This window comes from Geotrypetes seraphini, chromosome 10 (genome assembly GCF_902459505.1).
Source record: "Geotrypetes seraphini chromosome 10, aGeoSer1.1, whole genome shotgun sequence".
Classification (NCBI taxonomy): Eukaryota; Metazoa; Chordata; class Amphibia; order Gymnophiona; family Dermophiidae; genus Geotrypetes; species Geotrypetes seraphini.
The window spans coordinates 52,486,851-52,730,643 of NC_047093.1; the positions used below are offsets into that span (position 1 = coordinate 52,486,851).

Here is a 243,793-nt window from a genome sequence, read left to right on the forward strand (position 1 = left end):
GCACTGGAAGGGAAGATTAGGTTCTTACCTTGATAATCTTCTTTCTAGTAGAATGCCATATGAGTCTTGAAGGTCTGCCCTGTCAGATTTCATTTAGCCTGCTGTATTTCCAAATGTTTGGTTTTCTCCCATCAGACAGATCCAAAGAGGCAATTGTGAGAGCTACATAAGTGTTAGTACTGATTGCATTCAGGTAGGTGGCATGGTTGTTTCCATCTTGTTTAGTTTATGCTCCCATCTGCATTGATTTGTTGCATTTTAATGATTGCAGAGCAGAACAGAAGTGGTTGGTCAGGGAGTTCCCTATGCCCTGACTCCTTATTTTTCCTCTTACAGTGATGGCAAGCTACTTTGTTATGAATTATGCAACTACAGCACAGCCCAGTGAGGTAGGAGGCGGAGCTGAGAGAGAAAAATATAGATGGATTCCATCTACACAACTTGCGACTAGAGATGAATAACCCACTGGTTCAACTCGTATGCCTTTCTACTAGAAAGATTATCGAGGTAAGAACCTAATCTTCCCATACAGCATATCTGCAAGTCAGTTCATTACAATAATGATTCAGAGAGCCACTTTCATCTGACAAAACAGGAGGTTCTCCAGTAATTTCTTAAAATACAACAAATCTCGTTGTTTAAGAGCCAAAGGTAATTGTTCTATTTCAAAGGTAATACCATGTTTCCCCGAAAATAAGCCCTAGCATGATTTTCAGGGTAGGTCTTAATATAAGCCCTACCCCAAAAAATAAGCCTTAGTCGCCGGAAGCAGTGCTTCTTCCCGCACCCCGCTGACCCTTCCATCCGAACCCCGAACATGAGACTGAAATACCTGGTAACAAATGGCAGCATCGTCAACAAAGGCTGTATCGTGGCCTTCTCAGGCGCTCTGTGCTGTGTTGATGACATCATCAGTGACGCGGCAGAGGAACGCCCAGGCATGAGAAGGCTGCGATGCAGTCTGTGCTTCTGACGCTGCTGTTTGTTACTAGGTATTTCAGTCTCGCGGTCGGGGTTCGGATGGGAGGGAGAGATGAAAGGGTCAGCGGGGGGGAGGGGCGGGATGGGAGGACTAGAAAGATGCTGCACGGGGGATGAGAGGAAGGGAGGGATAGAAGCTTCAAGGGTTCTGCTACACATGGGAAGGAGGGAAGGTTCTGCACAGGGAGATGGGGAGGGAGGGAGGGATCGAAAGATACTGCACAAGGGGATGGGTGAGAGGGGAGGAAAGATGCTGCAGATGTGGATGAGAGAAAGGAAATAGGAAGAATTGGGGTGGAGGAGAGGAAGGGACAGATGATCATTGTATATGAAAATAATAAGACCTACCCCAAAAATAAGACCTAGTGCCTTTTTTGGGCCTAAAATTAATATAAGACAGTGTCTTATTTTGGGGGAAACTTGGTAGAACAAAGAAAAGGCAAGAGAGATGTCCTAACAACCAAACTATATTTATTTATTCTTTAAAAGCATTCCGTTTGGTTGTTAAGACTTCTCTCTTGCCATTTCTTTGTTCTATTACCACAGTAATGTTTGGTTCTATTTCAAAGAGCCAGTGTATGAGAAGGTACTCTTCTTTGTCATATCAGGACACATCTGTTTCAAAGGTGGCACTTCCATTCCATGAGTATGAGCAGAACACAAATTTCTTGATCCTCAATGGTAGGGCTACCAGATGTCCGGATTTATCCAGACATGTCCTCTTTTTAGAGGACTGCCAGACGTCTGGACAGGATTTCAAAACCTGCCAGTTTGTCCAGGTTTTGAAAACTATTGAGCTTGGGGCTATGTCTGGAGGACATCTGCACATGCGCGGATGTGATGATATCACACACATTCGCATGTGTGTGTGTCATTGTGTTGCATGCACACAAACACAGATGCCCTCCAGATGCGGACCCGAAGAGATGAGTTTTGCTTGAGGTTGGGGGTGAGGGAGTCGAATGGGGCAGGGCTGTGAGAGGAATGGGGTGGGGCTGTGGGTGGAATGGGGCGGAGTCACGCACCCTCTTCTTATATTGAAAAATATCTGGTAACCCTACTCAATGAAACTCCACCCATAATACACTCCCCCCTTCAAAACTATGGGTGCTGCAAATCTCATGAAAATAGTGGCTTTTCCAAAATCACTGCTTACATGTGTAGGGCATTTATTTGTATAAACACCTGTTCAAGCCTTCTAAACTTACCTCCATGGCCACCAATGTTGCCTTCATAAAATGAGCTTAAAATAGGTGTCTGCTTCACATTTTTTAGGCACCTTGTTGTAAAAGTACCCTCCAAGTATCCTCAATAACATCTGTAGATTTAAATGATCAAACAGTGCAAATACAGTATATGAAAAGAAATGTTACAACTTGGACAAGCATTGCAAAAAAAGAACAAGAAGACCTGGGAACTCATCAATGAATGGAAGGCAGGCCTTGGAACTCACCAATGAATGGATGGAAGGCTAGGGAATGTACCATTGAAGAGAAAGTAGGCCTTGCAGTCCACCAATGAAGAGAAGGAAGATATGGGAACCCACCTTTGAAGGGCAAGAAGGCCTGGAAACTCATCAAATAAGAGAAGGAAGGCCTGGGAACCTACCAGTGCATGTAGAGAAAGGAGCAAATCCCCAAAAGGTTTCAGAGTTCAATCTGCAAACAAGGAGAAACGAGTGGCATGATTGCCAGAGATAGTGGAAAAATACAAGGTTACTTTAACAGCTACTTAATAATCAAAACCTGAAAACAAACAACTAAGGCAATATTTACCAAACTTTTTGTGGCCATAACCCCATTTTAGTGGCTCAAACATATGACACATTACCAGCCTTACTTCTCTGCCTGTGCTGCTGTTCCTGGCTGCCCAATAGTATCAGCTATGATGCTGCTGTACTCTTCCACCTTCTGTGGAGCCTGTGCAGACCTAGTTATAATGTAAGCTTGATGGTGAACATGGGCTGATGACGTCCCCTCACTCCACACTGCTCACTACCCCAAATGTGGATTTTGCAACTAGAATTAGGATCACAACCTATAATATGGGAAGCATTGAGCTAAGGAAAGATAAACCTCAAGATGAGAGATTGATAAGTCCAGCATGCACTTTGGGACTATGGACAAGATAGTTCAAGCCAACGTAGAAGAAAATGTTAAAAACAAGCAAATGCAATCTAACTTGAAAATGGTTAGACTTAAGTGGGGGGAGGGGGGAAGGAGAAGATCATGGATCTGACATTCTCCTTTCTATGGTACAATCAAAGCAATTAAGTTTCTACCTGGACATTGGAGGGTTAAGTTATTTGACCAAGATCACCAGGAGCCACAGTGGGAACTGAACACAGTTCTGCATGTTCTCAGTCCTGTGCACTAACCGTTAGGATACTCCTTTGCTTCTTGGTGCTGGGTGTGATATGCTAATGTCAGAAGGTCTGTGTATAGAAATGCACAAAAACAAAGCACATCTCATCCATTGGAAACTGTGTAAATGCTATAGGGCTAATTTTATAATGAATTGGAGCATGTAGGATCCAATTTTATATGCTCAAGTAGGCCCTTATAAAATTGCTTGAACTGTAAGCTTATTTTTTTTATTTATTAAATACTTTCATATCATGTCTATTTATAACGTCCTTAAAAGACAAACAAAAACAATACATTATTAACTCAGTTAAAATGCCTGATAGACAATGTCAAATCAAAAAGAAAGTTTTTTGTATTCCTAGAAAGGAATCTAAATCAAAAATTTTCCTAATATAAGGAGACAACCCATTCCAAATCTGGGGTTAGCTATTGAAAAGACCCTGGAGTGGGAAGTGGCCTTTGAAAGTAATCAGACTGCAGGAACCACATAAGCATTGCATAAAGAAACACAAATTGGGCAATCAGAAAAATGGGCACTAACACTGATACTGCTGTACATGTAGAAGAATCATTGCAGCTACTCGTATGGACTAAATTTCAGCAAATGCTGCCAACATTTGGTTGCTGAACCCCCCCCAAAAAAAAACAACAAAAAACCAAGTGCTAAGCACTATTCTAGTGCAATAGGCATATCATTCTGGACAGTAGGGTCTTATACCTATGCTCATGAGCCGTGCAGAAGAAATCCATTCCAGGTTTTCAAATCCGTCTCCAGAGGGCTCTGCTGCCCCCTTCAGTTATTTCCTTCTGCATGTGAACTGGAAGGTGTCTTTTTGATCTGCACTGTATATTTCTTTATTATTTTTGGTATTTTTCATGTTTTTTTTGCAGCTATCGGTACACCAGAGCTCCTCAGTGTGGGGGAAAGCTCTGCCTGTGTGGAAAAGAAGGAGCCTTGAGTTGCAGCTGGCTGGTTAATCCCTTGGGAACCTGTTCGGCCAGCCTGTAGAAAATTTTGGGAGCTCAGGGTCCTTATCCCTAATAACATAGCTCGCCTACTGAATCACAGGGGCTTGAGCATAGGCTGTTAGACATCCTCAGGATGCAGGCTGTGATTTTTGCCTCCCTCCCTTTTCTTGCACAGTTATGCGGGGGTTGAGGATTTGTCCGACTTTGGTCCTACTGGCAGCTTGAAGATCTCAGCATTTGGAGAACTGACTGATTGAGGCAAGGATTCTTCTCCCAGGTCTAGCTACTGCTTAGTAGAGCTGCCCGAGTCTTGCTTTCAAATCAATTCACTCTGAATGAATCGATTTGTTTGTTTTTTGTAAAAAAAATCAGTCTTACTAATTCAGTGGCCAGATCTCAGCTCCTCTCTTACAGCAGCAACAGGACTGCCATCGGAGTGATGGTGCAGAGGAAGCAGCTGTAAGAGCAGAGCTTCCTCCTGCTACAGAGCCACGGAAGCCGTCTCCTGCAGTTAATCCCCCACCAAAGTGAGGCGGGCGGCTAAGAGCTGCATCACAAAGCATGGCTCTCTGGGCCGGGCAGAGCTGCACACGCACTACACCAGGGGTTTGGCAGCCGCAGGCATAGCCATCAGAACAGGGGGAGACAGGGGCCATGGCTTCCCCCAAATTGTGTCCTCATTCCCTTATTTAGATAACTGGGATCCTCATATAAGGTCATCAGTGAGCCAAGGATCACACAAGGAGGTTTGGTCTCCCAGGGCACATCAGTATCATTGGCAGCAGCTGACTAGGATCCTGTGGACTTTTTCTGTTAGGGGCTCGGAAGGCAAGAGATTAGTCTGTATGCCCATGCTGTCACAGAGCGAGTCTTCCCTGCTGAACAATATAGGGTCGTTAACAGGAAGCAGTGGTGACTCTCGACCAAGGGGAAGATCACATAGTACTCCGGCTGTTCAAGCCTTCAGCGCTATTAGAGCTCATTACTTACTCCTTGTGGGACTTACAGTTAGACTCCCAGCAGGCACCTTCCATTCTGTGTTCTATCCTGAGTGGAATGAGAACACAGCCCACGTCTTTTCTCTGGCATTCTGATATGAGTGTTTTAGTCAAAGAGCATTGGGATGTTCCTGAGGGCTCTTTAAAGGTAGCCAAATCAATGACTAGGCTGTATTATATGGCACAGGAGTGGCAACAGGTGTTCACTCAATCTAAGGTGGATTCTGTTGTAGCTCAAGTAACGAAGCACATGCCTGCCAAGTGAGAGAGTCATAGTATTAAAGGCTGAATAGTACTCCCAGGTATTCCAGGGATTGGGACAGAACCAGTTGGCTCTTTTGAAAATTCACCTCAGACTCTGCAAGATCTTGACCACTTGAGCCATGGCATGTTCCCCTTCTGATAATGACGGAGCTTTAATCATCTAGTTGTCGAGATATGGATGCACTTGCAGTCTGCCCTGTGGAGATGTGAGCCTACCACATCCATCACCTTGGTGAATGTGCAGTGAGCTGTCGCCAACCAAAAGAGGAGCCCTAGAACTGATAATGTTTCTTCAGCACATGGAATATCAGGAATTTCCTGGGTTCCGGAAACATAGGGATGTGCAGGTTGGTTTCCACCAGGTCTAAGGAAGCTAGAAATTCTTCCAGAGCTAGCAAAGACTGACCGCACAGTTTCCATGAGAAAGTGTGGAACCTTCAGGGCCTCATGGACGTGTAAGATTCAGAATGTATCTTCCATCTTCTGAGTCTTTTTTGTGAAGTATATGTAGTATCTGCCCAAGCCCAATTCTTTGGGTGGCACTGGCTCTATGGCCTGAATTTCTACAAGTCTTACTGTAGAAACTGTAAGACTCTGAATGACTTTCCTGGATGCCCCTAGTCTGTTAAATGATGGGCGAATTCAACCCTCCCCAAATGATCTCCAGCACCCAGCAGTCTGAAGAGATTTGCGCCCAGACCTCAGCATATGCCAAGAGCTTTCCTCCTATCCGCAGGGGGGAAGACTTTGACTCTTGCATCATTGTACTTTCTTGGAAATTGATGTGGGATGAAAACTGGAGGCTTGGCTTTGGCTAGGTCTTGTAAATCTCTGTCTTGATCCCTGATACGATCTCTGAGATCATGCTCCTCCTGAGTACTATCGAAAGTGCCTAAAATTCCAAAAATTAGACTATCCAGAACCTCTAGAGGTTTGCGATCTGCTGGCAGGCAAAGATTTTGGCAGGCAATCTGCCACGCTGGCCATCTGAATGAGTAAAACATTGTGATTCTCATATTGTAGGTGTTTAAGTTCACGATACTGTTGCAATATCGTTTCCTTATTCACATAGTTGAGAAATTGCACCACTGGTCTGGGCCTGGGATCCTGTTCTTTACACTTGCCAACATGGTGCGCTTGCTCCAGACGAAAAGCAGATGGCCCCACACTCACATTTAGCACTTTTGGCAGCCAGTCCTCCAGCCATGTTCTCAGGTCTCCATCCTTTATTGATTCCGGCAAGCTGATCAATTGGAGGTTATTCCTCCTCAGACAGTTCTCCTGATCTTCTACTCTCTCTGTTAATTGTTGGGTGGCACGTTCTAGGGTTTGCACCTGAGAGACTAGAGTTTCTGCTGTTGCTTCCTGCTGGACAAGGCAGTCCTCTAGCTGAGGAACCCGATTGTTAAAGGCTCCCACGCTGTCCTTGACTTCTTGGATAGTAGTTTGAAAACCAGAGTTTATCATCCATAATGGCAGTAAGATGTTTCTTCAACTCCTGCACTACAACCTCGCTCAAGTTCACCATGAAGGTGGATGGTATGCTACCAGTCACACTTCCTGTTGCCATTTTGTATGAAAGACGGCCTGTACCTTTGCGAGAACCACGCGCACTTCTGTGTGGCATAACTCTCCAAAAAAGATGTTCAGATGCAATGGGGCAATTCCCCTAACCTTCAGAGTAACAATTTCAGCTTCAGCAAGCAGTTTGAATGGGAAAGGTCAGGGAGAGAGATAATAAAAATGGGGTAGCTCCCGGCGCATCCCAGTAAATCATGCTCATCACGAGACCCCCTCAGATCTGCCATATTGTATCACACTGTGCAAATTCTAAGAATGCCCCTGAGCCGCCCATGCCCCTCCCATGACCACACCCCTTTTCAGATCTGCAGGTAAGAATTTATAGAACACTTGACGTGGAAGATGCGCAAATAAATTCAAATTGTTGCCACTTAGCACCAATAATTGATAGTGCCTAATTATTGGTGCCAATTGCTTCATTATTCAGTTAAATTGCACACACAAATTGGACGCATGCCCAAATTTGCAAATATAGTTGAGTGCCATATATAGAATTTGAGGGTGTATATGTTCACTATAGATGGCAACATTCCAAAATGATTGGTAGTGCCAAATTACTCTGGTCCGAACACAGTACAGGAGTTTGCTCAATGCTGGGGGTGCTCAGCACCCACTGGCATGCAGAGATCTGGCTCCTATGGCATAGACATTCCCAGGGGTGAAGGATAAGTAGAACAGGATAGGGATGGGCATCTGTGTGTATATTTTGTCAAATACATGCGTGTATGCCAGTTTATTGGAACATACAGGTGCTTTGGATCCAGTGTAAATGTGTGTGCCCTGCTTTGCCTAGAATAATTTTATAAAGGAACATAGATACACGTGTTGCCTTTTTAAAACATATGCTCCTCTGTGCCTTAAGAGCCAGGTGCCCTTTAATAAAATTACCATCTACAGCATTACAGGAAAAGAGGAGGTTATGATCACCTGGAGCATTTCTATGCCAGCCAATAAAAGCTGAACACTAGAAAAGCAGACTTAAAGAAGAAAAATATGAGAATGGCATTCTTAATAGAAATGTTGGTACCAAGTGACAGTTCTGTATTCTAAGTACAGAGACAGAAGGTCCTCCTCATGTGTTTATAAGTTCCATAAGGAAGCTTTTTTGGCACAGTGCATGTGGTATGATGAGTACTAGGAGTAAGTTCGAGAGATAGAAATCATGGCTTAGGAGTGACATTCATTGTGCAAAACCAACTCATTTGGAGGGACATTACACCTCAATCAGACTGGTTTTCGCAAACATAATCCAACTGAACACTCTTTACTAGGCTTAACAGCTACTATTTTATACTTTCTCGATTATCACCAATCCGTCATACTTGTTTCACTTGACTTATCAGCCACATTTGATACTATCGACAACCACCAACTTTTACTAAACAGACTATCCTTAATAGGTTTCAACGATCAAATACTCAACTGGTTTCGATCTTATATCTCAAACTGCACCTCCAAAGTGGTGTTTAATAATTCAACATCTAACACTTATATAAACATCCATGGAATCCCCCAAGAGTTCATTCTCTCCCCACTTTTGTTCAACATCTATTTAGCTCCGCTACTGACGTTATGTCAATCCATCGGTTTTTCTGTATTTGCCTATGCTGATGACATCCAGCTTCTCCACCCCATAGATCCAACAAACATTTCCGAAATTGATATCGGTCAAAAATTAGGTAGAATGTGCTAATGGCTAAACAAACATGTCGTTGAGTGACCCCAAAACTAAAACTTTACTCTTTCCATGGAAAGATGGTATATCATTGTCCCCTATTTGTATTGATAATAACCCACTCAAAATGGTTACATCAGTAAAAATGTTAGGAATAATAATTGACCAAAAACTTAGCTACCATGACCAAATCAGCACTGTAGTTAAAAATAGGTTTTTCAGACTGTGAATGGTCAGGTCAGGTTTCAGGTTTTATCCGTTCTCTAGCAAGCTGCCTAGACCTCCTTAAATATACTGGTTCACTCCCTTGTAATTTCAAAATTGGATTATTGTAATTCTTTATATAAAGGTATTTCGCAGAAAGAACTTTGATGACTCCAAATGATCCAAAATACCACTTTTAAGATTATTTCCAAATTCAGAAAATTTGACCATGTCACCCCCTTCTAAAAAAAGCTCACTGGTTCCCAATCGCGCATAGAATAACACATAAAATAGCATTGTTAACGTTCAAAGTTCAAATTACGAACACTCCTAGTTTCATTGACAAAATTCTTATACCTCACACACCAGCTCGTTCACTTGGACCCGCTGCTCAAAATCTATTATTGGTCCCTTCATTAAAAGTTCTTAACACGTGTCGTAACACCATATTTTCGGTAACAGCCCCACTCACATGGAATTCACTGCCAGCTTACTTAAGGGAGGAAAAAAGTCTTGATAAATTTAAAGGATCCATTAAAAGTTTTCTTTTCAAAGATACATTTGAGTTTTAATTTCGACTTACTTTCAAATTTTTAGTATCGCCCTAATTTTGGCTTTGACAATTAAATTTTTTTTTCTTCCCCACCTGACGTTCTACCCTTTTTTATGTTTCTTTCCTACAAATACTGTATTGTAGTTCTCCCTTTTTCCCAATGTTCCAGTATGTCTATTAGTGTCTTTGTACCTTTCCGTGTTTTAGATGATTACTTGTATTCGCCCCCACCCATTTTATTGTACATCACTTCGAATTTTATGTAAAGCAATTAATCAAATGTTAATAAACTTGAAACTTGACACAAGAGAAAGAGAGGGAGAATATAGAGAGAGAATAACGAAATGAACTGTCAAATTGATAACATTATTTATTCATTCTTTATTCCCCCCACCCCCTCCCTTCCAGGTTTCTGGTACAGCCCAGAGTGTGAATTTGTGCGGAGCTGCATTGAGAATTCCCAGAAGATGGTAGAGGGGAAGGTGCGGGTGTCTGTGTTGAAAGGCCAGGTCTATGTGCTGGGCAGAGAAGCTCCAAACTCGCTGTACAATGAAGAGCTTGTGAGGTAAGAGCATATATATATATATGGTGGGGGAGAACTGTTATGTATAACCATCACCCTTGGTTTCCTGTAATTCTACAGCTATGGGAAGGGCCATAAATTTTTCTCCTTACTGTGGAATTTTCTGGCCCCTGCATAATCACCATGGGATATCAGGAGCTAACTATAGACAATGGAAAAAGTAGGACTAATGAAAGATTAGGAGCTAAGCCAAGTCAAGGAAGTGGAAGTTGGCCTGTAGTAGATGTACTTTATTCTTGCCCCCTCCCTAGAACAATACCTACCCCCATCTTCTTTCCTCAGCCCGCACTGATCAGCCAACTGAAAAAGTAGAAAAGCATGTACATATTACGGGGTACATTCTCCTCATCAGCTGCCCAGGACAAACTCCTGCTTTGAACATGTGACACTATGGTGTCTCTTGCACAGTTCAAAGTAGGAGCTGGGCCTCGGATAGCACAAAAAGATATGGCTCAAGGTTCTGCTTCTGCCATTCCTGAACCAAAGGACAGGAAGAAGGATGGAAGGAAGGATAGAAACAGGGCTGGGGGATTGAGGACCTGGGAGGTATGTAAGACTGGCAGGGATGAAAGTGTGTGAGAGGGTCTTTGGAATATGTGAGGGGCAGCATAGCTGGAGCCCGAAGAGGGGTACCTCTCTCTTCTCTCTTTGAATGGCCTCAAAAATTCAAAACCTCCCTCGTCTTTCTTCCTCCCTCTTGCTTCTTCCCCCTTATATAATTTTAAACTTCCTCTTCATCCATTCTGTCGTCCAGATTCACCATACCCAATCCATCCCCTTCTCCTCCTCCACTCACCGCTCTTTTCCTGTACTCCCCATGTCACAATCCAAAATTCCACATCCATAAAACTCCCAAACGAACAGAATTATTTAGATACAAAGCAAGGTTGGAAAACAACTCTATATGTATGCAAAAAATGGTTCATGATTTAATAATTCAAAATGTATGCAGATATGCCACATAAATTGCAGCAGAACTTTATTGAACTCTTGTCACAGGATACTGGGTGCTTTGGATGTATCAATGTAAGTATGTATTTATGTGTGCTGCACTCTATGCATATGCAGCACAGTTAGGCACTATTAGCAACTACAGCATTCAGATGTGAATTCAGCAGCACTTCTCCACAGTGTTGCTAACTTCCCTAACTGTTTAGGTTCTTTACTAGGCATTGCAAGCACTTTATCATCTTGTGCATTTGACATATATTCACACTTGGATTTTTATTTGGGACTCCTGATGCAAATGATATAGCTGAAATATGGCCTGTGTCAAGTCCTTTTTACAGTTGTGCTCTTATGTGAATTAATGTCAATAAAAAAAATCTTTGAAGAAACTTCATAGCTACACACTGGTTTTTGGTCATCTCTGCTTCTGTGCTGCTGCTACTTTCTGACCTGTGGAGATTGTTTCCTCTTTTTTTGCTCTTCCTTACATCCTCCAAGCTAAACACACCCTTGGAAATGATTCTCTTGAAACTGGGTATATGGACGCCCACAGGCACTTTATCTCATAGGTTCTCAAAATGTGGTATGTGTACCCCACGGGAGTATGGGAGACTGCAGTAGGGGTACACTGTACCCAGTGCCTAGCCACTATCTTCCCTTTCCTACCACCCACCTATTTATTCACCCAGTGCCTCCTCAACCCCATGCTACATAAAATCCAAGACAGACATAGGGCCATATCCCTGCATGCACCACTGGTGGCTTTTGCTGAGCCTTGCCCTCTGAAACAGGAAGTTACATCATAGTGAGAGGGCCTGCAAGAGCTGCCAGTGACACACACAGGATTATGGCCCTGTATGCTTGGTTTTGACTTTTTTTGCAGCATGGAGTTAGGGAGGTAGCAGTTAAGTGGGAGAGTGAATGAGTTGATAGAGGTACTGGTGAGAGAATAAGTGACCAGGAGTGGGGATGGTGGTAGTGGAGGGAGAGGGGGAGGGAAATAGAGACAGATGATGGTTGTGGTGATGAGGGAGGGAGAACTAAGAGAGAGATAGACAGGGCAACACTGGATAATAGGGTGAAGAGAAGAGAAATGAGGCAATGATGGATAGTGAAGGATGGGAAGAAAGAGAGGACAATGGTGGGAGGGAGAAAAACTGAAGGGTGATGCTAAATGTGGGGGGAAGAGAGAGAGATAGGGCAGTGCGGGATGGTGGAAGGAAAGAAACAGAGGGACAATGTTGGATGGAGGAAACAAGAGAGACAGAAGGGGCAAAGTTGATTGGGGGAAGAGAGAGAAAGAGACAAAGATGAGATCCAGGATGGTCCGGCAGGTAGAGAGGAAATGCTGCATGGTAGGGGGGGAGAGAGAGGGATGATGTTGGATGGCCGGGGGAGGGGTTACAGAGCAGACAGAGATTTCAACCCCTTCTCCCACCTTAGTTTCATTGTTTTTCTTCCTTTGAAATCCACACTATCCGTCTATTCGTTCCACTACCTTTTGATCCTTCATCTCCCTTCTCTCATCCTTGGTGATTTTAACATTCATCCCAATGACCCTCCAACTCCTGTGCTTCTGTGTTCCAGCCTTAATGTCCTCATTCAATATTCAGCTGTGCTGTACCATCCCTACACATTAAAATGACCACTGCCTTGATCTTGTCCTCTTCTTCAACTGCTCCATCACATATTTCTCCACCGCAGTTCTTCCCCTCTCCGACCATCATCTGATAACTTTCACAACTCATCACCCTCCCCACGCCCCGGACCCAGCCAATCTCCACCAATACATTTAGGAATCTCCAGGCTATTGACTCTCTCCACCACTGTTTCACCCCTTCTAACCACCACTATGCTACATAAATCTGTTAACAAGGCTGTCTCCTCCATGTCCCATAAGACGTGCTAAACCCCAGCCCTGGCTGAGCCCTAAAATCCACTACATACATTCATGTGCCAGGTCTGCTGAACATCTTTCACTCAAATCCTGCACTCTTGCCGACTTCATCCACTTCTTCCAGTCTGCTCTTTCACTTGCCAAATATAACACTACTTCACCCGTCTGACTAACTCTTGGCTCCAACTCTCACCATCTCTTTGCTACACTAAACTCTGTACTCAAAGTGCCCCCACCCCGACATCTCCATCATTTTCCTCCCAGTCTATAGCTGACCACTTCTATAACAAGGTTCACAAAATCAACCTTGAGTTTTCAACAAAGCCACCTCCACCTCTTCGTTCTCCAGCCCACTCTGCCAAACCCCCTTCAACCCCCACCACTTTATATTCCTTTCCTGAAATCATTGAAGAAGAAACTGCACACTTTCATTCCTCCTCTAAACTTACTACCTGCTCCTCTGATAAGTTTCCTACCCATATACTCAGCACTATCTTTCTTACTATCACCCCTTCCATCTGTCACATCCTCAATCTATCACTTTCAAGAGCAACTGTCCCAGATGTCTTCAAACATGCCGTAATTACACCTCTCCTCAAAAAAACTAACACTGGCACTGTTCCCTCTAAGCTGAGCAGGTGTCCTCCAGCTGCATTGCTACCACTAGGGGGGTGGAATATTTTCAGTCGCTAAGGACAGGTATGTTCCCTGGAGTCCTGCAGAACTTGCCTGTCCCTCACAATTGAAAAATGTGAGAGTAAAACAGCACCCTCTATTGGTGAGACTGTGGGTGGAGGACTCCTGCTCAGCTTAGAGGGAACTTTAACTTCTGGACCCTATGTGCACTTCCAACTATCATCCATTCTCCCTTCTTGCCTTTTTGCCTGTGCTTTTCACCACCATTGCTTTGACTTCTTGTCAACCCTAACTGTTATTGACCCAGTCCAATCAGGCTTTCGCCTCCTACACTCCATGGAAACCACCCTTGCTAAAGTCTCCAATGACCTGTCCCTAGCTAGATCCAAAAGCCTCTGTTCTTTCTTCATCCTTCTTGATCTATCTGCTGCTTTTGACACTGTAGACTATCACCTTCTCTTTGAAACACTGCTCTTACTTGGATTTCAGGGTTCTGTTCTTTCTTGGTTCTACTGTTATCTCTCACACCGCACTTTTAGGGTATACAGTGGTGAATCCTCCTTCACTCTTATCCTGCTATCAGTTGGGGTACCCCAGGGCTCTTTTCTGGGACCCCCCCCCCTTCTCTTGTCCATCTATACCAGTGGTCTCAAACTCAAACTCTTTGCAGGACCACATTTTGGATTTGTTGGTACTTGGAGGGCCTCAGAAAAAAATAATTAATGTCTTATTAAAGAAATGACAATTTTGCATGAGATAAAACTCTGTATAGTTTATAAATCTTTCTTTTTAGCTAAGTCTTAATAATATTGTAATTTATAGCTAAAGAGACATATGATCAAGAAACTGTTTTATTTTACTTTTGTGATTATGATAAACATACCTGGCAGACTGTGAGTTTGAGACAACTGATCTATACTCATTACCTTGGTGCTCTGATCTCCTCCCATGGTTTTCAGTATCAACTCTATGCTGACATATGCAGATCTTCCTTTTCACACCAGAAATCTCTACAGGTCCAGACCTGTGTCTCAGCTTGTCTGCCCAACATTGCTTCCTGGATGTCTCACTGCCACCTAAAGCTGAATATGGCCAAGACCGAGCTACTTGTCCTTTCACCTAAACCCACCTCTCCTTTCTCCCCCCACTCTCTATTTCAGTGGATGGAACTCTCATCCTCCCTGTGTCATCAGCTTGCAACCTCAGGGTCATCTTCAACTTCTCTCTCTCCTTCTCTGCACAAATCCAGCAGACCACCAAAACTGTTGCTTCTTTTTCTATAATATCACAAAAATCCAATCTTTTCTCTCAGAACACACCACTAAAACCCTTATCCATACCCTTATCACATTTTGTTCAACTACTGCAACTTGCTTCTCACAGGTCTTCCTCGTAACCACTTCTGTCCCCTTCAATCCATCCAAAGTTCCGCTGCATGACTTATATTCTGCCAGAGTCATTATACCCATATCACCCCTCTCCATTGGCTCTTCATCCATTGCTGCATACAATTCAAACTCCTCTTACTGACTTAAAAATGCATTCACTCTGCAGCTTCTCAATATCTCTCTTCTCTTATCTCTCCCTACACTCCTCCCTGGGAACGCCGATCATTGGGTAAATCTTTCCTATCAGTACCCTTCTCCACTAATGCCAATTCCAGTCTCCTTTCCTTTTCTATTGCTGCACCTTATGCCTGGAACAGATTCCCTGAATCACTAAGTCAAACTCCGTCCCTGACTGTATTCAAATCTAGGCTCAAGACCCACTTCTTTGAGGTGGCTTTCAACTCCAAACCCCCACATGCTATTAGGCATTAATACCTTATGAACTCCCCAACCCCATACTTGTCCTAAGCCCCCACTCACTGTAAGGCATTCATGCCTGATGAACTCCCCAATCCCCTACTGTCATGTTTGTCTGTTAAGTAGAATGTGAGCTCGTCTGAGCAGGGACTATGTCTTGAATGTTTTAATTTACAGCGCTGTGTACATCTAGCAGCACTATAGAAATGATGAGTTGTAGTAGGCAGAGGAGGAGGAGAGAGAGACAGGAAATTCTGGATGGCTAGGGGGAGAGATGCACCCAGAAAGGGGATACTGTATGTTTTGGGGTACAGAGACACACACAAATGCAGAAAAGAGATATTGCATCATGGGGGGGGGGGGGTGAGAGACACCCAGAGAGGAGATGTTGCTTGGCAAGAAGGAGATAGAAAGATACAGAGGAGGTGCTGCGTGCAGGGGGGAGAAGGACACAAAGAGAGGAGATGGATGATGGACATGAAAAGAGAAGAAATGTCAAATGGACAGGAGACCCTAGCACAAAATTTTAGAGAAGAAAGAAAAATACAAACCAGATACTGGGACCAACATGATTAGAAAAATAAAACAGGTAGAAAAAATAACTTTATTCTCTATTTCATAATTAGAATATGTCAGTTTTTAGATGTACATCTGCCAGAGCGATTGAAGCTCAGAGGTAATTGGTTGAAATTTGTTAAACTTAGGGGGTACTTGGTTTGAAGAAGTTGAGAAACACTGCTTTAGTTGGATAGTGAAGGATATCTCCACTCAGGCCAATTTACCCTGGCAAATAACTTTGACATTACCCTCCCCATGAGCATGACTCTGTTCATGAATCAAGGTTCCCTTAGTGTCACTGTATAAATCAGGCAGTAGTTTCCCACACAGCTTACTACAAGTCATTACAGACCTCTTGACTGTACAAGGACTCTGGCTTTCCTGGAAATTATCAGCTCAGCAGGAATAAGACTAGTTAGAGCTCCCTATTGATATCTGATACCTGGATTCAAGGAGCAAGGAAGGAAGTAACCAAACTAGTGTAAAAATTCCTGCTTTTTTGTTTCACTTCTATTCAGATACTGTTATCTCAAGACTGTCATTGGAAAAAGGCCCTCGCTTTTGAAAGCTAGTAAAAAAATGTATTAAATCATTCCAATAAAAAGGTGGTATTTTTCCTTTTGGCTTTATCCACAAATTCTTGGAGGCTTGAGATAAGTAGGAGGGTGATGATAGGGCCAGGACTTAGTTTCTGGGAAGAACGGTCTAGATCACAGTTCTGTCATTACTTTTCAGACTCTAATAATCTTCCATTTGTGAGTCGTACAAACCTCAACAAGCTCAAGGCGACTGATCAGGAAGGAAAAGAAGAGGGGAGGAAAACGGTGGGGAGAGAGACATGAGGAGGGGCATAGGTGTTGGGGGTTGCATCAGGCAGAAGCTGAAACATTTAGTTGTCAAAGAGGTAAGTCTTCAGGGTTTTCTGAATGAGGTGTGATTTGTCTTCTTCCTGATTTCTTCTGGAAGGTCGTTCCAGGTTTTTACTTCCAGATAAGTTAGCATGGAGTGAAAGATTCATTTGTATTGGAGGTACATTGTGGATGGCAGGTTTAGTTGAATTCTGTTAAGGAGTTTTCTGGATGTTGACCAAGCTGTAAAGAATAGCTGGATGAGGGGAGCCCTTGAGTTTCCGTACAGTATGTGGTGTAAGATGCATGAAGTTTTGAAGTTTATCCGGGTTGGTATTGGAAGTCAGTGTAGTTGTTTGATGAAGGTAGAGATTGAATCATATTTCTTTAGTTTGAAAATTAGTCTAGCAATTTGTGCATTAAAGTGGTGTTGATGCCTAAGTAGGCGGAGTTACAATAGTCTAGTTGAGGTAAAACCATCATCTGGACAATCAGAGCAAAATGGTGTGGGTGAAGCAGAGGCGTTCTGCTTCAGCCTTTCCCTTCCAGGCAGCCTATAGGGAAAAGGAGTGAAGGGGATGAGCCTGTAGCAGGGCAGAGAAGAGTCACTCTTCTGCCTAATGCAGCCCCTCATGAATGTTACAAGGAGCAGCGCAGGGGGTGCTGAGGCTGTAGCTCTAACCACTACACCACACATAGGGTGATTGACTATACACTCATTCTGCACCAGGACTAGCTTGCCACACACACTAATTAAAACAGTACTCCCTGAAGAAGCCCTTTCTGGAAACGTCAATCGCTCCTCCTAAACTTACTTGCTCCACTTCATCATGCTTCTATTCTTTTCTCTCCTCTCTTCTACCTTCCAAAGTATTTAGATCAATGCTGTCTTGTTAAAATGTTTATTTTATTTTTATTTTTCCTCTAACTCTACTTTTCACTTCTCTATTACCCTCCAGGTACTTTAGTTAGATTGTGAGCCTTCGGGACAGTAAGGGAATTTTTCAAGTACCTTTCTTATTTCTAATCTTAATGTATATTTTCTGTAAACCGCTTAGAACCTAACGGATGTAGCGGTATATAAGAAATAAATTACATTACATTACATTACACTATACCTTGTTTAACTGTGTAAACAACTTGCCTTGAGTTTAGCCTTCCATCTGTTATCCCAATGCACTCTGTACCACCCATCTTGTCCCCATCTAATATCTGCATTTGACCCCTCAACTATAGGATAAACTGTATTATAGAAAAGCATTAGCATCGTATCTTTGTTATTTGAATGTTCTGATATGTGCTTATTAGATGCTTCATAAGTATTATGTCTACCTTTTTATATCTCTCTTATTTGAATTTCAGTACTGTTAATAAGTATATTTTTGAAACTGTTTCATGGTAGTCCTATTATTAAGAGGTCCTTTTACTAAGATGTGCTAGTACATTTTAGCCTGTGCTAAATGTTAACGTGTGCTAACATATCCATTATATCCTATGGACGCATTGCCACGTGTTAGCATTTAGTGTGCGCTAAGATGCACTAGTGCGCCTTAGTAAAAGGACCCCTAAGTTTCAGTTTACTGATTTTGACTTTACCTCATTCATTCTATTTACCATATTTTTCGCTGCATAAGATGCACCTGACCATAAGACGCATCCACCTGTAGAGAAGGAAAAACCAAGCAAAAAAATTCTGAACCAAATGGTGTACCCTGTCCCCCCTCTGGTGGTCTAGTAGTAGACTGGGACAGGGTACAGGGCACGTCTAGTGGTGGGCATGTCTAATGGTAGGCACGTCTAGTGGCAACCAGCCAGCCAGCTCCCAGCCCCCAACCAGCCCCAAGGCAGCCAGCCAACCCACCCCCAAGCCAGCCAGCCCCCAGCCAACCCCAGGCCAGCCAGTCCCAAGCCAGCCAGCCAGCTCTCAGGCAGTGCCAAGCCAGCCAGTCCCAAGCCAGCCAGCCAGCCCAAAGGCAAAGGCAGGCACCCCCATCCCGGTACTTTTTTTTTTTTTGTTATCCCGGTGGTCCAGCGCACTTTCCGCGCTTCTGCCTTGGTTCCCCTGCTCTCTTCCAGCAGAGTCAACGGTGCACGAGGCAGGCGTGCGCTTTTTGTGTGGCTGCTTGGTCCCGCCCTGCACTCCAAATGGAGCGAAAAATACAATTTGTTTGATCTTTTTGCTAGTTATACTGTTAACAAAATTGTAAGTTTTATGTTGAATTATACCTGCTGTACATCACTGGGTGAATCTCTTCACAAAGGCGGTTAATAAATCCCAATAAATAAATAAAATAAATTCCACTTCCTTTTTGTCTATAAATTAAGCCCTGGATAGAGCAGAATGAGATGATGACTGGACTGTTTTCCAAGTTTATTATATAATTTGATTAATCGCCTATTCCAAGTTCTAGGCGATGTAAAATTGCTAAAATAGCTAAATATGGGTAACAAATCACACAGACATAAATCCAAACAAATTAAAATGACAAATACAAACATTCCTATACAAAGTTTCCTATACAAAGTTTGAATTACTTAAACTAAGTGACTTATACATACAATATCAAAATAAAGGGAAAATTATTAAGGGATTACTTATTAATTATTAAGGGTTGTAAACTGAACTGAAGGTTCTCCTAGGGCGGGATAGAAAATTTTAAATAAACTTGGAAAGTTGGAGAGTGAATAGGATCCTCAGTGATCCAGGCATGGACAGGAGCAGGTGACAGGGTTTGCTATGTATCCATTTAGAAAACAATCATTGAGATTTGGAAAGATGTAGGCTATGTTTTGGAGAGTAGCTGCTAGTGCAGGATAATGATTATTGTTTGCAGACATGTAAACTGCAGCTCGGCATCCTGTTGCTGGAGTTTAAAACCAAAAAAACTGAATTTTCATTTTAAGCTCATGTGTTCATTTTCAAATAAGTCATCATGCAGTAAACATATACGCAGTTCCCCCTTAGACCAGGCAGGGTGAGTATCAGCTCTTCTGTCTAAGCGTCTCTGCCTGCCTCCAAATCAACCACCTTTTAATAATCCATCCACTCCTTCATTATACCTAACGTTTGCAGTCAGGGAGAAGCCACAAATAAAGGAAAAAAGGAAAAAATAGCAGAGGCAAAGAGAGCGCGGAGCACTTGCTTCTCCCCGCGGCTCGCACCACTTCCCCTTTCTCTTTCCTTTCTACATGGCTGGGCTGAAAGGCTGTGAGTGACAGCATCATGAGAACCAGAGAGCTGGAGCTGCAAGAGGCAGCCGAGGGTGGAAATGCCTTCGCACAGTGGGTAGAAAGTAAGGTAATTATAGAGCAGCTCACAACTACTCCAATGAGCAAAAAGAAAGGCAAGGAAGCTTTTTTTTTTTTTCTTCTTCTTTTCTTTTTATTTTAAATGTTGTGTTTTTTTTCATTTGCCCATCGGGGGAGGTAAAATCATTCTGAAAACTCTTTTCTCACTTTAAGGGTTGCAATAATTTATCTGAAGAAACAGAAACCATAGAGCCTGGTGTGTGGTTCAGCTCTAGTTCAATTTAATTTGATTTCATTTTTTTTTTTTTTAATAAATAACCTTCTCCCCCCCCCCCCCCTTTTTACAAAAGCATAGCACGTTTTTTAGCGCCAGCCGTAGCGGTAACAGCTCCTACACTCATAGGAATTCTATGAGCGTCGGAACTGTTACCGCCGTGGCCGGTGCTAAAAACCACGCTACACTTTTGTAAAATGGGAGGGATAGTTTGGTATTTAATGGTGTACATAGGCAAAATGGGACTAGATAAAAACAAAGATAAGAAAGGGAATAGTGACAGAGACAAAGACTAAACACAAGCCTGGCTTTGAGACTACACAGTTGTGAACTGGGATTCCTTTTCTGAGCTCACGATCTGAAGGTTCTAAAGGTCATGCACATTTTTAGACACTATGTCCTATCGCTGCTGGTCCTTATACTCTCTTTGCTCTATCCTTCTGCTGCTGATCCCTGCAATATTGTTGCCTTGCCCCACCATTTTCAGCCCCCATACTCTTTGCTCTGTCCTGCTGCTTCTGGTCCCCATGCTGTCCTTTCCCCATCCTGCTGCTGTAATTACTCATGCGCCTCATACCCTATTCTGCTTCTGCTGGTCCCCCACATGCTTTTTATCTTGTTCTGGTGCTGCTGCTGGTCCCCATGCTATCTTTGTCCTGTCTGCCATTACCTGTTGTCAGCTTAGGCCTAACTGACACTGCAGGGCCTACCCAGAGTGTATGCTGTCTTTACCATTACTACTGGGGGTAATGCTTTATTTTTTTGATTATTCCTCTTTTGTGTCCAATCACATTCCTGTCTGAAAGTAAAATAGCAGCAAACTTCCCCCGGCCCCTCCCTACATAAGAACATAAGAATAGCCTTACTGGATCAGACCAATGGTCCATCAAGCCCAGTAAACCATTCTCACAGTGGCCAATTCAGGTCCCTAGTACCTGGCCACATCCCAAGGAGTAGCAACATTCCATGCTACCGATCCAGGGCAAGCAGTGGCTTCCTCCATGTCTTTCTCAATAACAGACTATGGACTTTTCCTCCAGGAAATTGTCCAAACCTTTCTTAAACCCATCTACATTATCCGATCTTACCACAACCTCTGGCAACGAGTGAAAACATTTTTCCTCGTATTGGTTTTAAAAGTATTTCCCTGTAACTTCATTGTGTGTTCCCTAGACTATGACGACAGATAAGGTTCATAAAGTCCATCCTTTCTGCCCACCATATTTCCTATTATAATAGCCTAGACATCACCTGATATCTGGATTTTCCTACTCGTATTTATTTAGATTTGGCTCACACCTTTTCCAGAAGTAGCTCATGGTGAGTTACATTCAGATATGCTAGGCATTTTCCTGTCCTTGGAGAGTGTACTGAGTTTGTATCTGAGGCAATGGTGGGTTAAGTGACATTGTCCAAATTCACAGGAAGCTGCAGTGAGATTTAAACTGGGCTTCCCTGCTTGCTCTAACCATTAGGCTACTCCTCAAATCCATATACACTTCCCCCTCTGTATTTGCGGGGGTTAGGGGCAGAGCTGGCCCACAAATATGGAAAAACCGCGAATAATATTCAGGCTGGTTCTACCCTTATCCCCCGCTTCCCCCAGCTATTTTTAGCCCTGTGAGCACCCCCCCCCCCTTTAAGCCTTACCTGGTGGTTTAGCGGGTTTTCGGGGCAGGAGCGATATTCCCACGCTCCTGCCCTTGCAGATCGCTCACAGAAAATGGCTGCCTTGAGCTCCTGTAGTCTCTCGAGCCATTTCCTGTGAGCAATCTGCACGAGGCAGGAGCGTGGGGAGATCGCTCCTGCCCCGAAAACCTGCTACACCACCAGGTAAGGCTTAAGTGGGGGCTTACAGGGCTTAAAATAGCCCGAAAAATGAAAGGAATTTTTTTGTTTAAAACCGCGAATAAGCGAATCCATGGATACGGAATTCGCGAATACAGAGGGGGAAGTGTAGGATGTTCCCATTGCTTTTCTGTTATCTCCCAGTGATGATCATGGCTGATTTCAGTGATGTCATTGTGTTACATTACATTACATTACAGATTTCTATTCCGCCATTACCTTTCGGTTCAAAGCGGATTACAAAAAGAGTTATGGAAGAAGGGTTACAACGTTAGATCAGAGAAGGTTTCCAAGAGAGGGAAAAGTATTGTGTTGTGTTAAATTGTGTTATTTGAATTTTGTTAAGGTAATGGCGAAATAGAAATCCCTAATGTAATGTAATATACTTTATTTTATATGTTATTTTATATTTATATGTTTAAATATATTTTATTTTATATGTTCACAGCGATCCACTTATTTATTTAGTTATTCAATTTTGTATACTGTCCTCCTAGGGGAGCTTGGAATGGTTTACATTAATTTATTCAGCTACTCAAACATTTTTCCTATCTGTTCCGGTGGGCTTACAATCTATCTAATGTACCTGGGGCAATGGGGGTTTAAGTGACTTGCCCAGGGTCACAAAGAGCAGCCAGTGGGAATAATCCCAACCCCAATCCCTTGGAAAGAGGGATGAGGTCAGTCCCAATCCCACGTCTCTTGGAAAGATCTGTGAGAATAGACCCAATCCTAGGTCCGTTGGAAAGTAGTGTGGGGACAGACCCAATCTCTGGCCCCTTGGAAGGAGGGGTGGAGGACAGTCCTAATCTATGTTCCCTCAGAAGAAGAAGTGGAGGAAAAGTCCATGTCCCTGACCTCCTGGAAAAATCTATAGGGATAGTCCCTCCCCCTGGCCCCTTGGAAGGAGGTGTGGGAGAAAGGTCCCAGTCCCAGGTTCCTTGGAAGGATCTGTAATGATATCCCAGATCCCTTTGGAGGAATGGTTGGGGATAGTCCTTATTCCAGGTCCCTTGGATTGGATAGGTAGGGATAGTTACAATCCCAGGCCTGCAGAGGGAGGGGTGTAGGTTCTTTCAGGGATGGGATGGAGGGGAACTCTACAGCCTTCACTACAGAAGAGTGAAATTTACACCAAGTGTGGGTCGTGTCCTCTAAAGAAAGCATGAAAACCTTAACCAGAAGCAAAAGACAAAGATAGAATGAAAGACCTTGAGCTTTTTTCTGACTTTATACACCTCCCCCCCTCCACTTACCATTTTAATTATTTGTACTGACAAAGGAGGGTTGAAAGGCAGAGAGGACAAACCAGCCTCTTTTCTTGAGGGTCTTTGGGAAGCAGTGTGCTTTGTGCAGTTAAGATGTCACGCTGCTGCTGAACATGCTTTGTAATGTTGAATAGCTCAGGGACACAGAATTGTCAGTGCATGAGGTATAGACTATAGAGAGGGGGAGGGGAAGTAGGGAGAAGGTAGTGGAAGGATGTGCTCCTACACAGATACAGTGGGTCACACCTGGCTCAGTGAGATCTTGCTTCTCTAATCAGAGCTCTATAGCCAATCTGTGATGCAAGGAAGGGGGATTGTGGGGGTCTTTCTAGACCTGAACCAAAGTGCAGCACAAATCAGAAATGTCATGGAATGTTCTGGAAATTGTGGAATTGCTCCAGGTAGCAATGGAGTTTCTTGCCTATAATTCGCTGGCACGGAGTCTTGAGTGCCTGATTCAGGTCATGGAGTTGAGAGTGTGGTGCTTCATATATGTTATGTGTGAGGGTTGTCACGGGCATGTTTCACATGCCCTCTGACACTCACCCTTTGATCTTTAGCTGACAAGCCTGTGCAATTTCTAAATAAACTGAGCATCCTGGTATGGACTCTAAAGGAAATGACTGGCTTAGAAACTGGTTGGGTGAGAGATGTCAAAGAGTAGTGGGAAATGGAGTTTATTTTGAGAAAAGGGATGTTGCCAGTGGTGTGCCATAAGGATCCATTTTGGACTGGTTCTTTTATAAATTTTTTGTAAGTGATTTTGTGGAAGGGCTGTCAGGTAAGGATTGCCTCTTGGTGGATGATTCCAAAATCTTTAACAAGATAGATGACTTCTCGGAAGCTGTGAAAATATAAAGAGGGATCTAACAACAACAACAAAAAAAACACCTGGGGAATGGTCTAATATTTAGCAAAAGTATTGTACATGAAAGTACTGTCAATCTTAAGGCAGTCAACTGGATAGAAAAAGTGACAGCAAAACCAGAAGGATGTTTAGGAGCTCAAAGAGAGGAATAACCAGCAGGAAAAAGGAGGCGATAGTGCTTCTGTAGTAGTACTGCCCGATTCATGTCGGTGAATCGATTTGTTTTCATTAAAAAAAAATCAGGCTTTCCGATTCACTGAGCAACCCGCCTCCCCGCATACCTTTGAGTCTCCTAAAACAGGAGCAGCAGCGCTCTGGCAGTGAAAAGAATGTCCTAAACGCTGCCTCTTGCTGGCCATCCACTGCCGCTGCTGCTCCTGCTTAAGGAGGCCTGATGTCAGAGCTCACGGGGGATGGGTTCGGTCCGGAAGTGCTGCATAGGCGCTAGTGCTGCCCGATTCACGATTTGAATCGATTCAAAACAAAAAAAAACGGCTTCCCGATTCGCCTGACCCTCCCCCCTCACCCCCTAAAGCAGGAGTGGCAGCTGCCACACCTGCTATAGAGGGCGAGGGGGAGGGTCAGTTGGGAAGTGCTGCTGTCGGCTTCAAGGGGGGGGACAGGCCTTTAGGGGGGACAGACCTTCAGGGAAGGGGGGCCCTGGTGGGATGCAGACCTTTAGGGTGGGGAAAAGCCTTCAAGGGGGAAACAGGCCTTCAGGGATGGTGGCATAGGCCTTTAGGGGTGGGATGCAGGCCTTTGGGGGGGGACAGACCTTAAGGGGAGGGGGGCCCTGGTATAGAAGTACACAGAGGGAGGGAAGGGGGGGTTCAAAAAGATGTGCATATGCCGGACTTTGGGGAGGAAGAAATGGGTCTGAAAATAGAGGAGAGGGAGAGAGATGATGGACAATGGGATTTAGGGAGGGAAGGAACAGAAAGGGAGAGAAGTTGGATGCAAGGGATGGTGTGGAGGGAGGGATAGAGATACTGGATAGGAGGGTAGTTGGGAAAAGAAAGGGAAAGATGGTGGACTCTGGGGTGGTGGGGAACGAAAGAGAGATGCTGGATGTAAGGGTAATTAAGAAAAGGTGGATCTGTGGAGGGAGACGAAAAAAAGGAAAGATGCCAGACCTCCTGGGGAAGGAAGAGAAACGGAAGGGGAGGACAGAGATGGAAGATGGATGGTTAGCAGGGAGAAAGAAGAAAGAAGGAGACCCTGGCAAACAAGTTATCAGAAGACAACCAGAGCCTGAGACCAACAAAATTTGAATAATGGCCAGACAACAAAAGGTAGAAAAACTAATTTTATTTTCTGTTTTATGATTACAATACGTCAGATTTGAAATGTGTATCCTGCCAGAGCTGGTGTTAGACCGCAAACGTGAGCTAGGATTTAACAGAGAGAGGAAAAGTCTTTTTTGTTTACACCACAGCGCCAATGTGGTTAGGAGAAGGCAAAAGGGAATGAAGAGGCTGTAAAATAAACCCACCATGGTGTTTGAAAAAAAACACCCAATTGGGCAGGAAAATCGAATCGAATCGAAAAACCAATTCAATAGGCTGAATCGAATCAAATCAAATTTTTTTTCCCTGAATTGGGCAGCACTAATAGGTGCCAGTACTGTGTCTAGTCTCGGCTCCGTGACTTTAGAGGGCTCTCTGAAGGCCGGCACGTTTTCCCCTTCTCCCCACCATCATCCAGCTTCCCCCTGGTCTCCCGGTCTTACTTTCAAAACTCATTATGGCCTGGTGATGTAGTGATTCTAGCAGGCTGTCGTCGGCCTCTGCTGCACGTTCCCTCTGCTGTAGTCCATCCCAGACCAAAACAGGATGTGACATCAGAGGAGGGGCCGGACCACAGTAGAGAGAACGTGCAGCAGAGGGCAACAGCAGCTTGCTAGAATTGCTACATCACCGGCGATCCTCTGCAGGCCGTAATTAGTTTTGATAGTGAGACTGGGAAGCCAGGGTGAAGCTGGATGACGGTGAAGAGAATGAAGGAACAAACCAGGGGAAAACAAAACCACAAACTCAAATACAAAGAAACCAAAATGGAATTGTCCAGATCAGAATGATGTGCACTAAAAAAGTGTCCTCCAACTCATCTGATAATGTGAAGATCTTTATTCCTCCAATGTGACAATGGTACAACCAATGACTCAATGCTTCAATGACTCGACATGTACATGTTTCGGCCCACAGGCCTGCCTCAGGAGTCTATAAATTCATATATATCCATATAAAAAGTGTAAATAACTTCATATGAGTTAAGATAAACACGTTAAGACAAGAAATATATAAAAATGCGTAAAGGTACATATATAACTTAAATACATCAATAAGTCATTTAAAGACATACTGTAATGTCATTAACAAAATCAATATACCAATGTAATATAATAAGACATATTTAATAAAATCAGTACATATTAAGTAAAACTTGCATAAAAATAAATATAGAGACAAAAAGATAAAGAGACAAAAAAGTAGGGGAAAACTCTGCAGAATTCATAAATGTACAAATCACTAGCTGCCAAATAACTCTTAAATACATAAATTCAAAGGCACCATATATAATTAAGGAAACTTAATTATATATAAAACACTCAGTTGCCATAAAAGTGTTAAAACCATACCTTAAGAATCACGAATGCTAAAATTTGAAGAATACTGCCACCCAGCCACAATATGTGTTATTTTTATTAAACTTAATATGTGCTAATTTTATTAAATATGTCTTATTATATTACATTGGTATATTGATTTTGTTAATGACATTACAGTGCACGTCTTTAAATGACTTATTGATGTATTTATGTTATATATGTACCTATATGTATTTTTATATATTTCTTGTCTTAACGTGTTTATCTTAATTCATATGAAGTTATTTACACTATTTTTATATGGATATATATATATTTATAGACTCCTGAGGCAGGCCTGTGGGCCGAAACATGTACATGTCGAGTCATTGAAGCATTGAGTCATTGGTTGTACCATTGTCACATTGGAGGAATAAAGATCTTCACATTATCAGATGAGTTGGAGGGCACTTTTTTTTAGTGCACATCATTCTGATCTGGACAATTCCATTTTGGTTTCTTTGTGGTGAAGAGAAGGAAACATGCCGGCCTTCGGGGGACCCCCTGGTGTAGCTATTAGAAATACAGAGGAGGAGGTCCAAAGACAGGGTCATATGCCATACTGAGGGGGGAAGGGAAGAAATAATGGGTCTTAAAACAGAGGAGAGGGAGAGAGATGGTGGACAATGGAATGCAGGGAGGGAAAAGAAAGGGAGAGAAGTTGAACCCAAGGGATGGTGTGGAGGGAGGGGGGAATAGAAATACTGGATGGGGGAGTGGTCATTAGAGAAATGCTGGACTGCAGGGATGGCGACATAAAAAGGAGAGGTGCCAGACCTCCGAGAGAGGGAAGGGAAATGGAAGGGGAGGACAGAGATGGAAGATGGATGGTAAGCATGGAGAAAAAAGAAAATGTCAAATGGGTAGGAGACCCTAGCAAGCGAGTTAACAGAAGAGTTAACAAAAGACAAACAGAAACTAGAGCCTGAGACCAACATGATTTGAATAATGACCAGACAACAAAAGGTAGAAAAAATAATTTTATTTTTTGTTTTGTGATTACAATATGTCAGATTTGAAATGTGTATCCTGCCAAAACTGGTGTTGAACAGTGAATGTGAGCCAAGACCTAACAGAGAGAGGAAAAGTCTTTTTTGTATGTTTATTTTGTTTACACCACAGTGCCAGCATGGGTAGGAGAGGGCAAAGGGTGAAGGGGCTACAAAATAAACCTGCCAGGACGTTTGAAAAAAACATCCAATTGGGCAGGAAAATCGAATTGAACCTTTTTTCCCTGAATCAGGCATCACTATTCTGTAGAAGTCTCTTTTGAGATTTCATTTGGAGCACTGTGAAAAATTCTGGAGACCACACCTTCAAAAAGATATAAAGAGGTTGGAGTCAGTGCGGAGTGAACTTATAAAAATGCTTATAAAATGTATGGGGACAGACTTAAAGATCTTAATGTATACAATTTTGAAGAGGGGAGATATGACAGAGAAATTTAAATACCTCTGTGGCATTAAAGCACAAGAGGTAAGACTCAATTGAAATGGAATGAGGGGGCATAGGATGAAGGTGACAGACTTCAGGAGTAACCTAAGGAAATACTTCATTACAGAAAGAGTGGTAGATGCATAGAATGGTCTCCGTAAATGAGGGCTGTATCTGAATTCAAGAAAGCATATGACAAATGCAGAGGATCTCTGAGAGAGAGGAAGGGATTGTAGAGCTGGGCAGGCTGGATAGACCATATGGACCTTTGCTGCCATGATGTTCTATTTCTAGAAATCTAACATATACTATGCTTTCTACCCTCCAATCCTGACACTTTTCTGGTCTTGGTTCTGGTTCTGATATTTTGCCATATTCCATCTTCTGCTTTTTTTTCCTTTCTCAGTATGGACGTACAAGGTGATTATGAACCATCCGATGCATCTGGATTCATCAAAATCAACTCACTCAGGTAAGAAAAATCACCAAAACATTGCAGTATCAAACCCTGCACCTCCCATTACTATCCAGCACATCTGGGCTGTGTTTAGAATGTCTGAATTGATTCATACCAAGGAAGTTTTACTTTTGAAGGGTGAGTCTCACCATATATAAACATAAGATTTGGCATACTAGGTCATGCCAAAGATCTGCGCACACTGGCACCATGCATGAGGAAAGCACAGTTTCATTGGCTGTTAGTCACAAAAGGGCTGAATGTGAATTGCTAGTCAACAGAGCTGGAATCTAGAAAAGTATCGGTGTGCCAAGGGATGTAGTATAAAGGCTCTTTTATTTTAGAAGTAATTTTTAAATTCTCTATTCAGGGACAAATCCAAAGCTCCATTTTTTTATTGATCTATATATTCCCTGGTACCTGCAGTCCTCTGAACTTGCTTTTTGTGTTGGTAAATTTTCTGTGGAAGATAGCATATATGTGTTTAAAAATTCAGTCTGCTTGTATTTTTGTCAGTATTCAAACCTGGTGGTGAACATTTTTTAAACACTAGGGAGTTCATAATTAAAAAAAAAAAAAAAAATCTAAAAAGTGGCTTGAATGGGTACTTGGACGATCAAAAAGCCTGATCGTCCAAGCACCCATTACCAAAGCTGGTTTTAGACGTATCTAACACCAGCTTAGGCCTTTCAAGTTTAATAAAATTTTTGATTAATCGCTTAATCATATTTCTAAGCGATGAACATTTAAAAAAATTACAGTATTTGGGGGACAATACAATACTTAACAATTTTTGCATCCGAGCGGACTAAAAGACATACTTAACAAACAGTGAACACAAGGAAAAAGGAGAATGAAATACAAATTCCTTAAAGAAAAGTAAGACAATCAGGGTAAAAAACGAAAGGCAGGGAAAACAAAAGTCATAATATTAAACAATAAAAATAAAAATTTTAACCAGCGGACTGTTAACTAATTATCAAAAGCATCCTTAAAAAGAAAAGTTTTTAAATTACTCTTAAATTTCTCCAGATTACGTTCTTCCCTTAAGTAAATAGGGAGAGAATTCCAAATTTGAGGTGCAGTAACAGAAAAAATAAATTGCCGTCTTGTATTAATAACCCTAAGAGAAGGGATCGTCAATAGATTTTGTTCATTGGATCTCAGTGTTCTATTTGGAATATAAGGGATTAATAATTTATAAATGAATGCTGGAGTTTTATAAAACAGGGATTTAAAAGTAAGTATGCATAATTTATATGTTATCCGGTGAGATATAGGAAGCCAATGCGCTTTCCTAAGAAGAGGAGTTACATGGTCGAATTTCCTAGTTTTAGTTATAAGTTTAATGGAAGCATTTTGAATAATTTGTAAGCATTTTATTTCATTCAGAGAAATGCCCTTAAAAAGGGCATTACAATAATCAAGTTTAGAGATCACCAAAGAATGAATGAGAATATTAAGAGATTTTGAGCATAAAAATTGTGAGAGTGAACGAATTTCACGCAGCCTGTAAAAGGTAGTTTTAACAATATTACTAATGTGGTCATGGGAAGTCAGTTTATGATCAAAAATCACCCCTAAGATTTTTGTATTGTTAACTGATTGTAGGGGGACATTTTTTATAAAAATAGAAGAAATAAGTTTAGAATTATCTTTCCATGGAAAAAGCATCACATTAGTTTTGTTAATATTAAGTGCCTCTAAATGCATAGAGCGAAAAGAGGTGTTTTTAGAGGAGGGGAAAGGGCGGGAGATGGGCTGACCTAGACATAGGTGTACAGCAGGTATAACCAAAAGTTTAGGCAGGTTGCCTAGTCGGCACTTATACATTTTGACTTAGACCAAGTCAAAACAGGTATAAGTGCCGAAAAAAGGGCCGCTGGGCTAATCGCGGCTGCCACGATGAGCTCAGCGGCCCCACCTGCCCACCCCCCACTGCAACCATCGTGGCAGAAGAGATGGCTCATCTCTCCTGCCGCAATAGCAATACCACCAAGTGCCGCCAAATGCACTAATTTATTTTTTTTTTCTTTCAAATTTTCAATGTTTATTTAGTAACATCAAATACAATACAAACATAAACCCCTACAAACTTGGGGTAACAATGTATATAACAGCCATAAATCTAACAGCAAAAAACCCCAAAACCCTCCTTTGTAAACAAGCAATAACAAAAAACAACCCCACTCATCCTTTTCCCCTCCCACCCCTCCCCCTGGTCAACTCACAAGTACTTACTCAAATTCCCTGTTTGTGTTCCCCCCTCCCTCATTCCCCTTGTTTTCCACTCCTGACTATAGAGCTATATCTGTCGCCCATCTACATACAAGTCCCATATTTTATGAAAAGAAACTAACTATCCATTTTTTTATGCTGTTAGCTTTGACATTAAGCAAATAACATCTAATTTAGCATACACCGCCACAAGCAACGGAATCTCCGAGTGTTCCAATACTGTGCCAGCTCAAGTTTAGCTGCAACAAAAAAGGCCACAGCAAACTTATGCATCCTCTGGGATACATGAGGCAGTCACACATGCAGAAGATAGTAGTCAGCCTGACCTGTAGGATATCCTCCAGAGAGCCCATCACTTGCCTCCAAAAGTCCTGAACCACAGAACAAGAGCAGCAGCAGCAGCAGCACAGAATTTGCTTGTCGCTGGTGCCTAGACAAACAGCAGACACTATACGTAGAGCTAAGCAGGTTAAGTTAGGCCTAAATTAAATCACTTAACTAGAAGGACAGTAGTTTGGTAAAGTACCTTCCCTTTGCCCTGGAACTATCCTGATAGGGTGAGGTATTCGGAGGACATTTCAGCAGCAGTGCCACTGAAAATCAATGGAGAGTGAACTTGTATGTTTATCAGCAGCTGCTAAATATGCAGAATGATCCTTTGAATTTTGACTGGTTGTTCTTTGATGTCATCTATAACATGTCCTTGAAAATATCTCCCCTAAATGTGGCTAGGACCAGTGTGCTTTGAGCTGCTTTAAAGGATAGTCATTTACACACACACACACACACACAAATCACACTCTCCTATCAGAAATAGATTTGAAAATTGTTTCTGCGATGGGTTGTTTTGGCTTTTTTCAGGTTTTTTTCTCCCTTCTTCCTTTTTTCTCTCTCTTCTGTCTGAGTGTTTCTCCTCCTTTACAATTGATTCTGCTTGTTTCAGGCATATGAGTTTAGTGTTGTCCAGTCTCATTGTGAAACCAGTTTAAAGCATTTATGACTGGGGACCTGTGTACTTGGCCAGTAGGAACAAGTCTTATGTGCCTATGCAGTTCCTCACATCAGTGTCCTTGTTACCATCTTCAGGGAACATAGTCTTGTTTGCATTAAGTCTTGAATTTTGTCCCTTGCTGTACCTGAAGTTTTATAGACTTTTGTACTTGAAGGGTTTTCATAGATTTCTGTATAGTAGTTTCTAGTTGAGAATTGTGCTTTTCCTAAATATATATGATATGGCGTTTTATATGATTTACAATCTTGGTTGTGTGTTATCACACAACTGTGATATATTTTGTATATTGGAGAGAGCTTCTCAAGGTGATAAATTGAAATAAATGCATAAATTTATTTTATAGAGGCTTGTGAAAGTTGACACATTAATAAGTTCTTAATTTTTTTTCTTTCACTTGTTAGTAGATACCTACAAACCCTGGATGGAAATTAATTACATGATAAAAGAAAAGGCAAATAGAAATGGTTCTTCATTTCTTAACAAGCAGCTTCCTCCCCCTTCTTTCCACCTCAATTAAATTAATTCCTTTCTCTACATATTCTATATGTTAATTTAAATTATTTTTTTCTTTTTACAGACTGAAAGAGTATCACCGCTTACAGAGCAAGGTCAAGGAATAAAAACGGAATGAAAAGCAAGCCTCTCCTCCCTCTTGCCTTCCCTCTCCCTCTCTTATTCTCTTTTTTTAAGTCACTGTAATTATCCCAAGTTTGGGAGAGTAAAGCTGTGTGGTCGTTCTGTCCCTTAAAGAACAAAAGAATATTCCTGAAATCAGGAATTATGCCAAATAGTAAAACTGGACTGTATTGTCGCCAATCACTTTCCCTTTCTGCTGAGGCTGGGGTGGCTGCCCTCTCTCTCTCAGAAGACATGGCACTGAGTTGAAGAATCCAAATGACCCATAAAGCTTCTTTCAGCACAATCTGTATCAGCTCTAAGAAGTAATATTAAAAGAGGTTCTACAACTCCTCATGTCTGGCGTATGTATGAGAGGGAATAAGGATACTTGGTTACAAAAATACAATTACAGCATGGCCTCAGAAAGAAAGCATTTCTCCGAGAGCTGTTTCAGTAAATATACTTCTCCTTCCATATTCGCAGTTTCAGCATTTACAGTTTTGATTATTCACGGGTTTTAGCATGCCGGTTCCTCCTCCCCCCAAAAAATTACATCAGCTTGCATAGAGAAATCACTAATTCCAAGTGTTTACAGAGAAAATCGCCGATTCCCAGCACTTTCTTCACCGTGTTTTGCCTCTCCTTCAGGAACAGGCCAGGTTTCCCACTATGTTAGTCGCAGTTTCACCATATTCATGGTGGTTTTTTAAATAGAAGACAGCAAATAACATATGAAAAAGTTATTTGCGGTTTTGTTAATCCGCTATCACAGCGAATACGGAGAGAGAAGTGTAACACTATCTTATAGTGCAGAGGTGGGCTAACATTTTGACTGGAGGGGCTGCAGAGAAAGAATTTCATTTTATCTAGCATTTATATTATGCATTGCCAGTCAAACACAGCCTGCTCAAAGTGCTTTGCAACGATAAATGAGTATTCATAGTACACCAGAAATTTAAGACTCTCTTAAGAAAGACATCAGTAAATTTACGTTGCCACAAAAGCAATGAAATGAAAATATATAAAACTATCCATACTGTCAGCTGCCGGAGGAAAATACTGCACTCAATAGGACTCAAACTCATGCTAGCTCTTGATGCACTTCTTAAATAGAGACAATTTGCTTCTTGGTATATATGAAGTGGTAAAGAGTTCCACAAGGAGGGAACTGTGTCCATAAATAGTCTTCCTCTATTTCTAACTAGCCAAATGTCCTTTAGATCAGACAGCAACAGGTGCGATTCTTAATAAATGTCTGACAGCATACGTTGAAACCAGTAGTTTAACTGTACTCATAGTTAATGGGATCTGTTGGACCATGGAACTTTAAAATGTCATCATTGCTACAATCATTTTCAGCCATCCGTCTCCTGCTGCTACTATCATAGGAAAGTGCCTAATTAAAAAGATCCATCTCTGCTATGGATGCTACCAATAAATTGTCACATTGAATTAGGTTTTATTGGTCTAGATCAGGGATCTCAAAGTCCCTCCTCGAGGGCCGCAATCCAGTCGGGTTTTCAGGATTTCCCCAATGAATATGCATTGAAAGCAGTGCATGCACATAGATCTCATGCATATTCTTTGGGGAAATCCTGAAAACCCGACTGGATTGCGGCCCTCGAGGATGGACTTGGAGACCCCCGGTCTAGATTCTAAAACAGATCTATTCCTTCCAAGTGAAAGAGAACAAAACCGTGTGAACATAGAGAGGTTATCTGAAAGCAGGGCTAATTATTAGGATCATGCAAGGACCACCTTTCTGAATAGTGTGTCTGCTAATTACGTGAGTCCTATTTAAAAAAAGATCTGGCAGGAATGTGAGCCATACTGAACACCCAGGATTCTTCAGGGGTGCATAGGCACTCTTTCTCTACGCAAGGTAGACTGGCTTCTTTTTTTCACCGTTGCATCTACATCTGCAGAAAGGATCAGGGTGGTCTCAGAAACTGTAAGATCTATCAATTGTGTTAGTTCAGTAACGGGAATTTAGCTTCCTCCAGGCCTCTGTAGTACCCTGCTGAGAATATTTGTCTGAATCAGTGAGTTATAAATTCATGTAAACAAACACTGTACCACTTCACTTTAGCACAGGGGTGTCAAAGTCCCTTCTCGAGGGCTGCAATCCAGTTGGGTTTTCAGGATTTCCCCAATGAATATGCTAATAGCTCTCATGCATATTCATTGGGGAAATCCTGAAAACCCGACTGGATTGCGGCCCTCAAGGAGGGACTTTGACACCCCTGTAGTAGCAGGAAATGAAAATATGACGCAGACCAGTGTCAGCTGAACCATTAGGAAGGCTGGTTTAGTTTAGATCAGGGGTGGGCAATGATGGTTCCACGCTGAAGTCCCAAGTCGGGTTTTCAACATTTTCACAATGAATATGCATGAGATCTATTTGCATACAATGGAAGCAGTGCATGCAAATCAAGCTCATGCATATTCACTGTTCAACTGGGGTGTGACCCATGAGGACTGTGGTTGCCTACCCCCTGGTTTAGATAATGCAAGAGCTTGCTTTATTACTTTTCATAACATCATAACAAACCTGTTAACTATTTATTATTTACGTATGTCATACAATTTATTTACTGCCTTTTTGAAGAATTTCACCCATGTTGGTTTACAGCAAGAATAAGCCAGATATAAGCAATAGGCAATTTATTTATTTAATTTATTTAGTCAAATTTCTAGCCCATCCTCCCAGAAGAGCCCAGAATGGGTTACAAGTTTACATACACAGTAGATGTTTAGCAACAAGGTTACAATTTCACCTATAGCAGATATACGGAACAACAAATTTAAGGAGGAAAAGCAGAAGTTGAAATTCCTATGTACATGTTTTGGTTACTGAGCATGGAAGCATGGCACATGATGAGCAACAAAGACTTGAGACTCCTAGGCCCAACATCCCCTTCCCCAATGCACTCTCAAAACATTTCCTTTCACACCAGATAGCAAATTTGGAAAAGTTAACATGGCTGTATCTTCATTTATTGTAATAATTCAAAAGTAAAATCTCACCTGAGCACATAAGGTTGCTTTAATAAACTGGTAATTACATAAAAACCAGTGGCTCTGGGTGGTTATTCACCATGTCCAAGCTGGATAGCTTCCTAGCCGTATGCATTGCACCAAAAAAGAAATAATTCATGCTGTCCAATTGTAAGCCACCCCCCCATACCCCTAGCTAGGGCCTCTTGGGCTGGAATTGACCATGCCAAAGCAGCTGGGTCACCTGACCCACAAGCAGAAGAGTTTGCAAATGACCATCTGGCCATTCACCAAGACTAGGGTTACCATATTTTTGACCTGAAAAAAGAGGACATAGGACTCATAGCACCAGTTATGCCCTCACCCTGCCCCTGTTTTGGCAGGGCTGGCTTACAAGGAATCCAGTAACTCTCCCCCTCTTACCTCCTCAGTGCAACAATTCTGTTTTCTTTGGGCCGCCGGCAGCTGACTGACATGAGCCTGCTGCTGTCGGCCTGCCCTGGAAGCTGCCTTTCAGCAGGTCCCACCTCTATGGGAACAGGAAGTTGCTGCAGAGAGGCAGCTTCTGGAGAAGGACGCCTGGGTTTTCCCCAGATATAACCCTAACCGAGACCTAGTCAGAGCCCCTCCACATCCAATTACACTTCTACAATCCTTGGGTGATTGCCAAGCTTCAACAAATTATACTACTAAAATAGAGCCAAAACTCTGGTTACAGGAACCCCCAGCTCCTGCATGCTTCAGCTAGGGCAGGAGAGAAATGCTCCTAATGAAGAGAACTGAGTTGACTTACCACTGTTCACTGAAACTGCCTGCAATCCAGCACAGTTGCCGTAATCCACTCTCTCCCTTTCCCCAGGAAATGCTAACCAATCCCCTGCCTGAAATTTCCTGCCACTAAACTTGTAAAACAAAAATTTTTCTTTGGGCCAATCAATATTCAAGCTTATTTGACCAACAGAGATATACCCTCATCCAATATAAAATAAGTAATCACAAACTAAAGATAGAAATATATAGACAAAAGTTAAATTAAACAGCCAAGAAGCCAGGCTCTGCATACAATGCAACACCACAGAAACAGAAACACATGTTCCCTAATACTGTGCAAAATATAAAGATAGCAGATGTAAATTTGAAAAAAAAACCCTGACAAATAACAATCACCACTTTACAAATTAACAAATAGAAATAAAACAAAAATAAGAAAATACCATTTTATTGGACTAATTCATTTTTAAATTAGCTTTTAGAGGCTAAAACCTCATTCTTCAGGTCAGTACAGTATATTGCTGTTACAGTATTTTGTCCTGGTTAGTAAAAAAAATGTATTAAAGTAATCTTTTATTGGACTAATTTTATTTCTATTTAAAATCATTTATCAATACAGTTACAATAAAGTAACCAAAAAATATATTTTTTCTACCTTTTGTTGTTTCTGCTTTAATCCTCTTCACTCTCTTCTTTCCATTCAGCATCTGTCCTCTCTCTGCCCCTTCCATCTGCTGTGTCCCCATCCTTCCCCCTGTGGCCCTGCCTCTCCTTCTGTCCAGCTTTTCCCCCTCTTCCCTTTCTTCTCCTACACCCCTCATTCCAGAACATCTCTCTTTTTTTTTTCTCTCCAATTGTGGATTTAGCATCTTTCCCACTCTTCTCTCATGTCTATCTCCCCTCTGCTTTTCCATCTCTCCTGTCCCAGCATCTCTCTTTTACTCCTTCCTTGACTTCAGCCTCTCCCACTCTTCCCCACTGCCTTATCTAATCTCTCTCTTGTCTCCAGGCCATCTCCTTCCCTGCCTGCTCTGCAGTAAGGCTTTTTCCCTTCCCCTTCCCCTTCCCCCCCCCCATTCAGCATCCTCCATTAATGCCCCCCTGAGGTTTGATAACTCCCTCTATTCCCTTCCCCCTCCCTCACTTGCTTACTTTATTTGTCACCCCCACCCCCCCACACACACACACACACACACACATATACATTGTCAGCAGCACAGCCTTCAAAACTCGCTGCTCTTGCCAGCTTCGAGCCTTGCTCTCGGCCGGGCCCTACCTACTTTCTGTTTCTGCCAAAGTTGGACCCAGTAAAGAGGAAGGCCCAATGCCAGCAAGAACAGCATGGGGTAAGGTTGCCGCTGTGGAGAAGTTCCCAGACTATGATGACGCTGTGCCTGCACTGAATCAGTGAGGCTAATTTTTTTTTCCAGATCGAATCAATTTAAATGAAATGAATCAGTGAATTGATTTGAATTGGGAATCAGGCAGCTGTAATGGGCACTCAGGACATGCCCTCATGCAAAGACATTTACAGCAGTAAACATATCCAAATAAGAGTACATACTATGGCATAGTATCCTACTTACAATGTAAATGCAAATATAGTACACTTCTCCCTCCGTATTTGTGGGGGATATGGGTGGACCATGTCCGCGAATATAAAAAACCGCAAACAACTTTGTATATGTTGTTTGCTGTTTTTTGCAACAGCCAGCATTTTTGCTACTGAAACCGCGAATAACTAGAGCTGAAAGTATCTGAGAGTGCGCCGGATACCGAGTATGTGAGCAGCTCTCTCTCGATCTCGCTGGCTGGGCTTCATGCAGGCTCTGGTTCCGCTCTGTGTCACCATGAAAGGGGGTGGGGTGGGGCCTGCGTGAAGGACGTGTCCATTTTCAAAGCACTTGGCACTTGCGTTTCCTGTGTTGTGAGAGGCGAGAGTGGCTGGCGGAGGAGATGATGCGCTGGGTTGGCGGAGGAGATGATGCGCTGTTCCTGGGTAGGAACTTTAATCATGAAGTAATTTGGGGGGGCGGAGTCAGCAGCCAAAAAATCGTGAATAAGCAAATCCGCAGATACGGAAACTGCGGATACGGAGGGAGAAGTGTATTCTACTTACAATGTAAATGCAAATCACATTAGAACACGTGAATCATTTTTGATGATATTGTTTATCAGGAAAAAATGGCATATAAAAGCCAATAACTAAATAAATAGGCAGCTGCATGGGGGAGGGGGTGCACATAAGGCTGAAAGTTCACCTGGGGTACCTAATATCCTTCCATCACACCTATAACAAGGAAGAGAAGGGAAAGCCAAAGATCCTCTGGGCCAATATTTCCCAAGTCAGTCCAGAGGTACCCCCTTACTAGTCAGGTTTTCAGGATATCCACAATGAATATGCATATTATGGAGGCACCGTATGCAAATTAGTATCATGCATATTCATTGTGGATATCCTGAAAACCTGACTGGCATGGGGGTACGCCATGATCAATTGGAAAACACGGCCCTGGATTCTAGTACTAAGCACAGGAGTTCTCAACCCAGTCCTCATGTGGCATCTAGCCAGTTAGGTTTTCAGGATATCCATAATGAATATGCATGCAACCAATCTGCATGCATTACTTCCATTGTCTGCAAATCAATCTCATGTAGATAACTTGAAACAAGTCCAGCTGGATATATCCTGAGTACTGGATTAAGAATCCCTGCTATAACAGGAAACAGCCCTGAACTAGAGAATTAAACGGGGACAAATTTTTCCCTATCCCCACAGGAACTCAATTTCCCCGCAAGTTTTGTCGCTGTCCCTGTCCTTGCCCCATTCCTCTAAGCTCTACTTTAACTGCATAAGCCTTGAACACATATGATTTTAAAATGTTTGAGGCTTGTGCAGACAGAGCTTGCAGGAATGGAGCAGGGACAGAAAAAGAACTCTCCAGGATGGAATAGGAAAATGAATTCCCGCAGGGATGGGGATAAATTTGTCCTTGGGTCATTCTCTACCCTGAACCTCATCCAATTTCCCGTCTGTCTCTAGGTTTCTATAAAACCTCACATTTGTGCAATTTCTGGCAAAATCAGTGCAATGCACCCAGATCAAAAGAATGTTGTTCTGTTCAGATTTTGCTCCATTCCACACCTGAAGTTAGAGTCCTGATCTTCTACATTTACATGCATCTTGTGAGGTAAAATAAGGACTGAATCAGTGTGTTTAAGTTGGTCTTGGGGTGATGCTGGCCCTAATCTCTAGGGGCTACAAGACCAATTGTCAGGCTGGACATTTGGGCTGTGGTACTACTGTTAGGGCTGTTCTCTTGGTGGCTTTATCTGTAGGCTCCTCAGGCTTACTGGGGGTCAGCTCAATCGATATCTCATCTTCAGGTCTTTCCTAGCGGAAGTGATGGTCTATGGAACAAAGTAATGGGTCCTTTCTTGTGGAAAAGGCTAATCTTCCCCAGCTGTACCAGATCACTGCAGGTGTCTGCCAGCTCCCTCCCTCATGGAGAGCCTGGACCAGGAAAAAATAGCAAGAAACAGAGGAAAGAGTAGAAAATAGACTAGTCCAGGCTCAGCTTTTAATTGGTACTTCATTCCGCATTGGCACATAAGGTCTGCTTTTAATTATATGGGAAAAGCATTAATACAAGGGTCAAAATTGTGTATTTTGAATGATGGGGAAGGAAGGCAAGTGGGCTGTAAGGTCAGGTACAGTGTTTCTGTGTCATATTTATGGCCTTAGATCCAGTCACCTCTTGTGCAAGAAGAATTCAGCCATTTTGCATATGCATAAGTATATGCAATGCACTGTTTCTAGCAAAAAAAAAAAAAGTGTCAAAACTCAGTGGAGTAGTAAGGGGAGGCAGTCAGCTCCGGGCACTGGCTTGGTGAGGGTGCCAGAACCTCTCAAACCCCCGCTCCTGCCTCCTGCACGCGGGCCTTCACTTCCTCCCCCACCCCCACACCTTATCTCTATCTTTATGCTGGAGCGAGCAGCAACTCCAACCTGCAGATTGCGCCAGTGTTGGCTCCCCCTCTGACATCGTTTCCAAGTCCTGCGCGTAGGAAGTGACTTCAGAGGGAGCGCTGACCCAACGCAGGCTGCAAGTTAGTGATGCTGCTCACGCCGGAGAAGTCAAAAGAGGTATGGGGTAGGGAAGGGGTGAGCGCATGCAGCAGTGGGGGGCAGGGAAGGAGTGGGGGTGGAGAATAGGGCGGGGCAGGGGACCACCCCTTCAGGTGCCTCTCACACCTGCTACGCCATTGCCAATACTCAAATCCGAAGCCGTTCTTCAGGAGTGGGGTGATCCCTGAGAGCTGGATTCTCAACCCTTACCGTGCCTTTAAGGATGGTTGCTAAACCAGCTCCAACTGGTGTAGTGTGGCAGTATTTTTCCTCACGATCATCTGAACACTCACTGTGCTCTTTTCTGTGCTTCCTAGCAGCCTCCAACTCTGCCACGCAAAGGTATTACAACGAGGTCATAAATATTAAAATGGTAGTAAAATGGACTCATTAATATTTAAAAGAATACTCCGGGTGATTCTTCAAGCACAGTGCCAGCTTTCAATGACCAAAAATTACCAGCTGGTCCGGATGTGCCTGTACTGTGAAAAGCACATCTCAGGGGTGTGCTTCTGGCTGTTGCTCATGATAAAAGTTAAACTATATATATATATATATATATATATATATATATATATATATATATATATATATATATATATATATATATATGCACCATTCACATAAATTATAGTTGTATAATACACTTCTCCCGCCGTATTTGCGGTTTCCGTATCTACAGTTTCGCTTAGTCGCAATTTTTATGGCCACTGACTCCACCTCCCAAAAAACATCATCACTAAAGTTTTTTACTTTTACTGTACAGTACCAATAAAAAGAGAGAGATACGTCTGGCGAAATGGCTAAAAATGTAAAAAAAGGAGACAAAAATTTTTTCTGATATATTAGTGAAAGGAGGAATATGAAAAATGGAATTGCTAGGCTAAAAGATGCTGGGAACCAATATTTGGAGAGTGATGAGGAGAAAGCAAATGTGTTAAACAAATATTTCTGTTCTGTGGTCACAGAAGAAAATCCTGGAGAAGGACCGAGATTGTCTGGCAAAGTTACACAAGAAAATGGAGTAGATTCTGCGTCGTTCACGGAAGAATGTGTTTATGAGCAACTTGAAAATCTGAAGGTGGACAAAGCGATGGGACCAGACGGGATCCAACCCAGGATACTAAGGGAGCTCAGAGAGGTTCTGGCGAGTCCTATTAAAGACTTGTTCAACAAATCTCTGGAGACGGGAGTGATTCCTGGGGATTGGAGGAGAGCGGATGTGGTCCCTATTCATAAAAGTGGTCACAGGGATGAAGCAGGAAACTACAGGCCGGTGAGCCTCACTTCAGTTGTTGGAAAAATAATGGAAGTGTTGCTGAAAGAAAGGATAATGTACTTCCTTGAATCTAATGGGTTACAGGATCCGAGGCAACATGGCTTTACAAAAGGTAAATCGTGCCAAACAAACCTGATTGAATTTTTTGATTGGGTGACCAGAGAGCTGGATCGAGGACATATGCTAGATGTAATTTACTTGGATTTCAGCAAAGCCTTTGATACAGTTCCTCATAGGAGGCTGTTGAACAAACTTGAAGGGCTGAAGTTAGATCCCAAAGTGGTGAACTGGGTCAGAAACTGGCTATCGGACAGACGCCAGAGGGTGGTGGTTAATGGAAGTCGCTCAAAGGAAGGAAAGGTGAGTAGTGGAGTCCCTCAGGGCTCGGTGCTGGGGCCAGTCCTGTTCAATATGTTTGTGAGTGACATTGCTGAAAGGTTAGAAGGAAAAGTGTGCCTTTTTGCAGATGATACCAAGATTTGTAACAGAGTAGACACCGAAGAGGGAATGGAAAATATAAAAAAGGATCTGCAAAAGTTAGAGGAATGGTCTAATGCCTGGCAACTAAAATTCAATGCAAAGAAATGCAGAGTAATGCATTTGGGGATTAATAATAGGAAGGAACCATATATGCTGGGAGGAGAGAAGCTGATATGCACAGACAGGGAGAGGGACTTTGGGGTGAAGTGTCCGAAGATCTAAAGGCGAAAAAACAGTGTGACAAGGCAGTGGCTGCTGCCAGAAGGATGCTGGGCTGTATAAAGAGAGGTGTAGTCAGTAGAAGGAAGAAGGTGTTGATGCCCCTGTACAGGTCATTGGTAAGGCCCCACTTGGAGTATTGTGTTCAGTTTTGGAGACCGTATCTGGCGAAGGACGTAAGAAGACTTGAGGCGGACCAGAGGAGGGTGACGAAAATGATAGGAGGCTTGTGCCAGAAGACGTATGAGGAGAGACTGGAAGTCCTGAATATGTATACCCTAGACTCTAGAGGAAAGGAGAAACAGGGGAGATATGATTCAGACGTTCAAATACTTGAAGGGTATTAACGTAGAACAAAATCTTTTCCAGAGAAAGAAAATGGTAAAACCAGAGGACATAATTTGAGGTTGAGGGGTGGTAGATTCAGGGGCAATGTTAGGAAATTCTACTTTACGGAGAGGGTAGTGGATACCTGGAATGTGCTCCCGAGAGAGGTGGTGGAGAGTAAAACTGTGACTGAGTTCAAAGAAGCGTGGGATGAACACAGAGGATTTAGTATCAGAAAATAATATTAAATATTGAATTAAGGCCAGTACTGGGCAGACTTGCACGGTCTGTGTCTGTATATGGCTGTTTGGTGGAGAATGGGCTGGGGAGGACTTCAATGGCTAGGAGGGTGTAGATGGGCTAGAGTAAGTCTTAACAGAGATTTCGGCAGTTGGAACCCAAGCATAGTACAGGGTAAAGCTTTGGATTCTTGCCCAGAAATAGCTAAGAAGAAAACATTTAAAAATTTAAATTGAATCAGGTTGGGCAGACTGGATGGACCATTCGGGTCTTTATCTGCCGTCATCTACTATGTTACTATGTTACTATGTTTATCACTTATCATTACTGTAGTGTAACTCTGAAAATCGCTGCTTCCATGCTTTCTCCCACAAATTCGCTGCTTCCATGTTTCCCAATGTGCACTGAGAAAAATGTTGCTTCCCAGCATCCGTAGAGAGAAAGGCTTCTTCCCAGCATGCATGAAATCGCTGGTTAGCTGCCCTGAAATCGCTGCTTGCTTGCCCTGAAATCGCTGGTAGTAACAGTGGCAGCTTATTTCAATAGTAGTAATAGTGGCAGCTTAATTCAAAAACCGCAAATAACAGTTGAAAAGTTATTTGCGGTTTCAATAATAAAAACGATGGCGCTTTCCCAAATCCACAAATCACATAAAAAAGTTATTCGCAATTTTTCCATATTCGCGCCTATTGGCAGCTCGTATCCACCGTAAATATGGAGGGAGAAGTGTAGTTTCAGGGGGGGAAAAATCTCAAAAGCATGCATCTTGGGCACGTGTGCTAAAAGCATTTCATAAGAACATAAGCAATGCCTCTGCTGGGTCAGACCTGAGGTCCATCGTGCCCAGCAGTCCGCTCACGCGGTGGCCCAACAGGTCCAGGACCTGTGCAGTAATCCTCTATCCCCTTTTCCAGCAGGAAATTGTCCAATCCTTTCTTGAACCCCAGTACTGTACTCTGCCCTATTATGCCCTCTGGAAGCGCATTCCAGGTGTCCACCACACGTTGGGTAAAGAAAAACTTCCTAGTATTTGTTTTGAATCTGTCCCCTTTCAACTTTTCCGAATCCCCTCTTGTTCTTTTATTATTCAAAAGTTTGAAGAATCTGTCTCTCTCTACTCTCTCTATGCCCTTCATGATCTTGTAAGTCTCTATCATATCCCCTCTAAGTCTCCTCTTCTCAAGGGAAAAGAGTCCCAGTTTTTCCAATCTCTCAGTGTATGAAAGGTTTTCCAAACCTTTTATCAGACGTGTTGCTCTCCTTTGAACTCTCTCGAGTATCGCCATATCCTTCTTAAGGTACGGCGACCAATATTGGACGCAGTACTCCAGATGCGGACGCACCATCGCCTGATACAACGGCAGGATAACTTCTTTCGTTCTGGTTGTAATATCCTTCTTGATTATGCCTAACATTCTATTTGCCTTCTTAGCGGCCGCTGCGCACTGTGCCGCTGGCTTCATTGTCATGTCCACCATTACCCCCAAGTCCCTTTCTTGGGTACTCTCATTCAATAACATCCCTCCCATCATATAGTTATACCTCGGGTTTCTGTTTCCCACATGTAATACTTTACATTTCTTAACATTGAACTTCATTTGCCATTCCCCTAGTTTGTTCAAGTCCCTTTGCAATTCTTTGCAGTCTTCTTTAGTTCAAGCTCCGAAGAATTGCAAAGGGACTTGAACAAACCTATGTCTTATGCGCGCTCGTTGAAAGACAACGCTTGCACCTCCCCTCCTCTTCCCCTCCATCCAATAGCACTGACACGCCTATGATTGACACAACAGCCGCACCTATGATGTGCATTCTTGTATATTGCACTCCAATAAGGCACGCCCACGATATGCGTGCCTATGGTGTAGCTTTTTCCCGGTACTTACGCACATTTATGCCTCTTTCCATAGACTATTCTGTGCGTGTGCTGATTGCTATCAGCAGTGTCTGATATAAATTTGGCAATCCTCTGTGAACCTCATTGTATGCGCGGTTCTTCGAGAATAACTCGTCTTTTTTAAAATCGTTACATTTAGGGCCATGACAGCAGCTCGTCGGATTTTACCGGTGATTTTAGAGAATCTGGCCCTGAAGGACCAACCCCACAGAAGCCAGGCCCCCTGCAACCAGCCACAGAATCCATGAAAAGGCAGCGCTAAGTGTGCAGAACTTGAGCTCTTTTATTAATACTTTGGGAACATTGGGTCATTTTTATCAAGCAATGGAACAGGTGCTGGTACTCTACCCCTGAGTACCACCAAAAAAATGCCCTGATTACAGGTAAGAAACTTGAATAGGGATGGAAGGTATAAGACACATTTCTCATTTCCTTTGGGTCAGAACCGAAGGCTGTTGCAAAGCTTTATGCTGAATACAGACAAGCAATTTTCCTGGAAATGGCAAAACACAGAACAGAGGACAGTCATAAATGAAACTGAGCAATTGTACGCAGTGCAGTCATTATTCATACATGAGGCAGACAGTAGTGTCATATATGGAACAATCATGTAAAACAGAGCAATATATGCTTTTTACAATCTTCCAGATATATACAGATCTGGTACTATCATTCTGAACAGTAACAGCTGGTAACATTATAACCACCATTTAGTGCAAAGTATCAAATGCTATGTTAATGATTGCTTTTGTAAAATTATATTTTATCAATAAAGTTTCTTTTGTTTAGTTTCTATAAAACAGAAAGCAATCACAGTAGGTCGGAAAGCTCAGAATGGTCTCATGCAGATACTGAGATGCTTTGCTTTGTAGATTTCTTTAACAAGGTGGCTTTGTCTCAGTATTTAACAAATATGGGCTTATGGCTGTTTCTGGGTAGCTTCCCAGGCCTAGCCCAGCATACTTTCAAAGGATGCATTATGTCTGATTCCAGGACACGGTGTCAGAGAGGTGGCGGTCCTTCAGGGCTCACACACAGACACATTACAAAAGATAGCCTGGGGCCACATGCAGTGAAAGCCATACTGCTGGAAAGGACAAGAGGCCTATACAGATCCTGCAGGAGCCAAGAGGGATGTCCATCTGGTCACTCAATAATGGTGGTCAGTGACCTAGTGCTTCGTTCCCAGCCCTGCTATGGGGTGTAACACCAAAGGTAAGCATTTGCAGGCTTAGGGGGGGGGGGGGAGGAGACAGGTAACTGACTGACTCTTAGTAATGTGAGCTGAGATTTTACTAAGACTCTGATTCCTCTCTGTGAAAGGTACAGGGTCCAGTCATACCTACTGACCTTTTGGGTCAGGCCTGCTGTCCCCCCTAGGCTTCTTTTGTTCCTTGCCTTCCTGTATGAACATCTTGGGAGCATAGCAGGGGCAACTTAAAACACTGCTCAGTTTGTAAATGCCAAAGAACAATATTCAGAAAATAATATCTCAAGCCATACTATAAATAAAGGCGATCAGACAGGACCACATAGTGAAAAGGAGCAAATATTAAAATGTTATTATCAGCCAATTAAAAAGATAATCTGATTTCAGGTTCACACTGCATGAGAGGAAGGGCTGGGATTAGTACCCACAGGGTCTCAGGACTATGTTTTATAAACCACAAGTTGAAGACTAAAATGGAGTAGGTATATGGATAAGGACGAGAGACTCGAGAGCCATCAGCCTTTTGGCTAAAGTTTAAAAAAGGGTCTGAGTCAGGAGTTGAGCTCAGATCTGTTTTGGTCCCTTAGTTGATACTGAGAGCCTATACAATAAGAGGAGTTAATAACCTGTGATCTGACCCACTGGAGACACAATGATGTAATGACTAGTATCAAAGCAGAATTAAGCTTTCAGCAACCAAAAAGAAATCACTAGGATTACCCAACATCAAATACTACTTAAGGGAAATTCTGGAAGATGAGAGCAGGAATATCTTAAAGCCTCCAGGGAAATTGACTGGATTAAAAATGTGCCACTGTGACATAAAGTGTATGTGTGTGTGTGCCAAGCCTCCATAGTCACCAGTCTTATCCACAGCACTGGGCAAACTAGACAGACCCCTTCCTGGGTGAGATAGAGAGAGACAATTCTTTTAAATGTAGAATGTCTAGGATGAAAAATACATTTTTGATCTATGCATTCAAAAAATCCGTATGCTGGATTTTACTAAGCAGCGTAAGAGCATTTTACCATAGGCGTGGTAAATGCTCCAACATTAATAGGAATTCAATGAGCATCAGAACATTCACCTCACCAGCCCACAGTAAAATGCTCTTATGCTGCTTAGTAAAAGTGGCCCTGAATATTTTCCTAAAAGGCTGGATGTACACAAAGAGGGACATTTTCGATAGTGTGTCTAAACCAAACTTTTGACATTCTGAGAAGTACGTCCAAAATTTGGATGCCAAAAACATCCATTTTTAAAACTGCTAGGCATCCATCTATTTCCCCCCCTGAAAATCGCCTATTTGGACGTCTTAACTGTCAGGATGCCTATTTTTTTTGGCCATTTTCGACCACAAAAATGTCTCAAGTTCAAAACGTCTAAATCCAGACTATTTGGACATGGGAGGGGCCAGCATCGTAATGGGATGGCCACACAGACATGCCAACAGAGCAGTGGGGCACCTTAGAGGGCACCGCTGTGAATTTCACATAAAGGGTGCTAGAAGTACATCTCACCATAACAGGTATAGCTCCAGACATCTAACTTCCATCCTGGATTTCTTGGGAAAGGTTTGATTATCACCTCAAGATGTCTTAGTCTAAGAATGCCCAAAGCCCGCCCTTGATTTTTGGATGCACAGCAGCTAGGAAGTCTAGCAAGACGTCCATAAGAACATAAGAATAGCCTTACTAGGTCAGACCAATAGTCCACCAAGCCCAGTAGCCTGTTCTCAGGGTGGCCAATCCAGGTCCCTAGTACCTGGCCAAAACCCAAGGAGTAGCAACTTTCCATGCTACCGTTCCAGGGCAAACAATGCCTCCCCCAAGTCTTTTCGGGGGGGGGGGGGGGAGGTAGGATTGGGACTTGTGTGCTGCTTTTCTGTAATTTTACAGCCACACTCAAAGCGGATTACATACAGGTACTTCAAGCATTTCCTCTATCTGTCCCAGTGGGCTCACAATTTATCTAATGTACCTGGAGCAGTGGGGGATTAAGTGACTTGCCACAGTCTCCTCCGTGACATCCAAGTACCAGTTTATGCCATTTTTTAGACATATGCATTTTTTTTGAAAATTAACCCCAAAATCTTTTATAAGATATGTAAAAATGTGCATTTGGCAGCACACACCAGAAGCTATTTTACAAAGGACATTTCAAAAATGAGCAGCATCACTTGAGTCATTAGGTTTTTTGCTACTATTCATGCAAGGGGAGTCAATTAAGAAGCGAATATGGTATTTGGAGGTGGTTTTAAACTCCTGAGAGGTATGCACTGTTCCTCCTTCAAGTGTCCCTCAAAACCCCAGGGCCAAATGAGCAGTTAGCCAGGGCTTGTTGTGACTTGAAGCAGGCGTGATAAGTGCTGATGTGGAATTTGTCCATGGATGGTGTGTATGTGTATTACCATTGTGAAATAAACAATACCTGTATGCTTTGAGGTCACTCTTTGCTCTCCCCTAAGGCAAACTGGAGAGGTGTTGCTAGTGTTGCTTGAGTGTCTGCCCTCCTCCTAGGTGCCAGTTCGTTTCATTCAGTTACCTAACTTAATATCTCAAAAGTTGCCAAAGATGCTATGCTGCCACTTTCCAGGTTAATTGCAATTACAAAACCTGGGCTTTCACCTTGCTGAATACATTTCCTGAATTGCTCCTATGCTTCTGTACATGGCTCTGTGTTACATGCTATCTCTTCTGTAGCAGAATTTGGGAAGTAAATCCCACTGCCTCCTGTCCATGTGCTGCTGTTTTATGTTACCAGACCCTATCTCTCCATCCACCATGTCCCTGGCCCTCTCCTTCCTCCTCTGTTTCCAAATGATCACAATACAGATTTACTGTCACACATTAAAACATGTTTGAGCGGCCAGGGGGTCATAGGTCACAGCATGCCCCCATTGATTTGTTTCCACCTTCTTACCCCAGAGTCATATCAAGCTTCAGAAGGACTTTTGCCCAGCTTTCCCTCCACCCCCTTCAGAGCTCTGGGCATACTCCGCTATTAGTAGAAGCTGCCAAGGACTTGAAGAGTCACTGGAAGGCAGATCCCAGCTGTGTTACTGAACTCTGACCTTGGAAGGAGATGTAATGTCTCCCTGGTTTATTTTAATCAATGCTTTCATAAAAACAGTATGCAGATGGGGTAGACGGGGTCTTTGAGACCCTCAGAATTCCCAATAGAAGCCTGATTTGTTTTCATGTAGAAATCCTAAAGCTTGTTTTTGTGATATGAGTGAGTTATGCAGTTAAGTAGGCCATGCTAGGCAGGCATAAATCTATCTTTGCCTCATCGAGCCCCCTTGCCATGTAGGAATCATGCTGTGCCTCATAGGGCTTTTTTTCTGTGGTCACTTTGCCCTGCAGAGGCCCTTTACCTTTCAGGGGTCTCCCTGTCTTCCTTTGCTAGCCAGGCATAGATCTATCTTTGCCTCATTGAGCCCTCTTGCCATGTAGGAATCATACTGTGCCTCATAAAGCCTTTTTTTCTGAAACATAGAAGCATGATGTCAGATAAAGATCAAATGGCCCATCCAATCTGCCCATCTGCAGCATCCACTATCTCCTCCTCTCCCTAAGAGATCCCACTTGCCTGCCCCATACTCTCATGAATTCAGACACAGTCTTTGTCTCCACCACCTCTACCAGGAGACTATTCCACACATCTACCACTCTTTCAGTAAAAAAGTATTTCCTTTGATTACTCCTGAGCCCATCACCACTTAACTTCATCCTATTCCCTCTCATTGCAGAATTTCCTTTCAAATGAAAGAGAATCACCTCATGCGCATTTATATCACATAGGTGTTTAAACATAACTCTATCATATTTCCCCTCTCCCGCTTTTCCTCCAAGGTATACATATTGAGATCTTTAAGCCTGTCCCCAAATGTCTTATGATGAAGACCACACACCATTTTAGTAGCCTTCCTCTGGACCGACTCTATCCTGTTTATATCTTTTTGAAGGTGCATCCTCCAGAATTGTACACAATATTCTAAATGAGGTCTCACCAGAGTCTTATACAGGGGCATCAATACCTCCTTTTTCCTACTGGCCATATCTCTTCCTATGCACCCTAGCATCCTTCTAGCTTTCACTGTCACCTTTTCAACCTGTTAATCCACCTTAAGATCATCACGTGCTATCACACCCAAGTCTGCCATGCACAAAAATTCTTCACCTCCTAAACTGTATTGTTTTCATGGGTTTTTGCAGCCCAAATGCATGACCTTGCATTTCTTAGCATTAAATCTCAGCTACCAAATTTCAGACCATTCTTCAAGCTTCGTTAACCCTTCCTCATGTTATTCACACCATCCGGGATGTCTACTCTGTTGCAGATTTTGGTATCATCCATAAAGAAGCAAATCTTACCTGACAGCGCTTCAGCAATATTACTTACAAAAATTTAAAAAAAGAACAGGCCCAAAAACCAAACCCTGAGGCACTCCACTGGTAACATACTTTTCTGGGCCTGCTTTGCCCTTTAGGGGTCTCCCTGTCTTCCTTTGCTAGCCAGGCATAAATCTATCTTTGCCTCAGAGCCATCTTGCCATGTAGGAATCATTTGTGCCAATGAGACAGTGCCCATGAGGTTCTAAGATAACAAGAAATGGCTCTCAGTCCTTCCACAGCAGGTGCTCTCTTTAAATTGGTAATATCCTGGTCCCTAACCTTTCTCTTCCATGTACTCAGTGATTGTTTGTTCTTGATTGAAACATGGCTTTTGAATTCTAATGATCCTATTATTGGAGACCTTGTTCCTAGTGGTTCCTAGTGTAGGGACTCCAAGCTGGGTGGGGGTTGGCTATCATTGTGAGAGATGATTTTGAATTTAAAATTCTAGATTCTACTCAGACATCCCACTTAGAAATCATGGTGTGTCAGCTGGGGAGTCCCTTGTTAAAGGACTCCCTAACCTGTATTCTTTTTTACATTCTCCCACAAAGTTGGTCAGGTGCTAAAGAACTTTTTTATGACTTTTTATTATGTAATTCTCTCTCCTCTTACTGTCTTCTCTTAGGAAATATCAATTTGCATCTGAAACTGTATAATGATAATTCAGTGTTGGACTTTAAATAATTTTTTTCTACTTTAAATTATTCAATTCTAGATCCAACAGTAACACATCAATTGGGACACCATCTTGACCTAATAAGTTTTTCTTTTAAAAACATCGTTTCCCCTAATATTAATATTACAAATGGTTTCTGGCTTCTTTTGATCTGACCATCCCTCGCTACTCCCTAAAGATTGTAATTCGGAAACTAAAATTTTGTCTAGAGGATTTGTCAATCCAATAGAAAGTTGGAGCCATTATGAGCAGAATTACCAACAACATCTTCCTGAAAATTTTCTGGACCAGTGGGATGTATTATTTTGGATGCCATTGTCCTGAACATCTTATTAATAAACGAAAAAGGAAAGCACAACTGTGATTTGATTAACACAGAAAAGATTTCTGAGACACTGTGAGCGACTTTGGTTAAAAACCAAATCAGAAGAGGATAGATCACTTTGGCATAGGGGAGTAAAGGAATATAAAATGAAATTAAAAGAAAAACGTAGACAATTCTACTCAGCAAAAGTAGGTTCTCCTAAGATAAATATCTGGCAGCTGGGCTTCAACGCCAAGAAATGTAAGGTCATGCATCTCGGAAATGGAAATCTATGCAGAAATTACACCTTGAATGGAGAAACTTTGACTAAGACTATGGCAGAACGAGACTTCATGGCAGTGCAGACATGAAGACTGCCAATCAAGTGGAGAAGGCTTCATCTAAGGCACGGCAGATGATGGGTTGTATCAAGAGAAGTTTCGTCAACAGGAAGCCTGAGGTCATGATGCCATTGTACAGAACCATGGTGAGACCTCATCTAGAATACTGTGTGCAATTCTGGAGGCCACATTACTGTAAAGATGTGCTCAGAATTGAGTCGGTTCAGCGGATGGCCACCAGGATGGTCTTGGGGCTAAAAGGTCTCTCGTACGAAGAAAGACTGAACAAATTGCAGCTCTATACTCTCGAGGAGCGTAGGGAGAGGGGAGACATGATTGAGACATTTAAGTACATCACGGGACGGGTCAAGGTGGAAGATGATATCTTTCTTCTCAAAGGAACCTCGAACACAAGAGGACATCCGCTCAAACTCAGGGGAGGGAAGTTTCGTGGAGACGTCAGGAAGTACTTCTTCACGGAACGAATGATAGAGCATTGGAACAAGCTTCTAGTACAGGTGATCGAGGCCCGCAGTATCCCAGACTTCAAGAATAAATGGGATACCTATGTGGGATCACTGCGAGGGTCATACCAATGAATAGGGTCGCTAGGATATTGACTTAATAGAGCAGATCAGTAGAGTTAAGGGGGCCAGTAGACTTATAAGGGTGGGTCAATGATGTGGGCAGACTTGATGGGCTGTAGCCCTTATCTGCCGTCATCTTTCTATGTTTCTATTCTTGATGTTTCTGACTTAATACTTGCTCCCCCAAGATAAAGCTCCTTCATCTTTGGAGATTGCCTCTTATTTTGAGAGGAAAATAAAGACCCTTCATCATTCATGCTCTTCCACATCTGACATTGAGGTTTTGTCTGCAAAGGTGCCTACAGATGCATGTCTTGTACACTTGAGTTGGCACTCATTTGAGCTACCAAATTGGACCCAGTTTAAAAACTTATACTTAAAATATGCTAAATCATTTTGCTGTTTAGACTCCTGTTCTCCAAATATTATGATAATGTCTAGTTTTACTTTTCAGAAAGACCTTTTTAACTGGCTGGGTGAGGAAAAGTTCCCAAAAGGAAAAGCACACATAATAATTACACCACTTGTCAAAAATGCTAAAAATTCTATTGTTGAAGTTAACAATTAGACCTGTTGCTTCCATTCCTTTATTTGTGAAGTTAATGGAAGGAATTATTTATCAACAATTGGTGAAGTATTTGGATCAATTTTCTTTTCTTCATCCATCCCAATCAGGATTTCAATCCTCTCATAGTATTGAAACATTAATTATTTCACTTTTAAATCATCTGTATGCCTTGCTTAGCAGAGGAATGGGAGCACTGCTTTTGCAGTTTGATCTCAGCAGTGCCTTCAATTTGGTAGATCACATCTTACTTAAATGTTTAGACGGCATGGGCATTTCGGGTAAGGTAATACGATGGTTTGGGGACTTTTTAAAACTTCACATGTACCAAGGGCCTGTTCTACAAAGCCGCGCTAGTGGCTGCAGCGCAGCAACAGCCCCGAAGCCCTTAAATCTCTACGGGCTTCGGGGCCATTACTGTGCTGCAGCCACTAGCGCAGCTTTATAAAACAGGCCCCAAGTGTTCTTTAAGGGTATTTTCTCTGAAATCTGGAGTAACCCGTGCGGTGTTCCACAGGGCTCCCCACTGTCCTCAGTGCCCTTTAAAATCTATTTGGCATCTTTGAGTGAGAATCTAGCAGCTTTCAATCTGAAGATCTTTAGTTATGCGGATGACATCACGATTGTCATTCCTATTTCTGAGAATCTTAGTGCTTTTCTTAATCTCATTCAAGAGATTATGTGCAGTATGAATAATTGGATGAGAGATAAATTAAAGTTCAATTCGGATAAAACTAAATGATTTTTTGCTTCTCCTTCAAATCGAACAGTTGACAGAACAATATATAATGTATTCGAAATTAATTTTCCTATGAACTGTTTTCCTACCTTCTTCTACTCTATGTTTATAACCTAACTAATTTATTTTTCTCAAGTACTTTAGCAAGAATGTGAGCCTTTGGGACAGTCAGGGAACTCTAAGTACTTTCTCTTCATCTTAATTAATCTTACTTATTGCATTTCTTCTGTTTCTACTGTAAACCGCTTAGAACCTCACGGTACAGCGGTATATAAGAAATAAAATTATTATTATTTGATACTTGGTGGACTTACCCTATTGAATTGGAAATTAAAATTGTGGGCGTGTACTTAGATAGAAATCTGTCTATGAAAGCATTTACTTCAGCATTGGTCAAAAAAATGCTTTTTAATTTTGTGGAAACTGTGTACTATTAAATCATATTTCAACCCTATGGCATTTAGGACCCTAGTTCAATCTCTGATACTTAGTACTCTGGACTATTGTAATTCAGTGCAATTTGCCGGGCATCTTATAAATTTAGTTAGATTGCATAAAATTCAGAATGTAGCAGTGCACTTGATTTTCAATTTGAAGAAATCGGATCATATTACATCTTACTATGGAGAACTCCACTGGCTCCCAATCAAGGCCTGTGTATTGTTTAAACTTGGGACCCTTTGTTACAAAGTCTTATATGGGCAGGCACCTGAGTACTTATTGGAATTGTTCACCTTGTTCAAAATGAATCACCATCATCCCCTGACCCTCAGACAAGAAACTAAACTCAATAACTTCAAATCTGGTCTTAAAGCATTTCTTTACAGAGATGCTTATGAGATCTATTCCTAGGATTCACCACCTATGAGACTCAGACTCTTGGCTTAACATTAAAGACTCCCTTACCCCTTCCATCCTTTCCTCCCCCTTTCTATTAGTTTCATACAATGTATCCTTCCCATTTTCCCTTAAGAAGCATGTTTCGTCCGTACTGTTTATGTCAGTCTGTTTCCCACTTTTTAAATATTTTAAAAATATTTATTAAATTCTCTGCATAATTGTAAACTGCTTTTCATTTTTAAAGCGATATATCAAGTCCAAATAAACTTGAAACTATGTACTACATCTCTATTTGGTTTGCCTCCTGTTCGAGGTTGAACGCATCAAAAGTTTTCCCAGCGCCTGTTTGCCTATCAGGCAGCTAGTTGGGATGAGGAGTTGCGTATTTTGTTCACAAGGTCTTGCTCATATACACACTTCAGAAAGTTCTTAAAGTCATCTCTATATTGTAAGATTTTTTGAAAATGAAAAAGGCCTTTATGATTTCTCTTTAGGTCGCTGGGTTGTCCAGTTTCTTACTCTTTGTGAACCGCATCGATCTGTGAGGTTTTGTGGTCTAGAAATGAAATGTAATATATGATATCTCAGTATTTTCTTAAAATGCTGGCTGTAAGATATGTACAGTGTCACCAGGGAGCAGAAAGCAAACTTCCAATACTTGTGTTAAGCTTTGTTTAATGAAGCAGCTATTAATCTGTGAAGGATATTAAATAAGGAGCAGAGAGTAATGCCCTGGACCCTCCAGCAGGAAATCAATGTCTCCAGATGCTAAGTGCAGTGTCAGGCTAATAATTCATACATGCTTCCACCCTTCCTGTGGAGAGGGGACTTTGCTTTAAGATGGGAAAGGATCTCTCTATCACAGGGTCTCTTCCCCCCCCTTTTTCTCCCTTACTCCAGCCGTTCCCTTCAACCAGACGGAGGTGCAGAGAGACTGTACAAATGACCTCAGGCCTTTTACTAGTGACAGCTGGGCACTTTTGACATCTGTACACTGCTGCAAGTACAGTTTGCAGATTTTCTTAATAAAATGTTAAGAGCAAAAGAAAGTGGCTGGTTTATTGCACACAGCCAGTGCTGGTGACATGTATCAAGGAGCTTTGAATCTCATCCTAACTAGTGGTCCATTTTGCACTTGATGATTAAAAGTGAAAAAGTGAAAGGATGGATGGACTCTAGAAGCCCTTTGCAGAGTTGGGAAACAAAGGCGATGCTATTGCTATATTATAGTAGATCAGGCAAACTTTGCAATGTAATCTGCCAAGAAATAATTATTAGCTATAGTAGAATTGAAAAAAAATCTAACTGTAACTGTAACTAACAATTGTTTTATAATTCATGCAAGTGGAAACAAGACAGTCTTTTTCTTAAAAATTGGAGTTAGTGTTGAATGATTAAACTAGTAAAAGCAAGATCTCCTCCCAAAAGCAAATTCACTAGCATTAATAAATATTTCAAAATTGTATCCGGCAGCCTTTTTAAAGCCCAGTAGGACAACAATCACAAGGTATGTCTCCTGCAGCTCTAACATGGAACGTGGCCTCAGTTTGGCTATGAACTGTTTAAGTGGACAAGTACAAAGCGATGCACATAGAGAAAAATCAACCCAACTACAAGTACAAAATGCTGCTAGCTTTTGCTGTCACCTTTTCAACCTGTTAGGCCACCTTAAGATCATCACAAACAATCACACCCAAGTCCTGCTCTTCTGTCATGCACATAAGTTCTTCACTCCCTAAACTGCACTGTTTGTTTGGGTTTTTGCAGCCCAATTGCATGATCTTGCATTTCTTAGCATTAAATATTAGCTACCAAATTTCAGACCATTCTTCAAGCTTCGCTAGGTCTTTCTTCATGTTATTCATACCATCCAGGGTGTCTACTCTATTGCAGATTTTGGTATCATCCGCAAAGCCCTTCAGCAATATCGCTTATAAAAATGTTGAAAAGAACAGGCCCAAGAACAGAACCTTGAGGCACACCACTGGTAACATCACTTTCCTCAGAGCGATCTCCATTAACCATTACCCTCTGTCATCTTCCACTCAACCAGTTCCATTCAACCCAGCCCATCACTTTGGAGCCCATCCCGAGGGCACTCAGTTTATTTATTAGACATCTATGTGGAACACTGTCAAAGATTTTGCTAAAATCTAAATGCACCATATCTAGTGCACTCCCTCTATTCAATTCTCTGGTCACCCAGTCAAAGAAATTGATCAGATTTGTCTGACATACCTCTAGTGCAGTGTTTTTCAACCGCTGTTGCCTGGTGTGCCGCAGGGCCGCCGGGCCCGGAGCTGACAGGGGGCCCGAGGCAGGGGCGCCAGTAGTTCGCCAAGGCAAAGTGAGTCGATCACCCAGGACTCACTTTGTCTTGGCGATCTAATCTATCGGACCTATCAGTCTTCCTCTCCCCGACGTCAATTCTGCAGTCGGAGAGGAAGTTCGGGCCAGCCAATCGCTGCCTGGCTGGGCGGAACTTCCTCTCAGATTGCAAAATTGACGTCAGGGAGAGCATGCGTCGGCGTCGGCTTTGGGGCCTGTTATCCATTGGTGGGTCCTGTTCCCCGATGGCAGCGGCAGTGGCAGTGGCTTGGGGAACGGCAGGGAGAAAGAAATAAAGGGGGCAGGCAGGGAAACAGAAGGAAAGAAGAGAAACAGAAAAAAGAAAGAAAGGTCAGGGAGAGAGGAAGAAAAAGTTGGGGGAGGGAATGAGGTGTGGAGGAGAGAAAGCATACAGGCTGATAGAAGGGAAGAAAGAATGGATGCACAGTCAGAAGAAGAAAGTGCAACCAGAAATCACCAGACAAGGTAGGAAAAATGATTTTATTTTAAATTTAGCAAAGTGGAGGCAGTATTACCACAGTTTTCAAAGGAATTTGCCCAAATAACTTAATAGTTAACTGGGTAAATTCCCAGAGATGAAAACTTCCCTTCACTTACTATGCACAGTTCTGAATTTATATCTGCTGTCTATATTTTACAATATGGTCACCTTTTACTAAACCGCAATAGTGGTTTTTAGCGCAGGGAGCCTATGAGCGTCAAGAGCAGTGCTGGACATTCAGCGCAGCTCCCTGCGCTAAAAACTGCTATTGTGGTTTAATAAAAAGGATGGAGGGTATATTTGTCTATTTTTGTATGCTATAAAAACCAAATACAGAGAGAGACTGAGAGCTGTTGACGAAGAGCTACGTGTGTGTCTTTCTTCGATTCCAGCCAGAATATCAGCTTTGTGTTCAGCCAAACAGGCCCAGGTTTCGCACTGAATAAAGTATTTTATAATTTTTATTTCGTAATAAAGTAATTATAAAATACTTTCTTTGTGTTTATTTGATTCCTATTCAAGAGAATTACTTTATATATAGTCAATATAGGCAGAGAGTTAAATTTTTTAACATTTTCTAATGGTGGTGTGCCTCGTGATTTTTTTCATGTAACAAGTGTGCCTTTGCCCAAAAAAGGTTGAAAAACACTGCTCTAGTGAATCTATGTTTCCTCTGGTACTGTAATCCATTGGTTTCCAGAAACTTCACCATTCTCTGTTTTAAAAGCATTTCCAATAATTTGCTTACCATAGAAGTCAGACTTACTGGCCTGTAATTTCCTACTTCTTCCTTACTTCCACTTTTGTGTAGAGGGACCACATCTGCTAATCAAGATGCTAGCAACTGTGGCAAATCACCACACACACAGTCTTAAATGCCATCCAAAGCAATTTAAAAACACATCTTTCCCACATTGGTAACCAATGCAACTGTCTAAGCAAAGGAGGGGAGGGGAAGATGGATGCCAGACCAATGAGGATGGAGGAAGAGATGGAAGTGGGAAGCAGACAGTTCCTGGAAGGGGCATAGAAGGATAGAAGATGCCATATAGAAAGGGTAGAGGGCAGACAGTGGATGGAAGGAAGAGAGTGATGAGAAGATGAGGAAAGCAAAAACCAGAGAAGACAAAGGTAGAAAAAAAATTTGTATTTATTTTTTTTGCTTTAGGATAAAGTAGTATTATTGTGTTGATAAATATTTATAAATAGAAAATGGAAATAAGGTAGTCGTTTTATTGGACTAATTGTAATACATTTTTGACTAATTAGAGACCAAAACCCCCTTCCTCAGGTTAGGACAGGATACTGTAACAGCAGTATAATTTATTGACCCAGGGAAAGAGGTTTAGGCCTGTGAAAGCTAATTGAAAAATGCATTAGTTCAATAAAATGATATTATCTTATTTTTAATTTTTGTTTTATTTCCCCCGTCCCCTTTGGCCCCCTTTTATAAAGCCACATTAGGCTTTTTTATCGCCAATTGCGGCGATATTAGCTCTGACACTCATAGGAATTCTATGAGCGCCGGAGCTTTCACTGCCATGGCTGGTGATAAAAAAAACCTAATGCAGCTTCATAAGGGGTGAGGGTTAATTTGTAAAGTGATGATTGCTATTTCTCTGTTTTGCACATTTACATCTGCTATCTTTATATTTTGCACAATATTAAGTGACATGCATCACTGTTTCTATGGTGTTACATTGTAAGCAGAGTCCAGCTTCTTGGTGGTTCAGTTTATTTTTTGTCTACAAATTTCTATTTTACTGCTGCGGATGGTGCTAAAAACCATGCTAGTTTTGTAAAAGGGGGGCTTTTACAAAACTAGCATGGTTTTTAGCACCATCCGCAGCAGTAACAGCTCCTATGAACGTCGGAGCTGTTACCACCGTGGCCAGTGCTAAAAACCGCGCTATGATTTTGTAAAAGGGGAGGGGGGGGTTAGTTTGTGATTACATATTCCATACTGGGCATAGGTGTTTTCTGTGTTCTGTGTGTACGAAAGATATGGTTCTGTTAGCATTGACTGTGCAGGATCTATCTGTACTAGTCTGGCTTGTTTAGTTTTACAATGGGTGTATTGATGTTCTACTACTCACTGCAGTATGTAAGATTATATTATATTACATTAGAGATTTCTATTCCGCCATTGCCTTGCGGTTCAAGGCGGATTACAAAAGAATTACAAAAATGTTTTACAAGAAGATATCTGGTAATTTCTAGAGGAGATAAAGAGTGGATGAGGTTGCTTTGGGGAATTGGGAAGGTATTGGGAAGTAGTATTGAGAATGGGAAGGAGCTAGCGGTATTAAGTCGTTTGCAGGAATTTCTTGAAAAGTAGGGTCTTTATTTCTTTTCTGAATGTTTTGTAGTCTGGGATCATAACCAGTAGATTGGAGATTTGGTTGTCGAGTTTTGCTGCTTGTGTGGCTAGGAGGCCATCATATAGTTTTTCCGTTTGACTTCTTTGATAGGAGGGTGCATGAATGGAGTGTGGGTTTTCCTATGTCTAGCTGATGTAGTTTGGATGAGGCGGTTGTTCAGGTAGATTGGGCTGTCACCGTTTATGGTTTTAAATAGTAGGCAGTGGAATTTGAATAGTATTCTTGCCGGAATTGGAAGCCAGTGTGAGTTGAGGTATGCCTCTGTGATGTGGTCGTGTTTCCTCAATGAAAAGATAAGTCTCAGTGCTGTGTTTTGGATTGTTTGTAGTTGATTTTTGAACTTGTCTTAAGTTTCTCATAACTACGAATGATTTCTATATTGTTTTATTGATTTGTGGTTTATTGATTTATTGATTTGATGGTGCAGCATCTATCTATCGTCATTCCTAGTAGTTTTAGGGTGGGTTGAATGGAGTAATTGATTGAGTTAATTTCTATATTGGTTATGGTTGGGACTGTTATTTTCGAGGAGGATGAATTTTGTTTTGCTGCCTTTTCCTAGGTACACTCTTGTTGTTCGATGTGTGGATTGTTACCAAAAATCATGTTTTTCATATAGATGAGGGGGTGTCAAAAAAATGATGGGCTAGGTACAAATCCAAAAAGGTACTGCAGAAAATGTATAAGGTTCAGGAATTTTTATTCAAATCAATAAAAGGTTGTATTGCCAAAGTTGGTCCTCGATTGTAATGGGTCTGTGTTTCAAAAAACACTTCTTCCTCAGGGGTCCTATCAAGAAATATAATGAATCATGGTGTGGAGTTGAGTAATGATTGCAAAGTGTTTGGTTTTTCACACCATTGGCACTACAAATCAGACATTATCACCAATTGGTGGAGCATGCTTTTCAATCATTACTCAGCTCCACACCATGACTCATTATATTTCTTGATAGGACCCCTGAAGAAGAAGTGTTTTTCGAAACACGGGCTGTGCCGGGTCCGTACCCATTACAATCGAGGGCCAATTTTGGAAATACAACCTTTTATTGACTTGAATACAAATTCCTGAACCTTGAACATTTTCTACAGTTCTTTTTTGGATTCGTTGCTGCATCTTCACTGCAGATTTGTTGGTTTCTTTTTTGTTTTGACATATGCTAGGTATGCCACTACTCTGGAACATCTTACATAAAAACCTAGCTAACAAAGTTTGAGATAATTGAAATTTCATATTTTAAAATTCTGAGAAGAAAGCCACACTGTCATCAAATTCAACATAAAAAAGCAATCTTAACTAGTGTTGTAATTTAGAATCAGAATAAAAGGACTGAATCATGTAAAGGGACTGGAGTACCATGATTTGTGGGAATTAGTATGTGCCTATTGTTTGTCTTACTGAAGCAGATGGCTTCACACTTAGCAATGTTTAAGACAAGTCTATGTTACATGAGCCAGACTGCTACAGTGTTCAGAGTTCTAAAGAACAGATAGCCAGCATCAAAGGATCAACTATTATTAAGATTTGGATATCATTTGCAGACCTAAGGCCTACATCCCAGATGCTGAATGATTATTAAAAGAGAAGCCAGAAACTGAATACAATGGTTGCTAATAAGAGACTTATGATACCAGTATGCTGAGTGGGGAGAAGTTGTGAAGCTGCTTCTGCCCCTGAAGAAGGACTATAATGGGGCCCTGTCAGGCAGTTCTCGACTCACATCAGTAAAGTTAAGTGGGCATTTCAATCATTTATTTTTTGGCATTGATTTATTTTGGTTTTTCATTTTCGGAGTTATTTTGACTGATGATTTTTTTTCTACATTATGGGCCAGTATTTTGGACTGTTTTTGAGTGTGATGCATGAATGGATCAATCTTTAGACACTATACACAAGCATGTAGAATCGATGAATTTTTTTATATTACATTTTTTTTGAGAAATTTAAGAATTAAAAAAACAAAAAAATATATAAGTGACATTGAGCAAAATATTGTGTAGAGAAAATATGATATAAAGTAGCGGACTTACAGGATGCTTAAACTACGGGGACTTGATTAGAGATACTGTTAAGGGAGCTTCTGCTTTCGCATGGGCAGGTTCCCATTACAATATTTTTCTTAATCACATATTACCGTATATGCTGCTCTGCTTCAATGTGATCTTATTTTGGATTGTTTTCTCAAACAATCATTGATATTTTGCCAGTTCTTGGTAGGGTTCAAAATGTAGGTGGGACATGGTTGGGGCCCACATTTGCAGGATATTTTAAGTTATGCATGCCACATTTTGGCACCTGCAGTTACCTCAGATCTATGGCTGGTGCACTGATACTCAGTTATGCTTGTAATTATTCTATCCAAAACCTTTTTATTGAGCAAATTGCAGTAATAACCTCAAAAAGAAATATAAAAGACAAAACAATCAATGATATCATCAGCAATGCGGCAGAGGAACGCCCGGGCGTGAGAAGGCCACGATGCAGCCTATGCTGCTGCTGCTGCCGTTTGTTACCAGGTATTTCGGTCTCACGGTCGGGGTTCAGATGGGAGGGAGAGATGAAAGGGGCAGCGAGGGGGTGATGTGCAGCGGGGGGGAGGGATAGAAAGATGCTGCACAAGGGGAGGGAGGGAGGGATCGAAAGATACTGCACAAGGGGATTGGTGAGAGGGGAAGAGAGATGTTGCACATGTGGGGGAGAGAAAGGAAATAGGAAGAATTGGGGTGGAGGAGAGGAAGAGAAAGATGATCATTGCACATGAAAAAAAATAAGACCTACCCCCTAAATAAGACCTAGTGCCTTTTTTGGGCCCAAAATGAATATAAGACAGTGTCTTATTTTCGGGAAAACACGGTAATGGGGTCCTTTTATTAAGGTGCGCTAACCGATGTAGCACACGCTAAAGATTAGTATGCACTTAATGCTAAGTTGCCCATAGGATATAATGGATGCCTTAGCATTTAGCGTGTGCTAATCTTTCACGCGGACTGAATCGGTTAGCATACCTTAATAAAAGGACCCCAATATTATTTGAAGAAAGAAAAAAAAAAATAAAACATAAAAATAATTCTCACCAAAATTTCCCAGTCCCCACCCCCCCCATCCAGTTCTCACAAAAACAAATAACATAAATGAACCCAGATTAATATTCAAAGCTGCCGATAAAGTCCCCCCAAGGGTTTTGATAATACGAGTGACGTCTGGCTCAAGATGCAAGGGAATAAAAGTAATAATCCCTAAAAATTGCACTCTATAATTTTGAAAACCATTCCTTTAGACTCCAACACACAAAGTATGTAATCCATTTCTCCATTCCCAGTAAAAGGATGGGTCAACCTGCAATCAGTGTCTGTGAACACATCTTAGAGCAATCACCTGGGATTTTTAAAACAGCAATCCTAAACCTTTCCTGTGAACTCCTACAGCTCTCTCCCAACCAAGCACTACAATCCATGGCTGAAAAGCAATAAATTGTCCAATTATATTATTCAAAAAAACACACAAAGGCTTCCCAATACGAATGAATTAAAGGACAATGTCAAAACATATGACCCAGATGACCAAGGATGCCCTCATTTAGGACATTAAGAAAGGCAGGAGCCACCCATTTTAGAAACTCTGGGCTCCTTTTACAAAGCAGTGCTATTGATTAATGTGTGCTGAATGCAAAGAAGCCCATTCAGTTCACTTGGGCTTCTTTGTATGCCATGCATGCTAATCTCTACTGCCATTTTGTAAAAGGAGCCCCCTATATAGAGAAAAATAAGCCCTATGAAGAACTCTGTACCAACATTTCCTATGATCCTAAAAAGAACTTGGGGAATATACGCTTCACTATACCTTTCTCTTTGTGTCCATCTAAAATTCCCAAGCAAGCCGAAGACCTTCATATGTCTTAGGACTTCCCAAAGGAGTTAATAAAATCATAGATAACACATAACTAGTTGATACTGGGCTCCTTTTACTAAGGTGCGCTAGTGTTTTTAGCACACACAGAAAATTATTGCACGCTACGCTTCTAGAACTAACGCCAGCTCAATGCTGGCGTTAAGGTCTAGCGCATGCGGCAATGTAGCGTGCGCTATTCCTCACGTTAAAGCCCTAACACGGCTTAGTAAATGGAATCCACAGTGTATCTAGATTTTCAGAAAGACTCCTGATAAAATTCAAAAGCTATGGAATAGACAGGATGTAATTAATAACTGGTTAAAACACACATGAAACAAAGAAGAGAGTTAAGTGGTCAAGTATCTCAATATAGACTAGAGATTGTGTGTTTTTGATTTAATTTGGCACCATCACTGTGAAATAAATTATCGCGCTAATCCTTCATAAAAGGAGCCCTAAATTTCAGGAAATTAATTTTCAAAGTGTTTAGCAAATAAAGTAGTTTTTAAAGATTTGTGAAAAAATTGAAGTGAGCCAGAACTCCTTAAAAGAAATGGAAGATCATTCCAAAGTTGAGAAAACTTAAAGATCAGAGATTGACTAAAAATCTTGACTCCTTTAATCTCTTTTTTGGAAGGAAGAGATAATTTAAATTGTTGGTTACCTCTTGCAAAATGCATCATGCATTATGGATAGTCTGAAAACCTGACTGGGTCTGTCCAAAGGATCGGGTTGAAAAGCTCTGCACTGTATATATTCAGGTCTTCAAGGAAATGGAACAACTGTCCTCCAAGGAATAGCTAAAAAGGTTAGAGCTTTCTAGCTGGTGAAGAGAAGATATGATAGAGGTCTATAAAATAATGTGGGGGTGCAGAAGGTAAATAAGGAATGGTTGTCTAATCCTTGAAATAGGATAAGGTTAGGGACAAGAGTGGACTGTCTTTAATTGAAATCTCTGCGATTACGTCTAGTATATGAAGGGCATGCTGCGTTGCACTCAATAAGGAATATTTTCTCAAAAGTTTGGGCACTGGCACCGTCAACAAGCATGAAACATGTAATGGTGCACATAAAAACCGTTCCAGGTCAAACCAGGTTGGTGAGTCTTGGGTACTAGGGTTAATAATCCAATAGGCTCCATATTTGGCCAATGATGCGATATAATAAAAATGAAAATCTGGTACATTCAAACCCCCATTAATTTTAGAGGCTTTCAGCTTGTCGAGAGCAATACGAGGTTTTTTGTTATTCCACACAAAGTCAGATATTTTCTTATTCAACCAATGAAAAAATTCCTTCTTGCATAAGGAGGGAAGCATTGAGAGGGTATAGTTTATCTGAGGAGTAAGGGTCATTTTGATAGAAGCTATTCTGCCCCACCATGAAAGGAAGAGTGGAGACCAACGAGACAGGGTGTTAAGAACTAAACTTTTAATTTTAGATATGTTTAGATCTTGAGTTTGAATTGGATCTTTATGTATTAACACTCCCAAGTATTTTACAGCTCCGTGTGACCACGTGAAGGGAAATTGGGCGAGATCTGAGGGGTAAATGAGATCATTAAGAGGGAAAATTTCTGATTTTTCCCAGTTAACTGAGTATCCAGAAAGCTTGGAGTAATGAGAGACAATATTAACGAGTGAGGGAAGGGAAGCAACAGGATCTCGGATAAAGAGAAGGACATCATCAGCGTATGCTGCTAATTTGATATGACAATAAGTGGTTTCAATTCCTGTTATTGTTGGGCATTGTCGGATAGCAGAGAGGAGAGGTTCCAACGCTAAATTAAATAGCAGCGGCGACAGAGGGCAGCCCTGGCGAGTGCCTCTATGTAGGGAGAATTTGTTGGAGAGAGAATTATTAATTAAAATGCAAGCTGTGGGTTGATGATATAAAGTTTTAATCCAATCTGTATAGAACGGGCCAAAGTTGTACCACTTTAAAATTTGGAATAGAAAAGGCCATTCAACTCGGTCAAAGGCCTTTTCGGCATCTATGGCCAAACCGATTACGGGATCTGAGAGTGTTTTAGCATGGGCATTAATATGTCCATTTGGAATAACCCCAAAATCCAAATCAATAGTAAATCTCTTTCATGGAAAAGGTGGCAGCGGGCTGGTTTGTGGTCTCTCCATCAGATAACCACTCTCACTTCATTTGTTCCCTTTGTCACAATTTGCTCTACTTACTCATTGTCTCCTTCTGCTTACTCACAGTGGCTTTCTCTTACTAAGACGTTATCTTCTATGTCTATACGCTTTGATTATATGACATCCATTCACACTTTGTATCACTGGTCCACATTGGCTATATCAAAAGGTAAAGCGATATCTCTCTTTTATAGTATTCTAAGAGATCACTCTTTCACATTTTCCTCTCATTCCATGAAACATTGGGAATCTATGCTGACAACCTCACTTACTGATGTTGACTGGGAACTCTTCTGGTCATCGACAAACCGACCTCTTTTATCATCCAGAGTCTCACAATCAATGTTCTTCATTATGTGGAATGCGGTATGGACACCCTTTCGGATGTGGAAAGCTAACCTAAAACAAGACTCTATATGTTGGAATTGTATGAAAGAAGCTGGGACTCTTGATCACATGCTTTTCCACTGTGTTAAAGTTCGTTCCTTTTGGACGTGCATTTGGGACACCATAAAGTCTATTACCAATTGCTCAGAAGAAATTTCCTTTGACATTATAATTCTCCGATCTCAACACCCTTGTTTTACACAGTCTAACTGTCCTCCTAAACTCATTGATGCAATGTTTGTGACTGCCCTTATGCACATATTGAAAAATTGGAAGTCCTCTTCATTACTAAACTATACCTTTTGGTGGAATTCTTTGAGCATGTATCATAAATTTGAATCATATGCTTATGAAAAGAAAAATATAATTCGACTTTCCAAAAGTTTGATACAATGTAAATCACCCTGGAAATTCCTAGACTCATATGTTCAATCTATTTCATAGACACTCCTCTCTTCTTCTTCTTCTTTTTCTTTACCTTCATCTTTTTCCTCATTCTATTCTTTTTCTTTCTTCCTTCAATTTCTCTTTCCTCTTATCTTTTCTTTTATTATCTTTTCATGAACAGTCCTAGTACTTTAGATCTTTTAAAACGATTCAATTCTACATTGCACAATATAACTGAATATTTGTTATACTAAATGTTTTGTTTTATTTTTTGATACCCTGTACTTGAACTGTTTCTTATATTTTTTCAAAAAACTCAATAAAAAATATTGAACTTAAAAGGATAAGGTTAGGGATCCTCCATGTAGCTAATAGGTAGCACTTTTAAAACTAATTGAAGTATTTTTTCATCCAATGGATTATTTAAGATGTGGTGAAAGCAATTAACTTATCAAAATCTTTTATAAGCCAGTTAATTTCTTATAAGAAAGCTCAATAAATCATTATTAGCCAGGTAGATTTGGATGAATCATGGGTTTACATAATAAGGAAAAAATTGATTCTTTGGGATCCCATCAGATCCTTGTGACCTGGATTGGCCACTGTTAGAAAAAGGATGCTGGATTCAAGGGACCCTTTGATCTGACTCCATATAGCAGAATCTTATTGTTATCTTTTTTGTATTTGTATTCACAATCTGCCTAGCAGTTGTGATTCGCAATCATTTATATCTGTTCTCTTCCATCACTCACTCCATCCTTCTCATCTTTCCCTTCATGTGTTATCATTTCTCCAAACTATCACTCCATCCTTCTTACTTTTCCTTCTCTGTATCACTATTTTTCCATCATGTTATATTCTGCGGCGGTATATCAAATCTGAATAAACATAAACCTCGTTTCCACCTTTCCCTTACTGTATCACAATTTCTCCATCATTGCTCCATCCTAAGCACATCACCCTCAGTGTATCATCTTTCCTCCATCACTGTCACTCCATCCTTCCTACCTTTCCCTCACTATATCACCATTTCTCCATCACTCTCACTCCATCATCCGGTCATCACTTTCCTTCTTGGATCTCTTAACCCTTGCCTTTCTGATGGGACCTGGAACGAGGGTTCAGGAAGTCCAAGAGGCTCTATTTTGGGCAATGTGTTGGGTTTCAGGTTCCTGTATTTCTGCTCTTTCTCAGCTCTTTCTGTCCTTGGGTGCTGGAGTGTTATTATATGACAGATAGGTAGCTATTAAAATGAATGTAAGGCACACATTATCCTTTTAACAATATGATCGTTGGCTAATTCTTTTATTATATTTTGATTTCAGGGTTTATTTATGGAATGGCGGGTCCCATCTGCTCAGCATGCTCTGCTCACTGTTTTCAGTCCATTATGCAAGTGCTTTGCTGGTTTGAATTTTTTCCGCTTTCTTTTCTTTCCCTTTTATTTTTCAGCTTTTTATTTTCCCAAACACAGAGCAGAACTTGCTTAATAGAGTGATGTCAGATGTGTGCTGAACGCACCAATCCAACCTAATGCATTTACCTTTTGTCTGGGAATCTCAAGAGCCCCACATTTTCCACTCAGAAAGACACTTAAAACACATCAGCAACAATCCCATACAAAACAGGCACTTGCTAGCTAATTGTGCTGAGTGCGCGCTCTGAGTTTCCGCTTAGTGTTTCTGCACTTCAGTCAGCACACATGCATACAAACATGGGCAAACACAGACGCATGCAAGCAGACTTGAGCAAACAAACACACCCATAGACCAGCTCAGGTGTTCTACTCTCTAGATTGGCCAAGGCTAGGGGTGTCCTGGGTGGGGGCAGTCACTCTCTACATGCAACAGAGACATTTAAGCCAGAAGTAGGATCATATATGTAGGTTCTATAAGAGCTCTCTTGTATGGCCTCCAGGTGAAATTGTTACTATAAGAGGGGTGTCAAAGTCCCTTCTCAAGGGCCACAATCCAGTCGGGTTTTCAGGATTTCCCCAGTGAATATGCATGAGTTCTATTTGCATGCACTGCTTTCATTGTATGCTAATAGATCTCATGCATATTCATTGGGGAAATCCTGAAAACCCGACTGGATTGCGGCCCTCGAGGAGGGACTTTGAAACCCCTGTACTATAATGACAGATTCAAATAAGTTGGAATGGGGGGTGGGGGGGGGGAATTCCCAGGTATCTGTGAATGAAGGCTTATGGTATCAGATTCTAACCTAGGTTCTGATTAAGCTGGAAAACACTCACACAAAAAAAAACGAACCCAGGGAGGAAACTGCTGGATCAAAAATTATAAGCAAGACAATGTAAACCAGTGGTTCCCAACCCTGTCCTGTCCTGGAGGACCACCAGGCCAGTCGGGTTTTTGGGATAGCCCTAATGAATATGCATGAGAGAGATTTGCATATAATGGAGGTGACAGGCATGCAAATCTGCCCCATGCATATTTATTAGGGCTATCCCAAAAATCCGACTGGCCTGGTGGTCCTCCAGGACAGGGTTGGGAACCACTGATGTAAATTACTGGGAGGCAGTGACGTAGTGAGGGTGAGAGGTGCCCCTCCCCTGCCTTCATCTCCATCCTTCCCTAATCGCCCCTGCCGCACACATGCCCCCCTTCCCTTCCCCCTGTGACCAGTCAGCCTCTGTACCTGATAGGTTCCCATTTAAAAACCCTAAGAAAGGTAGAACTAAGGCTAAAAATGTTAGTCCTAAGCCTAGAAAACTGCAGCAGCCAAGGTTCCCCGAGTATATTGAAGAGCTCCTCTCTGAAAATGAGTTTTTCAAATGTGTCTGATGTAGATGAAATGAAAAAGACCCTATCTAGCAGCAAAAGGGTATTGCCTAAACCAGGATGGGCAACTCCGGTCCTCGAGGGCCGGAATCCAGTTACGTTTTCAGGATTTCCCCAATGAATATGCATGAGATCTATTTGCATGCACTGCTTTCAATGCATATTCATTGAGGAAATCCTGAAACCCGACTGGATTCCAGCCCTCGAGGACCAGAGTTGCCCATCCCTGGCCTAAACCAATAAACATGAAATTTAGGCAAGGCTCCACTTTTAGAAAGCCTTGCATTTTTACGGCATTCACAGGGGGAGCCCATGAGAGCCTCAGGTGAAAGCAGGCACACAGTAGGTTTGGGCGTGGCTCTCAGACTGAAAAGCAATGCAGTGTTTTCTCTTAAGTCAGAGACGAGGGAAAGGACTCTCTCTGTGGACCAGGTAACCAGCCTACATCATGGAAGTGGATGAGCTAGTTCCAAGCCTAGAAGCTGAAACCCAATCCTAGGAGGAACAAATGGAGCTCTTGGAGGAAGTAATTCCTGAGGTAGAAGCCATGGCCTGTAAAAATTATTGAGTTTGAAACTGGTTTGTTTGGGGTTTTTTTTGCTGTGAAATTTACAAAGCAAGTCTCTGCTCTGAATAGGTTTTTTTTTCTTATTGCTGTTTTGGGTTCCTGAGTGAGGATTGTTTTGAATCGACAGAACCTGTATTACAGCCAGTAACTGGAATAAAAAGGGTTCCCCCCCCTCCTTTGCTTAATGAACTCATAGCACTGCTTAAGCCTTTTGCAAGGTGGGGGCAGGGCACCTTTTTGAGCTACTTAAAGGCTATTTCTTGTGCACTACAGTTTTTGCTGAGAATGGTTTTCTTTTGTGGCATTTTGAATGCTGAAATTCAGAGGAAACTGAGAACTGAATGGGAGGGATTTCATAAAATCTTTGCTTAGCTGTGAAAGGTAAACTTGACAATTCTCCTGCTCTGAGCTCAAGAAAGAGTTGAAGGTTTCCCTGCTGGGTTGTTTTGTTTTGGTATTTTTGAAAGGACCAAACTGTGGAATGGTGGTGAAGGAGCATGCTGGACTTAAGCCCAATTCAGAGCAAGTCCAGTTTGGGGAAGAAAAGGCCCCGGCCCAGACAGGACTGTGCTGAACTGACAAGACACAGTGATACTTGAATACAATGAACTGATATTAATAATAAGCAGGACTGTGATACAAGCTTTGTTTTGCTATTTTGCTATGGACAACTATAAAATAAAAATCCTGAACAGGAAACCTGCAAGTCTTGGAAACCAGAATTGTGTCGGTGACTTGATTAAAGATTTGAGATTTTTGCTTGCTACTTTACCTGTATGGCTGGACTCTTATTGAACAGCGCGCTCTGTGGTCCACTAAGAGCGTTATCACCCTAACTTGGTCCCCGGTAGCTACACCCTGTACCTCTAGTTGTTCACCGTCATGAGGAACAAGAACTTCAATGTGCTCGCAGCAGTGAATAACTTAGATTTACGGGGGAGGGGAGCATGCACGCAGCGAGGGGAATTGTGGGAAGAGATGGGGTGGAGAGGAGGAGGGGTGACTGCACCGCCACCAATATGGTGCCCAGGGTGAACCGTGTGCCCCCCCCTTACTAGACCACTGCTGGGAGGGCCACTGTAAGCTTTATCTTTAACTACATTACTATTATAATAGTCATAAACAGATCCATAGCCTAATGGTTAGAGTAGCAGGCTGAGAACCAGGGAAGCCAGGGCTCAAATACCTGTGTGGCTCCTTGTTATCTTGGGCAAGTCACTTAACCCTCCTTTGCTTCTGGGGGACATAAAAATACCTAGAGTACCTAAATATAACACCTTGAGCTGCAGCTGAAAAAGGTGTGAGCTAAATCCCAAACCTCTTCCCTTCCTATAGAGAAATATATATCAAGAAATTCTTTACTGCATTTTAAACAACCCCTCTCTACCCCATTAAGAACATTAAAAAAATCCTTACTGGGTCAGATCAATGGTCCATCTAGCCCAGGGGTAGGCATTTCCGGTCCTCAAGAGCCGGAGCCAGGTCAGGTTTTCAGGATATCCACAATAAATATGCATGAGATAGATTTGCATCACAAGGAGGCAGTGCATGCAAATCCATCTCGTACAAATTAATTGTGGATATCCTGAAAAACTGACCTGGCTCTGGCTCTCGAGGACTAGAATTGCCTACCCATGATCTAGCCCACTATCCTATCTTCATGGAGGCCAATCCAGGTCACAAGTACTTGGCAAAAAACCCTATAGTAGCAACATTCTATTGCTACCAACCCAGGGCAACCAGTGGCTTCCCCTATGTCTCTCTCAATTGCAGACTATAGACTTTTCTTTCTTCCAGGAACTTGTCCAAACCTTTCTTAAAACCAGCTATGTTAACTGCTCTTACTGCATCCTCTGGCAATGCGTTCCAGAGCTTAACTATTCTCTGAGTAAAAAAATATTTCCTCCAATTGGTTTTAAAAGTATTTCCTAGTAACAATAATTTATTGAGTGTCCTCTAGTTTTTGTAATTTGTGATGGAGTAAAAAATCGATCCACTTGTACTTGTTCTATACCACTCAGGATTTTGTAGACTTCAATCATATCTCCCTATAGCCATCTCTTTTCCAAGGTGAAGAGCTCTAACCTCTTTAGTCTATCTTCATACGAGAGGAGTTCCATCCCCTTTATTATCTTGGTTGCTCTTCTTTGAACCTTTTCTAGTTCTGCTATATCTTTTTTGAGATAAGGCAACCAGAATTGAATGCAATACTCAAGGTGAGATTGTACCATGGAGTGATATATAGAGGCATTATAACATTCTTAGTCATGTTTGCCATCCCTTTTCTAGTAATTCTTAGCATCTTTGCTTTTTGGCTGCTATCGTATATTGGGCGGAAGGTTTCAGCATAATGTCTACAATGACATCCAGATCTTTTTCTTAGGTGCTGACCATCAAGGTGGATCCTAGCATCTGGTAACTATGATTTTGGTTATTCTTCCCAATGTGCATCACTTTGCATTTGTCCACATTAAATTTCATTTGCCATTTGGATGCCCAGTCTTCCAATTTCCTAAGGACTGCCTGCATTTTAACAACTTTGAACAGTTTACTGTCATCTGCAAATTTATTCACCTCGCTCTTCGTTCCAATTTCCAGACCATTTATAAATAAGTTAATAGTACCAGTCCCAGTACAAATCCCTATGGCACTCCATTATCTACATTCCTCCATTGAGGAAAATGGCCATTTAACCCTACCCTCTGTTTTCTGTCCAATAACTAATTCATAATCCAAAACTGAACATTTGCCTTCTATCAAGAGCCTCGCAAGAGGAATGTTGTCAAAAGCTTTCTAAAAATCTAGATACACTACATCAACCGGCTCACCTTTATCCATATGTTTATTCACACCTTCAAAGAAGTCAAGCAAATTGGTGAGGCAAGACTTCCCTTGGCTGAACCCATGCTGACTCTGTCTCATTAAATCATATTTGTCTATATGTTCTACAATTTTATTTTTTTATGTTGTCCAGTTAGCTTTATAACTAGAACCAGCCTTTGGATATAATTATTTGGATATAATTATTGTCAATTTTATTATTTTTATTGATATTCATACATATGCTTTCATGACTTTATCAAATAAATTCCTGCACCTTGTATCTGTTTTGGGTTTTTGCGTTGCATTTTCACTGCAGTACCTGTTGGTATCTTTTTGTTTTGTTCCACTATTTTGCCCGGCACACACTCTCCAAGCAGCTGGAGCCTTTTCTGAAGTCGTGTGTGGCTGCCGGAAACTTCTCCTCTGATGCAACTTCCTGTTTCCGGTTGCGTCGGAGAAGTTTCAGGCAGTCGCACGTGACCTGTTTAAAGGCTTGTGCTGCTCGGAGATAATGAAAATTGCCGAGGGAGGGAGAGAGATGCCTGGACCGCGGCGATTGGGAGGGAGGAGGGCTGGACCATCCTATTGGAGATAAGAATTTTGCGCACGGGGCAGTGAATGGCCTCGTCCCTGTACCTGCGGCGAGCAGGTTTTTTTTCATACCTGTTTCGGCGTAGCCACGGGTAACAGTCACCGAGTCATTCTCTACTATATACTCTAGTGCTCCTATTTTATTTTTTAGGCTTCTAGCATTTGTATACAGACATTTCAAATTGGTTTTTTCCTTGTATCTGCAGGCTGCTGAGAAGATGACAGGGATAATTTGAGTCCTTTGCCTTCCTCATAAGCACTCCTGGCTTTCTTTCACTATTATTGAAACCTCTCTATTGGGACTCCCTAACTATCCTGTTTCAATAGTATTCTTCATGGATACTCCACACTGAGCCATTCGCTCCTTGGCAACTGTCAGCTTTTCCCCCCCATCTTAGTTTAAAAGCTGCTTTGTCTCCTTAGATCATTTAATTTAATTTATTAGAAAGAAGTTTAATATGAAAGATCCATTTCAATAAAGGCCCAGAGCACGGGCCGTCCCATAATAACAAAGTCTGCAAAGGCTTAGAGCACAGAGTTTATGAAGGAACAGCTCCAGCTGCTCTATTTCAGATTCACCAGAATAGGGGCAAAAGATACAGCACCACATGTGTTGTATTAACATTCCCTGCCTGAGCTGCTACCCCCCTCCCCAAAACCTGCAATCAGGGCTCGCTGCCTGTGCTATCATCCCTACACCTGAAATCAGAGCCCGCTACCTGTACTACCAGCAGTAAATTACATCAGGAATGCTCTGACTTCCATTCCCATCTTTTCCTAATCAGTTTAACCATGGCTGAAGTGCTCCGGACCCTTTAAGAGAGAACAAGCTAGCAAGTTCCCAGCTAAGACTTATTGCTTCATCTCTTTCTGGAAGACTGTGGTCCTATTATCTGTTTTCCTTTCCACGATCAGCCTGTCCAGGTCCAGCAAACACAGGGTTAAACGAATTCAGTATGGGTGAGAAATGTGAGGACTGAGGGTTTGTGGCTGGACAGTCCCATCTGTCACAGAGCCAGAGAGACATGCAGACACAGCCCCTTCCCCACTGTCAGCTCAGAACAGCAAATGGCATCTGTCAGCCCACTATCAACCACGCTATAATTCACTCTACTTTCTTCTCAACAGCACTTAAATAGCAGGTCTCTCTATTTGCTGGGCCAATTTCCAAGCTTCTTCTGGGCTTTTTTCCCCCCTGTTTTAAAGGCACAGCGCTGCATCCTATGTCCATCACTGGAGGGTCAGTCAAGACCTGCTGAGAGTCATCAGACACATGTTTGATGTGTAGATTCTGGCAAGTCCAACCTTCCAGTAGCAATCCTTGTGAGACACATTATCTCATTTAGAAAAAATAGACTATGGAATAGTCATTCTTCAAGCATAGAAGAGAGCCATGGCCTTTGGTGGGATGGTCTGATTGCATCCCCCACAGGAGAGGTCATCCTCCTCAGGTACTTTTGTAATACAAGACCCTGACCTTGCCCTTTTTTTAACCTATGGTTTGAGTTTTCCCAAAGTTATTCCAAAGTTAAAACCTTTGAATGGCAATTAAAGTTATTGACAGATTTAAGAGTTTTTTTTTTTTTTAAGGTATTGGAAGAAGTGATTCTTTCTGTTTGGGAAGAATATCACACAGTGATTTAGCAGGCAGAAGTATTCCTCCCCCTTGCTTCCTCCACCTCTTCATCTTTTTTTTTGTTTGTTTTTTCTTTCATCCTGTTTTTCACTACCCACATTCTCTCCCTAAAGATTCTGTGCCCTTTGTTGCTGCCCCTCAATCAACATTAGATACATCCCTGATTTCACATTGACCAGTTTTCTTTGTATATTGTTCAGCTCCCCAACTCTACTACCAGTGCTTCCTCTCCCTATCCACTCAAAGCCAGTACTCCTCCACTATTCCCTAAAGCTCCCTCCTCTTCCAGTGCTTCTCCACCATTCCTCACAGCTCTGCTGCTTTCATCTTCCTATCCACTCACAACCAGCACTCCTCCACTCTTTCCTAAAGTTCGTTCCATATCAATTGCTTCTCCCTTACCAATGGCCTTCTCTCCACCTGTTACAGCCAGTGCTCTTCCACCACTCCTTATAGCACCCACCTATCCCCACACACATTCAGTATTTCTTCACAGCAGCCCCCCCAAAAAAAAACACAACAACAAACAAACCCCAACAACACACATTGTGTTTCTCCACAATTCCTATACACACATTCAGTGTTTCTCCACAATTCCATACAGCTCCTCTACTATTCCCTATGGCCCAAACTCCCCCACCTCCACTATTCCTTACAGTTCTGAGTACTATTGGAACAGCAGAAAGCAAATCCCTGCTTCTCATAATGGAACTACTGTGACAGCAGCAGAAATAGAGAAATTCTTCCTCCCCACAGGGAGCAGAAGTGAAGGAGAGGTGTGCCTTGCTGGCAGGCCTGGCTGAGTGCCGGCCCCCCTGTGGTGTAAAATACCCTGAAACAACAAACAGCAAGTCAAATAAAGAGGTCTAGAAATGGGCAGCTTTCTGCCTCGTTTTCTAAAGGAGCTATTGCAAAGATGGGAAATAATGAAGGACAAGATAAAAAGGAGAGGGAAGGGTTCTCTTACTGAGTGAAAGCAGGGTGCAGGGGAAGGAGCTATTACAGTGTTTGCAAAGGGAGGAGGGAGAGGTGGGAATATAGTGAAGGACCACAAATACAAAGAGAGCAAAGACACACAGTTCCCAAATCTAACTGATAAAATCAAGAGAAACTGCATAATTCCGGGGAAGCAACAGAAACAGTAGCTTTATTGGCGTTGCAAAATATGTTGCATCTTGTCACCAGGCCAGAAATGTGACCCAACCAGGGACAATATGGACTAGCACCAGAACCTGGCATTGTCCTTTAATTTTATTTATTAGTTATCTTATTTTTTTTTCTCTCCTTTTATTTTCTCCATCTTATATTTTACTCTGGCAAGATGTATTATCTAATTATCATACCAATGATACTGTATTTTTTGGCTGGGGGCAGAGAGAGGGACAAGACTGAGCTGTCTGCACGGGAAGAAGAAATCTCTTAAGATAGAGACCAGATCCCTTCTTGAGGAGAGCATGAAAGAGGATGAGATTTAGGCCAGTGTCAATCTGAGCTATCACTGATACCTTATTACCTCAACACACAGGGCTTGGGGCAAGCTCTGCGCAGCTCTCCCCCTCCTCCCACCAGCAAAAAGGGGAAAAAAAAGAAAGGGAAAAAAGAAAACCAAATATCTGCAGTTGTCCAGACAAGGGGAGAAAAATACAGGCAAACATGGGTAATTTTCTCTGTGGGGTTTTGTGGTAATTGAAGCATTTGGATAAACATGAAGGCAGCAGGCCCCTAGGTAAAAGGAACTGGTGCAATGTAAGACGCCTGAATTATGGATCTCTGTCACTTGAAATCCCCCGGCCTCCCCCACGCTCTACCAAAACCACTTTTCCTTTTCTTATGAGTTTTTTAAGTAGCCTGTCAAGCAGTGTCAGAGGCACTCACATTCTAAGCTGTCACAACTAATTTCAATGTCTCTTTCTTTCTATTTTTTGGTGCAGAGAGGAGGGGCTGCTGCTCCGTTCTGGGTCTTGCGCCTTGTTTTATTTCCAAAGACTTTACATCAGAATTTGTTTCCAGGAGTGTTTAAGGGCTGTAATTTCCTATTGCTCCCCCACCCCCTCACTGTGACAAGCCCCTGTAGGATGCCTCGCTGGAGCCTGCGCCCTCCAGGTCAGCAGCTCTTCTGCTCTGCCTCTGGGGAATGATCTGCAGCATCCCTGGAATTCTACTTGAACCTGAGAAAATCCTGAATACTAGCCAAGCGACGTATTGTATGAATTCAATCAACGGTCCAATTTTATATTATTTTGTTTATTAAGAGCATACCCTCTAATTCTCCAAACTTGCACACACAAAATTTACACTTAGCATGTGAATTTGCACCCACAATTTACAGACTGTTAGTGGTGCACCCTGCTTAATAACTGGCTGCTAACTGGAGTCTGCGTCCAGTTATTGCCTTTATGCTCTCTTGCAGCGCAACCGTCCTTTTTAAGGATGTTCTCTTTTAACCAACTAGTAGAATTTTCTTCTGACCAGCCTTTTGCCCAGAAAAATCTGCTGTATCCACCCTACCTTTTTGTTCTTTCCTTTCAAAAATATTGTATTTGTCATTGTTGTTTTTGTTTTGTGTTTTTTTTTTTAATTTGTCATTTTAATATTTGATGTGTTTTTAATTTTCTCTTAATTGTCTTTACCCCACTCAAATGCTTTAAAATGTTAGCCGCTCTGAAACTTTGAAAAGGCGGGATAACAAAATTTAAATAAACTTAAATTGGTGTTAATTTGCATTAATTTGTGCCAGTTGGCAGTTGTGTGCCCAACTGGCCTTAGTCAACATTCTAGAAGTTGTGCGCACAAATTCTACGGCGCCCAGCTTTAGGGGGCATGCCTCAGCTTATAGAATATAGTACTAGGAGTTATAGCTTAACTAGTTGTTTAGGTGAGAGCACTTGCAACAGCCATTGATATGACAGTGCCACGCCTAAAGTTAGGTGCATAACTATGGAATTATGCCAAGTTTCCAAGTTACTTATATACCCCCTATCAATGGAAATTGTCTAAGTGGCTTTTACATTCAGGTATGCTCTTAAACAAAATATAAAATTGTACCTTTTATTATATTCAATCCAAAAGCTCATAGTAGTCCCGTCCTTGAAAGTTATCGGAACTAGACGCCATGATATGTTTTCGGTGATGGCCCCACAACTTTGGAGGAAAATGATCTCAGCCGTTTTAAAAATAACTTAAAAAGTTTTCTTTTTAAAGATGCTTTTAATCTTTAAATTATACTCAAATTGTAAAAGTAGTTACCTTCCAGGATTATAGTACCCCCTCCCTAATGTTTTTTTCTATCTATGGTTCTTTTTTCTACTTTAAAGCACTGATTTGTAACTTTATTCCTCCATCCCTTGTGTATCAATTAGTCTAAGTTTGTCGGTCTAACCCATTATTTTTAAATTTGAAACAGTATGTCTAAATGTATGTTCATTTTTATTTTATTGTATTGTATCTCGCTTAGTAAATTTGAATAAGTGATTTATCAAATCAAAATAAAACTTGAAACTTTAATACATTTGCTTGAATACATTTTCTCAGGTTCAAATACAATTCCAGGGATGCTGCGGATCAGAACTGCTGACCTGGAGGGTGCAGGCTGACAACCAGACATATCGGGATCAAATCCTGCTGCCTTCCCCCCCCCCCCTTTGTGTTCTTCATTGCCTCAGGTATAGATTTACCTCCTCTTTTATCAAGTTGTGCTGCTTGATAAAAGGGGGGGGGGGGGGTTTAGCTTGTGAGCCCTCCAGGAACAGGGAAAAAAAACCTAGTCTACCTGAACATAACTCACTGTGAACTACTATTGAAAAAGGTGTGGGCTAAATCATTAGTATATGTAACATTTAGGGGGGTTCTCCCCATCAAAATTATAGCTATATATTTAGGGCCTGATATTCAAAATGAAGTAAACATCCAGGAGAAGCGCCTTGTCATTTAAATTACCTGTCTGGGCTAACTGGACAATACCTAGTTAGCACTGAAACTGAATCTATTTTGGGGGCTTTCCAGGAGATGGAGTCGGCACTTAACTTGTTAAGGTAACTGCATATAGAGGACCACATAAAATACTGTTCTATCTTTATAAGGTTCTTCATAGCTGGTTAAGTGTTGAATATCAGACAACCAGCTATGTTTAAGCCAGTTCCCTAAATTCAGAAATTCAATGCTAGAGGCTGGACATTGAATTTTCAGGGATTTCTGCCAGCTGAATATTGGACCCTTAATTGTAATTCACTGTAATGTAGGATTAAGACCTCTTCTCAGTCTTCAACTTTTATACAGAATAGTTCCAAGAAACTACTCAGTGGAGACAGACACATATGACCAGTGGGTCTCAGTCATTTTCAGAATTCAGTTCAAGATTCTCCTCTATTTGGGCTCTCTTGCCTGTCCAATTCATTAATTCCTCCTCTTCGCTGTTGACTATCTCATTTCCAGGACATCACCAAGATATATCTCTGCCTGAAACTAGCATGCTGTACTGTGTTCAAGTATGTCCCTTCCTTTTGAAAAGCCTTAGGCCCTCATCCCAAAAAAGTGAAACAGATCTCGCTTTAAAGCAAACCTCAGAACTTTCCTATTCAACCAGACGTTTGGAGAACACTGATGAAGTTGTATTTTATAACATTGAATTTGGAGGATCACAGTGGGCTTGGGTAATGATATCCTTCTTGCTCTATCTTTTTGTAAACCAGTATACACAGAAACTTGTTTAAGCTCAGCTCCACTGCAATAATTGACTACATTCCCTGGCAATAATTCTGTGCGTGCAAATGGAACATCATGACTATAATGTCACTTTCTCCTCAATATACCTGGAAAATAAGAATCATTTCCATACCTTCCCCCTTCTCTCGCTCTTCCCCCTTTCTACTTCACTGTGCTCTTTTTTTTTTTTCTCCTTCGCTTTCTTGTCCCACCTCACTTTTCCCAATTACTATTTCCCTGTTACTCCATTTTTTTTTCTAGCTCTTCTGCTTCTCTTTCTTTTTTATCACTAACAAATGAGCGCTGCTAGCTAGTGCTTTGACAGCTCTAAAAAGGTTATTACATGCCACCTGGAATTCTGCCCATTAATAACTTAAGGTGTAAGCAAAAATAATATTGGCACAATTCATCCAATGCAGTGGTTAGGTTAATTTTTGGGTTAAAGAAATATGACCACGTGACACCCCTCTACCGGATGTTGCATTGGTTGCCAGTGGAGGTGTGTGTGAAATTTTAAATTCGGTTGCTTTTGTTTTAAGGTTCTATTTGGTTTGACTCCTAAATATATAAATGAACTTTTCTCTTTTACAACCAATAGACATAAGAGAAGTTCACATTTGAATTTTGTTTTTCTGCCTGTTAAAGGATGCAAACTTAAAAAACATCACCAGCATCTTCTTTCATATCAGGCAGCAGCATGGGGCAAAGATTTAGATCAACTGCTTCTTCTTACTGAAATTTATGGAGAATTTAGAATACATCTAAAAACATTTGTTTCTGAAGCATTTAGATGGTTAATTTGTAAAAAAAATTGTCAGGCAATAATCAGATCTTTTAGGGTTTTTAGCCATTGTTTTTAATTCTCTTCAACTTTTATTATATACTAAATGAAGAATTTTAAATGATGTAAACCGCAAAGAACTTCAGTTTTGTGGTATATAAATAAATTATTATTAATAAACTTGTTATTAGTATTGGAGACTATGGTCCTCATAAATGGTACTTAAATGTTCATTTTGTATGGACGTCTAAGTCTCACAAAGCCAGGATATGCACTTCTTAAACCCAACCGCATGCAAATGACAAGAGGGTGTGTTTTGGGTGGGACCAGAGTATGGAAGGTAAATACATGTTTATTCCCCATTTCAGAAGGGAACAAAATTCTATATCCTATAGTGACATCAGGAGTTATACCTACTACCAAGCCTGTTTAGGTTCTGGTAAACAGCTGCTATTAAGACAGTGTTTTTGTCCTCCTTCCTCCACCCCCCTCCAATGACAAACTGGCATAGGAAACTGGTCTCTATGACAGCATCAGGATAATATATCGGTCATGTTTCCAAAGTTGCAAATATCTGTTTATATTGTCATTGTACAACATACCTGTTTATGTCCTGGCTTGAACAAGTCGCTATTTTCTACATTTATTTGGCTAAAATGGATGTTTTGTTGCATGCATCCAGGGGCTGATTCTATAACGGTGTCCTGATTTGTAGGCAGTGGTAGGCCAACTACTGCCATCTCACCAGCCAATCAGGATATGTTTAAAATAAAATGGATATGGCGAATGACACCTACATTATAAATGTATCTCAAGCCTATGGAGAAGCATAGGGAGACACCCAAGGCCAGCATGGGCGTGGTTTCCACCAGAAATGGCCTTGGGTGTCTGTAAACATTAACAAGGTACAGATGATGAAATGAGGTAAAATGGAAATATCCACAATGGCAAATCACCCCACTTCCGATTGTCCAGTAAAGAAAGAGGTCTAAAGGGTCTCCAACATCCATTCAATTCCACACGATTGTGTAGTTCAAACATAGTGGGCAATGATGTCCATCTTTGGCCCTTATTTACATCTCCTGGAGCCAGGATACGAGATGTCACCGCCAGTCTGAATAGACTACTCACGCCCCGAGACCACTTTCCTATGCTTCTTGTCCACATAGGAACCAACGACACTGCCAGGAACACACCGGAGACCATCACCAGAGACTTTGGAGCACTGGGTGAGAGGCTGAAGTGGACAGGAGCGCAGGTGGTTTTCTCATCGATCCTCCCAGTTAGAGGCAAGGGAAGAGCCAGAGATGAACGTATCCTGAGGACAAACGAGTGGCTACAGGGATGGTGCCGGGATATGAACTTCTGATTCCTAAACCATGGGGAAGCGCTACAAGGACTTCAGGGACCAGACGGACTCCATCTGACCAGTAGGGGTAAGAACGTCTTCGGACACCGACTAGCCCGCCTGCTTCACAGGGCTTTAAACTAGGTAAGTCGGGGGAGGGTACCCATTCACATATTAGTGCAGAAAGGAATTATCCTGATGAGGTGAGTCGAAACTCCGCTTCCATGTCCAAGGTAAGTACCCACATTGCAAACAGTTCTTTGGGAGTCACACCGACTCGGGTAGGATACGCCTCACAGGGACTTAGCAAACACAAGATATGGAGGGCCATGTATGTCAATGCACACAGTTTAGGTAACAAAATTCTAGAATTGGAGGCTGAAATAAGGAATGCCGACCTAGATGTGGTGGCAATATCTGAAACTTGGTTCACGGACTCACATGGGTGGGATATGGCTATACCGGGCTACAATCTACTTCGTCAGGACAGAGAGGGCAGGTTAGGAGGGGGGGGTAGCTCTATACATTAAAGAGGACATCAAAACCACCAGGATCACAGATGTCACGTACTCCGGGGAGTCCCTCTGGGTAAACCTGGCAAGAGGCAGAGAAAAATGCCTGTATCTAGGTGTGGTATACAGACCCCCAAGACAACTGGAAGACATGGACGCAGAATTAATTGAAGACATAGAGAATATCACTCTACGAGGAGAAGCTGTACTGCTAGGGGACTTCAATATGCCTGATGCAGACTGGAACTCATTTTCAGCGACAACCAGCGGTAGCAGGAGGCTCTTAACCTCCATAAAGGGAGCACGTCTCAAACAAATGGTAACGGAGCCCACTAGGGCCCAGGCGATCCTCGACCTGGTACTCACCAACGGGGAAAGCGTCTCAGAGGTCTCAGTAGGAGATACGCTAGCCTCCAGCGACCACAACATAGTATGGTTCAACCTTAGGAAAGGCTTCCCTAGATCAAACACGAAAACAAAGGTACTCAATTTCCGGGCCACAGACTTCGCACGCATGGGAGATTTCGTCCATCAGACGCTGCAGGACCAAGCGGAGACCGATGATGTAGAAGCTAAGTGGTTAACACTGAAATCAACCATACATGAAGCAACTAGCTGCTTCATAAAATCAGTAAATAAACGACAAAGAAACAATAAACCCCAATGGTTCACCGCGGAGATCTCGCACCTCATTAAGGAGAAGAAAAAAGCGTTTCTCTCCTACAAGCGCACGGAGAAAAGAGAGGCAAAAGTAGAATATAGGACCAGGTCTACAGCGGTCAAAATGGCAGTTAGGGAGGCAAAACTTCGAGTGGAAGAAATTCTGGCAAAAAACATTAAAAAGGGGGACAAATCCTTCTTCAGGTATATTAGTGACAGAAAAAGGAACACAGGCGGGATAGTACGCCTTAGAAGACTGGACGGAAGTTACGTGGAAGCAGATTCCGATAAAGCCGAACTACTGAATGAATACTTCTGCTCAGTCTTCACCTGTGAGGCACCGGGACACGGTCCGCAGTTGAAGGCAACACAAAGCACAGAAGACCCGTTTCAGAATTTTGAGTTCACACCAGGTGAAGTTTACAGTGAACTGGCAAGACTCAAGGTGAACAAAGCCATGGGACCAGACAATTTGCACCCAAGAGTGCTCAGAGAATTGAGCGATGTCCTGGCGAAACCGTTGGCTGAGCTATTCAATCTCTCCCTAAGTAAGGGGAAAGTTCCCCTGGACTGGAAATTAGCTAATGTCGTTCCTCTGCATAAAAAGGGTTGCAGGGCAGAGGCTGCGAATTATAGACCGGTGAGTCTCACATCAATAGTGTGCAAACTCATGGAAACACTAATTAAAAGCAAATTGGACACGATCTTGAATGAAGGGAATCTTCGGGATCCCAGTCAGCATGGATTCACCAAGGGTAGGTCCTGCCAATCCAATCTCATCAGCTTCTTTGACTGGGTAACAAGAAAGTTGGACTTGGGAGAGTCTTTGGACGTCGTGTACCTGGACTTCAGTAAAGCTTTTGACAGTGTCCCACACCGCAGGCTGCTAAGCAAGATGGAATTGATGGGGTTAGGAGAGACACTAACTTCATGGGTCAATGATTGGCTGAGTGGCAGACTTCAGAGGGTGGTGGTTAATGGTACCCTCTCTAAAACATCGGAGGTGACCAGTGGAGTGCCGCAGGGCTCGGTCCTGGGTCCACTCCTTTTCAACATATTCATAGGGGATCTGACTCAAGGGCTTCAAGGTAAAATAACACTATTCGCCGATGACGCCAAACTATGTAATATAGTAAGTGAATGCAGTTTACAGAATTATATGGTGCAGGACCTGCTTACATTGGAAAGTTGGTCCTCAACCTGGCAGCTAGGCTTCAATGCTAAGAAATGTAAGGTCATGCACCTCGGAAGCGGAAATCCATGCAGGACGTACTTCTTGAACGGAGAAACTTTAACTAGGACTTCAGCAGAACGAGATTTAGGAGTAATCATCAGTGCAGACATGAAAACTGCCAATCAAGTGGAGAAGGCTTCATCTAAGGCAAGGCAGATATTGGGTTGTATCAATAGAAGTTTCGTCAGCCGAAAGCCTGAAGTCATAATGCCGTTGTACAGGGCCATGGTGAGACCTCATCTGGAGTACTGTGTGCAATTCTGGAGGCCACATTACAGTAAAGATGTGCGCAGAATTGAATCGGTTCAACGGACGGCCACCAGGATGATCTCGGGGCTCAAGGGTCTCTCGTACGAAGAGAGACTGAACAAATTGCAGCTCTACACTCTTGAGGAACGTAGGGAGAGGGGAGACATGATCGAAACATTTAAGTACCTCACGGTACGTGTCGAAGTGGAAGATGATATTTTCTTTCTCAAGGGACCCTCGGCCACAAGAGGGCACCCGCTCAAACTCAGGGGCAGAAAATTTCATGGCGACACCAAAAAGTATTTCTTCACAGAGAGAGTGGTTGATCATTGGAACAAGCTTCCAATGCAGGTGATCGAGGCAGACAGCATGCCAGACTTTAAGAATAAATGGGATACCCATGTGGGTTCCCTACGAGGGTCAAGATAAGGAAATTGGGTCATTAGGGCATAGACAGGGAATGGGTAAGCAGAGTGGGCAGACTTGATGGGCTGTAGCCCTTTTCTGCCGTCATCTTCTATGTTTCTATCTCCTCAATGATGTCTTTAACACCTACTGTTTCATAGTTAAAAAAACTTCTTAAAGTAAATCATTGCAACAGGAAGTGTTGTCACTTATCTTTTAATGTGTAGAATCACTAGCCTATCTGTCTCCATAGGCACGAGACAGACGCCTTAAATGCCTGTAAAATACTGGCCTACATTTAAGGTGTCTGTTAGGAAAAAAGGGCACCGATGCGTGATTGACATGCAATCGACAGCCACTACTTAGGTGGCTACTGAGATCGATGTCCTGAAGAGAATCAGGCCCCCAGTATGTAAGCATCCATGTCTTCTGTATTTTAAAATAGGCTCTACATTGGAAATGTCTGTCCTAAAATACTCATGAAACTTGAGCTGTAATGACCTGCAAGTCTCAAGTCTGACTTCCACAGCCTGTCTAAAATGGAGCTGCCCATCTTTCTGTGTGCTAAGTGCTTCTGATACGCAGTTGTTTAAGGAAGGCTGCATGTCTATTTTTGGATAAGAGCAGAGGAAAAGATAACTAGAAGAAAGAAGTTGGAAAGAAGGGCATAAATGCGCACAGAAAAGAATAAAAATAAAAATGCGCACAGAAAAGAATAAAAATGCAATAGCATTCCAAATGAAGATGTATTCCAGAGCATCAGATTTTTTTCCCTTTATACAGGGAAACTGTATCCTGGCTACTCTTAACTCTCCTTGTATTGAAAAGATGTTCCCTGCATGCCATGCTAACGTCATGAATCGACTCCTGTAATGCCATGTGATCAGATCAAAAGGAGTCTGTGCCTGTTCCAACTATTTCAGTATGTTGCAGCATGTCTGCAAGCGGTATGACCATATCACATCTTTCATGCAAAAACCACATTGGCTAGCAGGACCTTACAGGGTTAATTTACAACTCTTGTCATGCTTTTTCCTTGGAAAGATAGTCACACTCTCTCTTTCCCAATTACCATTAAAGGCATTTCTTTGAAGTTGATTCATAAGATCAGGATTCTTGGAATTCTCTTTGATGATAAATTAACCTATCATGATCATGTTAGTTGCGTTGTAAAATCCACTTTTTATAGGCTCCGCCAAATTCGTTCAATGGCTAAATTCTTATGCCCAAAATCTTTAAATATACTGGTTCACTCTTTGGTCATTTCCAAAATTGACTATTGTAATGCCTTATTTAAAGGACTAGCTCAAAAAGAAATTAGACGTTTACAAATTATTCAAAATGCCTCAATTAAGCTTATTGAGAAAGCTAAAAAATTGATCACGTGACTCCCCTACTTGAGAAGGCCCATTGGCTTCCAGTTGCTCATTGAATAATGTATAAATTATGTCTGCTTACTTTCAAGTCCATAGTATTTAAAACCCCAGCATTCATTCATAAAGTTCTGATTCCTTATACTACTTCGAGAGTACTACGAGTACTACGGTCAACTGACCAACATCTATTGGTCGTCCCTTCTTTAAAAGTTATTAATACACGGCGTCAATCTATCTTCTCGGTTACGGCTCCTCAAGCTTGGAATGCCCTTCCAATTTATTTAAGAGAGGAAAGGGTTTTGGATAAATTTAAGAGCAAACTTAAGGGCTTTCTTTTTAAAGATGCATTCAAGGATTAAATGAATTGCCTATGCCTTTAATTCTTTCTTAATATTATAATGAATGTCTCTCCCCTTTCCCAATGTGTTATTTACCTTAATCGTTCCTTTTGAATTAAATTGTATTTCTTCTCTATACTTTCCCTTTGTTTGACCTTGTATGTATTTATTGAATTTTAATATATTTAATAATAGTTTTGTTAGTCATGTTATGTCATGTTAGGTATTTATTGAAATTTTAATATGTTTAGTAATAATTTTGTTAGTCATGTTTGTTTCCCTCAACTCTGTAATTTTTAACTGTACATCGCTTAGAATTTGGAATAGGCGATTAATCAAATCTTATAATAAACTTGGAAACTTGTTTGATTTTCAAGATCCTCAGACAAAATGGGCCAGACTAATGAAAGAATAAGTTAACCCTCTACACACCTTTGAGACCTCTAAGGTCCTCATCAAAAGAAATTGAACAATGTGATACTCATCAGGAAATCTTCTCAGGAATAGCCCCCATACTCTGGATGCTGTATGGAAGTGGGGGGAGACAAAGAAAGATTAGTACTTGCCTTGATAATCTTTTTTCTAGTACATAAGGTACATTATTCTGGAACCCTTGGGTTGTGTATAATGGTTGCGAGATCCTCTGTAGAGAGCCTCATTTACATTTTTCTGCTCCGCCTCCTCTCACTCCTGGCTGTCCTCTAATTCTTCAGTTCATTTCAAAGCATATGGTCAGCCCTAGAGAGGAAACATAACAGGGAGGGGTACAGATACTCTCCCCGAAAAACAAATCTGTTCTGTTCATATCATAACATATAACATAAAATAATCATGAGACATAAAGCGGTGGAATGAACAGGCCACCTACCAACGGTTTTGGAGTTCTGAAAGGTGCTCCATGGTCTCTTCACAATAGGTGGGGGGTATTACTGTATCCAGAAATACAGACATGTCTGAGACAGCAAGCAGACTAATGAATAGCTGACAGGGCGGGCTTCCAGAATGATGTGCCTATTTTATTAGATTATCATCAAGGTAAATACCAAATCTTTCCTTCTAGTGCAATAGGCATATCATTCTAGAACACTTGGGACATGTCAAAGCATTCCCCTAGGACAGGGGTGTCCAATATCGGTCCTCGAGGGCCGCAATCCAGTCGGGTTTTCAGGATTTCCCCAATGAATATGCATGAGATCTATTTGCATGCACTGCTTTCATTGTATGCTAATAGATCTCATGCATATTCATTGGGGAAATCCTGAAAACCCGACTGGATTGCGGCCCTCGAGGACCGACATTGGACACCCCTGCCCTAGGAGTTAGGGCGGGACAGATGAGCCTGCTGAGAGTACTGAAGATCTGAGCGCGGTATCTAATTTGGTCACTACATCCACCCTATAAAACTTTGAGAAAGTATGGAGATAAGATCATGTGGCTGCTCTACAAATTTTTTCATGAGAAACTGCCCTGGATGCCACCCCGGAGGAAGCTATGCTCTCACAGTGGAATGGGCCACTGGCAATTGCTTTCTGCTGCTGAAGTAAGCTGAAGAAATGGCCATATGAATCCATCTAGAAATAGTTGCTTTTGAAGCCAGCCAGCCCCAGCAGCTGGTATCTTCTAGAACAAAAAGATGATCTGACAGATGAAACAAATTTGTCACTTCCAGATAGCGAAGCAACACTCTGTAAACATCCAGTAATCTCAAAGCCTTGTCACTCTTCTTGGACCCAGAGGGTGAGAAGGCCAGCTACCATACTTCCTAGTTGATGTGGAAATTACTTTAGGCAAGAAAGAGGGGACAGTTCTCAGTGAAACCCCTATCTCCAAAATCCTGAGAGGGTTTTCTACAGGATAAGGCCTATAGTTCAGACTCTCAACATACTATTGTGACCGCCACTAAAAATGTTGTTTTGACTGTCAGGTCCATCAATGACCCTGCCTCCAAAGTCTCATATGGAGCTCTAATGAGAGCCCACAGAACAAGATTAAGATTCCACATTATAAAAGACCGGAGGACGCAGATGTAATGCTTCCTTCAAAAATATGGACACATCTGAATGAAAGGCCAATGTTCTTTTATTAGACCGAGATTTGAAGCACAAGAGGCCTGCTATCTGTACTTTGAGGGAGCCAACCGTTAGTTTTTTTTCTCAAGTCCTTTTTGAAAGAAAACTGAAACAATGACTGGTACTGTAACTGAGTCCTCTTCTGGGCACACCAGCCCTGGAAACACCTCCAGGCTTTTGCAAAGGTGGCCAGATTGAGCTTCTTGGACTTCAGGAGAGTGGCAACCACTACCTCAAAATAGCCTTTGTGTACTAAGGAGTCATGCCATAAGACCAAAACACTCTAGATCCTTCAGGACGATTGGGCCCTATGAGAATAACCCTGGATGAAATGGAAGTCTGAGACCCTGGTCTCTCTTTAGATGGACCAGATCTGCGCACCACAGATGCCTCGGGCACTCCAGTGTAATGAGAACTACCAGCCTTGGATGCAACACTATGCATCGCAGAACTCTGCCTATCATGGGCCACAGTGGGAAAACATACAGAAGCCCTGTATATAGCCACGCCTGCACCAAGGTGACCAGACCAGTGATTTCTGGCTCGTATCGCTGCTGTAAAACCAAGTCGCTTTATTTTTATATACCGCTATACCACAAACGGTTCAAAGCGATTTACAGAGGAAGAGACTGTATACAAACAGCGATAACAGAAAGCTTTTCGAAGTTACATTAGTATGTTAAGATGCATTAGTGTTAAGATTGGTCAAATTTATCTGGAAGTGGTCTAAAAATACATCAAGGCAGGAATGGGGTCAGAGAAATTTATCAAAGAGAGAAGTTTTGATTGACTTCCTGATAAGAAAATGCGTTTGAGATAAATGCTGTTGAATGCTTCCTGAGATAGAGCCCATTCTCCAGGATTCAGAGTCTGCTGGTTGAGGAAATCCGCTTGCACAGGTCTATCCCCACTACATGTGCCACAGAGAGGGCCAGCAGGTGGGTTTCTGATGCTTCCCTGCCAATTGATATAGACTGCTGTGGTTGTATTTTTTTTAGAAAATTCATACCACCTTGCCTGCAGTAATCTGCCGAGTGCCTGCAGCACTAGACAGATGGCTCTCAGCTCCAACTGCCTGATCAACCACTTTGTCTGGGCAGGAGACCAGCAGCCCTGCAGCAGGCGACCCTCACAATGAGCTCCACAGCTGTAAAGGTTTGCATCTGTCATCACCCACATGGAGATGTGGAGTGGCACACCCTGGGATAGAGACTGTGGCTTCAGCCACCAATTCAAAGTGAGCCACGCCTGACATCTAAGGTAGGGGCATTAGAAGCGCATCCATTTGTGGTGACCAGCAGGATAAAAACGCATCCTGGAGAGGGCATAAATGCACCCTCACCCAGGGGACCACATCTATCATTGCTACCATTGACCCCCAGCACTTGGAAGTAGTGCCAAGCTGTTGGTGCTGGCCTGTCCCGAAGCTCACTGATATGACGCACGAGCTTTGTTCTGTGGACTTTGGGGAGAAAATTTTTCTTGCCCTTCATGTTGAAAAGGACTCCCAGATACTCCAGGGACTGTGTTGGCTCCAGGTGGCTTTTTTAGACATTTAAAACCCAGCCCAGGTTCTGCAGCAGCTGGACCACGCTCTCGTATGGATTGCGCCTCAACCAAAACAGGAGGCTGCTTTCCAACTCCAATATAGGCAGAGGAAATCACCATTTGGACCCATCCTGAAAAGGTGGCTTTAGAAGCTTGTCTGCCCTTGCAGGCTGCGCCAACCAGCCCAAACAAGCAATCAGACAAATGAAATTCATTCATAACTTCCAAGTAGCTGAGCAAAGGCGCACTTCTGGCAATTTCAACACATACAATTACCGCCTGTTTGATGTGGAAACCAGAAACAACTTTCAGCAGAATCACGCTCGATTCTGTAATCCTAAGAAAGGGATCTCTGCAGGACAAAGCCTGAAGCTCAGACACCCTGTGAGTGGATGTAATGGCCACCCAGAATACTGTCTTGACTATGAGATCCATCAAGAAGCTTAATCCAACAGCTTGTAGGACAAACTCGCCCGTGCCAAGAACCAGATTACGATTCCAAGCTGGAAACAGCTGATGCAGTGGAAGGCAGAGCCATAATATGCATTCAGGAACACATTTGAATGATATGCAAGAGAGCCCCCCTGGGGCTGAGGACCAAAACAGGAAATCCCTGCTATCAGAACCCACAGAGATCTAACTGCAAGGCCTTATTCCAACCTCCCCAAGTTGAAAAGATGACGGCGAAAGCTAGAAGGATGCTAGGTTGCATAGGGAGAGGTATGGCTAGTAGGAAAAAGGAGGTATTGATGCCCCTGTATAAGACTTTGGTGAGACCTCATTTAGAATATTGTGTATAATTCCTGAGGTCGCACCTTCAAAAAGATATAAAAAGGATGGAGTCGGTACAGAGGAAGGCTACTAAAATGGTATGTGGTCTTCATCATAAGGTAGAGGGACAGACTTAAAGATCTCAATCTGAATACTTTGGAGGAAAGGCAGGAGAGGGGGGAGATATGATTGACGTTTAAATACCTACGTAATGTAAATGTGCATGAGTCGAGTCTTTGCAATGAGAGGGCATAGGATAAAGTTAACAGATAATAGGCTCGAGTAATCCGAGGAAATACTTTTTTACAGAAAGAGTTATAGATGCATAGAACAATCTCCCAGAAGAGGTGGTGGAGATAGAGACTGTGTCTTAATTCAAAAGGGCCTGGGATAGGCATGTGGGATTTCTCGGAGAGAGAAAGAGATAATGGTTACTGCGGATGGGCAGACTAGATGGGTCATTTGGCCTTTATCTGCCATCATGTTTCTATGTTTCCTGGAGGAAGGCAAGAACCAATGGTATCGATGCCGAGCTTGAATTTTTGCTCTTCTGAGCACCAGGTCTGAAAACACTGCCAGGCCTCGACATAGGCTGCAATGGTCGACCACTTCTTGTTGTGCAAGATGGTAGCAACCACTCCGGCCAAGTAGCCTCTGCACACTAAAGCTGCACACTCAAGAGCCAGGCTGCAAGACTAAAGCCGTCCAGATCTTGAAGGGTTATTGAGTCCTGCGTGAGGCAGCGAGGGTGGCAGGGAAGTCCAAGACCCCGATCTAACCTCAAACCACTTCTGCCTACCACAGGCATCTCGGCCAATCAGGCGCCATGAGAATCACCCAACACCGGTGTTCCTTGATTTTCTGCAGAAGCCACCCTATCATGGGCCATGGAGGAAAGGCAAAAAGAAAGACCCTCCTGTGGTCATTGATGAACCGTGGCATTAAATCCTTTGCATCCTGGTTCATGACAGTGGCTGAAGAACCATGTCTGCCTTTTTGTTGGATGCTGATGCCTTCAGGTTGAATTTTGGCTGACCCCATCTCTCCACTATGCACGTGAAGGCTCTCTGAGCAACAAGTCCCCTGGATCCAGAGTTTGGCAGTTGAGATAACCCACTTGCACGTTGTCTGGGCTTGCTACATGCACCACTGAAAGTGCCAGAAAATGGCATTCCACCCAGTGGAAGAGTATTTAAGCCTCCCGTCACATTGTCTGAGAAGATTCAAACCACCTTGTTCTGGAGCACCCTCTCAAAGAGCAGGAGAGCCAGCTGGATTGTTTGAAGCTCCAAGCGATTGATCAACCACGGCTCTCAGATGGGGACCAACATCTCTGGACTGGACAGTCCATGGAAAGTGACCTTCCCCCTAACCGTAAAGGATGGCCTCTAACATCAATATTTTCCAGGTAGTTATCTGGAGGGGAACCCCTCTGGCATGAGAGAGAGGATTCAACCACCTAGCTAGACTGTGATGAGCTTCTGTTGTGGATGAAGTGAGTCTCTTTGCAGAATCCAATGGAAAATGAGCGCTTCTCGAAGTGGCTGCAAGTGGGCTCTCACCCAGGGGACAATGGCTTTGGCCACAATCATTGCTTCCAGAACCTGCAAATATTGCCATGCTGTCAGGGTGGGAGTGTTTACTTTAGAAGAACATGCAAATGATGAAGCTTCTCCTTGCGTAACTATGGAAGAAACACTCTGTTCACACTCGTGGTGAACCAGACTCCTAGATATTCTAGGTTTTGCATCTGAACGGGGTGACTAGGTGAACTATTTGTTGTCCTTATAACTCAAGACGGAGCCCTGTTTGAGCCAAATATCTGTCATGATCATTTTAACAAGGTGCAAAAATCATTTTGTCTTCTGTAAAAGAACCAGCTGTAAGCCTTAGTGCAAGTGAATGCCTGAAAACTGATGAAAACAGGATTTAAAACTGAACCAAGTGCATAAATCATGGAAGAGAAGGGCCCTAAGAGGCATGCAATAGTCTGTCCAAATTACTTCATGTTGCAAGGCTATACAGAAAACTCTCAAATATCTGGCCTTGCCCAACATTTCTTGAAGCACAGTGGCAATACAACAGCATTTATAGTTGAAGGAGATCCAATTAGCTTAGATTTATTACATAGTTAAGTGATAACATGATTTTTGTTGTTGAAATAAATATTGCATTTTCATATACCATGTATTATTAGGGTTGTCCAGAAAAACCTAAAGTTGGAAAAACTATGTGAATTGAATTTTTTCCCATGAATTTGATTGTGCTTTCAGAAAATAGTTAAAAAAAAAAAAATTAAAGCCCTTCCTGGGGTCCCTCAAAGCCATTAATTATAGAAAGCTCTGTTTTTCTTAAAATGTGCTGCTATTTTTGCTTAATGGAGCTAATTTTTGAATTATAACTTATGTTTTTACATTCACCAATGATACACTGATGATAAAAGACATTTTATGCAAAAAATCTAGCTGTATTTTGCACTTTATTGTGGAAAATAACATACGGTAAATTTAACATACTTTAATCTTACCATGCTAATGTAATTTGAAAGTTTTTTTGTAGTATAGCTGTCTGTATACAGTCTCTTCCTCTGTAAACCACTCTGAACTGTTTGTGGTATTGCGGTATATAAAGTTATTATTATAATTAATAGCTAAACACATATGAATGGTATTCCAAACACTCAGGGCTCCTTTTACAAAGGTGCGTTAGTGCCTTAACGCATGGAATAGCGTGCGCTAGCTGCTACCGCCTCCTTTTGAGCAAGCAGTAGTTTTTCAGGTAACGTGCCCTAAAAACGCTAGCCCACCTTTGTAAAAGGAGCCATCAAGCACTCAATGTCTTCCTGAGATAGTCAGGATAAAGCCTGTGATACTATTCAGCTCTTTGCAACACAGCCTCCCGCTGCACTGGGTCTGTGGTAATGTCAGTGGCAAAGTTAGTTATTACATTACATTAGTGATTTCTATTCCGCCATTACCTTGCGGTTCAAGGCGGATTACATTCAAACTAAAAACAAGAATTACAAGTTATCATTTAACCTCGCTCAGCTGTGTCGCTAACCACCTTCACAGTGTTGACAATACTTTTAGGCTGAAATTGAAGCATGGTCAAACCCGGAATTAGAGCCCATTTCAGCGCCAAAGCCAAAATCAATATTCAAGCCTCTAATAATCATATATCACCAAACTTACCATAAATATGGCTGCTAATTCTTATCTCTAATAAAAGGCATAAATAAATGTGAAGATTTTTCTTTTTATATACAGCAATATAGCAAGTAGCACTAACTGACCATGTTTACACTGGCTACTGTGGAAGTTTATACAACTATAAAGGGTGTACCCTTTCATCAATGGTTTTACAAGGCAGTTAGGTAAGCAGAAACATTCTCAACAACTAAATAAATAACACCCCCTTTTACTAAACCGCGATAGTGGTTATTGGTGCAGGGAGCCGCACTGAATGCTCCATGCTACTCCCGACGCTTGTAGGAACTCTGAGTGTCGGGAGCAGTGTGGAGGATTCAGCGCAGCTCCCTGTGCTAATAACCGCTATCGTGGTTTAGTAAAATGGGGGGTGAGGCTGGGTCTCGCATATTACAAGCTACCAGTAATATCAGGAACCTACCTGATTTGAGGATTTTTTTAAAAAAAATTATTACATTACACCTGACTTTTATACCAAGGCTGACTGAAAAGTAATGAGACTGCCTGTTTTTCTTTCCAAGTAGATGTGGCAAAGCTTTGCTGGTTCTTGTGAAGCTCAACTATGGACGTTCTGAACCTGCACTTGGAATACTGTAGTCTTCATTGTAGGGTCACAGCAAGAGGAAGAACATCATACATTTTGTCATGGCAGATGAGGAAAAGTGTCTGTGAGTACGTCAGAGGTGTATGATTGAATTTTGTGTTAAACTTGTAGTTGTGTTCAGAGTCATCTATCATGGGATTCCTTGGTATTTATCGTAGGTTATGGAAATCTACCGACCACTTAGAACTTTGAGGTCTGAGGGTACAATGCTACTGTCAGTGATGGACTTCTTAAACATGCACTATGAGAATACGAGAGCTTCTGCTTTTTCCATCATAGGAATAACTCTGTGGAACAAGTTAACTGGACCACAAAGAGCTCTCACTGATATTCAGATGTTCAAGAAAATGCTTAAGACTACACTTTTTGTAGAAGCATTGTAATGAATGATGATTCTTGTTTACCATACTCTGGTTCTGATTGCTATATAATAGAACTCTTGACATGTCATGGTAGGCATATGGAACATATGCTATATAATGGAACTCTTGACATGTCATGGTAGGCACATGGAACCGCGTGGAAATTAGTTGTCTTCAGATGATGAAGTGAAAAGCGTCGCAGCACTAAAAGTGATGTCACGAAGAAATAAATCTACTGCACATCTTTTAATCGTTTTTGAAACGCTGCAACAAAAAAAAAAAAAAATTGAACGTAGTGAATGTTAATGATGATACTTTTGAAAAAGAAGAATGTTCAGATCCTGTGCAGCCATCTGGTTCTGAATTTAAAAAAAACAGTCTCATTACATTAGGGATTTCTATTCCGCTATTACCTTGCGGTTCAAGGCGGATTACAAAAGAGTTAAAGATTTCTGGTCCTTTTTGGGGAAAAAAAAGAGAGCAGGTTGATTTGGGAGTTCAGGGGGTTAGAGGGATGAAAGAAGGAAGCTTGAGAGGTTAGGACTTTTTCAGGGATTTTTTGAAAAGTATAGTCTTTTTCTTTTCTGAAAGTTTTGTAATCTGGGGTCGTTATCAGAAGGTTAGCGATTTGGTTGTCTATTTTTGCTGCTTGAGTGGCTAGGAGGCCATCATATAGTTTTTTCCATTTAACTTCTTTGATTGGCGGGTGTGTGAATGGAGTGTGTTTTCCTATGTCTGTTTGAGATGGTTTGGATGAGGCGATTGTTCAAGTAGGTTGGGCTATCTCCGTTTAAAGTTTTAAATAGTAGACAGTAGAATTTGAATAGTATTCTTGCTGGAATTGGAAGCCAGAGTTGAGTGATGTGGTCATGTTTCCTCAATGAGTAGATGAGTCTTAGAGCTGTGTTTTGAATTGTTTGTAGTTGTCTTGTTATTGTAGCAGGGCACGGGAGATAGAAGATGTTGCAATAGTCTAGTAGTCCTAGTATTAGTGATTGTACTATGAGCTGAAATTGTGTTTTCTCGAAGAATTTTCTGACTTGTCTTAAGTTTCTCATAACTGCGAATGATTTCTGTATTGTTTTATTGATTTGCAGTTGCATGGTGCAGCATCTGTCTATTGTTATTCCTAGTAGTTTTAGGGTGAGTTGTATGGGGTAGTTAATTGCATTGATTTCTATGTTGGTTATGGTTGAGGTTTTGTTATTTTCAAGGAGGATGAATTTTGTTTTGTCTGGGTTCAGTTTCAGTTTGTGATCTTTCATCCAAGTTGCTACTCTTTCAAGTTTTTGGTGTAGTGCGTCGGTCATGGAGGGCTTTGATCAAAAGGTATGAGAATGGTGATGTTATCTGCATAACTGTAGGAAGATAGGCCTAGTTTGTCCATGTGGGCACCAAGGGAGGCAGTGTAGAGGTTTAAAATAGTAGGGGATAATGGCGATCCTTGGGTACGCCGCAGGGGTTTGACCAAGTTTCTGATTTTCTTTATCTAATTTTACTCTGCAGGTTCTGGATTTTAGGAATCCTTTGAACCATGAGTATACTTTATCTGTGATACCTATTGTGTCCAAAATTTGTAGTAGGGTGTTATGGTCCACCAGGTCAAATGCAGCAGTCAGGTCCAGTTGTATGAACATCATTTTTTTTCCCCCTGTATTGAGGTGTTGTCTAGTATTCAATCAGTCTGCCAACTTATTCAGTTTCAGTAATAACATTTACACTTCTCCCTCCATATTCGCAGTTTCAGTAATCACGGTTTTGATTATTTGCGGTTTTTAGCTTGGTGGCACCTTCCCCCCCCAATTACGTCAGCTTGCATAGAGAAATCGCTGATTCCAAGTGTTTACAGAGAAAATCACTGATTCCCTACACTTTCTTCACCATGTTTTGCCTCTCCTTCAGGAACAGGCCAGGTTTCCCACCATGTTATTCACAGTTTCACCATATTCACGATGGTTTTTAATAGAAAACAGAAAATAACATATGAAAAAGTTATTCACGGTTTTTCTGTATTCGCGGGTCTGTTAATCCCCTATCACAGTGAATATGGAGGGAGAAGTGTACTGAAAAGTTGGCAGACTGATTGAAAAGTAATGAGACTGTTTGTTTGTTTTTTAAAAAAATTCAGAATCAGATAGCTGCACTGATCTGAACATTCTTCTTTTTCAAAAGTATCATTGTTAACATTCAATTTTTTTTTTTTTTTTTTTGCAGCATTTCAAAAACGATTAAGACGTGCAGTAGATTTATTTCTTTGTGACTTAACTTTTAGTGCTGTGGCGCTTTTCACTTTATCATCTGAAGACAACTACTTTCTGTGCAGTTCCATATGTTTGCCATGACATGTCTAAGAGTTCCATTAGCTCTTTCCAAGTTTAACACAAAATTCAATCATACACCTCTGAGGTACTCACAGACACGTTTTCCTCATCTGCCATGACAAAATGTACCACGTTTTTCCTCTTGCTGTAACCCAACACTGAAGACTACAGTATTCCAAGTGCAGGTTCAGAAACGTCCATATATGAGCTTCACAAAAATCAGAACAGCTTTGCCACATCTACTTCTTAGAGAGAAAAAACCCAGACGCACTCATTACTTTTCAATCAGTTTCTTATTCAGTTATGGCCTTTTAGGTCAGTCCTTGCTACGTGATATAGGAAAAGCTGTTTATCAAAGTTTTAAATAAAACGTTCAACTCCGTGGGTACAATTAGGTACTATCTACAAGTACAAATTGTAAGTTGAAATCAGTACTGGCCTAAAAGGTCTCTCTACAACTAAGTGATAGGCATGCTGAATAGATTCCATTAGCAGTTTACTGTGCATTCTAAAACACCGATCTTCTTCTGTCCGGTAACAGAATTCTGTTAAAGCAAACAGTACTTCTTGTTGCACCTTTGATCAATGTAGTACTGGAACTTGGTTCTACTCCAATTCACATGCAATGCTCTCAAAATTTGCGCACAAGCCCTCTGCACTCATCGTCCAGCCTGCCCTGTGCCGAAGGAAAGACCTGCCCCGCCCTCCGCTGTCTCACGCAGCATCGTTTACGTCAGTTCGCTCGCATTGTGCTAGTTGCAGCCGCGGCCAGGGAGCCGAGCGCGCTTGCTGTCCTCAGGTTTTGACTTCCGGCGGAAGCAGTGTTTGGTTTTCCGTTTCCGGGTAGGGGTTCCCGGGAGGAAGCAACGGGCCGGAGCGGCGGAGGCCTGTGTCATGGCGGAGCTGGTGCAGGGACAGAGCGCGGCTCCGGTGGGGATTAAGAGCGAGGGATTCGTCGATGCGCTGCACCGGGTCCGGCAGGTAATGCGGTACAGGCCTGGGGGCGCGGGTGAGCCTAACGGGGGCGGGCGGCGCCCCTTCCTCGGTAACCATGCGGCCTGGGATGGAGGGGAAGCGCTGCCCATGGAGCCTACAGAGTCCAGCTGATGCCGCATGTTTCTGTCTTCTACAGTGACAACTCCAGCAATAAGTAACTCGGTCCTAAAATACCCAGCCCGGCGCCAGCTATAAATATGTCCAAAGATGTGAGAGTCACCAGAAACACCTGACCCTGCCCATAATGACCTGATTAATTCTGTCACCCATCTTCCCATCAGTGTTCACTACACTCACCCCCTTTAAGTGTCAATAACTTACCCACAAGTGGAGGGATTTATATTTTTTAGTTTTCATGGTTGATTTTTGTAATACCTTTAAAACAATGTTCATACCATACACTTAGGAATTTTGGGGGAAAAAAACACTATCTGAACTCAGATTCCCTGTGGAGGAGTTATACTTCACTGTCAGGAGTGACTGGCCACCACCTTTGTGTGTGTTTATCACAGGTCAAGTGCTACTCTTTCATCTTACTTTACAGCTCAGAGTAAGAAATCAAAGAAAACACCAACAAAAAATAGTTAATAATTTGTGCCAGTGTTTCCTGAGTATGCATCTATTCTGTGTCCATGCGTGTCAGAAAGCCTTAGTAAGATCTGAGCTGAGAAAAAGTAATCGTTGAAACAGTATGATGGAATTACAGCCTCTTGGTTTGAAGAAGATGATCTATAAAACTTTATACTGGACGTAACTTCAAATAAGATTGTACAAAACATCTCAGCAGCAGTGACTGAGTACAGTCTAGAAGATCTCCTAAAATGTCATCTTATCTCCTGGAGAGTATTTGTGTGTGTGTGCATTTTTAACCCGTTAGCCTTGGAGGTCTCTGGCCAGCATCCTTGAGTAATGTTTCCTAGACATTCCACACTGTCCCTTACTTGTTACACCAGAAAGTAAAATTGTGGAATACCTTGTTTTAACCTAATGGGTGCAATAACTATCACTCAAGGGGAGCTCTAAAGTCTATGAAAGGACTTGGGAAAGACTTCAGAGGCCTAAAACTGTGTATCAAGGGCATAAAATGGATCCTTCCTGTTTAGATTCCAAATGAATTAATACAAATGTCTAAACTGGTATGTTTTAGCTTAAAAACATTTTTAATTCTTCAGTTGTCATTCAATTGTGAGACATAATGGCACATTATGTTGCCAGTAACATGCAGATAATATGGGTTCCTGGCAATTAATTATTTTTGGTAGCAAAAGTTCAGTTAATGACTTTATTTTAAAAAAAAAAGAGAGCAGACGATCCAAGTTAAAAGTGTCTTGCTTTTGACTTGGCTCCTAAGCACAGGATATTTGTAACTTGATTAAGGTTACAGTTTCAAAAATGAGCTTTAACCTCATGTCCCAGTGATGTGTCTTAACTCAGGTGTCCTTGAGGGCCACACCCAGTCAGGTTTTCAAGATTTCTACAATGAATGTGCATTAGATCTATTTGCATACAATGGAAATAGAGCATGCAAATTAATCTCTTGTGTATTCATTGTTGAAATCTGGAAATCTCAACTCTTTGAGGACTGTGGTTTCCCACCCCTGGTCTAACTACTGGATCAGCCTTCCTTCCTGTTATCAATTATTGTCCAATATTACTGCTACTCTTAATTTTAAATTATAAGCAAGGGTGTCTTATCTTTCTTTGAATTGCAAGCATTTTGAAGGAGAGAGGAGCTTTTGCTCACTATGGTGTTATTTTGTTGTTGTTGTTGTTGTTTTTCTGTGCCATTTATGGTGTGTTGAATGAGAATTTAGTGCTTCCAATATAAGTTTAGAGCAATGTTCATCTCCACACTTAGATGGAAGTGGAGCACATACCCATTTTTCTAGTCAGGCATGTAAGTATGGTAGAGATGTGCTACTCCTAGTGAATTTAGGTAAAATGTACTTGAGACCAGAGGAAAGTGAGGTATTAGAATCTTAATGGTAGCACAGTACTACAGTTTGAAGTGTCTACCTCCACTTCAGCACTGGATTATTTCTTGCAACATTTATAATTCTAGAGGCATTTGAGACTATGAAAGGAGGATGATCATTATTCATTGTGACTAGAAGCTAAGTACTGATATGCTGAAATTGTCACTAAGCAAATATAGTTAATATGTCTGCAATGTTGTGCATGATTTTGACCTGTAATTTTTATGTGTACTAATATATTAATCATACATCAGTTAAGATATTGTGAATCAGAATTTGAATTGGTAAAATGGTATATAAATTAAAATAAATTGTTTTAAAAATCTTACAGAGCCTCTATCAATTGCTTTGAATAAGAAAACATGTAAAAACAGACTTCAGATTTTCTACCTATTTTAAGTCCTAATATTTTACATGACTGACTAGTCCAACAGTCTAGCTCAGTGTTTCTTAACTCGGTCCTGGAATATCCCCTGTCAGTCAGGTTTTCAGGATATCCACAGTGAACATGCTTTAAAGAAATTTGCATATAATGGAGACAGTATATGTAAATAAAGTTTATGCATATTCATTGTGGATAACCTGCATGGCAAGGGGGTACTCCAGGACTGAGTTGAGAAACACTGGTCTAGCTGACCAGCTGTTTGTGTTTTAAAATTGTTAGAAATACTCTAAAATTACAATAAAAGCTTGTCTTCGGGAGCCCCTTGTATGTGCGGTCTTCGGCCTTATAGCCATTCAGTTCTCTTGTGGCTAGATGGTATCTTTTCATTTGGTTTTCAGCATTGTAATATGTTTTGTTTTTCTAGAATAAATTATTTTAAAGGGTTTTTTTTACGATTTCACTTTAACAGACAGAATACTTGGTCTTTTCCAATTTACTCTGGATATGTATTATTTGCAGAAAAGCTATTGAGGTAGTTTTAATTTTTTTTGAGGGGCCTGTGGATGTTTGCAGTGAAAGTGAGATGAATAAATAGACTATGGACATAGGGTCTCATGGGAAATAAATATAGGTGTGGCTTTTGTTAAGGAGATAGTTTGGCTAAATTGGTGCTCAGGCATCCAAAAGTCACGATAATTTCTTTTCACTTTAATATTGGTTATTAATTTCTAAAGAGAAATTTAGCATTAAATTGTCTTTCTGTGCATCATTTCATAGCATTTGCTCACCTTATATCCCTCTCTTACCAGCCTCTCTCACTATATTGCATCGCATTTCAGTTCATTTAATTTATTGTATTTATATTCCGTTTATATCTAAATATTCTAGATGGATTCCATCAGTACATGCATAAAACAGATCAAAGCATATCTCCTCTCACATATAACCCTGTGCATTTAGATCCTTTGGTCATGTTCTGTCACAGCTAGAAAAATGATGATGGCACCTCTTGCTGTCATGTCACCCCCAAAGGAGTAACCATAGTGCCATAGTTCTGTATTATGCTGTACCATCATCAGAGAGGCACAGCAAATTCCTCCTATGGTAATTGCTCACAAGTACCTGTAACATATAAAAGGGCAGGAAGTGAGATATGCTTTCCTTTCCATGTAGTTTGACTGACAGATACGCATTTGAAATAGAACTGAATGTTCTTGTATGCACATTGTCAGTGTTGACGCTCCTCCTATAGAATCTTTTAATTATGGCCAAATTTAGGACCCCTTTTATCAAGCCACTGTAGAGTATTTTAGTGCGGGCCAGCGAGGTAAATGCTCTGATGCTCATTCAATTCCTTTGAGAGTCAGAACATTTACCTTGCCAGCCTGCCCTAAAATGCTCTGCTGGCATGGATCGCTGGTGTGCAATCCCAACGCATGCGCAGACCATTTGTAGATAGTCTGCGCGTGCGTCTAGAGATTCGAGGCGGCAGGCAGGAGAAAACTGGGGACGAGCAGGGTGGCGATTTGGGACAAGCAGGCAGGGAAGATCCGAGGAAGAGCATTGTGGCGGCAGGCAGGAGAAATTTGGGGCAGCAGAGAGCAGGGCGTCTATGGAGCTGGAGAGTCAGAAAGAGGAACGTAGGGAGAGAGGAGACATGATTGAGACATTTAAATACATCACAGGACGTATCGAGGTGGAAGATGATATCTTCATTCTCAGAGGACCTTCTGCCACCAGAGGGCATCCGCTCAAACTCAGGGGCGGGAAATTTCGTGGCGACATAAGGAAGTACTTCTTCACAGAAAGAGTGGTTGACCGTTGGAATGAGCTTCCAGCGCAGGTGATCGAGGCCAATAGCGTGTTGGACTTCAAGAATAAATGGGATACATATGTGGGATCCCTACGAGGGTCAGAGGAGGAAAGAGGGGATTCATAAGAGAGTCAATCTGACTAAATAGTCACTGGGTATAGACTTAAGAGGAAGGGACAGTACGGTGGGCAGACTTGATGGGCTATAGCCCTTTTCTGCCGTCATCTTCTATGTTTCTATGACTGGTCCTCAGCAGTCGCTTCTTGGGTTGATCGGCCAGCCCAGTCAGTTTTAAAAATTTGGTTGGTGAATCACGTCCCTGTCTACTTTGCATGCGTTTCTCCTCATTTGCATGCACGGATTCGAAGCGGATTGCAGAAGAAGTTAGTTAATCGGGCCAGAGGGAAATCTGGTTGCAAACCGATCAGTACACGATTGGTTTGCTTTATGAATCTAGTAGCCCTTTGTGTTTTACAATGTTTGGGTCAACCATGGGTCTTCCATAGCTGAAGGGGAGGTAGAGGTGGATGCAGTTGAGTTAGCTGAAAATGGAAAAGGATCTGTTATAAGTGCTGCATTCTAGAGCACTAAGGTCTAGATGTACTAAAGCCAGCGATCGTCACTAAACCCTGTTTTCATAGTTTTAGTGACGATTGTTGTTACCGATCCAATGCACAAAACAGCCCACCGCTTGTTTTTCCCCTTGGTCGCTCATTTTCTGATTCGGCCATGCAAATTAGCAAAAACCCCATGCAAAATAGCCAAGCAATTGATGCACTCAAACATCGCTTGGCTATTCCAAATGGGGATTTAGCGATCGTAAAAACTGACTGGGCTAGACCTTTTTTTTTTTTTTTTTTTTAATGGCACAGATGTTGTGTGTATGTTTTACAAAAGCACAATCTGTCCCATTAAAAAAAAAAAAAAGAAGAAAGCCCTCCGTGCCGTGCCCCCCCTTTCCCCCATGACAGGCACTCCTGAGCCACTGTCCCTCCTGAACCCAAAACAAATGGCAGGAAGGATGCTCACTCCCCCTGCGCCAATCATCCCCTCCCCACCCCTCAAAAAAAGGCAGGAGGGATGCCCATTCCATCCTGCCATTGGAGGCCCCCTCTCAACCCCCCCCCCCTCTCGGTACCTTTTAAGTTGGGAGCAGGAGGGGTGCTCAGTCCCTCCTTCTTTGATGTCACCAAGTCTACAATGCTGGGCCTTCCCCTCCTGGTGGTCATGTGATATATGAGGAGGGGCCTAAGGCCCAGATTGGCTCAGATACCTCAGGCCCCTCCCCTTCCTTAGGCTCCTTCCTCTGTGTCCCGGATACAAGAGGGAGGAGACTAAGGCCCTGATTGGCTTGACTGAACACCCCTCCTGCTTCCAACTTAAAAGATACGAGTGGGGGTTGAGGAGGGCCTCCAGAAGCAGGAGGGAGTGAGCATCTCTCCTGCTTTTTTTTCAGGGGGTGAAGATAGGGGATGGTTGGCGGGGGGTGGGGTTGATGATTGGCATGGGGGACCTTTTGTGGCAGGAGGGAGTGAGCATCCCTTCTGCAGTTTTGCTGCGGGGGGGGGGGGGGGTATCATCGGGAAGGCAGGAGGGAGTAGGCAACCCTCCTGCCATTTGTTTTGGGCTCGAGGGGAACAGTGGCTCGGGGTGCCTGGCACCAGGGGGGAATTTTTTTTTAATTGGTTTTTATTTTATTTAGAAGTTGTTTAACACAAAAAAACACAACATTCAGAAACATAGCCCAAATAGAAAAACAAGTGATAAAGTCTATTGCATTGTTCTTCGCGTGAACCATAAAGACTCAAAAACAGACCGCAACTGCCCCTCGCCCTCCTCCAACCCTCCCCCTACCCCTAGCACTCCAGTGTTTTGTTTTGGTTTTTAATGGGACAGATTGTGTGTGTGTAACACACACACAATTTCACTGCCTTTTTTTTTTTTTTTTTTTTAAAGCCCTAACAGCAGTAACAGGAGGCTGCTTCCCCTGTCACTGCTGTTAGGGCTCTGCACATGTGTTAATTGACCAATAGTGATCAGAGTTGGTATCTTTAGTGCATCTAGCCCTAAGTGGGCCAGTATGGCCAAGTAACAGTTCTCAGGGAGGAATGAATGTGTGTGTGACACAGCTGATGGCATGTTAAATAGTATGCGTTGCCTCAAATGACTGGACTTTCTCTTCTTTTCTAAGCGCAGTTCTACTCTGTTAAATGTGTGTTGGTCGGGTGTGTGTTTGTCTACAGCAGGGGTGTCCAATGTCGGTCCTCGAGGGCCGCAGATTTTCAGGATTTCCCCAATGAATATACATGAGGTCTATTTGCATGCACTGCTTTCATTGTATGCTAATAGATCTCATGCATATTCATTGGGGAAATCCTGAAAACCCGACTGGATTGTGGCCCTCGAGGACCGACATTGGACACCCCTGGTCTACAGTGTTGCTGCTTTTCCAAATTTAAATCAGCCCTACTTTAAGTTTTTTGGAACTTCAAGGTCACTGGCAAAGATGTGCATGCATACCTGAAGAGTTAGTGTTTCATCTTTATGGCCAGAAGAGCTGGTCAGCAGCCATGAGAAACTATTTTCATTTTGGGATTGGACATTCATTTGCCGGTCATGTTTATCCTTTCTTAAGTCATTGTCAGGCTTTTATTTCCTTCCTAATAATTTTGTCTTGCTGCTGCCACCTTTTGTTTGTTAGAACAGAGATGAACAACTTTGGTCCTGAAGGACCACAACCTGTTTGGATTTTCAGGATTGCCACAATGAGTATGCCTGAGATTTGCGTGCATTGCTTTCATTGTATGTGAATAGCCTTCATACATATTCATTGGGGAGATCCTGAAAACCCAATTGGGTTTTCGAGGATCAGGTTTGCTCATCCCTGTGTTAGAGTATAGTGAAACAAGGCAGTAAGCTGACTTTGGCTTCATGCCCTTAGATTTTATTGATGTCATTGTGTGTGCCCATTTCCAGATGTTACTGATGAAGGCAGAGCAACTTTGCATGTCAGAAAGAGGTTAATAAGCATTGCCTCCTCTGGCCTAACTCTGTCTACAAGAACACCTCCAAGCCATACTGGTAATAGAGGATAGGTGATTTTCTGGGGGTAAAGCACCATTTACTTGTGGACATGACTTTGAAATTTGTGCTTTGAGTGATGGACTCAGAAATTTATTGACTTGTAACACATTGATAATGTGAATCGAATTTTGTATTTATAGGTGCTAGAACTGAGCTGTACTGAAGAGCATATTTTACTATTTGACCAAATTGAGCTTTAACATAAATACGAGGGTAAATCAAAAAGTAAAGGCAAAATACATTTAACGAATTTTATAGAAGTAACTGAGCAATTGAACATATCACTTTTCCACAAGACGATGCATTTGTTGTATCGTTCAACTAGTTTTTGCATTCCTGTAGAGAAGAACTTTTTCAGCTACTCCCGAAGCCAGGTGAGCACCTTTACTTCATCATGCACCCATGTTTCATCGCCGGTGACAATTCTCTCCAGAATACTCAGTTCTTCCTGCTGTAAACCTTTTTACTCACTTATAAATCTTTCGTTTATTCATGGTGCTATGTCCCTACTGAGTTAATATTTGATGGTGAATTTCCACAGGCTTCACTACTGCACATTCTTCGATGGTGCAATCTTGCAATGGAGTGTCCATGTTTCTGACCTTGTGGCTGCCACACAACTAAAAAGCCAAGCGCTGCACTGTGCGTGAATGAACTATCCGTTTAACCGATTAAAGCCTTATCTCTGTATTCTACTTACATGTACTCGATGATCCTACATTGTGACTATTACTCTGACTTTCTCCCTTGCTCTGATTACCTCTTTAACTTACATACATGTATTCGACGACTTTCATTATAATTATTTTGCTGATTGTCCAGCTCTTATTTTAAACCGCCTCAAATTATTATGGCTTTGGCGGTTTATAAGAATAAAATTATTATTATTATCCAACATGTAATGTACGAATACATATGTTGCATTTCGCTAGCTCTGTTCCTGTTATCATGTAATTTAATAATTGCCTCTGTATATGGTCTTTTGGTTGAGGATGGGCTGGGGAGGGCTTCAACAGCTGGGAGGGTTTAGATGGCCTGGAGTGAGCTTTGACGTAGACTTTAGCAGTTGGAATCCAAGCACAGTACCGCGTAGAGCTTTGGATTCTTGCCCAGAAATAGATAAGAAGAAAAAATTTTTTGAATTAAATTGAATCAGATTGGGCAGACTGGATGGACCATTTGGGTCTTTTTTCTGCCGTCATCTATTGTGTTACTATGTATGTAATTTTTGATTTGCCTTTGTAATAAAAGAAGCAATCTGAAATCAGAGATCAAGTGTTTCCTTTAGAAGTTAGCACAATAGAGCCCCAGATTATTCGTATTTGAATTGCTTCGTAGTAAAAGGAGCAATGTGAAATCAGAGATCTGTTTACTTTAGTAGAAGTTAGCATAGTAGAGCCCCAGATTATTCGTATTAGAATTTAAATCACTATTTGACCAAATATGAATATATTTGGGGAACTGTTCAGAGCCAAATCAAATAATTTGAATATTCAGTGCAGCCCTAATAGGCACCACAGTGCACTGCTGAATTAGGGCCCAATCTATGTCACCAATAGGGCTTTCTGAAATCTTGATGTGTGAAGCTTGAAACATTGAAAATAAGATGAGTGAAACTTGTCAGGTAAACTTTTTTATGTATCTTGGTGGTGTAAAGAAATATTTTTCCTAGAAATAGTGACCACACTATTAATTATGTTCCAGAGATGCCTATAGCTCGCAGAAAAGGGTTTTATTTAGTGCTGAGCCTGATACACAGGTCTTTTCAAATTCAGGACATGATGATTTTTTATTTTTGTGGTAACAATTCTGACAGAAAATTATCTCAACCCGAATTAGAGGTGATTTAGTCCCTTCATTGGACAACTGCACTCTGTCTATTTCTTCATTAGTGTTGAGTTTTGACTATATCAGTGCATCATTTATTGCTAGCCATTGGCAGATTTAATATTTCATTGTCAGCAAAGGGCAAGACCAGTTCTGTGGAGAATAATGGGAACACCTGGGTGAGCAAAATGATCATGAAGAATGTGCTTAAAATCAAGTTGCTGCTGAATAAAATTTTGCAGAGAATTCACACAACAGTGGCCCTTCTTTTCTATGTCCTGATCAAGTCTTTGCAGTTGAATGAGATACCCTAGTGTTAAACATCCACCGATATATCTTAGCCAGACTCTGTCTGCTAATGATTGGGAAGCAGTAAATGGATTTTTCATGGGGGGGAGGTTTTATAGCCCAGCTATTAGTTTAATGCCCTGAAACACAGTTGTACATTGAAATTCAACACTGAAGACAGGATACTGGGCTAGATGGACCATTGGTCTGACCGAGTAAGGCTATTCTTAACACCTTCTTGAAAGAGCCATGTAACACTGCACTTGAATTTAAGTACTGAAGTGTGTGAGCCCTTGTGGTCTTTGTGTTGTGTACCCTGACAGAACTGTTTAAGTAGTATTAGCTACTATTGCCAGACAATTAGAATATGTTGGTATAAACTTCGGAGCCACATGATTTAAATTATGTCAGAAATGGGCAGTGTGCATGCCAGTACTTTCTCCAGGGAAGCGTTAACACTAGCATTTGTTGAATGCTTTAGCTGGGTACTGCTACTGAGTGGTGGTCTTGCTGGTCATTGCTTCTTAGATGATAAACTCTAGTATTGAAAAATAGAAAAGCAGTGGAATCTAAACACACACAAACTATTAAAAAAATTAAAAATGGAAGAAAAGCCTCAGCCGTCCTATTGTGTACAGCTATAATACTCAAAATGCTGATACCAGTTAGGACTGTTTTCTTTCATCTGCAAAAAACTTCCAAAAACTCAACTTTCAAAGTCAATTTATCATTGAAAAACACTTTAACTATGAGTATTATATCATGGGCTTAATACAATGATGAGCTAGACCCTTTCAAAACATGGAACCTAAAAAACAAGCACTTATCTTCCTTTGTCCCTTGAACACTAATATGAAGGGGTGCTGGAAAGTTCTCAGCCCAATCAAGAAGGGAATGATGTGGAGCCATGAAACTTAGTTATTCCACATATTCACCCCTAAGTTCACACTTGGCACGTTGTGTTTGAAGTTTCTGTGATCCTTTCAAAAAATACTCTGGTCTCTGAAATCACCTTGAATCACTCGAAAATGATTACCCTTTCAAACTCTTTTTAAGGTTTGGAAACGGAAAATAGTCAGATGGAGCAAGATCTGGTGAGTAAGTTGGATGGACCATGCACTGAAACCCCCAACTGTGTCAAAACATCCATTGTTTTGCTAGCCTTGTGAGCAGGTGCATTGTCTTGCAGAAAGAGAACTCCTTTCCGCAGTTTTCCTCTCCTTTTTCTTACAGTGTCTCATTTAATCAGTACAGCAAGTTACAGTAGTATTCTGCATTAACTATTTGGCCCCTTGGAAGATAAGTCAATCATTACAACACCTTCTTGATCCGAAAACACCCGTAGCCATGACTTTTCCTGCTGACTTTTGGTTCTTGAATTTCCTTGGCCTTGGAGAACCTGAGTGTTGCCTTTGCATGGACTGTTGTTTTGTCTCAGGATCATAGTGGTGTAACCATGTTTCATCAACAGTAACTAGTTGTTCCAAAAAGTTGGCATCAGAAATGCTGCAAAATCAACTTGAAAGTGTCCACTTGCTGTTTCTCATCAGCATTCAAACATTTGGGCACCTACTTGGCTGACAGCTTCTGCATACCCAGCTGCTCATGGATTATACATCCAGCATGTTCCATGGATATCTGTAGTGTCTCAACAATTGTTTTAGCCGATATTCACTGATCTGCCAAAATCAAGTCTTGGACACGGTCAACAATTTCAGGAGTTGACACCATTTTAGGCCTCCCTTGCTGCTGCTTCAGTCTTGAAATCTCCATGCTGAAAGTTTGCACACCATTTCTTCATTGTGGAGTATGATGGGCATGTCATTCAATGTTTGTATCATGCATTCATGGATTTCCTTTGGAATTTTCTTTTGCAGGAATAAGAACTTCATGACGACTTGGAGTTTCACACTTGAAAATTCCACACTTTTCATTGACATTGTTCAAACAGTGATCTGAAATGACATCAAAATATAACATTACGATTCTGCAAATTGGCACTTTGCAAAATAAAATAACACTTTTCAGCTACAGTGGCAAAATAACGCTCATAATCTAGGAAGTTGGTTGGGCTAAGAACTTTTCAGCATCCCCTTGTATTGACTATGTTGATTTGAAACCAATGGGTTTAAAAGTCACAAATCAGAATTTAATAGACGTATTTTGGCACTAGCAGTTTATAAGATTTTTGCTAGTGGTGTACCAAGAAATATACTTTTACATCTCTTTTTCTGTAGAAACTCAGCAGTTTTCTCCTGCAACTAGAGCCAGAAGGTAGTGCCATGAGCCTTTATTCATGAATACTTGAATTGTTCCTCTCACATATCATTTAGCTCAATCAGTGCAGTAATGGCCCTTGGCTGAGAGTTTCCACAACTCTACAATCATGACACTTAAATACATCAGTAGGTGTCACTGTGGTATGATGCCTGGGTCTCTGTCTCCCCTATTTTCTCAGAGGCTCTGTGCCAAATCCCTAGTTCTGAGTTGTTGGAGTGGAAGATATCGTCCAGAACCAGACTTGGGTTCATGGACCACTGGGCCAGCCCCTGCCTTGCATTTCTGAGATCTCATTGCTAGATAGAACAATTAGTCAGGAAGTGCAATTCTAGTCAGAAGTCTGAGGGAAACTACAATGTGTTTTAAATAATCCACTCTCTAGTGACTTATATGTCAGGACTGATAGGCAGACCAATAAGGGGTATGTCACTACAATTGGTCTTAGACCTGCCAGATGAGTATGTCTTTTACCAAGGGGCAGCTTGACCCTCTGTCAGAAGATGTGCTTATTGGTCCGTAACTGTATCTTAAAAATTAGACAGAAGCAGACCCACCAGCCTTCTGGCACTGGCGGAATCAGTTACATCAATTGGCTATTTGGGAGGCCCAAGATGCTCGTGAGTCTAGGAAAAGGAAGTTATTATATATGAAAATCTGGGACCTGTATATACACACCTTGCATCCCAAAGGGTGCAATCTGCTACTGATGATCATGTTGTAATACCTAAATAGATATTTTACTTTTCGTGTGGGGGGGAGAGGTTCTTTATGGTTAAGAGGGCAGGAAAGGGAAGGGGATACAAGGGGGGGAAGCAGAGGGGTTATTTAGTGGAATGGTTTGGTAGATGGGTAGGATTATACTTGTAATAGGTATGTTTTTGTTAACGGTATGGAAGGGTGGTGGAGACACAGTAATATAATTTTGTTGTTTTTAATTGCCTCCCAAGGACTACGGGTCATTATGTTGTCCAACTATACGTTGGTCCTTGTAAATGGTTAGGACCAATAGGGCTGTTGTAATAATGAGATTTGAGCCTACCAGGGGACTTTATTAAATATTATGGAAGGATTGATTATTGACTGTAAAGATAAGATTTGTTGGGGAAGCTTATTACGGGCTCTCCTATCAGTACGTTGCTCTGTTAAGTAACTTCTTGGAATTGTGCTGTACCCTAACCATTCAGCTATGGGCGGAGGGGGGATTGGGGGGGGGTCTTTTTTGTTTATTTGTGAATATGATCTTAAGGAAAACTTGGTGACCTGGACTTCAGTGTTTATTGTTTGATTTTTGTCTCTTTGTAATGGGACGTGTTTGTTCATCTTGAATTTTCTGTTGTCCAGTTGTCCTCAATAAAAATTGTTTAACCACAAATAATCCACTCTAGAAAAATAAAAGGGTTATTTTCACAATTTCACTTTAACAGACAAAATACTTGAGTTAAATATTCAGCCAGAGGTGAACATCTTACTGACTGCCTCTGGTGTTATTCCTGGATATTCAGTGCTGGGCTATGTCCAGGCTTCAGCATTTAATTTACGGTTTATGCAGGCTAATTAATGTAGCCAGTTAAGTCGATATTCAGAACTTAACTGACCATCACTTGCTGGTTAAAGATAGGACTGTGCTTTATGCAGTCCCATTTATTTGGTTTTCCTGGAAGGTTAAGTGCTGAACATTGGCACTTAACCGACCAAGTGCTGCCTCTGCCCCTCACCGGAACGCCCCCAAAATAGCCTTTTTTCATTTAGGCGCTAACTACTCATTTTCAGCAGCAATAAACAAGTATCACTGGAAGTTAGGGGATAGTCCTGAACCAGTGATTTAACTATCTGTGGCTGTTTCTGGCTAATTTTGAACCATTTTGAATATCAGTATTTGCAGAAAAGCTATTCTGTGGTAGATTTTGTATTTTTTAGGGTCCTGAGGATGTTTGCAGTGAGAGTGGGGTGAATAAACAGACTATAGATGTAGGGTCTCATGGGAAATAAATATAGGTGTGGCTTTTTGTTAATGGGGTTGTTTGATTAAACTGGTGCTAATAATTTTTGACTGCCTGATCATTTCATTTCACTTTAATATTGGTTCTCTCCTAACTTTGCTATGTACCTGATTCCAAAGTGAAGTAAATAGAACTGTACCTATGTCAAAACAGTTCTGAGTATAAATGCTGACTTGTAAAACCGTGGCATAACTAACCAGTTTAGCATGTTTAATATAAGCATTTAAAGTCTACTTTACCAAATTTAACTGAAGGTGGATTTCACCAATTGCATACAAGTTTCTGAAGAATAATTGCTAGTCAGTAAATCCAAATTATAAGTGCATCTCATTTAAAATATCTTTTATCCCAGGACAAGCAGGCAGCATATTCTTTACGCATGGGTGACGTCACCGACGGAGCCCACGGTACGGACCTTTTTACTAGAAAGTTCTAGTTGGCCGCACCGCGCGTGCGCGAGTGCCTTCCCGCCCGACGGAGGAGAGCGTGGTCCCCAGTTTCTTCGTTTCCGCGGAGCGAAGAAGACGTGCGTTTTTCAACTCCGATTGAAATCCTCTTTTTGCCTTCCCGCTCGCGTTCTTTTTTCGTTTATTTACCTTCGGGTTCTTTTTTATTTCATTTCCAAAAAAAAAAAAAAAAAAAATATTTTCTTTTTGTTTCGTTTTTTGTCTTTGCCCCGGCGGGGCCTGTTGTCACGATCCAGGCCTCGGGGTTTGATTTTGCGGAGGCCGTGTTTCCATTCATGCCCCCGCAGCCCGGTTTTAAGAAGTGCCAGCGGTGTGCACGCCCGATCTCCCTCACTGACCCACACAATTGGTGTTTACAGTGTTTGGGACCGGAGCATCGGGCGGACTCGTGCACCCGCTGTGCCACTCTTAAAAAACGCACTTTGAAGAATCGCCAAATCCAGCAAAGTCTGCTGTTCGGCACCGGCCCGACTATGGACTCGACTTCTTCAACTGCGGCACCATCGAAGTCGGCACCGACCACCTCGACACCGCCTGACATTACATCGGCGCCACCGGCGCCAGGTAAGCCGGCTAAGAAGCCTTCCACCCTTGAGCGCCCTCCCACCTCGGTGGCGACACCGGCTCTTTCGGCTCCACGCCGAACTAAAAAGCGCTCCGCTCCGATATCGGTGAGTGCCTCGTCATCGGCCTCCTCATCGCCGGAGCGTAGAGCGGCACCCATGGAACCAAAGCAGAAAAAAGTGGTTCCGGTGCCACCCCTGGATGACCGCATTGCGGCCATCCTCCAGGATAAGTTGCAGGAACAACTCCAAACGCAACTTAAACAGCTCTTGCCCTCTATCCTGGCACCGCTGCTTTCGGTACCAGACCGGCCCGAGCCCCACACCGTCCAACCGGTATCCACGCCATCGATACCTATGGACCCCTCCATGCCCATTCTCTCGGCACCGCATATCCATGCCCATGCCGAGGCCGTCGCTCTGACGACATCCGATCCTCCTCGGGACCGAGCGGAACACCGGTCTTCCCGCGAACCTGACCGGCACCGTTCTTCCCGGGACCGAGACAGACACAGGTCTTCATCCCCTGGTACCGTCTCGGTACGCTCAGGCAAGTCTCGGTCTAAAGCTCATCATACCGAGCCTTCCACTCCAGTCTCTCGGCACGCACACACCGATGTCAGAGACCCGGACCTCTGGGAGGAATCTCCCCTCGGTACCGAGGAGGATGCCTCGTCGTCGGACGAAGAGCCCTCGGCCCCCGATACCACATCTAAACCTGAGCAATCTTCTTTTTCAAAGTTCCTCAGGGAGTTATCGGGAGCCTTATCTTTGCCTCTGGAATCTGATTCCAAAAAATCACAAGCTTTCCTGGAGGCATTAGATTTCGATCAACCCCCTAAGGAGTTCCTGAAGTTACCCGTGCATGACATCCTACGGGAAACTTTTTATAAAAATTGGGAAAATCCATTAACTGTCCCTGGGGCACCCCGTAAACTGGATAGCCTTTACAGGGTTATTCCAATCCCGGGATTTGATAAACCCCAGCTGCCCCATGAATCTCTCCTGGTTGAGTCCACTTTAAAAAAGACTCAAGGCTCCAGTGTCTATGCCTCTACCCCTCCTGGCAGGGAGGGCAAAACTATGGACAAGTTTGGCAAGCGGCTCTACCAGAATGCCATGCTTGCCAACAGGGCAAACAATTACTCTTTCCACTTTTCATTCTACCTGAAACATCTGGTAATGCAACTCTCCGCCATGCAAAAGTACATGCCGGAGCACAAGGTCCCACTATTCCAGCAGCACATCTCCAGCCTGCTTCAACTTAGAAAATTTATGGTACGCTCCATCTATGACTCCTTTGAGCTCACCTCTCGTGCATCTGCCATCGCTGTGGCCATGCGCCGCCTGGCCTGGCTCAGGGTCTCTGATCTGGATGTCAACCATCAGGACCGACTAGCCAACGCCCCATGTATGGGAGACGAATTGTTCGGAGAGTCTCTGGATACCACCACACAAAAACTCTCCGCCCATGAGACCAGATGGGATACTCTCATTAAACCAAAGAAGAAGGCCCCTCCTGCTCGGCCTTACAAACCACAGTCTTCTTACCAGCGCAGGTTCTCCGCTAGGCCGCTTAACCCGCCTTCACAGCAACCTAGGCGGGCTCGCCAACAACACCACAACCAGGCTCGTGCACAGTCTAATCAACCTGCCAAGCCTCTTCCTCCTGCCAAACCTTCTCAGCCCTTTTGACTCCTCTCTCCAGGGCTTAGCCAGTCTTCCACCCTCATTGCCTCTCCCTCAACCAATCGGGGGCAGGCTCCACATTTTTCTCAGCCGTTGGGAGGTCATCACATCGGACCAATGGGTCCTCAACATCATCCGCCACGGCTACTCTCTCAACTTCCAGACTCTTCCACCAGACAATCCTCCCGTAGAGTCTGCTTCTCTTTCAACTCAAACCCCCCTCCTCCTAAGGGAGGTCCAATCCCTCCTTCTCCTCAATGCCATCGAAGAAGTACCTCTGGAACAAAGGGGCCGGGGATTCTACTCCCGTTACTTTCTGGTTCCAAAAAAGACAGGAGACCTACGTCCCATTCTCGATCTCAGGGACCTCAACAAATGTCTTGTCAAGGAGAAGTTCAGAATGCTCTCCCTTGCCACGCTTTACCCTCATCTCTCTCAGAACGACTGGCTATGTTCCCTGGACCTCAAAGAGGCCTACACTCACATACCAATCAATCCAGCTTCACGTCGCTACCTAAGATTCCAGGTGCACCATCGCCATTATCAGTACAAAGTGCTACCTTTTGGCCTCGCTTCATCACCCAGGGTGTTCACCAAATGCCTCATTGTGGCGGCGGCCTTCCTCAGGTCTCACAACCTCCAGGTGTTTCCCTACTTGGACGATTGGTTGGTGAAAGCACCTACGTCTCCGCTTGTGCTACAAGCCACTCATCAGACCATCTCTCTCCTCCACCTCCTGGGGTTCGAGATCAACTACCCCAAGTCGCATCTGCTTCCCACGCAGCGCCTTCAGTTCATTGGAGCAGTTCTCGACACCACACTAATGAGGGCGTTTCTCCCCTCCGACCGTCAGCGGAACCTGCTCCGCCTGTGTCGTCAGGTGCTCCTTCATCACTCCATTTCTGCCAGACAGATGATGGTCCTCCTGGGCCACATGGCCTCGACGGTGCATGTGCTTCCCCTGGCACGACTCCACCTCAGGACACCTCAATGGACTCTGGCCAACCAATGGTCGCAGACCTCGAATCTTCTTTCTCATCCCATCTCTGTGACATCGTCTCTTCAGCAATCTCTACAATGGTGGTTGAACTCCTCAAATCTTTCCAGGGGCCTTCTTTTTCATCTGCCCCCGCATTCCATGACCATCACCACGGATGCCTCCCCTTATGCATGGGGAGCTCACCTGGGAGACCTACGCACCCAAGGTCTTTGGACCCCGCAGGAGCGTCTTCATCACATCAATTTCTTGGAACTACGAGCCATGTTCTATGCTCTCAAGGCCTTCCAGCACCTTCTTTGCCCTCAGGTTCTGCTCCTGTGCACGGACAACCAAGTTGCCATGTACTACATCAACAAACAGGGCGGCACCGGATCTCGCCTCCTTTGTCAGGAGGCTCTTCGCATTTGGACCTGGGCCACGGCCCGCAGTCTCTTCCTCAAGGCTGTCTACATCCAGGGAGAACAGAACTCCCTGGCCGACAATCTCAGCCGCATCCTTCAACCTCACGAGTGGACTTTGGACCCTCCCACGCTCCACTCCATCTTTGCTCGCTGGGGCACTCCGCAGGTGGACCTATTCGCAGCTCCTCACAACCATCAGCTGCCCCAGTTCTGCTCCAGACTCTTCTCTCCTCATCGTCTGGCCCCGGATGCATTCCTTCTCGACTGGACGGATCGGTTCCTCTATGCCTTTCCTCCTCTGCCTCTGATGTTGCGGACTTTATCCAAACTCCGCAGGGACGGAGCCACCATGATCCTCATAGCTCCCCGGTGGCCTCGTCAACACTGGTTCTCCCTCCTGCTTCAGCTCAGCTCCAGGGATCCCATTCCTCTGCCTGTGTTTCCTACTCTACTTACACAGCAACATCAGTCTCTACTACATCCCAATCTGTCTTCGCTCCACCTGACAGCTTGGTTTCTCTCGGGCTGACCTCTTCAGGAAATCTGTCTCAGCCTGTCCGTCTCATTTTGGACGCCTCCAGGAAACCGACCACCCTCCAATGTTACCATCAGAAGTGGACCAGGTTCTCCTCTTGGTGCCTCCGCCATCATCACAATCCCACCTCTTTAGCGGTGGAAACTGTTCTGGACTACTTGCTCTCCCTGTCCAACGCAGGCCTCAAGTCTACCTCTATCAGAGTCCATCTCAGTGCCATCACGGCTTTTCATGAACCTGTCTTAGGAAAACCTCTCACGGCTCACCCTCTGGTTTCCCGATTCATGAGGGGCCTCTTCAACATCAAACCACCTCTGAAGCCTCCTCCGGTCGTCTGGGACCTGAATGTGGTTTTATCTGCCCTCATGAAACCTCCCTTTGAGCCGCTTGCCACAACTTCGCTCAAATTTCTGACATGGAAGGTTCTTTTCCTCATTGCCATCACCTCTGCCAGGAGGGTTAGTGAGCTTCATGCACTGGTTGCCGATCCACCGTTCACTATTTTTCACCATGACAAGGTGGTTCTGCGCACCCATCCAAAGTTCCTTCCAAAGGTGGTCTCAGCTTTTCACCTCAACCAGTCCATTGTGTTGCCTGTTTTCTTTCCGAAACCTCATTCACATCCCGGAGAACAGGCATTGCACAGTCTTGACTGCAAGCGTGCCCTGGCTTACTATCTTGATCGTACAAGGGCTCACCGCTTGTCCCCTCAGCTCTTCCTGACCTTCGACCCAAATCGTTTGGGTCGACCGGTCTCTAAACGGACGCTATCCAACTGGCTTGCAGCTTGCATCGCGTTCTGTTACGCTCGGGCCGGTCTGTCACTAGACGGCGCTGTCACGGCCCACAGGGTAAGAGCTATGGCCGCTTCTGTTGCTTTCCTCCGTTCCACACCCATTGAGGAAATCTGCAAGGCGGCCACCTGGTCCTCAGTTCACACATTCACTACTCACTACTGTCTGGATGCTTTCTCCAGACGGGATGGGCACTTCGGCCAATCTGTACTTCAGAATTTATTTTCCTAATGGCCAACCATCCCTCCTCCCTCTTTGTTAGCTTGGAGGTCACCCATGCGTAAAGAATATGCTGCCTGCTTGTCCTGGGATAAAGCACAGTTACTTACCGTAACAGGTGTTATCCAGGGACAGCAGGCAGATATTCTTACGTCCCACCCTCCTCCCCGGGTTGGCTTCTTAGCTGGCTTATACTAACTGGGGACCACGCTCTCCTCCGTCGGGCGGGAAGGCACTCGCGCAAGCGCGGTGCGGCCAACTAGAACTTTCTAGTAAAAAGGTCCGTACCGTGGGCTCCGTCGGTGACGTCACCCATGCGTAAAGAATATCTGCCTGCTGTCCCTGGATAACACCTGTTACGGTAAGTAACTGTGCTATCTTGGCACATTAAAAATTGCAGTTGCATTTACAGGAAAAGTTTAATTTGGAAATGCATAAATATCTTAGCTGGGATGATGCATGAGATTTCTGTTTGAGTACGAGTAGAATAAGTGGTGATGAGCTGGGTGTATCATTCCTCAGGGTCACCCAAAAGAGATTAGCTAGCCTCACTTATCTCCCTGGCCAAGTACTGGCAAAGTGTTACTATATGTGCAGTAAGCAAGACATACTGTAATGGCTTAAAAGCAGAAGTCTTTGCAAGAAAGTGCATGCAGCTCTTTGCCCTCAACGGCCCTTATGAGGCGCCAGACTGCAGGCATTGTTTCAAAGTCTCCACAGAGGAATGTCTTTATAGGGTTTGGATTATATGTAGACTCTCATTTAAAGTTTGTACCTGTTTTTTAAAGGACATTGTGTTAATTAAATACACAACAGAGAGAAGCTAAGAGTGCTTTGAATGTTTTACATTTCCTTTTATATCCCATAAATAAAAGAATAATCCTGTTCTGTCAGGTTCCCTTTCTTAACCCTGCAGATCCTTAAAGACTTCCACGATAATATTTTTCCCAGAGAAAGCCAGTTTGGATCAGAGTCTAATAAGTATGATAGAATTTTGAAGATCCTTCTTGTGACTCCTGCTCTTCATTTTACAGGCTGCACTTTGTATGAAGCTGCATGTCTCATTTTCTCTAACTTTGATTTTTGATTCTTTACAGATAGCTGCTAAAATTGGTGATGGAATTCCTCATCTGAATAATTCGGCCCCACTGGTGGACCCCTCAGTCTATGGCTATGGAGTACAGAAAAGAACCTTGGATGATGGAGGTATGCTGCCTCAGCCACCTTGTGTTGTCATCTTGCGCTCCATTTTTTCTGGTTGTGTTTGAATTCTTTCTCCTGAAGCCATAAATAAAATCATCCTGTAACATCTACTCAGAGTATTGTTGTGCAAGCATTCCATGTCCTCTGTTAGAAAGGTTATTGTTGGAGAAAGAACCCTAAGCTTCTTAGCAGTGGTGTGCTGTCTTGAGGCCAGCTACTTGTCCTTGGTTCAGGGAGGGATGTTGAGGAGATAGCATTCACAAGCCTCTGGAGGAAGGGATAGGGGTGGTTTCATTATGTCTTAAATTTGTTACAAGTGATCAATGGCATACAAATATATATGATTTGGTTGTTTTTAAGAATGTTTTTTTGTGTATGAGTGATTAGGACTTTTACTGAGATTCATGGCATGCTTTTGTAAGCTGCATTAACCTGTTGTACATTGCAGGATATCAAGATTTTAATAAACATAAACATAAGTAAATATATACATGCAATGAGAGTTCTGCCACCACACAGCAGTGACACCTGTTCAAATTCTCTAGAATAAAGGTTGGCACTATTTTTGGCCTGTGCCTGTTCTGACATGTAGGTAAGGTGTCCCTGTGAAATTTGGGCTGCCTCATGTTTTTCTACATGAGAGGAGATGGAGTGTCCCCAGGTGAAATTCTGCTTTATCTGGGAATTGCCTCAGGAAGCAGCTCCTGCTGCCCACAATATGCTCCTGCCATTTTGAAGTTTTGCGGATCAGTATGACATCAGTACAACTGACCCAAGATATCTGAAATTGATGATTTTTTTACTTACTGGCATAAGAACAGCTTGCTGGCCAGCACTTGCTTATGTTGAGAGTTGAAAGACTCCAGTGCATGTACTGCATGTTACAGCTCCTCAGCATTCAGATAGTAAAAATAATTTTTTAGTCCTTTTCTTTTTCACAGCTGTCTGTATAGAATAAGACTAGGAAAAGAGATCTTTGTGGTGGGGTGGGGAGGGTTACACTGGATTAATCTAAGAAGATGTTCTGCCCCCACTTTATGTGGACATTTGCTCAGTTTCTTATATAAGAACAAGTTTAAGTGTTTATGTTAAGATATATGGGTAAGGTGTTTTCAGTGGACTTAAAATCCTAGAGGGCTTTGCTTCTCCCAGAGAGCTAGGCTGCATCCACAGAACTTAAGACTGCTTTTCTTCTTCAGTCTGAGAGAACAGTTGCCACATTTATGGATCATATGACTTTATAAGAACCTGAGACTAGCATTCTCCTACCAGGTTTTAACCTTTATTTCTAATAATCTAACACAGCTTAGTTTTATATCTAAGACTGGAAAACAGTGTTATTTCCACAAGGTGTGGACACACTCCCAGCCCCCTTTTTTGAATAGGGAGGGGCTGGTAGAGTAAGGAGATTCTGTGACAAAGTTAAACTGCCTTGAAGTCATCAGTTGTAAGTGTTCATTCTTTACTTCATGTTATTAAAGAAACCTGATAACACTAAGATTACAGAAGTTAGGGTTAACTGAATAGGAGCTTCATACAATTGCCAATGTAACTCAGAGTGAGTTCAGTAGTGTTTTGCCATTCAGAAGAGTCCTGTTTTTCAGTACAAAACCTGTTCAGGGAAGCTGTAAACTGTTCAGTAAGCTATAGTCAGCATAGAAGCTAAGGAATCATTTTGCAATCAACAGGAGCCAAAGCAGTGTCTTAAGGAGCCGGGTTGCCCAGTTTTTATTTCAGGAATTTTTAGGCCCTAGATCTTCTGCTGATTGAAGCTTTTAGAGAGGTAAATTCCTTTACAATCTTTTGCTTCAAGCCCAGTCAGCACATCATTGAGATCTTTCAAAAGTGGTGTTTTATATGGTTTAATGTAAAACTATATTTTTTTCTACATTTTTTTATCTGTGCATTTTATATGTTAAGGGTGGTAATCAGATACCCACATTAATTTACACTTTGCAGATGGTTGTACTTTAATCCAAAGTATCCTTGGAGATTTGCAGCTACTGTCACTGTTTTCCAGCCAGAACAGTGCATGTAGTGTTGAAAAATCCAGAACTATGAGCATCATCTCCATCCTAATCCTGCCTCAGGGAACCCTTCCAAAAAGTGTGGGTAATAGAAGAAAAACCCATTTGTGTAGCTAAAATTCTGTTATACCTGTGGAAATGGTTTTTGAAATTTACCCTCAGTAGAGTAATTTTATAAAGCTTTGTCCATGTGTAATACATGTTGTATTTGTAGAAAAGGGCTCTTTTAAAATTATATGGAGTATACAGTATGTAAAACTGGAGTCTCTTATGAGTGTATATGTAGGTATTCCCAGACAGAGTTGTGATTTACAGAAGTGTTTTATAAAGTATGCTTGTGCACATAATAGAGATCCTCTCCAGGTCAACCAAATTATTCAAATGCCTAGGTGAAGGAAAAGATCTCAGAACACCACACCAGGAACATATATTGTTCTCCCATGACTGCATTATCAGCCTTATTTCTTTCTTATCTTTCTACTTGTTAGATAATTTAATCTTTTTTTTCTTTTTTAAAAATTTTTCAACACCAATGAATTAATTAAATGATTACTTACACGCGCCCCTACTGATGTTTCAGCAGTACACTAACTTGATATTATCAAAAACTGCCTCGGAACTTGTTCAATAACTTGACCTATGACTTTAAACACATATCCCATGCAGAGAAAAGCAAGTAAAAAGCCACTTATCTCATGCTTAGTAACTTAAATGCTGCTGTCTGTGCTGCCAGAATTGCAAGATCTGTATTACTGGAACTGTCCTGGAACTGCCCAATGTCTCAATCTTTACTTCTAGACAATGTCCGACAGGACCCGTTTCACCTCCCACTGTTGGCTTCGTCAGGGTTTTCTAGCTGGGTTCTGGCGTTCAGGCAATTTGTTTTTCATCGGTAATAGAAGAAAAGCCCATTTGTGTAGCTACAATTCTGTTATACCTGTGGAAATGGTTTTTGAAAAATACCCTCAGTAGAGTAATTTTATAAAGCTTTGCCAATGTGTAATGCATGTTGTATGTATTTGTAGAAAAGGGCTCTTTTAAAATTATATGGGGTATATGTAAAACTGGAGTCTCTTTTATGTGTCTATATGTAGGCATTCCCAGACAGAGTTTGATTTACAGAAGTGTTTTATAAAGTATGCTCATAATAGACAACCACCTTTTTGAGACATAAAAGAGGAGTGAGACTTGGTTATAATAGCAAAAATAGAAGAAGGTGTGAGATTCATGGCCACGAAATCAAAAACATTCTCAATTGCTGGAGTGACTGTCTGGAATAAGTTGTCAGGACACCTAAGATTATGTACTGACTGCTTTAGTTTTAAGAAACTGTTAAAAGCCAAGCTGTTTGTGGATGCTTATTTGTAGAACCAATCCAGCTCATGGTTGTTTGTTCCGTATGGAAGAAGTAGCTTCTGTATTGGTTTTGGTCTTTGGAGTCCACAAACAGACAGTTTTTGATCATCTATGTTATAAATAGGCTGTTAGTAGGATTTTCTAGACTGTGAATTGGTTGTTTGCTGAGAGTGAGTGAAGTTTGTAATTTTAGATAGGAGTACCGTATTTTCACGCATATAACGTGCGCGTTATACGTGTTTTTACAAACCGTGCATAACCTTGCGCGGTATATGCGTGAGCGCGTTGTACAAAAATTTTTTTACATAGTTTTCCCCTTCCTGACGTCCGATTCACCCCCCCCCCCCCGCCGCAGGACCGCTCGCACCCCCACCTCGAAGGACCGCTCGCACGCACCCGCACCCCCACCCCGAAGGACCGCTCGCACGCGCTCCCATCCGCATCCGCATCCCCACCCTGAAGGACCGCTCTCACGCACTCCCACCCGCACCCCCACCCTGAAGGACCGCTCGCACGCACTCCCGCCCTCTTGCCCCAGCCAACCGCGGCACCCCCGACACGATCGGGGCAAGAGGGAGCTCAAGCCCTCTTGCCCCAGCCAACCGCGGCACCCCCGACACGATCGGGGCAAGAGGGAGCTCAAGCCCTCTTGCCTCCCCCCCTGACACGATCGGGGCAAAAGGGAGCCCAAGCCCTCTTGCCCTGCCGACTCCCGAACTCCCCAACAATATCGGGCCAGGAGGGAGCCCAAACCCTCCTGGCCATGGCGACCCCCTACCCCCACCCCACATTACATTACGGGCAGGAGGGATCCCAGGCCCTCCTGCCCTCGACGCAAACCCCCTCCCCCCAACGAACCCCCCCCAAGAACCTCCGACCGCCCCCCCAGCCGACCCGCGACCCCCCTGGCCAACCCCCACGACACCCCCCCCCCCCTTCCCCGTACATTTGTGTAGTTGGCCGGACAGACGGGAGCCAAACCCGCCTGTCCGGCAGGCAGCCAACGACGGAATGAGGCCGGATTGGCCCATCTGTCCCAAAGCTCCGCCTACTGGTGGAGCCTAAGGCGCCTGGGCCAATCAGAATAGGCCCGGGAGCCTTAGGTCCCTCCTGGGGGCGGGGCCTTGGGCACATGGTCGGGTTGGGCCCATGTGCCTCAGGCCTCACTCCCAGTAGGGACCTAAGGCTCCCGGGCCTATTCTGATTGGCCCAGGCGCCTTAGGCCCCACCAGTAGGCGGAGCTTTGGGACGGATGGGCCAATCCGGCCTCATTCCGTCGTTGGCTGCCTGCCGGACAGGCGGGTTTGGCTCCCGTCTGTCCGGCCAACTACACAAAGGTACGGAGAAGGGGGGTGGGGGTGTCGTGGGGGTCGGCCAGGGGGGTCGCGGGTCGGCTGGGGGGGCGGTCGGAGGTTCTTGGGGGGGGGCGGTCGTTGGGGGGAGGGGGGTTTGCGTCGAGGGCAGGAGGGCCTGGGATCCCTCCTGCCCGTAATGTAGTGCGGGGTGGGGGTAGGGGGTCGCCGTGGCCAGGAGGGTTTGGGCTCCCTCCTGGCCCGATATTGTCGGGGAGTTGGGGAGTCGGCGGGGCAAGAGGGCTTGAGCTCCCTTTTGCGCCGATCGTGTCGGGGGGGCAAGAGGGCTTGAGCTCCCTCTTGCCCCGATCGTGTCGGGGGTGCCGCGGTTGACTGGGGCAAGAGGGCTTGAGCTCCCTCTTGCCCCGATCGTGTCGGGGAGTCGGCGGGGCAAGAGGGCTTGACGTTAGAGAAAGGGCGAACCGCTGGAAGAGGAAGCAGCGCAAGCGCAGGGCTCACGGAAGGGCCAGGACCGCCAAGAGAAAGCAGCAGGACACCGGTAGGAGCTTCTACATGATGGGGGGGTCGGGAGGCTGTGGGGGTGCGAGCGGTCCTTCAGGGTGGGGGTGCTGGTGGGAGTGCGTGCGAGCGGTCCTTCGGGGTGGGGGTGCGAGCGGTCCTGCGTTGGGGTGAATCGGACGTCGGGGGGGGGGGCATCAGGTTTTCAGGGTGGGGACAGGACTTCAAGGGGGAGAGGAGAGTCGGGGCGGGCGAAAGGAGAGTCGGAGTGGCCAGAGGAGAGTCGGGGTGGGCGAAAGGAGAGTCGGGCGGCGACGGGAGAGTCAGGCAGCATGCGCGGTATACGGGTGTGCGCGGTATATAAAAATTTCTGTACATAAATTTGTGTTTTCCGCGCGCTATACCCGTGTGCGCGTTTTACACGGGTGCGCGTTATCTACGTGAAAATACGGTACATGGAAGTTTACTAATTTTAAGTTTTGTGTTTATAATTATAGATCATAGGCAGTATATAAATTTTTAAAATAAATATGTTTATCTTAAGGTGGCCAAACGGGTAGAAAAGGCGATGGCAAAAACTAGGAGGATGCTTGGATGTATAGGGAGAGGAATGGCCAGTAGGAAAAAGGAGATATTGATGCTGTTGTATAAGACTCTGATGAGGCCTCATTTACAGTGGCATACCTAGAATATGTGACACCCGGGGCCCATCATTTTTTGGCACCCCCCCCATCTGTACAAAAAACATGATTTTTTAGTAACAAGCCTCACGTCACACATGAGTACCTAGGAAAGCAGCATCTTACTGCAGTGAGCAGTACAACATCAATATACCCATTGTAAAACTAAACAAGCCAGACTAGTACAGATCAATCCTACACCGTCAATCCTAACAGAAAACCATGTCTTTCGAACACAAAGAACACAGAAAACACCTTCGCCTAGTATGGAATATGTCATCACAAACTAACCCCGCCCCCTTTTAAAAAACTGTAGTGTGGATTTTAGCCACAGTGATAACAGCTCTGACGCTCATGGAATTCTGAGCATCAGAGCTGCTACCACCATGGCTGCCACTAAAAAATGCTCCACAGTTTGTAAAAGGGGGGGATAAAATAGAAATACATAGACAAAGGTTAAATTGAACCAGCAAGAAGCTGGACTCTGCATACAATGCAACACCACAGAAACAGTGACACATGTCTCCTAAAGCAATAAATAGAACATTTTTGTTCTAACTTTGTCTTCTCTGGCTTCTGCTTTCCTCATCTTCTTGTTACTCTCTTCCTTCCATCCACTGTCTGCCATCTCTCTGCCTCTATATGGCATCTTCTCTCTTCTATGCGCCTTCCAGAAACTGTATGCCTCCCCCTTCCATCTCCTTTCACCCCCATTGGTCTGGCATCTCTCTCCTCTCCTTCCCTCTCCCACACCTCTCTTCTGCAATCCCTTTCTTCCTTCATTTTCCTTTTCAATTTATTTTCTGCATCTATCTAGATTACGTTCTTACTACCCTCTCATCAATTTCCTTTTTTACTGTCTACCTATGCCACCTCTTTCCCTCAACCCTTCCAGTATCTAACTCTATCCTCTTCCCTCAATCCAGCATGTGCCCTTTTTTCTTTCTCCTCTCCACTTCCTTCCAGCGTCTGCTCCCCCTCTCCATCCACTTCCATTCAGTCTGCCCCTTCTCCCCCATACTTTCATTCAATGTCTGTCCCTCCTCTCCCCCCACTTCCATTCAGTGTTTGTCCCTCCTCTCCTCCACATTTCCATTCAACGTCTGTCCCTCCTCTCCCCGACACTTCCATTTAGCGTCTGTCCCTCCTCTCCCCGACACTTCTATTCAGCGTCTGTCCCTCCTCCCCCCCACACTTCTATTCAGCATCTGTCCCTCCTCTCCCCCACACTTCCATTCAGTGTCTGTCCCCCCTCTCTCTATCCCTTACATCTACTGTTCACCCTCTGTCTCGCCCCTTCCATTCTCTGCCCTTTCTATCCAGTGTCCCTGCCCACTCTCTCTTTCATATGATATCTTCCCTCTTTTTATGCTCCTTCCATAAACTGTCTCCTTTGTACATGATTCATTTCAGCTTCACCCCCTCTCCATTTTTCTGTCTCCCTATGCTCTGGAATTTCTCCTTTCCTTCCTTCCCACTCCACCCCATGGTCTGGCATCTCTATCTCCTTCCCTCCCCCATCTGGCATCTCCATGCTCTGGCACCTCATCTCCCTCTGGTCTGGCATTTGTTTCCTGTATCTCCCCCATGCCCTGGCATATTTCTCCTCTCCTTCCAACTCCCCCCTCCCCCTCCATTATCTGGCATCTCCTCTCCTTCCTTTCAATCCCTCCCTCCTTCCTTCCTTTCCCATGGTCTGGTATCTGTCTCCTTCCCCCCCATGCCCTGGCGTCTCTCCCTCCCCCTCCATGGTCTGGTATCTCCTTTCCTTTCCTCCCATGGGCTTGGCATCTCTTATTCCTCTTCCTTTTCCTTCTCCCTCCTTCTGTGTCAGCATGCCCCCTATCTACCTACTACTCCAATATCCAGAACCTCCTTTTTCTTCTTATTGCATCCACCCCGTGTCCAGCATCTCCCATCTGTCTTTCTACTCACATCATTTCTGTTTTTTTCCCTTCACCCTACAACCTCCATGTCCAGCATCTTCCTGTGTTCCTTTTTTTCTTCCTTATCTGATTTAGCAGCTTTCTTCCCTTTCCTGAGCCAGCCAACCCATCATCTTCCCACATCCCATTTCATTACCTCCCCACTTTTCCCCAACTTAATAGGCCTGAATGGTATAGAAGTCCCTCAGAGTGTTCCAGTGCTGCTGCAAGACTGGAGGCAATTCTTAGCTGCCATCAGCCCTGCCTTCGGCTGCGCCGGTAACCGGCGATCGCTACCCCTCCCACGCTAAAGCCTGCCTCCCTCCTTCCCTCCCTACAGTGCCAAAATGGTCAGGGAGGGGCCGCCAGGTCTGGAATCACCCTCCCTATTCTCAGGGCTACCATTAGGGGATGTCAAGGTGGCCCTGCGATCCAGGCAGCTCTCTTAGCTGCCTTCGGCTGCGCCGGAAAAGCTAAACTGGACGGTAAAAGCAAAGAGAGACGCCGTGGGACTATTCCACTTGCCTGGATCGCTCGAAGTTCTGCCGCTCTCAATCCTGCCCCCTCTGAAGTGATTTCCTGTTTTTGAGGGGCGGGATCGAGAGCGGCAGAACTTCGAGCGATGCAGGCAAGTGGAAAAGTCCTGCGGTGTCTCTCTTTGCTTTTACCATCCAGTTTAGCTTTTCCGGCGCAGACGAAGGCAGGGCTGATGGCAGCTAAGAGAGCTGCTTGGATCGCGGGGCCCCCTTGCCATCCCCTAATGCCAGCCCTGAGAATAGGAAGGGTGATTCCGGACCTGGCGGCCCCCCCCCCCCCGTGACCATTTCGACGCTGTAGGGAGGGAAGGAGGGAGGCAGGCTTTAGCGCGGGAGGGGAAGCGATCACCAGTCCCTTGTCTCCTTGCACAGCTTCGGGACGCTGTCCCTGAAAACGGGACATTATCCCAGGACAAGCAGGCAGGTATTCTCACTAGTGGGTGAGAGCCCTGATACGGACGTCTCACAAGCATGTCTTGCTTGAAGAAACTCAGAAGTTTCGAGATGCCCGCACCGCGCATGCGCCAGTGCCTTCCCGCCCGATGGTCCGGGCGTGTCTCCTCAGTTCTTTTTCTTCCACGGAGCTGAGAAGTTCAACTTCAATTCTGCGCGTATTGAATCTGTTTTTTTGCCTTCTATATTCCCGCGGGTTGGGGTCTTTTGGCTCTCCCGTGCGTTTGTTTCTTTCTTCAAAAAAAACCAAAAAAACATTTTTCCTTCCGACACCGGGTCGGCCGCGAGGCAGGGGCCCCGCGCCTTCGACCTTGCGGCGGAGCTTTTCTGGCCTATGTCCCGGCTGATCACCGGTTTTAAAAAGTGTAGCAAGTGCCAGCGCGCGATTTCGCTCACGGACCCTCATCGACGCTGCCTCCAGTGTCTGGGTCCGGATCACTTTCCGAAATCGTGCCGGCCTTGCTCCACTTTGACGGCGCGAGCGTTTAAGCACAGCTGCCTGCTGTGGGAGTCCATGTTTAAGATAGAAGCTTCGTTGGATCCTATCGCTTCGACATCGACTGGTGCTTCGACTTCGTCGACAAAGCCTTCTACCTCCCCGGCTGCTACTGGCCTTTTGAAACCAGCATCGTTCACGCCGGTTTCGTCCTCGTCCTCGGCGCCGGTGCCTTCCTCTGTCTCCTCGGATCAGGTACCGACACCCATAGTTCCACCGGTGGTGCTTAAAGTGCCGAAGGCTGGCAAGCAGAAGCACACTGCACCGAAAGAGCGCGGAGATCGTGTGGAAGGGCCCCCGTTTGGTGCGGATCCCTCCATATCGGCTTCGTTGAAGTCCCTCCTGGAGGCTCAGTTTGTGGAACTCATGACCACCATGGGTCCCAGGCTGATTGCCTCGATCCAGGGTGACCTCCCGGTTCCAGTCCTGAGGGGCGGGCCGCCCCCTCCCCCTCCTCCACGCCGTACGACCTCGTTACTTGGTGAGGAGGAGCGGCGGGCGGTGTCCGGCTCCTCTAGGCGGTCCTCGGTCGAGGGCATGCCTCCTTTGAAGCCGATTCCATCGACGAAGGCCCCTCTTGGAGCTATACCTCCCTTGGAACCAATTCTCTCGAGAAAAGCTTCCCTTAGGTTCCTTTGGAACCTATTACTCCGCCCCATGACACGGTGTGGCATCCACCTTCGAGGCCTCCCAGCCCTGGGCATAGCAGGAGGCAGGACGAGTTCTTCCGGACCCCCTATCAAGCCTGGACGGCTTCGGGGGAAGCGTCGGCTCTTCCGCCTCTTTGATCGACAGCGTCGAGTCCTATCTGCTCCTTGGAGGCTTCTGGGGACCAGAACTCGCACAGAAGGGCTCGATCCCCATCCAGACATCGAGAGGGGCATCGATCCAGACACTCTTCGAGACATTCTTCTCGACACTCGACAGTCTCGCCTCAGAAGAAGCTGCCCCGGATGGGATATTCTGCCTCGGCTGGGTCTCCTCCCCCGGGTCCGGAGTTCGAGGACCCCGAGGTGTTTTATTCGCCCTGTTGTTCGCAGGCCTCAGTGGAACCCGAGGCGTCGACTTCTTCTAGCTCTTCTCGAAGACCGGTGCTGGCGAACCAGCTGTCTTTCTCCTCGTTTCTCAGACAAATGGCGGATGACATGGACATTACTCTCGATGCTGGGTCTCGCTACTCGAAGGAGTATCTCGATACCATGCTCTTGCCTCGTCCTCCGGCCGAGTCCTTATGCCTGCCCTTATACAAGCTCCTCGATCAAACCTTTATGAGGTGCTTTGAGTCTCCTTACTCCATTCCTGCGGTCCCTGGAAAGTTGGACGCTCGGTACCGCACGGTGCATCATAAGGGCTTCAAAGGACCTCAGCTTTCTCATCAGTCCCTCTTGGTCGAATCTTCTCTCAAGCGGTCTCATCCGGACCAGGTGTATGCTTCGGTCTCACCGGGCCGCGAGGGCAGAACCATGGACAAGTTTGGGAGACGAATCTATCAGAATTCTATGATGACGTCCCGGGTCCTGAACTATAATTTCCACTTTGCTGCTTATTTGGAGTTTTTTCTGCCTGTGCTTCGCAAGTTCACGCCCTACATCGAGTCCCAGGCTCGGTTTGAGTTTGAGGAAGTAGTTGCTTCGCTGTCCCAGCTTCGTCTTCAGTTGATGCAATCGGCCTATGATGCCTTCGAGCTCTCAGCCAGAGCAGCGGCCTGCTCGGTGGCGATGCGCCGTTTGGCCTGGTTGCGGACCATTGACATGGACCCGAATCTTCAGGACCGCCTGGCGAACGTCCCGTGTGCTGGGGCGGATCTTTTCGACGAATCCATCGAGACAGTCACGAAGAAATTGTCGGATCATGAGAAGTCCTTCAGGTCCATTCTTAGGCCGAAGCCTAAGCCTCAGCAGTCTCGACCCTCTCGACCGCCATTAATATATCAACGGCGTTATCAACCGAGGCAAGCTCCGCCTGCGAGGCAACCTGCGAAGCGACAGCCCCCTGTATCTTTTAAAATTCTTCCTTCCCTCCCTCGACAGCTCCGTACTATTTCCGGGCAGCAGTCGCACAAGTCAGGGGCATGCAGGTCAGGCGCGAGCTTTCCGCGTTCCCTCCTGGCTGTTTTCTGAATGGCTGCTGGCAGTTCTCGCAAGTCCCGTGAGAACTGCCGCCAGCCATTCAGAAAGCGGCACAGGCCCAAGCGGGAGCGCAGAAAGCTTGGTCCTGACCTTTGTGCTCCTGACTCGTGTGCCTGCTGCCCTGAAATAGTACGGAGCAGTCGAGGGAGGAAAGTAAGAATTTTAAAAGGTACGAGGTTTAAAAAAAAAAGGTACAGAAGGGGTATGATTAAAAAGGTACAGGACCACCAGGCTGCTTGAAAAAGGGACGGCAGTGGTGACAGCGGGTGGGGTGTTTGTTTTAAAAAGGTGGCCCGGCGGCGGGCAAGCAGTGTTCAGAAAGGTGGTGCGGCTGCATGGGAGGAGAGGGGTACAAATTTTGTATCTGCTTCATAAGATGCACTGAGATTTCCACCCACTTTTGGGTGGAAAAAAAGTATGTCTTATGGAGTGAAAAATATGGTACATCTGCTTCATTGTAACATGGTGAAGATGTGAACTGAATTTCAGATTTTAAGACAAAGTGGCACACCACAGAATTAAGGCCTACCCTTTGTCAGCAATTGGATTCTGTGAAGTCATATAAAAATGAAATGTAAGATTGTTAAAATTGTTTGTGTCGGTGGCATAGGAAGTTTTATCCTGGAGTGTTTTGCCAACAGATTCAAATTGCTACTTGCATCCCAAGTTGATCCTTATTTCCACATACGAGTATCCAAATAGACTAATACAGCAATGATATCTACCCCCCATGACAAAAAGAAAGACCCAGCAATCTACAATAAAATGAGTCCAACGAGAAAAACAAAAGAAGACTGTGGATAAGATGTTCTGTAAATGATTTATTACTTTTCACAATAAAATCAACAAAATAAAAATACAAATGTAACCGGACCTACCCCCCATGAACATCACTAGAACAAGCATTCAGTATTTTGCTTTATTCTCCATCATAGTATATTCTTTTCTAAAATGTTATTTTAAAGTGCATCCTAGGACTCTGCCCACTCCCACAGGCTGAACACCAAATTCCTGTTTTACCTGTCTGACACCTCCAGCAGCAGTAATGTTTATTTGTTCACTAATGTAATTTACATATAATTCTGTGCTATAGTCTTAAATTCCAGGTGATTAATCAATATGAAATAACCAGATCATCTGCACATGTGGTTTTAGTAAGTTTTACTGTGTTTAGTGGTGGCAACAGCAGCAGATTCTCCCTCTGTCAGATCAAGCATATCTGAGTTCTAGTGCAAAAGGCATACTAGTCTTGAACCAGTGGGTTATTCACCTCTAATTACGAGTTGTGTAGAAGGCATCATGTAAATTTTTTCAGCTCCACCTCCCGTATCTCTGGACTGTGCTGCAGCTCCTCAGTTTTGCCTCTACATGCAAGTTGAAGGTGTCTGACTGATCTGATCTGATTTCAATTTGTTATTTTGGGGTTTTTTATCTTGAATTTGAGGCTTCTTGGTGCAACAGGGGTTCCCAGTTTTACTGGGGCAGCTCTACCTAGGAGAAGACACAGACTCTCCTGTCAGAAGTCTGTAGCTAGGAGGACAACCCTTTTACAGGGCATCTGCCTAGCCAGCCTGCTATAACACTTTTGGAAGGCTCAGGAACTATTCCACTAGTAGCAAGACTTGCTTCCGATTATTACTGGAGCTTGAGTGCAGCCTTTATGGTCCTGTGTCGGTCCTGAGGGCTCTAATGGGTGCCAGCTGTGTCTTTCCCCCCACACGATGGTTTGTGAGGAGCTATGGGGCTCTGAGGTCTCAGGCTATACCTTAATCTGACTGGTAGCCCGAAGAAACAAGCATTTGGAGTTATTTTACATGCTTGTCTGAGGCAGTAGTCTGCTCCATATTCCAAGTGCTGTTTTAGCTGAAGCAGGCACAGCACCACCATAACTGTGTACAGACCATTGTGGTCTATAGGAGACTTTGAAGGGTCTTCTAATTGCCTTTTTGGAGGTTTCTGGGGCTAGGATTTGGGTCCTCTATCTCCAGTGACTGCTTTCTTGATTTTTGTTTCTTGTGTGTTTTTATTTAGCTCTCCCGGGCCATTCTTTGGTGCCAAAACACTGCTGCCATAACCATCTTGGATTTCTCAACCTGATTTTAAAAGCCTCAAATCTGCCTCCAAAACACATCGATTTTGATTAAAATCAATTGAGATGGACTCTGTTTTACCCCTGATTCATGCCAGGTTTGTGCTGGATGGCCAACTGACTGTCCGTGTGCTATGAGGCACATGGGGGGAGGGCAGGAGCAATGAGCTTAGCCCCCTTTGGTCCCTCTAGAGCAGGGGAGTTGCAGGTGGCTCGTTTGTTGGGTCAAAAAGCCCTTCCAGAGCCCTGTGGTGAAGAGCAGATGCACAGACACCTCTGGGCTCCCAGGGAGGACAAGAGTCCCTACAAATGTCCTCAGGGCATACTGTTCAGGGCTTTACTCCTGATTTTGTTGGTCTGATGTTTGCAGCCTATTTGGCTTATTGGGGTCTCTCTACACAGTCTAGGGTCTCACCAGCTGTTGGACGGGAGGGGGCAGTTGCCCCCTCAGAGCACAGTGCCACTTCCGAAAGTTTCCCTGCAGGAATCTGAGGTCCAGTCGGAGAAAGACTGAGAAACCTGGGAAACAGAATCAATGCCTTAACTCTCTCAAAATTAATCTTCAGTTTTGGAGGATTCAGAGTCTCAGACTGGGGCTCGCAGTTAGGGTCTGTGGCAGCCCTGGACCAAGGAGAGAACCTGACAGTGTGCTGCCTTCTTAAATCAGTGGCTTTGCTGGAGGTCATCACAGAATCATTGTGGGTTTTGAAGCTGGAATCCCCACTGACCTGTGCTGTTCAGCATTCTATCATGAGCAGTTTTAAGCCTTAAACCACCTTTTTTTCCTTCTCATTCTGACATTACAGTGATGCTAACAGAGCATTGGAACAGTGATGCATCCACCAGCACACCCAAGTCTCTCTCAAGATTGCTTTCTCCCAACAATGCCCCCCCCAATTTGTAGTTGAACAACGGGTTCTTTTTCCCTATATGCATGACCTTGCATTTTTCCACGTTAAAGCGCATTTGCCATTTGTTTGCCCAGTCTTCCAGCTTGTCTAGGTCCCTTTGCAAAGGGACCTGCAAAGGGACCTAGACAAGCTGGAAGACTGGGCAAACAAATGGCAAATGCGCTTTAACGTGGAAAAATGCAAGGTCATGCATATAGGGAAAAAGAACCCGTTGTTCAACTACAAATTGGGGGGGGGGCATTGTTGGGAGAAAGCAATCTTGAGAGAGACTTGGGTGTGCTGGTGGATGCATCACTGAAGCCATCTGCACAGTGCGCAGCGGCCTCAAAAAAAGCCAACAGGATGCTGGGCATCATAAAGAGGGGCATAACTACCAGGACGCGGGAAGTCATCATGCCACTGTATCGAGCGATGGTGCGTCCGCATCTGGAATACTGCGTTCAATATTGGTCGCCGTACCTCAAGAAAGACATGGAGGTACTTGAGAGAGTCCAAAGGAGAGCAACGAAACTGGTAAGAGGGCTGGAACACTACTCATATGCTGAGAGGTTGGATAGGCTGGGGCTCTTCTCTCTGGAAAAAAGGAGGCTCAGGGGTGATATGATAGAGACCTTCAAGATCATGAGGGGCATAGAGAGGGTGGATAGGGACAGATTCTTCAGGCTGAAGGGGACAACAGGTACGAAGGGGCACTCGGAGAAACTGAAGGGAGATAGGTTCAGAACGAATGCAAGGAAGTTTTTTTTCACCCAGAGGGTCGTGGACACTTGGAATGCGCTACCGGAGGAAGTGATCAGGCAGAGTACGGTACAGGGATTCAAACAGAGACTGGATGGATTCCTGAGGGATAAAGGGATCATGGGATACTGAGAAAGCTAACCAGAAAATAAATGTAGAAACCCAACCAGGTCGTGCAGGTGCAAGACCGGAGGGCTAGGACTTTGATGGGAAGATAGGACTCAATTAGGAAACTGAGGTGGCATAGGGGCCCCTTCTGGTGATTTAGACAGGTCGTGACCTGTTTGGGCCGCCGCGGGAGCGGACTGCTGGGCAGGATGGACCTATGGTCTGACCCGGCGGAGGCACTGCTTATGTTCTTATGTTCTTATGTTCTTATGAAAGCCCCTGAAGGTCCCTTGCAATTTGCCAGTACTATGACACAGTTGTATCCGCTGGCTCTGGATTTTCAGCAGTTGTTTGTCCCACCTAAGGTGATTCACTGGTAGCATAAGTTACCAAGTGAACTTCTCTGCATAGTGAAGATGGAGTGATTTTGAAGGATGCATAAGACCACAGAATGGATTTGGTCCTCAAAAGACTGAGGCTTCGGCTTTAGGGTTGAAAGCGGCGGCAGTGGCTTCCTTTGTTGAGTGCACCTGCAATACTGTGTTGCATCAGGCTCCAGAAGGGCAGGAGGCCACTTACCCTCAGTTACTAACTTTGAGGGTGGATTATGTGCAGATGCTCTATATGACGTATTCAGGGTCATGAGCAAGGTATCTGCTTATTCCATCTCTGCCCGTAGAATGCTCTGGATTAGGCAATGGGTGGGAGATTCTGCTTCCAAGGCTACATTGGGCAGGCTACCTTTCAAAGACATAATGCTCTTTGGCAAGGAGCTAAATGATCTTATAGCCAGTGTGGTAGATCGTTGCTCTAAGTCCTTACAAGACAGTACACCTCATGTCCCTGGGAGAACAGTTCGAGGTAATTTTCATAATCCTTAATGGTTTTGTCAGCCTTCAGTGGGGTCCTCTGTTCAGAGATTGTATTATGGCCCTCGACAGATGTTTGGAGGCTCCAGGCGAGCTTAGCCTTTAAGTTGTTGATCCCAGCAGTCTCCAAGAAGTCCCAATGACTCCAGGCCAGTCACCAATATGCTGCAGATAGGAGGACAGTTGTTAGCTTACTGGGAGACCTGGGCAAGGATTTTCTTGGATCACTGGATACTGGACATCATTTCAGAGGGCTACAGGCTCGAATGCTTTCTTCCTCTGCTGGACCTATTTGTGGATTCTCTGGCCGGATGGCTGGAGAAAGCGATCAAAGTCCAAGCAACTGTAGGACGGCTCATAGATGACCCATACCACTCAAAGAATTGGGCTTGGGCAGGTACTCTGTATATTTTATCATACCCAAGAAAGACTCAGATGACTGGATCCTGAATCTGAAGTCGGTCAATGCAGTACTCAGTGTCCCAATTCTGGATGGAGACAGTGCATTCAGTCATAGACCGGTGGCACCAGGGGAATTCCTAGCCTCGCTGGATTTGACAGAGGCTTACTTGTATATTCCCATATTTCTGGCTCATAGGAAGTTCGTGAGGTTCCATGACTAGAGAGACATTTCCAGGTCTCAGTACTACCATTTGCTCTGGCAATGGCACCTCGCACCTTTACCAAGGTGATGGTCATTGCAGTAGTGCATCTGCACAAAGCAGGAATTCAGATGCATCCATACTTGGACAATTAGCTGATCCGAGCTCAGTCCAATGGTGAGAAAGCAATGGTGCAAGACCTGGGGTGGATTATCAATTTTTGAAAGAGCCACCTGAATCCTAGACTATGTGATGATCCACTTTGACACCGTGGAAGGCTGTATCTTCCTTCCAGAGCCACACAAATTGAAGCTAAGATGCCAGATTTTGGAGATCCTAGTTAAGCTTGCTTCTATGGTTTGGGCACTACTTACAAGCAACCCTAGAGGGCCAGGGGGTTGGTTCCCTCAAAGTATAGTTGGCAGGCCTTTTCGAGTGGAGAGAGTTTCTTTAGCCAGATTTGTTGAAATTTTACAGGGTGGATGTAGCTGCATGCTGCTTTTGGGTCCACGGTGCTAACAGCAGACTCTTCTGCCCTGCCCTAGACTCAGGGTGCTGCTATGGTACATCCTACTGGTTCAAGACGCCTATGAATTTTGCATTAGAAGGGAAGATTAGGTTCTTGCCTTGCTAATCTTTCTTGTAGAATGGTATATGAGTCTTGAAAGTCATATTGGTCTCAGGCTCTAAATTGACATGCACTGTTACTATTTGCCAATCGCATCAATCCAAAAAGACTTTTTTGCTGGAAAGTTAGTGAAGCTAAAATAAATTTAACTTTTTCAAAATTCAGTCCTCTGTATTAGCCATTAGGTAATTAATAAAACTGTGAATGCGGGAGTCACTTAGCTTTGTCCAGCATGGTCCATCTGCTACCCAACAGAGTGCTCTAATCCCACTGTTCAGCAAAAGTTTGTATTTCAGTTTGACCATAATGTGCCCTGCAATTGGGTTGGTCTCATAGCAGAAAATTATGGGAGCTTCCTTGACCATCCTGCCTTAAATGGAAGTCCGTGGCAGAGTACTCCCTTCCAGCAACAAGTAGTCTCTCTCTCTCTCTCTCTCTGACCAGACAATAAAAGGTAGAAAAATAATTTTATTTTCTATTTTGTGATTAGAATATATGAGAACTGAAATGTTTATCCTGCCAGTGCTGGTATTAGACATGGGTAGGGCCCAGGACCAGAAATTTGGGAAGGTACTCCAAAGCCCACTACTAGCCCATGCCATCTTCAGCTTCCAGCAGGCTCCGGCTTTCTTTAGCCAGGGGGCAGTTGCCCTAATTGCATTCCTTGGCTTAACACCATCCCTGGCATGTGTGATCTTTATATTTTGCACAGTATAGGAGGAAATGGATCTTTCTAGTTCTTGGGTTATACTACATGGAAAGTATAGCTTCTTGGGATTTTGGTTTATATTTATCATTATCCCAGGACAAGCAGGCAGGTATTCTCACTAGTGGGTGATGTCATCCGACAGAGCCCCGATACGGACATCTTGCAAGCATGTCTTGCTTGAAGAAACTCAGAAGTTTTGAGATCACCGCGCATGCGCCAGTGCCTTCCGCCCGATGCTCCGGGCGTGTCTCCTCAGTTCTTTTTCTTCCACGGAGCTGAGAAGTCTATCTTCAATTTGCGCCCATTGAATCTCTTTTTTTGCCTTCTTTTCTGCCGCGGGTTGAGTTCTTTTGGCTCTCCTGTGCTTTTATTTCTTTCTTTGATTTCTTTTTCAAAAAAAAAATTTTTCCTTCCGATACCAGGTCGGCCGCGTGACTGGGGCCCCGCGCCTTCGACCTTGCGGCGGAGCTTTTCCGGCCTATGTCCCAGCCGATCACCGGTTTTAAAAAGTGTAGCAAGTGCCAGCGCGTGATTTCGCTCACGGACCCTCATCGACGCTGCTTACAGTGTCTGGGACCGGATCACTTCCCGAAATCGTGCCGGCCTTGCTCCACTCTGACGGCGAGAGCGTTTAAGCATCGCTGTCTGCTGTGGGAGTCCATGTTCAAGATGGAAGCTTCATCGGATCCTGCAGCTTCGACATCGACATCGACAGGTGCTTCGACTCCTTCTGCGAAGCCCTCTGCCTCCCCGGCTGCTTCGGGCCTCCTGAAACCGGCGTCGTTCACACCGGTTTCGGCCCCGGCTTCGGCGCCGGAGCCTTCATCCGTCTCCTCGGAGCAGGTATCGACCCCGACAGTTCCTCCGGTGGTGCTCAAGGTGCCGAAGACTGGCAAGCAGAAGCACGTAGCACCCAAAGAGCGCGGAGACCGTGCGGAAGGGCCCCCTTTTGGTACGGATCCCTCCATATCGGCTTCGTTGCGGTCCATCCTGGAGGCTCAGTTCGTGGAGCTCATGCAGACCATGGGGCCTCGGCTGATTGCCACCATCCAGGGTGACCTTCCAGCTTCGGCTTCGAGGGGCGGTCCACCCCCTCCTCCTCCTCCTCCTCGCCGCACTACCTCGTTACTCGGCGAGGAGGAGCGGCGAGCGGTGTCCGGCTCCTCGAGGAGGTCCTCTGTTAGCGCTGTACCTCCTTTGGAACCGATTTCCTCGAGGAGGGCCTCCCTTAGTGATATGCCTCCTTTGGAGCCCATCCCCTCGAGGAAAGCCTCGTTTAGTGACCTGCCTCCCTTGGAACCGATTACTCCGCCCCATGACTCAGTGTGGCGTCCACCTTCGGGGCCACCCAGTCCTGGGCATAGCAGGAAGCAGGACGAGTTCTTCCGAACTCCCTATCAAACCTGGGCGTCGTCGGGGGAGCCTCCGACTCTACCGCCTCTGCGATCGACGGCATCAAGTCCAATCTGCACCTTGGAGGCGTCTGACCCAGTTTCTCACAGACGGGCTCGATCCCCTTCCAGGCATCGGGAGGGGCATCGATCCAGACATTCTTCGAAGCATTCCTCTCGATACTCGACCATCTCGCCTCAGAAGAAATTGCCTCGGTTGGGGTATGCTGCTTCGACTGGGTCTCCTCCTCCGGGCCCGGAGTTCGAGGACCCCGAGGTTTTCTACTCGTCCTGTTGCTCGCAGGCCTCTCTGGAGCCTGAAGCTTCTTCTTCTTCTAGTCCGTCTTGAAGACCGACGACGGCAGACCAACTGTCCTTTTCATCGTTCCTCAGGCAGATGGCGGATGACATGGACATTACTCTCGATGCTGGGTCTCAATATTCCAAAGAGTACCTCGATACCATGCACTTGCCTCGTCCTCCGGCAGAGTCCTTGCGGCTTCCCCTGCACAAGCTCCTCGACCAGACCTTCATGCGATGCTTCGAGTCTCCTTACTCTATCCCTGCGGTCCCTGGCAAATTGGATGCGCGGTACCGCACGGTGCATCATAAAGGCTTCGAGGGTCCTCAGCTTTCTCACCAGTCCCTCCTGGTCGAATCCTCGCTCAAGCGGTCTCATCCTGGCCAGGTCTATGCTTCAGTGCCTCCGGGCCGCGAGGGCAGAACCATGGATAAGTTTGGTCGACGCATCTATCAGAATTCGATGATGGCGTCTCGAGTCCTGAATTACAATTTCCACTTTGCAGCCTACTTGGAATTTTTTCTACCTGTGCTTCGGAAGTTCACACCATACATCGAATCCCAGGCTAGGTTTGAGTTTGAGGAAGTGGTTGCTTCGCTGTCCCAACTTCGGCTTCAGTTAATGCAATCTGCCTATGATGCGTTTGAGCTCTCCGCCCGAGCGGCGGCCTGCTCGGTGGCGATGCGCCGGTTGGCCTGGTTGCGGACCATTGATATGGACCCGAATCTTCAGGACCGCCTGGCGAACGTCCCGTGTGCTGGGGCGGATCTTTTTGACGAATCCATCGAGACTGTCACGAAGAAGTTGTCTGACCACGAAAAGTCCTTCCAATCTATCCTTCGGCCGAAGCCTAAGCCTCAGCAGTCTTGACCTTCTCGTCCGCCGTTGATTTATCAGAGGCGTTATCAGCCGAGGCAAACTCCTCCTGCGAGGCAACCGGCGAAGCGTCAGCCTCCCCAGAAGGGTCAGCCTAAGTCTCAGTCGCCCGCTGTCCCTAAGACCACTCAGCCTTTTTGACTGTCTCGTCGAGGGCATAACCAACCTCGTTCTGCCTCCCCCTGTTTTTCCCATCGGAGGGCGCCTCCATCATTTTTATCATCGCTGGGAGGCCATAACAACCGACCTCTGGGTCCTTACTATCATCAAGGACGGATACTCTCTTCATTTCCATCGGGTCCCTCCGGACCACCCTCCAAGAGAGTATCCTTCCAACTTGACTCAGACCGCCCTTCTTCTCCAGGAAGCTCAGGCTTTGCTCCGGCTTCGTGCCGTGGAGCCGGTCCCGACGGACCAACTGAACCAGGGGTTTTACTCCCGGTACTTCCTTGTTCCGAAGAAGACGGGCGACCTGCGACCCATTTTGGACCTCAGGGCCCTCAACAAATTCCTAGTCCGAGAGAGGTTTCGCATGCTGACACTTGCTTCTCTCTACCCTCTCCTCGAGCAGAACGACTGGTTATGCTCTCTGGATCTCAAGGAGGCCTACACTCACATTCCCATTCATCCGGCCTCCCGCAAGTTCCTCAGATTTCGGGTGGGACATCTACATCTGCAGTATCGGGTGCTTCCATTCGGTCTGTCCTCGTCTCCCAGAGTCTTCGCGAAGTGTCTGGTGGTGGTGGCCGCTGCACTCCGGAACAGGGGTCTTCAGGTATTTCCATACCTCGACGACTGGCTCATCAAGGCCCCGTCAGCTCCAAAGGTCATTTCGGCGACCTTGACAACGATCTGCTTCCTGCAGAGCCTGGGCTTCGAGATCAATTTTCCCAAATCTCATCTGCAGCCTACCCAGTCCCTTCCCTTCATCGGGGCGGTACTGGACACCATTCAGCTTCGGGCATTCCTTCCTCCTCAGCGCATGGATGCTCTTCTTCGTCTCTGCCAGTCTGTGTCTTCTCGCCAGTCCATCTCAGCGAGACACATGATGGTCCTCCTGGGCCACATGGCCTCTACAGTTCATGTGACACCCTTTGCCAGGCTCCATCTCAGAATTCCTCAGTGGACCCTGGCTTCTCAATGGACTCAAGTGTCAGACCCTTTGACTCGACACATCATAGTCACTCCTGCTCTTCGGCAGTCTCTACTTTGGTGGATGACCTCTTCGAATCTATCCAGGGGTTTGCTGTTTCACACTCCTCCTCATCAGAAGGTTCTCACAACCGATTCCTCGACCTATGCCTGGGGGGCTCATCTGGATGGGCTTCGCATTCAGGGATTCTGGACCAGTGCGGACCGCCTCCATCAGATCAATCTTCTGGAGCTCAGAGCCATCTTCTATGCTCTTCAAGCTTTTCAACATCTGCTTCACGACATGGTGGTCCTCATCCGTACAGACAACCAGGTCGCCATGTATTATGTGAACAAGCAGGGGGGCACGGGATCGGTCTCCCTCTACCAGGAAGCTCTCAGAGTCTGGGATTGGGAAGTTCACCACAATGCCTACCTCAAGGCTGTCTACATTCAGGGGAAGGACAATGTCTTGGCAGACAACTTGAGTCGTCTCCTCCAGCCTCACGAATGGACGCTCCATTCCAACCCCCTTCATCAGATATTTGCACATTGGGGGACGCCTCAAATAGACCTCTTTGCGGCTCCCCACAACTTCAAGCTGCCTCAGTTTTGCTCCAGGATCTACACTCCTCATCGACTCGAGGCAGATGCCTTTCTGCTGGATTGGGGGAATCGATTTCTGTATGCGTTTCCTCCATTTCCTCTCATTCAGAAGACTCTGGTCAAGTTGAAATCAGACCAAGCCACCATGATTCTAATAGCTCCTCGGTGGCCCAGGCAACCTTTGTTCTCCCTTCTACTTCAACTCAGCAGCAGGGAGCCATTCCTTCTTCCAGTGTTTCCTTCACTGCTTACTCAGCATCAGGGATCTCTACTTCATCCCAACCTGCAGTCTCTCCACCTGACAGCTTGGTTCCTCTCAACATAACTCCCCACCAGTTTTCCCAGGCGGTGAGGGATGTCTTGGAGGCTTCCAGGAAGCCTGCTACTCGTCAATACTACTCCCAGAAATGGACTAGATTTTCTTCATGGTGTATTTCCAATTCTAAGGAGCCTCAGCGAGCCTCCCTATCCTCTGTGTTGGATTATCTTCTACACCTGTCTCAGTCCGGTCTCAAGTCGACATCTATACGAGTCCACCTGAGTGCTATTGCGGCTTTCCATCAGCCTCTACAAGGGAAACCTCTCTCTTCTCATCCTGTGGTTTCCAGATTTATGAAAGGACTTTTTCATGTCAATCCTCCTCTCAAACTGCCTCCAGTGGTTTGGGATCTAAATGTTGTCCTTTCTCAGCTTATGAAACCTCCTTTTGAGCCTCTGAGCAAGGCTCCACTAAAGTTTCTCACTTGGAAAGTGGTTTTTCTGGTGGCCCTCACATCTGCTCGCAGGGTCAGTGAGCTTCAGGCCTTGGTGGCGGACCCACCTTTCACAGTTTTCCATCATGACAAGGTGGTCCTCTGCACTCATCCGAAATTCCTACCTAAGGTGGTCTCTGAATTTCATCTCAACCAATCCATCGTGCTTCCAGTGTTTTTTCCAAAGCCTCATTCTCATCCTGGAGAATCAGCTCTGCACACTCTGGACTGTAAACGTGCTTTGGCTTTCTACTTGGATCGCACCAAACCACACAGAATTGCTCCTCAACTTTTCGTCTCCTTTGATCCAAACAAGTTGGGATGACCTGTATCGAAGCGCACCATCTCCAACTGGATGGCGGCTTGTATCTCTTTCTGCTATGCCCAGGCTGGATTACCCCTTTCCTGTAAGGTCACAGCCCATAAGGTCAGAGCTATGGCAGCCTCTGTAGCCTTCCTCAGATCGACACCGATTGAGGAGATTTGTAAGGCTGCCACTTGGTCCTCGGTTCATACATTCACCTCTCATTATTGTCTGGATACTTTCTCCAGATGGGATGGACAGTTTGGCCAAACAGTGTTACAAAATTTATTCTCCTAAGTTGCCAACTCTCCCACCATCCCATTGAGGTTAGCTTGGAGGTCACCCACTAGTGAGAATACCTGCCTGCTTGTCCTGGGATAAAGCAATGTTACTTACCGTAACAGTTGTTATCCAGAGACAGCAGGCAGCTATTCTCACGTCCCACCCACCTCCCCTGGGTTGGCTTCTCTGCTAGCTACCTGAACTGAGGAGACACGCCCGGAGCATCGGGCGGGAAGGCACTGGCGCATGCGCGGTGCGGGCATCTCGAAACTTCTGAGTTTCTTCAAGCAAGACATGCTTGCAAGATGTCCATATCGGGGCTCTGTCGGATGACATCACCCACTAGTGAGAATAGCTGCCTGCTGTCCCTGGATAACAACTGTTACGGTAAGTAACATTGCTTTTTTGGTCAGCTGTTATGTATTTGGCATTTGTGTTCTGTGGTGTGACCGAGGTATTCTTTTAGGATGAATTTTCTATGTAGCATTCAGTGAACTTCCTAGTCAGAAAGGGTTTTTTTTACTCTCTGGAAGCTTAGGTCCATTAGAGCATACTTTGACGCATCATCATTCAGAATTCTGGTAAAATCCCTAATACTAAGCCATCTCGATTACTGTAATATCGCCCATCTGGCTATCTCCCAGAAGAACATGCAGAGACTACAACTGGTGCAGAATGCAGCGGTCAGGTTGATCTTTGGGTTGAAAAAGTCCAATCACATAACCCCTTCCTACCGACTCCTGCACTGGTTGCCAATGGAGGCATGTGCGAAGTTCAAGCTGGGATGTTTTTATTTTAAGGTACTATCTGGTTTAGCCCCTAAATATATAACTGACCTCTTCACCTTCTCAACCAGTAGACATAAGAGAAGCGCACACCTGAAGTTAGTCTCCCCACCGGTTAGAGCAGGGGTTGCCAAAGTCCCTCCTTGAGGGCCGCAATCCAGTCGGATTTTCGGGATTTCCCCAATGAATATGCATGAGATCTACGTGCATGCACTGCTTTCAATGCATGGGAAGATTCAGAACTGTTCTAAGTCATCTTCTCCATTGGAAATAATGCTTCTCACTTTGATTCAGTAGAGGCCCAGAGATTTAGAAATGGCTTTGTAAACCTTTCCAGACTGATATATTTCAACAACCTTTCTTGTCATCTACTCTGGAATTTTCTTTGATTGTGGCATAACCTTTTTGTAGAAACCTTGTGGCGACTACTTCACTGTCATGATAAGGTTCAGTATATAATGAAGTTCAGATTCAACAGGGCTGGCTACAAACAAGCCTCATATTAAATCAGTTCAATCTATCAATTAAATTTGGTAAATTGGTTGATTAATTAAGAGGCAGTTACTTTTTCATATGGTTGATGCATAATTTTGTTCCTTAAATGATGTAAAAACTTGTATGTTTACTCAAGTTCCCTTTATCTAATATTTTATTTTGTTTAAAGATGAAAAACCATTTAGTGTGATATCTTCCAATGTTATTATGTCATTCTGTTATTAAGTCTATACCCTCAACCTATATTCTCCAATGTCATGTACCCTCCTGGAAATGTCCAGTTCTCTTCTTATGTAATCCGCTTTGAACCGCAAGGTACAAGCGGAATAAAAATCACTAATGTAATGTAATATAATATAAGTAGTATGAAAAATAATAGGATAAGTCAGAAGGGAGACAAAAACCTTTTCATTTTACATGCAATACAATAACAGTAAAATACTTAGCAACAATCATATAAAATTTAAAATACAGAGACAATAGTTGGGGGAGTTTTAGGGAGATATTGAGATTATATATAGGGGAATTTATATAGGGGAATTTAATTTTTGTAAGGGTTCTATTTCATGTAAACCTCTTAATGTTTTGTGATTTATCAGTTTGTCTTTATTATAACTTGCGGTGTTTTGGTGAGGTGGGCTTATCAAATCTTGAAAATAAATCAAGACATGCTAATGGCAGTGAATGGATGGAGATGTCGAAAAGCAATAGCTTTTCTGGATGGGGAGGGGGAATTGCAGTAATATCTCAGGATCTATTGTTGTAACAACTAGTTTGTCTTATGTTGAAAAGGTTTTCGCACAGACTAACATTGTGGGCAGATTCAATAATAGCTCATGATGCTAATCCTGAGGTTCTTTCTAGGATCCATCCCTATGAATATCAGATTTGAGCCATATCTTTGTAGCAGTAGGTAAATGAATATGTTCTTTGTATGCACAACCAAAAGTTGTCCTGAATGTGAGAGCTAAGCTGTTCATGGTTGTGCATAATAGGTTTCACTCACACCAGTGTATATGGAGTACGGAGAGTGCATGGCCCAGTTCCATTGTACAAGTATGTTTGAGAAGCATGTATTTTTTTTCAGTTGGCAACTGGGAGAGTAGGTGGCATCTGCATGTTGCATTTTCTTAGAACCCTTTATTAGGATTTAGTCAGAAACACTTCTTTTCTGTTGTAGCTTTGAGAGAAGAAGAAGTTTCTGTAGGTAAGTGAACATTACTTTGGTGTCTTAAAGCTTGGGACAGAAGAGAATTTGTAGGTTTATTGATAAAATCTGTTTAAATTTTATAAAAAAGCAAACATTTTATTAGCTTGTTTAAAGAATCTAGCATTTTATGCTTTTGTTTGCTTCTAACTGAACTTCAAATAATTGTTGTTTAGGATGATCACATGCTGATGAAACTACCCTGTGGTGACAAATTTCCTTCTTTGCTTTTTAATAGAGATAATTGACAAATTAAGAGATGTGCCCGGGTGGGAAGGAAAGCATATTAAACTAAGTTCTGTTTAGCAATCAAATACCTAACCTTTTAATGATTACTGGGGGAATTCTACGCAACTGCATACTGCAGAATCCTGCACCGTTCTCCAGTGACAGGGGATTTCTTCTGTCCTTTCTCCCTTCATAGAGATTACAGCAACAAGAGGAGAAGGTAAGCAGTTATACATCTAGTCATGTCTTCCTAGGCCCCACTGTTCATTTGAACCATGAAGGCCTCCTTCCTTATCTACGGCAGCAGATGAATCCAGAGACTAGTGGGATAGCACACATTGACCAGAAGGTGGAGATAGAGAACTGATTAACAGGTGGTCGTCTTGGATGGAACCTCTCCTTCAACTTCAGTATGCTCTATCTCCCAGCAGGTCATGGTTTCTATCCTAATAGCTCCTGAATTCTGGCTGATTATGGTTGTCTGATCTCCTGTTGAGAATCCTCTTCAGTGAGAAAGGGGTGTTCGGCTGAACGGTGCCATCTTTAGAGGTTACATCTGGGCCCCCCCAGTTCCCTGCCTCACCCTCCCCTCAGAGCCAGTGAGGGGGATTCGCTCCCTGTATTTCTTCTTTCCCTTACAAAAAAAAAAAAGGGAGCTTTCAATTTACTGTGGCTTTGTTTTACTTTGTATGCAGGCTACAACTACTACTCTCTGCAAAACTTCCTGTGTGCAGCAGTTTTGTCGGGGTAAGCCTCTTGTTCCTTGGTGCTGTTTTTTGGTTTTTGGTGCTCGTTGGCCGAAGGTTCTGGTGTGCGGCGGGTGAGCCGTTTTATTTTTCATTTTGTTGGTGCATTATGGCAGTAGAAACGGTTAGATGGTATTCCCGCTGTGGGAAGCGGAGAAGGTCATCGGGTTTGTGCTCTACAAGGTGCGCGGACGCGGCGGGGGAGAAGATAAATATGGCGCAGGTTCAGTTGGCACTTTCCCGCCCAAAAGATGCGAGTTTGTTTTCCCCGACACTGTCGGCCGATGCGGCCTCCTCGGCAGTTCTAAGGGGGCAGTTGCAGAAGGGGAAACTTTCTCTTCCTTCGGTGGTTTCGCGCATCAGCGAGGGGGTCGGATTTAGCGGCGGAGCAGGAGTCTGCTGTGACAGATGGGCAGCGGTCAGACACTTCTGCGGGTCGGAATCAGGCTCTTGCAGCAGGGTTCCAGCTGGCTGATGCGGCAAGGGCATTGTCTGCTGTGACTGCTCCGACTCAGCATTTGCCATTTCCCCCCGAATTTGTGATGCTTTTGCATCAAGCCTTCCTGTTGCAGAGCGCCCAGCCTGCACTTCAGGGGGCAGGTAATTTAACTGTTTTGCCTCAACTCCCTGTTGCTCCATCGCAGCAGGGTTTGCTAGCCGCAAAACGTCGCAGAGTGGCCCCTATGGATGGAGGGGATGATCCTTTGGATTACACTTTATCCCTGCCTCCTCCTGAATCTCTGGCTGATAGGGATACTGCAGATTTTGAGTTTGAGGAGGCACTAGGTAGGGAGGTAGATGATCCCACAGTGCTCCGTCTTTTCCATAAGGAGGAATTCTCACACTTTTTTTCTAAGGCATTGTAGGGTTTGAATATATCTCTAGCGGATCCGCAGGCCGAGCTGGATTGGCTAACCCTCTTATGGCGGGCACGAAGAAACCGTCTAAAACGTTTCCGGTCCACGAAGCTATGATGGAACTTATTTCCGCCCAATGGGACTCGCCGGATGCCATGTTGGAGTCAGGGCTGACTGTTCCCTCTGACTTTCCGGATATGGAATCCGATTTAGCTTATTTAGCAGATGCTTTGTATGATATTATTCGTGCTTCTGCGAAACAAATGTCTCTTTCGGTTGTTTCTCGCAGATCCTTGTGGCTACGTCATTGGGCTGCGGATGTGGATTCCAAGACGCAGAGATTACCAGAAGATAGGCCTAAGGGGCCTTTGAAGCCTATGAATCCCAAGCCCCGCTTCAGGGATGTTAGAAGATACAGACCTGGGAAACCGTTCTTTCTGGCATCTTACGGGTCCTCTTAATTCTAAGCTGAGGTTTCCACAAAAGAATTCCTTTCGTCCTGTGAAACCCCCAACCGCTCAACCAGCCCGTACCCCAGCCTTGAGTACTTCTCAATGACGGGGACTCGGCCCTCTCCGCCATTCCCATAGGGGGTCGGCTGTCCTCCTTTTTGGCGGAGTGGGCGAGGATCACGTCTGATCAATGGGTATTGGACATTATTTGAGACTGTTACAAATTAGAATTTTCTTTCTTGGTATCCCCATGTTCAGGGGCAGACAAGAGAGAATCGGTGTGAGTCACCCTTCAGATTCTTCTAGACCTAGGGGCGGTTATTCCAGTCCCTCCAGAGCAAAGGGGCCAGGGCAGATATTCCATTTGCTTTGTAGTGTCCAAAAAGGGAGGTTTGGTCAGGCCTACATATGCAGTCGATGTCAGGAACTGGCTAGCCTAAAGAAGGAGGTTGGGAGACTGCAGATCAAAGTACAGGAGCTAGAGGGACTCCGCTCCATAGAGGAACCAAGGGAATTTGAACCAACTGAGGACACCACATCAACGAACAGGTCAGAGAGCTCGAAAGATTCATCGAAGAGGCCTGCAGGATGGTAGAGACACAGGATCACCCGCTCTTCAGAAGGGAACAAACGGATGGAGGACAGGACTCGCCAGGAGCCACCAGGACCCACCAGGAGCCGAGGGAGAGGAACCAACCAGGAGAAGGAAGGATTGGAGGACCCAATCATCGACACAGACCTGAGACCCAGGAGGAAGCTGAGGAGAGGAAAATCTGCTATTGTGGTGGGAGACTCAATCCTGAGAGAGGTGGACAGTCACATAACAGGAGGCAGAACGGATCGCCTAGTGACATGTCTCCCAGGGGCAAGGACAAAGGACATCTCCGACAGAATCGAGAGAATCATGGAGGGAGCTGAGACAGAGGAAACAGCAGTGATAATCCACGTCGGAACCAATGATGTCAGCAGAAGAAATTTCAACATGACTACACTGACCGAGCAGTTTAAGATCCTGGGGAGGAAGCTGAAGCTGAGGACAGGGAAGATAGCCTTTCCAGAGATCCTGCCAGTACCAAGGGCAGACGCGAGGAGGCAGACCGAGCTGCAAGCAACAAATGGATGGCTGAGGCGATGGTGTGAAGAGGAGGGTTTCCTCTTTGTACGGAACTGGTCAACCTTCCTGGGGAAAAACAAGCTCTACAGGAGAGACGGACTGCATTTGAGCACGGCTGGGACGAGGATGCTGGTACGAAACTTCCAGACCTGCATAGACATGACTTTAAACTGATAACAAGGGGAAAGCCGACAGTCGATCTGACCTCGACACATCGGACCATAGTATCGAGCAAGGATACTGAGACAGGAACTGACAATAGTGGACTAGAGACAAAATGGACACTTTATGGACAAAAACCCAAAGATGCAGCACAGGGACCCGAGGAGCAATTAGAGCTAAAGAGCAAGACAAGGAGGAAACAGCCGGAACCAGAGGGCTATCAAAGAACAAAGAAGCGGGCAGAGGACGGGATAGACACACCACAGGAGGCAGCACGTGAGGAGGCCAGCAGGAGCAACAAATCAAGAGAAGATCCAAAAGAAAAGGTAACAAACTGGGACTTAAATTGCCTATATACAAATGCTAGGAGCCTAAGGACTAAAATGGGGGAGCTAGAAGTTATAGCCGGAAATAAGGACATAGACATAATAGGAATCACAGAGACATGGTGGTCGGAGGACAACAAATGGGATGTGGCCCTACCAGGGTACAAACTCTACAGGAGGGACAGGGCACACAAAAAGGGGGGAGGAATAGCACTATATATAAAGGACTCCATTCCTTCATCCAGAACAGAAACAACAATAAGGGCAGACAGTCTGGAGTCGCTATGGGTTAAACTGACAGGAGGGGAAGGAGCTGACATCAAATTGGGACTGTACTATCACCCACCAGGACAGCCAGAAGCAAACGACCTGGACCTGGAGGCCGAATTGAGGCAGGTGTGCAAAAGTGGAAGGGTGGTGGTTATGGGGGATTTCAACTACCCGGGAATAGACTGGGACATTGGACACTCAAATTGCATGAGAGAAACTAAATTCCTAGAGGCGATAAGGGACTGTTTCATGGAGCAGCTGGTCACAGAACCAACGCGAGGGGATGCCACTCTAGACCTAATCCTCAACGGGCTAGAGGGACCCGCAAAGGAAGTGGTGGTACTAGCACCATTAGGGAATAGCGATCATAACATGATCCAGTACAAATTAAACATGGGAACATCAAAGGTGAAAAGAACCACAACGACAGCACTCAACTTCAGAAAAGGAAACTACAAGGACATGAGGAAAATGGTGGGAAAAAAGCTCAGCAACAGCTCAGGGAAGGTGAAGACCGTAAAGGAAGCCTGGACACTGCTTAAAAGCACAGTGCTCGAGGCACAAGACCTGTGCGTCCCAAGGTTTAGGAAAGGGTGCAAAAAAAATCGAACTAGAAACCCAGCATGGATAACAACTGCAGTTAAAAAGGCGATAAGCGACAAGAAATCATCCTTCAAGAAATGGAAAAAGGAACCAACAAAGGAAAACCGGGAAGAGCACAAAAGACACCAGAAAGAATGTCATCGAGAGGTTAGGAAAGCAAAGAGAGAATATGAGGAAAGACTGGCAGGAGAAGCAAGAAACTTCAAACCTTTCTTCAGGTATGTGAAAGGGAAACAACCAGCCAGAGAGGAAGTGGGACCACTGGACGACGGAGACAGGAAGGGAGCGATAAAGGAGGAAAAAGAGATAGCTGACAGGTTAAACAAATTCTTCTCGTCAGTCTTCACCAGAAAGGACACATCCAATATTCCGGAACCCGAGGTGATTATAAACGGAGAACAAGATGAAAGGCTGGTACAACTAGAGGTAAGCAAAGAGGATGTCCTCAGACAGATAGACAGACTAAAGAGCGACAAATCACCAGGCCCGGACGGCATCCACCCAAGGTACTAAAAGAACTGAGAAACGAAATAGCAGAGACACTTTGCCAAATATGTAACCTCTCCCTAAAAACAGGGGAGATCCCAGAGGACTGGAAAATAGCAAATGTCACGCCCATCTTTAAGAAGGGATCAAGGGGTGACCCGGGCCTGTGAGCTTGACCTCGGTTCCAGGGAAGATGATGGAAGCAATGGTAAAGGACACAATCTGCGAACACATAGAAAACAATGGACAACTGAAGGCGAGCCAGCATGGCTTCTGCAAGGGAAGGTCATGCCTCACGAACTTGCTGTACTTCTTTGAGGGAATAAACAGCCAGATGGATAAGGGGGAATCCATAGACATCATTTACCTTGACTTCCAAAATGCCTTTGACAAGGTACCTCACGAACGGCTACTTAAAAAGCTGTGGAACCACGGGGTGCAAGGGGATATCCACCGATGGATCAAACACTGGTTGGCAGGCAGGAAACAGAGGGTTGGAGTAAAAGGCCAATACTCAGACTGGCAATGGGTCACGAGCGGAGTTACACAGGGGTCGGTGCTGGGACCTCTACTGTTCAACATATTTATTAACGATCTGGAGGCAGGGACAAAATGTGAGGTTATCAAATTTGCTGATGACACCAAACTCTGCAGCAGGGTTAGAAACACGGAAGACTGTGAAGACCTGCAAAGGGACCTAACAAGACTGGAGGACTGGGCAAAAAAGTGGCAAATGAGTTTTAACGTAGAGAAATGCAAGGTCATGCATGTAGGGAAAAAGAACCCGATGTTCAGCTACAAAATGGGGGGAACACTGCTAGGGGTGAGTAATCTTGAAAGGGACCTGGGGGTGATGGTCGACACATCACTGAAACCATCGGCGCAATGTGCGACAGCCTCAAAGAAAGCAAACAGAATGCTAGGTATCATCAAAAAGGGTATCACAACCAGGACGAAGGAAGTCATCATGCCGCTGTATCGCGCAATGGTGCGCCCGCACCTGGAGTACTGTGTTCAATACTGGTCGCCGTACCTCAAGAAGGACATGGCAATACTCGAGGGAGTGCAGAGGAGGGCGACTAAACTGATAAAAGGTATGGAAAATTTTTCATACGCTGACAGGTTAAAAATGCTCTGACTGTTCTCCCTGGAGAAGAGAAGACTTAGAGGGGACATGATAGAAACCTTCAAAATCCTTAAGGGCATAGAGAAAGTGAATAAGGACAGATTCTTCAAACTGTGGGGAGCCACAAGCACTAGGGGTCACTCGGAGAAATTGAAAGGGGACAGGTTTAGAACAAATGCTAGGAAGTTCTTTTTTACCCAGAGGGTGGTGCACACATGGAATGCGCTTCCGAAGAATGTGATAAGCCAGAACTCTGTACAGGGGTTCAAGGAGAGTTTGGATAGGTTCCTGGAGGATAAGGGGATAGAGGGGTACAGATAGAACTTGAGGTAGGTTATAGAAGTGGTCAGAAACCACTTCACAGGTCGCAGACCTGATGGGCCGCCGCGGGAGCAGACCGCTGGGCGAGATGGACCTCAGTCTGACCCAGTGGAGGCAACTTCTTATGTTCTTATGGGTCAATCAGTTTTTTAGCATCAGACATTTCCGCATAGAAACCATAAGATCGGTTATTGCAGCGGTTCAGCCTGGAGAATTCCTTACAGCGCTAGATCTCAAAGAGGCTTACTTACACATTCCCATTTGGCCCCCACAACAGCGGTTTCTTCGCTTTGCCGTTCTCGGCCAGCATTTCCAGTTTCGAGCAATGCCATTTGGCCTTGCCATGGCTCCCAGGACATTTTCGAAGGTGATGGTGGTGGTGGCGGCGTTTCTTCACAAGTAGGGCATTCGTGTTCATCCTTACCTGGACGAATGGTTAATTTGGGCTTCTTCGTGGCAGGAGAGTCTGACAGTGACCCAAAGAGTGATTTCACTTCTTCAGTCTTTAGGATGGGTAGTCAACTTTCCGAAGAGCTCACTTGTCCCCTCCCAGTCACTGGAACATCTGGGGGTCTTGTTCGATACGAAGGTGGGGAAAGTCTTTCTACCCAGAGCTCGGGGAGTCTCTTTCTACCCAGAGTCTCAGGTGCGTCTCTTTCTGTAGTCATCTGCTCCGAGAGTATGGGATTATGTGCAAGTTCTCGGCTCGATGGTGGCAGCTCTGGAGGTAGTGCCTTGGGCTCACTTTCACATGAGACCACTGCAACAATCGCTTCTCTCCTGGTGGTCCCCTGTGTCTCGGGATTACAATCGTCGTCTTCGCTGGACTCCTCAAGCATCACTCAGCATGCATTGGTGGATCTGCAGGACCAATCTGTTCAAGGGTATGCCGCTGGAATCACCAGACTGGGTCATAATTTCTACGGATGCCAATCTGTTGGGTTGGGGGGCTCAGTGCCTTCAGTCCTCAGCATAGGGGGTCTAGTCTCAGGACGAGGCTCTGTTTTCCATCAACCTTCTGGAGTTGCAGGCGATTCGGCTGGCGCTACTGGCGTTTTAGGCCTTGATTCAGAATCGGCCGACCAGAGTCTTTTCGGACAATGTCACGGCAGTGGCATATATAAACAGACAGGGGGGTACCCGCAGTCCTCAATTGGCAAGCAAGGCAATAGTTCTGCTTCAATGGGCGGAAGCTCATCTTCCTCTTCTCTCGGCAGCTCACATTGCAGAACAGGCAAATGTTCAGGCGGACTTTCTCAGCAGAAATCTTCTAGATCCAGGAAAATGGGAACTCTCCACTCAAGCATTCCAGCTGCTGATGCAGTGATGGGGCGTTCCGGAAATAGACCTCATGTCATTGTCTCAAAATGCAAAGCTTCCTCAGTTCTTCAGCAGACACAGGGAGTGGGAGTCGGAGGGTGTGGACATGTTGGCTCTGTCTTGGCCTTGCGGTCGTCTTCTCTATGTATTTCCTTCTTGGCCCATGATAGGTCGTGTGCTCCATCGGGTGGCTCGCTTTCAGGGCTCGGTGATATTGGTAGCTCCGGACTGGCTGTGTCGACCATGGTATGCCGATCTGATGAGCCTCTCAACAGGCGAACAGGTACGGTTTCCGGTGACTCCAGATTTACTTCATCAGGGTCCGATCAACATGGAAAATCCGTCCCACCTTGGTCTTACGGCCTGGCTATTGAAAGGTCACGCCTGAGACGTAAGAGATATTCTGAGCATGTTATTTCCTCTCTTCTCCAAGCAAAAAAGAGATATACTTCTGCGTCTTATGCTAGAGTCTAGAGAGTGTTTGAATCTTGATGCAATGCTCAAGGTATTTCTCCTTTCAATGCTTCTTTAGCTAACATTCTATCTTTTCTGCAAGATGGAGTTGCCAAGGGCTTGGCTTCTAATTTTCTTAAAGTTCAAGTGGCAGTGATTGCTTGTTATAGAGGCCGCGTGTCTGCTTCTTCCCTTGTGGCTCTGCCTGATGTCGTTCGTTTTCTGAAAGGAGTAGAACATATTCGTCTGCCTGTTCAGAAGCTCTGTCTTGAGTGGTGCCTTTGGGTAGTCCTCGGAGGCTTGCAGAAGGCTCCGTTTGAGCCTCTGTCCACTGCGACTCTAAAAGATGTCATGTTGAAAGCAGTGTTTCTTGTAGCTATGGCTTCAGCCCAGCGGGTTTCTGAGTTACAGGCGTTGTCATGCAGAGACCCTTTTTTACGCATTTCAGATTCAGGGGTCTCGATTCGGACTGTTCCTTCGTTTCTTCTGAAGGTTGTCTCTTCCTTCCTGCTTTTTGGAAGCAGGATTGGGGAACGCGCTTCTCTTCGCTTCGTTTCCTGGAAGTGCGTAGGGTTCTTCTCCACTATTTGCAGGTTACTAACGACTTTCGACGTTCAGATCACCTCTTTGTGCTGTTTGCAGGATGCAACAAGGGTATGGCGGCGTCCAAAGCTTCGATTGCTAGGTGGATCAGGGAGACTATTGCTTCCACTTATTTGGTAGCGGGGAAGCGGTTACCGGAGGGCCTTCATGCTCATTCCACTAGAGCGATTGCTACTTCCTGGGTTGTCTCGAGGGTTTTCTTTGGAGGAGATTTGTCATGCGGCTACTTGGTCTTCTAAGAATACCTTTTCTAAACATTACAGGTTGGATGTGGCAGTGCGTGCAGAGTCTGCTTTTGGTGCTTCGAACCTCGTGGAGGCGGCTTTTGCTTCCCAACTGATTTGAGGATTGCTTTGCTACATCCCACTAGTCTCTGGATTCATCTGCTGCCTTTGATAAGGAAGGAAAAATTATGTCTTACCTGTTAATTTTCTTTCCTTTAGACGCAGCAGATGAATCCAGAGCCCCGCCCTTTCTGCATATTGTCTGTTGGGTTTTCTTTCGCATAAGAGCTTAAGAAGTTGCCACCACTGGGTCAGACCATTGGTCCATCGCGCCCAGCGGTCCGCTCTCGCATGTTTCGGAAGTTTTGTTATGGTTGGTGGTTGTGTTCTGCATTACTATCTTGGAAATTTGTTATGGGAAAGAAGTTTTTTACATTCTGAGACATTTTATGGTTCCGGATGCTTGGGCAAAGGGCAATACTGAAGTTGAAGGAGAGGTTCCATCCAAGACAACCACTTGTTAATCAGTTCTCTATCTCCACCTGCTGGTCGATGTGTGCTATCCCACTAGTCTCTGGATTCATCTGCTGCGTCTAAAGGAAAGAAAATTAACAGGTAAGACATAATTTTTCCATACAGCCCTGTGGTTCAAATGATCAGTTGGACCTAGGATAGCAGAGGAAGAAGACATGACCTGATGTGCAGTCACTTATCAATTCCTCTTGTTGCTGCAATTGAGCCAGGGAGGATGGATCAGCAGACAGAAGTACTGTGCATATATAATGGAGGTGGGGGAAGCAGCTGGAACAAGCTGTGAAAGGAAAGTAGATGGCAGATAAAGACTGCCCTGCCCATCCATACCATTATTTTCTGTTTCTATATCATCACTTTAGAAACCTGTGCAAGGACCTGACTTTCCAGTATTTATCAATTTTAAGCAGCAGATGTTAGGATGCTTCCTATGCAGGTTTGCAACTATGGCAATTAGTCTGGTAGGACGAAGAGAAGTTTCTTTTCTCTGTAGTTTAGGATGTTTTTTTCCCCCCAACCTTTATTTTAAAAAAGTTGTGTTTATATTTTAAGAACATGCTGACGGGTTTTGGGGTTTTTTTTCTCATAATACTATTGCCCATATTACAATGGGTGCTATACCTAGTGGGTGTCGGGTCCTTCTCTCTTCTCGTCCCCCCTGCCATCATCCCCTCCGAGAGTGAAGGTGTGTTTCTCTGACCTTTCCCCAATTCTTGGGAGGGGTCCCTTGAAAGTCCCTCAGCAGTCCCCTTCAGTCTTGCAACGCCACCTCATACTTTTGCCAAAGTCATGGTGGTGGTAGTAGTACACTTCTGGCAAGACAGGGATCTAAATGCACACACAATTGGACGACTGGTTAATCAGAGCACTGGCCAAGAAGGGGAAGGTAAAAAGGCAGTTTGAGAGTGGTGCAACTTCTCCAGGACCTGGGATTGTCAACTTCAAGAAGAGTCAGCTGGAGTCAACACAGTACCTGGGAGATTTTTTCAACATGGCCTTGGGCTGAGTGTTTCTTTCTGAGCCATGCAGGCTGATGCTTCAGAAGCATATTTTGGAACTGCTACGGAATCAGACTGCACAGCGTGACGACATCTGTAGGTCCTGGGGTCAATGGTGGTAACCAAACAGGTGGTTCCTTGGGTGAGAGTGCACATGAAACCCCTCCAAGACTCTTACTGGTCTTAGACAGACTCGATTCAGCAGCCACTTCTGTGGTTGCCAGCAGAGAAGAGCAGCCTGAGATGGTGACTGCCTCTTCAGGGGCATGCCTCGGAGCCTTTCCTCCTGGGAAATGCCAACGACCGATACCAGCCTTTATGGTTGGAGGAGTCATTGCAAAGGGCACCTGGTTCAAGGGCGTTGGACACTGGCTCAGCAGAAGTGTTTATGTTTAAGATTTTGATAAACTGCTCCCGCATTTTACTTACCTAAGCGGTTTACAATATAACAATTAAATAATGAAAGGAATTCCATTGAACATATTCAGATAGAAAAGATAGAGATAGAGACAAGATATATGCACATCCCAACAAGTAATCCATGAGGATAAAAACAAAGATTATCTTAAGAAAACAAAAAAAATAATTAAATTATAAATTAAAAGATTAAATATTAATTAAATTAAAATTAAAGTGGTCCATAAATCACCTAGAACTCGGAGCCATTTGACTAGCGCTTCAGGCACTAGAGAAGTCTCTGGATGGCAAAGCGGTCAGCGTCTTCTCAGAGAATGTGACAGTGGTAGCCTATGTCAACAGGCCTTAGTACTAAACACAAATGTGGCTCACTTTTACAGCTGAAGATACGAGCCCGGAAGCGCAGGCTTGGACGCTTTAGTCCAGCCATGGCTGGAGATCTTGTAAATTTACTCCGTGGCCCATGCTAAATCAAGTTATTCATAGGATTATCAGTCATCCAGGGTTGGTTGTCCTAGTGGCACCTGATTAGCCCTTCAGACTGGTATATTGACCTAGTTCGCCTCCAGAAGGATGTAGTCATCAGGCTGCCAGTCCAAGTGGCTCTTCTTGCTCAAGGACCAATCCCTATTGAGAATCTGGAACACTTATGGTAAAACCTGAAAGCCCTTTCAGCTCTGTTTTTGGTAGTTCTGGACTTTTTGTAATCGGGACTTCAGAAAAGTATGTCAGTTGGATCTCTGAAAGTGCAGTTAGCAGGTCTTTCCTGTTTCCAAACTCAGGGGGAGAGAGGTTCCCTGGCCCCTCACCCAGATGTTGTCCGGTTCATTAAAGACAGTTGTGCCCTCCAGTGCATCTTCCTTTCCCTTCCTGTGATCTTAACACCATATTACAAAGTCTCAGTAGAGCGCTGTATGAGCCCTTCTTAATCTCAGATGGTCTTTCTGGTGGCAATTACATTGGCCAGACAGGTTTCAAGCTCTGTCCTTTAGGGAGCCATTCCTTAAGTTTACAGAAGCAGGGCTCTCTCTACGCATGGCTCCATCCTTCTTACCGAAGATGGTCTCTGCCTTCCACGTTCCCTTGGGTTTTTGCAGCCCAAATGCATGACCTTGTATTTCTTAGCATTAAGTTTTAGCTGCCAAATTTCAGACCATTCTTCAAGCTTTGCCAGGTCTTTCTTCATGTTGTTCACACCATCCAGCGTGTCTACTCTATTGCAGATTTTGGTATCATCCGCAAAGAGGTAAATCTTTCCCAACAACCCTTCAGCAATATCATTTATAAAAATGTTAAAAAGAACAGGCCCAAGAACAGAATCTTGAGGCACACCACTGGTAACTTCCCTTTCCTCAGAGCGATCTCCATTGATTACTACCTTCTGTTGCCTTCCACTCAACCGATTCTTGACCCAGATTGTTGGCCAAAAAAGCAAACAAGATGCTAGGAATTATTAGAAAAGGGATTGTAAACAAGACTAAGAATATTATAATGCGTCTGTATTGCTCAATGGTACCAACCTCACCTTGAGTATTGCGTTCAGTTCTGGTCTCCTTATCTCAAAAAAATATATAAGGCATTAGAAAAGGTTCAAAGAAGAGCAACCAAGATGATAAAAGGAATTTAACTTCTCTCATATGAGGAAAGACTAAAAATGTTAGGGCTCTTCAGCTTGGAAAAGAGATGCCTGAGGGGAGACATGATCGAAGTCTACAAAATCCTGAGTGGGTCAGTTTTTTTACTGCATCAAGATCTACAAAGACTAGTGGACACTTGATAAAGTTAGAGTAATACTTTTAAAATCAATGGGAGGAAATATTTTTTCACTCGGAGAATAGTTAAGCTCTGGAATGCATTGCCAGAGGATGTGGTAAGAGTGGTTAATATAGTTGGTTTAAAAAAAAAGGTTTGGACAAGTTCCTGGAGGAAAAATTCATAAGCTGTTATTGAGACAGACATGAATGAAGTCACTGCGTGCCCTGGATCGGTGGCATGGAATGCTACTACTATTAGGTTTTTGCTAGGTACTTGTGACTTGGATTGGCTACTGTGAAGACGGGATACTGGGCTAGATGAACCATTGGTCTGATTCAGTAAGGCTATTCTTATGTTCTTACTGACAGAATTGAACAATAAACTTGCAGAGCTATTGTTAGTAATTTGTAATTTACGTATCATTAAAATCCAGCATGGTACTGGCAGATTGGAGGGTGGGAAATTTTTTAAAAGGGTTCCAGAGGTGACCCAGGAAATTATAGACTGATGAGCCTGATGCTGGTGTCGGGCAAAATGGTATAGGCTATTATAATGAACAAAATTACAGAGCCAAAATGAGAGAAATGAGAACAAAATGAGAGAAAGCCAACATGGATTTAGTCAAGGTAAATCTTGCCTCACCAGCCTACTACATGTTTTTGAAGGGGTGATAAAGATGAGCTGGTTGATATTATGTATCTTTGATAAAGTATCTCATGAACAATTCCTGAGGAAATTAGAAAGTTATGGAATAGGAGGTAATGTCTATTATGGATTAAGAAATGGTTAAAAGATAGAAAAGAGAGAGTAGGGTTAAATGGTCATTATTCCCAATGGAGAAGGGTAGATCTATACTGGGTCTACTGCTTTTAAACATTTGTAATGTTCTAGAGATGGGAATAACTAGTGAGGTAATTTAAATTTGCTGATGACACAAAGTTGTTAAATCACAAGAGGATTGTGAAAAATTGCAAGAGGACCTTGCAAGACTGGACATCAAAATGGTAGATGTTTAATGTGAGCAAGTGCAATGTGATGCATGTGGAAAAGAACTTCTTGAACTATAGCTATGCGATGCAAGGTTCCATATTAGGAGTCATCATTCAGGGAAAGGATCTAGGTGTCATCATTGATACATTGAAACTCTCTGCTCAGTGTGCAGTGGTGGTCAAGAAAGCAAATAAAATGTTATGAATTATCAGGAAAGGAATGGAAAACAAAAATGAGAATATTGTAATGCCTAGGTATTGCTTCATGGTGCAACCACACCTTGAATAATGTCTGTAATTCTGATCACAGCATCTCAAAAAAGGTATAGCAGGATTAGAAAAGTACAGATAAGGGTAATGAAATTGAAAAAAAGGATGGGACAACTTCTCTGTGAGGCAGGCTAAAGTGGCTAGGACTCTTCAACTTGGAGAAGAGATGACAGAGAGGAGATATGATAAAGGTCTATAAAATATTGAGTGGAGTGGAATGAGTAGATGTGAAATGCTTGTTTACACTTTCAAAAAATACTAGGACTAAGGGGCATGTAATGAAGCTACTAAGTAGTAGATTTATGGAGAAAATGTTTCTTCACTTAATGTGTAATTAAACTCTGGAATTTGTTACCAGAGGATGTGTAATTTCCTAAATGAAAGTCCATAAGCCATTATTAAGATGGACTTGGGAAAATCCACTGCTTATTTCTAGAATAAGCATCATAAAATCTGTTTTACTCTTTTTGGGTTCTTGCCAGGTACTTGTGACCTGGATTGGCCACTGTTGGAATCAGGATACTGGGCTTGAAGGACCTTCGGTCTGTTCTAGTATGGCAATTCTTATGTTCCTCTGTTCTGTTTTGCTGTCCCCAATATGGCACTGCTTTGCAAACATATTGATCTGGGCATCAGAAGTGTGTGTGCTCCTTCCGCCTGTACCAAGATCTGTCTTTTGAAGGGCTACACTATCTGTATTTGGAGCACCTGTCAGTGCTTTGTGAGCTAAGCTGGGGGAGGAGAAAGAGTTGGAGCTGTTGTTGGGCTGCAGAGTGAAGCTATGATGCTGCCTTACTCCTTTTTTTCCCCTGCACCAGTAACAGCTATGGGCAGGTCTGTCTGCACCATGCCAGCTGCTATATGAAGCTGCGTTAGAAAGGTTGTGGTCCTTGAGGACGAAGCTTGCAGTAGAATCTGGGTTAGAATGTGGGTCTGGTGGGGTCAGCAGAGGCTAGTACAGAGCGTTAGGTATCTGACTGTGGTTGGCTTAATGTTGGTGTGCCGTAGGGTGTGAGGAGGGTCTTGAAGCTCAGTACTAGCAGCAGTGTAATGGTAGTCCAGCTCTTTGATTAGGTGACTCCTGCTTTTGTGGACATAAGGAAACATGTGGCCACATATAAAGCATGCTGCAACTTCATTCTCTGGTTCCAGGCAATGGACACGCATTCTGAGGCATTCTGAGCACTTTTTGAAACCATTTATTTGGTCTATCTTTTGACTTTTTTTTTTTTTGTTTCTTTGGATTTTTGTCATCTGCCTTTATGAAAAGGTGAGAAGAGAAGAAATGAGCAGAATCCATCTGATTAGTATAAATAGATGGGAGACTGATAAGTGTGGAAGTTACAACGTGCTCAGCAAGTATTCCAGGCTTTTCTGGGCTGCAGGGAGCAGATCTGGGCTGGTGCCAGATGACCTGAGCTATGTGTGGCTGCCTTATGCAGCTTGTCCATTGAGAGAATAATCTTTGTTACCTTTTAGAATTATGCCAAGTACATGACCTGGATTTGCCATTGTTAGAAACAGGATACTCGGCTGGATGGACCTTTTGGTCCGACACAGTAATGCAATGCTTATGTTCTTCAGTCTTAAAGCAAGATGGCAAAGTGGGTCTCCTATGCTATTAAGTGAAGAAGATAGAGCTGGTTTAATTTATAAGAACATAATAAAACAGAGGTATAGCCAGACATGATATTTTGGGTGAGCACACGATTCTTTCCCCATCTCCCCTGCGCTTTCTGCCTCTGGTCTTACACCAGTGACCCCCAACAAACAAATACCTGAGCTGGCAGGGATCCCCAGGCCCCCCAACTGGAAGAGGTTCTCCAGCAGCCAATGACACTGTCCCATGCTCAGTTTTCGAGCATGCTTGAAAAGCAAGCGTTCTTTGGTGGGGGAGGAGGGAGAGAAGCAGTGTGGTGTGGTGGCACTGGCAACATATGGATAGTGTCCCTGGCTGCAGCAAATAAAGGAATGATCTTTTCTGGATGCCAGTTGGTGGGGCTTGGGGATCCCTGCTATCCATAATTGGGCCTAGGCCCACTTGGGCCTACCCATGGCTACCACACTGTAATTAAATTAACAGCATACTTTTATTGTTCCAGAGTATGGATATGGACATAGTTTGTTCCTAACCTCCAGACCATTCTTGATAAAAGCACGGCACCATCGTTAGTGAGACAATGTGCATGATGCTGTATCTATCTCAGCTCAGTCATCTTCTCTGGCAAATATATCCGACTAAGGTGCTTTCAGTTTTTTATAGCTGCTGTTCATTTCCTGATGTTATCACTGCTATAAATGAGTTTGTGTGACATTGATTGTTATATGAAGTAGAAATCAGTCCTTTTATCTTGCTCCTTACTTATATAATGTAGCATGCGAGGATGCTTCCTCTAATCTGGCTATGCTTATACCTCGTTTAAAATGGCTTGAAAAATCTTTAATAAACTTTAGTAAACAGAAGATTCTGCTCTCCCTACTTAGGATGTTACATCTATAAAGATTAGTACATGTTCATAGGCTTCCTGACTGTGCAGCCTGCCATTTAAATGGCTGTGTGTATAAGAAGCCCACCTGTGTGTGAAATCTGGTGATACATTGTGGCTGGATGGTGCACTTAATTGGTAGTGCTGACTATTTTGTAAACAGATCTCTATGAGCTTGTAATATGTGCTGTATTGATTTATACCATGCCAACTGATGGGCACCATTCTGTCTGCTTTTTAAATTGGGAGGTTCTTAAGGTATTGTAAGCAGTAGTGAGGTAGCAGGATTTTATCCTCTTGATTTCCCAGCATGAGGGTACACAGATCAATTTCTTATCCCGCTTCAGTTGGATGCTGGGTTTCTAGGCTGTTAATGAAGAAATCTCCTCCTGTTTCATATCACATAACACACTCGTTTCAAGCTCTGAGCCTGAATTACGGCCTTGCTTTTTCTTGTCTGTAATAGAGAGAACATTTTCCAGGAGGATGAAGTTACTTTATCCGTGATAATGCTTTGATATTATTCTTTTTTTCTTTCCTTCTCTGCCACAGTAGGTAACCAGTTAGGGGCCCTGGTACATCAAAGGTAAGCAGTGGACTCCAGTTTATTCTTTATTGATCAGGTTCTAATTGTTTATTGATCCACCATCTGTAGCAGCATGTTGGGAGCAGAAGTGGTCCAAGCACTCAGCTCACGTAGCCTGACAGTTTTGGTAACTCTTTCATGACGTTTTCACTGGTCTGTTTAAATATATAAAAACAAAGGGCAGCAGCCAAGTTGTTTTGTTTGTATAGGACTAATACCAGACACTTGGAATGAACATTTTGTAATTCATATTCCTGCATCATCAGTGAAGCTATGGACTCATTTTTACTTGCATTGATGCAGGAGGATAGTTGGAGCAAGGATAGTGTTTTATTTGTGCTGGGGGGGGAGAGGGGTTGTGCAGATACAGATATTTAGTTCTGATAGAGTATGCTCCAGTGCTGTTATTTTGTGTTGAGTGAGTCTGAGCCCCCCAGACCCATTTTCTCCCTTATTTTGTATGTCTATGAGCTGTACTATTTTCACCTTTTTTTGTATTTGGAAGCAATCCATAGAGATTAAGGCCAGGATACACTAAAAATGGTCGTTAAGACCATGTGGGTTGCTGTAGGCCAATTTTTTTGTCCTATTTTAAAACAACAATCAATGTTCCTGAAAACCTTGTGTATGTATCCTTGTAACCCGTTCTGGGCTCCTGGGGAGGAAGGGCTATAAAAATGAATTAATAAATAAATAACTAAGCAACAGGACCAACAGGTTACAATATATTCCAAATAGTCCAGTGAATGCTGAAACAGTAAAACAATCCCAGAGAGTCAGTTAAATACTAAAAGCCAATGTTATATTCGAAGTCTAAGTGGACCATAGAAAATGTCAAGAATATTCCCAACAACCCCCCCTCCATACACACACACACCTCCCCCAAAAAAACAACCCAACCCCTAGAAATACTCATGAAGAGGTCGGGCTTCCGTGTCGTTTTTAGTGGTCGCTTTTTTTAGTGCATTCTAAGTGATGTTAGGGCATCAATTGGGGTGCTTGTTTAAATATTAATGACCTCATTTTAATACTAATGAAGTCATTTGCATGGCAATCAGAGGCTGCAACAAACGCACGGAAAAACCTATGGTGAGCTGTTGTGAACATCATTCGGTAACTTACGACCACTGCTAAGCTGGTTTAGCGATGATCGTTAGATGCATGGTGAGTTTAGTACATCCAGGCCTAAGAGGGTATGGCTCTGGACTCCAAGAATCTCATGAGCAGAAGCTGGATGTGGCAGATGGAGGAGTTATATGTGAGTTGTTCATGTTTCCTCCTTTAACCCTGTCAATCCTTTTTCATTTTCAGGACAGTAACTACAGAAGAATTCAAAGTGCCTGATAAAATGGTTGGATTCAGTAAGTAAATGAATTTTGGTTTTCTTGTACCTTTTGTTTTCATGAGATTTCTTAATGGTAGTTCAGTGTAGAGAATGACATGGGGAAAAAATTTGTCCCCGTCCTCGTAAACCATCAGATTCCATTTGCACAAGCTTCAAATCGTTTTATACTGAACTTATTTTTTATTAAATTATAAAAAGAAACAATGCTCTGTACAATTGTCATTTTATAAATTAAAGTTCTGGCTGCCGAACTAGAGGAAGAGATCTTCAGCTGGCAGGGCTTTGCTTATAAATGTTTATTAACACAACTACTACTTTATCCTAAAGCAAAAAAAGGAAAGAAATTTAAATTAAATCAGGTTGGGCAGGCTGGATAGACCATTCGGGGCTTTATGTGCCGTCATCTGCTTTGTTACTATGTTTTTTTTCTACTTTTGTTGTCTGGTTTCTGCTTTCCTCATCTTCTCGTCATTCTATTCCTTCCATCCACTGTCTGCCTTCTCTCTGCCTCTTCCATATGAAATCTACTCTATTTTTATGCTTCTACCAGAAACTGTCTCTCCCTTCCACCTCCCCTCCCATTGGCCTGGCACCCATCTTTTTCACTCTTCTCCCACCATAGTCTGGCATAGCTGTCTTCTTTCCTTCCATCTTTCCTTCCCTCCCCCGGGTGGTGTTTAGCATCTTTCTCCTCCTTTCCTCCCCTCAGATCTGGTATCTGCTCCAGTATGTGCTCTTTTTTCTTTATCCCCTCATTCCATCCAGTATGTGCTGCCCTCTCTTTCCTCCCCACTTCCCTTCAACATCTGTTTCTCTCTCTCCCCGCCCCACTTTCCTTCAGTGTCTTCTCCCCTCTCCTACCCACTAACATGCAGCGTCTGTTCCACTCTCTGCCTTCCCCTCTCCACTTCCTTCCAGCGTGTTCCCCTTTCTCTCCTACCCACTTCCATGTGCACGTTGCACACTTATCACCTCTCGCAATCGTGCAGTCCAGCAGCCCCCTCCTTCCTTTCTCCCTCCTGATCGCCATGGTCCGGGCATCTGTTCCACTCTCTCCCCTTCCCTTCTCCACTTCCTTCCAGCGTGTTCCCCTCTCTCCTACCCACTTCCATGTGCGTGTTACATCACTTATCACCCTTCGCAATCGTGCGATCCAGCAGCCCCCTCCTTCCTTTCTCCCTCCTGATCGCCACGGTCCGGGCATCTCCCTCTCTCCCTTCCCCTCACCTTCACTTTTCTGTCTCCAAGCAGCCCGAGCCTTTTCTCAAGTTGCGTGCGGCTGCACTGAAACCTCTCCTCTGACGCAACTTCCTGTTTCCGGTTGCGTCAGAGGAGAAGTTTCAGTGCAGCCACACGCAACTTGAGAAAAGGCTCGTGCTGCTCAGAGACAGAAAAATGAAAATCGCCAGCGAAGGTGATGGGAAAGGAGTGAGGGAGATGCCCGGACCGTGGCAATTGGGAGGGAAGGAGGGAGGGGGGGCTGTTGGACTGTGTGATTGGGAGGGGTGATCAGTGAGGCAACACGCGCAAAATACTTAACTGTGGGGACAAGGCCATTCACCGCTCCATGGGGCGGTGAATGGCCTTGTCCCCAAACCCGCGGCATCCAGGTTTTTTCCCTCCCTGTTTCGGTGGGTTACTCGCGGCTAGCAGTCACTGTGTCATTCGCTAGTTCAGTGCATCTTATGAGAACTCCAGATAGCAGAAAGGGCAGAGGGATAAATATCACGGCAATGAAAATCTTTTGTTTCTTGCATAGTGATAATAGCTTCACACACACAGACAGATACAGCCCTTGCCCTAGCATATAACAAGTACAGAACATGCTGCAGCAGTACAAGCTAGACACCCACTTATCCAGCTCTACCCCAGCACATGGCAAATACAACACAGAGAGTAGTGTTGCAAGCTAGACATATACTTGCCTACCCTCCGTAACAGGTACAGCACAGGTACAAGCTAGATATACACTTCTCCCTCCGTATTCATGGTTTCAGCATTTGCGGTTTTGATTATTCACGGTTTTTAGCTTGCTGGCTCCTCCCCCCAAATTACATAAACTTGCCTAGAGAAATCACTGATTCCGTGCATTTATAGAGAAAATAGCCGATTCCTAGCATTTTCTTCACCGTGTTGTGCCTTTCCTTCAGGAACAAGCCAGGTCTCCCACCATGTTGTTCACCACATTCACGATGGTTTTTAATAGAAAACAGCGAATAATATATGAAAAAGTTATTTGCGGTTTTTCTGTATTTGCGGTTCTGTTAATCCCCTATCACAGCGAATATGGAGGAAGAAGTGTATACATACCTGCCCTCCTCAGCAAATAATAGGTATAGCATAGGTGCAAGTTGGATAAATACATACACACTCTCTCCATCAAATAATGGGTACAGCTCAGGTGCAAGCTGGATATATACATACCTGCCCTCCTAAGCAAATAATGGTTACAGATAGATATATATATACATACCCATCCACCATCCCCACAAAATAACAGTTTGCAGCACATGTGCTAGCTGGACATTTACACACCGGCCCTCCCTTGGGTATAGCTCAGGTGCAAAGTAGATACAGTATATACATACCTGCCCAGCAAATAACAGGTGCAAGCTAGATGTATACATACCCCTGCTCCATCACATAATGGGCATAACATGTGCAACAGCTAAACGTATACATACTCTGCCCACCCACCCTTGATCCAGCATATAATAGGTACAGTATGGGCAGCAGCAGTGCCGGATCATTTTTAAACTGCTATAAGCTTGGTTTGTTTTATCTGCGTTGATAAAAGGGAAACAATTAAAGGAAAATCTGTCCTCTGATTAATGTTACAAAAGGTGGTCTATAAGTAAATTTTTTACTGCATTCTATTTATTTCCAAATAAAATCTTAACAGTTACAGATAGTCCAGAATAATGGCAGGTGAGATAGGAAATAATAGGGATAATAATGGTAGGTGAGAGCTTCACCTTAGTTGACAATACAATTTTTTTATTTGTATACCGCCAATACCTCCATGAAGTTCACAGCGGTTTACATAAGTAATTATGGTGATACAAATTAAAAACTAGTGTTACAATATTTAAGAATTATTGGCAACAAACAGATAGTTCTTTAGGTCTTTTTTTAACTTTTAAAATTAGATTAGTTGGTAATGCTTTGCACAGTTTTGCTGCTTGATATGCCCATGTGGAGTTAAAAGTTATTTTGTATCTAATGTTCCTATTGACTGGATACCGAAAAGTATCAATGTTTCTTAGGTTCAAAGGTGGATTATTAGAAAATTTAACGAGATGTGGCATATAATCAGGAGTTTCTCCAAACCATATTTTAAATCGAATACAACAGAATTTATAAAGTATTTTCGTAATTCACGTAAATAAGGTGTAATCTTATCACTTTTCTTCAATCTGAAGATTAATCTAATGACTATTCTGTAGTGTTTGGAGTTTTTTTAATTATAAATTTAGGGCAATCTAAAAAGGTAACATTTTTGCAATAGTCCAGTTGAGACAAAACTAAAGATTGTACTAATAGGCGGAATTGATAATTATCTAAGTAGTTTCTAATCCTTCTAAGTTTTCAGGAAAGACTAAAATGCTTTTTTATTAACAAGTTGACCTGAGGTAATAGTAAAGGCTATGATCAAAATGAACTCCTAATATTCTTATTATTTTAGCCAGTGGATAATCCATTTTATTTATGATTAATACTTTAGTTTCACAATTCATATTAGGATGCTTTAATAAATATAATTTAGTTTTATCCTAATTCAATGTAAGTTGATGATTCAACATCTAATTCTCTAACAACTTCATGCAATAATTTAGTTTTAATTTAATATGATCTAACAAGCAGGAAAAAGGAATGAGAACAGTAATATCATCTGCCTATATATATGACGTGAATTTGGCTTTTTCCCAGAAAAAACCCAAGGAATGCAAGAAGATAGGTGAAAGTGGGAAACCTTGGGGAACATCATAAGGGAGAGATCATTCTTTGGATATCATTTTGGACATTTATACTTTATAAGTTCTTTTTAAAAAGCTATTGAACCAATTTAGAATATTTCCAGATAAGCCAAGATCATCCATCCAATATACTTAATATATATGACATGATCAACTAGATCAAAGGCGCTCAAAAGATCAAATTGCAGTATTAATTCTGTATAAGCCTTTGAAATGTTGCTTCTTATGATATCCATTAGAGATCCCAAAATAGTTTCCGTACTATGACCCTTGCGGAATCTGTAATGATTAGGATGGAGTATATTGAATTTTTCAATGTAAGAATTTAATTAAGGATTTACTAGTCCTTCCATAATTTTTACCAAAAACAAAATTGATGCTACTGGTCTGTAATTGGATGTTTGACTTATATTTACCTTAGTATCTTTTAATAATGGAGTTAATAAAATTTGTCTCAGATATTTGGGAAAGGTACCTTTCTGAAGCATTTTATTTAGCCAATCTAAAAGAATCATTTTAAATGATAAAAGTGTACAATGTCAAATTGCTTCACTATTCCCAAATTCAGTTTCACATTCACAGGTATGGAGAACAGATGATTTGAATATGTGACCAGTAAGATAGGATGTTATATGCTTTCAGAATCATATAAATCATACAAGAGGGACTTGAGTTCCCAGACTTAAAAAAATAAGACCAGCACAAATAGGACAGAGATGAGTCAATGACGGTTCTAGGTGTAAAGTTGGATTGTGGCCTCTCAATGAATTTACAAGTTGCAAAAACTGTACAGGTATGTTTTGCGTAAATACACTTATTGCATCGCGTAAAGCCTATGTTGTCTCTTTACGATTTCCGCACAGTAGTTCAGGCAATGGAATTATCCAGACTTGACTATTGCAATGTCCTGTGTCTTGGAATAACTAAGACAAGATGCAGGGCATCGCAAGTTGTGCAGAACGTTGCAGCAAGATTGATAACGGGTGTATCTAAATACGATCACATCTCATCCTATCTCCAACAATTGCACTTGCTGCCTGTTTTTAGATCTCAATATAAAGCAATAATGATTTGCTATCAATTCTTATATGGAACCATACCTGAATTGTTTAAAAGTAAGATGTCAAATTATTTACCATTTAGGTCTCTGCGTTCTGAGAACTCAGCGTTATTAAAAACAAATGCTAATATGCTGAGACCCGTAAAATGGCCTTTTGCTGTGCGGGGGTCAAATTGTGGAACTCACTTGTCAGTCAATTACTAAAATGTTATGACAAGGGTAATTTCAGAAAACTATTAAAAACGCAGTTATTTATTAATGCATTTTTCTAGGAACTGATCTTTGCGGTTGTTCTTTTGATGGGCACTTCACGTGATTTTTTGATGATTGTATGTTAATATTTGTTTGATTTAATTTGTTTTATTGAATCATGTATGTAACGATATATAAACCGTTTAGATTTAAACGGTATATAAATTTTTAAAATAATGATAAAATAAAGTGTTAACGCGTAGACATAAACGTTTTAGAGGATTATACATTGTTTTGTAAGTATTTAAAGGCATGATTTTTGATAAGTGAATAAGATAATAGCATTTTATATTTAGTAACCTGGCTACCTGAGTGTTTTGCTGACAATACCAGAGGATTGGAACGTGGACATTGTAACATGAGTTTTAAAATAAAGGCTCAGGAAACTATAAACGCTTCCACGACAAGGTTCACAAGATTAGCCTTGAGTTCCCAATTGAATCTCCTCTACCTCTCCCTCCTCCCATCTGCCCTGCTGACCCTCCGCTATCCCCTTCCTTCTTTTCTTCCTTCTCTCCAGTTACTGAGGATGAAACTGCACATTTTCTCTCTTCTTCCAAACCCACTACTTATTCCTCTAATCCCATCCCCATTCATCTACTGATCACCATCTCTCCTACTGTCATCCCCTCTATCTGCCATTTCCTCAGCCTATCGCTCTCCAGTGCAACTGTCTGATGCCTTCAAACATGCCATAGCTTCACCGTTTCTTAAAAAATCCTCACTAGGCACTACTTGCCCCTCTCCTTCTTATTCAAAGTACTTGAACGTGCTGTTCACCACTGTTTTCTTGACTTTCTTTCGTCTTGAGCTATCTTTGACCCCTCTTCAATCGGGCTTTTGCCCTCCTCATTCTAAGGACAGCACTTGCTAGAGTCTCCAATACCTCCTCCTGGCCAAATCCAAAGGCCTGTACTCTGTCCTCATCCTCCTTGATCTATCTGTGGCCTTTGACACTGTAGATCATTGTCCACTCATTGATACACTATCCTCGTTTGTGTTTCATGGCTCTGTTATCTCATGGTTTTCTTCCTATCTTTACCATCGCACTTTTAGTATAAGCTCTGGAGGATTCTCCTCCACCACCATCCTGTTATCAGTTGACATACTTCAGGGCTCTATCCTGGGACCTCTTCTTTTCTCCATCTACACTTCTTACCTTGGTTCCCTAATCTCTTCCCATGGTTTCCAGTACAACCTCTATGCTGATGACTTGCGAATCTACCTCTCTGTGCCTAAAATTTCTATGGAAATCCAGGCCCGAGTATCAGCCTGCCTGTCTGACTTTGCTACCTGGATGTCTCATCATCATCTAAAATTAAATATGTCCAAGACTGAACTCCTTATCTTTCCTCCTAAACCTGCCTCTCCCCATCTTCTGTTCTCTGTTTCAGTGGATAATGCTTTCATCCTCCCTGCCTTGTCAGCTTGCAAACTTGGAGTCATCTTTAACTCGTCTCTTTCCTTCTCTTTGCATAACCAAGAGACTTGTCATTTCTTTCTTTACAACATTGCTAAAATCCGGTCTTCCTTAGCAACAGCAGCAGATGAATCCAGAGACCAATGGGATAGCACACATCTACCAGCAGGCAGAGATAGAGAAACTGATTAACAGGTGGTCCTATTGGCTGGCACTCCTCCTGTATCTCCAGTATGCTCTATCTCCCAGCAGGTGATAGTCGCTGTTTGAATAGCTCCTGGATTCTGGCTGTGACTGGAACTTTATTTTCTCCTGTTGAGGTTTCTCTTCAGTGAGACTGCCATTCTGTTTCTCCTGTTGAGGTTTTTCTTCAGTGAGCTGGCAATGCTATTTCTCCTGTTGAGATTTTCTCTTCAGTGGGACAGGGGTGTCGGTTGAACGGTGCCGGCTTTAGGGGTTACACCTGGGCCCCCCCAGGTCCCTGCCTCACCCTCCCTCCATTGCTAGAGGGTCTGACTGGGTCTCGATTTTTTCTTCTTTCCCTTCCCTTCTCTTTTTTTTTTTTTTTTTTTTTAAAAAGGAGACCACAGTTGCTACATTCTGCTCTGTTAGTGCTGCACATCCAGCTCTAACTGGCTTCAACCGGCTTAACAACAAGCTTGTGAGTATGTCTGTGTTTTTTACTGTTTGAACTTCAGGTTCTGTTTGGGAGTCTTAGTACTGTGGGTTCGGTCAACATACGTTTAAGGAATGGATATTTTATTGAGGCTAAGTTTTATGACTAGAAATCCGTTGAGGGAGCCGGGACTTTCTCGCCCTTTGCATGCACGCGCTTGGTTTTCTTGTTGGTTACAGCACAGCAGTAGTGGTGTGATTTCATGCTCGCACTTGTTCCCCTCGTTGAGTTTCAGTGCAGCAGTAGTAGTCCTGTTTATTCCGAGGCTCTCTTTCGTCTGTGATTGTCACGGCCATGTCACGGCAGCTGATTGTGCAGGTGCCGGTTTATAGCAGCGCGCATGAGATGGGACATTTTTTTCCGGCGATGTGGGAAGAACCGCACGTTCGTTCTGGTTATTCCCTGGGTCTGATTTTCTTTCTATGCAGGCCGTGGCAGGGTAAATTTTGCGGGGCTTGAATCCGACTATGTTTCTAGGAGCGTTGATGCAGCGGCCATGTGTCAGCGAAAATCAGGCATGCGCTTGGGTCTCCGGCGATGGCGGGAGAGCTGCTGAATTTGGTCAGGGTATGCCGCGGCTTCTCTCCTTTCCGGTTCAGACAAGTTGTACGTGTTTCTCCAGCTTTGGGACCAGCTTGGGCAGATTTATATGTCTTTGTCTGTGTTCCTGCTGTATTCCCTTGAAGGAAGCTGCTAGTTTAATCGGACTCTGGGGTTAGCACTCAAGGGGATTACCAGAGAGACTCTGACCTGTGCTAGGTCACCCAGTCTCGGTTTGTCTCCGGACTGGGTCGACATATGGCAACTCACGGCACAGTGAGATCAGCAGTAAGATAGTGCCCTGTATTTCACACGGGTATCTCATTGTCTTTCTTGGGGTCCCTGCAGATTGAGCCTTTGTCTGTTGGTAACTGTCCTTCTTATTTGGGCCTCTGAGCTGCGCTGCATGTGCCTGGTAGTGGCATAGGATATATATGCCTAAAGGTAGTAATAACAGTTTCCAAGTTCGGGCTGTCTCTATGGGCATAATGACACTTCGCATCTTCCTGCGGCCAGGACTCTCTTTCTCTATTTCTGAGAGGGCCTGGACTTCAGATTTCCATGCTTATCACGCTGGTTTCTCCTGTCGCCATCTTCTCATGGCACATGCTAGACCAGGGGTGTCGAACTCAATCAGAGAAGGGGCCAAAATCTAAAATCCAGCCTAAATCGCGGGCCGAATGGTTTACTGAACAGTCATAAACTGACAATGTTAACCAGAAATGTGAATTTAAAATGAGTGGAACAATCTTTTCCTTAACAGTGCTGTTAACCAACTCACATGCTATCAAGCAAAACAGTAATATTGGTATCAAGCAAAACAGTAATATTGGAATGTACCTAAAATGCTCATTGTTTTGTTTTCTGGCTAGATGTCTGACACCGTTTTCCCCGTATCAATGAGTCAATGTTCGGTTTTATTTCTTGGGCTGTAGCAACCCGCGTTAGAATGAAAAAGTCAGTCAATAAATGCCTGGCTGGGTACAGATAGCAGATTCTGTTGCGATTTTTATGCCTACACTTTATGCCAGGAACTGGCAGCTTCTGCTGTGTATTTTTTATGCCCGCACACTCACTCTCTCCTCTGCTCTGCCACCCGCACAACCACATCGGATGCCGGACTATAGGTCACGCCTCCTGAATCTCGCGTGACTTGTTATCTATGCGCATGCGTAATACCGTATTTTCACGCATATAATGCGCGCGTTATACGTGTTTTTACAAACCGTGCATACCCTTGCGCGGTATACGCGTGAGCGCGTTGTACCAAATTTTTTTTACATAGTTCCCCCCCCCGACGTCCGATTCACCCCAAGCAGGACCGCTCGCACGCACCTGCACCCCCACCCCGATGGACCGCCGACTCCCAACACGATCGGGGCAAGAGGGAGCTCAAGCCCTCTTGCCCCAGCCAACCGCGGCACCCCCGACACGATCGGGGCAAGAGGGAGCTCAAGCCCTCTTGCCCCCCCCGACTCCCCGACACGATCGGGGCAAGAGGGAGCTCAAGCCCTCTTGCCCCCCCCGACTCCCCGACACGATCGGGGCAAAAAGGAACCCAAGCCCTCTTGCCCCGCCGATTCCCCAACTCCCCGACAATATCGGGCCAGGAGGGAGCCCAAGTCCTCCTGGCCCTGGCGACCCCCCCCCCCCCGCTAGTTGTTCAGGCCAGGAGGGAGCCCAAACCCTCCTGACCACGGTGACCCCCTACCCCCACCCCGCACTACATTACGGGCAGGAGGGATCCCAGGCCCTCCTGCCCTCGACGCAAACCCCCCTCCCCCCATCGACCGCCCCCCCCAAGAACCTCCGACCCCCCTGGCCGACCCCCACGACACCCCCACCCCCTTCCCCGTACCTTTCTGTAGTTGGCCGGATAGACCGGAGCCAAACCCGCCTCTCCGGCAGGCAGCCAACGACGGAATGAGGCCGGATTGGCCCATCCGTCTCAAAGCTCCGCCTACTGGTGGGACCTAAGGCTCCCGGGTCTATTCTGATTGGCCCAGGCGCCTTAGGCCCCACCAGTAGGTGGAGCTTCGAGACGGATGGGCCAATCCGGCCTCATTCCGTCGTTGGCTGCCTGCCGGACAGGCGGGTTTGGCTCCCGTCTGTCCGGCCAACTACAGAAAGGTACGGGGAATGGGGGTGGGGGTGTCATGGGGGTCGGCCAGGGGGGTCGCGGGTCAGCTGGGGGGGCGGTCGGAGGTTCTTGGGGGGGCGGTCGATGGGGGGAGATAGATAGCAAGTACGGCCGGCGAGATCACAAGCCTCCTATGTCACCGCGCGTCATTGTGATGGAACGCAGCGGCGTGCAGTGATGACAGCGCGGTGCGGGCCACATTGCAAGGCCTGGCAGGCCGTATTTGGCCCGCAGGCCTTGTGTTTGACACATGTGTGCTAGACGGACCCCCCGACCAGAGAGGAAGGGCTGTGCAGCTCCTTCTACCCAGGAGCCAGTTACCTATTCTATCAAACCCGCGGAGGAGTGCGCACTATGTGGCTGTTAGCCTCATCCCTGAAGCTCTCATTAGCGATGTGAGCTTTGTCTGCTACCTGTTAGGATGCTGTTGTTTTCCACGGGGCGGTAGATGCAGCATCTTAATTGCGTCTAGTACGTATTCACTTTAAAGGACATAAGTATTTCGCTCACGTTGCATGGAGTTAGTAATGTTTTCATGGTTCCAATATACTCCTCTTTACATTGTGAAACTTGCTGCTGGGCGGGATGGAGCATGTCTGCTTTGGGGGTGGGGGTGGTGCAGCGTGCGGGCAGACAGAGGCAGGGAGGCATCCTCGGTGGCAACAGCTTCAGCGGGGGGGGGGGGGGGCAGGCAGTGATCCCTGGTGGCGCCTGCAGACGTGGATGGGTCGGCTTCGGGGGAGAGAGCACGAACTCGACACAGAAGGAAGGGAAGGAGCATGTACATGAGGGCATTAACTTGGGACATAGGGAGGGAATAGAAAGGGAGGATTGATGGGCATGAGTGTGTGAGTGAGACATGGTGCACAAGGGGAAAGGAAGACTGGAAAATTGGGCTTAGAAAGAGAGGAGTGAGGTAGAGATGCATGGGAATAGAAGGCTGAGAGGGAGAAAAGTTGGATATGGTGGTAGAGAGGGCAGATTGAAGGGGATGCAAGGGGGAGGAATGTTGAAACATAGTGATGGAGGGAGAGATGTGGCATGGTGTTGGAGAGGGATGATAGAAGGAGAAATGGGCATGAGCTGGTGGTGGGCAGTGGTGAAAAATGCTGCACATGATCTGGGGGAGAAGAGAGAGGGAGAAATGTTGAATGTGGCAGTAGAGGGGGTAGAAGAGATGCCTGGATCTCTCAAGAGAGATGGATAGTGAGAGAGAGAAGAGAGACTTGTTACCAGTGGGGTGGAGGAGAGAGGAAGAAAAGTTGGACTCTTGGAGGGACAGAGAGAAATGTTAGTTGGGGACTGGAATGAGGTCTGGAGGAGAGGAAGCATGCAGGAGGTAGAAATAAATAAATAAATACTGGAGTACTGTGTCTAATATTGGTCACCGTACCTTAAGAAGGACATGGCGATACTTGAGAGGGTTCAGAGAAGAGCGACAAAAATGATAAAAGGTATGGAAAATCTTTCATACGCAGACAGGTTAGAAAAGCTGGGGCTCTTCTCCCTGGAGAAGCGGAAACTCAGAGGAGACATGATAGAGACTTACAAGATCATGAAGGGCATAGAAAAGGTGGAGAGGGACAAATTCTTCAGCCTATTGGAAACCACAAGAACAAGAGGACACTCGTAGAAATTGAAAGGGAACAGGTTTAGAACCAATGCTAGGGTCAGAGGGTGGTGGGCACCTGGAATGCGCTTCCGGAGGTTGTGATAGGACAAAGTACATTAAAGGGTTTCAAAGAAGGATTGGATAAATTCCTGAAGGATACAGGGATTGAGGGATATAGGTAGAGATAGGATTATGAAAGGGTATAGATAGATGGACAAAGGGGATTGAGGGGTTTTAGACAAAGGATCACCTTACAGGTCATGGACCTGATGGGCCGCGGCGGGAGTGGACTACTGGGCGTGATGGACCTCTGGTCTGACTCAGCAGAGGCAACTTCTTATGTTCTTAATAATGGATGCACAGTCAGAAGGACGTGCAACCAGAGACTCATGAAATCACCAGACAACAATGGTAGGAAAAATGATTTTATTTTCAATTTAGTGATCAAAATGTGTCAGTTTTGAGAATTTATATCTGCTGTCTATATTTTACACTATATTTGTCTACTTTTCTATAGTTGTTACTGAGGTGACATTGCTTATTTTAAAGTTATCTGAGTTGACCTCTTTGAAAAAAAACCGAATGTAAATGATTAACATTTCTCTGCGTACAGTATGCTTTGTGTTTTTTTTTATTTTGTGGTTACCATTATGTATTAAGATTATATTGTGGTTACCATTATGTATTAAGATTATATTGTGTGTATATGAAAAATGGATGGAAGAAATTGCATTACAATTAGTACTATTATTATGGGGGTGGAGTCAGGGGCGGAGCTTGTATGGGTCTGGGGTGGAGCTTGGGCAGGGGTACTCATCGGTATTTGCTAGGCGTAGGGGGTACTTGGCTTGAAGAAATGAGAAACACTGGGATAGTAGACAGTACTGTTTTGTTGATTTCAAACTGGCTAAAGTGGTCAAGTATTCACATGATAAAGGGTCTGTACTGGGATCTTGTGAGACTGAGCACTTAAATGGCAGACTGTGGACTTTTTTCCTCCAGGAACTTCTCCAAATGTTTTTAAAAACCAGCTACATATGTTAATCACTCTTACCACATCCTTTGGTAATGCATTCCAGAGTTTAACTATTCTCTTGAGTGAAAAAAATATTTTCTCCTATTGGTTTTAAAAGTATCTTCCTGTAACTTCGAGTGTCCCCTTGTCTTTGTCATTTTTGATGGCGTAAATATTCATTATTTATCTATTCGGTTATTACTTTTAGGAACAAGAAAGGATTTGAGTTTCCATGATACCTTTTTTTTTCTTTGTATCAATAAATTTTTATTGAAAATAAACTTTGCAGTATAAAAGTATCATCATTACAAAGAGTAAACCACAGCAATAGAAGCAAACATTCCCCCCCTCACCCCCAATACAAATCATTACCATCCACCTCTCCAAAAAAACCCATCAGGGAGGACGAAAAGAGAAATCTCATAAACAATACAGTCCATGGGCTACTGCTACCAGTCTGCATACTAGACAACACAGCATATAACAACATACTATATATACTCGAATATAAACTGGGATTTTTGGGCCAAAAATGGGGGCCCAGGTTTATATTCGAGCCCACGCCCCCTCCCAGAATTTTTCAGGCCGCCACCAGGCTCTGCCCCCCTCCTCCCTGCCCAATCTTCATACCTCTGCCGATTCCTGGTGGAGGTGCAGCGGACAGCAGCAAGCTTTCTGAACTCCTTCCTGCTGCACCTCCACCAGGGATCGGCAGAGGGCTCACTGCATCTCCACCAGGAATTGACAGAAGTATGGGGACTGAGGGCAGAGCCTGGGAGGCAGGGTGCAGAGTCTGACAGGAGAAGGAAGGAAGGGTGCTGGGTGCAGAGCCTGATAGGGGAGGGAGGGAAGGAAGGAAGGAAGGAAGGATGCTGGGTGCAGTGCCTGACAGGGGAGGGAAGGAAGGGTGCTGGGTGCAGAGCCTGACAGGGGAGGCAGGGAAAGAAGGGTGCTGTGTGCAGAGCCTGACAGGGGAGGCATGGAAGGGAAGGGTGGTGGGTGCAGAGCCTGACGAGGGAGAGAGGGAAGGGCGCTGGGTTCAGTGCCTGACAGAGGAGGGAGGGAAGGGAAGGAAGGGGGCTGGGTGCAGAGCCTAACAGGGGAGGGAGGGAAGGGAGTTGGATGCAGAGCTTGGCAGGGAGGGGGCTGTGTGCAGAGCCTGACAGGGCAGAGCACTTGAATATTAAGCCGCCTGACTTTTATATTCGAGTCAACCATTTTTCCTCCTTTTGGGGGAGAAAAAGGGAGTCTCGACTTATATTTGGATCGACTTATATTCAAGTATATATGGTAATACTTCTGAACTCCCCGCCCCATTCCCCCCTCCCTCTGTATAGCCATCCAATTAAGCATATGTCCATCCCAGTAAGAATCAGTCCTAGAAGTATGCCCACAATCCCCAAACCCTCCCATAAATCCTAGCTGACATTCAACCATTTAATTTCCTGAAAAGCAATGACCAATCTTTCTGATGTACATTGCAATGTCCCTGCCGTGTAGCTGTCACATTCCATATGGATCAAATGTCTGACTTGAACTCTCCACTCTGCCTCTAATGGTACCATCCCCATTCTCCAATGGAGGGCAAGTAAACATTTAGCAGCAGATAGTCCCAGGCAGTCTTCTTTGCCACAACAGAGGCCACAAGTTCATTAATCCCAACAAGCAAGTTTGAGGGTTTTGTTGTACTGGATACCCCAGCCAAGTCGTCAAACTCCTAGTTATCATAACCCAGTAGGAGCCCACTAGAGGACATGACCACCAAATATGCATAAAGGTACCCCCCTCCCCGCCACATCTCCAGCATTTATTCAAAAGAGTAGAGTACATAGCTTGCAAACGTTCAGACATATAATACCATGTAGATACAATCTTATATGCATTTTCTTGAACCAGGACACACACGGATGCCTTCTGCACTTTAGGTGAAACCCAAATCCTCTTCCCATTTAACCCGAAAAGAATAATTAGGTTTATCTTGGCCCCTGAGATAAGAATAAGGAAAAGAGATAGGTCGCGTTTCCATGATACTTTAGTCATTGACTCTAATCCTGAGAGTAACAGCTAAGGCTGTGGCTGCTTTTAGCAGTGTCAGGAGTTTTGTCTCTTTTAGGGAAACTGATGGAGGGTTGTTTAGGTATGTTGCTGCCTTATGGCTAAATGAGAGTTGTAGAGTGTTCAATATCAGGCATGGGTAACCATTGATAAGAATGTGATATCAGGCATGAGCTTTAAGTGATTTGCTTTGTTTCAGTAATTGGCAGGGGCGGGGAACAAATCTCACGAATCCAGGCTGAGTCAGGCTGCAAGATCCAGATGGCACCAGGTAAGATCTACTGAATCTGAGCTGGGCTCTGACTAATTGCCCTGGCTCTCAGTCCATTATATTAATATGGCTTAATATTTTGTGAATGTAATAGACCATTAGGAGTCATTAAAGGACTTAGGTATACAGTGGAAACATATCATATCATTTCATTTACTTCTACTGTACCCAACATCTATAAATAAGATCGCCTAGTATACTAAACGCAAATAATCCCATGGGCCCCCAAATGCAAACCAGTCCTCTATGCAAATAAAGGAGCTGATGCAGACAGCTATCATCGGCAGCAGCATGTCTTGAATTTTTACAGCACTGCATATGTCTAGCAGCGCTATAGAAATAAGTAGTAGTAGTAGTAGTAGTAGTAAATTACGGTAACTCATGCATTAAACATCATTTCACAGCATATTAAAATACATGTTAAACAGGCTATTAGCTTCTCTGCATTGATGCGGGTCAGCTTATAACTTGTACACTGATCTCTACAGCACAAGAAATCTACTTCCAAGTCTGAGGCAGCATATAGAAGGGTTAGGGGGAGTTCCTGCTTCAAACTCCTGTCCCCATTAGCTTTCTGCATTATTCCCTGGTAGTCTAGTGTCCCCCTCCTTCCAATGCAAAACCTTACCACTCCCTCCCCAACATAATCAAAAAAACTCTGGCAACAAACCACCCCCCAATGAAAAAGAATTCCTGGTGTGTAGTGCTCCCCAGCCAGACCCCTCTTCCCCCTAATGGAAAAAAATCCCTAGTGTCTAATTAAGCCCCCTAACCAGACTCTCCCTTCCCCCTGGTGGAAAAAATCCCTGGCTTCTAGCTCACCCTTACCTTCCTACCAACTTCTTCCTGAGACACCTCCCCCAGATGTGTTCCTGAAAAGAGTATATCCAACAGTTGCTATCACTGCCATGTTTTGTACTGCATACAAGCATTGGACAGCTCGACATGGCTACAGTATTTAAGGACAGCAATGTGGGAGAAGAGCATCATCTAATCCCCCCCCTTCCTTACCCTGGGTCCTTGTCCAGCATGTTCCCCCTTATACTTCTGATACTTCTTTTGCGCTTCTTCCCAAACTGCTTCAAAGATACTCTTAGCTGGTGCAGAGCTATTCAGTAGAGGCTAGCACTGAAGCAATGCTGTCTCCCACCCTCCCTCAACTAAGGGGTGGAAGACAGCAGCACTTGAGTGTGGACCTCTATTGAACAGCTTCACACTGGCTTGGAGTACCTTTTAAGTGACCTGGGAAGATGTGCAACAGTGATTGTAGGGACAGCAGTAAGGGAAGCATACTTGAACAGAGGACTAGGGTAAGGAAGAAAAGATAAGTTGCTAGACCTGGGAGTGGGGTTAGGTAGAAGAGAAAAAATGCTTGACTTTAGGGATAAAGGGTTAGATTCACTAACCCTCCGATCCGTGGGCGATTGGAGGCAGGCCAACCGATTCGCCAACCATCTGCATACAAATGGGGGCGATCGGAGAAACACCCCCAATCGACTGCACGGATCGGATTGAGCCTCCTGTCACTGCTGTCAGGGCTCTGCCGGCTTTTTTTTTTTTTTTTTTGCTTTTTTTTAATAGGCCGCAAAACATCAGGCCTATTAAAAAAAAAAAAAAAAGCTTCCCCTGTGCTGCGCACCGCCCCCCCCCCCCCAATATGCTCATCCGAACCTGCACACACCCCTCCTCGACCAGACCGGCCCACCCCCTCCCCATACGAGACTTACACCCTAAATGGCGAGATCCTAGCAAGGACTGTTGCAGAACGGGACTTAGGGGTAATCATCACTGAAGACATGAAGACTGCCAATCAAGTGGAGTGGGCATCATCTAAGGCTAGGCAGTTCATAGGATGTATACGAGGGAGTTTCGTCAGCCGTAAGCCTGAAGTCATTATGCCGTTGTATAGATCCATGGTGAGGCCCCATCTGGAATACTGCGTACAATTCTGGAGGCCTCATTACCGCAAGGATGTACTGAGGCTTGAGTCAGTCCAGCGAATGGCCACCCGGATGGTCTCGGGACTCAAGGATCTCCCGTACGAGGAATGACTGGATAAATTACGGCTATACTCACTCGAGGAACGCAGAGAGAGGGGAGACATGATCGAGACGTTCAAATACCTCACGGGCCGTATCGAGGTAGAAGAAGATATCTTCTTTTTCAAAGGTTCGACAGCGACAGGACATCCATGGAAAATCAGGGGCGGGAAATTGCACGGCGACACCAGGAAATACTTTTTCACCGAAAGAGTGGTTGATCGCTGGAATAAACTTCCACTTCAGGTGATCGAAGCAAGCAGCGTGCCTGATTTTAAGAAGAAATGGGATCGTCACATGGGATCTCTGCACAGAGTTAAATAGGGGAGGGTCGTTAGGGTGGGCAGACTAGATGGGCCGCGGCCCTTATCTGCCGTCTTTTTCTATGTTTCTATTATCTTCGGGAGCAGGAGGGGTGCTCAGTCCCTCCTGCTCCAGGCTTCCTCCGAGGCCGGCTGGCTGACCAGGCAAGGCCCACCCCCTCCCTCGTACCTTGTATTATCTTCGGGAGCAGGAGGAGTGCTCAGTCCCTCCTGCCCCACGCCTCCTGTGCCACAAGTGTGGCCTTAGGCCACGCCCCGATGCATCATCAGATGCATGGGGAGGGGCCTGAGGCCCTTATTGGCTGAGGCACCTCAGGCTCCTCCCTTTGGAGGGACCTGGGGCACCTCAGCCAATCAGGGACTTCCTTAGGGAGGAGTCTAGGGAAGTCCCTGATTGGCCAAAACAATGGACAATCAGGGACTTCCTTAGGGAAGAGTCTAGGGAAGTCCCTGATTGGCCAAAACAATGGACAATCAGGGACTTCCTTAGACTCCTCCATAAGGAAGTCCCTGATTGATTGAGGTGCCCTAGGCCCCTGCAAATGGAGGAGCCCGAGGCGCCTCAACCAATCAGGGCCTTAGGCCCCTCCCTGTGCATCTGATGATGCATCGGGGTGTATCCTAAGGCCGCACTTGTGGCGGAGGAGTCATGAAGCAGGAGGGACTGAGCACTCCTCCTGCTCCCAATGATCTATTAAGGTACGGGGAGGGGGTGGGCCTTGCCCGGTCATCCTGCTGGCTTCGGAGGATTCCTGGAGCAGGAGGGACTGAGCCACCCCTCCTGCTCCCAACTTATAGGTACAAGAGAAGTGTCAGGCCAGGCCTAGCCCGACCAGGGGTGGGCCAGTCTGGTTGGGGTGGTGCGGTGGGCCGATCAGGGGGTGGGCTGGGACAGGGGGTGACTAATGTGCCTGTTGGGGGGGAAGGGGTGACGGTGGCAGGGCAGGTGGGAGTTTGCATCCCTCCTGCCGTATTCGCGCGGATGGGGAGGGCAGCATCGGGTGGTGGCAAGAGGGAGTGGGCATCTCTCCTGCTATTTGTGGGTCGCCGGGGGGAGGAACGCGTTTGTCGGGGGGGGGCCCTTGGTCATTTTTTGACAGGCCTACCTGTCTTTTCATTTTTTTTAAATGGGGCAGATATTTTGCGTGTGTAACACATGCAAAATATCTGTGCCATGGGGGAAAAAAAATGAATAAAACAGACAGGCAGTCCTGTCAAAAAACCTGCAGACCTGTCTTTAACTCAGTTACCAACAGGTCTGCAGCAGTCGGGTTTGCCATTAGTAAAACCCGATTCAAAATAGCCAAGCAATTGTTTTTGAATCAATCACTTAGCTATTTTGTATGGGATTTTGTTAATTTGCATGGGAGGATCGGGATCGCTACTGCCTTTAGTGAATGGGGTTGGAGGGAAATTTGGTCACAAAGGGCTCGCAAACCAATCGGTACATGATCGGTTTGCTTAGTGAATTTGGGCCAAAGTCTTGAGCCACTTGCAGAAGGGAGTGGTGCATGGCTGAAGGTTTGCCTGGAGCATCAGACACCCTTGAATCAGTCCTTATATAAACTGTTAAAATTATCCAATGAAGCTAGAATGTATGCTTGTACTATCACCCTAAATGTCTGTTAGTATAAGAAAGGCTTTAACTTTTTCATCTCAGCTTACACTTTGATGTGAATTCTTAGCAGCTCTGGTCACCTCATTTCAAAAAAGGACATAGCACTTCTAGAGAAGATCTATAAAGAGGCAGCAAAGGTAATTAGGAATATGGAATTAACTTCCTTACAAAGTGAGATTAAAAATCTCAAAATCTTTAAGTTGGAAAGGGAAAAAAAAAAAAATCTCCCATTTACAAGTATAGTTGCATTCCTAGGCAACTTAAAAGAGAACATAGATAAAATTTAGAACAGTACATAAAAAAATCAGTCTATTACTCCTTACCAGGGCCAATGTGTTAAACATGTAGAGGCTCAAATCCTACCAGCAGGCTGTATCTTCTTGAGCTTTGGGGGGGAGGGGTCTATAATACAGAGGTCCAGGGTAATTGCTTTGCAAGCACTCTGTTAACACTGGCACTACCCCTCATGCTAGTCATGTCTCCTGTGCTTTAAAAACCCCATGAAATAATACGGATTTCATCATCTTTCTGAAACTCATAAAATTAGTTTCTTGTTTATTTTCAAGATTCAGTTCTAACCATTAAAATTGGTCAAAGAAGATTCCAATAAACCCAGCAGATGATATGTTTGCAGTGCCTTCTCATCAGGCTGAGGGCAGCTGTGCATTTTCCCCCTTTATGATAAACTGCTATTTCCTGCTCCCTTACCTTGCTAACAAAACACTAAATTATTTATTTAAATTTTAGATTGACTTGCTTGTCTTCCTAAATCTAAGCTACAACATCAGGTATGGTTGGGTAGGTCTCTTCCCCAGAGGGCTTGCAATCTAGGTTTCTAGTACAACTCTATTCCTGAACCTGTGGGTAGTCAACCTCTTCTCGTGAGAACTCTTGTAGGGAGCTTCATTTGCATTCTTTACCTCTGGGCTTTTTAAAACCCTTACCTCTGGGCTGTCCTTCATCTGCTCAGCTTGTCTTTTCTGCTCGTGTTTATTTTTATTTAAATTCTTTTCTTTTTTTTTTTTTGTTAAGTTTGTGAGGCTTTGTGGGACAGCTATGGCTGCGGGAGAGTGCAGATTCTGAGGTCAAGGGTCTGCTTCCAAGGGGCAGACTGCTTTGCACCACTTGGACAGCATGCACTAACAGTTCTCGGACTCAGGGACTGTTCTCTTGGGAGAAAGGCTTGCCCCAGGTTCATCCACAGTGGGCTTGAGCGCAGGCTCGTGGCTCCATAATGGCTTTTTCCAGGATTGGGGCCAATTGCATTCCTCCTCCCTTTGCGTGCGCTTGATCCGGTGGGGGTTGATGTCTCTGGCCAGTGTGTTGTGCTCAAGAGGCAATTAGAAAGCATAAACAGTCCAGATTCCAGGCTTGTTGAGGTAGAAGTTCTCCCTGAAAGCTATTTACAGCTCCCATTCTTGCAGCTCCCAGCACACAGCATGGCACAGTGAGTAACAAGCTATCAGCCTGACAAACCAAATCAGGGGCCTCAAAATCAATTTTGCCATCCAAAATTGCTATTTATTTTTTAATTTTTCAGTGTAGCTCCCCCGGACCATTTTGGGTGCTAAAATTGCTGCCGCAGTGGCCATTTGAATTTAAATGCCTCTAGCTACCTCAAAGCACCTCACTTTTGCTAAAAAAAACAAACAAGTGGAATGAACTCAGGCCTGGATTCGGATTCATGCCCATTTGTGGTGAAAGGTAGTCTGAGGAGCATCCGTGTTCCACATGTCATAAAGGAGTCAATGACTTACACCTCTCATATCCCTTGGGTGGGGGGGAGAGTGTTAGTACCCAGTCAGTCTGAGGAATAGGAAAAAAGCCCATATTTGATCCGTGGAGCAGCGCATGTGCATCCTCGGTGAAATGCAGCCATGATATGGTGGGAAAACCCTAAAAAGGAGTTAAACAGCATCCACAGGGGCCATTTGGATGTCACGGGCAGGGGTTTCCCTTTGAATTTATTAAAATGATGATTCAGGTTTATATAATTAACAAAGGCCACATGGCACCCTCTGGAATTGTGGCCCTGCTGGAATTGCACCCTCTGGAATTGCTATTCCACCCCCCTCAAGAGCACAGTTCCCCAGCAATAGTGCCATGCATAGGTCGGGGATACTTGGTCAGATGATGAAGCGGACAATAATGGTTCTGTTTTAATGTCTTTGCTCTCCCAGTCAGGGTCCTCCATAGTAGGAGATGCTGCTCTATCCCTGGGAGGGTCGGACCCAGATTTGGGGGAGGCTTTGGACCTTAGCAAATACCTAACTATGCGCAGGCTGTTTAAACTATGCGCAGGCTGTTTAAACTATGCGCAGGCTGTTTCCCTCCAGGAATTGAAGCTAGAAGCTTCTCAGTCCTCTGCCACACAGTGCTCACTTAGGAGCAGCACCAAGGCATAGACCTCTTGCTTTTCCTCAAATCAAGACATTACGAAAATGCTTATGGATCATTGGGAGGTTCAGGAGGGGCCTCTTTGGGTGGTCAGAGCTCTATCCAATGAATGCTGCATTTAACCAGGTTTTTATTCCACCAAAGGTCAATTCACTGGTAACATAGGTTACAAAAAGTACCACCTTTTCCAGTGAAGGCGGTGTGGTATTGAAGGATGCCTAGGACTGCAGATTAGATTTTGTGCACAAAAAGCTCTTTGAGGCTGCAGCCTCAAGATTAAAAGCAGTTGCGGCAGCATCCTTTGTTCCCCGAGCTTGCCATTTAAGTTGCACCACGATCTGGACACTATCATAGACAAAGCACTTCAGTTTTTAATGACTGGCATGTACTACGTGGCTGATACTCTGCATAAACTTTTCAGAGTCATGAGAAAGATGTTGGCTTACTCCATTTCCATCCGCAGGATGCTATGGATGAGACGGTGGGCAGGGGATTCCTCCTTGAAGGTGGCCCTGAGCAAATTGCTGTTCAAGGGCCAGTTACTGGGAGAGGCCTAATCTTAATGGCCAGTGTGCAGGACTATAAGCCAAAATCATTGTCCCTAGAGGGTCAGGTCGAGGAAATTTTCAGACCTCCAGATGCTATTGCCAGTTCTCAGGAGGGCCTTCGGATCAGAGATTGTTCAGACCTCTAGACAAAGATTTGGAGGGGCCAAGTGCCCTCAATTTTCAGGATCCCTCTCCGCCACAGCTCCAAAGAAGCAGTTATGATGCCACACTCAGCCGATCCTCCACGCATCAGAGGGAGGTTGATGGCCTATTTGGGAGTGTGGGCGAATACCACCACAGATCGCTGGATGCTGGACATTATATGGGAGGGGTACAACCTAAAGTTCTTTCATTCCCTTCCTTCCTGGCAGGGAAGCCAAAAAAAGTAGCCAAAGTCAGAGTGACAGTGCAAAGATTGCTACATCTGGAAGCCATAGAGCCTATACCAGAGAAAGACTCGGGCTATGGCAGATACTAGATATATTTTATTGTGCCCAATTGAGGCTCCGAAGACTAGAGGCCGATTCTAGACCTCAAAGTGGTGAATACGACCCTCAAGATATCTCGTTTCCAAATGGAAACGATGAGGTTGGTGATTGTATCTGTGGTGCCAGGGGAGTTTCTTGTCTCCCTGGATTTGATGGAGGCCTATCTACACATTTCCATTTTTTCCAGATCACAGGAAGTATTTGCAGTTCCATGTGTTAGAGCAACACTTCCAATTCACAGCTTTTGCCCTTTGTGCTGGCCAAGGTAACCACGGATCTTCACCAAAGTAATGGTGGTGGTTGCAGGATGAGCAACAAATCCATCTGCAAATCAGAGCCCATTCCGAATCCAAGGGCAAACTAGTAATTTACCGAATGATTCAAATTGCTGCAGAAGTTTAGCTGGGTAGTCAACTTCTGGAAGAGCCACCTAGAACTAACACAGAATCTGGAATACCTGGGAGTCCAGTTCGAGATGGGGGAAAATAAAATATTCCTTCTGAATGCCCACAGAGAAAAGCTTCTGCATTAGATACGGGAGTTTCAGAGCAAGCCCATTCTGATGGCCTGGCAGTACTTGCAGGTTCTGGGGTCAATGGTTGCGACCATGAACATAGTCCCCTGGGCAAGGGCGTACTTAACATCTACTCCAAGAGGTTCTCCTTTCCCAATGGTGCCCACAGATGGATCCACTGCACCAGCAGTTTCCTTAGACAGCAGAAGCTTGTCACATTCTGGTCTCATGGTAGAATCCTCTCTCTCTCTCTCTCTCACCAGAGGAGTTCCCCTCCACATCCTGATGAGGAACGCCAGCCTTTATGGCTGAGGAGTACATTGCGAGAAACATTCAGTTCAGGGACGCTGGTCCCCATCCCAGAAGGAAGTGATCAACTACTTGGAATTTTGGTTCAGCCACCTAGTGTTCCTTGAGTTAGGGAGCGCCTTACAGAACAAAGCAGATCTTACTATCAAGATGATGGTTTTGGTGGCGATTATCTCCGCCCAGAGAGTGTTGGAACTTCAGGCTTTGTCCTGCAGAGATCCTTTTCCTAGGATTATGAATCCACACGTGATCTTGCACACAGTCCCATTTTTCTTGCCAAAAGTGATTTCTAGCTTTCACATCAACCAGGAAGTATGCTTGCCTGCCTACACACCTTCTGGTTTGAGTAAGCATGATCAGGTGTCAAAATCATTGGATGTGCGCAGATTCTTACTGTGGTATTTAGAATGAATGAATTTCAATTGTCAGATCATCTGTTTGTGTTGGCTGGAACAACCTGTAAAGGTCAGCCGGCATCTAAAGAAACAATTTCAAGATGGATCCGTATGGCCATTTCTTCCACCTATAACGGAAATGGAAAGCGTTTGTCTATATCTGTGAAGGCACATTTCACGAGAGGCGTTGCTTCCTAGTGGGTGGAATCCTCTGTGGTTTCACCAGAAGAGATCTCACTTGGTCTTCTCTACATACATTCACAATGTTTTACAGAGTAGACATGGCAGCCAAAGAGGATCTCCACATTTGGATTCAAACAGGATCTCCACATTTGGATTCTGGCGGCAGGCTCATCTGTTTTACCCTAAACTTGAGGAACTGTTTTGTTGTGTCCCACAGGTTCAGGAAAAGTGTGTCTGTCGTACTAGAATGAAAGATTAGTTAATTACTTTGATAATCTTCTTTCTAGTAGTCATATGCTCTATTCCTGAAGCCTGCCCTGTCAGCTGTGAATTTATCGAATCTAATCTACAATTTGTGAGTTGCTCTATACCTAAATAGGTTCAAGGCGATGTACAATTTGGGTGTTAAGCAAACAGATAATGGAAAAAGGAGAAAGGGGACATTAACCAGGAAGAAGAGAGGGAGAGGTGAAGAGACCTCTGCGCGGAAGCAAAGAGGAGATATTTGAAGTATGATTTACATTGGATAAGCATTGAGGAGATATTAGAAATACAGTTTACATTGGAATGGGGAAAAGATCTTTTGAGTTCGAACAAGCTGTTGATTGTCAGTGGAGTATATTGTCTCGAAGAGAAGAGTCTTTAGTTTCTTTTGAAATCCAAGATAGCAGGATTCCATTTTGTTGATTGTTAGGAGACTGTTTCAGGTTTTTGTGCCGATGTAGGTGATGAGCGAATTGAATCTGCGCTTGTACTTTATTCTTTTAGGGCAGTGCCCTGCAAACTTTCTCGAGCCGCAGTAGTGGCCATGGCTCGAGGCACCTGGAAATGCATGGAAATCGCCATGATGACATAACTCGCATGTGTGACATCATCATGTCAATGTCCGCATGTGTGTGAAGGCTCTCCAGGCACAGGCCCCGAGATGCCAGTGGGGGGTGCCAGAAGGGAAGAGGGCCAGAGAGAAGGATAGGTGCTGGTGCCCACTGATTGCCTACAGGACGTGCCTCTCACCACGAGAGGCACGTCCTGTAGGCAGTCAGTTGGCACCAGTGCCTCTCCTCCTCCCCAGTGTACTGCAGCACACCTGAAATCTCAGGAGGCACACTAATGTGCCTTGACATACAGTTTTAGATACACTGCTTTAGAAGATGGGAGTAGCATTATCCTTTAGTTCTAAAGATATGTTTACATCATCTATAATGACTAGCCGTGTAAATTGATGAAAAGGCTTATGAGAGGTTCAACTGAGCTTGCATGCAAGGTGTGATATATTATGCATAACAAACTGTGAGGTTTTGAAATAATTTCTTGTAATTTGGTGTCGTTTGATGATCGTGGCCCAGGAGGGCAGTAGACTAGTAAAATACCAATGCTGCTAGAATAAATGCTGGCTTTATCTTCCAGCTTGCATGCCATATATTCAATGTCGGGTAGGATTGAGGAGTCAGTTAAGGTGATGATGAAGAAGCTTTTATAGATTATGACCAGACAGCCTCCTCATTTTCCTGGTCTAGGTGTTTGCATAATACTATAACCTGTGGGCAGAGCTGGGTCAATTCTGGGCTGGCTTTGTCCCTGAACCAGGTTTCCAAGAAGAAGGCAAGGCCTAGGTTGTTGGTAGTTATTAGTTTGTTCAGTAGTACCACCGATCTGGCATTGATGTAGGTGATGGTATAGGGATAGCTACACTTTTGTATGCATGTTGGTGAGTTGTGAGGATGTGTTTCAGGTTTGGGAGGGGTTTTTATTGGGAGATCTGGGTTTCTTTTTGTATGTGGGATGGAAGTGTGAGTTAGGGTGGACTGGTCTGTGAAGTGTGGATTTGTTTGCCAGGGGGTTTCATAGTGTCTAAGTATGTTGTAGTTAGGGAACCATGCAGGGAAGGTTCTGCTGACAGGTTGAATTAGCTTGGCTACTGTTAGGCTGGAAAGGGTTAGGAAGAGAATGAGAAGCGTATGGAGTCCCTTCATTGCTGTGTGGTGACGAGTCAAAACTGCACGAGACAATCACATGCGGACAATTGAGGGCAGACAATCACATGCAGGACGTCAGTGCGCTGGATTCAAAACACTATTTTACAGTGGTCCGAGGGGGTGTGGGGGGAACCCCCCACTTTACTTAGAACTGTTGGGGTGGGGGGAGCCATTTTTGCATTGACTGTGAAAGTTGTGGAGGATTGCACTGGGGTCATGGTGGATTGCCTTTGATGCAGGAAGTTTTTCACCCCTGACGCAGCAAGAGCGAAACAGAGATTCCCCCGTCGGGTGGGCTGCTTATCCATGAGACCTGGGTAGTGGGGCTTGTGAATAAGCCTGATTGGAGACAGCTGGAACTTCATGGACAGCTAAGTTTTTCTTTTTTCCTTGCTCAAGTTGCAGTATTTCTGACTGCCTCTGGACTGCAATCCTTTTTCAAACAATGTTTGTATGTGAGATTTTGGCGTGCTGGATGTGAGATTTTTTGGGGGGCTGCTACTGTGCCTCATTTTTTCACCACTGTTTTTGATATAGTGAAGACACATAAGTGGAGTTTATTTTAGCCGTATGAAGCTTAACTGAAGCTTTTTCTCCACTTTTTTTTCTCTGTCTTATTTTTTTCAGACTGTGGGTGTATGTGTGATGTGTGGGTGGCCTTGCAGTGTCCCATAAGACCCTTGAATGTTCTATTTAGGGTGCATTTTGAGATAAATGGTGATTATTTGTGTCCCTATCCTAAGTTAGTTTGGAGTGGGGGGAAACCCCCCCATTACAGAGGAAACTAAACTAAACTAAGCCTTAGGTTTATATACCGCATCTTCTCCACTGAAGTGGAGCTCGACACGGTTTACAGAGTTTAAAAAATATGGGAAGAGAGAAGAGAAAGAGTTTACAAAGCATAAAAAGAGGGGATGTAATCAGGAGAAGAGATTATTATATGCTAGAGAAAAGCCAGGTTTTCAGTTGTTTTCGGAATAGTTGGAGGGAGTCCAGGTTCCGCAGCGGGACAGTGAGGTCGTTCCAGAGGCCGGTGATTTTAGAGAGGAGGGATCTACCCAGTTTACCTGCGTGGAGGATGCCGTGTAGAGAGGGGAAGGATAGTTTATGTCTGTGGGCAGATCTGGTGGTAGTTGGTGTCGGGGCGAGGAAGGATAGAGGGATTAGGGGCGGAAGGATGCCGTGAATGATCTTGAAAGCCAGGCAGGAGCATTTGAAATGAATTCTGGAAAGTACTGGGAGCCAGTGAAGATTGGTAAGTAGAGGGGAGACGTGGTCATATTTGCGTTTAGCAAAAATCAGCTTAGCCGCAGTGTTCTGGATAAGCTGGAGTCTGCGAAGAGTTTTTTTCGTTAGGCCTAACTGTAATTTTTCCCTAGAAAAGAGGGAAAAGGCTGTTTCCTTTATAATGGGGGGTTCCCCCCGCCCAACACCACCACCCCAACGGGAATGCCAATATTTCTTAGTAAAGTGGGGGGTTCCACAGACACACACTCTTGGACCGCTGTAAAATAGTGTTTGAATCCAGTGTGCTGACGTCCTGCGCGCGATTGTCTGCCTCAATTGTCCGCGCGGTTTCGTCTATGTATCTGGCTGTAGTGTACTCTATGGAGTCTGTTGAGGCAGTAGGGGGCATTGGTTGGACTGGTTGTTGGGCTACCTTGCTAGTATAGGATTTTCGGTGGCAGAATTTTGAGTTCTGTCTTTTTCTTGGGGAGGTGTCTTGGGGATGGTGTTTCTTGGGGGATGCTGTTCCTGTACAGTCCTCTTCAGTCCGCACAAAGGGCCCTTTTGGCGGGGCCTGCTAGCAGGAGGGGCCCACCTATCTGTTGACCCTTTAAAGGGCTGAGGATCAGCCGGGCTCTGTCTGGGGGCGGAGCAAAAAGCCCCAAAGCTGGTGGTGTAGGGAGGGAAGATGGTGGTTCCCTTCCTCCTTACCCTGTCGGCTGGAAAACTCAAACAGTGCTCCTTTGATGGCCCTTTAAAGGGCTGAAGATCCGCCAGGCAGAGCAAAAGCCTGAAGCTGGGTCCGCGGGGCAGGGAAGGAAGATGATGGTTCTATTCCCCCTTACCCTGCTGGCTGGAATTCACCTGTTTCCTGCCTCAATAAGACCTGACAATTCAGACATTTTGTTTCTTCGGTCCAGCCTTGACAAGAATAGTGGCAGTAGCTACTGCATTGAAGTATCCAGGGAGTATCTATACATATCTCCCACACGCTTAGTGTAGGTCACGCTCAAGTTGGTGGCTTGTTTGTTTTTCACCTTGTTATGTATTTCAAATGTTTGGTTATCTGTTATATGTTTGCTGATGTGTTTCATGATATGAGCAGAACAGACATGTTTCTCTGGGAGATGCCCTGTACCCTCCCTCTTCTGTTTACTCTCCAGAGTTGACTGCTTAGTTATGCACTGAGGAGTTGAAGGACAGCCCATAGGTAGGGGAGGAGGTGCAAAAAGAATGCAAATGAAGCTCCCTACAAGAGTTTCCCCGTAAGAAGAGGTTGATTACCCACAAGTTCAGGAATAGAGTGTACGTTTACTAGAAAGAAGATTATTGAGGTAAGAACCTAATCTTTCATTTTGAGGCAATTGAGGATGACCTCATAAGAAATGGGATTTGAATCCTGACTTCCATGGTTCTCAGTCTGCAGCTGTATTTCTTCCTTGAGATGTGAGGCTGTATGATGAGGTGTGCTCCAGTTCATTACATTCACCTGCTCTTTTTTTGGTTACAGACGGTGGTGGGATGCCAGAGAGACCCTGTATGCTGACTGGAACCTCTGAGAGCATAGAGTAAGTTTCTTACATTTTATACCTGATCTCTCTCTGCTCCTCCATCCCCCATGAGAATTACCTGATCTTTACAGTGTATGTGAAAAATTGCAAAGGGACTTGGACAAATTGGGAGAATGGGCAGAGAGATGGCAGATGAAGTTCAATGTTGAGAAATGTAAAGTATTGCATGTGGGAATCAGAAACCCGAGGCACAGCTATACGATGGGAGGGATGTTATTGAATGAGAGTACCCAAGAAAGGGACTTGGGGGTAATGGTGGACATGACAATGAAGCCGACGGCACAGTGCGTAGCGGCCGCCAAGAGAGCGAATAAAATGCTGGGGATAATCAAGAAGGGTATTACAACAAGAACGAAAGAAGTTATCCTGCCGCTGTACCGGGCAATGGTGCGTCCGCATCTTGAGTACTGCGTCCAGTATTGGTCACCATACCTTAAGAAGGATATGGTGTTACTCGAGAGAGTTCAGAGGAGAGCGACAAGACTGATTAAGGGGATGGAAAACCTTTCATACGCTGAGAGATTGGAGAAACTGGGTCTCTTTTCCCTGGAGAAGAGAAGACTTAGAGGGGATATGATAGAGACTTACAAGATCATGAAGGGCATAGAGAGAGTAGAGAGGGACAGATTCTTCAAACTTTCAGAACATAAAAAAACAAGAGGGCATTCGGAAAAGTTGAAAGGGGACAGATTCAAAACAAATGCTAGGAAGTTCTTCTTTACCCAACGTGTGGTGGACACCTGGAATGCGCTTCCAGAGGACGTTATAGGGCAGCGAACGGTACTGGGGTTTAAGAAAGGATTGGACAATTTCCTGCTGGAAAAGGGGATAGAGGGGTATAGATAAAAGATTACTGCACAGGTCCTGGACCTGATGGGCCGCCGCGTGAGCGGACTGCTGGGCGCGATGGACCTTAGGTCTGACCCAGCGGAGGCATTTCTTATGTTCTTATGTTCTTATATGCAGCAAAGTAGTCAAAATAAGCTGGAGAGCAAAAGGTGGAATGAAACTCAGCCACTTCATGGTGCTACAGAGGCAGAGATGGAATTCATACCTTGGTCTCTGCTTTCACACAGTTCTATGCTTTTACTACTAGGCCCCAAAGAGCCCTTGCCTGAGGTACCTAAGGCATAGGAGTTTAATCCCCAGGAACAAAGCTTATAATGTACTACCTCTGTGCTCTTCAGCTGTTTCCAGTCTGTTCTCAGAGCCACTTCCTGGAACCAGAGCTCAGCCTCACTACAGATATATGGATTCACTCTGCTTCCATTATCTCAGGAGATTTTCAAAACTCCTCAATTCTGCCAGGCTGCTGTGAGCACAGAAGCCATAATAAGCATATATAAGGCAGCACTCCATTTAGGTTATTTCAAAGCATTTGCTTTTTTTTTTTTTTTTTAAACAAGAGAACAGGAGTAACTCATGAGCAAAACCAAAGAAAGTGTGGCTGAAAAACATTCTATTTTAAAAATCATATTTTGAATAGAACAGTTGTTGACTTGGATGGTACTAGTGTTGTATTCTCACACATGTAACATTCTCCGTTAAAGTAGTACATCCTTTGCACTACCTTAACATTGGGCTTTTAAAAGAAAAACAAGCAGAGTGTAGATACAGTGGAAGAATAGGAGAATTTTGATGCTTAGGTAACTGAAGTCTCATCTCATGACATATCTGAGATGTCATGCATGCTAATCATGCTACAGCTTGCCTATATCGAATGACCCCAGAACATGTTAGGTATTACTTAGGTCAGTGGGATCAAAATCCACTACTTGGATATTTTTCTCATCTTTCCATGGTAAATAAAATGTTTAATAAACAGAAAATCCTAATTTATCACCAGTACTTCCTATACTGGTGTAGCGCAGATTTCTTTCCTTCAGTTAGTACAATTTTACTGATGTACTGTGGACTAATGAAATGCAAGGTGTTTAATATATTAAGCTTGGCTATATAGAACAATAGGCCCAGATATTCAGTCCTTAATAAAAAGGTATCATTAAAAAGTAGGTGGTAACGAAAATCAAAATGATTAGTAGGACCAGCAGTTGTGTCCTTAATACATAGCATCCCGGTTAGATCAATTCTCTTGTCTTTGTGCTGTTGCTAATAGACTCTTCTCTCCTATATATTTTCTGGCAAGAGATTATGCGGTTCATAGACAGTAACGCGGAAGACAAAGGCGCGCGCCGACAACTGAGCGCAAGACGGAGGCACGCGCCAAAGAAAAAGACTGTTTTTAGGGGCTGTGATGGGGGGTTTTGCTGGGGAGCCCCCCCCCCCCACTTTACTTAATACAGATCGTGGCGGCGTTGTGGGGGGTTTGGGGGGTTGTAACCCCCCACATTTTAGTGAAAACGTAACTTTTTCCCTAAAAACAGGGAAAAAGTGAAGTTTTCAGTAAAATGTGGGGAGTTACAACCCCCCACAACACGGCGCGATCTGTATAAAGTAAAGTGGGGGGGTTCCCCCCCACACCCCCCGTCGTAGCCCCTAAAAACAGTCTTTTTCTTCGGCGCACGCCTCCGCGCTGCGCTCAGTTGTCTGCTCGCGCCTTTGTCCCGGCGCGCTTTTGACCTGACACCGATTATGCTGTTTGACCATTGCCAGTCTTACACATGTCATGACATTAGTCTCATACCAGATGCCCGTATAGCTTTATTTTATTGTTAGGTTACACACTCTGTATGTAGATCATAGTTTTTGTGTTTACCAGTATTTACTTTCCATCCTAAAGACAGGCAAAGCGTCTCTTGGGACAGATTGTAGATCGCTGTCGGAATGGGCCTGGTTTCCTGCACAGTGACATGGACAGCAACTGCACAATCCAGGAAATATTAATTCCAGCATCCAAAGTGGGCTTGGTGATAGGCAAAGGAGGAGAGACAATCAAACAGCTTCAGGTACTGCTCCTGCTCACTCAGCAGGGACCAAGCCCTTTGAGGTCCAGGTCCATGTCTTGCTGCAGCTTTATAATAAGATTCATTAAAGCCTCCAAGCAACGTTGCTTTCATTTTTCAGCAATTATAGGCAAGCCTGTTATGTATAGTAGAGGAAGATGTGAGAGGACCAGAACTGTTATTTGCCTGCATAAGGGGATGATTTTAGGGCAGGAGGGTGCTACCACTTTGTTCTCACATCTGGACAGAGAGATTGTATTGGCAGCAACATTTCAGCACTCTAGGGTTGAATATTGGAGCAGCGTTTAATAGTCAAGCCTTGGCAAATTTTATAACAATCTAAAAGCCAGCCACTGAGATCTCTTGTCACTGTGTTTTCCAATCCAGGCCCCTCTTCTACCACCCTACCCCCACACAAAAGAAAGGTGTACCACAGATCATTTAGGACCTGATTTACTAAGATTGTTTTCCCATTTAGCGAAAATAAAGCTTGATAAAGAAGGCTTTAATGTGCCATTATGCATTACTAGAGGAAGCAGCCCCCTCACACCTCCACTAATAAGCATGTTGTATCGGGTCACGTGATATCAAGCTGCTGAGCGGACATTGATGGTATGAGCTCCTGAGCCTCCTCTCTGTTTTCATTTTATTTTCCCTGGCAAACTGCATTTAAATTACTATGGAGCTGCCCAGCAGTATCTCAAGATCCAACATACCCTTTCAGACCAGGAGTTTCTACCTCATGTCATCTAAAGTACCCTGATGTGGAGGAGATTGGGCCTGTGCTGGAAATTCTAAAATGGCAGAAGGCAATTCAGCCCTGTAGCCCTCTATCAGTTCAACATGGGTGGCTGAGGTGGTCCACGAGGTGCAGTCGATTCTAGAGGGCTCCCTTACCACCAAACTACAACTGATAGTGGATAAATTGGATGCAGTGGACAATCATCTAGAGACTATGCACGGTGGCCTTACCTCCTATCACCTTTCAGATTTGGAAGACCACGTGAAACAGCGTGAAGAAGATCGTCACCTTCGGGCAACCTGGAAACAAAAATTGATGATTTAGAGAGTCAATCCTGAAGGGTAAATCTTTGCTTGGTAGGTCTACCAGAATCTATAAAGAACGATGAGCTCCGTCCTTTTTTGGTGATATGGCTTTCGCAGACTTTAAAGCTGCAATTGCCCCATAGCCTTTTACAAATTGAACGGGCACATTGGATTGGCCAACTGCATGAGCTGTGCTCAAAGGCCTGAATGGTTGTATTGAAACTGCTGAATTCAGCTCATAAACAAGATATTCTCCGGGCATGGAGGGCTGTGGATTCCTTGACATACAAAAATGCTATGATTCTGTTTTCAAGATTTTTCATCAACGGTCCTGACTAAGCAGAAATAATTTACCCTTGCTTGTTCTTTGCTACACCAAAAGAAAGTGTAATTTGCACTTTTGTATCCAGCGCGGCTGCAGGTTTAGCAGGCTGGGAAGACTCACTTTCTTACTGAAGCCTCTGCTGTCTTGAAGTTCGCACAGGAGTTATCAGCACATAACCACCAAATTGATATCGAGCCTGGGGGGAAGGGAGGGTGCCTCCACTATGCCTGACTTTGTGAGAAGCTTTTACTACCTGATCCAATCCTGCGTTGTTCTCCACCTATAATAAGTGGGTTCCCTTAATCCAGGATCGCTCTGCTGTGGACTGGTTCTATCCTACTTTTGGACTCCTTTTCAACAGTTGCTCAATGATCTGGGCTAACACTGACTGTTTCTTTTGCTAGCCTATATCTTTGAGGCTTAGCACACTTTGCCTTGTTTGGCTGTGTGACTGTACTGGATGTATATACGTTTTGTTATATTGTGAGTTGTATGAGTGAGTTCATATGGGCAGCTTGTGGAATACTTTGGGGTGTTTGTTAATGAGCCTGCCTGTGTTGCTAGGACCTATATTCTGCTTCTTTCACGTATGGGAAGATGGTCTGATTGCTTTTTGTTCTATTCTATAGAATATTGATTGGATTTTCGGTTCAACTTTGCACAGGGTTCGTAGTCAGTCTTCTTTCACACTCAAAGGTACCACTCTGTATCTTTCTTGGTTATAGAGTCTATAAAGTGGATTTGCTATTGTTGCAAACTTGTATGCAGGGGACTTCTTTGTTTTATTTCTGTTATAGACACTTAGAGGGGAGGCGAAGGGGGGAATTCCACAGGCCTCTCGGGCCTTTCATAGGTCTTGTGGATGGGGTTTTCTGATATGCAGGGGGGAAGAGAATATTACAGGAGAATTGGATATTTGGGATATGGGCAGTGGGGTGGTTTCTATTATGGCTTTTGGGGTTTTGGGGGATTATTTTCTTTTGTGTGACCGATGTACTCATGTTTGTTCTGGATCACTAGGCTACATGTAGCTCATTTGCTTGGGTTCGGAGAGGAGCAGGCTACAGGCTGGGATGGTCTGCTCCTTACTTATATTTTTGTTCATTGTTCTTGGAGCCACTTTTCTTTACTTAATGCCTAATGGCACTCTGCTGTTTTTCATGGAATGTCAATGAGGTTTCTTCACCTATTAAATGCCAAAAGATATTGAAAGCCTTAAACCGCTCTAAAGCGGATGTAGGTTTCCTTCAGGAAACCCATTTGTCAACTACTGAACATGCTAAATTTTGTAAATGGTAGGTAGGGCATCAACTAGGTACACCTGCAGATCACAGAAAAGCAGGGGTTCTGATTTTGCTATGCAAGGGGCTCTCCTTCACAGTCCACCAACAGTGGGTAGACAACAGAGAGTGCTATATTATTGCTAAAGTGACCCTGAATCGCCAATCGTTGCTTCTGTGTAATATATATATATATATATATATATATATATATATATATATATATATATATATATACACACTCCCAACTCATATGATCATAAGTTTTTTGTCAACTTGATTTCCTTGTTGGCTCAGCAGCATGATATTCCTATCCTTAGGGGGGGATTTCAATTGTGTATATGACCCCTCTGTTGACAAATCCCAACCCTTACCGAACGAACAGGTCCATCCTAGTAAGGGACTACCGTTGCTTTATTCTGCATTTGATGTTATTGACCTTTGGAGAACATTTCATCCAGGTGAGAAGGACTTTATGGCATCTGTCAAGGGCGCATGCATCCATGTCGCAAATAGATTATTGGCTGGTTTCTCACTCTCTTTTCTCTAAAATTGAATCTGCTGAATGGCTGTTTTGATATTTCTGATCATGTAGTGATCTCGTTTACCTTGCGGTTTCACCCGAATGAGAGAGGTTCATTCTGTTAGCAATTCCTGCTTCATTTATATAAAGATTCGAAATTCCAGGAGTTTCTCAGTGAAAGATGTACTGAATACTATAATTCTGAACATCTTTCCAATCCCATCCTTTATTGGGAAGCAGCTAAAGCAATTCTCAGTGGAGCGATTATGGACTATGCCTGTCATCAAGCCAAGGCTAGGGACTGAGAAATACTGCATCTGGAACATCATCTTCGGATAATCCAACAACAGTATAGTACTCATCCCCTCCCAATCATTTAGAACACAATTGTTGACTTCGCAACATGCCCTCCAAGAATTGATTCATGACCGGATTAATAAATCTTTGGTGTATTACATCTTCATGGTAATCATAGGTGACGATTTTCTGGCTCGAGCAGTGCGACGTTCCAGAGGGTTTGAAAACATTCTGCATCTGCATACATCTAACAATAGATTGGTTCATACAGATAAGGAAATCAATAATGTCTTTTATGAATATTACAAAAACCTGTATACCAAACAGGAGGGCACAATGGAGGGAACTGCTTTATCTCGATAACTTACCTTTGTCCAAGTTGTCAGAACAATCTCAACTCATGCTCAATGCCCCTGTTACTGCAGCTGAGGTCCTCTCCATTATTCAAGCAGGAGTCTTGCTTAAAGCACCAGGGCCTGATGGTTACAGGCTAGAATTTTACAAATTGCTGTGGGAGAGCATCTCTCTCCTATTGGATAGGACTTTTAATGCTTTTCTGGACACTGGATGTTTTCTGGATTCATTTAACACTGCTCAAATAACAGTGCTGTTGAAGCCCGATAAAGATGCTTATAATCGTCCTCTTATCGACCTATTTCACTTAAAAATGTTGAAACTAAACTGTTTGCTAAGATTTTAGCTAATAGATTGGCCTGTTGCTTACCATCTTTGATTGCTCAGCCACAAGTGGACTTTGTTTGGGGTCGTACGATTGCTAAAAATATTAGAACCATATTGGCTACTTTGGAGTATGTTGAACATCTGCAGCTTCCAATCCTTTTCAATAGTTTTGACATTGAAAAGGCATTTGACAGGATTTCTTGGCAGTTCATGTTTTCAGTCGGATCATTATGGCCTGGTTGGCTATTTCCAAACACCAGTTCAAGTACTTTATCATTCTCCTAAAGCTTCCTTCTGGGGTCCGTGAATGGTGTCCACTCCCCCACCTTTTCAATTCATCAGGGCACACGACAGGGCTGCCCTCTATCTCCTCTCCTTTTCGCGTTAACTCTAGATCCGTTGATCCAATAAATTCTCCTTAATGCAGATATCAGAGGTATTCAAATAGGCTGCACTGAATTTAAAATCTCTGCCTTTGCTGATGACTTTTTAGTACATCTTTTGGAACTTGACATATCCTTACCGTATTTGATGGAGAGTATCCTGGAATATGGTGATTTATCTGGTTTCAAACTCAATTTCAATAAATCCCTAGTTTTGGCTACCTCTTCACAGGTCTGCAATTCCTGGCCTGGCTCCTTTCCCCTGCAATGAGCGAATTCATCCTTTCGCTACTTGGACATCATTCTCACAGCTAGGACCTCTACTTTATATCATAGTAATGTAGAACCTCTGCTTTGATATACCGAGAATTGTCTGGCAAGGTGGTTTCCTTTGCCTAACTCATTGTATGGCAGGGTCCAATTTTTTGACATGGTACTTTTTCCCAAATGGCTACAGGTCCTGCCTATTTGGTTATTGAAACGAGATATTGGTAAATTGCATTCTTTACTGTCTAAATTCTGTTGGTGAGGGAAGAAGTCCAAGTTGTCGTTTAAATCTATGCAGGGCGTGTGTCAGAGAGGTCTGGGACTCCCTAATATGCGCTTATATAACCTTGCGTACCTGACGCGATATTTGGGGGATTGGTTTTCTGACAGTCACGACTTCTCTCCGAAGGAGTTAGAAGCAGCTTTCTTTGCCCCCAGAAATATTTTATCCTTGATACAGGCGCTTGTGGCCTTAATATCTCAGTTTTTCTAATGGAGTCTGTTCCTTCTCTTCTTCCAAAAGGCTTGGACTTCTTTACTTGGGGTGTGGGGTGGTAATCCAAGAGTTACTAAATACTTACCAATTCTTGGTAATCTGCAATTTCAGCCATGGCTAGATAATGCCAGTTTTTGCTGCCTATATTCTCATGACATACAACTGCTGACTCATGTTTTACACAATGATGATAAATGTGGTCCTGGCCTGTCCTATGGCAATGTTGTGGTTTACAGTTGGTGACTTTCTTGCATATAAACAGCTTCAACATTATGTGGGATCACTGAATCCCTCTGATCTTTTATTGTCCATTGATGTCAGGTTTCAAGAACTTATAGAACCCTACCTGAAGAATGGTTTCTCAGTCTCGCGATTGTATAAGGATTTGCAAAAATGTTTTGCATCGGTGAACAGGGATGCACTGCGCTCTTGATGGTGCCGGGAGTTAGGTTTGCTGGAGGATTCTTTCAATCTCCTGGCTTTGATTAAACGGATTTCTGAGGTTTCTGTTAGTGCTGATCTTCGGGAATGCCAATATTGAGTCCTTCATCGAGCTTATTTTACACAGCAACAGGTTTATTTTTCAGGATTAGTTGCCTCCCCTACTTACTGGAAATGTTCCCAACAAGTCCACTCCTTTTTTTTTTTTTCATGCTTTTTGGTCTTGCCTGAAAATCAAACAATTGTGGAGAGTCATTTTATCCTATATGGAAAGCCACCTTAATTGTTCTATTCCGCTGTTGGCAGCGGGTTTCTTATTGGACAAATATGAGGCCTTCTGCCTTTCTTTCCATGGTCAATGTCAATTTATACGTAAAGTGGGAGTTTTGGCGAAGAAGGTGATCCTCTCTGTTTGGGTTGGGAGAGACCTCCCTTCCTATTGGCATTGCAGAAATAGATTGCATACCCTGTTGCTATTTGAGCAGCGGGCGGCCAGACTGAGCCGCAAACGTAAAAAACATTTTCTTCAGATTTGGGATCCCTATAAGCCAGCCTTTATCGTCCAAGCCCGCAGTGAGATTTTGAATTCCTTGTGATAGTATTGGCTTTGAAACTGGCTGATTGACATGAGACATCGGTTGTGGTATGCTTTTCTCGGGGGGGGGGGGGTTCTTCTTTCTCAGTCTATATGGGAGTGAAGGGTGGGTGGGTTGTTATCCTCCCTTATATATTTGGTGTTCTGAATTTCCAGACATCCATTGTCTTGTTCTGAGTCTTCTGTCGATTGTAGCACCATTGTTCTTTGTCTTGTTTGCTGTGCAATAATTTCTTGAAATTGTTGTTCCTATCCTTGGGGAGGGGGGAGCAATATTTGGATGAGGGAATTTCTGCTGTGTGGTACATAAGTTGTGTAAGACTGTTATTATGCTTTTGTATTATTTTCATGAAAAATCAATAAAAAATGTTTAAGTATAAGCATGTTGTCGGCATCATATATATGACCCTTAATTGCTGCACCTTATATTACCATGGCTTGGGTCCCCAACAGTCTTTTCTTACCAGCATCCCACCTCCCTACCTCCTAACAAACTAGCCAACCCTCACCTCCAAGGCACCCCCTAAATTAGACTACCAGCTTAACCTACCCTTCCATTGCTTCACTGTATTGCTGCCGGTACTGAAGAAAGGAGAACTATGAAATAGTGGCTATGCAAACAACTGGAAACATCAACCGTATCATATGAAGAAAAAATTGTTCCAGTTTGATATTAATCTCCAAAAGTCATCAGGAGAGGGTTAGACACTCGATCCTCAGAGGGTGAAATTACCCACAGGTTCAAGTGAGCAACACTCACCGAACCCCGATCTTCACTGGATCAAAACCGTATCTATTTTTCTTTTTAACTATATATACTTTTTTAATTATTTTTCTTTTTTATCCATCAATTGTTAATTTAAATAATTTCACTTAACTTGCTAGTTTATACAGGGGAGCGCCTCCACCAACATGTCCATGTTTCACACGCTTTCCTCAGGGTCGAGGCTCCCTATTGTTTCTGCAAAACATTTGAATATCAAACATTACTCCTAAAATTATGATATTCTTTGAAAACCCTAGTATATTAATATAATATAACATTCTTACAATGGCCAATCAAGACCTATACGTGTTTAATTCAATTTACTCATGCACATAGTAGAAATCGCTCCATTCGAAAAGATATCATGCTGAACGAGAGCGTCTGTCGTCAGATCCGGTATTTAAACCCTATGGTAATGATCTCAATAAGAGATGCGTCATATATTTTCCTTTTACCGGAAGAAATTCAAAGTGATATAGAATATTACAAAAAACATTGAAGGGGTCAGACTAGCGACATCCAATCGATTTCTTCATTCAATCCATGGGGAGATAAAGAATTTAAAATAAAAATCCATTTTTGTTCTTTGATGTTGAGAGCTTTTTTATAATTCCCACCCTCCTTCCCTATTTTTACAGAATCAATGATACGCCATTTTATGTCATACCAGGAATGTTGTTTTTTTATCCAATGATTTACAATAGGTGCAGTGTCAGTTTCTGTATGGACTCTAGATTTATGTTCGTTCAGCCGTATTTTAATCGATCGCTGAGTTCTTCCAACATAAATCTGATCACACGGACACTGGATGATGTAGACAACATTGGTGGTGTTACAGGTGACCACGGGGTTGGTTATACAATCTAAGGAAGTCACCACCTGTAACACTACCAATGTTGTCTACATCATCCAGTGTCCGTGTGATCAGATTTATGTTGGAAGAACTCAGCGATCGATTAAAATACGGCTGAACGAACATAAATCTAGAGTCCATACAGAAACTGACATTGCACCTATTGTAAATCATTGGATAAAAAAACAACATTCCTGGTATGACATAAAATGGCGCATCATTGATTCTGTAAAAATAGGGAAGGAGGGTGGGAATTATAAAAAAGCTCTCAACATCAAAGAACAAAAATGGATTTTTATTTTAAATTCTTTATCTCCCCATGGATTGAATGAAGAAAGAAATCGATTGGATGTCGCTAGTCTGACCCCTTCAATGTTTTTTGTAATATTCTATATCACTTTGAATTTCTTCCGGTAAAAGGAAAATATGACGCATCTCTTATTGAGATCATTACCATAGGGTTTAAATACCGGATCTGACGACAGACGCTCTCGTTCAGCATGATATCTTTTCGAATGGAGCGATTTCTACTATGTGCATGAGTAAGTTGAATTAAACACGTATAGGTCTTGATTGGCCATTGTAAGAATGTTATATTATATTAATATACTAGGGTTTTCAAAGAATATCATAATTTTAGGAGTAATGTTTGATATTCAAATGTTTTGCAGAAACAATAGGGAGCCTCGACCCTGAGGAAAGCGTGTGAAACATGGACATGTTGGTGGAGGCGCTCCCCTGTATAAACTAGCAAGTTAAGTGAAATTATTTAAATTAACAATTGATGGATAAAAAAGAAAAATCATTTAAAAAGTATATAAAGGTTAAAAATAAAAATAGATACGGTTTTGATCCAGTGAAGATCGGGGTTCGGTGAGTGTTGCTCACTTGAACCTGTGGGTAATTTCACCCTCTGAGGATCGAGTATCTAACCCTCTCCTGATGACTTTTGGAGATTAATATCAAACTGGAACAATTTTTTCTTCATATGGTACTGAAGAAAGGAGCACTTCTGGACCTTTCCAGGCAGGACGCTCATTAGGTTTGAGCCTTATAGTGTAAGAACTCATGCTAGTCTTGAAGTGTCAGCTCTGCAAGATTAGCCCCAGAGTTCCTGTACCATTCCGCTTAAACCTAATGAGAATCATATGTACAGAGGTCCAATAGCGCTGCTTTCTTCCTTGACTGAGCAGTCAACGCAAGAACACAAAATCTTGAATGCTAAGGCTCAATTTTTAGGTGTCATTAAGCACCAACATCAATATTTGTTGAATCCTTTTAATAGTAATGTGATACAAACATTGGCTGCATTTGAGCTTTGACCTTTAGGCTTATCTTGTTCCTTTTTTCTGTTTTGTAATGCTATATGTTTTTGGCAGGAGAGGACGGGTGTGAAAATGATAATGATTCAAGATGGTCCATTACCAACAGGAGCAGACAAACCTCTGCGTATCACAGGCGATCCTTTTAAAGTACAGGTATGCAGTGTCGCAGGAATCCACCGGCTGTTTGTATCGGTTTGCCACAAGGAGAAGGAATGACCCTGCAGTGCTGACACAGAGACACTTTTTCATGCTTTTAATCCTTTCGTGTCTCTTGTTGCCATATAGCAACTCAAATAAGTTAGGCATTTATGGGCATGAAAGGGTTAATGACACTTGGCATTATTGTTTTCTTTCAGCAAGCAAGAGAGCTGGTGCTAGAGATTATCAGAGAGAAGGACCAGGTTGATTTCCGGGGTATGCGCAGCGACTTTGGCTCCAGGATGGGCGGAGGGAGTATAGAGGTACAGTACATGGCTGCTTCTAATGAGAGGACTGGCTTGTTGCTTGAAGTAGATAATTAAGTATCATGGCCATTTTCTGCACTTTACCTTAGCCTCTTGCTTTGCCATTTTTATCTGCTCTGTCCTTCTTTGTGCATATTCCACTCTTGACATCATCCTGCTTTTCCCCTCAAGGTATCTGTGCCCAGGTTTGCAGTTGGCATTGTAATAGGAAGAAACGGAGAAATGATTAAAAAGATTCAGAATGACGCTTGTGTGAGGATTCAGTTCAAACCAGGTTTGGCTTTTCTCTGTTATTTATTTTTATGTATAAATTTTATTTCACAAAACAACAAAGAGATAAAAGCAACCAGAAGAAAAAACATGCAAATAAGAGTGGAAGAAGCCACTAAGGATAAATAGGAGTATGTTTATTAAAAATGAGGTGGCAAGTTACAATATGCAGTGGTATACAGTAGGACTCAATACAATCAGTGTTTTGGCAAATACTACCTTCATCAGCAGCTCTTGAGAAACAAGAAACAAGCAGAGGTTGTACAGTGCAAGCAAGTTAACACAAGGGAAATAGTTTGTGAACCCATCCATCGCATGGTGTATTAGAATGAAGTGAATAACTATTGTATATACTTCCCTCTCCCGATTCGCGGTTTTAGGACTCGTGATTTCAATTATTCTTGATGTCCTAAAACCAGAATCATCCCCACCTCCCTCCCGCCTCCCGGACCTTACCTAGTGGTCTAGTGGTCTTTCAGGGCAGGAGCAATCTTCCTACGCTCCTGCCCCATGCAGATTACTCATACAAAATGGCTGCCATGAGTTCTTGTCAAAGTCTTGAGAGTCTACAGGAACTCACGGCAGCCATTTTGTATGAGCGATTTGTACAAGGCAGGAGCTTAGGAAGATTGCTTCTGCCCTGAAAGACCGCTAGACCACCAGGTAAGGTCCGGGATGCCGGGGGGAAGGCAGGAAGGTCAGAGCTGGCCTAGAAGTTATTCGTGAATTTTCAATATTCGCAGGCCGGCTCTGCCCCCTGACCCCCGTGAATATTGAGGGAGGAGTGCATTACTGTTTGAGAGTGCCCACAAAGGTGAAATCCGTTATGATAATTACAATAAACTGATTGTAAAAGTGACCAAAATAAAAGACCTTGATAATAGTAGATAAAGTGCCGACTTGGAATAATGGTATCTATATGCTAATTTGAAAAATATAATTAGATATTTCTATTTAAAGCTAAAAAAAAGAAAGACATCAGATCAGAAAATAATTTTGAATGTAAGTGAGATTATAGAGAGGTGAAGGCAAAGAAAAAAACATAGTATATCTCCACTGTGCCACTCTTATGCAGAAATAAATTCTAACAAATGCAACTATCTGGAAAGATATATATGTTTATGAGGAAAAGCAAACAGAACTAGTAACAACTTACATTGTATACTGTAATCCCCTACTGCCAGCATGAAATCACAGAGGAAAAGCTTAGACACACACCTGTTGATTAATAAAGCTTTATGCAACATGGGAAAATTATGTGTTGTGAGTGCTCATAACAAGTTTGACACGTCATCAAAAATAAATAGCAAGGCACTTCGCCGGTTTGGATTATGAGATCCACAATCTAATATCTTAAAACCTTAAAGAACTGTGCATCTACTGTACATACAAATTCAGCAACATTGTAGACTAAAATCTGCACACGGGTCAGATATAAAAACTGGAGCATGAAAAGCAAGAGATATGATTAACATGATGCTGGTAGAAAAACCAAGTTGAAAAGAACTTACTGTTGGCGACGAGTGATTCGAAGTGGAAGCACAAAGAGGTGTATCTCAACAAGGCAAATCATGCGTAGTTCAACTGAGAAAACCTGGTTGTTAAACCAGGTTTGGCTTTTCTCAGCACTTTTTATGTATAAAGTTTATTTCAAAATATGCAGAGCAGAGCTTCTCAAATGGGGGTATATAGGATACCATTTCCTGTGGCGATTGAGTGGGGGGGGGGGGGTGACATGCTTTCAGCAGTCATACAAAAGATTGGTGAACACTGATGTAGAGGAACACAACTCTTAATTTAACCACAGCCCATGTAATTTGATTACAAGATGTCTGTGTGAGAAGTCCTAAAAACCCTGTTTGTCTTCATAAAATAGAGTCCCAGAGCCAATTACAATAGTGTAATTAACTGTGCGTGTCAGCATTTACACATCGGCTCAAAAAGTTGGTGAAAATGTTTGCATTTATTCTACACATATATACCCATGTATTTTATAAAATACATGCATGGATTGCAACTCTGCCTTTGCTTGACCCAGACTGTCTGGGGATACCTGAGAATGATGCATACACAAGTATTTGCAGTTTTGTAGGCGTGTATTCATATATGTTCATGAGCATCTGTGGTATTTTTTCCATTGTCTTTTACTGTATTTTAAAAGGCTTTTTCAGCATGTAAAACCAGCGTATGTATGGCAAACCCTTTATAAAACTACCTCCATAAAATTGTAATAGTAAAATCCAATTGTTGACTTGTATAGAAATTACAAATAAAAAAAGTATTCTCCCCTCCCACAATCACATGTTGTTCCCCAGGCTGCAGAACATCTTCACTTCTCTCCTTCCACTGTTATGGGTAGGACTTGCATAGTTTCTCTGGATAGTTATTTTTCTGCTTTTCCTTTCACAGATGATGGCATTAGTCCTGAGCGTGTGGCACAAGTCATGGGGCTCCCAGAACGGTGTCAACATGCGGCCCATGTGATTAATGAACTCATTCTGACAGCACAGGTAGGGACACCTGGAAATCCTAGCAAAATCTAGGCCCAAAAAATGTGTACAAAATATGTAAAAATGAGTCTCTTCACCACCCTCAGCTGAGTGATCACAAAACAGCACTGTCAGTTCATTCTTTGTTTATACTATATCTACCTTTTCCAGGCTTCATTTTTAATAGCTGACTTTGTGTGATTTTAAGCCACTTCACCATGAAAACTCATGCTCCTTGGAACTGGGGAACTGTTATCTTTTAACTGTCTCCTCTCTCCTCCCTGCAGGAACGTGATGGATTTGGAAGTCTTGCCATGACTCGTGGTCGAGGTCGCAGTCGTGGAGACTGGAACATTGGAACAACAGGTGGAATGCAAGAAATCACCTATTCAGTACCAGCAGACAAGTGCGGACTTGTTATAGGCAAAGGTAAGAGCCTGCAGCTTCTGGAGACATGTCTTCCCCCCCCCCCCAACCCTCTTAAAGCTCTTAGCAATTACCAAATGCTCCTGGACTGCCTTTTTCTATTTTTTTTTTTTTAACACATTTCTACAAATCACAAAGGGAATTCAAGCCCATACATAAAGAAATGAAATCAAATTAAGCATTGTCAGGTAGCTGGAAAAGGTCTTCAATGGGCAAACCTGCAGCTTGGTGCAGGCACTCCAGTTGTGCTGGTACTTCAGTAGCAGGCAAGAAATGTCAAAGAATTTGTTATCTCTGCTTGCAATTCTCTTCCCTTTTAATACTAATGCTATACAAATCTTATACCCCGCAGATTTTCAACAGGGATTCAATGCGACTAACAAAAGACTTTGTACAGCGTTTAACAGTAGGAATTGTGAATGAGGCAAGAGAGATCAGTTGATAAACAAAGAGATGTATTTGAATAAAGTTTTGCTCCCTAAAATTGCCCAGCCTGGAAAGTAGTCCTTGCAGCCAGGACTGTGGAGTCAATTCACCAAACCTTTAACTCTGACTCCAACTGATAGACTAAATTTTTGATTTTGGATCCAAAGTCCAGGAAAATGTTACATAAAAATATAAAATAATAAATTTACCATATATTATAATTTTTTTATTTTGAAGCTAGAGTTGGTACATTTTTACCAACTCTGACTCCACCCAAAATTGCCTCCAGTTCTGATTCCACGATCCTGCTTGTGGCACTGTGTCTAAGTTCTGCAGAGTCAAGAGAGTGAGCCAAGCCTTGAATGGTAGCTGCTTAGTCACCTCAAGGCTCAGTCTCAGAAACAAAAGGAAAACATAAGAAGACTTTTCCTTGTGCAATTAGATTTAAATGAAGTCTTATTTATTTTGGCAGGGCAAATATTGGAGGTGGGCCGGAAAGGGCTTTTTATCTGTCTCTCTTGAAGTCTGGTTGGTGGGGGGCATCAAAATGTCAAGAGGCATATTGTGTTTGTGGAACTCAGCTTTGCTTTACTGGGCCCCCTGCTAGATTTCCATAATAAATACAGCAATATAGATAGATGGTGTGGCCAGCCCAGCTCTTGTCAGCTCAGCCTTTTAGTGGCTGTGATTAATTACTTTACGATGTCAAATCCAGCTAGGGGGGTCCAATGTTGCATTGCTTCAGCCCCCCATCAGGCTAAAGAATGGAGTGGGGGGTGCAGATACTATTGAATAAGTCTATAGACAGCCACCATGTGCCAAACAAGTGACCTCATTGGGTGCTAGATGAACTTACATGAACTCCTTTAGGCTCTGCGCAGGGAAGCCAATTGTGTCATTCCATGAGGATCCCTTGATTTGCATATTGACGGAAAGTGGGATACATGCTGAATTGGGGAAAGAAAGCTTTAATAATGGCAGACTTGGTCTTTTGAGCTGTCCAAATTATTGGTGATTGGAGATTAATCTGCCTTCTGTGAGCAGCTTGGTGTTGTCATTCAGACTTTTCAGTTTGGACTAGAAAAGTTGTATAACTTTGATTGGCTCATTGTTTCATTAGCAAAATGATACTTGAGCGGGATAAAATGTCCTAGTGACACTTAAGTGTGTACTTTCAGCATTCTCTTAGTTTAATGGAAGACCTGTTGCTAAACATTTCTACTATTGCTGTGCATATAATGGTTAGCTTTCTGAAGCAGAGTCCATACTATACAATTTCTTATACCCCCACAAAATTTTGACAAGGATTTATTGCAACTTAAAATAAGATTCCTAGCTCTTTCTGAGCAGTTACAGTAAGATTCTTAGGTTATAAAAGAGTAGAAGAATTTTGTTTTTGAGGGTTACAAGGAGAAGAGAGATGTTTTTAGCATTTTCCTGAAATGGTAATAAGAGGACAGACAGAGTGGTAAATCATTCCATAATTTGGGATCTTGCAATTCGAAGGTGGATTCAGGCTTCCTTTGCATTGGGCCACTCATAGGAAATGTCAGGGTTGGGGCTTCCAGGTTAGCTAGTCTTTAATGTACATACAAACATAGAGCAAAACAACAGATAAATATTTTAAAGCCCATCTTACCTAGCTGGTTTACGTTTTGGTACAAACTAGAAGAACCAACCTCTGCAGATCAGAAATGCCAAGAGACAAACAGAGACTGGCAGGAGGTAGATACAAGAGAATGGTCAAGAATTCCTATAAGCAAGGAACTGTTTTTGATTATATTGAATTTATTTATTCCATTTTCTATACTGTTTTCCCAAGGGAGTTCTGAATGGTTTACGTGCATTTTTTTTAGGTACTCGAGCTTTTTCCCTGTCTGTCTTGGCAGGCTCACAATCTATCTAATGTACTTGGGGCAATGGGGGGATTAAGTGACTTGCCCAGGTCACTTGGAGCAGTGTGGGTTTGAACCCACAACCTCAGGGTGCTGAGGCTGTAGCTTTAACCACTACCCACACTCTTCCGCTCTCCTGAAGATGGATAAAAATTTCCTTAGCATTCTCATCAGAGAGGCTAGAACCTATTGGTTATGCTCGTCCACCAGCAGATAAAACAGAAGACAGGGATGTGAACTCTGCCCTATAAGGACACTGCAGCCTAAGGTCTTCTGTATTTCTCTGTCTGTGGCAGATGATCACTATCCATGCAGCTCTTTAACTGGTCAAATAAGAAAGCTTCTGGCCCAGCTGAAGAGCTGAGAGCCAGTTGAGTAGAGGGGCCTGTGGCAGATGATCACCATCCATGCAGCTCTTTAACTGGTCAAATAAGAAAGCTTCTGGCCCAGCTGGAGAGCTGAGAGTCAGTTGAGCAGAGGAGCCTCCAGAAATCCATGGTTCCAATTAGGGGATTCTCGGAGCAGTCCCTCTTCCCCCCCTCCTACTTTCCCATTTCTGCTCTGGCTGTCTTATTTTTGAGGACATTTGCTCACTGTTAGATTCTGTAAAGTAAGACCTGGCTACAAGTAAGCTGTTATTTGGCTGCTGGAGGGAATAAGGTGAACCATGGCTCAAGAGAGCTTAAGCAACCCAGCCAGGCATGCCATAATGGTTACTGGCAACAGGAGCAGCATGGAGCTCAAATTTTATTGCAGGTGCTGTTCCTTCCCATGACAGTGTTTTAAGGGACTCCACTAGAACACTGAAAGTATTGCTTCTGTTGTGCAGCCATCAGCACTAATTCGATCAGTGTGGTGATAGTACAGTCAGCCTGCAGCACTATGCAGATAGGGATTGGGGAAGAGAACCCTACAGGAGGCATTTCAGCAGTGCTGAGATTTTTCCAGTCCGGGCCACAGCAGCATGCTGATCACAGTGGGAGCTGTTTTTTCAGTCATTCAAGTCAGGCCACATCAGGGTGCTAGTCACATCGGGAGCCCTGCAGGAGGCATCCCAGCAAGGTTGAGGAGTTAATTTCTCTCAGTGCAATGTTAGATCAGGCTGCAGCAGCCTGGCAATCGAGAGAGAACCCCGTGGAAGACATTTCAGGCCCAAGTAAAGTTCTGGTGCTGATGGCCCTACAGAGCTCTCAGGGGGTGCAGGAGGTTCCTGGTTCTTTATTTCCCAGATCTGTGGCTCAAGCTGGCATACAGAAACAGCCACACTTATGGCACCAGATAGTGATCTTGAGGGTACATTTGGGCCATGGAGAGTCTGCTTTTTTTCTAAGGACATTTCTGTTAAGGACCTGTTGGAGGAAGGCAGGTTCTCTTTAGGAGATGTGCCCACTGTTGTACTTCTCCAATTTTTATGTGAACTTTAGAATATCAGAAGATTTGGGGCACTCCAGCCCAAGAGGTTTCTTCAGTAGAGATTACTATCATGAGAAGTTATTAGAAAATCTCTAAGGCCCTTCCAGAACATCACATATATCTTGGCAGAGTGGAGCACTTCATAGAGAGGCTTAGGTCAGTAAGCCTGTAGGTAAACTTTATTCTTTGCTTTCTAAGGAGATAGAAGATTAAGGGTACAGAACTACACAGCAGTCACTAAGAGCACCATTTGTTTGTGTGAAAGGTAATTGTGCAGTAAATGAGGTCTGAGATTGAGTTTCAGCTCTGAGACTTTAAGCAGTGATATGTAGTGCCTGTGTCTCCAGTTCTTGTCTATTGTGCCTGGCAGGGCCTAAGCTTAGCACAGAGCAGGCGGGCAAAGTTCTTGTAGTGGCAGTCTAGCTGGAAGTGAGCTTAGCTTATATAGTGAATGCCTTGTATGATTAACTGGGATATCAGCGAGGAACACTACAGTTCCTGTCTCTAACAGGCATCGCTTGTGACTCCAGAATTCATCTGCTAATACAACTTCCAGGACTGATTCAGCAGCTTACCTTCCCAGGGAGAAGTGATTTTTGCTACGACCTCAAAGATGGTGAAATACTTGGAAGAACAGAAACCACAGGGGCATTCTGGAGAGAAGACCAGTCTTGCATCTGACTGCCAGAAGGACTAGGTTTCAGAATGCCATGCAATATAGGCCAGGGCTTGTTAGATCCTTTCAGCATTCCCCATATCCCTCATGCTCAAATACCTTTCATGATGCTGGGGGAAAAAAAAGTGATTGGCTACTATGTTTGCAAGGAATGGCCCTAATCACATCTGACACGTGGTTTTATATATAATTAAGCATGTTTATAATTGGGAGTTTTTCTTCCTCCCCTTGCCAATTCCATAGTGTCTCTCTGTTGTACCCCTGCAGAAGTTTCAGTGGTTCAAGCTATTTTACTATATTTTTGAAGTGGGGGGGGGGGGGGGGGGCGGGGGTTCTATGATCAAAGCAAAATGCAGAGTCACAAAAAGAAAAAAAAAAGGAAGTCTGCTTCATCTTATTCTGGTCTTCAGGTGGATGAGTTATGTACTAAGTTGTTCAGTTTAGAATGAAAACTTTGTGGTTGGTGACTGCAGCAGTACAGCCAGTGAATACTTAATGGACTTAAACCTTAAGGAGGCTTATCTGTATATTCTGATTTGACCTCTGCATCAAAGATTTCTCAAATTTGCAATTCTAGGCCAACTCTTCAGTTTCTGACAATGTCTTTTAGTCTTGCAAAGATCCCTAAGAAGTTATCTAAAGTGATGGTGGATTTGCAGCTTTTCTTTGTTGCAAGGGAAATAGGATGCACCCCTTTTAGGATGACTTGCTTCATTGCTCGGGCAGGAGCAATCTGATATTTGGGAGCAAAGTTTGTCATAAGAGAAAGGTAGGTTCCTTCTGCAGGAGACATTGGAAAAGTTCCTTAACTAGGTTTGGCCATTCCAGGCAAGACAGCCCCCCAGGTTTCAGTGTGTATGCACCTATTCAAGTCAGTGGCTGTGACCATAGTTCTGGCCCCTTGAGCCTGACTGAGAGTACACCCTCTACAAAGCTTTCTACTCAGCTTGGTTCCAGAGCTGTAGAAGTTGTAGGTTAAGAATAGTTCAAAATAATGGCTTCTCTCATTCAGCTGGCTCAGAGGATTGAGTCTCTAACCTCTCAATTTGGTAGTTGTGACGATGCTTCTTTTTTGGATACCTGGCTCATGGCCGGAATACAGGTGCCTCAGAGAAAGAAGACTCTGGCCAAAGCATCTAGGTCTGTCAACCTTTTAGAGCTAAGGGCAGATATCTGACTGTCTTTCGGCACTCTTTTCATAAGAAGGGCCAGTGAGAGTGTTTTCCAACATGGAAATGGCAGAAGTGTGTAGCTGTGGTCAAGGAAGCACAGGGAATGCAGCAATGGCCCAGAAAGTGAGCATGTTATGCCATTGTGCCATTGGCTTGTATCATATCTTCTTCAAATTCCTCAACAAACACTCCTGGTAGAGAGGAGTTATCCATAACAGATGAGGGTTCTCCTGTTAAATATTTTTTTTTTAAATTTAAAAATTTATAGTCCGCATATCCAACAATTCTATGCAGATTACAGCAAAACATACATAATAAAAGGACAGCAACATACACATTACAGTTCACCAAATAAAATAACATAGACCAGGGCCAATAACAATGCAGCTTAACTACATTATGGAGATAAACCTAAACATCAAATTTACTGAAAACTAATTAACAAGTAAGCATACATTGCTTCAGTTTGCAAAGGTACGTGAGAACAGTACAGTTTTTAGCCCTTTCCTGAACTGTAATACAGTAGAAGCTTGCCTTAGATATAATGGTAACTTATTCCAACAGATAGGTTTCTGTACTGATAACATTGTATTACGATAACCAGACCATCTCACTACTCTTAAAGGAGGCACATCCCTAAAAGTTTGTCCATTGATCGTAGATTCTGTGTTGGCCGATAAAAGTGCAGCAAAGAGCACACTTATATTGGACCATCTTCGTGCAGCACCTTGAAAATTAAACAAAGAATCTTAAATTCAATCCATGCACTAATGGGCAACCAATGCAAATCCTTCAAAATGGATGTAATGTGCTCAAACCGTGACACATGCGTAATAATACGTGCATTAATGGTAACAAAAGCCAATGCCATTTGGTCTTCAGAGAGAACGAGGATTTGAAGGTATGGACCTGCTGGTCCAAACTTGGCTGAAGTTGAGTGGCTTATCCCAATACATTGGTTCTGGTGGCTCTAGAATGGCCAAAGAGTCCTTGATTGGCAGAGTTGCTGCACCTCAAAATTAATCAAGTGTTTTGGCTCTCTCAAGTTAAAGGGCCTTCTCATCTGGAATTCCCTAGATATCTAGGACCTACCTCGGTTTTATTCTTTAGCTTTGCTCTTGAGGTGCTTGCACTTAAACTAGTGCACCTGCAAAAGTGACTCTTACACTGCTTCTGGCAAGAAGTTGATTGAGTGTGCTGATAAGGTGGAGGCTTCTTTTGAAACATTCATTACATTCTGGAGATCCTTCAGGAAGTTATCAAAAGAGATTGGCTGCTGTTGCCTTGATGATTTAAGTTGTACCTCTAGCTTCTTTTCAGAGTTGGTTAGTGAGGACCCCTTTGGTTGTTCTTGTTAATGTTCATTTCTTGAAACAAATGCTATCTCTCTGATTCCACTTGGAGTTTAAACTTTGGACTTGCCACTTTTTGAGCTCTTGAAAAAAACACTTGATAATTTAATGCTGCAAGCAATATGTTTTTGGGCCATGTCTTCAGCTTGGAGAATGTCAGCGTTAACAAGCCCTTTCTTGTTTTTTATGGAGGCTGGTGTTTCAGCCTCTCAAGTGCTATTTCAAAATAAGAAGTAATTTTAGAAACTTGGACTGCTTATTGTCTCTTTTGATGGAAGCAGGAGGAGGTCACATGCATGTTGGTTATTGCATGTTGGCTCAAGGCAGCCATTTCATTGATTTGTATTCTGAAGGCTTCATGGTTGGTGGTCCATGTGATATCTCCTGTTCTCATTTGCAAGGCAGCAACATGGTCCTTCCCGCATTCATTCGTAGATCACTATAATCTTCATGGAGCTGTGAGATAAGAAGGCTGAATTTGCAATACAAGTTCTTCAGGTAGGGGTCACAGAATCCCCCACACTAAGGATGGCTTTCCTACCTCCCACAAGTTCTGGATTGCTCTAGGGAGGACCTTTCAGGTTATGTTGTCTTCACAAGATGCTATTTGCTGCTTTATTCCTGCTTTTCTGTTTTTAAGTAGTATGAGTTTCATTTTAGAGAAGTGAGTATTCTTTGTTTTCATATATTCCTTGGCATTCATCAAAATAAATAGTATTATGGAGGGGAGATAGAAATCAGACTGGAAGACTAACATGCAGTACCATTGTTTTCTTATTGAAATACTGAAGATCTCAGGCTGTATACCATCCTTATAGGGCAGAGCTCACAACTTGGTTTTTCTCTGTCTTCATCTGTTAATGAATGAGCATAATCCACAGGTTCTGGACTGGTCTGGTAGTCTCAAAGGAAAATTAGTAGTTAAAACCTACTTTCTCCTTAACCAACATTGAGGAATTCTTGACCATTCTCTTATCCACATTCTGGCCATCTCTGCTTTGTCTCTTGTTACCTCCTGGTACATTACCACAGACCATAGTTGTTTTGTATTTACTGATAAGAATCCTGTGTTGGATTTTTTAATACCATTATTGACTTGCCTCACCACCTTCCCAAGATCTGGCTGAGGTTATTACCACTCCCCCCTTCCTATGTTGCTTGTACTCCCTGGACATGGCATGATGAGGGATCCTGTATTTTCTTTACAGATGTCGCTAGTTACATGTGAAAAAATTTTTTTTTTTTTTGCTTCCAGTCCAAATGAGTGCATGCAACAGTGGAAGGGAGGCTGTTCTCTAATACACCATAGCTGATTTAATGTATGTTGGTGGTAGTGTTCCTGATCTAGATGCTCAGCTGGGGGTTTATTCTAGGTTGGCCAGGGTTAGGCCATAAAGATCCCCTTTCATCACCAAGACTAAATAGCTACTCCTCCTTCTCCTTACCTCCCTCCCTCCCTCCCTCTTTTTGCTGATTTTTCTATGGTTGAGTGCCACTTGCTTGTCACTGTTGTGGAGTTCTCCTTACAGAGGCTGCCTTTGTAACTCTGGCCAGAGCCTTTGTGAAGCTAATTTCATGAAGCGAATCAGACCCGCCTACCAAAAAGTATCAACTTAATTTTCTTTAGTCCTTCACTGCACCTATTCAGGATGCTCTTGTGTGCTCATGCACACACGGCTTGTTAGTGTCATTAGTCTAGGAAAGGAGGCAGGATTAGCAAAAGTGCAGTTCTCTGTACACCTTGCAGGTTCTTTGTGCAATAGGGGAGATGGGGCTAAGAAGGTGGAATCATGTAACTGGATTTTGTGGTCTTCCTTTCTCTTCATAGACTTATATACCAATAGGACCCAAAGTGGTTTACATCATATAAGTAAAATGCAATAATGCTGTCTCTTGCCTTGGAATCCATCTTAGCCCTGCAAATCCTTCCATCCCAAGGGCTACATATCATGTGGTTGTGTATCTGCTTAGCTTTTCTTGTCCTTAACTGTTAACATCCTTTGATTTCTATCATAAGAAAAGGAAACTATTTCCAGCACAGGAAAATATTTTTTAAAATACCCTGCTTTCAGAGGTTTGTCTCTGGCTGTCCAGGTTCCCCTTGCTACAGAATGCTTTCCATCAACTTGTTGGAGACTCCAGCAAGCAGCCATTTCATTTCATTATTTAGCCCTTCCTGTCTTCATTTTTAAAAATTTATTTAATTTAAAAATGTATATCCTGTGATCTACAAATCTAGGCAGGGCACAACGGTGTGAATAGGAGGTGCATGTTTTTAGAACTCTTCCATTGGAATTGCAGAAAACATTTTCAATTTTGCAATTTAGAAAACACGCTTTCCCATTTAATTTGGCATTCTAAAAGATTAGTGATGGAGACTATCTGATTTTTGTAGTTGAACTTGTTTTTTATTGTTTGTGATTATTATTATTTTTGTATATACAGTATTGTCTTAGAAGTAGCTATACATTTGTTATCTTCCTAAAACTGTGGATAGAGCAGGTTAGAAATATTTTAATATTCTGATTGAAAATATAGATGAAGGTTGGGAGGTAGGGGGGGGTTAAATGTATCATTAGATTTTTATGTAGTAGATATCAAAGTGCTATTGTGTAATAACTTGTTGAATTATATTATTTTGTGCACTTGTCAAATTTGAAAATGAATAAAGAATTATAAAAAAAAAAAAAAAAGAAATACTTTAAATAAATACACAATCATAAATGCCATACAAAATTTCATTGTCCGATTCTGATGCATGTACCTCAATTCTAATTTTGCTTATCCTAAAATCCTCTCACAGGTGGAGAAAATATCAAAAGCATTAACCAGCAATCTGGAGCCCATGTGGAGCTACAGAGGAATCCTCCTCCCAGCACAGATCCTAGTTTACGAGTGTTCACCATCCGAGGTCTATTGCAGCAGATCGAACTTGCAAGACATCTCATCGATGAGAAAGTAGGGGTGCGTGTGGCATACTCTGAGGAGGAGGAGGCCTGTGCATACTGAATGACTAGAATAACAGTTCTGTTACATCCCTTTCTGATTCCATACACTAGGTGTTCAAACCCAACCCGTAATCCGGGAGTTGCAGAAATCCACAAACTTTTCTGAGCACATGCTCCATCCCCTTAGCCTGAGAGCTAGCAAACATAACCAGTTACAATTTCTGCAAGCAATCCGTGCAGAAGTTTTTTGCAGTTGCTCTGCTTCTATTTCCTATTTTTTTCATTGAAAGTTCATTCAGTTCGGTGGCTTCAGTACCTTGATACCCCTTCTGGTGGTACCCTGTCGAAGGAAAGGACGCAGTTCCACGGTGCCGGACTGCTGCTTCACAGAGAACTCTGGTGGATCTGTGGAGCCAGTCTGCTGTGTGCCACCTTTCTTTAACTCGGGGTTCCTTCCCCTGGGAGTTCATTTGCCCGCTGACTTTGTCATGGGTTTCAAGCGCAGGCTCTGTGCATCTGGAACGAAACCCCCAGGTTTCAAGCAGCAGGCTGCTTTTTCCACTGCCGACCGCGTGGTGAGGATCTGTGGGGGCATAGGTCACATTCAGTGTCTGGCTGACTGACAGTCCAAAGATCTTCAAGTCTAGTCATTTGGAGCAGTTTCTGAGGAAGAAATATCCTTCCCTCCATTCTGACACTGTGAAAAGTGCTGACAGGCTGGTACTGCAGAAATTGTGAGAGTCCCTCCATTATGTTCTATGGGAACTTCGGAGGTGGATTATTTAAGTTGTTTAAAACTGTTTTTCACAGTTTCTGAGGATAGGGTTCAGGTCCCCTACCTCCTTAGACCCCAAATCGCTATTTTTTATTTTCATTTTTTGTTTATTTTTGGCGCAAATTTGTGACGGCGGTCTTCTTGCATTTAAAAAATGATCTTTTTTCTAACTTTTATTTCTGCCTCAAAACCCCCTTGATTTGATGCAAAATCATTTTGGATGGCCTCCCTAATCTGTCAAATATGTACATTGTTTGCACCGGATCGGCATCTGTTTCATTCAGCTGTACTATCTGTTATCTGTTTACTTTGGCTCAATAAAAAATCATTTGACTATAATTCTTCGCGCCAAAGAAAGGCTCAGAGGTCTGGAGACCCATTCTGGATCTAAAGTCAGTCAACCACTTCTTACAGATTCCTCATTCCCACATGGAAACAGTGTGCACAGTCATAACTGCTGTCTCTCCAGGAGAGTTTCTGACATCCTTGGATATTAATGAGGCTTGCCTCCATTTTCCAATCTACCTAGAGCATCGTAGGTTCCTGCATTTCCATGCTCTGCAACAGCATTTCCAATTCACAGCTTTGCCCTTTGGGCTTGCGATGGCATCCCACACTTTCACCAAGGTGCTGGTGGTTATGACAATTTTTCTCCATCGGCAGGAGACCAAATAAATCCTTACTTGAGCAACTGGTTGATCCGAGCTCCATCTCATCAGGAGTACGAAAGTGCAGTGCAGATGGTGCTGTCTCTGCTGCAGGTGTGGATTAGATTGTAAACTTCAGATAAAGCCACTTGACGCCCTCCCAGTCCCTGGGGTATCTGGACCTTCTCTTCAATGCCAGACAGGGCCATGTGTTTCTTACAAGGCATGCTGACAGAAACTTCCGAATCAGATCAGAAGTCATTTGGACTGTCCGACTCCCATGGCCTGGCATTATCTGCAGGTTCTGGGGTTCATGGCAGCATCCTTTGAGGCAGTCCTCTGGGCCAGAGTGCGCATGTGCCCTTTACAGGAGTCCCTTCTCTCTCAGTGGTCTCTGCAGCGTCACCCCTTCTGATGCCGCTCCCCTGGACAGAGCCAGCTCGCAGCAGCTTAAGCTAGTGGCTTCAGGGGGAGGCTGTCCACCAGGACAGGCTTCTTGGGAAATAGACTCTTCGTCAGAAACATTGGTCAATCATTCGGCTAGAGCTCAGGGCAATACGGCTGGCATTACTCGCTCGCTAGCCCTTCTGGAAGGACAAGCGGTGCGAGTATTCTCCGATGCCAAGGCAATGGTGTATGTGACTCGATCAGGGGGCACTCGAAGCGCTCCCTTGGGCCAGAAAGCTTGTATGCTGTTTCGCTGGGCGGCAGCACATCTATCTTTCTCAGCGGCCCATGTGGCTAGAGTCGACTCTGTTCAGGCAGACTTCCTCAGCCAACATTTCCAGGACCCATGATACTGGTCCTTCTCGCAAAAGGCTTTCCACCTGATCGTACAGTGCTGTGGTCAGCCCCAGATGGACTTCATGGCTTCAGCAGAGAACTCAAAGGTCAGGCGCTTGTTCAGTTGACGACCACAGTGTGGAAGCCTGGGGCTGGATGTCTTGATTCAGCCCTGGTCAGCTCACAAGCTTCTGTATATGTTCCCTCCTTGGCCTCTGGTTGAACAGGTCATCCACCAGATAGCAATGCATCCCGGCCTGGGCTTCTAGTAGCTTGAGGCTTGCCTCATCGGCCATGGTATGTGAATGTCAGTGGGATGAGAAACTCTGGCTTCCTCTTCATCGATAAGGGGCAAGTGCCCATGGAGAACACACAGCATTTTGGTCTTACGGCATGGCTCTTGAGTGCTTAGCTTTGATGATGCATGGCTTTTCAGATATAGTTATCTTGACACTTTTGTGCTCAATGAAACCCTTTACTATAGCGTCTTATGCCAAAGGCTGGAAGGCTTTCCAACAGTGGTGTGTTAAATATCCTGTGGAACCTGAGAGGGCTCCCATTTCAGTGGTCCTGGTTTTTCTTCAGGAGGGCCTAGAAACAGGTTTAGCAGTGGCCTCACTTAAATTCAGGTTGCAGGCCTTTCATGTTTAAGAGTGCGCAGAGGTGCTAGTTTGCTTTCTCCTCTTCCAGCTGTGTCCAGGTTTCTGAGAAGGGCACTTCATTTGCAACCTCTCTTGGCGACTTCCTTTCCCTTCATGGAATATTAACATCGTTCTGCAGGGCTTTGAAGAGGCCCCATTTGAACCATTGAAGGATGCTTCTCTTCTGGATCTGACAGTCAAGGCTGTCTTTCTGGTCGCTGTTGTCTCAGCACGGCATATATTGGAGCTTCTGGCTCTTTTGTGCAGAGTGTCCTTTATACGTATTCTGGACATGGAAATTTTCTCTCAGAGCGAAAGGATTGGATCTTGTTCAAGTTGGCTGTCAGGAGTGTCTTGCTCCATTGTTTGGAGAGGGCTAATGCTTCCCAGCTGTCTGATTGTCTGTTTGTCCTGACTGCTGCACCTTGCTGGGGTCACCAGCAGCAAAGGATTCAATTACTCTATGGATTCAAATGGCCATTTCTGTGACTTCCATCGCCCGTAGCAAGCAGCCACCAATTTCACTTAACGCCCATTCATCTGGTGGTGTGGCTGCATTGTGGGCGGTGTCTCACATGAGTCATCCTGATGAACTTTGCAGGGTGGCTACTGGATCCTCTCTCCATACTTTTACCGAGTGGATGTGGTGGCTCGTTCTGCTGCCATTTTGGGGACCTCGGTGTTGAGGGCAGACACCTCTGTCCCTCCCTAGATGTTACCATTGCTTTGGTACATCACCTAGCGTATGGCATCCGGAAGGGACATTAAAGAATAGAAGATTAGATTTATACCTTTGATAATCTTCTTTCTGTTAGTCCCTATAGGATTCCATATGACCCACCAGCCCTCTCTGTGTACATACAGTTGTTTGGAATAGCCTGCTGCTTTCTGCCTTGATAATTCTTCTTACAGGCTTGAACACTTTCCAGCCAGTTGACAGATCCTGTGGAGCGTTTTCTGTGAGTAAACGCATTACCGAAGGCTTTTCTTGGGGTGCTTGTTGCACACAGCAGGTTAGTTCTACATTGTTTATCAATGATTTTCTGAGTAGCCTTTGTGCCTGTTTATTGCTTGTTAATATTTTGCAGAGCAAACCAATTCAAGAATTACTTATTTTGCTGGGGAACCTCCCCTCATACTCCCTTGTCATGGATTTATCCAGGTATGTTGATTGGCTTTGGGACTTAACTGGATGTGTTTGCTAGCTCTCAGGCTAAGGGGTGGAGCATGTGCTCAGAAAAGTTTGTGCATTTCTGCAACTCCCAGATTGTGGGTTGGGATTTGAACACCTAGCGTATGGAATCCTACAGGGGCTAACAGAAAGAAGATTATTGAAGGTATAAACCTAATCTTCCACCCTGTATCCCTGGCAAAAAGCATGCAGGCTTTCTGTTTCTTTCATGTTTATTCATCATCATACTTAATGTGCCACTTAACAGACAATAAAATAATTTTGTTTAAACAATTTTTATTAAGTTTCAAGATCAAACATAAAAGAACAACTCTGAGCAAGCCATACAGTAGTTTCTTGTCAATCTTCCAGTGACTTACCCCCCACTCCACAGAATATCCTCCATCATTCCACTACTATAAAGCATAAGATTCCAAAATACAAAATTGGGCATCTCTAACCCATAGCATGCAGAGAGTTAGACTCATAGCTTTCTGCAAATCAGTTATCCACCTATCTCACTCCCTGAGACGACAAAAGAATTAGAAACAACAATATTGTATACAGTTTGTAAAAATAAAACAAAATAAAAATAAATAAATATTCTCTGTGCTTGGTATCCTTGGGTCTGATATTTAGCTGTTGACACTCAGCGTTTTACTAACCACTGCCAGCATTATGCCTAGAAATGAATTGTCAAGCCATGTCCAGACTCCAGCATTAAATTTCAGGGTTTCTAGAGCTGGTTAAGTGCAATATTCAGCATTTAACTAACTGTGGGGCATCGCATAAAGATAGGACTGACTTTTATGCAGGCCTATTTATGTGGTGACCTTGTCCAGTTAAGTGCTGAATCCACCCCGGAACACTTCCAAAATTGCTGGTTTTGCTTTAAGTGCTAACTGGTCATTTTCAGCAGCACTAACCGGTTATCCTCAAAGAGGTGATTTAACTGGCTAGTTTATGCCAGTTAAATTGTTTTGACTATTGACCCCCCTTGTGTTTTTCAGCCTAGGGTAATAACACATTGTTTTTCTTCTGTGTCCAGGGCAGTGGGCTTGGGGGACCTGGAGGCTTCGGGCAGAGTCCATTCAGCCAAGCAACTGCCACACCTCATCAAAAGTAAGTATTTAGATTTTTTTTTTTATTTTACTATTTGGCCCCAAGAATAGGAATAGGGGGCTAGAAATATTTCCACATTTTACTAAGCTCTGCCTATAAGGGTAGGCCAGTTTTGGGGTTGTTATATGGTAAAATTCAAGGATGGGGGTTATGAGAGGAAGCTCAGAGGGGATAAATTGTAGAATAAGTGACCATCAGAACTATGATAGAAGTTAACATGTCTGTAGAAGCTTAGAGCACAGTGGTAAGGGCAAGTGGGAGGAGGAGGAACAGGTAAAAGAAACAAAGGCAAGCTCTTGCATATTTGTTCAGTCATAAGACACTTTAAGATGGCCAAAGAGAAGGAAATTGCAAACTGATGGACAGAGGATGACAATACAGCAGCATTAGGATTCCCAAAAAAACTGTACAGTCATGGTTAAAACCTAACAGAGAGCAGTGGTTACAACTCTTACCAGCAGTGATACAGTTGCATCAGTGCCTCCAAGAAGACTGAAGAAACCTTCAAGGAGTAGTTGAGCATCAGAGAGCCCATGGAGACAAGAGCAGTCTCTCACAAGTCTTGGTAGCTATATATATTGATTCAGGGCTTGATTACTACTACTACTACTACTACTACTACTACTACTACTTGGGGGAATCAGAGAGGAGGAGAACAAGACCTTGGGATGTTCCACCAGTGGAGTCTAGACAGTGGCAAGGTTTGGGAGGTTAGATAGGCAAGTGGGAGGCGTTGGCTTGGCAATTTCTATACTTTTCTATCCAGGGTGGTAATGAACCAGCGGAGAAATTTCAACAGAGTAGTCTGGCTAGAACAAAGCCTAGCTTATCATACTGTATAAGCAGCCTTTTCTCGTGTACCATGAGTCAATGCTAGAGGAAATCCTCTGCTCCATCCTCATGGTACTCTAAAATATTCTTTTGGTGATTTATACAGTGAGTGTTTCTCTACCAAAGCCATGAAGAGTTGAAATTTGGAAACCTCGATCCCTTTCTATAGCTGGTAACACTGCTGTAGCATTTCTTGAGCTAAGTGCAGCCTCCATGCCTTCCCTAAATTAGAAACCCTCCATCATGAATTACAAAAAGGAAGAAATGATGATTGAAGTAGCACAGGGAGGGAGGACAGTGGCAGTGGTATGTGAGGAAGTATTTTCAGATCATACAAAGCACTACTCTTACAGAGGGTGCCACTATTAAAAAACATATTAGAACGGGAGCAGGATATATATGGCAGGGATATGGAGCAAGATTTTTCAACATCTCTTAAAAACCTGATAGAAAATGGCTATAAGATCCTGTTTGAATGGTGTTATATTTCAGTATGAAAAGCCTGAATATTTGAAGTGGACACTGGACTATGCCTGTGTAATTATGATGAACAAGGAACTTTCTAACATATTTGGTGGCATCAATGACATCGGGATCAGGTGCTATCTTTAATGGAGGGAGTTAATCTTGATAAGCAAATGGAATATTGTTTTCTAATGTGGGACCTCCAGGGCTAAGGGTAAAGCAGTGCAAGCTGGTAGTACATATAGTTACAACCATTTGGCTAGGACTTGGAAGCAACCATCCGCTCCAGACATGGCAAAAGATAAATTGCATTATATATATCTGATATCAAAATTGACAACGTTTCACCAAAATAGAATGGGAGCTTTTCTCAAAGTTTGGAAGTCTTTCCAAAAATGGAGGAAGTCTAGACTGGGACTTGACAAAGCACAGTTACTTACCGTAACAGGTGTTATCCAGGGACAGCAGGCAGATATTCTTGACTGATGGGTGACGGCACTGACGGAGCCCCGGTACGGACAATTTTAGAGTGATTGCACTCTAAGAACTTGGAAAGTTCTGGTAGGCCGCACCGCGCACGCGCGAGTGCCTTCCCGCCCGACAGAGGCGCGCGGTCCCCAGTTAGGATAAGCCAGCTAAGAAGCCAACCCGGGGAGGTGGGAGGGACGCAAGAATATCTGCCTGCTGTCCCTGGATAACACCTGTTACGGTAAGTAACTGTGCTTTATCCCAGGACAAGCAGGCAGCATATTCTTGACTGATGGGTGACCTCCAAGCTAACAAAAAGAGGGATGGAGGGAAGGTTGGCCATTAGGAAAACAAATTTTGCAAAACAGATTGGCCGAAGTGTCCATCCCGTCTGGAGAATGCTTCCAGACAATAATGAGATGTAAAAGTATGAACTGAGGACCAAGTAGCAGCCTTGCAGATTTCCTCAATAGGAGTGGAACGGAGGAAAGCTACAGATGCTGCCATCGCTCGGACTCTATGGGCCGTGACAGAACCTTCCAGTGTCAGTCCGGTCTGAGCATAACAGAATGAAATGCACGCTGCCAGCCAATTAGACAACGTACGTTTAGAAACAGGACGTCCCAAGTTATTCAAATCAAAGGACAGAAAGAGTTGGGGAACTGATCTGTGTGGTTTCGTACGCTCTAGATAGTAAGCTAGAGCCCTCTTACAATCCAAAGTATGCAGAGCCTGTTCTCCAGAATGAGAGTGAGGTTTCGGAAAGAAGACAGGCAGAACAATGGATTGGTTGAGATGGAATTCAGAGACAACTTTAGGGAGAAACTTTGGATGTGTACGCAGAACCACCTTGTCATGATGAAAGACCGTAAAAGGTGGATCTGCAACTAGTGCATGTAGCTCACTGACCCTCCTGGCAGAGGTAAGAGCAATAAGAAAAAGTACCTTCCAAGTGAGAAACTTGAAAGGAGTGGTAGCCAAAGGTTCAAATGGAGGCTTCATTAAGGCGGAAAGAACCACATTGAGATCCCAGATAACAGGAGGGGCTTTAAGAGGTGGTTTCACATTGAAAAGACCCCGCATGAACCTGGACACCAGGGGATGAGCTGAGAAGTTTTCCATGGACCGGCTCATGAAAAGCAGCAATGGCACTGAGGTGGACTCTGATGGAAGAAGACTTAAGGCCAGATTCAGACAAAGAAAGCAAATAATCCAACAAGGTCTCCACTGCCAGGGAAGTGGGATCAAGATGATGAAGAAGACACCAGGAAGAAAATCGTGTCCACTTCTGATGGTAACATTGCAGAGTGGCTGGTTTCCTGGAGGCAGCTAGAATGGAACGAACAGGCTGAGACAAAAGAGTATCATGAGAGGTCAGCCCGAGAGATACCAAGCTGTCAGGTGCAGAGACTGGAGGTTGGGATGTAGAAGGGTCTCCTGATGCTGTGTAAGCAGAGAAGGAAACAGTGGAAGAAGAAAAGGTTCCCTGGAACTGAGTTGAAGTAGAAGGGAGAACCAATGTTGCCTGGGCCACCTTGGAGCAATGAGAATCATGGTGGCTCGTTCCCTCTTGAGCTTGAACAAGGTTCTTAACATGAGAGGCAGAGGAGGGAAAGCATACAGGAACAGATTGGACCAGTCGAGGAGAAATGCATCCGCTGCCAGACGGTGAGGAGAGTAGAGTCTGGAGCAGAATAGGGGCAGCTGGTGATTGTGAGGAGCTGCAAAGAGGTCTATCTGAGGAGTGCCCCATTGAGCGAAGATGGACTGTAGAGTGAAAGGATTGAGTGTCCACTCGTGAGGCTGGAGAATTCTGCTGAGCTTGTCCGCTAAGGAATTCTTTTCTCCCTGAATGTAGATAGCTTTCAGAAATAGATGGTGATTTATGGCCCAAGTCCAGATCTTCTGGGCTTCCTGGCACAAGAGGCGAGAGCCCATCCCACCCTGCTTGTTGATGTAGTACATCGCAACTTGATTGTCTGTGCACAGAAGGAGAACTTGAGGAAAGAGAAGATGTTGGAAGGCCTTGAGAGCATAAAACATTGCTCTGAGTTCCAGGAAATTGATGTGATGCTTCTTTTCCTGGGCTGTCCAAAGGCCTTGAGTTTGGAATTCGTTCAAATGAGCTCCCCAGGCATAAGGGGAGGCGTCGGTGGTGATGACTAGTTGATGAGGAGGTAGATGGAGCAGAAGACCTCTGGAGAGATTTGAGGATATCAACCACCATTGTAGAGACTGACGAAGAGATGATGTGACAGATATGTGACGTGAGCAAGGATCCATCGCTTGGGATCACTGGGTAGCTAGGGTCCATTGAGGAGTGCGCAGGTGAAGACGTGCGAAGGATGTGACATGAACTGTGGAGGCCATGTGACCCAAGAGTATCATCATTTGCTTGGCAGAGATGGAAAGTTGTAGAAGCACCTGCTGACACAGATATTGAAGCGTTTGAAGACGGTTGGATGGCAGGAACGCTCTCATGAGGACTGTGTCCAAGACAGCTCCGATGAATTGAAGTCTCTGAGTGGGGATGAGATGAGATTTGGGTAAATTGATCTCGAACCCCAAAAGTTGAAGAAACCTGACGGTTTGGTTGGTGGCCAGGAGAACAGTCTGAGATGAATTGGCCTTTATCAACCAGTCGTCCAGGTAAGGAAAGACCTGAAGGTGGTGAGATCGTAGAAAGGCAGCCACCACAATCAGACATTTGGTGAACACTCTTGGAGAGGAGGCAAGACCGAAGGGCAGCACCTTGTATTGGTAATGACAACGATTGATCATGAAGCGTAGGTACTGTCTGGAGGCCAGATTGACCGGTATATGAGTGTATGCTTCTTTGAGATCGAGAGAACATAGCCAGTCTCCTTGATTGAGAAGAGGGTAAAGAGTGGCCAGAGAAAGCATTTTGAATTTCTCCTTGACCAAGCATTTGTTTAGATCGCGAAGATCTAGAATGGGTCTTAGATCTCCTGTCTTTTTGGGGACTAGAAAATAACGGGAGTAGAATCCCTGGCCTCTCTAATCTAGAGGAACTTCCTCTATAGCGTTCAGAAGGAGGAGGGATTGAACATCTTGAAGAAGGAGGGAAGACCGAGGAGTATTGAAAGCAGACTCTCTTGGCAGACTTTGGGCAGGAGGTGACTGGAAGTTGAGAGAGTAGCCGTGGCGGATGATGTTGAGGACCCACAGGTCCGAGGTGATGATTTCCCAACGGCTTATGAAATGTATAAGGCGTCCTCCTATGGGCTGTGGAAGATGAGTAGAAGGAGGAAGATTGGCTATGTCCAGGAGAACCAAGTCAAAAGGGTTGAGTAGGTTTTTGTGAAGGAGGAGGTTTCACCTGCTGCTGTTGCTGAGCCTGTCTAGCAGCTGGTCTTTGTTGTCTCTGACGTCTAGGCTGTTGTGTAGACTGTGGAAGAGGACGAGCCACAAATTTTCGTTGGTAGGCCGAGTGCTGATGAAAAGGCCTGGTAGGTGGAGTTGCTTTCTTATTTTTAAGAAGAGTGTCCCACCGAGTTTCATGAGCCGAGAGCTTTTGAGTAGTGGAATCCATGGAATCTTCAAACAGCTCATCCCCCAAACAAGGTGCGTTGGCTAGCCGGTCCTGATGATTGACATCAAGTTCGGAAACTCGAAGCCAGGCTAGCCGTCGCATGGCTACTGACATAGCTGTGGCTCTGGAGGTCAGTTCAAAAGTGTCATAGATTGATCTGACCATGAATTTACGAAGCTGCAAAAGAGAGGAACAAGTTTGGTGAAAAACAGATTTCTTCCGGTCAGGAAGATATTTCTCGAAAAGAGCCAGATTCTGTATAAGCTGCTTTAGATAGAATGAGAAATGGAATGCGTAATTTCCTGACCGGTTGGCCAACATCGCATTCTGATACAGCCGTTTTCCAAACTTGTCCATGGATTTACCCTCTCTGCCAGGAGGGACTGAGGCGTACACACTAGCCCCCTTAGACTTTTTGAGTGTGGACTCAACTAAAAGGGATTCATGAGGTAGTTGGGGCTTGTCAAACCCAGGAATAGGAATGACTTTATACAAAGAGTCCAATTTGCGGGGAGCTCCAGGTATAGTTAAAGGGGATTCTAAATTTTTATAAAAGGTCTCTCTCAAGATATCATGGAGAGGTAACTTGAGATATTCCTTTGGAGGCTGGTCAAAATCCAATGCATCTAGAAAAGCTTTGGATTTCTTTGACTCAGCCTCCAAGGGTATGGAGAGAGAATCACACATTTCCTTCAAAAAGGAAGAAAAAGAGGACACATCTGGTCTAGAGGAAGGTCCCAAAGCAAAAGGGTCCTCGTCACCAGAGGAGCATTCCCCTTCAGAAAGGAGAGGATTCTCTGAATCACCCCACAAATCAGGATCTCGAACTTGAAAACTCCGGTCCCGAGATTCTGGTGTGGAGGGTTCTAGGTGACGAGATTTGCGAAGCGATTTCCCTGACCTGATCGACTCGGTACCGGGAGAAGTCACTGGATGCACCGGAGCCGAAGTCTGTACAGCCTGATGGTGAGCTCTCGGCTCCGGTGCAAGAACCGGCATGGAGACCGAGGAAGCAGATTGTACCGGTACCGACAAAGTGGAAGCGGATAAAATAGGGCGTTCCACTGTCGGTACCGGTGGCTCAGACCGGACCGGGACCGGAAGGCTCGGTGCCAAAAGTGAAGGAAGAAGGTGTTGCAACTGTTCTTTAAGTTGCACTTGCAGAACAGCAGCTATACGTTCTTCAAGTGAGGGCACCGGTACCGCCTTTTTCTTCTGCGGTACCTGTGGTGCTGCTCTACGCCCCGAGGATGAGGAACCCGATGTCGAGGGGCTCACCTCTATTGGGGCGGAGCGCTTCCGTGGGCGCCTCGAGGTCGGCAGGATTGGGCTCGCTGCCACCGAGACCAGAGGACGCTCCAACGGGGAAGGCTTCTTAGCCGGCTTACCTGAAGGAGTCGACACCGACGCGGTATTGCGTGGCGTCGATGAGGTGGGTGCCGACTGCGCCGGAGCCGATGTCGGTGCCGGTGTCGTAGAGTCAGACATTTCGGCACCAAAAAGCAATCTCTGTTGGATTTGACGATTCTTCAGAGTTCGCTTTTTTAAAGTCGCACAGCGGGTGCAGGTAGACGCTCGATGGTCGGGACCAAGACACTGTAGACACCAATTATGTGGGTCGGTGAGTGAAATTGGTCGTGCACACCGCTGGCACTTCTTGAACCCAGGTTGAGGGAGCATGAATGTAAAAACGGCTTCAGCCAAATCGAAGGCCGAGGCCTCGATGGTGGCAAAAGGCCCCGCCGGGGCGAATTCGAAAAAAGAAGAAAAAAACAAATGTTTGTTTTTTTTTTTTTTAGAAAAGAAAATAAAGAAAAAAGGAAGGAAACAATATTTCCTTCACGAGTTTACGCGAGCGGGAAGAGTCAAAAAGATTTTCTCACAACGGCCGTTGAGAGAAACGCGTCTTCTTAGCTCCGCGGAAACTAAGAAACTGGGGACCGCGCGCCTCTGTCGGGCGGGAAGGCACTCGCGCGTGCGCGGTGCGGCCTACCAGAACTTTCCAAGTTCTTAGAGTGCAATCACTCTAAAATTGTCCGTACCGGGGCTCCGTCGGTGCCGTCGCCCATCAGTCAAGAATATGCTGCCTGCTTGTCCTGGGATAATTAATGATATTCAGTTCTTTGGGGGGGAGAGTATTTCAAGTACAGTAAAACCTTGGTTTGCGAGCATAATTCGTTCCAGAAGCATGCTCGTAATCCAAAGCACTCGTATATCAAAGCAAATTTCCCCATAGGATTCAGACGATTCGTTCCACAACCCAAAAACTTTAATACTTTAGAACAGTCGCTACACTCCTGCAACGTCAGAGAGAGAAGAACCATTGGCTCAGTTGTGATGATGTGACACGTGTATACTCTATGTACTCTTATTACAAGACCTCGCTCGTTTAGAACAGTCACTACACTCCTGCAGCATCAGAGAGAGAAGAACCATCAGCTTAGTTGTGATGATGTGACGCGTGTATACTCTATGTACTCGTATTACAAGACCTCGCTCGTTTAGAACATTCACTACACTCCTGCAGCATCAGAGATAGAAGAATCATCGGCTCAGTTGTGATATGTCTATACTGTACATATTTGTATTGCAAGACATTGCTTGTATATCAAGTTAAAATTTAATAAAATATTTTGCTTGTCTTGCAAAACACTTGCAAACCAAGTTACTTGCAATCCAAGGTTTTACTGTATACTGTGTTGGTTTTTGTACTGCATCTTATAGCATAACAATCAGCTTGTATACCACAGGACCTTGAAATTCTATGCGGTTAACAAAAGATTATAATAATGTATACAATTGAATAGATTGGAAATTATATAACTTAGATAAAAATAAATCTAGCAAAATGAATTACTAACATATGATATCCATAACCATGAAAGTTAATTACACAGATATTTGAGAAAAAAGTATGTCTTTAGGTTTTTTTCTAAATTTCACATAAGAACCTGAAGGCACAATCAAATTTTCCAGATCCTTGCCCCATAATGCTGCTTGATATAACAACAGGCATGGGGAGAGGGCCTTATGGGTACAGGGATATCTTGATGTTATGTTAAGCCGCGTTCCTGAAGAACTACAATACACCTTATGCTTTATGATGATGATTGTTGTTGTTATGGAAGTTTTATTTGTGTAAACATTTAATGAAATAAATTTTTTTAAAAAAATCTAAAGAATAGCAACCCTAGCCTTTTTCCCCACTGCTTTTTTTTATTATATAAAGTTATAAGTAGGGTGGGATTGGGATATATGATATTTGTTTTAACTGGTTTATTACTAATGGGTGGGGAGGGATTCTTTTATGTTTTGATGATTATAAGTAAGAATGTCAAGTGATTTGTAAAAATTATTTTTGATTGAATATTATACACTTGTTGTAAGATATGAAAACGAATAAAGATTAAAAAAAAAAAATCTAAAGAAATCCTGCATCTCTGTCCCTCTGGCAACCCTCTGATGCTCAGTTATTTCTTTGCATCTTCACAGTGGTCCTCCAGCATTTATGACACAAGGCTGGGGCAGCGCTTATCAGACCTGGCAACAACCAGGACAGCAAGTCCCAAGTAAGGACATCCTGTACTTTGGCTTATTTGGCAAAGGGTCCATGTAAATGAACATCTGTGGGGTAGAGTCTGTAGGGAAGTGGTGCCTGCAGCAATTTGTGAGGGACTAAATACAACAGCAGATCAAATGTCCAAGTAATGTTCACTGATTTATTTAAATAACTACAGCACATATAAATACATTTAAAACCCGACACAGCCATGTTTCATCTTATCGTGAGATGACAGAGAGAGTGTTACTCCTTCTCTGATCTTTAGCTTTGAGTTTGAGCAGAGGAGTCATAATACTCAAAGGGGGTTTTTTTGCCCCTGGCACTGCCCTTGATGGGGTGAAACATGGCCGTGTCAAGTTTTTAATGTAGTTAATACAAGAAAAAAGAGAATGACTTGGATGTTTGATCTACTCTTGTAGTTGATGCTTTGGCTTTTGCAAATCTTTGCCTCTTTTTTTGGTACTGCAGTTTGTGAGGGATCCACACACCTCATTTTAATCTGGGATGTTAGACATTAAAGTGCTCTTTTATTACTGAACTAGCTAGGAAGAGATTATTTTGCTCATATCCTTTCATTAGTATCTTTTTACAAATGGGAAACATAAAACCAGTTGTGGATAATTTTCCTTTGAAATCTGACAAGATTGACTCCCTGGCTGCTGCCCTCTGTAAGGATTTCAACCTGCACCCTGTGGCCTTTGATTTCTCATGTTCTGCTCTGTGAAGTGACATTTCCACTGAATTTGCATCTCGGAACACATGTAGGGATTCCTTCTTTTCCGTCTGTCTTGCTCCTCTCATCTGCACACAGTGTGTCTTCACTGCTTTTATGCTCTTTCTCTCATAAAAAACGATGCATGGATTAACTGAAATACTGTCAGTTCTCTGGAGTGGTGTTGCAGGAAGAAAGGCCATTCAACCAGTTCCTTTGTAAGCACTGGCAGGTGGAGACTAAAGCTGGTGCTGACCTTTGCTGAAAAAAAGGTCTTGACTTGTAACTTTGATCAAGTCTTCCAACTCTTTCATCCGATTGGATGGATCCGTAATATGGGGTCATGAAGAATGCTTTTCCCTGTCTGTATTCTATGTGTTTCCATATACACATACATCCTCATCCATATGTACATGTCCAGTGTGAATGCATTGTAGCATGAACAACTTTAAAAACACATGCAGGTCATTATTCAAAGATTATTGTGCATTTAGCAGGCACTAATAAATATACAAGTCCCTTATCTCTGGCTTTTCAGCAGCACTACATGGGAAGTGTTGCTGAAAATCTCTCTGACTTCTGTGGCACTATACAGAGAGTGCTGAAACGAAGCATGTGCCATGTGGTGGCAGCGTGTCTTGTATCCTGTGTCCTTTGCAACACTATAGTGAGGAAAGAAACATAAAGGTCAGATGCTAATGGAAGCACTTGATAGTTTGAGTTCCTACTAATGTACACATTGGGAGTTTTGCCAGTTCTCTGCAGTCCAGTGTCACTCCATTCTAAACTAAATGCATTTCTTCTGTTTGTGCAGGTCAGCAGAGCCAACAGCAGAACAGTCAGTCTGACTACAGCAAAGCATGGGAGGAATATTACAAAAAGCAGAGTATGTAGAGCTGAGGCGGCTCCCTCGCACAATTCTGCATGTCTCTTGCATTTTGTTTCAGATTTTGACTGTTGTGCCTCTTAGATCCCAAACTATTTTCTCCTGATGCAATAAGCTGGGGGGGGGGGGGTCACACACTTCATCTGATGGAGGGGGGAGTGGTTTTGGGGCTGAACAAGGGAACTGTATTATATCCAGGCTGGGTTCTCACACAGTAAAATTTCCTTGGCCCCTCACTTGCTTGCTTCTTTTTCTTGACAGCTCAAGCTGCCAGTGCTGCATCCCAGCCGAATTCTCAACCAGACTACACCATGGCTTGGGCAGAGTACTACAGACAGCAAGCTGCTTACTATGGACAGACTCTGGGACAGGCTCAAGCACACAGTCAGGTGAGGACTGGACGGTATTCACAGGGCAATGAAGAGCTCTTATACGTCTGCATCTCGTCGTCCTCCTAGACAGTAGCTGTGCCTTTTCTGTGTGCACCATGCAGATAGTAAGGGATAGGTTCCACTTTGGTGATCTGATGAGAAGAATAGGGAGAGTAAGTGCTGTAAACAGATTTGGCTCTCAAGATATCTCTAGCTCTGTTTGAATATATTTACCTTTATCTGCTTTTCACGTTGTTCAAGTAATGCTTGGAAAGAGTGACATTGTTTCTTGATTGCCTTTATTTCATGCTGATATTCTCTTGTGTGAACTTGGAGAATTTAATAAAATAATGTTTGAAGATAAAAAAGAAACTTTGCAAAGTTTGGTTGTCCTGAAAAGCAGGGCCCTCTGAAGTCCTGAAGAAGTGAACTTAAGGAGCATAGTAGGGGTTCACTATCCCTGTATCAAAGGAGGGTTCTTTATTTATTGGGATTTAGCTCACACCTTTTCAGTAGAAGCTCAAGATTAATTACATTCAGGTACACTAGGTACTTGATTCTCTCCCTGTATCACTATAGATGAACATTTTATTAGAGGGCAATGGGTAGTTATGGAGGGGTCTTTGAGGGTGGGTGTGGGCTGAGTTCTTTACAGTATGAGTACCATAATACTTTTTTTTTTTCCATTCTACTTTTAGGAGCACTAGAACGTTTGACCTTCTGGCAACCTTCTTTTCTTTCACTTTTGCCTTTTTTATTTTGTTTTTTCTTGGAATCATTGTGGAAGGAACCCTTTTTGTAACAGAGGTTTCTAGATTTTGCAGCCTTTTGATGAAGACTTTTCTGTTTATTTGTGAAACACTAGTTGTAGGATAATCTAGAATGACTTTTCTAAGAATCAGGAGCCGTCATTAACGTGTTAGAACTAACGGACACGCTGGGAAGCCTCTCCTTCCTGTTTTCTTTTGTCTCCAAAATTTGTATCTCTGGGATTCTTTTTGGAGCAGAGCAGGCACCAAATCACACCCCTGAGCAAGTGACATTTCAGCCTCTAATTTGTTGTTTTTATTATTGTTATTATTATTAATTAAAAAAAAATGTTTTTGTAACTTTTTTTTTTTTCTGTTGCAACAAAGAGAGCAGCTTGGAAGTCTTAGGTGATGTGTAACCAAAAATAATCTGAAAAGTTTTTAAAACAGTATTTAAATATTCTTAAATATGTAAATTCATTAAATGTTTTACTTCTAATTTCATGTATCTTGATTGTTTTTGATTTTATTGACTATTTTTAAAATGGCACCTGTTCTGGTATGAATTGTGGCTTTTCGGATTCTCTGTAATAGCGTTGGCAGACCGCCTGCAGATGCAGGGTTTGGGGGGGGGAGGGTTTGTATCATTTCTAGTATTCTGAAGGGTTAATATAAAAGAATGTTTATTATTTTTTCTAGCAGTGAAGTTGTTTCTAATGTATCCAGAAGTTGCATATGTGTGTCTAAGACCTCCAAGCTTGTTTGAATAGACAGAAATTCCTTTCTGCTATGAGAAATATAAATACTGTTATTTTTAATATAAAAAGTGAATCTGCTTATATAGCATCTTTAACATGAACACTGTGGAACATTTAACAGTATGGAAAAAAACTATTTTTTAATTCCAGGGTGTGTGTTTGTTTTTTTTTTTGGTTTTTTTTTCTCTTAAATATTTTCTTATCTAATATTTGTCAAATTTACTTTAGAAGAAAAGAAATAAATGAATTAATCTAGTATTAACCACAGGATGTGCGAAATAATTTTTTGATTTAATAAAAGGGATGATATGATTTTTGGATGTTGACTGTAGTGCTTCTTGTACAGACAAATGTATTTTTAAAGGAAAAAATGAAACTGAAGTGATTATTTTTCTTGCATTTTTACTTGGTCAATGGGAACATTCCATTTTCAGGTGTCACCAAGGGTACTGGCTCTTGGTTTTCTCATTCTCTGTCATTCTGTTATTTTCCTTATAATGCCCAAAATGTTTGTCTGTGGCAGAAAGATGCAGTTGGATAATGTTAAGCCTGATATGAAAGAAACTGTATTTTGTTTGACTGACTGCTGCATTTTACACTCTCTCTAATAAAATAACCCACAAGGTTATTTGTGGGAGAAGGAACGTTGGTCTTCACTCTGCGTTTTGCTCGCCTTTCCCCTGCCTTGCCTCATGTTTGCATCTGCTGCTTTCTATAAATACATGTTCTGTTACCAACAAAAGAATTACCCACATTTGATGTGAGCCTCTCTGTAATATACAGAGGTTGTGTGTGTAATCCTTGAATTTAGCCTGGATAAGGTATCATGTCCATAAAATCTCCAAAAGCATAACTTGATATCTTTTTTTCTGAATCCAAAACTGATTTATTTTTTTATTTCCTGTGTGCTTATCCCACCTTACCCCCATCTTCAACCATACAATATCCATGTTGAAAACAAACAAGAGAATTCTAATTTTCCATTCCTGCCTTAGTGAAAGAGGTGCAAGGTAACAAAATTGGGACAAGAAGTAAAATGGTGAAACGCCTTTGTTGAGAAACCGGATTCTGTTGTAGCCAAATGTGAAAGAACACCCCCCCCCCCCCCACAGCAGGTTGCATGTGGCTGATGACACCTTAGTGACCCTATTTGCCTTTTTTCCCGTAAACTGAGTAAAGTCTGTTTTCACTTGTCTCCTCCCAGAAATCATCTGATCAACGTTTGAAAGCAAAAGTCTGATTACATGTACACAGACAGTCTTTCTGGAGTACTTCTGTCTTTTTGCTAGCAGAACTCTCTTATTGCCTTCGAGCCTTCACCTCCCTGTCCTCCAGTGCTTTCATTTTGAGGGAGAACTAATGTGAGAAATGTCTTTGCAGCCCTACCATGTCATAACACCATGCTTCAAAGGCATTCTTGAACATTACTGCTATTTAAATGTCTTCCTGGTTTTAGATTGGCTTCAGAAAGGTGCTTTTTTGTAGTTAATAGCCACAAATTCAAGGAAATCATGTTTTGTGCTCTCCTCCTTTCCTCCCTTTCTCTATATCTGTATTGGGCTGGGATGTTCTGGTATAGCTGTTGGTTACTCTGAATTTTTTAATCATATAAGTAAAAAAAGGACTTCTGTCTGCAGAATGCACACAATGAAAGGGTGAAGAGGAGAGGTGGATCCACATTGTTCAGAGCTGAAAAATATATCTAACCTTATGCTTGCAGGAAGTTATTTTGCACCCAGAAGTAGATTTTCTGTTTTGCTTTTCAAGTCTGTTTCTGGTTTCTTCTGTTGAATGACAGGTACTGATCTTAATGATGGGTATGAGATGACATACCAGTGTTTTCTCTTCCATTACAGCTTAATTTTTTTTCTTTTCTGAATGCTTTGAGGCCAACACTGTGTCTTATTTTCAGTCTGTTAGAACATACATTGGGCAAAATTGGTCCATAAGGACAGCTTGGGCTCTTATAGGGAAATAGCCACAGAAAAGAAAACAAACTTTCTTAGGATAAATAGAGATGCTATTCCTATATGTCTGATGGTATGCCTCTGCTTGTATTCGTTTGGCATATCTCTCTGCTCATCAGTGATGTCTGTCCTCAGTTTTCAAGTAGTTTTAAGACAGTGGAGTTGTGAAGTACTAGACTTTAAAGTAAGTGGTCCTCTGCAGTCTCCTCTTTATGACTCACCGTTCTATTCCTAGTTAGCTGTAGGTTTGATATGGAAAGTCTTTCAGCATTGTGCCAGAAGGGTAACTGGAAGATGACCTGACTTAAGTATCCCTAAGATCCAGCTTCCATGGAGTAAGGGAGTTAAGTGAAATATTTCATGACACTGTATAAAGGCTTCATCTCTGAACATCATGAATCTCTTATGATGGGAGGGGGAAGAATCCATTTGCAAAAGAAATTTAAAAAGCGGTGCCCCAAAGGCGTGTCCTGAAGCTGGAAGGAAAAGGGGATCCGGTTGTTTTTCAGTGCGCCCCTGGAGAGTCCCAGGTTTGACATTGAAGAATTGAATAATAAATGGCCACTTGGAAGAGAAAAAATGGAGCTTGGTCGGGGGCATAAAGGCTGATTATGGGAATGGGAATTGGAGACAGGGCATTACAGTGTGTGCTTCCATCTAATTCATCTTGCTAGCTCTCTGCCAAAATCACATTTGGCATGGTTTGTAGAGAGTAATTGTACATTAATGAACTCAAAGGTGTCCTGTAATTGAAGAGTAAGTATTGTGGACTGTGCCAAAACCCATAAATGCCCTCGATCTGCAGGCGGATGCATTCCCTTAAATGTATCTGTAAGCACAGATTAGCCATGTTCCCCTGTGAAATAGACGATAAATTATGGAACGATCTCATTAGGATGCGAGCTTTTATCGAGGGGGTGGGGCAGGAAAGGCTTGTATGCCCATAGAGAAGGGCTGCAAATGTGTTCTGTTCTGTTAAGATGGCGCCGACGTATATTTAAAAGTGGTTCCATCTCCCAACACACGAAGACAGATATGTCAAACTTATATTAGATTCAAAACCATAACAGTCAAGTGCGTACACCAGACAAATATTCAAAGCTTTGTGTGATGGAGAGGCATCTGAGCATTCAGTGCTTCTGCTTCATTATTTTCATGTGTGTGGTAATATCACCTATATATCCATGCAAGCTAGTGTCCTATTTCTGTACTGCACAAAGTTGCTAGACTATCTTTGACCAAAATTCTAGCTATCCTTTTCCCACTGACCCATTTGGTTTAAAGGCTGGGGGGAGTGAATAATTTGACACACTTACCATTTGGTTTCTTAATAGAGTAGCTTGATGAAGTGAAATTCTATTGCTAGCCTATAAATCAGGGAAGCTGAACATCCTGTGATACTGTATAATGGACTGGGCGAGGGATCTATGTCTTTCATTAGGTCTACTGAAACTCCTTATGGAAGACCAGGAAGTGTATTGGCAAGATGTACATTGCAAAGAAGAACAAATTCTTGCAGAGGCAATGGTGAAAAATAGAGCAGCTTCATTTGTGTGCTTCCATGTGGAAGACCCTTCTCAAGTTTACCACTCCCTGGGATGGCACGACTAGCAATGAGATGGATGTGTCTAGGATCTGCATGATAGTGCCACTTGGTAACCTGCCTTATGACCTGCGATTGGAGGGTTCCTGAAGAAGCCTTGGTTATGACTTCCCAGCTTGAGCTTTTGGCTCTGGTGACTGTTAAGGGAGTTGTCCCCAGCACCATTCCATTTGAGTTGGAAATCCAAAGGAACAAGAAGGAACTACTAAATCAAAAATCTAAAGAACATTACTTTTCAGAAAGTAACCAACACCAGCCATAATGGGCTGGATTTTATACAAGGGAATGCATGTGCAATGTAAAAGGGTACTTGTTTTATAAAGTCAACATTGATGCCCATATGCCCTTTATAATGCCATCCAAATTACACCTGTGTGCAGTCAACATAGGCATGCACTTTCCCTCTGCCTAGTTTTTGTGCACTTATATCCCTGCACAATTTTATCAGAACCCAATGCTTGTATGTATGCTGTGCTTTGCAAAATTCCACCCCTCCCCCTCCTGACATACCATGCCTGTAATGGGAATGTGATTGACACATCAGGCCTCATATGAAGGTAGAATGGTGTTCCCACTAGCCCCTAGCTAAGAGAGCTGATCTGGCTTAATGGGAGAGCAGATTCAAATTTCCATAACCCCAGTTGAAAAAGTGGATTGTAGGGTAATGTGATGAAGTCTATACTGAAACCCATACTTTGAATACTTCAGGCTTACCTAAATATCCTAATTAGAAATAAACATTAAGCACACGAGGCTGTTCCATGGCCATACATTTCTTAAGACTTTGTCACCTCAAGCAGCTGCCAGTCATTGTCCTTTGTAGGTGTAAGTTAAACTACTTTGGCCAAAAAGGATAAATTCCAGGTTATGGTTTAGGTCCCATGACCAGAAGAAGGGAAGAAAAGGGATTTTAGATTTTTGGCTTTGGACTCTCATTCATGCACCAAATCACTAGGCAGTTAACTGGAATAAAATATAAGTCCTCATGAAAAACATTAACACCAGCACAAAATCCAGAATAAGAAATTTCAAAAGTGAGTGACATTTAAGAACTGTTCCTAGAATAAGTCTGGTACCCACTCTTGGGGATCCTTTAAACTAAAATTCCCTCCCATAGAAATAGATAATCTAGCTTTGACAAAAGGAACTAAACCCTTTTCTATACCTATCTATAAATTATTTTCAACTTTGAAGATGCATTTATACAATGATATTTAAAACACTTTTAGAGCTAAGACCCTTAAGAAAAATAGACCAGTCTTGAACAGTTGTACCAATCATCTGTACCCTTGCCAATAAAAATCATATGATGTGATTCTTGCAAGTAATAGCCCCTTGCAACCTAGCACTCCCAAAAAGGCTTCACCTAATGCAAGATGACCTCTACTTCAGGAACCAAGTGAAAGTTTTGCTATTCTCCCAAACCTTTAATGGCAAGGCATTGACTGGCCAGTCACACAAACCTTGAATTAAATGAACTGCACACACACTGCAGCAGGGCTAGCTTACTCCACACATCATCTGACACTGCATGCAATTTTTTCCTCTGGGCTACTTGCCCACTTTTATCTGGCTGAGATCCTTTGTTGTATTCCTAGCTTGTCTACTTGTCACCTGCACTCTTTATTAAGATGTTTTCAAGCGTATTCTGTTGACATTGAGCTTCATGCCTCTAATTATATGAATGGCCTACTATGTTGTAATGTGTACTTTCTTTTGAATGTTTGTGTTATAGTATTTTAACATATGCTACTGCCACTGGATCATGTTATAATTTTTTCTGATTGTGTCCTGTGCTGTTGAGTGTTTTTATGACCATTCTGTCAATAAATATAAAGGGCTAATTTTTCAAAAAGGCAGCAAATAAATCTTAATATCAATTAAAAATAGAGTACAAAGCCGGACTACTAGGCTGACAAAGAGCAGAGCTTATCTTTCAGCAGATAAGATCCTACATCAGTTATCACCCTAGAAAAGAGAATATTGAATGTACACAATGCAAAGATCTCAATGGATTAATAGGGATCTCGCTGGAGCTCTTTATACCCCAGAAAGAGCAATTAGAACCAGGGGCAGGTCTGAGATCAAGGGGTAATTACATTCACAGGAAGACCTACTCTTGAGCATCATTCACACAATCTTTATTCTATGTTGCCCACCAAGCATATTAGACACATTATAGTCTCCAAACTGTCAGCGCATGGATCTAATTTATGTAAAACTGATGTAGGCACATTTTATCATATGTTGTTTGGATGCCATGCTGTTAAAATGTTTTGAGATGAAGTCTGTCAACGCATGCAAGAAATCTTTTGATTCTGTATAGAGCTGACTTATGAAATTGTTATTTTGCGTTCTGCTATCTTATCATATTTAGTTAAAAAATATAAGGCCAAATTATTTGATCTTATGGGTCTAACAAATTCAGCATGTTTTATCAGAATGGGAAAGTAGCTACTGTTAGGCGATGTTTAGTTCGATATATTAAGAGAGGGTTTGGGCTTTTTTAGATGACTATTGTAGAATACATGCTAATTGATTTGTCTTTCTGGTTTGAACGCCCAATTCATCTACTTTTTACAATTTTGTTGGGGGGAGGGGGAAGGGCTTAAATGTCATTAGATTAATTGCTGTGTTGAATTATTGTATTTTATGAAATTCAATAAAGAAATTTAAACTAAAACAAGTCCAGTCAGAACAGGAGCTGATGCTCTCAGTCAGTCAGGGACCTAGGATGAGTTATCTATAACAGTGTTTACCGGCCATTGGGTCATTACCCAGTACTGTAGTGTTTTGCATTGTAAGGCACAGGAGGACAATGGTGGCTTCTATTGACTAAGAGCATCTCTAACTCCCGTCCCACTGCACATTATCCCCAGTACTACTACTACTAATAATAATTTATATAATGTTACTAGATGTTCACAATACTGTACACAAACCCATATGAGACAGTCCCTGCTTGACAGAGCTTGCAATCTATCCAAGACAAACAGGACAAATAAGACATTAGGGAGTCACATTTATTATAGGAATGCTTAAAACCACATGAGTATTGAACAGTGGGTAAGGAGTTAAGAATTAAAAGCATCAACAGGAAGATGGTGGTAGGCCTTTAACCTGGATTTTGAAAGGGTCAGAGATGGAACATGACAAACCAACTCAAGAAGTCTATTCAGGGCAAGTTGGAAGGAATGAGAAGGATACAGATAAGTGACGTACCTGATGAAAGGAGTTCCTAGGGAGGGGTGCAGGGATAGATAAAAGAGGAGCGAGATTAAGGAGCTGCAGCATAAGAAAGAGGAGTTTGAACTGTTGTATCATCAGAGAAGGAACCCCCTCCCCCTTCATTTTGTCTAGAGTGCTGTTTGTTCCCTTTATCTTTTTTGGAGGTTTGTTGCTAGACTAGATCAGTTCTGTTCTATACCCAAACTCATTATATATATATATATATGTGTGTGTGTGTGTGTGTGTTTGTAATGGAATAGGCTTCTAATATACATCAGCCAACAAAAATATCTCTGTAAGTTTAAAAAAATTGTTAAAACATCTGTTATGTAAAGTGAAGTATAATGGTTGATGCCTTTTATCTGCATTGATAATTTTGACGTCTTTGACCATAACTCTTTTGGTTTGATGTTTTTTGTTTTAATTATGTATATAAGATTGTAATCTGCCTTGTTTAAAAGTGGAATATAAATAATAAACTATATTTATTTTAAACATTTCTATCCCACTTATAACCTAGGTGGGTCACAAATTGAAAAATGCACATCATAAAATGAAAACAATCACTAAGAAAACACTACTACACAACATCTACCATACAAACATCATAATTAAGAACAGGACAGAAGTGTGAGCATCCCATGGCTCAAATCCACTGTGGGCTGTGCAGTGCTGGAAGAAAATGTAATGGTTCCTCCAGAGGCAGCAAACCTGGGGGTTAAGAGACCAAAAATAAATCCAGCTTGGTGGGTGACAGGATAGAAAAAGCAGATTTATGGGGGTTCAGGCGGTCTGGGATGGAACTAAGGCAGAGTTCATGTAATAAACTAAACTAAACCTTAAGTTTGTATGCCGCATCATCTCCACGGAAGTAGAGCTCGACACGGTTTACAGGAATTACTAAAGAAAGGAACTCCAATGGGAGGAAGGAGGGCTTGGTAAAAAGGAAGGAAGGATGGGGACTAAGTAGAGTGGAGAGGGAGGGAGTGGTTACATTTTAGAGAAAAGCCAAGTTTTCAAATGTTTTCTGAAACGTTGGAGTGAGGGCGAACTTCGAAGAGGGGCAGATAAGCTGTTCCATAGCTCGGTGAT

At 43.6% G+C, this 243,793-nt stretch overlaps 2 protein-coding genes across 10 annotated transcripts in view; both read left to right on the top strand.

Annotated features, from left to right (window-relative positions):
- Positions 1-33,133, top strand: part of ASS1 (argininosuccinate synthase 1) — a 159,985-nt gene extending 126,852 nt beyond the window's left edge. Inside the window, exons 13-15 of the mRNA XM_033961694.1 lie at positions 10,000-10,156; positions 28,861-28,926; positions 32,739-33,133. Coding sequence (XP_033817585.1) covers positions 10,000-10,156; positions 28,861-28,926; positions 32,739-32,781 — 266 coding nt within the window. The 3' untranslated portion in view covers positions 32,782-33,133. The remainder of the gene's footprint in view (positions 1-9,999; positions 10,157-28,860; positions 28,927-32,738) is intronic.
- Positions 33,134-98,485: 65,352 nt separating this feature from the next.
- FUBP3 (far upstream element binding protein 3) lies at positions 98,486-236,215 on the top strand. Of its 9 annotated transcripts, none has more exons than XM_033961002.1 (19): positions 98,487-98,686; positions 119,120-119,228; positions 145,396-145,422; positions 162,712-162,745; positions 164,057-164,106; positions 179,037-179,108; positions 192,636-192,693; positions 195,437-195,602; positions 204,933-205,031; positions 205,235-205,339; positions 205,514-205,616; positions 208,022-208,122; positions 208,389-208,530; positions 218,265-218,425; positions 223,475-223,548; positions 232,358-232,434; positions 233,954-234,025; positions 234,287-234,414; positions 235,095-236,215. In XM_033961002.1, exons 1-19 carry the CDS (start codon positions 98,600-98,602, stop codon positions 235,101-235,103), a joined length of 1,674 nt encoding a protein of 557 aa, XP_033816893.1. In that variant the 5' UTR covers positions 98,487-98,599; the 3' UTR covers positions 235,104-236,215. The 9 variants fall into 9 exon arrangements, with proteins under 9 accessions (XP_033816898.1, XP_033816893.1, XP_033816894.1 ...); XM_033961003.1 differs by having other exon boundaries at positions 162,715-162,745; XM_033961007.1 differs by lacking the exon at positions 233,954-234,025 and having other exon boundaries at positions 98,486-98,686.
- The last annotated feature ends 7,578 nt before the right edge of the window (positions 236,216-243,793 follow it).

Coding starts and splice junctions, on each gene's coding strand:
- FUBP3 (XM_033961002.1), top strand. CDS start 98,600: ATGGCGGAGCTGGTGCAGGGACAGAGCGCGGCTCCGGTGGGGATTAAG. Junction 205,617..208,021: donor GAGGATTCAGTTCAAACCAG/GTTTGGCTTTTC, acceptor TTCCTTTCACAG/ATGATGGCATTAGTCCTGAG. Junction 232,435..233,953: donor ACCAGGACAGCAAGTCCCAA/GTAAGGACATCC, acceptor CTGTTTGTGCAG/GTCAGCAGAGCCAACAGCAG.